The sequence below is a fragment of the Dendrobates tinctorius genome, unplaced genomic scaffold (assembly GCF_039654945.1).
Source record: "Dendrobates tinctorius isolate UK_male_01 unplaced genomic scaffold, ASM3965494v1 ptg000156l, whole genome shotgun sequence".
NCBI lineage: Eukaryota > Metazoa > Chordata > Amphibia > Anura > Dendrobatidae > Dendrobates > Dendrobates tinctorius.
In genome coordinates this window covers 10,330,002-10,618,359 of record NW_027361823.1, presented here as the reverse complement: position 1 = coordinate 10,618,359, position 288,358 = coordinate 10,330,002, and the positions used below count along the sequence as shown (strand labels likewise).

The 288,358-nt window shown below is 45.6% G+C and overlaps 1 protein-coding gene across 5 annotated transcripts; it reads right to left on the bottom strand.

Annotated features, from left to right (window-relative positions):
* Nucleotides 1-66,359: 66,359 nt before the first annotated feature.
* On the bottom strand, nt 66,360-283,843 carry LOC141051321 (probable ubiquitin carboxyl-terminal hydrolase MINDY-4). 5 transcript variants are annotated; one of them, XR_012220626.1, is made up of 4 exons: nt 283,457-283,836; nt 238,813-238,993; nt 86,765-86,897; nt 66,360-67,153 (listed from the first exon to the last, which is right to left on the bottom strand). XR_012220626.1 is itself a non-coding variant. In XM_073548225.1 (4 exons), exons 2-4 carry the CDS (start codon nt 278,610-278,612, stop codon nt 188,285-188,287), a joined length of 420 nt encoding a protein of 139 aa, XP_073404326.1. In that variant the 5' UTR covers nt 278,613-279,798; nt 283,457-283,841; the 3' UTR covers nt 185,688-188,284. The 5 variants fall into 5 exon arrangements, 4 of the variants coding, with proteins under 4 accessions (XP_073404327.1, XP_073404326.1, XP_073404325.1 ...); XM_073548225.1 differs by lacking the exons at nt 66,360-67,153; nt 86,765-86,897 and adding exons at nt 185,688-188,490; nt 278,580-279,798 and having other exon boundaries at nt 283,457-283,841; XM_073548226.1 differs by lacking the exon at nt 86,765-86,897 and having other exon boundaries at nt 283,457-283,843.
* Nucleotides 283,844-288,358: the final 4,515 nt, after the last annotated feature.

The following is a 288,358-nucleotide window of genomic DNA, read 5'->3' as shown; positions in this document are numbered from 1 at the left end:
CCTCCCAGCACTCTTCGTGTTCCAAGCAGGGAGCCACCAAAGGTGCTTTGCTACACTACTATGTTGTGTGGGATGCAGGTGTTGGAATGTGGTCAGGTGTCTCCACCTTACCTGGATGGTGGGGTACCACACCTCAGGAGGAGGTGCAGTACCTCTGTGGCGACTAAACCCTCAGGGGCGCCTCATACCCCCCGTTAAACACAGCACGTCCGAGGGCTGCAAGTGAAACAAAGATTGACAAATATTAGGAACATACGAAAATTTTTAAATGCTAAGTAAACAGTTCTTATCCTAAACTTCCCAATGTGGGAGGCACTGACTCTTGAACGTTGCATAACAACTTAACTATAATTTAACATTTTACCTAATCCTAAAGTGCTATTGGAAGTAAACTCACTACCAGTTCAAGTATTATCATTATCCAAATCTTTATTCAAATTTTACACATCTTTATTAAAGTACTACCATTAGTCTAAATTCTGCAAAATATTCATTCCTAATCCGATACCTAGATACTACTATCAGCTAAACTCTATGTAAAATCTGTTCTATTACTATCAACATTTTCATAAGGCACATTATGCAATACTTTGTGACTCATTTCCAGTTTATGATCACGGCAGTTCTAATTTCAAAAATACCAATGCCAAAAACTAGGCAAAAACTGGAATCAGAAAAAAAAACCATAATAAACAATGAGGCACAACGATGCCTATACCCTCCTGGGTAACAGTTAGTTAGTTGTGGGCATATTCTTTATTGATGATCTCCTCCTGGGGTGGTGGAAGCTGATTTCTTTGGCTGCTTCCAGGGGAGAACTTCAGATTTTCCTCTTCCTGTTGATGGTTCACAAATTGCAGGTATTCTTTCTCCCAAGGAGTTAGAGTGGTAGCTACCTGGGTAGATGGGGTGGCAGCTGGTGGAGCTGCTGCCTGTGGTACAGCAGGGGTGGAAACTTGTACCATGGGATGTTGCACTTTAGTAGACGTGGCCTGCCTGACCTTTGCAGGTACAACTACCACTGTGGGAGGTATCCCTGCCGGGGGAACATAGGCGATTTCCCTCTTGTAGGCCACTATAAAGTCCTCTGGTATGCGGCGCACATTCAGGGCTTACCAGCCACGTAGCCCCTCATGCCGGGTAAACATGACATACTCTCCCAGGTGTAAGTCATCCCTCCGGCTGAAGAAAAGCTCAGAGATCCTCTGGGGGTTGGAGCTAAAGCCAAACCCCCATTCTTGGTTGACATTAAGGACCTGACCCCATCCTGCTGAGTCCCGAGGGCCGTAGTGACCGGCATGGACCTTCTCCTTCCGGTCCATGTCAGGGCCCAGCACTGCCAGTCTCCGTTGTTCCGGTTCCCTCTTCTCGGCTGCCAGCTGGAGGATAATCTTTTGGCATCTGGCCTCCTCCTCCTCCCAGGACCGGCCTCTGCCCACCGTGGACAGGGGCACTACTGCTAGGGGTTCAGGTGTTTCCCCCCAGGGACTAGAATCCCAGTCCTAGACCAAGTCCAGCACGACCTGCCCGGGCGCTGCAGCAGTCGTGCACCCCGAGGCCTTCCCAGCTGCAGGGGCGGCGGTCATACCTGGAGCCTTCTGGTGTTGTTCTGTCGACTCCGGTGCAGGCATCGGGCGGCAGTCAGTGGCGGCGGTGGTGACTGGAGCTGCCTGGTCAGAGGCTGGAGACGGTGGTGGAGCAGATGGCGTCTCCAGGTCCGCAGGGGCCTCCGGTGGGACCTGCGCAGCCACGCTAGGTCCAGACAGGAGCGCAGCTTCTTCCTGTTCAGCTCCCGGGCCCTCCGGTATCTCCCCCTGGCAGGCAGCGCTCAGCGGTGGTTGCAGCGGGGAGATGGTAACAGGCGCTGCTGATGGCATTGCAGCGGTCGCAGGTTCCACAGATGCTGCCTGAGGGAGAACCAGTGCAGCGGCGATGGGTACCGGTGGTTAAGGTACCATTGGTGTCGGCCCCGCCTGGGCGCGCTGCAGGTTCAGGGTCCAGGGAGCCTCCTGTTTCAGCTGCAGGCGGTGGGTCAGCTGGGCAATTTCGCCCTCCAGCTGCTGGCGGTCCATTGTGGAAGAAGGGTCGGAGGCTTCAGCTATTGCACCGGGGAAGTTCAGCTCAACCTCCTCACGCTCTTCGGGCCTCCTTCCTTCTGCCATCATGGCGTCCTGGCATTCTCTCTCCTTCCCGGGCTCCTTTCCCGCCACAGGACTTCGCTCCTCCTTCTGGGGGCGGCGTCTTCTTCCTACTACTCCATACCAGGCCAGTATACGAACCTGTTATGAATGGGTCACCGAGGAGGAAAAAAAAACCAACAAGCTAAGTCTCAGAAAACCAGAGAGGTTGGTAACTATGCAGATTGCAGATCCCTGATCTTAACCACACAACTAGCAGCAGTCGTGGAGCGTTCCTACGATGGTCCTAGACGCCTCGTCACAACCGGAGAGCTACATAAGCCTAAAGCAGGAAAAGAGGAAAACTAACTGCCCCAGAGCAGACCCCAAAGGAAAGACAGCCCCCCACATGTATTGACGATGAAACAAGATGAAAACACAAACAAAGGCAGGAACATAGGCTGAGCAAACGATGGGGCCCGACTAACTAGAAAGGACAGGAAAAGAAAGCCACTGTCTGCAATCTGCCAAAAAACCCTACCAAAATAATGTCCAACACGTCTGATAGCAAAATTAACCCTGAAGTCACTAGACTTCTCCCACTATATCAGCACTCTGAAATATTCTGAAACAGAGCAAAAAGAGGCCAATCTAATAAGGGACAAAAAGGCAAATTGGCAAATACAGATAAATAGGAGTGGAAGTTCAGCATAGCCCCAGTAGGGGCAAGCTGACCACACAAGAAACTGAATTGACCAACAAGCGCAAGTGTGAACATTAGCAAAAAACAAACTTAACTTGCGAAGACTGGAAGAGAGCTGAAGTCCAAGACCTGAGAAGCAGACAGAATCACCAGCACCAGGATAGGGCGTCGGCTGTCTTATATCCAGTCTGATACTCCAGAGATCCAATCGTTATCCTCATCAGGTGGCAGATCACTACCACTTAAACCAACCTCACTACCTCCTGTCACCACCAGAGGGAGAACGGAAGGAGAACTCTCAACTAGTGGAGCAGAAAATGAGCTCATAACAGTACCCCTCCCTTGAGGAGGGGTCACCGAACCCTCATCCATGCCACCAGGCCGATCAGGATGGGCCCGGTGAAAAGCACGAACCAATTTGTTGGCATGAATATCAGAGGCAGAGACCCAAGAATTATCCTCCTGGCCATAACCCTTCCATTTGACCAAATACTTGAGTCTCCGTCTAACCAAACGAGAATCCAATATTTTCTCTACCTCATATTCCACATTGCCTTTAACCAATACAGGGTCAGGAGGTGCCGCCACAGGAACTACTGGCTCAACAAACCTCTTCAACAGTGACTTGTGAAATACGTTATGGATTTTGAACGTAATTGGAAGAGCCAATCAAAAAGAAACAGGATTAAGAATCTCCAAAATCTTATAAGGTCCAATAAATCTGGGCTTAAATTTTGGAGATGCAACCTTCATAGGAATATTCTTAGATGACAACCAAATCATATCACCCACTTTAAACCGGGGACCAATGGTCCTATGCCGATTGGAAAAACGCTGGGCCTTTTCCTGAGAATGACAACTTATCCACCACATGGTCCCATATCTGCTGCATTCTCACAACCACAGTGTCCACACCTGGGCAGGACGAAGATTCCACTTGCCCTGAAGAGAATCGAGGATGAAACCCAAAATTACAGAAAAAGGGTGACATCAAAGTGGCAGAACGAGCTCTATTGTTCAGCGCAAATTCAACCAAGGGTAAAAATGAGACCCAATCATCTTGATCAGCAGATATAAAACATCTTAAATAAGACTCCAGGGTCTGGTTTGTTCTCTCAATCTGCCCGTTGGTCTGGGGATGAAACGCGGAGGAGAAGGATAACTTAATTCCCAGATTGGAGCAAAAGGCTTTCCAGAATCTGGAAACAAACTGGACCCCTCTATCGGACACAATGTTCTCAGGAATCCCGTGTAACCGAACCACCTGTTGTAAAAACAAGGGTACCAACTCAGCGGAAGATGACAACTTTGGGAGTGGTACAAGATGGACCATCTTCAAAAATCTATCACAAATCACCCAGATAACAGTCATTCTCTGAGAGACAGGAAGATCAGAAATAAAATCCATTGAGATATGGGTCCATGGCCTCTTGGGCACCGGCAGGGGCATCAGCAACCCACGAGAACGAGAACAGGGTTTAGAACGAGAACACGTCCCACAGGACTGTACAAAATTCCTGACATTACGAGATAAGGCAGGCCACCAAAACGACCGACTCACCAAATCTCTGGTACCAAAAATACCCGGATGATCAGCCAATGCGGAGCAATGGACTTCAGACATCACTCTCTTTCTCCACTGGTCAGGAACATACAATCTTCCCATAGGGCAACGCTCAGGTTTATCCTCCTGAAATTCCTCCAGGGCGTCTCAAATCGGGCAAAATGGCAGAAAGAACTACTCCCTCACCTAGGATAGTGGTAGGCTCGGTCACATTAAGAGAATCAGCAAAGAAACTCCTAGAAAGGGCGTCTGCTTTAACATTCTTAGTGCCCGGAAGAAAAGAGACCCCAAAATTAAAACGCGTGAAAAACAAGGCCCATCTAGCCTGTCTAGGATTCAAGCGTTTGGCCGACTCCAGATAAATCAGATTCTTGTGATCGGTGAGGACCACAAATTGATGTCTAGCTCCCTCCAACCAATGTCTCCACTCCTCAAATGCCCATTTCATGGCCAACAATTCCCGATTCCCCACGTCATAGTTGCGTTCAGATAGGGAAAACTTTCGAGAAAAGAAGGCACAGGGATTCATCTTAGAAGTCACAGGGTCTTTTTGGGACAAAACAGCTCCTGCACCAATCTCAGAAGCGTCTACCTCCACTTGAAATGGAAGTGAGACATCAGGTTGCCGTAAAACTGGAGCTGAAGTAAATCTCCGCTTAAGCTCCTGAAATGCTGAGACAGCCTCAGGAGACCAATTCAGCACATCAGCTCCCTTCTTGGTCAGATCAGACAGTGGTTTGACAATACTAGAAAAATTACCTATAAATTTACGATAGAAATTAGAAAAACCCAAAAACTTCTGGAGAGCCTTCAAAGAAGTAGGCTGAACCCAATCATAAATGGCCTGTACCTTGGCCAGGTCCATTTCAATAGTCGATGGAGACAAGATAAATCCCAAAAATGAAATCCTCTGAACACCAAAGAGGCACTTCGATCCCTTAACAAGCAGGGAATTCTCCCTCAAAATCCGGAACACAGTCCGGACATGTTCACATGGGAATTCCAATCACTAGAAAAGATCAAAATATCATCCAGATAGATGATCAAAAACTTATCCACAAAGTCTCGGAAAATATCATTCATAAAGGACTGGAAGACAGAAGGGGCATTAGAGAGCCCAAAAGGCATCACCAGGTACTCAAAATGTCCCTCCGGAGTATTAAATGCCGTCTTCCATTCATCCCCGTGCTTGATGCGAATAAGATTATACGCCCCCCTTAGGTCAAGCTTAGGCTACTTTCACACATCAGGTTTTCGGCGTCAGGTGCGATCCGGCGTCGTGCCGGAGCGCCGGATCCGGCAAATATTTCATAAAACCGGATGTGACGGATCCGTTTTTCTGCCGGATCCGTCTTGTTCTTGACAGACAAAACCGGATCCGTCTCGTCCGGTTCATCCGTTTTTCGATCCATTTTTCGACGGATTACGCCGGATCCGGTTTTTAAAAACACCCCTTGTGGCCTTCCGAACGGGATTGGCTACTGGAAAACTATATATAGCGTGTTCCTACAGCCCTTCTTTGACAGGTTGTAGAGGAGAAAGTGCAGGTTGGAGAGAAGAGCAAGTTACTGGCGAAGATGGATGTTGTCATTGGAAATATTTTGAAGAATTTGGCGGATTTTACAGCGGAGGCGAATCGTTTGAGGGTGATTGTTCTGGAGAAGGAGAGAGCGAGACAGCAGCGCATCAGGCATCGTAGATGACGTTTGTGGATCCACCCCATCACAGCCAAGAGAATGACGCGTGGGGTCTATTCTACACTCTGCATGGACCTTCGACGAAACCCGGATAAATTTTTTGGATATGTTCGGATGAAAATGGAGAATTTTGATTACTTGGTGGAGCGCATTGCACACCTCATAAGAAAAGCGGACACCTATTGCCGCTTCTCTGTTTCACCCGCAGAGCGTCTGATGGTGACTTTAAGGTAAGCCACATTTATTGGATATGCTCGCATCAGAGCACACTTTCACTGCAATCTTGTTGGTGGTAGTTTGTATCTCCAAGTGTTATAGCTGAGATTTGGTATGTAATGCTGTGATTTAAAACTAATTGATTGTTTTTTAATTCCCCACAGATTTCTTGCAACTGGAGAATCCCTTTCGTCACTGCATTTCCAGTACAGACTCGGGATTTCCACCATATCTGGAATAGTGAAGTACACATGCCGTGCACTGTGGGACTCCTTAGCTGAAGAGTTTTTACCAGAGCCCACAACAGAGAGGTGGATTGAAATTTCAGAAAAGTTTCAACAGATATGTCAGTTTCCCAACTGCTTGGGCGCTGTGGACGGGAAACATATCCGCATTGTAAAGCCAGCCGGATCGGGTTCGGAATATTTCAATTACAAGAAATATTTTTCAATTGTCCTCATGGCCATCGCTGACGCGGAATACAAATTTATTGCTGTTGATATTGGGGCCTATGGCCGCTCCAATTACTCTCAAGTTTTCAAACTGTCTGCCTATGGGGCGTAAACTGTATGGAAACACCTTCCAGTCCCCACTCCCTAGACCGCTGCCGCAAACATCTGGTCCACCTATGCCATTTGTCTGTGTAGGGGATGAAGCCTTCCAGCTGTCAGAACACCTTTTGAAACCGTACGGTAGCAGAGGATTGTCAAGAACAAAACGCATTTTTAATTACCGCCTCACAAGAGCAAGAAGAATGGTTGAATGTACCTTTGGTATTCTGACAGCCAAATGGCGGGTCCTATTGACTGCGATCAACCTCAAGACAGAAACTGTGGACGAGGTGATCAAAGCTTGCGTGGTACTCCACAATTTTGTTATCTGCAAGGAACCCATTTCCATTGAGGACACCTCTGAAGAAACCACCTTGCAAAATTACCATGACATTACCACTAGAAGTTCTGTGACGGTTTCAGTAATGAGGGACAATTTTGCACTATACTTTATGTCACCTCAAGGCAGAGTACATTGGCAGGATGACAGAGTGTGAAAGATTTGTGCCCTTAACCAAAATTGTGTACCTTCTGTACCAACAGTATATACCTTTGCCAACCAAAGTTGGCTATCTTGTCATGGTCTTACTATTTTTAGCTTTAGGCCACAGGTGTGTACCTGGTTGTGTTTTATGCAAAGTATTTCACCTTTTAACAAAAGTTGTGTACATTGTTAGGAAATCACCAACAATAAACACAACTTTTTAGGTGAAATACTTTGCTTCAAACACAACCAGGAACACAACTGTGGCAAAAAGCTAAAATTTACCCACAGTTATATACCTAGTTTTGAATACCATTTTACCTTTTAAATACCCTGTATTTAACCTTTTTGGCCGCAGAAAGAAATGACAGACAACCAGTGTAAAATAATTTAACTTTTATTGAAAAATGTTTTTTTTAGTAAACTGTTTTTAAATTTTAATAAACTTTTTTAATAAAGCTTTGAAACCATAAAACTGGTCATTTTTATTAAAATACACACATATTATAAATCTGTGTAGTGTGGGGTGGAAATACTGCTGGAGGGGCTGCGGGACACTTCGACACTGGGAGTGTGGAGAGAGGACTGGGATCGTGGTGGGGAAGGAACAGTTAGAGGTGAAGGTGTGGAAAAAGCTACAGAATGGGTGGACATGTGGGAGGCAGAAGAGGTGGTGAGCGGTGGAGTGGAGGGTTGGGCAGGGACTGTAGGAGCAGATGATGTTGATGGCAAGTTGTATGGGGAAGGAGTTTGGTATGGGGCAGGTTGCTGGAAGTGGGGAGATGTCTGGTACTGGGGAGGTTGCTGGTACTGGGGAGGTTGCTGGTACTGGGGAGGTGGATGGTATGTAATAGGAGGGGGAGGATGGAAAGTGGCTGGAGGGGGTGCAGGTGGAGGAACTACTGGGGTGGGAAGAGGAGGTTGGGAGGTAACGTGCTGGAGAGCACCGTGGCATGAATGCATTACATGCATCTGCTGGGTAGGAGATAGCGTTTCCATGCGCTCCACAACAGACCTGAAAAAGGTGTGGTTTGGCGAAGATCTTGCTTCTGAATGCATGGTTTGCAGAAGTGTCTTCACCTCCAGAATGCTGGAGTTGATCTGCTGAAAGCCTGCGGAGATTTGCTCTGACAAGACTTTTAGACAGTTCTGGAAAGATGCATTCAGATGCAAGAACTCTGGCGCATAAGTCTTTTCCTGACCCCTCTGCCGCTGCCGCCCAGTACCCGCAGGTGTACTAGAGGTGGCAGGGGCAGAAGGGTGGGGTAAAGGGAAAGCGATCTCCTCACCAGCAGCTTCATGTAATGTAGGCGGCCACGATGCTCCTGTGCTGGTGGATGGGACAGAGGGGTCGAATGTGTGGGAAGGCTGTGAAGGTGCAGATGTACCGGGGCGGTCGAAGTGTCCCTCGGTGCCGGTCTCCTCAGGGATCGCCTCAGAAGGGTCCAACCGTGCAGGCTCCCGAGTGCTGCTCACCGTGCTGTGGAATAAAGAGAAAAAAAAAACAATTAAAAAAGTGACATGGTATGGCCCTGGCTGAAAAAAAATTGTTACATCTAAACATTTTTTTTTCACATGTGGTGTGTAATATTTACCTTCTGGTGACCATTGTATCCCGGAGGAACGACAGGGCTTGTGCGTACTTGTACTTGTTCCTGCGTCCTCCAGATCCACTCGGGGCCCGCATCTCTTTATTGAACTCCTTCTTGAAACGATCCCTCACAGACCGCCACCGCTTCACAATTCTGTCCCCTGAAACGAGAAAGGAGTGGTTAGTATACAACATCAGTGTTTCCCAAACTCCAGTCCTCATGGTCCCCAGGGGTCATGTTTTCAGGATTTCCATAGTAAATAGAAATCCTGAACACATGATCCGTGGGGACCACGAGGACTGTTGTTCGGGAAACACTGGTTTACATCAAGCAACCGGTACTGTATATACTTACGCTCTTTAATCTGGGCCCGAGCATCGAGGTCCTCCCAGCGGTCCACAAGGAGCGAACAGATTTCCTCCCAGAGTCGTCGGGTAACGATCAGGTCAGCGTGGCGGCGGTCAGCCATATTCCAGAGCGGCTCCCTTTCTCTGACGAGATCGATGAGGTGGTCCACATCGATTCCTCCATCCTCACCGTCAGAGTCGGGAGCACGCTGTGAAGGCTGTTAAAGAAAAAGACAAAAATAACATAATTAGCCTCCACAAAAGAAATGAAATAAAAAGTGCAAAAAAACAAAGCAAAAATATTTATACTTACACGCTGGTGACCACCGCGTTGCTGTCGCCGACGACCCTGGGAGGCACTGCGAGGACCTCTTGGCCGAGCACCAGATTGGGAAGACTAGAGAAGAAAACAAAAAATGTTATGTCTTTGGATGTAGGCATTTGTTTGCTGTGTGTGGTCTGCAGAACATTGTTTTCTATGTGTTGTGTGTAGTGTGATGTTGTGTTTCTGCGTTTGATGCCAAAAACTTACCAATTGTGAGCCCACTCCAGGTGTCTGTCCACCCCTTCCTTCTTCTTCTGGGAGCTCCTCTTCATCTTGTGATTCCTGTTTTGAAATAAAAGGCAATGAATAGACATATATTACAGAGATGATGGATTTTGGAAATAAAAACTTACCGTCAAACGCTGACGATGCGAGGGAGGGCTCCTAGAAGAAGATGTGCTGTCCTGTTGATGGCCAGACTCCATGGCTGTGGGTATTGCTGCTGCTGTTGCTGCTGCCAGTGATGCCATTTCTGCTGCTGCTGCATCTCTTGGGCGGCTGTTGAATAAAGAGAAACAAAGGGCCAATGAATATCTTGATATTCCATGGCCCTAGTTTGGAGGAATGGGGGATTTGATAATTACCGTCTCTCATCTGCTGCTGGACTCCCCTCCTCAGCATGTTCCATTTGCTGCTCCATTTGGCGTGGTGGTGGTGCTGATGGTGCTGCAGTGGTCTCCTGCCTTCTCCTGCGCCTGGTAGATGTCTTGGGTGGCATGTTGGGTGTGGCTGAGGGTCCCACTGTCTTGCTTTTATACAGTGGGGAAAAAAAGTATTTAGTCAGTCAGCAATAGTGCAAGTTCCACCACTTAAAAAGATGAGAGGCGTCTGTAATTTACATCATAGGTAGACCTCAACTATGGGAGACAAACTGAGAAAAAAAAATCCAGAAAATCACATTGTCTGTTTTTTTTTTCATTTTATTTGCATATTATGGTGGAAAATAAGTATTTGGTCAGAAACAAGCAATCAAGATTTCTGGCTCTCACAGACCTGTAACTTCTTCTTTAAGAGTCTCCTCTTTCCTCCACTCATTACCTGTAGTAATGGCACCTGTTTAAACTTGTTATCAGTATAAAAAGACACCTGTGCACACCCTCAAACAGTCTGACTCGAAACTCCACTATGGTGAAGACCAAAGAGCTGTCAAAGGACACCAGAAACAAAATTGTAGCCCTGCACCAGGCTGGGAAGACTGAATCTGCAATAGCCAACCAGCTTGGAGTGAAGAAATCAACTGTGGGAGCAATAATTAGAAAATGGAAGACATACAAGACCACTGATAATCTCCCTCGATCTGGTGCTCCACGCAAAATCCCACCCCGTGGGGTCAGAATGATCACAAGAACGGTGAGCAAAAATCCCAGAACCACGCGGGGGGACCTAGTGAATGAACTGCAGAGAACTGGGACCAATGTAACAAGGCCTACCATAAGTAACACACTACGCCACCATGGACTCAGATCCTGCAGTGCCAGACGTGTCCCACTGCTTAAGCCTGTACATGTCCGGGCCCGTCTGAAGTTTGCTAGAGAGCATTTGGATGATCCAGAGGAGTTTTGGGAGAATGTCCTATGGTCTGATGAAACCAAACTGGAACTGTTTGGTAGAAACACAACTTGTCGTGTTTGGAGGAAAAAGAATACTGAGTTGCATCCATCAAACACCATACCTACTGTAAAGCATGGTGGTGGAAACATCATGCTTTGGGGCTGTTTCTCTGCAAAGGGGCCAGGACGACTGATCCGGGTACATGAAAGAATGAATGGGGCCATGTATCGTGAGATTTTGAGTGCAAACCTCCTTCCATCAGCAAGGGCATTGAAGATGAAACGTGGCTGGGTCTTTCAACATGACAATGATCCAAAGCACACCGCCAGGGCAACAAAGGAGTGGCTTCGTAAGAAGCATTTCAAGGTCCTGGAGTGGCCTAGCCAGTCTCCAGATCTCAACCCTATAGAAAACCTTTGGAGGGAGTTGAAAGTCCGTGTTGCCAAGCGAAAAGCCAAAAACATCACTGCTCTAGAGGAGATCTGCATGGAGGAATGAGCCAACATACCAACAACAGTGTGTGGCAACCTTGTGAAGACTTACAGAAAACGTTTGACCTCTGTCATTGCCAACAAAGGATATATCACAAAGTATTGAGATGAAATTTTGTTTCTGACCAAATACTTATTTTCCACCATAATATGCAAATAAAATGAAAAAAAAACCAGACAATGTGATTTTCTGGATTTTTTTTTCTCAGTTTGTCTCCCATAGAATCATAGAATCGTAGAGTTGGAAGGGACCTCCTGGGCCATCTGGTCCAACCCCCTGCTCAAAGCAGGATTCGCTAAATCATCCCAGTCAGATGTCTGTCCAGCCTCTGTTTGAAGACTTCCATTGAAGGAGAACTCACCACTTCTCGTGGCAGCCTGTTCCACTCATTGATCACTCTAACTGTCAAAAAGTTTTTTCTAATATCTAATCTGTGTCTCCTCCCATTCAGTTTCATCCCATTGCTTCTAGTCTTTCCTTGTGCAAATGAGAATAAAGTTGATCCTTCTACAATGTGACAGCCCTTTAGATATTTGTAGACAGCTATTAAGTCTCCTCTCAGTCTTCTCTTTTGCAAACTAAACATTCCCAAATCCTGCAACCTTTCCTCATAAGACAGGGTTTGCAGACCGGTCACCATTCTGGTCGCTCTTTTCTGAACTTGCTCCAGTTTGTTGATGTCTTTTTTAAAATGTGGTGCCCAAAACTGGACACAATATTCCAGATGAGGTCTGACCAAAGAGGAGTAGAGGGAAATAATGACTTCACGTGATCTAGACTGTATGCTTCTGTTAATACATCCTAGAATTGCATTTGCCTTTTTTGCTGCTGCATCACACTGTTGACTCATATTCAGTCTGTGATCTATTAGTATACCCAAGTCTTTTTCACATGTGCTGTCACTTAGCCCTATTCCTCCCATTCTATATATGTTTTTTCCATTTTTATTGCCCAGATGTAGTACTTTGCATTTCTCCCTGTTAAAAACCATTCTGTTAGTTGCTGCCCACTTCTCCAGTTTATTTAAATCTTTTTGAATCCTCTCTCTCTCTTCTCTAGTATTAGCTATCCCTCCTAGCTTTGTGTCATCAGCAAATTTAATCAGTTTACCCTCAATTCCTTCATCTAAATCGTTGATAAAGATGTTGAACAATACAGGGCCCAGGACAGAGCCCTGTGGTACCCCACTTGAGACATTCTTCCAACTGGATGTGCAGCCATTTACGACCACTCTTTGGGTCCGATCACTAAGCCAGTTATGAATCCACCTAACAGTTGCCTTGTCCATTCCATACTTAATCATTTTTTCAATAAGGATTGTATGAGAGACTTTGTCAAATGCTTTGCTGAAGTCAAGATATACTATATCTACAGCATTTCCTTGATCCACCCAATCAGTGATACCGTCATAGAAGGAAATTAAGTTAGTCTGACATGACTTATTAGTTACAAACCCATGCTGACTCTGTTTAATCACTTCATTCTTATCCAGGTATTGACATACATGTTGTTTAATAATTTGTTCAAAGATCTTTCCTGGTATAGAAGTCAGACTCACCGGCCTATAGTTACCTGGGTCCACCTTCTTCCCCTTTTTGAAGATAGGAACAACATTTGCTCTTCTCCAGTCTTCTGGCACTTCTCCTGTTCTCCAAGAATTTTCAAAGATTATAGAGAGGGGTTCAAAAATTTCTTCTGCTATCTCCTTCAGTACTCTGGGGTGTAATTCATCTGGACCTGGAGACTTGAATTCATTTAGGCTAGCTAAGTGTTTCCTCACTATCTTTCTGTTTATAGATATCCTGGATTCTTCTATTCCCTTAATAGGACAGTGAATAACAGTTGATGTTACATTTCCTTTCTGAGAGAAAACAGATGCAAAATAGGAATTCAAAAGTTCAGCCTTCTCAACATCCTGTCTTACCACTTCATCATTTTCATCCTGTAAAAATCCTATAGCATCTTTGACTTTTCTTTTACTTTTGACATATCCCCAAAATCCTTTATTATTGCTTTTGACATCTCTTGCAAGCCTCAATTCATTTTCAGCTTTAGATAATCTGATTTGTGCCCTGCAGGTTCTGCAGACAGCATTATATTCTTCTTTAGATATGCCTCCCTCTTTCCATTTTATAAACATTTTTTTCTTCCTTTTTAGCATGTGCTTAAGTTCTGTGTTCATCCATCCTGGTTTCCTTAACTGCTTCCTATTCTTCCCTCTTTTCGGAATTGTTAACAACTGTGCTTTGAGAATTTCATTTTTCAAGATTTCCCATCCTTCCTGGACATTTTTGTCTTTAAGGATATCCAGCCATTGGATCCCTCCAATTCTCTTTCTGAATCCCTTAAAATCTGCCTTTCTGAAATCTAACCTTGATGTCTGAGTCTTCACAGGTCTTCCGCCTCTAGTTATCCAAAATTCTAAAATAGCATGGTCGCTACCTCCTAGGGTCCCAGCCACTTTTACCTCCTCAACCATTTCCTCCCTGTTTATAAGGATTAGATCCAAGGTAGCAGTTCCCCTTGTTTTCTCCCTTACCTTTTGGAAGATAAAGTTGTAAGCAAGAGAGGATAAGAATTTCCTTGACCTGTTAGTTTTGCCTGAGAGTTGAGGTCTACCTATGATGTAAATTACAGACGCCTCTCATCTTTTTAAGTGGTGGAACTTGCACTATTGCTGACTGACTAAATACTTTTTTTCCCCACTGTATATGTGTTTTGCGGGCAGAGCTACTGAGCATGCTCAGACCAAAAAAAACGGATCCGGCGCATTGCGGCGCCCATAGGCTTTCATTGTGTGAAAAAGCCGGACGCGCCGGATCCGGCGTGTCCGGCTTTTTCGCCGGAGACAAAAAACGTTACAGTAGCCGTTTTTTCCAGACGCCGGATTGAGACACATTGCCTGATCCGGCGAAAACCGGATGAAACGCATGGCCATCCGGCGCGATCCGGCGCAAATGCAAGTCAATGGGGGGAAACCGGATCCGGCATTGCATTTCGCCGGATACGGTTTTTGTCAAAAGCGCCGGATCGCGCCTGACGGCGAAAACCTGATGTGTGAAAGAGGCCTTAGTAAACCAGCAGGCACTCTTAACTCTGGAGAATAAATCAGACATCAGAGGTAACGGGTACTGATATTTAACCGTCATCTTGTTAAGGGAACGATAATCAATACACGGTCTTAATGAACCATGTTTCTTGGCCACAAAAAAAAACAGCGCCTAAAGGTGACGAGGATGGTCTAATATGACCCTTCTCCAACGACTCCTTAATATAGGATCGCATAGCATCATGTTCGGGTACAGATAAGTTGAAAAGCTGAAATTTACACCCAGGCATCAACTCTAGAGTTGAGCGACTTTTGGTTTTTTAGGGTCGAGTTTCGTTTCATGAAACCCGACTTTTCCAAAAGTCGGGTCGAGCAAAATCGGCCGACTATAGGGAAAAGTCGGGGGTCCGACCGAAACACGAAACCCAATGTAAGTCGGCAGTGAGAGGAGGACAGGAAACACACCTACAGTGCCCATTTGAATGCCAAAAGCATCAATTCTTATTACTTAAGCTTGTCAACCTTAATTTACTTCATAATACTAGTTACGTACTGAAAAATGGGGGTTATTTGGCTACAGTTGTGGGGGGGTAGGGCTGGCTCCAGGTTTTCGTGGGCCCAGGGCCAAAGAGCGCCCCTTTAGCACATACCACAACTCATGATGCTCCGATACGGCAGAGAAATAGCAGTATAGTACAATGAAAAATACTTCACTTCTTACATCTCATGACTGATATCCATTTTAAATTCTCCAGAACCTCCAAAAACGGACAGTATATAACTCCATACAGTATTATGGCCAGCGCTTAGTGCGCTATACAGGGTAATGAGGCCCATATATTTCTCCATTGATCCCATATACTATTTCAAACCGTATATGATGAGCTCCACATAATGCTATAGTATATGTTGGTCCCAATGGATGAAGCTCCACTGTCTTATGGGCCCAAATAATGCTCCATATATAATGGGCCCCATTTCTACTGCTCTAGTGTATAATGGGCCCTGTAAATGCTGCTCCAGTGTCTGATGTCCAACTTTGGAATGCTCCAGTGTATGGTGGGCCCCATATATCATTCACCAGAGTATAGTGCTCCCCAAAAATTGCTGTCCCTACCTTGAAAACAATTACATAAGTCTCCTTGCTAGGAAATCCCAGCACTACTCTGAACTCCTTGTCGTCCCCATCTTCCATCTCACTGCACTTGGCTGTTTAGGCCCTCCCACCGGCAGAGACACTTTTGCGTACTATGCGGTGCCCTGGGCCAGTGCCATCGCCCATGAGTATGCCACCCCCACCTGCTCAAGGAACCTGCACTTTCATCTGCACCTTCCTCTTTGTCACCGTGTAAGGTGGTATAGTATGTGGGAAAGGGAACCTGAGTTTCCTCTGGGTCAGATTCTGGCAGTGTAGAGTGCGAGGGTAATGTAGTGGTCTGGGTCAATGTACCAGCAGCATCATCCAGCACTGGCTGGGCCTCAGTGCACTTGTGGCGTCCCCAAGAGTACGGTCGCCACTGTGGCATTACCTTCCTCCTAGGGAGTGTGTTGTCAAGCTTGGGAGCAATGAAGGATCTCTCTAGCAGTGAAACCAACACCCAACACATTTCCCACTCCAGGCTAGCAGGGAGACCTCTGAACCTGACTGCTGAGGAGCTGCTCTCTGTGGTCGGGAGGAGGTAGCTTAGGGCACTCTGTGCAGGGAAGGGGAAGTGTGTGGACGTGAGAACGGGAGCTGGAGGATGAGCAGAGTTAAGGCTCACTCATAGCTGGAGCGCATGGTCCCGATTCCGGTCTCCGAGTTTGTAGGGACACTGACGTTCCTGCAGCAGAAACCGCAGGAAGTAGCAGCTATAAATGCTCTGTACGCAACTAAGGCTCGGAGGCCCCAGCATCGACGTGTGGGAGCCAGAAGGAAAAGGCTACAGCTGTCTGCCATACAAGTAAAGTCTGAGGAACATCTGTTAGACAGGAGGCACTTCAGTGAACCACGGTCCTGTGAGTGCTTCCCCCACAAGCGCTAGAAAGGAGACGTTCAGGAAGGTACATGTTGGCGGAGTGTTGGAAGGGAGCTTTCCATTTTGGTCCCGGAGGTTGGCTGAGGTCCTGACCCGGAGGACACAGCACGGAGGCAGGCATCTATGTATCCTGCAGACTGTGAGTAAAGCTTTGGAACTGCACGCTCTGGTGTCCTACAGTTATTCCAGCACTGCTACATCTGGGTACCAGCACCTACACCGCCTGTGCCTTTCCCCCATCACTACATCTACACTTCCCTGGGACTCCAGCTCCACCTGTGGGGAGCTTCACCATCTTTGCTGCACAACACCATCAGTCCCAGAGGATCTGCATGCAGCGTCGGCCTAACATCTATGTTGCCGAACACCACAGGTGGCGTCAAACTATCTATATAAACTCTTTACCATTATACCACGCCATTTACATGGGCGCCCAGGGCCACCGTCCGGGTCACCGCTGCTGTGACACATCCCACTGACACCGGCCCGGTACCGAGTACCCCACAGCCCTGGGAGGGCGACCCATATGCCGACTGCTGATCGGGCGGCGTTATTCCCACAAACCTCCAAACAGCGTCCATGAAGGCAAAGTTTTTGGTTTCCGGGGGCAGTATGATTGCAAAGCTGAACCTTAAAGGAATGTCCAAAAGGGCACCACCAGGAGTGGAGCCTGTGGCTTAATTGGACTGCACCCGGGAAACCACAACCATGCCACCTAAAGAAAAGATGCACACTTTGAAAGCTTTGTCGATTCTGTGTGTGGTGTGGTATGTGTGTTTGTAGTTGTGCTAGCAATTTCTCAGCTTTATTCCGTTAACAACCGAGAATCCGGCATGCCCCCGCAGTACGCATCAAGCTTACTAGAGGGATAAGCGAGGCTCTGGCAAGTGAGAACGAGCAATAACAGGTCTAGCATTCCCGTACATGTCCAGGGCTGCATGCACGCTACACTGAAAGGACCAGCTTTTGTCGCTTACAGGTGCAGATAACCTGCTGAACTCCGTTAGTGTTGGGGATCTGGCATTCAGATTATTCCCCGCGAACGAACGATGATTTCCCAGTAAGTTCAGGTCAACCGCAATTCCAGAGTTAGGCCTAACCGTCATTCCTGAAAAAATTACGTGTCCAAACCACAGGTGCTGTAGCTTGCTTAAAAGCTCTGCAGCCGTTCTCAGGCCCAGTATGGATTCAACAACATTGTAGAAAGTTGATAAAGGGTACAGTTTCACTGGATAACACGTATATATGTAGCGTAGTTTACACATTAAAAATATATGTCTAAAGATCAGGAGGCAGACTCATATTCTCAGGCCCATTATGGATTTGACCAGATTGTACAAAGTTGAGAAAGGGTACTTTATCACTGGATAGCAGGTATATATAGCATAGTTTAAACATGTAAAATCTCCGTGTTCTCAGTATGGATTACACAGCAATCTAAAAAGTGGAAAAAAGGAAATGCATTTGAGGCGTACACAACTATATACTTTTGGTGTTATTTTTAAATCTTCATATATATTTCTGTCTCAGTAATACAGTCCAGCCTCTCCGCAATAGGAAATGAGATGCATACAATTACTGACATAAAGGCTAGTAATTGCAGAAATCTAGGAATTACTATTCACGGGAAAAGCTTCCATCACAATTCTCATAGGCGATGCTGACCCTCAATTAATTTGTGTGTTGAGACAGTGAAAACATTTTTTTGTGAATAAAGTCTTGCTGTATCGCACTTCCGTTGATTCCATCACTGTTACTCATCTCAATCAAATTTTTATCACAGGGAGCGATGTAAACATGGTGCTCACTGGCTATCATGATCTGTCAGGTAACTTTGGAGTGCAAAAGACAGAAGCCACAGGCCGTAGGCGATTCTATTTGATTGGCATGAGAGGGCACATTTTAAAATGTGCGCCGGAATGTCACACGTTTGTGAGTAGGAAAACTGTGAAAGCTGATGATAAACCACCACTGCATGTCATTGTGAGTCGACGTCCATAAGAAATGGAAGCCATTGATCATCTGGAGCTAGAGCCCGGCCAGCAGGACAGGGCATAGCTACATCTTAACCATTATCTTTCAGTTCAATCAATTTCTAGTGGCAGTCCCAGTGAAGGATTTGACAGCCCAGACTACACAGCGGAGGAGCAGGGAGAGGTAAACATTGTAATTGCAAATGCTGGGGCCCTGCCCAAGCAAGGGGGGCACACTCGTGGGCATCGGTACTGGCACTGGGCCCCTCATAGTACGGCGGTGTGTCTGACGGCGGGTGTGCACCACCACCGTCAGAGACACTTGATTGCACTATGAGGGACCCTGTGCCAGTGCCCGCGCCCGAGAGTCGGCCTACCCACCTGTCCAGGGCAACGGCACGCGCACGGTTTTGTGCGCTAGGTGGTGACCCCGGCCATGGGGGGGTGGGCAGCCCAGTTGGGGCGGTTTACAAAGTGGCATATGTTGATGTGGGACATTCAGCTGCTGCAAAAGGCGAAATAGGTCAAGTTCGCGGAATAGGAGGAGGACCAAAGCAAGCCATTTTTCTGGCAACCTATGTGTCATCAAGGGAAGGTGGGACAAAATCCTTGGAAACCCATACATGGTTCATTTTAATGAAGGTTAAATCATCCACATTTTGGGTTGACAGACGGGTCCTTTTTTCTGTCAGGATTGATCCAGCTGCACTGAAGACTCTTTCCGATAGCACACTTGCAGCTGGGCAAGCGAGCTCCTGTAAGGCATATTGTGCCAATTCAGGCCAGGTGTCCAGTTTAGCGGCCCAATAGTCAAAGGGGAATGACCTGTGCGGGAGAACATCGATATGGGAGGAAAAGTAGTTTGTAACCATAGTTGACAACTGCTGTCTCCTGTCACTTTCCATCGATGCAGTATTACCAGTTGTACTTGAAAAATCAGTCCACAACTTTGTCATGAAACCCCTGTCTCCAACGCCACTTCTGCTGTGTGCACCACGAACACCTCTGCCAAGCTGCCCCCGGCCCGTACGGCTCGTGTGAGAACCATCACCGCTGCTGTGTGCTGGGAATGCCTCAACCAACCGGTTTACCAGAGTTGCTTGTTTATTAGCCAATATTAGGTCAAGGTTCTCGTGTGGCAAGATGTTTTGTAATTTGCCTTTATAGTGTGGATCCAGGATGCTGGCCAACCAGTAGTCGTCATCGTTCATCATTTTGGCAATGCGGGGGTCCCTTTTTAGGATCTGCAAGGCATAATCTGACATGTGGGCCAATGTTCCCGGTGTCAATGATGCACTGCGAGTGTTGGTTGGAGGAGCACTTTCTGGCAAATCCACATCCCTCCAGTGACGCACAAACCCTGTACCAGACCTTGCCACGCCAACATTTTCACTTGCCCCACGAGATGCATCCTCCTCCCCTAAGTAATCATCCCCATCATCATCCTCCTCCTCCTCTTCTTCCTCCACCTCGTCCAGGAGAGGTCCCTGAGCAGACAATGGCTTAATGTCATCAAGAATTCCCTCCTCCTCTTCCTCCTCGTCACCATTGGCTGCAGACGCCTACTCCTTAAGGTGCGTCAAAGTTTGCATGAGCAGACGCATAAGTGGGATGCTCATGCTTAGGATGGCGTCGTCTGCGCTTACCAGCCGTGTGCATTCCTCAAAACACTGAAGGACTTTACAGAGGTCTTTCAGCTTCGACCACTGCACACCTGTCAACTCCATGTCTGCTCTCAAAGTGCCTGGCCGTGTATCCTCCCACAAATGCATTATGGCCTGCCTCCGTTTGCACAGCCGCTCAACCATGTGCAGGGTGGAGTTCCACCTTGTTGCAATGTCGATAATGAGGCGGTGGTTGGGAGGCTGAGTTTTGAAAGGGCTATGACTGCCACAAAATTACGGCCGTTACACTAACTACCTTGCCTGCCTCAAGATGTATACTGCCCAGCCATGACTCAGTTTGTCGCTGAAAGTACTCGGCCAGCACCTCCGCGGTGTGTCTGTCGCCCAAACACATCATCTGCAACACAGCCTGCTGACGCTTTCCACTAGCTGCTCGATAGGGGGACACCTTGTGTGCAACAGTGGCAGCTGCAGATGGAGCGCTCTGTGGACGAGCTTTCGCTTCTGGAGGAGGAGGAGGGTCGAACGCCTACAGCCAACTGTTTCCTATACCGTGGGCTAGGCAGCACTGTCCCACCACCGCTGTCCCCTGTGGACCCTGCATCGACCACATTAACCCAGTGCGCAGTGATGGACACGTAACGGCCCTGGCCATGCCGACTGGACCATGCATCTGTTGTGAGGTGCACCTTTCCACTCATTGACTGCTTGAGTGCATGGACAATGCGGTCTTTCACATGATGGTGGAGGGCTGGGATGGCTTTGCGAGAGAAGAAGTGGCGACTGGGTAGGTCATAGCGTGGTACTGCATAGGCGATGAGTTCGCGGAAAGCTGCGCTTTCCACCAACCGATAGGGCATCATCTCTAACGAGATTAGTTTGGCAATGTGGGCGTTCAAACCCAGTGTACGCGGATGACTGAGTACTTTCTTGACCTACTCATAGTCTATTGGCGGGTGAGCTGGACTTGAGAGCTGCATATGGTGGAACTAGCGGTGGACAGGGCGGACTGAGAGAGGGTTGATGATGGTGATGGAGGTGGTGTTCTTTCTGATGGCCTAGATTCAGTCTTTCGTTGATATAACAGTGAACAGTGGGATTCCCTGACTGCTTTGGCCTTGCAACGACACCTCAACATTTGCTGCTCTGCTAACCGGTGGGCTTACAGTGGGGGAAACAATGTAGCGTTGCTGACTACCTTCTTTGTGATCAGTTGCACATGTGGTACTTGAGGTTTGGTGTTGTGTCCACACTTGCAAGTGCATGCTGGTTAAATGTCTAAGCATGCAACTGGTATTCAAATTTTTCAGATTTTTCCCTCGGCTAAAGGTCTTTGCGCACTGCTTACAGATAACCTTGGCCTGATCATGAGGATTTTGTTCAAAAAAGTGCCACACTGCACTCTTCCTACCTTGGAAAACATTTTGCGGCCTAGCACGCTGTGCTATTTTGACCGTCTGGACAAGCTGTCCAGCAACTCTTTTGATTTTTGGAACCTGTCTTTGGAGTGCTTCGGGCCTGCCAGATAACAGCTGTTGCGATGTCGATGTCTGCTGTGGATGCTCCTCCTCCTAATCTGAGCTATTGGAAGCAGCACCCTCTTCCCCCAATGGATGCCAATCTGGGTCAACAACTGGGTCATCCATCACCTCCTCTTCAATGTCATGTGCACCTTCCTCTGTGTCACCGTGTATGGTGGTATAGTGTGCGGGAAGGGGCACCTGAGTCTCATCAGGGTCAGAATCTGGCTCATTACACTGCGAGGACAATATAGTGCTCTGACTGAATGTACCAGCAGAATCATCTATCAGTGGCTGTGCATCAGTGCACTCCATGTCAGACTCATCTTGGCCTGGGTAATTCACCATTTCACTTGATAACCCAGGCATGGTGTGTGAAAACAGCTCCATGGAGTAATCAGTTGTATGGCCTGCGTCATCCTTCAATCTTGGTTGGGGTGAAGGACACAAGGAAAGGTGTGTTTCATGAATATGAGCCTCCAATGACGACTCAGTGCTTTTATTTTTTACAACTTCAGAAGAGGAGGCGATAGAGCTAGAGGATGAGTCGGCAATGTAAGCCAAAACTTTTTCCTGAAGCTCTGGCTTTAAAAGCGGTTTGCCAACTCCTAGAAAACTAAGCCTTCGTGGCCTTGTGTAGCCAGACGATGACGCAGGCTCAACACCTCCTGCATTCGGTCCTATTTTGTTTTTGCCACTACCATCAGATCCACCACCAACACCATCATTACCAGCTGGCAACCCCCGCCCAATTCCACGGCCTCTTCCACCAGCCTTCCTCATTTTTGGTAAAAATGTACACAAAATCCCACAAACTATATAGTAATGTAAAACAAGGTACAAGGTGTATATAGGACAGGGGAGCTGTAGAATTTCTGAACACACTTGTGGACACTGTTGGATTGTGTGAAGCCCAGTGAATATCACACCGCTATGTCACAGGCTCAATGTCGTAGGTGTGGAAAATGTCACTAAAGGACAGGGGAGATGTAGAATTTCTGAACACACTTGTGGACATTGTTGGATTGTGTGAGGCCCAGTGAATATCACACCACTATGTCACAGGCTCAATGTCGTAGGTGTGAAAAATGTCACTATAGGACAGGGGAGATGTAGAATTTCTGAACACACTTGTGGACACTGTTGGATTGTGTGAGGCCCAGTGAATATTACACCGCTATGTCACAGGCTCAATGTCGCAGGTGTGAAAAATGTCAGTATAGGACAGGGGAGATGTAGAATTTCTGAATACACTTGTGGACACTGTTGGATTGTGTGAGGCCCAGTGAATATCACACCGCTATGTCACAGGCTCAATGTCGCAGGTGTGAAAAATGTCACTATAGGACAGGGGAGATGTAGAATTTCTGAACACACTTGTGGACACTGTTGGATTGTGTGAGGCCCAGTGAATATCACACCGCTATGTCACAGTCTCAATGTCGCAGGTGTGAAAAATGTCACTATAGGACAGGGGAGATGTAGAATTTCTGAACACACTTGTGGACACTGTTGGATTGTGTGAGGCCCAGTGAATATCACACCGCTATGTCACAGGCTCAATGTCGCAGGTGTGAAAAATGTCAGTATAGGACAGGGGAGATGTAGAATTTCTGAATACACTTGTGGACACTGTTGGATTGTGTGAGGCCCAGTGAATATCACACCGCTATGTCACAGGCTCAATGTCGCAGGTGTGAAAAATGTCACTATAGGACAGGGGAGATGTAGAATTTCTGAACACACTTGTGGACACTGTTGGATTGTGTGAGGCCCAGTGAATATCACACCGCTATGTCACAGTCTCAATGTCGCAGGTGTGAAAAATGTCACTATAGGACAGGGGAGATGTAGAATTTCTGAACACACTTGTGGACATTGTTGGATTGTGTGAGGCCCAGTGAATATCACACCACTATGTCACTGGCTCAATGTCGTAGGTGTGAAAAATGTCACTATAGGACAGGGGAGATGTAGAATTTCTGAACACACTTGTGGACACTGTTGGATTGTGTGAGGCCCAGTGAATATCACACCGCTATGTCACAGTCTCAATGTCGCAGGTGTGAAAAATGTCACTATAGGACAGGGGAGATGTAGAATTTCTGAACACACTTGTGGACACTGTTGGATTGTGTGAGGCCCAGTGAATATCACACCGCTATGTCACAGGCTCAATGTCGCAGGTGTGAAAAATGTCACTATAGGACAGGGGAGATGTAGAATTTCTGAACACACTTGTGGACACTGTTGGATTGTGTGAGGCCCAGTGAATATCACACCGCTATGTCACAGGCTCAATGTCGCAGGTGTGAAAAATGTCACTATAGGACGGGAAGATGTAGAATTTCTGAACACACTTGTGGACACTGTTGGATTGTGTGAGGCCCAGTGAATATCACACCGCTATGTCACAGGCTCAATGTCGCAGGTGTGAAAAATGTCACTATATGACTGGGGAGATGTAGAATTTCTGAACACACTTGTGGACACTGTTGGATTGTGTGAGGCCCAGTGAATATCACACCGCTATGTCACAGGCAGAAATTGGCTAGTGTATGACAAACTACAAGGTGTATATAGAATTGGGCAGAATAGGAATCTCCCTAGAGTGTAGGTCTGTAAGAACGGAACATGTCCTCGACTTATTCTTACAGAGTCACACACAGATAGCTTCACTGTGGCCGTGATAACAGCCGTTGTCCGGTGTCCGTAAAATTGTCAAGCTCCGTGTTTTTTAAGTATACGGACTGACACACGCTGTCTCTCTATAGTTTTGAATGTGATCAAACAGCAAATATACTTAACTGTTTGAAAAACAGACAAAACTGGAAGGTGGAGGTCTGTAAGAACGGAACATGTCCTCAACTTATTCTTACAGAGTCACACACAGATAGCTTCACTGTGGCCGTGATAACAGTCGTTACACGGTACTGAGAGAGGAGCGTGCACGTACACCGCTGTCCGGTGTCCGTAAAATTGTCAAGCTCCGTGTTTTTTAAGTATATGGACTGACACACGCTGTCTCTCTATAGTTTTGAATGTGATCAAACAGCAAATATACTTAACTGTTTGAGAAACAGACAAAACTAGAAGGTGGAGGTCTGTAAGAACGGAACATGCCCTCGACTTATTCTTACAGAATCACACACAGATAGCTTCACTGTGGCCGTGATAACAGCTGTTACACGGTACTGTGTGAGGAGCATACACCGCTGTATGGTGTGAAAAAATGCTCGCTCAGTACCTCACCAGGACAAGAAAAAAAATTTGGATTGCTTTTAAAAAAGCAGTTTGCAGAGCAGTGGGAAAACACAGCAGCTATGTGCTATGTGCAGCTATCAGGAAGCCTTATAAGGCAGCCTAACAACCAACACAGCTGATCCAGCAAAATATAGCCTCCACTTGCACTGCACACACAGTGACTGGTGTGTTGTACAGGCAAAATCGCTAGCAGCAGAAGCAGTTTTTGGTGTCTTCTTCCCTGCCTAATGCTCTCCCTGCAGAATAAGCAGCAGCAGCAGCTCTCCCTATTCTGAGATCAGCATGAGTAACATGGCGGTCGGCGTGCACGCCCTTTTATACCCCCTGTGACGCCCCCAAAGTAAGCCAATCACTTGCATGCCCTTCTCAAAGATGGTGGTGACCCCTGCCTATGTCATCACGTTGCCCACAGTGTCCGTGGATCCTGATTGGCTGAAAAAGGGTGGAAAACAAACTTTTGAAACGCGACTTTGGCGCTAAAGTCGCCGAGCTCAGGGCCGACCTCACCCTAGGGTCGGGTTTCATTTCATGAAACCCGACTTTACCAAAAGTCGGCGACTTTTGAAATTTTTCGACCCGTTTCGCTCAACTCTAATCAACTCAATTGCACAGTCATAACTAATATGAGGAGGCAAAGACGCAGACTTACTCTCACTAAATACATCAGAGAAATCAGCCAGATAATCAGGAATATCATGAGACTGAGGAGAGGTGGAGAAAACAGGAGCGTCCCTAAGAACACACTGACAACCCCAACTCACCACAGACACAGATTTCCAATCCAAAACTGGGTTATGAGTTTGCAACCAGGGGAACCCCCGAACAATAGTATCGTGCAAATTATGCAGCACCAAAAATGTACAATTTTCTTCGTGGTCTGGGGCAACTCGCATTATCACCTGGGTCCAAAACTGAGGTTTATTCTCCGCCAAAGGAGTGGCATCAATACCCCTCAAAGGAATAGGCGTCTGCAGAGGCATCATGGACAAACCACAACGTTTAGCAAAGTCCAAATCTATCAGATTCAGAGCTGCTCCTGAATCCACAAAAGCCTTAGTGGAAAATGTGGACAAGGAGCAGATCAGAGTAATTGCCAAAAGGAACTTAGGTTGTATACTGCCCACAGCAAATGTGTGTGCAAAACGTTTCTCTCGTTTAGGGCAGACAGAAATAGTATGAGAGGCGTCTCCACAGAAAAAACACAGCTTATTACGCCTTCTAAACTCCCGACGTTGCGCCCTAGACAAAACCCCATCACATTGCATAGGTTCAGACATTTGCTCAAAAGGTGGCAGCGCCTCCCGTGTATTTTTACGCTCACGTAAACGCCAATCAACTTGAATGGCTAAAGACATAGAGCCATCCAGACCAGAAGGAACAGGAAATCCCACCATAACATCTTTTACGGTCTCTGACAAACCTTTCGGAAAGAGAGCTGCCAATGCACTATCATTCCATGTAGTAAGGACTGCCCCCTTTTGGAATTTTTGACAGTACAACTCTGCAGGATCCTGACCCTGGTCTAATGCCAACAGGGTTCTCTCAGCTTGATCAACGGCATTAGGTTCATCATACAACAACCCCAAGGCCTGAAAAAATGCATCCACATTAGTCAGAATAGGATCTTCAGGTGTCAGAGAAAAAGCCCAATCCTGGGGATCGCCGCGCAGCAAGGAGATGACAATTTTAACCTGCTGCACAGAGCTCCCCGATGAGTTAGGCTTCAAAGCAAGAAATAATTTACAATTATTCTTAAAATTCAGAAATTTAGACCGATCCCCAGAAAACACATCAGGAGTAGGAATCTTGGGTTCAGCAGCATGTGACTGAATAAGATAGGTGGAAATTCCCTGTACTTCAGCAGCAAGTTGCTCCACATGATCAGACAGTTGCTTAATCTCCATTAAGAAAAAAAAAAAAATCCTCCTACAGCCTCAGAGAAAAAGAGGAAAAATATACATATCTCCAAAAAAAAAGAAATCCGACACTTCTTTTTTTTTTTTTTTTTTTTCTACAATTCCTTCCTGCTTTTGAGTACCCTAGAATCTGCGGTATGGCTGGTGATTCTGTTATGAATGGGTCACCGAGGAGGAAAAAAAAAACAACATGCTAAGTCTCAGAAAACCAGAGAGGTTGGTAACTATGCAGATTGCAGATCCCTGATCTTAACCACACAACTAGCAGCAGTCGTGGAGCGTTCCCTACGATGGTCCTAGACGCCTCATCACAACCGGAGAGCTACATAAGCCTAAAGCAGGAAAAGAGGAAAACTAACTGCCCCAGAGCAGACCCCAAAGGAAAGACAGCCCCCCCACATGTATTGACGCTGAAGCAAGATTAAAACACAAACAAAGGCAGGAACATAGGCTGAGCAAATGATGGGGCCCGACTAACTAGAAAGGACAGGAAAGGAAAGCCACTGTCTGCAATCTGCCAAAAAACCCTACCAAAATAATGTCCAACACGTCTGATAGCAAAATTAACCCTGAAGTCACTAGACTTCTCCCACTATATCAGCACTCTGAAATATTCTGAAACAGAGCAAAAAGAAGCCAATCTAATAAGGGACAAAAAGGCAAATTGGCAAATACAGATAACTAGGAGTGGAAGTTCAGCATAGCCCCAGTAGGGGCAGGCTGACCACACAAGAAACTGAATTGACCAATAAGCGCAAGGGTGAACATTAGCAAAAAACAAACTTAACTTGAGAAGACTGGAAGAGAGCTGAAGTCCAAGACCTGAGAAGCAGACTGAATCACCAGCACCAGGATAGGGCGTCAGCTGTCTTATATCCAGTCTGATACTCCAGAGATCCAATCGTTATCCTCCTCATCAGGTGGCAGATCACTACCACTTAAACCAACCTCACTACCTCCTGTCACCACCAGAGGGAGAACAGAAGGAGAACTCTCAACTGGTGGAGCAGAAAATGAGTTCATAACACGAACCCCTCTGGGGGTGGGCCATGTCGCTGTAGCATAAAAGTTTAGGCAGGGGAGGCCCAGGACAGTTCACGCTCTTTTCTTAGGACCATCCATGTTGTCACGCCCTTCTTCACTGCACCGGCGGCCATTTTGAGAGTCCATTTTAAAGTCTATCAATTTGGTTATTCTGCACATTTTCAGCAATTAAGTCCAATAAATCTTCGACACACAGAACTCGGTGGCACCGGGCTTCGTCATCCTGTACGTGATGCCAAAAATGGATTGCCCTCACCCAGGGCGGCGGGGTACTCGGTACCAGGCCCGTTGGTTTCAATGGGAGATGTCACGGTAGCTGTGACCCGGTCCGTGGCCCTGGGCGTCCATTGTAAAAGGGGAATGGTTGAACGTGTGGATGATGATTAAAGTTTATAAGTGAATGATTCGTGACGCCACCTGTGGTGTTCGGCAATGAAGATGTTAAGCCGATGCTGCAGACAGATCCTCTGGCACAGATGGTATGGTGCAGCAAAGATGTTGTGGCCCTCCACAGGTAGGGCTGTAGTCCCAGGACAGTGTAGATGGAAAGGTAGTGAAGAGACGTAGATGGTGCAGTGTTAGGCACAGAGATGTAGCAGTGCTGAGTGTGTTGGTGCAGGAATAAGTGGAGGACACCAGGGCATGTAGTTCCAAAGCTTTGATCACAGTCTGTTGTGCGTACAGGTGCCCGCATCCGTGCCGTGTCCTCCAGGTCAGGAGCTCATCCAACTTCCAGGCAAGATGAAGTACTCCGTTCCAACACTAAGCCAACATGTGCCCTTCCTGAACGTCTCCCTTCTAGAGCTTATTTGAAGTACTCACAGTACTGAGTTACACTGGAGTTCCTCCTTTCAGATGTTCTTTGAACTCTGCTTGTACGGCAGACAGCTGTAGCCTGCTTCGGGGACTCCTTGCTACTAAGTCCCGGCTCACTCTCGTTGCTGTTGTGCCCCCAAGTCTTGGGTGGGAATAAAGTGGTGATAACTTCTATTCCTCCGGTGTCTGCTGCAGGACCATTAGTATCCATACAACCTCGGGGACCGGACCCCGGCCATGCGCTTAGAACTTGAGGAAGGGCTCTGCTCTAATCCGAGTCCTTAGTTCTCTTCTTCTCCTTACGTTCCGTACAAAACTATCTTTCTTATGGAGAATTAGGCTTTCTGAATATCTCTTTCCTGTGCCAGCAGACCCAGGTCACTGAGGTCTGCTGCAGCACTTCCTTCATCCATCCCACTCCGGGGATCTCTTCTTACCAACTCTCTGCAATCCTAATGATCTACCGCTCTTTGGTGCAGACTAAACTCCACCCACCTCCCAGCACTCTTCGAGTTCCAAGCAGGGAGCCACCAAAGGTGCTTTGCTACACTACTATGTTGTGTGGGATGCAGGTGTTGGAGTGCGGTCAGGTGTCGCCACCTTACATGGATGGTGGGGTACCACACCTCAGGAGGAGATGCAGTACCTCTGTGGCGACTGAACCATCAGGGGCGCCACATAATCCTATGGAAAACCAAATCCGCTGTGCACATGCTGAGGAAAATTCCGCACAGATTCGCTGCGGTTTATTTTCCGCAGCATGTCACTTCTTTTTTGCGGACCCGCAGCTGCATGCCGTCCTGGGACATAGAAAATCTCTCTCTCTCGCCCGGATAAGAGTCCTCCCAATCCAGCTCCACTTCATTTATGTCTCATCCGCTTCGCCCATACAGCAGCATACAGTAGATGGTAGTCACGTGGATTCAATTGTTGTGAACCCACACCAACTCAGACACGTATTTGGACCACCTCATCTTCTTCTCCTTTTCTAGGGTTTGTAACATCTGTAACAGGGTCCGGTTGAAGTGTTTACAGGCCAATGTTCCCATGTGTATGATACAGTGTGGTATGTGACTTATCGATTTGTTAGATATGATGCAGCTCATCCATTACCCCTGTAACAACTGTTTAACCTGTCAAACTTGACTCAATGAGAATTCTGTGAGGTTGGTCTCCATCTGTTCAAAGAGGTGACGTCCAGCCAGTGGTTCACTCCTGCTCTCTTGACTATGGAGCCACACTGCCAGGATCGACTGGTCTCCTCCCACAGGTGCCACTCCTGTAGCATCAGCTCTAGTGAGATCTGGCATTATGCAAACTCGGGCCAATTCTTGTGGTGGTGTAGGTACGTGAGCCGACTGGGGGGTGGTCCTTTTTCCCGCCATGAACAGACAAGACAGACACTGATGTGCGTTCAATAGGTCCTCTTTATTGGCCGTCCTCTCGATGACTGCAGCACCACACAACAGCTGCGTGACACCTTCTGCGCACAGGCCCGGGTACCTTCACTTTCTTCCTTTTCCTAAGTGACGTCCCTCGCGGCTCTTTCACTGTGGCTTCCCTAGGCCTATCACCACAGCGCTTCACCCATCCGAGTCCATCCGTCTGATACCCCCGGGCTTCCTCTGTTCTGCGGCTTCTCCAGTAAGGGCCACCCCCCTGACCGTCATCTGTCAGTGAAGTAGATGAAACCAAGGTAAATAACGTTTCTCAGACAGAAGACTAAAAAATGGATAATAGATTGTGCCTATCCGTAAGTGACAGTCGCTGTATAGGGCGATAATAAGAACGCGGAATCCACTGCTGGCTCCTGAAGGTGCCAGATCGCATACAGCATATCCGCTATAAGCAGGCTAGGGGTGGGATTTGCAAATGCTTTGCTACCAATGGTATAGCGGTGAACTCCATGTAACCGGGTGTGACCACCGAGGATGACATGAGATAGGCTGTGTCCATAAGGAGGAAGTACTGTTAAGATATTCTCTTGTGTCATCTGTCACGCTGTGACGATCTTTGGTAAGGAAGGGGGGCCTCAAACTCTCCCTGGAACTGGGACCTTAACTTCCCGTGTCCCGGGTGCACTCCTGAAGGTAGAGAGGCCCGAGTCTCTGACCTTACTATTCTCCTGTTAAACCCTGGCATGGGACAGAAATGTAAAGTGAACAAGAAAAAGACAAAACAGGGATAACAGAAAACCTCTATCATACAAAGCACTAACTAACAAAAGGGAGAAAGATAGGAACAGGGAGTATAAACTAAATGGGAACAGGGACCAGCAGATAAACAGACACATACAGCAAACCACAGAACACTACCGCAACAACTCTACTCCAACCAATTAGATTTAGCACACAGCACAGGAAGACAAATCTTTCACCGGCAGGGACAAGGTCTGACCAGTTTTTATAGGAAGAGGTAATGACCAGATCAAAAGCAGCTGAAATGGAGCTGCATGTTTCTTACCAGCATAGAAAGGGTCGTTAACCTCTTCGGCACCAGAGAAACTAAATCCATTTAATATGGGCCACAAATCATACAATCTCTAAAGAAGACCTGCGATTCATTAGCTGACATGACCATGTAACTCCAGGTCTTCCAGAGGGATGTGACACCCTCGTGACAACATCATTCTGAGTGGGTGTGTTATGAATGGGTCACCGAGGAGAAAAAACAAAACAAGCTAATTCACAGAAAACCAGAGAGGTTGGTAACTATGCAGATTGCAGATCCCTGATCCTAACCACACAACTAGCAGCAGCCAAGGAGCGTACCTACGATGGTCCTAGATGCTTCGACACAGCCGGAGGACTAAATAAGCCTGAAGCAAGAAAAGGGGAAAACTAACTGCCCCAGAGCAGACCCCAAAGGAAAGACAGCCCCTACACATGTATTGACGGTGAAACAAGATGAAAGCAAAAACACAGGCAGGAAAATAGGCTGAGAAAACGATGGGGCCAAAACTAACTAGAAAGGATAGGAAAGGAAAGACACTATTTGCAATCTGCAAAAAACCCTACAAAAATAAAGTCCAACACTTCTGATAGCAAAATTAACCCTGAAGTCACTAGACTTCTCCCACTACATCAGCACTCTGAAATATTCTGAGACAGAGCAAAAAGAGGCCAATCTAAAAAGGGACAAAAAGCAAATTGGCAAATACAGATAAATAAGAGTGGAAATTTAGCCGGGGCTGGCTGACCACACAAAAAACTGAATAGACCAACAAAATCAACTGTGAACATTAGCAGAAAAACTTAGCTTTAGATGACTGGAACAGAGCTGAAAACCAAGACCTGACAAGCCAGAAGGAATCACCAGCACCAGACTAGGGCGTCGGCTGTCTTAAATCCAGTCTGAGATTCCTGAGGTCCAATCGTCATCCTCATTATCAGGTGGCAGATCTCTACTGATTAAATCAGCCTCACTACCTCCAGTTACCAACAGAGGGAGCCTGGAAGGAGAACTCACAACTGGTGGACCGGAAAATGAACTCACAGCAGGGTGGCTGTATGGGAACATTATTTTGAGTGCGTGGCTCTGTTGGAGCATAATACTGTGTAAAGGGGCTGTATGATGACATAATGCTTTGTAATGGGGCTGTAGGGGGGGAATAATATTGTGCAAGGGGGCTGTGTGGTGACATTATACTGTTTCTGCGACCAAAACAAATGTAATTCTGACGTTTTGACTTTTTTTCTTGTTTACAGATTAGATTAATTATTTTCATATCTTGACAGATCAGGCAATTCTGAACATGGTGTTAGCACCACACCGGAACCCAGCTCTGACGGGCAGGGTCTCTGGCGTGTCTCTTCACTCAACCATGCTGCAGACAGTTCATCCCTTCCCCATGCTCTGCATTCTTCCAGCTGCTTCTCTATCCATGTCCTTAGGGCACACATGCCTGCGCTCCCGCCCTCTTAAAGGGTCAGCATTTGCTATTTCTTTCCCAGCCAATGACTGAGCAACCTTCCTGTTTACAGTCTATGTTGTGTAAGACAAATCCTGCCTGCTGTACTCTGATGCAAATCCTGCCTGCTGCACTCTAGTGCAATTCCTGCCTGACAGGCAGTGTCTCTGGCGTTTCTCTTCACTCATCCATGCGGCAGACAGTTCAGTCTTCCCCATGCTCTGCATGCTTCCAGCCGGTTCTCTAGTCATGTCCTCAGGGCATGTGCGCGTTCGCTCCCACCCTCTTAAAGGGTCAGTGCGTGCACTTACTATTTCCTCCCTAGTCAATGGCTGTGTGACACTATGTATATATTGCTTCCTCCCCACTGGGGTGGTGCCTGAGCAACCTTCCTGTTTACAGTCTATGTTGTGTAAGGTCGCATACCAGTGCAAGTCCTGCCTGCTGCACTCTGATGCAAATCCTGCCTGCTGCACTTATACAAATCCTGCCTGATGCACTCTGATGCAAATCCTGCCTGCTGCACTCTAGTGCAATTCCTGCCTGCTGCTGGGTCGCCCACTCCCAGGGCCGTGGGGTACTCGGTACCGGGCCGGTATCAGGGGGATGTGTCACAACAGCGGTGACCCGGTCCGTGGCCCTGGGCGCCCAAGTAATAGGGGAGATTGAATGGTGGAATGTAGTTAGATGAATAGTTCGTGACGCCACCTGTGGTGTTCGGCAAGTAGGATGTTAGGCCGACGCTGCATACAGATCCTCTGGGCTGGTGGTGTGGTGCAGCCAAGATGGTGAAGCTCCCCACAGGTGGAGCTGTAGCCCCAGGGCAGTGTAGGTGTAATGGATGAGGAGAGGCGCAGGCGGTGAGGAAACTGGTATCCAGATGTAGCGGTGCTGAGTGTGTTGGCGCAATAATGAATGGAGGACACCGGGGCTTGTAGTTCCAAAGCTTTACTCACAGTCTGTAGTACACACAGGTGCCTGCCTCCGGGCCGTGTCCTCCCGGTCAGAGACTCGGTCAACCTCCAGGCAAGATGGAAGGCTCCCCTCCAACACGCCGCCAACATGTACCTTTCTGAACATCTCCTCTATAGCGCCTTTAAGTGTGAAGATCTCCTAGTACTGAGTTACACTGGAGGTCCTCCTTACAGATGTTCCCAAGAACTCTACTTGTATGGCAGACAGCTGTAGCCTGCTTCGGGGACTCCCTTCTCCTGAGTCCCGGCTCTCTATCTAAGTTGCTGTTGTGCCCCAAGTCTTAGATGGGAGTAGTGCATTTACAGCCGACTACTCCACCGGTGTCTGCTGCAGAACCATAAGTGTCCACACAACCTCGGGGACCGTGCCCCGGCCTTGCGCTTAGAACCTATAGGCAGGGTCCTTCCTCTAACCCACGTCCTCTCTGTTCTCTTTTACTCCTTCGTTCCATACTAATCTCTCTCTCTTATGGATGCTTAGGTTACAGTTCAATGTCCTTCTTCCTCCTTTCCTTTCCTGTGCCAGCTGGCTAAGATCACTGAGGCAGCTGCAGCACTCCTTCCTCCATCCCTTCTTCCAGGGATCCCCACTCCTCTCCGAGTGGCCTTCTTCCTGACTGTCCTCCCGGACTGACTGACCTCAAATTCTCAACCTCCCTGCTCTTTTATGTATTCTAACTCCACCCACCTCCCAGCACGTTTAGTGTTCCTAGCAGGGAGCCACATTGCGGCTCTGCTACACTCTATGCAAGAGCCGCAATGTGGCTTTGCTGAACTACTGTGTTGTGTGGGGTGTGAGTGTTGGAGCGTGGAAAGGAGTTCCCACCTTACCTGAATGGTGGGGCACTACAACTTAGGAGAAGGTGCAGTACCTCTATGGCAGCCGAACCTCAGGGGTGCCATACTGCACTCTGACACAAACTCTGTCTGCTGCACTCGGATACGAACTTGGTCAGCTGCACTCTTATGCAAGCTCTGCCTGCTGCTCCATCCAGTCTGTCCTTCGGGTCCAGCTACTGCGCGACCGTTGGTCTGTCCTGGAGTGGCACCTGGCATTCATCGGGAGCCAAGTCTAACCTCACCATCAGAGGCTATAGTGAATAGTCAGGTGATCGCTTAGTCATGCCCCTCCTGGCTCTCCATGGTCTGTGGCACAGTGGTTCCACAAAGCACGTCCGTGACACGTGGCGATACCAAATATGTGTTTTTTAATTGTTTTATTTTAAATGGGGCAAAAGGGGGGTGATTTGAACGTTTATATTTGTTTTATTATTAAAAACTTTAGTTTTACATTACAATTGCTTCAATAGTCTCCATGTTAGACTAGAAGATGCGATCATCAAATTGCTTGTGCTACAGCCCTGCTCTGTGTAGTGACTCCACCCACAGCTGCTAGGGGCACATGTCAGCTGGTGACATCAGCTGACATGTGCCGGAAAAGATGTGGGCTCAGTGCCAGAGCCCACATCAAAAGGGAAGACCCGACATGTGCCGTACATGTACTGTGCATGTCGTGAAGGGGTTAAGTGATAAAAATAATATAAAACAATAATAATGAACAGAATTAAGTTCAGCCCCCCACAACAGTCACAGTATCTCATGTTACCACTTGGAAAATTAAATGTCCACCCCTGTATTAGACCATAGTTCTTCCACAGGGAGGTACCTGGGCTGATCCATACAATGTTTGTCCACATCATGGCTAAACTTACTGATGTCAAAATCGCCCGATCTATCAATAAAAAAAGGATTAACCTGATCGCTAAATTGTGCAGCGAGAAAAAAAAGTCAAAACGCCAGAATTACGTTTTTTTGGTCGCCGCAACATTGCATTAAAATGCAATAACGGGCGATCAAAATATTGTATCTGCACCAAAATGTTATCATAAAAAATGTCAGCTCGCGGGCAATCTCACCCAACCCGAGATCACGAAAAATGTAGACGCTACGGCTATCGGAGAATGGCACAATATTTTATTTTTTTAACAAAGTTTGGAATTTTTTTTTCACCACTTAGATAAAAAAGAACCTAGACATGTTTGGTGTCTATGAACTTGTAATGACTTGGAGAATCATAATGGCAGGTTAGTTTTAGCTTTTAATGAACTTAGTAAAAAGTTGGGATCTGAAATCTCATCTCTCGAGAGCTGGATCCCGAGATCCCATCTGCGCACGCGCGGCGGCCATTTTTTTGCAGGCACCACCACGCGCACACAGGGAACCCAGGGAAAATGGCCACCGGCGCGTGCGCAGATGGGATCTTGGGACCCACCTCTCGAGAGATGAGATTTCAAATCTCATCTCTCGAGAACTGGGTCCCGAGATCCCATCTGCGCACGCGCCGGCGGCCATCTTTTTACCGGCACACAGGGAACTGAGGAAATGCCGGGGCTCTGGCCTGTCGCTCAATGTTGGCAGAGCCCCGGGCATCGACGGGCACACAACGCGGCACCGGACACACCCGCAGCAGCGGCCAGCAACCGCCGGACGCCCCCGATCACAGCCTAGGTAAGGCATGTCCGCTTTGTAAGACGCACCCGTTTTCCCCCCAAATTTTTTGGGGAAAAAAGTGCGTCTTACAAAGCGGAAAATACGGTACATTACACAAATACTTTACAGGGACAAAAATATTGATGTATTTTTGCCTCTGTTCTATTTCATAACAGAACTCAATCCAACCTTACGGATCGAGGAACGGCCTCAGAGGCAGAGCCCATTATAGATCCTGTAGGGGATGAGGTGGCTGGCCCATCTTCTCCCCCTACAAGAAGGATGGCTGAAGATGAGGCATCACAAGACCACACAATGGCTGGCCTACACACCACACCACCAGGACTGTCTACTGCTGCCACCTCACCCATCCTGGAAGAGCCGGGCAACTTGAGCAGCAGCCCAACTGCCCAGATCAGGTCCTCCCCACAGGCTGCTCTAGCATCACGGCGAACAAGAAGAAGGCGCCAGGTCACTATTCAAGAGAGCAGGACCAATGTGGACACGGGGTGCTCAATTATTTGTCCAGAGTAACTACAGATGATGGGGAGGAGGCCTATGCACGTAGCCTCACCCTTTATCTCCGTGCCCTTACCCGTGAGGTCAGGCTCCGTATTAGGGGATGTATTCAGATCCTGCTTGATGCAAGCACCCCCCCAATACCCCATATGAGGTTTTTGAATTTCTGGAGAGGTGGCAGCTCTCACCACAAAATTTAATGCGCATGAGACCATCCACACAGATGCTTGCTCAAGCAGGGTCTGAACAGCCCCTAATATGTGGGCCAACACCTCAACCCCTTCCTCCCCCTACCCAACCGTCTATTCCGCAGCCCCAAATGTCTTCATCAAGCCAACCCCACCAATATGGCCACTTGTACCCACCCAGTGTTGGAGGCTGGTCCCAACCTGGTTGGGGACGATCTGGCTATCTTGGTGGGTATGAGCCACGGGCCTACCAGAGCCAACAAGAAGCCCCTCACCATCATCATTACTCTGGCCAGTATCCCCAACAGTCCCAGGAGGCTGGACAATTCCAGCATCATGGGCAACTGTATGGCCTCACACAGGGCGATGTTGGCTACAATGTCCAGCAGCACCCACAGGCTGTTCTTCCACGTTCCCCTTCCCCAACATATGAGGATTTATGATTCTGATGGGTGGAGATGTCCAGTGAGATGTAACTGGTGCTCCTAATATAAATGAAAAAACAGGTGTTCTCCTTCACCAACATTTAGAACATAATTTAACATTCACATTTTTAAACTATGTTTTCCAAACATATGAAACAATCCATCATGACAGGCAACGCTACCTCACGCCTTTCAGACAGATATTACATGTGTGAAGAAAAGAGAATATTTAAATGCGCTATGCTGTAAAATGAAAGGATGAAAATACACTACTCACTTGCTAACGCCTAGGAAAGGTGTGCTCGCCTTAGTTAAGTAGTCACCTTTTTTGTTAGCAATCTCTAGTACAAAATTTCTAGGCGAACAGCATTCAGAATATCACACTCTCTCCATGTCTTAACAAGTGGGTTTTGTATTTTCATCCTTTCCAGTATAGCATGCTTAAATATTGTCTGTTCTACAGACAGGTAATATCTGTGTGAAAGCTGTGAGGTAGCCTTGCCTGTCATACTGGAATCTTTCTATGATTGGATAACATTACGAGGAAATGTGAGTGTTATCTTGTTGCCTTTATTTTGGTGATGGAGCTCACCTTTTGTTGACAAATCTAGGTTAATCTAGTCATGCACCAATGTTGTTTTTGCCTAATGTTTGTTGCTGTTTTGTTATGTAATGTTCATTTTACAACAAGTTAAAGAAGGCACAAAGGGTCATTTTGGCCATTGCCAAATTTGTCTTATGGCAAAATTATGTTTGCCTTTAAGCGAAAAAAAAGGCAAAACTAAAAATTTGTCTACTCTAGTTAACGTCTCTGTGTGATTTTTCACAATCCCTCACAACATACTAACAGACACCAACCCATGCAATGAAACACTCATAGAATCATAAAGGCTTGAGTAATATATATTTAGACACACTTAAAGAAACAAATTATAACATAGACACAGCATACTCTTGCCAAGAAGTTGCCCCCTCAGGTGAGATAAAGTAATTAGTGAAAATATCACGCACTTTTAGGCCAGAGAGCGGTCTACGTTGAAGGTTCATAGGTGGTCTCACCCTGCGCACATTGTCCGGCCTACGCACAACACCATCAGAGGAGGAGCAATCATGTATCTTGGTGAAGTTATGCAGAACAACACAGGCTTTCACAACTTCATTCACATTTTTCTCACTCAACTGAATGGCAGACTGGAGTACCCGCCATTTGGCACAAAGAATCCCAAAGGAACACTCCACCAGTCGCCTAGCACGTGATAGGCGCAAGTTAAAAATTCTGCGCCTGTGGTCAAGGTTGCGCCGGGGATATGGCCTCATTACATTGCGCGATAACTGAAAGGCCTCATCTGCCACAAGGACATAAGGAAAAGATAACAGGAAAGATCTTTGAGCAAATTATCAAACAACATGTACGTCAGCACCTGGATAAGAATGAAGTGATTAATCAGAGTCAGCATGGGTTTGTAACTAATAAGTCATGTCAGACTAACTTAATTTCCTTCTATGACGGAATCACTGATTGGGTAGATCAAGGAAATGCTGTAGATATAGTATATCTTGACTTCAGCAAAGCATTTGACAAAGTATCTCATACAATCCTTATTGAAAAAATGACTAAGTATGGAATGGACAAGGCAACTGTTAGGTGGATTCATAACTGGCTTACTGATCGGACCCAAAGAGTGGTCGTAAATGGCTGCACATCCAGCTGGAAGAATGTCTCAAGTGGGGTACCACAGGGCTCTGTCCTGGGCCCTGTATTGTTCAACATCTTTATCAACGATTTAGATGAAGGAATTGAGGGTAAACTGATTAAATTTGCTGATGACACAAAGCTAGGAGGGATAGCTAATACTAGAGAAGAGAGAGAGAGGATTCAAAAAGATATAAATAAACTGGAGAAGAGGGCAGCAACTAACAGAATGGTTTTTAACAGGGAAAAATGCAAAGTACTACATCTGGGCAATAAAAATGAAAAAAGCATATACAGAATGGGAGGAATAGGGCTAAGCAACAGCACATGTGAAAAAGACTTGGGTATACTAATAGATCACAGACTGAATATGAGTCAACAGTGTGATGCAGCAGCAAAAAAGGCAAATGCAATTCTAGGATGTATTAACAGAAGCATACAGTCTAGATCACGTGAAGTCATTATTTCCCTCTACTCCTCTTTGGTCAGACCTCATCTGGAATATTGTGTCCAGTTTTGGGCACCACATTTTAAAAAAGACATCAACAAACTGGAGCAATTTCAGAAAAGAGCGACCAGAATGGTGACCGGTCTGCAAACCCTGTCTTATGAGGAAAGGTTGCAGGATTTGGGAATGTTTAGTTTGCAAAAGAGAAGACTGAGAGGAGACTTAATAGCTGTCTACAAATATCTAAAGGGCTGTCACATTGTAGAAGGATCAACTTTATTCTCATTTGCACAAGGAAAGACTAGAAGCAATGGGATGAAACTGAATGGGAGGAGACACAGATTAGATATTAGAAAAAACTTTTTGACAGTTAGAGTGATCAATGAATGGAACAAGCTGCCACGAGAAGTGGTGAGTTCTCCTTCAATGGAAGTGTTCAAACAGAGGCTGGACAGACATCTGACTGGGATAGAATCATAGAATCATAGAATCATAGAATCGTAGAGTTGGAAGGGACCTCCTGGGCCATCTGGTCCAACCCCCTGCTCAAAGCAGGATTCGCTAAATCATCCCAGTCAGATGTCTGTCCAGCCTCTGTTTGAACACTTCCATTGAAGGAGAACTCACCACTTCTCGTGGCAGCCTGCTCCACTCATTGATCACTCTAACTGTCAAAAAGTTTTTTCTAATATCTAATCTGTGTCTCCTCCCATTCAGTTTCATCCCATTGCTTCTAGTCTTTCCTTGTGCAAATGAGAATAAAGTTGAGCCTTCTACAATGTGACAGCCCTTTAGATATTTGTAGACAGCAATTAAGTCTCCTCTCAGTCTTCTCTTTTGCAAACTAAACATTCCCAAATCCTGCAACCTTTCCTCATAAGACAGGGTTTGCAGACCGGTCACCATTCTGGTCGCTCTTTTCTGAACTTGCTCCAGTTTGTTGATGTCTTTTTTAAAATGTGGTGCCCAAAACTGGACACAATATTCCAGATGAGGTCTGACCAAAGAGGAGTAGAGGGAAATAATGACTTCACGTGATCTAGACTGTATGCTTCTGTTAATACATCCTAGAACTGCATTTGCCTTTTTTGCTGCTGCATCACACTGTTGACTCATATTCAGTCTGTGATCTATTAGTATACCCAAGTCTTTTTCACATGTGCTGTCACTTAGCCCTATTCCTCCCATTCTATATATGCTTTTTTCATTTTTATTGCCCAGATGTAGTACTTTGCATTTCTCCCTGTTAAAAACCATTCTGTTAGTTACTGCCCACTTCTCCAGTTTATTTAAATCTTTTTGAATCCTCTCTCTCTCTTCTCTAGTATTAGCTATCCCTCCTAGCTTTGTGTCATCAGCAAATTTAATCAGTTTACCCTCAATTCCTTCATCTAAATCGTTGATAAAGATGTTGAACAATACAGGGCCCAGGACAGAGCCCTGTGGTACCCCACTTGAGACATTCTTCCAACTGGATGTGCAGCCATTTACGACCACTCTTTGGGTCCGATCACTAAGCCAGCTATGAATCCACCTAACAGTTGCCTTGTCCATTCCATACTTAGTCATTTTTTCAATAAGGATTGTATGAGAGACTTTGTCAAATGCTTTGCTGAAGTCAAGATATACTATATCTACAGCATTTCCTTGATCCACCCAATCAGTGATACCGTCATAGAAGGAAATTAAGTTAGTCTGACATGACTTATTAGTTACAAACCCATGCTGACTCTGTTTGATCACTTCATTCTTATCCAGGTATTGACTTACATGTTGTTTAATAATTTGTTCAAAGATCTTTCCTGGTATAGAAGTCAGACTCACCGGCCTATAGTTGCCTGGGTCCACCTTCTTCCCCTTTTTGAAGATAGGAACAACATTTGCTCTTCTCCAGTCTTCTGGCACTTCTCCTGTTCTCCAAGAATTTTCAAAGATTATGGAGAGTGGTTCAGAAATTTCTTCTGCTATCTCCTTCAGTACTCTGGGGTGTAATTCATCTGGACCTGGAGACTTGAATTCATTTAGGTTAGCTAAGTGTTTCCTCACTATCTTTCTGTTTATAGATATCCTGGATTCTTCTATTCCCTTAATAGGACAGTGAATAACAGTTGGTGTTACATTTCCTTTCTGAGAGAAAACAGATGCAAAATAGGAATTTAAAAGTTCAGCCTTCTCAACATCCTGTCTTACCATTTCATCATTTTCATCCTGTAAAAATCCTATAGCATCTTTGACTTTTCTTTTACTTTTGACATATCCCCAAAATCCTTTATTATTGCTTTTGACATCTCTTGCAAGCCTCAATTCATTTTCAGCTTTAGCTAATCTGATTTGTGCCCTGCAGATTCTGCAGACAGCATTATATTCTTCTTTAGATATGCCTCCCTCTTTCCATTTTATAAACATTTTTTTCTTCCTTTTTAGCATGTGCTTAAGTTCTGTGTTCACCCATCCTGGTTTCCTTAAATGCTTCCTATTCTTCCCTCTTTTCGGAATTGTTAACAACTGTGCTTTGAGAATTTCATTTTTCAAGATTTCCCATCCTTCCTGGACATTTTTGTCTTTAAGGATATCCAGCCATTGGATTCCTCCAATTATCTTTCTGAATCCCTTAAAATCTGCCTGGGATGATTTAGCGAATCCTGCTTTGAGCAGGGGGTTGGACCAGATGGCCCAGGAGGTCACTTCCAACTCTGCGATTCTATGATTCTATGATTCTAAGGGACTGATTGTTCGGGGGAGCCTGGTAGCTGGCGTGGTGGTGGTAGATCCAACTGGTTGATGCGTAGCCGCCGAGCCATTATGGAAGTATTGAAGACTCTAGAGTCTCCCGTCCTTCCATAGGCCCCAATGTCAACAATTATAAACTTGTATTGAGGGTCTACCAGAGCCAGCAATACAACAGAAAAGTATTGTTTATAATTGAAGAATTGGGAGCCTGAGTTCGGCGGCTTACGCACCCTGATATGTTTGCCATCCAGGGCCCCAATACAGTTTGGAAACTGGCAGTCCTCCTCAAAGTCCCTTGATATCCTTAACCAGTCTTCCATCCTGGGCTCAGGCATGACCACTTGATGGAGTCTTGTCCAGATTTGTGCACATGTAGACCTCACTATGCCTGAAATGGTTGACTTTCCAATGAGAAACTCATGGTGGGGGCGGCATAAGACAGGCCAGTGGACAGGAAGCTGTAGAACAACAGAAATAGTAAAGTTTAGAATGGCTAAAGTAAAAAAAATCATTTACATGCCGACCAAACTTGTTAGGAAATGAGAGAGAAGAACACACACATATTTGGTGGCACAATGACTAAGTGATATGCAGGACATATTAGATGTAACATTCTGCTGTGTCCGGTGAAACATATTTGGAGTAAGATGAGGGCAGGGCCGCCATCAGGGCATGACAGGCCTTACATGTGTATGGGGCCCGGTGATTAGGCGGGCCCGACCATGCTGGCAGCCCGATCCACGCTGGGGCCCCCCTACATTTTATACAGGCTTCTGCAACTTTATTTTAAATTCAGACTCAGCGCCTGCCGGGCCCCCCCGGGCCCCACGGGCAGGCCCCCCCCGCACCATGGTCCAGCCAGCGCCGAAATCCCCCCTGCACAATGGTCCAGCCACAGCTCCGCCCTCACCTGACGTCACACACTGCTCTGCTCCTCCACTTCCTCATTCAGTCAGTGTGCCACGTGGGACTGGGAGAGGGAGGGAGCCTCGCCGCTGGAGCACAGCCAGATAACAAGGTAAGAAGAATTTTTTTTTTTTTTTTTTGAGAGCGGCTATCCAGGGGGCCTGGGGCAGAATGCTGGGGGCAGAATGGACATGGGGCAGAATGATGGACGCTGGTGCAGAATGCTGGACGCTGGGGGCAGAATGCTGGACACTGGGGGCAGAATGCTGGGGGCAGAATGCTGGACGCTGGGGCAGAATGCTGGACGCTGGGGGCAGAATGCTGGGGGCAGAATGCTGGATGCTGGGGGCAGAATGCTGGACGCTGGGGGCTGAATGCTGGGGGCAGAATGCTGGACATGGGGCAGGAATGCTGGGGGCAGAATGGACATGGGGCAGAATGCTGGACGCTGGGGCAGAATGCTGGGGGCAGAATTCTGGACGCTGGGGGCAGAATGCTGGACATGGGGCAGGAATGCTGGGGGCAGAATGGACATGGGGCAGAATGCTGGACGCTGGGGCAGAATGCTGGACGCTGGGGGCAGAATGCTGGGGGCAGAATGCTGGACACTGGGGGCAGAATGCTGGGGGCAGAATGGACATGGGGCAGAATGCTGGACGCTGGGGCAGAATGCTGGACGCTGGGGGCAGAATGCTGGGGGCAGAATGCTGGACACTGGGGGCAGAATGCTGGGGGCAGAATGCTGGACGCTGGGGGCAGAATGCTGGGGGCAGAATGCTGGATGCTGGGGGCAGAATGCTGGATGCTGGGGGCAGAATGCTGGACGCTGGGGGCAGAATGCTGGGGGCAGAATGTTGGACGCTGGGGGCAGAATGCTGGGGGCAGAATGCTGGACGCTGGGGGCAGAATGCTGAGAGCAGAATGCTGGACGCTGGGGGCAGAATGCTGGGCGCTAGGGGCAGAATGCTGGGGGCAGAATGCTGGACGCTGGGGGCAGAATGCTGGACGCTGGGGGCAGAATGCTGGACATGGGGCAGAATGCTGGGGGCAGAATGGACATGGGGCAGAATGCTGGACGCTGGGGCAGAATGCTGGACATGGGGCATAATGCTGGACACTGGGGGCAGAATGGACATGGGGCAGAATGCTGGACGCTGGGGGCAGAATGCTGGACATGGGGCATAATGCTGGACACTGGGGGCAGAATGGACATGGGGCAGAATGCTGGACGCTGGGGACAGAATGCTGGACGCTGGTGGCAGAATACTGGATATGAGGGCAGACTGAGACGGGGCAGAATGCTGGACATGGGGCAGAAGAATGCTGGACGCTGGGGCAGAATTCTGGACATGGGGCAGAATGCTGGAGACTGAGGCAGAATGCTGGACGCTGGGGGCAGAATGCTGGACATGGGGGCAGGCTGTGAGCTGGGGCAGAATGTTGGACGCTGCGGGCAGAATGGTGGACGCTGGGGGTAGAATGCAAGACACTGGGGCAGAATGCTGGACATGGGGGCAGAATGTGACAGTGAGACACAGGAGGGGGCAGAATGTGACAGTGAGACACAGAAGGGGGCAGAATGTGACAGTGAGACACAGGAGGGGGCAGAATGTGACAGTGAGACACAGGAGGGGGCAGAATGTGACAGTGAAACACAGGAGGGGGCAGAATGTGACAGTGAGACACAGGAGGGGGCAGAATGTGACAGTGAGACACAGGAGGGGGCAGAATGTGACAGTGAGACACAGGAGGGGGCAGAATGTGAGACACCGGGCATGATTGGAGATAGATGGAGCAGGGTCATGGGGCAGGATGGATACGATTTAGACAGATTGGTCAGGAGGGGAGATCATATGGGGCAGAATGGATACTGATGAGGGTGGGATGGGAGAACATATGGCTGAAGCCAAAAATGAGACACACGGGAGTCAGGATGGGGGATATTATTACCATAGGGGCTAATTAAGGGATATTATTACTGCAGTGATGTATTTTATTTTCTTGAGGATACTGTTGTAAATGGGGGGGCGGTCCTGTTACTGTGTAGAGTGATACTATGTCGCCTTTTTTTCTTCATGTGGTGTAATGTAGAAGTTGGGAAAAAATAAGTAATGTGTTCTGCAAGCGGAGCTCTAGATAACTGTGTTATTTCCTGCAGAGACAAGTCCTGGCTGGAAGACGTGATGGCGATCTGTGCTGGATGAAAGATGAAAAACAAAGATGAAGGACTTCACCTAGAGACATCACTGGTGAGTTAGTGTGTTACCTGTACACTAACACTATGTACAGAGGTCCTGTGTATAATGTCACCGGTGATCACTGTGTTACCTGTACATTATATACAGAGCTCCTGTGTATAATGTCATTGATCATTATATTACCTGTACACAGACACTGCATACTAAGTACAGATCTTGTGTGTATAATGTCTCTTATGGTCATAGTATTATGTTTTTTTAATTAATGTCAGTATTGTAGTATTCAGTCTCCATGTGGTGGTTATATGTGGTCTGGGCGTGGTGCAGTGGTATTTGTCCCTTGTATATTCTATTATTTGGTCACTTTGTGGTGATAATTTGCGGTCTGTTCATGGTGCGGTGGTATTTGTTCGTTGTATGTGATATTATTCGGTCACTATGGTAGTAATATGTGGTCTGGTCATGGTATGGCGGTATTTGTTCCTTGTATGTCTTATTATAGGTCACTATGTGGTGGTAATATGTGGTCTGGACATGGTGTAGCGGTATTTGTTCCTTGTATGTGGTGGTAAGTTGTGGTCTGGACATGGTGCGGTGGTATTTGTTCCTTGTATGTGATAGTATTGGTCATTTTAAAAAATTGAAAAATAAATAAAAATATACCTAAATTGTATTGCATATTTTAACAAATATTTAATAGGTTACAGTAGAGTAGGGCCTGGCCAAAAGTGTCTACCCTGTTATGGTGGCGACTTAAAACAATCTTTTGGCCAAAGCAAAAGCTGCTGGCTATATGTATGACCTGGTGATGGGAACTGTTAATGTGTGATAGGTGAGAAGTGGAGTTTATCCAAGAGAGAGCGGTGGGACTGTGGACAGTTCGAGTGGTGGAGGCGGGGCTGGATGGAGCCTGGGCGGAGTCTAAAGGGGACCCCGAAAATTTTGCCAGTATGGGGCCCCGAAATTCCTAGTGGCAGCCCTGGATGAGGGCATTAAACTTTGTCCAAGAAGGCCAAAAAACATAATTTAGCAGACACATTATGAACATAGAGAATGTGGTTGTGTAGTACATACCGTATTGTGAGTAGAAGTCTCTCCTCTGCAGATATGGCTTTGTGCATCCTTGTGTCCTGAAAAGTTATCCCAGAGCGCACTGTCTCCAAGAGTCCATCAAATGTGGAAATGCTCATGCGACAGTACTGGTAAAATTTATCCGGATGCTCCCGCAGAGAATAGAGGCGGTGAAAATGACCTCTTGTGAGTCGTTGCCTCAAAAGTGGATGGACCCACATGCGTCTCCTCCTCCGCGGATCCACTATCACAGGATATGGTTGCCCAAAGCGCCGTGACAAAAGCCAGGTAAAGAGAACCTGCTCAGTTGTATTGAATCGCAGACCCTCTGCCATGCTGCACAAAGAACACCAACACACCTCGTGAAAGCAAGGTGACAAATGTACAGAATGTAGGCATCCACCTGTTTCTGAGTGTCTAAATAGGGTGCAGGCTAATGATTTAAATTGTTTGCAGGCCTCAAAACCGTTAAATGTCCATTTTGCAAGGCTGCGAGAAAATCTTGCCATACGGATTGCATACGGATGCCACACGGATTACATACGGATGCACACGTGCGCAAAATACGCGACCTCACCTTGCTTACGGATGACCTACGGAGCACTATTTAGTGGTCATTCATCCGTATTACGCAAGTAAACTACGGACCGTATTTTGCGTAGGTTAAGGCTAGTTTCACACTTGCTTTTTTTTGCAGCGCGTTTTTCCCGCAAAAAAACGCATTAAAAAAACGCATACAAATGCATACAAACGCTGCGTTTTTTTCAAGCATTTTTATGCACATGCAGGAAAAAAACGCAGCGTTTTTGCGCGTTTGTATGCGTTTTTTGTGCGTTTGCGTTTTTTTACAGATTTTGGAAAAACCCCACAAAAATGAAAAAACAACCATTCAACAACACACAAGACCAATGGGACTTCATTGTGGGTGTGGTATGTTAATTTATAGACCCTGTCTACAGTATTCTTCACATTTGCTTGATTCTTCTCGTGACCATGGATCTGCGCTGGAAGTGTTTTCACTTCAACTTGGATTTGGACATCGCGATGGCTCAGGCGTATGCAGTTGCTTGCCATGAACAAAGGAAGAGAGAGAGGCAGCGAAGACGGCGGCGTATGTGGATACATCCGATTGTTGAACTCCGGGAGAGCCGTGGGGCATACCACACCCTCTACAGCGAGCTACAGGCAAACCCGGAGAAATTTACAGATTATATCAGGATGTCCCACGAAAGTTTCATGGATTTGCTTGCTCGTGTCCAACAATCCATCCGGAGACAGGACACACAGCTCCGTCGTGCGATTCCTCCTGAGGAACGGCTACTGGTGACATTACGGTATGTTTTAAAAACCAAGGGGTGCGGTCTGCTGGGTTTTTTTTAAATTTAGTATTCAAAACCGTGGGTAATTAGTTTTCGTGAATGTACTAATATTTTATTTTATAGTTTTTTAAAATAATATACATAAATATTAATTTTACTTCTTTGTCTGTTCACAGATTCCTGGCGACTGGAGAAACCCTATCTTCACTACACTTCCAGTACCGTATTGGAATCTCTACCTTGTCTGGAATTGTTGCTGACACCTGCCGGGCTCTCTGGAATGTTCTTTGCCCAGAATTTATGCCCCTGCCCACCGCTGAAAAGTGGATGGAAATTGCTGACAAATTCTGGACAGTATGCAATTTTCCCAACTGTTTGGGAGCTGTTGATGGTAAACACATACGGATCATCAAACCCCAAAGAACGGGATCTGAGTACTATAATTACAAAAAGTACTTTTCAATAGTACTCATTGCGATTGCGGATGCCGGATGTATGTTTGTAGCAGTGGACATTGGAGCATTTGGCCGTGGTAATGACTCACAGGCTTTTAAAAACTCAGACATGGGCCGTAGGTTGTATGGCAACCAATTTAATTTCCCTATGCCACGGCCTCTTCCTCACACCGAAGCTCCGCCACTGCCCTTTGTAATGGTTGGCGATGAGGCTTTTCAAATGTGCGGAAACTTACTGAAACCCTACTCCAGCCGGGACTTGGACCACACCAAAAAAATATTTAATTACAGGCTGACCAGGGCCAGAAGAACTGTCGAGTGTGCTTTTGGGATTCTTGTTTCCAGATGGCGAATTCTGGGCACGGCCATTAATCTTAAACTTGAAACAGTCGATGAGGTGGTGAAGGCCTGTGTGGTTCTACATAACTTTGTGATGGCTAAAGAGCACCCGACCTTTGAACTGGACGATGATGCTCCTAACCCATTGCCTGAATTCACTCAGCACACTCTCAGGTCATCCGTTGAAGTTGGCCAAATGAGGGACCAATTTGCGGCCTACTTTATTTCTGATGTAGGACGGGTGCACTGGCAAGATGAAATGGTGTAATGTTTTTGTTTGTTTATGGTAATAAAAAACCTTATTTGATACCATTACTGAGTGCACTATATTTTTTAAACTCCAATTTAATAAAAAACTTCCCATGTATAACTGAATTTTATGATGTTCACACACCTGGGCAGGTAAATACACATATGAGTTAAAATGCAGCATTGCTAGTCTGCGTGAAATATATTGGAACGAGCAAAGCTGCAGGCCATGAATCAGGAAACCATTTTTTTTCAAGAGAAAATTGTGCAACTAGTTGAAAACAAAGTATGTGATTTTCTCAAAACACAACCCTCAAAACCCAACCCCAATGAAAGTCCATGGGGAATACAAGTCAGCATTGAGTGGATGAATGTAATCTGCTCCATTCCAACTTACAAGTTATTACACTAGGCCTTGGAATGACTATACTAGGCCGTGGTATTTCAAATATGAGTATAGTATGCCTTGGGCCTACTAGTATAGTCATATGTGAAATACCACGGCCTAGTATAGTCATAACAAGGCATACTCAATTTTTGCCAACTAGGATCTTGTTTCACGAAAAACAAACGGGTGAAACTTGAAACCAACAGTTTGCTTTTCATGAAACCAGATTCTAGTTGGTAAAAATAAAGTTATTACACTAGGCCTTGTAATGACTACACTAGGCCGTTGTATTTCAAATATGAGTATGTATAGTAGGCCTTGGGCTAGTAGTATAGTAATATGTGAAATACCACGGCCTAGTATAGTCATACCAAGGCCTACTGTAATAACTCGATTTTTAACAACTAGCATCTTGTTTCACAAAAAACAAACTGGTGAAACTAGAAAGAAACTTTATTTTTAAGACAAGTTTCAACAGTTTGTTTTTCATGAAACCAGATTCTAGTTGGTAAAACTAGAGTTATTACACTAGGCCTTGGAATGACTATACTAGGCCGTGGTATTTCAAATATGAGTATAGTAGGCCTTGGGCCTACTAGTATAGTCATATGTGAAATACCACGGCCTAGTATAGTCATACCAAGGCCTACTGTAATAACTCGATTTTTAACAACTAGCATCTTGTTTCACAAAAAACAAACTGGTGAAACTAGAAAGAAACTTTATTTTTAAGACAAGTTTCAACAGTTTGTTTTTCATGAAACCAGATTCTAGTTGGTAAAACTAGAGTTATTACACTAGGCCTTGGAATGACTATACTAGGCCGTGGTATTTCAAATATGAGTATAGTAGGCCTTGGGCCTACTAGTATAGTCATATGTGAAATACCACGGCCTAGTATAGTCATACCAAGGCCTACTGTAATAACTCGATTTTTAACAACTAGCATCTTGTTTCACAAAAAACAAACTGGTGAAACTAGAAAGAAACTTATTTTTAAGACAAGTTTCAACAGTTTGTTTTTCATGAAACCAGATCCAAGTTGGTAAAACTCGAGTTATTACACTAGGCCTTGGTATGACTATACTAGTCCGTGTATTATTTCACATATGACTATACTAGGCCTTGGGTTGGTTTTTAACATGTATTTACCCATCAGTGTGTGTGAGCGGCGCAAACAACATTAATGAAACTTAGTAATGGTGAACCACAAATGTAAATTTATTTTTTATCACAAAACTAAACCAAAAAATTATTTTTTCCGGCGTTTGGGGGCAGATGGTTTCAATTTGGGGGTGTGCAGGAAATATGCAACACTTGCTGTTGAAGACGGTGTTTGAGGGGAAGGGGCAACAAAACTTGTGGGGGAAGGTAGTCCAGTTAAGGGAATTAAACTAGGAACACTTGGAGGAGAGGAAATCTGTTCAGGTACATTAGTTGTAATGGCATGTCGCCGTAGGCTTGTGTGCCTGGACCGACTTTGGCCCAATGCCCGCCTTGATAGATTTCGCCTTGAACTAGGGGCAAATATTGAGTGTAGGTCCCCCGTCTGCAGGTGTGGCTCCTGCTGCTGCTGAGGTGGCGGCTGCTGCTGCTGAGGTGGCGGCTGCTGCTGAGGTGGCGGCTGCTGCTGAGGTGGCTGCTGCTGCTGAGGTGGTTGTTGCTGCTGAGGTGGCTGCTGCTGCTGAGGTGGTTGCTGCTGCTGAGGTGGTTGCTGCTGCTGCTGAGGTGGCTGCTGCTGAGGTGGCTGCTGCTGCTGAGGTGGCTGCTGCTGCTGAGGTGGCTGCTGCTGCTGCTCTTCGTTGTCAGTGCTCGTCCTTGCAGGAGGACTGGTGGCGGCAGTGATGGTCCAGGTTTGCAGAGTGGTGGTGGCAGGGCTACTACATGTTGTTGTAGCGGCAGGGCTGTTCCATGTTTGCCTAGTGGTGGCTGAGCTCCACGCATGCATGGGAGTGGCGGTGGTGCTCCAGACAGGAGCAGCGCTTGCCATGGTGGTGTCGGTGAAGTGACCAGCTGCACTCATACTTGTGGTGGTGTAACGGTGGGTGTCCTGGCTTTGAATAGAGGTGTCCGTGCAGTGGTATGCAGCACAAGTCGGTAGTGAGGTGAAGCGAGTCAATGGTGGCACAGGTGGAAAGGACACCACTGACTGCTGACCGTACCGATTATGCTGCATAGCCTGCAAGAAAGCATTGTTGCAGGCCTGCAGCACATTCAGCTGTTGATCAGGACTAAGGTGTTCAGCCATGCCCTTTTCAATCTTACTAAAAAAATGGTGTGCTGGTCTGTTGAGGTCGGCCTCCAGACGGTCAAGGCGCTGTTCTACAGAATTGAAGCGGTGTTCAAAGTGGTTAAAACCACGTTCCATGAGTGCAAAACCGCTTTCAACTCTGTCGGACAGTGACTTGAGGCTGGAATTAAATGTCTCGCTCAAATGCATAAACTCGGGCAAGACATTCCTGTCCAAGGCCCTCTGCCGCTGGCGGGTAGTGCCCGCATAACCAGTGGCAGAGACCTGGGACAGGGGAACACCTGATGGCCCAGCTTCCTGGTCACCAGCTGTGTGTGTGGTTGACCTGCAAGGTGCTTCCTGGCTGTCGGATGGCTGGGACGGGTCAGAGGACGTCCGAGGAAGGACCGCTCCAGGGCCAGGTTGCAGGGTGCTGCTCCAGGTGCTGTTGAAGAAAGGAAAATCATTACTACCATGCCTTTACAAGAAGCATCAGCTGTGGATTAGAAAAACACAGATTAATAAAAACCCAAAATTTATAATACTTACGATCTCGTGGCAAGGACCGGTCTTAGGAACTGCAACGCGTGATAGTGACGGTATCTAGTTCTGGTCCTTGACGCAGATCCACTGCGAACCTGGCCCTCAGCACGAACATCACTGTTGAAGCGGTCCTTGATCGAACGCCAACGTGTTCGGACTTTGTCCACTGTTGATAAAAAAAAAACAGTGCCGTCAAGGACAACAGTCACTGCGGCACAATGTAGCAATACAATACTCAAAGCAGTCACTGTAGACCCCGATGACACTGTTGGGTTTCCTGCTAGAATACACCTAGCACGAAACCCAACAGTGCCGTCAAGGACAACAGTCACTGCGGCACAATGTAGCAATACAATACTCAAAGCAGTCACTGTAGACCCCGATGACACTGTTGGGTTTCCTGCTAGAATACACCTAGCACGAAACCCAACAGTGCCGTCAAGGACAACAGTCACTGCGGCACAATGTAGCAATACAATACTCAAAGCAGTCACTGTAGACCACGATGACACTGTTGGGTTTCCTGCTAGAATACACCTAGCACGAAACCCAACAGTGCCGTCAAGGACAACAGTCACTGCGGCACAATGTAGCAATACAATACTCAAAGCAGTCACTGTAGACCACGATGACACTGTTGGGTTTCCTGCTAGAATACACCTAGCACGAAACCCAACAGTGCCGTCAAGGACAACAGTCACTGCGGCACAATGTAGCAATACAATACTCAAAGCAGTCACTGTAGACCACGATGACACTGTTGGGTTTCCTGCTAGAATACACCTAGCACGAAACCCAACAGTGCCGTCAAGGACAACAGTCACTGCGGCACAATGTAGCAATACAATACTCAAAGCAGTCACTGTAGACCACGATGACACTGTTGGGTTTCCTGCTAGAATACACCTAGCATGAAACCCAACAGTGCCGTCAAGGACAACAGTCACTGCGGCACAATGTAGCAATACAATACTCAAAGCAGTCACTGTAGACCCCGATGACACTGTTGGGTTTCCTGCTAGAATACACCTAGCACGAAACCCAACAGTGCCGTCAAGGACAACAGTCACTGCGGCACAATGTAGCAATACAATACTCAAAGCAGTCACTGTAGACCCCGATGACACTGTTGGGTTTCCTGCTAGAATACACCTAGCACGAAACCCAACAGTGCCGTCAAGGACAACAGTCACTGCGCACAATACAGAGCAGGGAAATACTCACTAAACGCCTTTTTGGAGGATGCTGTGGCGCTGTCCCAGCCATCCATCAACGCTGCGGCCACCTCATTCCATAGCCGCCGGGTCACCACAATGTCCTTGTGCAGCCGGTCACGGCTGTCCCACAACGGCGAACGCTCCTGGACCAGGCTGATGAGCTGCTCATTATCCAGGTACACGTCTTCATCTCGTTGTGGAACCTAGACAAAACACATTCATTAGAATAATCCAATTTAAATTGAATAAAAAGTTACAAAAAAAGAAACATAAAAAAGAGTAAAAATAGAAGATAAAAAATAAAGAACATTACAAATCATTTGATACTTACATTCCGTATCACCACCGGGACTTGGCTTCGCTGCTCCTGCTCTTCGCCCTCACTAGTCCCGTCCACAGAAGAGGATGATGACGATGTCTTAAAAAATTTGAAAAAAACGTAAGAGATTTGGAGAAGCAGCAGATATACTTACCAGATGCACAAAAATAATCACCTCACGGTCTGCTTGCGCCAATTCCTGCCGCGATGGGGAATACTCTGATTCTGAAGACATACTGCATGTAAAAATAATAAAAATCATTAGTACATACATAATTTAAAAGGACAGGCATATAATGTAATATACTCACATTCTTCGCTGATATAATGGGTTCTTGGTTGACTGTCTGCTCTTCAATCTGTCAGTGTAGTAGTGGCAGAGTTTTGGCAGGCACCTCCTTTATATAGACTTTTTTTTTTTGACTTTAGAAGATTATAACTAGGACAACAAGTGGACACCACCAAAAAAACGCAGCGCTAAAAAAACGCATACCTGCGCATGCCAGTGCGCACGTATGCGCATCCATAGGCTATAATGGCCATTTTTAGCGCAAAACGTGCGCATACGTGCGCATGCGCTTTTTTCAAGGGCCAAAAAATGCAACATGCTGCGTCTGGAAAATACCAACGCACACCCCAAAAAAACGCAGCGCATGAAAATCGCATACATGCGCTTACCAGCGCGCAGGTATGCGCACCCATGTTAAATATAGGGGAAAAAACGCATGCGCAGGTATGCGTTTTTTTCCAGCGCTAAAAAACGCAAATGTGAAACCAGCCTTAGTGTGACTCCGTCCTTAGACCGGAGTCACACAACATGGCCGAGTGCTATGCGACAAAACATTCTACAGCACTCGGCCCAGTGTTACTCTATGGGGCAGCTCACATCTGCGATTATTTTCTAATGCCGAATTGGCACGTAAGAACAATTTCAGCATGCTGCCATTGTCAGCGAGCCTCGGCTCACTCGCACCCATGTAAGTCTATGGGTGCAAGTGACACAACGCACAGCACTCGCATATCATCCAAATGCGGTGTGATATACGCGGATGGTGGCATCAGAGGAGATGGAGAAATTAATTTCTCCGCCTCCTCCACAGCTGTGCTCTGATCCTATCTGTGCAAGAGGATCGGAGCACAGCAGCATGACGCTCTGGTCACGCTCACAGCAGAGCAAAAGTGACTGCTACATGAATTGGGGCTCAGACTACTTGCCTGATTTGCAAGGGGGTAAGGTGAGCACAACACACAAGAACACATTGACCATAAGTCATGAATGTAAAAATATATATACTTTATTATTTTATAAATAAAGGTACTTGAGGTATTTTAAAAGTAGCAAAGCATCAGTGTTTTATAATATAAAAATACACATAAGAGGGCAGTACTATCCATTTCATAAGGGCATATTATTGCAGTAAATGGTGCTAATAAATATATATATCTCACCAGTGAAAAAAAAAATGTAAAAATAATTATACAAATAAGAAAACGTATATAAAGTGCAAAATATGTAGGTATTAAAGTGCAATATTAGTGCAAAAATAGTGAACACCATATGTGTCACTGCATAGATATACCACATGAATAATGGGAATAATACCCAATAGCACCAATAGGTGTCAGTATATGCATAGTTTATGTCATGGACAAGGAAAATTTCTGAAAACAGCATTAGACATCAAAGAGTATGGTAAGTATAAGGTATAACTTACAAGCTACACTGCACCTGGTCTGGACAGCCGCCCTCCCCAACATGTGTTTCGGCCCTTAGCCTTCGTCAGGGGGTGGCGCCTATAGGAGACAGGTAAGTATATTCAGTACAGACCAAAAGTTGGACACACCGTCTCATTCAAAGAGTTTTCTTTATTTTCATGACTGTGAAAATTGTAGATTCACTCTGGAGGCATCAAAACTATGAATTTACACATGTGGACTTACAGTATATAATTAACAAAAAAGTGTGAAACAACTGAAAATATGTCTTATATTCTAGGTTCTTCAAAGTAGCCACCTTTTGCTTGGATTACTGCTTTGCACACTCTTGGCATTCTCTTGATGAGCTTCAAGAGGTAGTCACCGGAAATGGTTTTCACTTCACAGGTGTGCCCTGTCAGGTTTAAAAAGTGGGATTTCTTGCCTTATAGATGGGGTTGGGACCATAAGTTGTGTTGTGCAGAAGTCTGGTGGATACACAGCTGATAGTCCTACTTAATAGACTGTTAGAATTTGTATTATGGCAAGAAAAAAGCAGCTAAGTAAAGAAAAACGAGTGGCCATCATTACTTTAAGAAATGAAGGTCAGTCAGTCCGAAAAATTGGGAAAACTTTGAAAGTGTCCCCAAGTGCAGTGGCAAAAACCATCAAGTGCTACAAAGAAACTGGCTCACAGGAGGACCGCCCCAGGAAAGGAAGACCAAGAGTCACCTCTGCTGCGGAGGATAAGTTCATCGGAGTCACCAGGCTCAGAAATCTCAGGTTAACAGCAGCTCAGATTAGAGACCAGGTCAATGCCACACAGAGTTCTAGCAGCAGACACATCTCTACAACAACTGTTAAGAGGAGACTTTGTGCAGCAGGCCTTCAAGGTAAAATAGCTGCTAGGAAACCACTGTTAAGTACAGGCAACAAGCAGAAGAGACTTGTTTGGGCTAAAGAACACAAGGAATGGACATTAGACCAGTGGAAATCTGTGCTTTGGTCTGATGAGTCCAAATTTGAGAGCTTTGGTTCCAACCACCGTGTCTTTGTGCGACGCAGAAAAGGTGAACGGATGGACTCTACATGCCTGGTTCCCACCGTGAAACATGGAGGAGGAGGTGTGATGGTGTGGGGGTGCTTTGCTGGTGACACTGTTGGGGATTTATTCAAAATTGAAGGCATACTGAACCAGCATGGCCACCACAGCATCTTGCACCGACATGCTATTCCATCCGGTTTGCGTTTAGTTGGACCATCATTTATTTTTCAACAGGACAATGACCCCAAACACACCTCCAGGCTGTGTAAGGGCTATTTGACCAAGAAGGAGAGTGAAGGGGTGCTACGCCAGATGACCTGGCCTCCAGTCACCAGACCTGAACCCAATCGAGCTGGCTTACTGGGCATATACGGAATGAATTTGCAATGTCCCCTAAAGGCAAGAAGTCGCTCGTCCACTGTCACATTATCACTGGAATGGTAAAGCTTTGTACAGTTCTTGATGAAAAGATTCCAGATATAGCTAATAGGGGCTAATTTATCGGTTGCCAACCTCACGGGGCGAGTTCTCTTTTCATCAAAACGAAGGCATCTCCGAATACCCTCAAATCTATTGATGGACATAGTAGCTTTGTAGTGTGGATCTGCAAATGGGTTCTGAAATAACTCTCTGATTGGAACATCGTATGACCCTGCCAGAAGAGTAAGGCCAATATAAGCATATAGTTCCTCTTTAGATATATTTTTCCATGTTTTTTTTCTTCCTGACGCGATACGTTTTCCTTCTACGTTAGTACATAAAACTACCTCATCTGCAATATCATCCAAAACAAATTTACAGAAAACATGTCTTTTGGACATGAATTGGGGAATTCTGACAGCTCCTTGAGCAACTCTAATAATGTTATGTAATGGGGTGCGTGCAGGAGCCGCAGCAGTACTGTTCCAAAAAATATTCGTTTTAGATGTTCTATTTGAACGTTCTGCTGGATACACTACTTCTTCATCATCTGAAGAATCGCTGGACGATGAAGTTGATACATTAGCTGGTGGCATGTACTCTTCATCAGACAAAGAAATTTCACTTTCTTCATCACTATTGAAAACAATCACCTCGATTTCATGGTCAGTCAATCCCCTGGAAGTAGACTGTGCCATTGTAATTTTAGATGTCAGTAAACTAAAAAGGAAAAAAAAAAAAGATTACAATCAGGCTTGTGCACTGTTAACAGTATGTGATAAAACTCTTTGTTAGGGTCCCAGCACACCAAGCGATATAAAGCAGGTAAAGTGCAGCCCCCCTCCTCTTACCTCCAACAGATCACTTTCTTGTAGTGCAGTAGAAGCCTCTGGTTTTGGAGCTCAGAAAGTTTCTATTTCCAGACAAAAGAAAGCTGACTTCTTCCTCCAAAGTCTCTCCAGCAATTAGGACAAAAAGACCTGCGATGAGGTCAGAGACACATGACTTTGTGAGGGAGCCTCCCTTCCAAGATCACATGACCATGTTGTCATGCAGAACCCACACTCTTCCCAGCAATAGCAGAGTCATAAAAGTTCTTCCCCAGCAACAATACAGACAAAAAGACTGAGTATCACATGTAAACCTAGTACAGACCTAAAAGGCCCCAGGTGCGTGAATATGGGGTAGTCCCAAAAAAGGTTGTTATACCGAAATGTCTGTAACATAAAAATATATGAATAACTGGAAATTACTAAGAACTATATACCTGAGGATTACCTAGATTTTCAAAATTCTAACTAAAGTGCTTTTACAGAAAATAGAAAACAAGTAACCTGGCAGGCCTGCGAGGCCCCAGGTATGCGTTCTAGGGTTAACTGGACTGCTATTGCTTTGCTTCCATTACTCTTATAATCCATTCTTTAACCATTTACCTCCCTGCGAGGAGTGAATAACCTGTTCTATTAAATGGTTACATTTGGTTAACCCTTGCTCTGCCTTCTGTCTGTCACTGCATCCCGCAACCTGCTTACACCAGAATGTGTTTCATTTGAACGTGCAGCAGGCGAAGATCTTTCTCCCTGCAGCAACTGCAAAACCACCAGCAGCAACATGGCAGCATCCACTATTTGATGCTCTCCTCATTCTTTGCACAAAACAATGTGCAGAGTATTACCCGGCTCTTTATATACCTGTCACACTGTGATGGTTTAAACAGGGGTCCTCAAACTATGAAGAAAAAGCGAAAAAATCCAGCTCCAAGCGAAATTCAAATTTCCAAAATTTATTCCAACATGGACAATAGACAAATCAGCTCCAGGACTGCATCAGCTCACACAGGAGCGATAAAGCGACGCGTTTCGATCGCTACATGCGATCTTTATCAAAGCTGGCATATCAAGATCACACACGAGTATAAAAAGAGACAGGAACCAATCATCTAGCTAATACATGTCACATGATCAGAAGGTCCTGCTCTAAGAAATGCAATTCACCACATAACGAGATCATAAGAATTACATCGATTTTATATAGAAAAATCATTTAAGATATGTCCACGTAAATGTAAAAAAATATTTGTTGATATAAAATATCACAATTTTATCAAAATTCAAACGATTTCGTTAAGTAAAAAAATCATGTGACCAAAAGGTTCTCTTGGCGATATTACATATATCAATTAGCGGAATGATATAAAATCCACATGATTCAACAAGAAAACATATGGTGAAGAACATGCAAACATAAAAAACATTATTCAAATGAGAAATACTTTGAAAATTCAATAGTGGAACATGATTTCGTTCTTTTTATTTAATCCATCAGGAAATCTGGTTCCCAAATTAAAAATCCAGAAAGCCTCCCGGGTGAGCAGTGTCCTTCTCGTATCACCACCCCTAGAAGATTTCCTGATTTTTTCAATGCCTGTTACCTGGAAAGAGACGACATTGCGAGAATGGAAATTAATAAAATGCTTGGCAGCGGAAGAAACATTGCGAACCCCATCTGACACATTAGTTGTATCATACAAATGTTCAACTACCCTAGTCTTCAATTTCCTAGATGTGCATCCTACATAGGATTTATTGCACAAAGTGCAATCAATTTTATATACCACAAAATCCGAATTACAGTTAATAAAACTATTTATTCTATATGATTTGGTATTATCATTGTTATAAAAAATTTTAGATTTCACCATGTGTTTGCAAGTCCTGCAATTGTTCCCTCCACATTTATAATTTCCCTTATTATCTAACCATGTACCAATATTTTTTCGTGATGAACACAAACTAGGAGATAAAATGTTTCCTAAAGTGGGGGCTCTGTGTGCTACCACATTGCAACCATTTTCTAAGACTGTTGCCAATATAGGATCTTCATGTAGCAATGGTAAAAATTTATTTATGATTCCTTTAATTTCATGGCAGAGACATCACCCCTCCATATGATCAGGGTGTCATCAATGTATCTACCATACCAGACAATGTGGGAGGCAAAAATATTGGATGCTGAAAACAAAAAATTGTGATCCCAAAATGCCATAACAATATTAGCCAGAGATGGTGAAAATTTGGCACCCATCGCCACGCCTTCTCACTGTAAATATATAGATACATTGATGACACCCTGATCATATGGAGGGGTGATGTCTCTGCCATACCAGACTTTGTGGAGTATATTAATTCCAATGATTATAATTTGAAATTTACATTTATATGTAATAAAAATGAAATTTCCTTTTTGGATCTATTCTTGCAGGGTATTCCGGGTCAATTGATATCTACTTGTACTTATTCTAAACCGATGGCAGGCAATACTATCCTGCATGCCAACAGTGGTCATCCTAAACACACAGTGAAATCAGTTCCTGTCCGTGAGCTTACAAGAATAAAGAGGAATTGTAATAATAACAATGGTTTACAGCAGGAATTGTTTAAATCCTGTAACAAATTGAGTGATAGAAATTATCCTAATTGGATGTTGAACAGAGCCTTGAATTTAGTGAGGGATGATGGTTCCTTAGATAATAGGAAAGATAAAAAAATCACCATTTCTAATAGTCCCTTTGTATGTTTTCAATATAGTTCCCAATTTAATGAAATTAAAGGAATCATAAATAAATTTTTACCATTGCTACATGAAGATCCTATATTGGCAACAGTCTTAGAAAATGGTTGCAATGTGGTAGCACGCAGAGCCCCCACTTTAGGAAACATTTTATCTCCTAGTTTGTTTTCATCACGAAAAAATATTGGTACATGGTTAGATAATAAGGGAAATTATAAATGTGGAGGGAACAATGGCAGGACTTGCAAACACATGGTGAAATCTAAAATTTTTTATAACAATGATAATACCAAATCATATAGAATAAATAGTTTTATTAACTGTAATTCGGATTTTGTGGTATATAAAATTGATTGCACTTTGTACAATAAATCCTATGTAGGATGCACATCTAGGAAATTGAAGACTAGGGTAGTTGAACATTTGTATGATACAACTAATGTGTCAGATGGGGTTCGCAATGTTTCTTCCGCTGCCAAGCATTTTATTAATTTCCATTCTCGCAATGTCGTCTCTTTCCAGGTAACAGGCATTGAAAAAATCAGGAAATCTTCTAGGGGTGGTGATACCAGAAGGACACTGCTCACCCGGGAGGCTTTCTGGATTTTTAATTTGGGAACCAGATTTCCTGATGGATTAAATAATAAGAACGAAATCATGTTCCACTATTGAATTTTCAAAGTATTTCTCATTTGAATAATGTTTTTTATATTTGCATGTTCTTCACCATATGTTTTCTTGTTGAATCATGTGGATTTTATATCATTCCGCTAATTGATATATGTAATATCGCCAAGAGAACCTTTTGGTCACATGATATTTTTACTTAACGAAACCGTTTAAATTTTGATAAAATTGTGATATTTTATATCAACAAATATTTTTTTACATTTATGTGGACATATCTTAAATGATTTTTCTATATAAAATCGATGTAATTCTTATGATCTCGTTATGTGGTGAATTGCATTTCTTAGAGCAGGACCTTCTGATCATGTGACATGTATTAGCTAGATGATTGGTTCCTGTCTCTTTTTATACTCGTGTGTGATCTTGATATGCCAGCTTTGATAAAGATCGCATGTAGTGATCGAAACGCGTCGCTTTATCGCTCCTGTGTGAGCTGATGCAGTCCTGGAGCTGATTTGTCTATTGTCCATGTTGGAATAAATTTTGGAAATTTGAATTTCGCTTGGAGCTGGATTTTTTTCTCTTTTTCTTCATGGAAATCGACCACTACAGGATGGTGTTCCGCGCTCCTATTGAGTCGGTGAGCTGGCTTTATACCTTTATTTGACTGTCCTGAAACTATGGCCTGCGGGCCACATGCAGCCCGCCGAGGACTTTTATCCGGCCCCTGGGCCCGGCCGACATTGAAGTTCACTGCAGTTCAATGCCGGTGGGCCCTGTAATCGCGGGCGGAACGACGAGGCGGTGAGGAAAGGTGTTGCGCAGCCCTACGTATGCAGCACACACAGACGACGTGATTGTCATCATGCCTGATGACGTCACGCCGCCTTTGCCAGAAGAAGACGGAGTTGAGCTGGTGACTCTTCAGAGCAGCAGGGGACATAGGTGAGTACTGGTATTTTTTTTTTTTTTTACACCGGATCCTATTGGGGACATTTACCAGCCTATTGGGGACCTATGCTGCCTATTGGGGACATTTACCTGCCTATCGGGGACTCTCACACCACACCAGTCTTAGCCAGAGGTAGAAGTGGAGTCCCACCAATATGGGCACTGGTGAGGCTGCATTGTTGGGCACTGATCAGACTGCATTGATGAGCAGTGCAGTCTATACAGTGGGGAAAAAAAGTATTTAGTCAGTCAGCAATAGTGCAAGTTCCACCACTTAAAAAGATGAGAGGCGTCTGTAATTTACATCATAGGTAGACCTCAACTATGGGAGACAAACTGAGAAAAAAAAATCCAGAAAATCACATTGTCTGTTTTTTTTTCATTTTATTTGCATATTATTGTGGAAAATAAGTATTTGGTCAGAAACAAGCAATCAAGATTTCTGGCTCTCACAGACCTGTAACTTCTTCTTTAAGAGTCTCCTCTTTCCTCCACTCATTACCTGTAGTAATGGCACCTGTTTAAACTTGTTATCAGTATAAAAAGACACCTGTGCACACCCTCAAACAGTCTGACTCCAAACTCCACTATGGTGAAGACCAAAGAGCTGTCAAAGGACACCAGAAACAAAATTGTAGCCCTGCACCAGGCTGGGAAGACTGAATCTGCAATAGCCAACCAGATTGGAGTGAATAAATCAACTGTGGGAGCAATAATTAGAAAATGGAAGACATACAAGACCACTGATAATCTCCCTCGATCTGGTGCTCCACGCAAAATCCCACCCCGTGGGGTCAGAATGATCACAAGAACGGTGAGCAAAAATCCCAAAACCACGCAGGGGGACCTAGTGAATGAACTGCAGAGAGCTGGGACCAATGTAACAAGGCCTACCATAAGTAACACACTACGCCACCATGGACTCAGATCCTGCAGTGCCAGACGTGTCCCACTGCTTAAGCCTGTACATGTCCGGGCCCGTCTGAAGTTTGCTAGAGAGCATTTGGATGATCCAGAGGAGTTTTGGGAGAATGTCCTATGGTCTGATGAAACCAAACTGGAACTGTTTGGTAGAAAAACAACTTGTCGTGTTTGGAGGAAAAAGAATACTGAGTTGCATCCATCAAACACCATACCTACTGTAAAGCATGGTGGTGGAAACATCATGCTTTGGGGCTGTTTCTCTGCAAAGGGGCCAGGACGACTGATCCGGGTACATGAAAGAATGAATGGGACCATGTATCGTGAGATTTTGAGTGCAAACCTCCTTCCATCAGCAAGGGCATTGAAGATGAAACGTGGTTGGGTCTTTCAACATGACAATGATCCAAAGCACACCGCCAGGGCAACGAAGGAGTGGCTTCGTAAGAAGCATTTCAAAGTCCTGGAGTGGCCTAGCCAGTCTCCAGATCTCAACCCTATAGAAAACCTTTGGAGGGAGTTGAAAGTCCGTGTTGCCAAGCGAAAAGCCAAAAACATCACTGCTCTAGAGGAGATCTGCATGGAGGAATGGGCCAACATACCAACAACAGTGTGTGGCAACCTTGTGAAGACTTACAGAAAACGTTTGACCTCTGTCATTGCCAACAAAGGATATATCACAAAGTATTGAGATGAAATTTTGTTTCTGACCAAATACTTATTTTCCACCATAATATGCAAATAAAATGAAAAAAAAACAGACAATGTGATTTTCTGGATTTTTTTTTCTCAGTTTGTCTCCCATAGTTGAGGTCTACCTATGATGTAAATTACAGACGCCTCTCATCTTTTTAAGTGGTGGAACTTGCACTATTGCTGACTGACTAAATACTTTTTTTCCCCACTGTATGTCTTTGTGTGGGCAATTTTATTGCTGATATATTGTTTTTGTAGTGCTGTATGTATATATATATATATACTGTATATATATATATATTGGTATTTTACTAATAGCAATTTGGAATCCCTAGGAAACAATGACATCAAGAAAGAGAAAAAATTGACACAAAGTGTAGGATATTCAAAGAACCCACAGAAAGATTGGTTTGTTGATTTGACTTTACTTCTTCATTTTAAATTTTGCATTTTTTCCTGTTTTGTTGTTTTACTTCAAAATAAGATACGGTATGTGCAGTGTGCATAGGAATTTGTTCAATATTTTTTTTTAAACTACGGTATATTCCGGCCCTCCAAAGGTCTGAGGAACTGTGATCTGGCCCCCTGATTTAAAAGTTTGAGGACTCCTGGTCTAAAGTAAGGGAGAGGAGCCTCAAACATCCTTGGAACTGGGACCCTATCTATCCCTATACTGGGGGTACTCATGATGTAGAGAGGCCTGGGTCATCAACTTTGCAATGCTCCTGTAAAATCCTAATCTGTTCTCTCCCTAAGGCATGGGACAGAAATGTAATTTAAATCAAACGCAAAGACAAAACAGGGATAACAGAAAACCACAATCATACAAAAGCACTCTCAAAAAATAGGAATGAGGATAGGGAAAGGGAGGAATAAACCAAATAGGAATAAGGAACCAGGAGATAAATATGTAAAGAGAGGCCAAGACTATAGTCGTGGCCAGAGACACTAAAGCATCAGTGTCCCAGCCTCCCCTCACAGAGAATTGCATTTCACTCTTCAGCATACCTGCATCTCCAGATTCGGGTCCCCTGGGCACTTCCCACGTGGCGATGGCCCTTCTTCGAGTCGACCCCCAGTAATTGAGACACAGTCTAGAGTAACTTCAACGGTTACTTTACTGATAACTTAACACATTATATCCACAGTTGGCACATCATGAGATACACGTTCAACTTTACTTGCTTCCTCAGCTTTCCCTACTTTGACGCTACCATACGGCACACGTCCGGACCGGACCATCTTAGACTGCTTCCCAGCTTCTTCCTGGCCTAACCTCGCCATGATGACAATTCCTTCTGCCTGTTTTGCCCCACGGGGACAGTCCTCTTTGAAGGAGACCCGATCTCTCTTATTCCACAACCGGCCAAATTTAACCGACGCCACGTTGACATATACTTTTGCGTCAGTCCCTTCCTCCCTGATAAAGCCATAGCCTCGCTCGGTATCGGTGTAGACCAGCCATCCACAAGTAGGCCGCCCAGTCATGGCGCCCCCGCCAGGTCGCAGCAGCTCCATCCAGCTTTCCCTCTCCCGTTGTTTCTTATCCTTTATTACTCCTTCCACACAGGAAGCCTGTCTGGGAGTGTTTGCAAAAAAACACACTGAGGAGAAGTGAATCAAGGTTCTATGGACAGATGAGAGCAAGATTGTTCTTATTTGGTCTAAATGCCGCAGACAGTTTGTGAGATGACCCATAAGCACTGAATTCAAGCCACAGTACATTGTGAAGACTGTAAAACAATAATGTGCAAGCATCACATACTAAGCACCACGGGCCAGTTTAAATATATTAAAATACTGTAAGGCCGGTTTCACATTCGCGCTTTTGAGCGCAGCAACGGCCTGCGCACGGCCGCCGCTAAGCCCCGCCCCATGCCCCGCCTCCACCGGTATCTCCGCCTCCGGGCGCATGACGCTGCATGCGTCGTGCGTCCCCTATCTTCATCACAGAGGGCGCAGGCCGTGCGCAGTCTGCGCACAGTCTGCGTTTGGCGGCGCATGCGTCCTTTTGACGGTGCGCCGAGCACAACCAAAATGCAACAGGTTGCGTTTGGCGCTGCTCGGCGCACCGTCAAAAGGACGCATGCGCCGCCAAACGCAGACTGTGCGCAGAATGCGCACGGCCTGCGCCCTCTGTGATGAAGATAGGGGACGCATGACGCATGCAGCGTCATGCGCCCGGAGGCGGAGATACCGGTGGAGGCGGGGCAGGGGGTGGGGCTTAGCGGCGGCCGTGCGCAGGCCGTCGCTGCGCTCAAAAGCGCGAATGTGAAACCGGCCTAAGCGATCATGGTGACTTATGCTGAAGAAGAAATGTCCTTGTAATGGGTTTCAGCGAGACAATGACCCTAGACACACCAGCAAGCGGGCAACAACCTGGCTCCAGACCAACAAAACTCAAGTTATGAAGTGTCCGCCCAATCGCCAAACCTCAATCCGTTAGTGAATTTGTGAAGTGACATCAAAATGGTGTTTTTGATACAAAACCTAAGGATGCAAAAGTTCTTTGCATTGATTTTTTAAAACATCAAGAAATGAAAGCATGAAATGCAAATACGTTATTATTTTATGTATTATGGGCTTTGAGCACTATTTCAGCAAAGATAATGATGATTTGCTTACACGACAGCACCAGACATGCAAATAAACCTATGGGTTTTTCAATATCAATGTAATTCAATGATCTGCTAGGTTACATCTTATAATACTGTGGCTTGTAGCACAAATACAGCATGTAAATACGTCAGTGACAGTGTAGCCGACCTCCAGGATTTATCTTAGATTGTTCTCTGTGAATGGGCGATGCAGTGAGCCTGTGTAATCAGGCTACTAAGCGACCACCGATCAGTGACTGCCAGGTAGTGACTGCAATCAGCTCGTGCAAACCCACCCGAAGTCTATGTCAGTATGAAGACTGGTTCCTAGAATAAGCCAAAGTATAGAAGCCTAATAAAATGTATTGATATTTATTTTATTCACTTTATTCACTTATTACAATCAGCAAACAGCGAAAACATTACTGAATGAGCAGAAATCATCCGGATAGAAGAAACTCATTTTTATTAAAAACTTGTATGAACATAAAACCAAATAAAATAAAAAACTATTAAGCATTTTTTTGTAAATTAGCTGTCCAAATGTGACAGAGTTCTCTTAATATCGACACAGTATTAGGCCCCATTCACATCAGTGTTTTTGATCAGTATTTTATCAGTATTTGTGTGCCAAAACAGAGAACAGGTATCAGTCTTTCAGTTAAAGTTTTTCTATGTACGTTCCACTCCTGGTTTTGGCATAGAAACACTGATGCAAAAATACTGACATGTGAATGAGGCCTAAAAGAGCAACCGCTGACCTGTAGCCGGACCCTCTGTAATGAGATGTGCAGGGTGACATATCTCGCACAACCCTATTTGCAGGCCATCTGATTTGGTAAGTGATCCAGCTGTAACAATACCACTTTATATATACAATGTAATCCGGAAAGATGTCGGTGATGACTGTGAAATAACAATATTTTAGCCCCCATTGAACAGGAATGATTAGTGGCGCCATTTCCCAGTTGCAGACAGTCAGTGATGGTGACGGAGAGTTGATCACCTTTACTCGCTGCTCTTTAGGATCGTAGCCATTTTCTGAAACCATCTGACTTTGAACTCGGCATCAGACGGCATTATGAAAGAGGTCAATGTCTGAGTGGTTTTTGTGTCCGTTTGTTCTTTCTGCCAAAAGATCTTCACCCATAACCTAAGGATTAAAAAAAAGGTTAATTGTCACTAGCTTTATTTTTTCTCTAATTTAGCATTTGAATTAAATTTCATGCCTTAAATGAAAACCTTACCTGCGATGTCCACAAAACTGAGCACCAATACATAAGCCCCCAAATAGTGTCACCTCAGTTACCCAGTCTGTGCAGCGTTCAGGACCATTAACCCCTTTACCCCCAAGGGTGGTTTGCACGTTCATGACCGGGCCAATTTTTACATATCTGACCACTGTCCCTTTATGAGGTAATAACACTGAAACGCTTCCATGGTTCCCGGTGATTCTGACATTGTTTTCTCGTGACATATTGTACTTCATGTTAGTGGTAAAATTTCAATCATATAACTTGTGTTTATTTGTGGAAAAACAGAAATTTGGCAAAAATGTTTAAAATTTCGCAATTTTCCAACTTTGAATTTTTATGCCCTTAAATCACAGAGATATGGCACACAAAAAACTTAATAAATAACATTTATTATTAACATTAAGGGAATAGAAGAATCCAGGATAATTATAAACAGAAAGATAGTGAGGAAACACTTAGCTAACCTAAAATAATTCAAGTCTCCAGGTCCAGATGAATTACACACCTACTGAAGGAGATAGCAGAAGAAATTTTTGAACCCCTCTCCATAATCTTTAAAAATTCTTGGAGAACAGGAGAAGTCCCAGAAGACTGGAGAAGAGCAAATGTTGTTCCTATCTTCAAAAAGGGGAAGAAGGTGGACCCAGGCAACTATAGGCCAGTGAGTCTGACTTCTATACCAGGAAAGATCTTTGAACAAATTATTAAACAACATGTATGTAAGTACCTGGATAAGAATGAAGTGATTAAACAGAGTCAGCATGGGTTTGTGACTAATAAGTCATGTCAGACTAACTTAATTTCCTTCTATGACAGAATCACTGATTTTGTGGATCAGGGAAATGCTGTAGATATAGTATATCTTGACTTCAGCAAAGCATTTGACAAAGTATCTCACACAATTCTTATTGAAAAAATGGCTAAGTATGGAATGGACAAGGAAACTGTTAGGTGGGTTCATAACTGACTTAGTGATCGGATCCAAAGAATGGCTGCACATCCAGTTGGAAGAATGTCTCAAGTGGGGTACCACAGGGCTCTGTCCTGGGCCCTGTATTGTTCAACATCTTTATCAATGATTTAGATGAAGGAATTGAAGGTAAACTGATTAAATTTGCTGATGACACAAAGCTACGAGGGATAGCTAATACTAGAGAAGAGAGAGAGGATTCAAAAAGATATAAATAAACTGGAGCAATGGGCAGCAACTAACAAAATGTTTTTTAACAGGGAAAAATGCAAAGTACTACATCTGGGCAATAAAAATGAAAAAAGCATATACAGAATGGGAGGAATAGGGCTAAGCAACAGCACATGTGAAAAAGACTTGGGTATACTAATAGATCACAGACTGAATATGAGTCAACAGTGTGATGCAGCAGCAAAAAAGGCAAATGCAATTCTAGGATGTATTAACAGAAGCATACAGTCTAGATCACGTGAAGTCATTATTGCCCTCTACTCCTCTTTGGTCAGACCTCATCTGGAATATTGTGTCCAGTTTTGGGCGCCACATTTTAAAAAAGACATCAACAAACAGGAGCAAGTTCAGAAAAGAGCGACCAGAATGGTGACCAGTGTGCAAACTCTGTCTTAGGCTATGTGAACACGCTGCGGATCTGCAGCAGTTCTGCAGAAAGTGTACAGTAGCATGTAAATCTATGTGATTTACAATCTGCTGAGCACATGCTGCGGATTTTTAACTGCGGAAAAGATGCGGTTTTGAATCCGCAGAAAGAAATGACATGTCACTTCTTTTCTGCGGATTCTGCTGCAGTTTACCATCTCCTCCATTGTAGAGGTGATAAACTGAAGGGAAAAATGGCAGGCCAATCCGCAGGTAAAACCGCAGGTCATTTTAAGCCAGTTACCTGCGGTTTTAATTCCGGTTTTACCTGCGGTTCCGCAGATACAAATCCGCGGGTGAATCCGTAGCGTGTGCACATAGCCTTATGAGGAAAGGTTGCAGGACTTGGGAATGTTTAGCTTGCAGAAAAGAAGACTGAGATGAGACTTAATAGCTGTCTACAAATATCTCAAGGGCTGTCATATTGTAGAAGGATCAGCGAGATGTGAGCACATTGTGCATTTGGAAGTCCAGATACTGGATCTAAATGATCAGCTGGCAACACAGAGATCCATAGACAATATGGAATGGAGTCTTTTGCTCACTGAGCGGACGCTCAATAGGATAGATGAGGGGGGGATGCTAGGTTGGAGCCTCAGAACAGTGAAGTAGCCAACTGGGTAACAGAAGGCAGGGTAGAGGGAAGAGCGCCAGGGAGGCTAGTCCTGATCTCGCACACCCTAATAAGTTTGCTAAGTTGGCAGATGAGGGGAGTGTTAGTGCAGGAGTAGCACTGCTGCAGCAAGGCATGTCCTCTGAAAGCCGCCGGAGAAGTGTCTGCTCCAGTAAGGGGGGAAATAGGAGAGCAGGGCAGGCCAGACAGGTGCTGGTAGTGGGGGACTCAATTATTAGGGGAACAGATAGGGCAATCTGTCACAAAGACAGGGATCTTCGAACAATGTGCTGCCTACCTGGCGCTCGAGTCCGACACAGCGCTGATCGGGATGACAGATTACTGGGAGGGGCTGGTGAGGATCCAGCGGTCATGGTGCACATTGGCACAAATGACAAAGTTAGAGGTAGGTGGAAGGTCCTTAAAGATGATTTCAGGGAATTAGGCTGCAAGCTTAAAGCAAGGACCTCCAAGGTGGTATTTTCGGCAATACTTCCTGTACCACGTGCCACTCCAGAGAGGCAATGGGAGATTAGGGAGGTTAAGAAGTGGCTCAGGAATTGGTGTAGGAAGGAGGGGTTTGGGTTCCTGGAGAACTTGACCGACTTCTCAGTTGGCTACAGGTTCTACGCTAGGGACGGGCTGCACCTCAATGGGCAGGGTGCAGCTGTGCTGGGGGAGAAAATGGCTAGAAGGTTGGAGGAGTGTTTAAACTAGGGAATGGGGGGAGGGTATTCCTTTTATAGGAGGGGAAGACAGTGCAGATAGAGACCTGGGCACAAATAATGAAATTGGGGGTGGGGGTGGCATGGGGGGTGGGGTTACAACAGTTGATAATTTAAGAAAGAATAGAGGTACAGAGAGATACATAAAGTGCATGTATACTAATGCCAGAAGCCTCGCTAACAAAATGGAGGGATTAGAATTAATTTTGTTGGAACATAATTATGATATGGTGGGGATATCTGAGACATGGCTGGGCGAGAGCCATGACTGGGCGGTTAATTTACAGGGATGTAGTCTGTTCAGAAATGACCGAACAAATAAGCGAGGGGGAGGCGTGTGTTTATATGTAAAATCATCCTTAAAACCCATCCTGCGTGATAATATATATGAATCTAATGAAAATGTAGAGTCCCTGTGGGTAGAGATAAGGGGAGGGCGGAAAAATAATAAACTACTGATAGGGGTTTGTTATAAGTCTCCAAAAATAATGGAAGCAACAGAGAATATCCTCATAAAGCAAAAAGAAGAAGCAGCGACTCAAGGAGAAGTCATTATTATGGGGGACTTCAACTACCCTGAAATACATTGGGGAACCGAAACCTGCAGTTCCAGCAAAGGTAATGGGTTTTTGACAACTATGAGAGACAATTATCTTTCACAACTGGTTCAGGACCCAGCAAGAGGGGGGGGCACTGCTAGACCTAATATTAACCAACAGGCCAGACCGCATATCAAATATAAGGGTTGAGGGTCACTTGGGTAATAGTGATCACAAAAGTATTAAGTTACTTACCGGTAACGGTATTTTTCGGAAGCCCATGACAGCACCACGAGAGAGGGGATCCGCCCTTCGGGAACAGGAAACCTACAGATACAAAAAGGGCGGCACCTCTCCCACGCATCAGTTGGATTACAGAGCTTGAGAGGCTACCATGGTTAGTACACCGCATATACACAATATATACAACCTATCTATCCTATTTACAGTTCTTTAAACCATCTCCCACATAAGGTTGACTCGCGAAAACAATACTCTAAAGGGGTGCACCCTTATACGTGAACAAGGGAGGGAACTAAGGGTGCTGTCATGGGCTTCCGAAAAATACCGTTACGTAACTTAATACTTTATTCGGACTCCCATGACAGCACCAAGAGAGAATTACAGAGATGTAAACTAATTAGGGAGGGACTACAGTCTGCAGCACCCTTAGCCCGAAGGTGAGATCTGAGGAGGCACCCATGTCTAACCGATAGTGGTTAAAAAAGGTGGAAGGAGATGACCAGGTGGCCGCCTTACATATCTGGTCAATTGATACTCCCGATCTCTCTGCCCAGGATGATGCCATGGCACGAGTGGAATGCGCCCTCAGATTCTGTGGAGCTGGACCGCCACCTGCTGTGTAGGCAAGAGAGATAGCCTCCCTAATTCACCTCGCTAACGTGCGCTTTGACACTCTACACCCTTTCCTGGAACCTTGGAAGGATAAAAATAATGCGTTCGCCTTCCTCCAAGGATCCGTGGCTGCTAAATATTTACGTAGGCATCTCTTAACATCTAGAGCCTGAAGTTTTTGTTCTTTAGGATTGGTTGGATTAGGGAGGAAGGAAGGCAGAACTATTTCTTGTGTCCTATGAAAATGAGATGCTACCTTGGGAAGGTGTGCCGGGTCTGGCCTTAGGATTACTCTATTCTGTAAGAATTCTGTGTAAGGGGGCAATCTGGAAAGTGCCTGTATGTCGCCTATTCTACGTGCAGATATTATTGCTACCAAAAAGGCTGTCTTAAGTGATATCATTTTTAGTGAAGCAGAATCCAGAGGTTCAAACGGTTTTTCTGTCATGGCTGTCAGGACTAAATTTAAGTCCCAAGGTATACACCTATCTTTGAGTATGGGTCTCGATCTGGTAACTGCCTTAATGAATCTCGCCACCCAATGGTTACCGGCAATGTCGCATGCAAATAGGGCCCCTAAAGCTGAAACCTGTACTTTCAATGTACTAGTGGAAAGGCCCAACTCAAGACCCCTCTGGAGGAATTCTAGAATCTGTTTTACAGGTATTCCATCCCTGATATTAAACTCAAAGGTGGACAGGAATCGCCTCCAGGTTCTAGCATAGATACCTGTGGTGGTTTGTTTCCTACTTTTTAGGAGTGTATCGATTACATTTTTTGAGAAACCTCTATCCCTCAATAGTGTCCTCTTAAACACCATGCCGTCAAACGGAGTCCCGCTACTTGTGGGTGGTTGACTGGCCCCTGGTAGAGGAGATCTGGAAGGTTCGGCAGTACCCAGGGATCGCTTACTGACATCGTCCTCAACCATGCAAACCAGGTCCTTCTGGGCCAGAAGGGGGCAATCAATATGACTCTTGCCCCGTCTTCCCTGATCTTCCTCACTACCAGAGGTAGAAGGTTCAAAGGCGGAAAAGCATAAGCCAGCGAGAAGTCCCATTTTATTAGGAGGGTGTCCACGGCCAGTGGATTTTCCCTGGGATTTAGGGAACAGACAGTTTTTTCCTTCCTGTTTTCTTTGGTGGCAAAGAGGTCCACCTCCGGTTGACCCCATTTGCGGACAATCTGGTTGTAGATGTCTGAGTTTAAAGCCCATTCTCCCTGCTTTAGGGCCCTGCGGCTTAGAAAGTCTGCCTTCCTGTTGTCTTTTCCGCTGATGTGGAGCGCGGTTAAAGATAGAAAATTTTTCTCTGCTATCTGAAGGAGACATTCCGTTATCCGCATCAGGGCGTTGGAGCGGGTTCCACCTTGGTGGTTGACATAGGCTACCGCTACCTGGTTGTCCGAGAGTATCCTCACATGATGGCCCTGTAGATACATAATGAGTTTTTTAACGGCCAATTCAATCGCCAGCAGCTCCCTCTGGTTAGATGAGGTCTCAGCATCGGAGTCCCACTGTCCCTGTACCACTATGTCCCCCATATGGGCCCCCTAACCCCAAGGACTAGCGTCTGTGGTTATTACGCTGGTTATCTGCATCACCCAGGGCACCCCCGAGGCTAAATTTCGAGCCACCACCTAAGAGATGTATTAGTTGAGGGGCTTAGCAATACTTGACCCTCCAAGAAGCCCTCTAAGGTTCTGCTATTAACCAGGACATCTTTCTGAAGGGTCCTAGTGTGGAATTGTGCCCGCTTGACCGCTGGGATACATGAGGTTAGGGAGCCTAACAGGGACATGGCCTGCCTGAGGGTCATGGAGGGTCTATCGATTGCCCAAAGAACCTGCTGCTGTATCTGCTGTAATTTATCTAATGGTAACAGACACTGCTGAGTTTCTGAATTTAACAGCAAGCCTAGAAACTTCTGGACCTTTAAGGGCTGAAATCGGGATTTCTCGTAATTTATTATCCATCCGAGGTTCTCTAATCTGGACTTAGCTTTTTCTATCTGAGATAGACAATGGTCCACTGAATTTCCCACAATCAAAAAATCATCTAAGTATGGGATAATTAAGATGTCAACTTCCCGTAAATGAGCCATAACTTCGGCCACTATTTTTGTAAATACCCGGGGCGCTGCTGAGAGACCAAAGGGAAGGGCTCTATATTGATAATGACGGATTATACCGTCTATTGATGCCGCCACTCTCAGGAACTGCAGGAAATCTGCGTGGATGGGCACATGATAGTATGCGTCTTTCAAGTCCACGACCGCCATAAAACACCCTTCAAACAGCATCTTTATTGTAGAATTAATGGACTCCATTTTAAAGGTGCGTTTAACCAAAAATTCATTAAGGAAACGTAAATTAATAATCATTCTGAATGTTTTATCCGGTTTCTGGATTAGGAATAAGGGAGAGTAGAACCCTCTTCCTCTCTCAGATTCTGGAACCTCTATCAGAACGTTTTTCAGGCACAGGTTCAAGACCTCTGCTTCTAAAGCCGCTTGCTCGAGGGGTGAAGACCTTAAGGGTGTTGGTTTAAAGGTATCCCGTGGGACTTGAGTGAACTCCAACCTGAGTCCGGTGGATATCACCTTCCGCACCCAGTCACTATTGGTGACCTGTAGCCATGCTGGGAGGAAGGATGACAGTCTACCCCCCACGGGAATTGCTAGTCATTGGTTCTGTCTTTTTCGCTCTCTCGACGAGCGTCTGAACATGAAGCCCGTACCTCTTCTCCTTCTATCCTCCCATCTGGGACGGTCTCTATTAGGTGAAGGGTTACGCCTTCTCCCTTGACCGAATCTCCTTCTATTAAACGGACGTCGGTAAGATGCGGACCAAAGATTTGGGAATTTTTTCTTATCATCCCCGGTCTTCTCCAGCAGTTCATCCAGGACTGCTCCGAATAAATATTCCCCCTCACACGGGATAGTACAGAGTTTCGCCCTGGACTGAATATCTCCCAGCCAGCACTTTAGCCACAGGGCTCTCCGAGCCGCATTAGAGTCCTGCTGCCCTGGCGGCCATTCTGACTGCATCAGCCGAGGCATCTGCTAGGAAGGCTGCGCCATCCTGGATTATTGGTAGGGCCCCAAGGATTGCCTGTCTAGATGTTCCTTGTTTTAACTGCGACTCTAACTGGTCCAACCAGACCATCATGGACCTGGCCGTGCAAGTTGATGCTACTGCTGGTCTTAAGGAACCGGCTGCCATCTCCCAGGTATTTTTAAGGAAGGTATCTGCCTTCCTGTCTAGAGGATCTTTAAGGGACCCCATGTCCTCAAAGGGTAGTGAGGATCTTTTCGATGCTTTCGCAATAGCTGCATCTAATTTGGGGGCCTTGTCCCAAGTATTCATTGCTGAATCATCAAAGGGATATCTCCGCTTGAGGGCTGGTGGTAGCGACCCTCTTTTATCTGGCTTTTTCCACTCTCTGCGGATGAGATCCTGAATCTTTTCGTTTAGTGGGAACATTACATGGATAATTGAGGCTTCGGCTCCTCCATCTCCATTGTCCCTCTGACTGCTTTTACTAACTTGTCTACTCAGTCAAGCGGCAGGCAAAACCGACCAGAGTCCTCTTCTCCTGAGGAGGACGAGGGAGGTGAAATATTGGAGTCCTTACTTCTCCTCCACTCTGTCGAGGAATCCGACTCTGTAATGTCCACACGTTATGAAGAATTCAAGGTATTAAACTTTAGATATCTTTTATTCTTCGTCCTCCAGCACACAGCATAACAGTTGCATTACCATGCTACCCAGAAGTGAAACTGAAACTTCCCTTCTCATCCCTCTTGTCTCCACCCCCCAAGTCCCATAAGTCTGGCTTGCTTAAAGAGACAGATCTAATTATTATACATTACATCATCCCCTTTTTTTTTTTTCACTATAAATAACCCATATTACTGATAAATGCAACAACATGAAAACGTCCAAAGAAATCATGTGTCCGTTTAGTCTTATTTGTTCAATTCCAAGACCAGAGAAACAAACAAAAAAAAAACAAAAAAACAAACAAACTGTAGTTATACTTCTTCAATAAGCCTCGATGGAGCTCTTCTCTCTCGTGTAGGATAACGTCTGGGCTCATTGAGAGGGTTCATTATTGATGGACCAGCTACCTCTTGTTGGTCCTCTCCACCATCGGATACCAAATCTTCCACCAAAGAGAGTTCATTGTCATCATTCTGCGGTATGATTTTAAAATATGAAGAATTTCGCGTTATGGAGTGTCCATCTCGTTCAGCCGTGATCATGCTGCCTTTCCTTTTAGTAACATAATATTTTGCAGGACCATATACAGGTGGGTCTTGTTGGTTGTCTTTGACGTACCACCACGACATCCCCTCTTTCGATGGCACTTGACTGTGTCCTTCGCCTTCTGTCTGCATAACGTTTCATGGCTTGTTTGTTGGAGAAATCTGTGGATCTCACTGAGGAGTCACTCGGTCGGGGATGGCTGGTCACATCAGGGAGACGCATACGCAGGGTTCTGCTGAACATTAAATGAGCTGGAGCAGCATTAGTAGTGGAGTGTGGCGTATTGTGGTAATTACGCATGAATTTGTATAATGACTGTTTCAGTGGGATGTGCTCCAGGCTCGCTGCCTTGATACGTTTCCCCAGAGTGCGCATAAAACGTTCCACAATTCCATTAGCTTGCGGCCAGCAAGGTGTGATTTTCCTGTGATTGAATCCCAAGTATTCAGAAAATTGTGTAAACACATGTCCATTGAAGGGAGGTCCATTGTCTGTTTTGACCACTCTTGGAATACCATATGCCGAGAAAATGTCGTCCAGCTCCGGTATGACATTATTAGCAGATGTTGAAGAGATAAATGAAATGACAGGGTATCGAGAATATTCATCAATTGTTACGAGAATGTATTGGCCATTTGGCAATGGTCCATATATATCGACTGCCACTTCCTCCCAGACAGCAGTGGGTAACGGAGACATTTGTAATGGCTCTAAGTTTGATGATGGAGTGATTAATTGACAAGTAGAACAGCGTCTAATCTTTTCTTCCACCAAGTGATCCATATTTGGGAACCACACTTTTTCTCTGAGTAACTTCTTTGTGCCAACAATTCCTAAATGACCTTCATGTGCTATCTGTATGACTAAGTTACGCAAAGTCTTAGGCACAACTAGTTTGGTACCTCGAAGAATGAGGTGTTCTTCAGTGACTGATAATTCCTCACGTACGTTTGAGAATAGTTTTAACTCTTTCAGATCAATCTCAGAATCAGGAAATTTTTCCTTTTGAATTTCATGCCACCTTCGATTTTGGATGATTTGTATTAGGGCACAGAGTGTCTTGTCTTTTGTTGTTTCATTTATAAATTGATCAAGAGAAAGTGCTTTTGGCACGGCATGATCCGTAACAAAACGTAGGTATTCTTCAATAGAGGAATGCACAGGTATATCATCATTAGTAGGATGTCTTGAAAGATAATCAGCCAGATTACTGTATTTTCCAGGTTTGTGAACAATTTTATAGTTGTAGTCCTGTAGACGTAGACCCCATCGTTCAATTCGTGCAGGCATTTTTGCTCTGGGATTTCCAAAAATTGTAAGAAGTGCTTGATGATCTGTGACAATGGTGAAGGGAGCTCCATAAAGAAATAAGTGAAAGTGTTCACATCCCCAGACAACTGCCAAGCTTTCTTTTTCAGGTTGAGAATATTTTCTTTCAGTGTTTGTTAAGCTCTTACTTGCATAAGAAATGATGTGAGGATTTTGATTGTTATCCTTGTACTGCGCTAGAATAGCACCCAGTCCCACGGGACTGGCGTCCACAATCAGTTCAGTTCAAAGAGCTGGATCAAAATAAGCCATGGTGGTCGTCGAGCAGAGTTCATTTTTAATTGTTTCAAAAGAGGCCTGACAGTCTTGAGACCATTGAAAAATACAACTTTGTTTTGTAAGTTCCCGTAGTGGATTGCTGATTGTTGAAAAATTCGGAATATATCTAGCACAGTAACTTGCCATTCCAAGGAAAGAACGCACTTCACTGGCATCCTGTGGAATTGAGGCTGTTCTGATAGCTTCCACTTTCTTGGGGTCTGGTTGTACTCCTTTTTCCGAGAAGATGTGACCATAGAATTCTAATGAACCCTTGTCCAACTCGCACTTCTCTTTGTTTAAAGTGAGTCCAGCAGAAAGCAGACATTCGAAGATAGCATATAGAGCACGATTATGCTCAGCTTGAGTTTTACCGAAAACCAATATGTCATCACTGTAATTAAAGGCATTTGGGATGTGTTGAATGACACTCCTTATTGCATCCCGAAAAATTTCTGCTGCTGAGCAGACTCCAAAAGTCAATCTTTTGTATCTTCTGAAGCCCACATGGGTGGAAAATGTGGTCAAGTATCGGGACTCTGGACTCAGTTCTAATTGATGATATCCCTTATTGAGGTCGAGCTTTGAGAAGACGGTGGCTCCATTTAATAAATGAATAATGTCATCAATCGTAGGTGAGATATGTCTTTCCCTCTGGATAGCGGTGTTGGGCAGGCGCATGTCAACACACAGTCTCACTTGATCAGGAGTCTTTGGTTTTGGAACTACCACAAGTGGAGAGACCCACGGAGTGGGACCAGTAACAGTTTCAATAACGTCCTCATCCATGAGCAATTGGAGTTCCTTTTCTACCTTCTGTCTCAGGTGGAATGGAATACGCCTGTGAGGCTGGGCTACAGGACGAACATTGTCATCCACATGAAGGTGTACTTGAGAGTCCTTTAGTTTTCCCAAACCACTAAATAGGGAGGGAAAGCTGTTCACCATAGTTTGTACATCCATATCCGCAGGGTCAGTTATGGCATGAATAATCTGGATGAGCCCTAGCTCCAAGGCAGTGTGATAGCTGAGAAGACAGCCTCCCGATCCTTGTAATGTGTGGAAAGTGGTTTTCTGCCTGTTTTCTTTATATCTAATTTCAGCATCAAATTGTCCCATTATAGCTAGAGGTGTTTTAGATCCATAAGGAAAGATTTTAGTCTGCACTTGTTGTAAGACTGGCCTTGTTTTCAATTGTTCATATGTAGTGCCATCTATGATATCCACTGAAGCTCCTGTATCTATTGTAAAGGTAATGTCAGTGTTGCAGATTGAGAGTGTAACACAGGGAGACTGTACTGAACCAGTGACAGAGGTAGTGAACACATAGTTCTCAGTCGCAGACATGTCTTCTGTGTCCTGATTTATCACTTTTACATCTGCAGATTTTGTCATAGGCAGCGGAGGCTTGTAGTGCGCTGATTTGCAAACAGCTGCAAAATGATTCCCTTTTCCACATTTACTGCAGGTTTGTCCCATAGCTGGACATTTGTTCTGGTGGTGAGGGAAATCCTGTCCACATCTATAACATTTCTTCTGTTTCTGGGCTTGTTTGTCTGGTAAATTTTTCTGTTTGAGATTATGCACATGTAATTTATCCCCATTCTCCATTACGGTAGCCTGATGATCTGCTATTTCTATAGCACGGGCCATTTTGAGCAAATCATGTAGAGAGATATCCTGCTGCAGAGCCTTACGCCTTAGGTTATTAGACGAGCAGGTGACAATTATTTGAGTTAGGATTTCATCATCTACATCTGTAAAGGCACATCCATGTGCTAACTCTTTTAGCCGTGTGACATAATTGTCTATGGACTCTTCTGGAAGCTGCTTGGCAATCCTGAATTTATATCTTTCATATCTGATGTTCTGTTTGGGGTTGAAGTAGCCAGTGAGAGCTTTAGTGCAGTTGCTGTATGTGTCTGTTTCTGCTGCAGGTAACGTACTGTATATGTCATAGACTCCTGTGCCTGCACAATGCAGGAGCAAAGCTCTCTTTCTTTTCTCCTCCTTTATGTCCATGGCTTCTAGGAAATTCTCAAATCTGTTTAGCCATTTTCTCCAGTTATGGGAGAGATTAATGACATCAGTCATATCGAATTGTGGGAATGTGTGTAAGTAGTCAGCCATGATAGAGTCTCTCAGTGGTGCTGGCGTGTGAAGCGGTAAAATATAGTCCGTACTCACAGCAGTAGGTGATTATATCCCATCCTCGTCGCCAGTTGTAATGTCCACACGTTATGAAGAATTCAAGGTATTAAACTTTAGATATCTTTTATTCTTCGTCCTCCAGCACACAGCATAACAGTTGCATTACCATGCTACCCAGAAGTGAAACTGAAACTTCCCTTCTCATCCCTCTTGTCTCCACCCCCCAAGTCCCATAAGTCTGGCTTGCTTAAAGAGACAGATCTAATTATTATACATTACAGACTCCACCGGGTCCTCACCCCTTAAACTTTCTGGTTGGTACAGGGATTTTAGGGTTTCCTTCATCTCTGCCCTTACTATATCCCTTAAACACGCCGCTACTGCGGGCGACTCCTCCGCCACTGTCTGCTGGATATAGAGGGGACAACTTTTTGGGGCATGAGTCTGGTAACGGGCATGCACAGAGTGCGCATTCCCTGTGTTTGGTTTTACTCGTAGCATTCTTCCCCTAGAATAAAACACAGAAGGAGGCCCCGTCACTGACTGAACATTCACGAAGATCACTTACCAATGCCACAAGTACCGGAGAATGAGGGGGATTTTTCTCAGTCGATGCTCCTGTCTGCCTAGAGGAGCCTTTATGACTGGATTGGTCACTTCGTCCCAGACACTCCTTACTGTCATGGGCCTCTTTCTTCTTCTGTTTGACCTGCCTAAGGTCATACAGGGGCGGCAGTGAAGATTGTCGCTGTTGCCGCCGTTGCTGCTGCTTTTGCTGCTGCCTCTGCTGCTGCTCCTGATCGCTCTCCATTACTGCTCGCAATAATGTGGCCAAGGCAAGGCACCCATCTAGGGTCCTGCCTATATACCCCTCCTCCGGACAGCAGATTTCCTCCTGCCGCGCCCTCCCCCCTAATAGGGCCCCCCTCCCCAGCTGGCGCCGCTTTGGGCATGGGAACCGGTGCTTATCGGCGTCCTCCCGATGGGCGCCGCCATCTTGGGTCCCCGCGCCTGTGCAGTGGCGCCGCTGACCCGGAAGCGCCCCCAGGCTCCGCCCCCTGACGTCACCGCGACTCCGACATGACCGGAAGTCATGCGGGACGCCCGGGCGCTCCACTATGGAGCGCTCCCTGGCCCCAGCGCCCTGCAGCTGCGCCGCCCCCCCAACCTCCGCGATCGTGCCGCTGGAGCTGGGAGCCCCCGGGGGGCATACTTACCGGCGGCAGCTTCTACTCCTGGAGACGGACCTCCTCCGGACGCCGCTCCCTGCTGTATCCACCACCGCCGTGCCACCCATCCTGGGCCACCGTGGCGTCCTCCAGGAGCTCCGCACCAGGCCGAGGTAGGAGACCCCCTTGCTACCTGTACCGGCCGGCCGGTCTGGGATCCGCTATATCATCTGTAGGATCCCATCCCCTCAGGAACAGGAAACCAACTGATGCGTGGGAGAGGTGCCGCCCTTTTGTATCTGTAGGTTTCCTGTTCCCGAAGGGCGGTTCCCCTCTCTCGTGGTGCTGTCATGGGAGTCCGAATAAATAATGTATCCTTTAATAAGATGTGTAGTACAGGGTTTACAAGGACACTAAACTTCAGGAAAGCAAATTTCCATCGGATGAGAGGTGATCTTGGTGCAATTAACTGGGATGATATCCTGAGACATAAAAATACACAAAGAAAATGGAAGATGTTTATTATCCTCCTGAATAGGACCTGTGCACAATATATACCGTATGGGAATAAACATGCGAGAAATAGGAAGAAACCACTATGGCTAAATGGAGCTGTAAGGGGTGCAATAAGAGATAAAAATAAAGCATTTAGAGAATTAAAGCAAGTAGGTAGTGATGAGGCATTAAATAAATACAGAAAATTAAATAAATTCTGTAAAAAGCAAATCAAGACAACAAAGATTGAGACAGAGAGGCTCATTGCCAGAGAAAGTAAAAATAATCCCAAAATATTCTTTAATTATATAAATAGTAAGAAACTAAAAAATGATAGTGTTGGCCCCTTAAAAATAGTCTGGGTGAAATGGTAGAGGAGGAAAAAGCCAATATGCTGAATGACTTTTTTTCAACAGTATTTACACAAGAAAATCCCATGACAGATAACATGAACAGTGATAAAAATTCTCCATTAAATGTCACCTGCTTAACCCAGCAGGAAGTACGGCAGCGTCTAAAAATCACTAAAATTGACAAATCCCCGGGCCCGCATGGGATACACCCATGAGTACTGTAAGAATTAAGTACAGTCATAGATAGACCATTATTTTTAATCTTTAAAGATTCCATAATAACGGTCTGTACCACAGGACTGGCGTATAGCAAATGTGGTGCCAATATTCAAAAAGGGGACAAAAACTGAACTTGGAAATTATAGGCCAGTAAGTTTAACCTCAACTGTGGGTAAAATCCTGGAGGGTTTTCTAAGAGATACTATACTGGAGTATCTGAAGAAGAATAACCTCATTACCCAATATCAACATGGGTTTACGAGGGACCGTTCCTGACAGGCTAATCTGATAAGCTTTTATGAAGAGGTAAGTCCCGGACTGGACCAAGGGAATGCAGTGGACGTTGTGTACATGGACTTTTCAAAAGATTTTGATACGGTGCCACACAAAAGGTTGATACATAAAATGAGAACAATGGGGATAGGGGAAAATATGTGTAAGTGGGTTAAGAGCTGGCTCTGGGATAGGAAACAAAGGGTGGTTATTAATGGAGCACACTCGGACTGGGTGACGGTTAGCAGTGGGGTACCACAGGGGTCAGTATTGGGCCCGCTTCTTTTTAACATATTTATTAATGACCTTGTAAGGGGCATAGAGAGTGGAATTTCAATATTTGCAGATGACACTAAACTCTGCAGGGTAATCAATATTGAGGAGGACAATTTTATATTACAGGAGGATTTATGTAAACTAGAAGCTTGGGCGCAAATGAGCTTTAATGGGGATAAATGTAAGGTCATGCACTTGGGTAGAACAAGCAAGATGTATAATGATGTGCTTAATTGTAAAACACTGGGCAAAACTGTCACTGAAAAAGACCTGGGTGTATGGGTGGACGACAAACTCACATTTAGTGGCCAGTGTCAGGCAGCTGCTGCAAAGGCAAATAAAATAATGGGATGTATTAAAAGAGGCATAGATGCTCATGAGGAGAATATAATTTTACCTCTATATAAGTCACTAGTGCGACCACACTTAGAATACTGCGTACAGTTCTGGTCTCCGGTGTATAAGAAAGACATAACTGAACTGGAGCGGGTGCAGAGAAGAGCGACCAAGGTTATTAGGGAACTGGGGGGTCTGCAATACCAAGACAGGTTATTACACTTGGGGTTATTTAGTTTAGAAAATCGAAGGCTTCGGGGTGATCTTATTACAATGTATAAATATATGCGGGGACAGTACAAAGACCTTTCTAATGATCTTTTTACTCTTAGACCTGTGACGGGGACAAGGGGGCATCCTCTACGTCTGGAGGAAAGAAGGTTTAAGCATAATCACAGACGTGGATTCTTTACTGTAAGAGCAGTGAGACTATGGAACTCTCTGCCATATGATGTTGTAATGAGTGATTCCCTAATAAAATTTAAGAAGGGACTGGATGCCTTTCTTGAAAAGTATAATACAGGGTATATACACTAGTTTCCTTAATATTGCATTGATCCAGGGAGCTAGTCTGATTGCCGTATGTGGAGTCGGGAAGGAATTTTTTTCCCCAATGTGAAGCATACTGTTTGCCACATGGGTTTTTTTTGCCTTCCTCTGGAACAACATGTTAGGGCAAGTTAGGATAGGATATGGGGTGAACTAGATGGACTTAAAGTCTTCCTTCAACCTTAATAACTATGTTACTATGTTATCTTTATTCTCATTTGCACAAGGAAAGACTAGAAGCAATGGGATGAAACTGAATAGGAGGAGACACAGATTAGATATTAGAAAAAACTTTTTGACAGTTAGAGTGATCAATGAGTGGAACAGGCTTCCACGAGAGGTGGTGAGCTCTCCTTCAATAGAAGTCTTCAAACAGAGGCTGGACAGACATCTGTCTGTGATGATTTAGCGAATCCTGCTTTGAGCAGGGGGTTGGACCAGATGGCACAGAAGGTCCCTTCCAACTCTACGATTCTATGATTATATGATTTCCCATATGTTTACTTTACATTAGCACAATTTTGGAACCAAAATTTTTTTTTCTAGGAAGTTATAAGGGTTAAAAGTTGACCAGCGATTTCTCATTTTTGCAACACCGTTTTATTTTTACGGACCACATCACATTTGAAATCACTTTGAGGGGTCTATATGATAGAAAATACCCAAAAGTGATACCATTCTAAAAACTGCACCCTTCAAGGTGCTCAAACATTCAAGAAGTTTATTAATCCTTCAGGGTTAAAAAAATAAAATGAACCTTTAACTTTTTTCACAAAAAATTACTTCAGGTCCATTTTTTTTTATTTTACCAAGGGTAACAGGAGAAATTGGACACAAACGTTATTGTGCAATTTGTACTGAGTACGCTGATACTTGATATGTGGGGGGAACCACTGTTTCGGCGCATGGCAGAGCTCAGAAGGGAAGGAGCGCCGTTTGACTTTTTCAATGCAAAACTGGCTGGAATTCAGATTGGACGCCATGTCACGTTTGGAGAGCCCCTGATGTGCCTAAACAGTGGAAACCCCCCACTAGTGACCCCATTTTGGAAAATAGACCCCCCAAGGAACTTATCTAGATGTGTGGTGAGAACTTTGAACCCCCAAGGGCTTCACAGAAGTTTATAACCTACAACCGTACAATTAAAAAATCATATTTTTTCCACAAAAATGATCTTTTCACCCCCAATTTTTAATTTCCCAAGGGTAACAGGACACCAAAACTTATTGTGCAATTTGTCCTGAGTACGCTGATACCCCATATGTGGGGGTAAACGACTATTTAGGCGCATGGCAGAGCTCGGAAGGGAAGCTGCGCCATTTGACTTTTTTGCCTGGAATTGAGATCGGACACCATGTCACGTTTGGAGAGCCTCTGATGTGCCTAAACAGTGGAAACCCCCCACAAGTGACCCCATTTTGGAAACTAGACCCCCCAAGGAACTTATCTAGATGTGTGGTGAGCAATTTGAACCCCCAAGGGCTTCACAGAAGTTTATAACGCCCGGGCGTGAAAATATAAAAATCATATTTTTTCCACAAACCCGATCTTTTAGTCCCCAATTTTTTTCATTTTGCCAAGGGTAACAGGAGAAACTGGACCCCAAAAGTTGTTGTCCAATCTGTCCTGAGTAGACTGATACCCCATATGTGGGGGTAAAACACTGTTTGGGCGCATAGCAGAGCTTGGAAGGGAAGGAGCACCGTTTGACTTTTTCAACGCAGAATTGGCTGGAATTGAGATCAGACGCCATGTTGCGTTTGGAGAGCACCTTATGTGCCTAAACAGTGGAAACCCCCCAATTCTAACTCCAACCCTAACCCCAACACACCTCTAACCCTAATCTCAGCCCTAACCCTAGCCCTAACCATAGCCCTATCCCTAATGGGAAAATGAAAATAAATACATTTTTTTTATTTTATTATTCTTCCTTAACTAATGTTTTTATTGGTACCATTTTCGGGCACGTGACATTTTTTGATCACTTTTTATTCCGATTTTTGTGATGCAGAATGAACAAAAATCAGTATTTCATGAATTTATTTTGGGGGGTGCGTTTACACCGTTCCGCGTACGGTAAAATTGATAAAGCGGTTTTATTCTTCGCGTCAGTACGATTACAGAGAAACCTCATTTATGACGTTTTTTATGCTTTGGCGCTTTTATGCAATGAAAACAATTTTATATAAAAAATAATCATTTTTGCATCGCTTTATTCTGCGAGCTATAACTTTTTTATTCTTTCACTGATGATGCTGTGTGGCGGCTCGTTTTTTGAGGGACAAGATGACGTTTTCAGCGGTACCATGGTTATTTATATCCGTCTTTTTGATTGCGCGTTATTGCACTTTTTGTTCGGCGGTATGATAATAAAGCATTGTTTTTTGCTTTGTTTTTTATTTTATTTTTTAAGGGGTTTGCTAATGGGACAGTTTTATAGGGCGGGTCGTTACGGACACGGCGATACCAAATATGTGTACTTTTATTTTTATTTTTTTTAATTCCAAAAAATGAATTAGGGATTATTTTATTCTTTTTATTTATTTAGCGATTTTTTTATAAACTATTTTTTTTACATTATTACATTGTCTCAGGGGGGACATCACTCTCATGTGTCAGATCGCTGATCTGACACATCACACAGCACTGTGTCAGTGATCTGACAGGCTCTGCACAAGGCTTCCGCGAGCAGCGGCGCTCCCGGGTGTCAGCTGTGATAATCAGCTGACACCTAGGAGCGCCGCTGATCGCGATGACGTATTATCCTGTCCCCAGTCCTCTGGACGGGATAGTACTTCAGATGTCAGGAAGGGGTTAATGGTCGTCAATCTTGGTGACTCGTCCTGTGTCCATTTGTGACACAGCCTCAGTATAGGCATTTCCATCTGTTTGGGTCTATAATGTAGGTAACATTGCAGATAGTGGTGGAGACTAATCAGAGGGAAGGCAAGAACAAAGGGCAAACTGTTTTTTCAATGGGTATTTGGAAAATTACCTTTTTATCCCATCAGGAGGGACCCTATATATAAAGGCATCCCACAATATCACAGACACGGTAGAAGAGAGGCAGGCTTGGACTGGCTGACAGGAGAATCCTCCGGTGGGCCCCCATTTTGGAGTGGCCACCACCCTTTTATATGAGCGGTACTCAGGACTATATACTTGAATCATTGTGTACAGACAAAGGCAGCATCTTATTCATTAACAATCTACCCAGTTCATTGTTCTATAAATTTGTGATTGAGGATAATGTCACATTTCCATGTAGTTGAAAATAGGGGCCCTGGAGTTGGTTACTGGTGGGCCCTTGGCATCCGACACTGGGGATTGGTCAGACGGGACAACCATTACAGGCACCGGATCAGTCTTTATTGGCCGCTTTTCCAATAGCTTTATTCAATCTTATCTAATGTTATTTTCTTTAGAGAGAATAAAAATTGACCTAAAAAGTTAAAAAACCTAATGTGCTCACCTCCACTATGAGCGCTGTTTGCTCCTCTAATAATCCGAGCTTTTCTAATTGTTTTTCTATTTGCTCCTGTGTCTTCATATTGTTCTCCAGTACAAATGATGCCTGCTGGGGCTGTATGAGCCGTAATAGGAGCCTATGAGAAGAACGATCACAGGTTAGGCAGATCTGCGTGAGACGTTATTCAGACGCCCGTGTTGCATGTACCGGTTGTATCAGTGTTTTTCATGGATACAACAGGCCCCCATTATAATCTATGGCGCTATTCACACCATCGTGTTCTGTCACAGACCTTGTGTCCATTTTTCTCCGGTATCATAGATGAAAAGGGCCAACACAAGTGTATGGGACTGTGAGAAACATGTACAGCACACGGAAGGCATTGGTGAACTGCTTGTATATAACATTGTAAAGAATAAGAGAAACTTTGTAATTTATTCATCTGTGAAAAACACTGATGACAAAACGGACACACGGACCAAACACTGAGGAACATGGATGCAAAACATTGATGACACCGGCACCGACTGTCATCTCCTATGGAGGACCATAGCTGTGATTTCAGGAGGACTTGCAGTAAGCTGCCTGTCTGCCGATAGCTCTTCCCCCTTCTCTATAGAACTTTAGAAGCACCAACTGTCATCACCTATCTCTGTAATATGAAAATTTACCTTAATTAAAAACTGATATTACAGATGTTACCATGAATTAATAGTGACTGATCAGTCCAGGAGGAGAAAGGAGCAGATATGTCTGATCAGATATATTATAAAGTTACTTAATTTTACAGGAAGTATTAATTTATTAAATAAAAATTAAAATGATGGTTACTCCAAAACTAATAAAGAACTTAGGCCCTGATTTTCGCCAATCTTGATGAAGGGGCCTATTGGAGTGAGGTGCATGTCTCTTAATGAACCAGAAGCATCTGAGGAGTAGTTTGTGCCTAGTCACAAATATTACACCAATAGGAGACTGGAGTAAGATTTCTGGCATAAGGGAGGCCTCCTTCCCATCACCATCTTGCCCATTTTGTCAGAGCTGGGTGAAACTGCTGTGAAAATGCCGAAAAACTCCGAGCTGTGCAAAACCTTTTGCAAATTTTCAAGATGTTTTACATAAGAATTGTGGGATAATCACCTTGGTCAATCGGGACCAAAGTGCTCCTAATATTTTTATACTTCATTACTACATCCTCCCCCGAAGAGCTGGCCCTAGGAGCTGACACTCGCCGGGAGTTTGGTCACTTAGGCTGCAGGACTGCTCGTCTGGCCTCTCAGTACAGAGGAGGTCTATATACTGTCACGCTCACCTCCCCGGCGCGTCCTCCGGCCTCTGCAGCCGCCGCTCGGACCGCTGCCACCACAGCGCGTCCTGACCTTGCTTCGGGCCCTGCTCCTGCCGCCGCCGCGCCGCCCGCCTCTGCTGCGTCCCCTGTTGCCATGACGCCGGCGGTCTCCGCTCTCCTCCCTGGCTCCACGCTGTCCAGGCATTTCCGGTCCTCTCGGCCCGCCTCCTCCGCCTCTCTCCAGGTACGCAGGCGCACGCCTCCCCTGTCCAGGCGTCCTATCCCTCGGATCCCAGACTCCGCCTCTCCCTAACCCGGAAGTCCTCCTGCGTGCCCTATATCAGGCAGCCTCTCCCTAGGCTCCCTGCCTGATTATCAATTGTGCTTCGCTCTCTGATATCGGGTCCACGTCTCCTAGCGCTCTGTCTCTGTGCCTTGTACTCCTCCTGACTTCCCGTTAGTCTGCCTGTCGGTTACCCTCTCGTGTTCCTTTCCAGGTCTGCTCCGTTCCTGTCCTCGCCCGCCTGTGCCAGCTTCCCTTCTGCTACACGTTCCAGCATCCCTCCTGGTGGTCACCTCCCTCCTCGCGGCAACAGCAGTCTCCCCTGTGGTCGTCTTCATTCCCACCGGTTCTCCAGTCCTCCCCGGCTTACGTCATCCTCCGGTTGTCCCCGGGTATCAGCTTCCGCGGCGATAGTCTCCCTTGGGCCTGCCCCTTACACTCCCTGTATAGGGGGTGGTCCACCTGGTCAGCTCGCCTAGGGGAGGTTCGTCGTCGCGGTCCTGAGGGTTCAGCTCCCGGAGGTTTCCAGCCTCACATCATAACAGTATAATCAGGCCATGGACCCCGCTGGTACCCCGACCCCGACTCAGAAGGAACTCCTGTTCCTACGAGAAAACCAGGCGAGGATAATGTCCTTCCTCAAGTCCATGGAGTCCCGTCTGTCTTCCATACAGACCTCTGATCCCACTAGCGCTCCTCAGGTGGCGAGTCTTCAGCAGGAGCTCGCACAGCAGCGTGACGCTCAGGCCCACATTTTAAACTATATGGCCTCAGTGGATAACCGTCTTCTGGCTCTCCAGTCCGCAGCCTCCACTCCACCCCAGGCTGCAGCTCCCCACTCATCACCCCGTCTAGCAAAGCCCCCACGCTTTAACGGCGATCCCAAATTATGCAGAGGGTTCCTGAACCAATGTCTGCTACACTTTGAGCTGTCCCCTCTGCAGTATTCCACTGACCGGGCCAAGGTTGCTTTTGTCGTGTCCCACTTGGAAGGGGAGGCTCTGGCTTGGGTAAACCCCCTCTGGGAACGAGATGATCCCATAGTCTCCCAGCTGTCCATTTTTCTGGACACCTTTCGGAAGGTGTTCGATGAACCGGGTCGCTTAGCCTCTACTACCGAAGCGCTGTTTAATCTACACCAGGGGCGCTCTCGGTAGGTCAGTACGCCATTCGGTTCCGTACCCTATCTTCTGAGTTGGGGTGGAACAATGAGGCCTTGGTGGGAGCCTTCTGGCGGGGACTCTCTGCTCGAATTAAAGACGAGTTAGCAGGCCGTGATATTCCAGCCTCTCTGGAGGACTTGATCTCCTTGGCCACCCGCATCGACCTACGATTCCAGGAGCGATCCCGCGAGGCCGCCAGAGAGAGAAGACCTCGCGTCCTACCGGTCGCTCGCAGCCCTCTTCGCTCCCGTCCGGCGTCGTCTTCTGTGGTTCCTGCACCGGAGCCCATGCAAGTAGATCGGCTAAAACCGGTGGAGGAACGCCGGAGAGAGAGGATCGAACAGGGGCTCTGCTTCTATTGTGGGAGTGCTTCCCACTTCCTCCGTTCCTGTCCTATCCGCCCGGGAAATGCCTCCGCCTAGGACAGGTAAGAGAGGCCTCCCTAGGTGATTATGATTCCTCTCTACCTTTGGTTCTCTCCGTTCTTCTGCACATAGGCTCCAAACGTTTCTCTGAGTGGGCTTATCTTGATTCAGGCGCAGCGGGTAACTTTATTCAGTTTGAGGCGGTTAAGAGACTTCGGATCCCTGTGCGATCCCTGGAGACTCCTCGGCAGATTGCTTCGGTCGACGGCCGACCCTTGCGGATGTCCGTTACTCAGGTCACCGAAGAAGTGGAACTTCAGATTGGAGCCTTACATCGGGAGAAGATTGTCTTTTATGTACTGCCCGCGCTATCCCATACTATCCTCTTGGGCCTACCCTGGTTGAGAACGCACGAGCCTACCTTGAACTGGCGCTCCGGGGACATTCTGCACTGGGGACAGTCTTGTCAAGACCGATGTCTGTCTGCCGTTCTACCGAAGAACTTCACGCCTCTCACTTTGACCTCCACTGATCTTCCATCGGCCTATTGGGCTTTCTCGGACGTCTTCGATAAGAAGGAGGCAGAGGTTCTACCCCCGCATCGACCCTACGATTGCCCAATCGATCTGGTCCCAGGCTCAACTCCACCTCGAGGTCGGATCTATCCTTTATCCCCTCCCGAGACTCTGGCCATGACCAAATATATCCAGGAGAACTTGGCAAGAGGCTTTATTCGCAAGTCGTCGTCACCTGCAGGAGCAGGCTTCTTTTTCGTCAAGAAAAAGGATGGATCTCTTCGCCCCTGCATTGATTATCGGGGTCTCAACAACATCACCATCAAAAACAAATACCCGCTGCCTCTCATTCCGGAGCTATTTGACCGTCTACGGGGAGCACGAGTCTTCACGAAATTGGATCTCCGAGGGGCCTATAATCTAGTCCGCATTCGCTCCGGAGACGAGTGGAAGACCGCTTTCAATACCCGAGACGGCCACTACGAGTATTTAGTTATGCCTTTTGGCCTGTGCAATGCTCCCGCAGTGTTTCAGGAGTTTGTCAACGACGTGTTTCGAGATCTTCTCTACTCCTGTGTAGTGGTGTATTTGGACGACATTCTCGTATTTTCCCCGGACCTGGCTGCTCACCGAAAAGACGTCCGTCAAGTCTTACTACGATTAAGAGAGCATCGTCTCTACGCCAAACTCGAAAAATGTGCCTTCGAGCAATCTTCCCTGCCATTCCTGGGTTATATCATTTCGGACTCGGGCCTACGTATGGATCCAGGAAAAGTGTCCGCCGTGCTCAAATGGCTGCGTCCCCAGGAAATCAAGGCGATTCAACGTTTCCTCGGTTTTGCCAATTATTATCGGCAGTTTATTCCACACTTTTCCACCTTGACTGCTCCAATCTCCGCCTTAACCCGAAAGGGAGCCAATCCTCTCCCCTGGCCCTCGGAAGCTGAGGATGCTTTTCAAGCCTTGAGACAAGCTTTCGCTACGGCTCCCATCCTCCATCGTCCTGAGATCAATAGACCTTTTGTTCTTGAAGTAGACGCATCAGCCATCGGAGCAGGGGCGGTTCTTTCCCAGAGATCTCCCTCCGGCCGTCTGCTCACCTGCAGTTTTTTCTCGAAGAAGTTCTCCACCGCAGAGAGGAACTACGCCATTGGTGACAGAGAGTTGCTTGCCATCAAATTGGCCCTGGAGGAGTGGCGGTACCTTCTGGAGGGAGCTGTGCATCCGTTCAAAATCTACACCGACCACAAGAACCTGGCATACATCCGGTCTGCACAAAGACTTAACCCCCGGCAAGCCAGGTGGTCACTATTCTTTGCCCGCTTTGACTTTGAACTGCATTTCCGTCCTGGAGACAAGAATCTCAAGGCAGATGCGTTGTCCCGGTCCTTTCTGGTCTCGGATCATGAAGAGGAACCATCGCACATCGTGGATCCCAGCAAAGTTATCATGGTCGCACCTGTTAACTTGACTTCATTACCGTCGGGTAAGACCTTCGTGCAGGAAAGTGAGAGGAGACGAGTACTACGTTGGGGCCATACCTCCAAACTAGCCGGCCATGTAGGCCTCAAGAAAACGCTCCTTCTCATTTCTCGTTTTTATTGGTGGCCATCGCTTCGTCAAGATGTCCGAGACTTCATCGCCTCGTGCCCATCGTGTGCCAGAAACAAAGTCCCACGACATCTACCCTCCGGACTCTTACACCCGCTTCCGATTCCTTCGGCTCCCTGGCAGCATGTTGCAATGGACTTTATTACCGATCTGCCCCGGTCTTCTGGTCACACCGTCATCTTGGTCGTGGTGGATCGGTTTTCTAAGATGGCCCATTTTATTGCTCTGCCCGGCTTACCCTCCGCGCCTCAATTGGCGAAGATTTTCGTCACCCATGTGTTCCGGATTCACGGCTTCCCCAAACATATCGTTTCCGACAGAGGGGTTCAGTTCACCTCACGGTTTTGGAGGGCCCTGTGCAGCATGATGGAGGTAACGTTGGACTTTTCCTCTTCCTACCATCCCCAGACCAACGGCCAGGCTGAACGCACGAATCAAATCCTTGTTTCTTATCTTCGGCATTTTTCCAACGCCCACCAGAATGATTGGTCCAACCTACTCCCTTGGGCTGAATTCACCTACAACAACCATACCAGTGAATCCTCCTCCAAATCACCCTTCTTCATTGTCTATGGACAACATCCAGGTGTACCTCTGCCGGTACCTCCTGTCTCGGGTGTGCCGGCGGCCGATCTTCTGACCGAGGAGTTCTCCAGGGTCTGGCAGGAGACCAAAACCGCGCTTGATCTGGCTCTAGGTAGGATCAAGAGACATGCGGACAAAAGACGCCTGGATTCTCCACTGTACCAACCCGGAGATAAAGTATGGCTGTCTTCAAAGTTTGTCCGCCTAAAACAACCCTCGTACAAACTGGATCCTCGGTATATAGGTCCATTTGAAGTCTTGGCTCGTATCAATGATGTCGCCTACAAGTTAAAACTTCCCGCCTCGCTGAGAATTCCTAATTCGTTCCATGCTTCTCTCCTAAAGCCTGTTATCCTGAACCGTTTTCACTCCTCCACTGGCCGCTCACCCCTGCCTGTGTCCGCACAGGATGTCTTTGAAGTTAAAGACATTCTTGCGATGAAGAGATCCAGAGGTAGGACCCTCTACTTAATTGACTGGAAAGGATTCGGTCCCGAGGAGAGATCTTGGGAGCCTCGCGAGAATATTCAGGCTCCTCGTATCCTAGCCCAATTCCTTTCTGGCCTTAAGAGGGGGGGCGTAAGGAGGGGGGTACTGTCACGCTCACCTCCCCGGCGCGTCCTCCGGCCTCTGCAGCCGCCGCTTGGACCGCTGCCACCACAGCGCGTCCTGACCTTGCTTCGGGCCCTGCTCCTGCCGCCGCCGCGCTGCCCGCCTCTGCTGCGTCCCCTGTTGCCATGACGCCGGCGGTCTCCGCTCTCCTCCCTGGCTCCACGCTGTCCAGGCACTTCTGGTCCTCTCGGCCCGCCTCCTCCTCCTCTCTCCAGGTACGCAGGCGCACGCCTCCCCTGTCCAGGCGTCCTATCCCTCGGATCCCAGACTCCGCCTCTCCCTAACCCGGAAGTCCTCCTGCGTGCCCTATATCAGGCAGCCTCTCCCTAGGCTCCCTGCCTGATTATCAATTGTGCTTCGCGCTCTGATATCGGGTCCACGTCTCCTAGCGCTCTGTCTGTCTCTGTGCCTTGTACTCCTCCTGACTTCCCGTTAGTCTGCCTGTCGGTTACCCTCTCGTGTTCCTTTCCAGGTCTGCTCCTTTCCTGTCCTCGCCCGCCTGTGCCAGCTTCCCTTCTGCTACACGTTCCAGCATCCCTCCTGGTGGTCACCTCCCTCCTCGCGGCAACAGCAGTCTCCCCTGTGGTCGTCTTCATTCCCACCGGTTCTCCAGTCCTCCCCGGCTTACGTCATCCTCCGGTTGTCCCCGGGTATCAGCTTCCGCGGCGATAGTCTCCCTTGGGCCTGCCCCTTACACTCCCTGTATAGGGGGTGGTCCACCTGGTCAGCTCGCCTAGGGGAGGTTCGTCGTCGCGGTCCTGAGGGTTCAGCTCCCGGAGGTTTCCAGCCTCACATCATAACATATACTTTGCCCTAATGAAGCAGGCACATGACCACGTCCACAGCTGCTCCCTGCTTGTGTCGGCCCTCAGAGAGGAAAAGTCACTTCTATTACAGGGTCCTAGCTCGCAGTTATCTCTGGATACGGTGGGGTCTCTTGCTCTCACAATGTCATGTACACATTGCTGTGCTCCTAGTGGTGTCTGAGCGCATGATGGGGTTGGACAATCTAAGACGGGCAGGAAAATAAGTATAGAATCCAATTTATCCAAATTAAAAGATGGGGATGTCACAGTTTCCCAAGGAGACTGCCTCACTAATGGGGTACTCCAGAAACAAAGACAAAAGGACCTAATGGGAGAGGGGGTGACACAGACAAATTCATTGAGAACTGCATTTGTGCAGACAAAGTAGAATTAGCAAATGAGCTATAAAGAGCCTGAAAAGGACGGTCCCCACAAAGCCAGAGTTAGTGTGGTAGATGTCACATGCATCAGACAATGAGAGCGGAGCGCTTACACAGCTTCACATACTGAGAGGTCAGTGCTATGTGCAGATAGAGATGATGCAGTTTTCACAATCACCACACGATGGCAGCAGCGCTCTACACACAGAATGGGATCAGCAATAACAATCCTGCATATTACCTGCGGCTGCTTTCCTCCTGTCAGATGTGCTGATTATTCTTCAAATTATTATAATTAATTTTGTAGAGAATGCCGCCATATGTGTCCTTATTACTGCACCTGCTGTGTGGTTCTCTGTGCCCTCTAAATTCTACCTCTAGAATATAGTCATACTGGGTGCAAGTGCCCTAGAAAACAGTGCCCACATTTTGTCCTATAAAAAGGAATAATGCCCTGTGTGTGGCCCTTTGACGGTCACAGTAACCTGAGTTCCCCTATAACAATAAGTGCCCATTTTACATTTAATAATGTCCCGAGTCTCCCCCTGTACAGGTCCCCTCTAGAGAGTATGATGTTCTCTTATACACAGTATATTGCCCCCTCACCGTATAGAGCCCCCACACAGTATACTGACTCCTTAGCATCGCCCAAACTGTTTGATGGCTCCAACACTGAATGATGGCCCCCTACATAGCCTCTATATAGTATAATGCACCAGATTGCCCTCAATATAGTATAATGCACTCCCCATAGGCCTACTTATAGTATAATGCACTCCCCATAGGCCTACTTATAGTATAATGCACTCCCTATAGGCCTACATATAGTATAATGCACTCCCCATACGCCTACATATAGTATAATGCACTCCCCATAGGCCTACATATAGTATAATGCACTCCCCATACGCCTACTTATAGTATAATGCACTCCCCATAGGCCTACTTATAGTATAATGCACTCCCCATAGGCCTACTTATAGTATAATGCACTCCCCATAGGCCTACATATAGTATAATGCACTCCCCATACGCCTACTTATAGTATAATGCACTCCCCATAGGCCTACATATAGTATAATGCACTCCCCATAGGCCTACATATAGTATAATGCACTCCCCATAGGTAGACTTTATATTGTATAATGCATTCCCCAAATGGACACTTTACAATGTATACTGCACTGCCATAAGATACCATATACACTTCATAGATAAAATCTCTTGCTCCAATATGTGCAGTTAGAATTGAATATAACCACTTGGTGGCATTATATAACTGGAGCAAAGAGATATATATAGAATAGGACAATAATGAGATAGTCGCACTTGAAACTAAATATATGGAGAAAGCAAACGACCAAAAAATCTCACGGAAAAATATAATAATACAAAATATAATTTATTAAACAATCAACAAAACCAGGACATGTGGAAAACACAGTGACATGGGAGATCCAAGTCTGCTTGTGCATGCAGAAAAAACCATGGGACACACATATAGCGGGAGGGGGATAAATATAACTCACATATATAGTGCAAAAATGAATATAATTGTACTTGCTCATAGCAAAATTGCACATCCCCAATAGGCCTCATAAAGTCCACCTCACCAGACATATATCCATAATGATTAGCATAATGCAATGATGATATAAAGTGTTAAATTCATGCCTGGTAAGGATAAGAGGCAACCCGCCTGGTGTGTGTGTCCCCCCGACGCGCGTTTCGGCGTGAAATGCCTTTCTCGAAGGCATTATTATATTTTTCCGTGAGATTTTTTGGTCGTTTGTTTTCTCCATATATCTAGTGCACTGCCATAAGGCAGACTCTATAGTATAATGCACCTCCCATTTGGAGACTCTATAGCAGGGGGTGGGGAACCTCAGGCCCCAGGGCCATTTTCGGCCCTCGATGACCTTTTATCAGGCCCCCGAGCAGATTCTCAGGGACCGTATTCTTGGGCAGGGAGCTGTATTTTGATTGCCACAATCTCATTAATTTCTTCTTGCTCTTTTAGCACACACACGCAGTGTTCACTACTGAACATTGAAGGGTATGCAATGAAAGATTAAGTCATGAAACCAGTGCCAGAGTCAGGATGTACTTTGTGGGCGGATTTTGTACGGCCCCCGAAGGATGGTATAAATATCCAAATGGCCCTTGGCAGAAAAAACATTCCCCACCCCTGCTCTATAGTATAATGCACCCCTCCCATTGGGAGACTTTATATTGTATAATGTACCCCCATATGGAGACTCTGTATTGTGAAATCCAGCCCCATGAGCAGACTATATATAGTATAATGAACAGTGATGAGCGAGCACTAAAATGCTTGGGTGCCTGTTGCTCGGGTCAAGCAAATTGTAATACTCGGGTACTCGACCCGAGAAACGAGCCCAATGTAAGTCAATGGGAAACCCGAGCATTTTTTTCCGCGACCCCTCCCCTTCTCCCCCCAACCCCAGAGGTGTTTCTAGGATATCAAAACTTCTGAAATATATGGGGACAGTGCACAAACGACATGGGAACATCAAGGGGATCGCCCCTGGAAGCATTTCTGACTCCTAGTTCACTGCTGTGACCAATGTTGTCAGAGTTTCACTCCATTTTTATAGGCGCACAGTAAAACATACAAAAACGAAACAGATTTTATAGGGAAATATGTTAAGGGACATCCTTTCCAGGGTAATATTTTGTATGTAAGGCAAAAGAAATAACCCCCCAAAAAATGCTCCTCCACCACTTTTGCTATGTTCACATGTAGTGTTTTTGATGCGTTTTTCAATGTCACCATTGCTTTCAACCAATACTAATACATTTACTGGGAAATGTCATTGTAGCATTTAACAACCTTAGCTGGCCATGTGGTGTGTGACACATCATCAGACACATCTTGTTTCATTTATGAAGGAGGGACTCTAGATTCTATAATGCAACTCCCACAGGGAGACTCTATGTAGTATAATGCACCCCCAAAAGGCAGTCTCTATATAGTATAACGCAACCTAAATAGTCTGACTCTATTTTGAGTAATGCATCCCCAATAGGCAGACTCTATATTGTATAATGCACTCCCCATAGGGATACTATATACAGTATAAAGTACCCCCATAGGCAGACTATATTGTACAATGCAGCCAATATAGGGAGACACTATATACCACCATAGGGATACTCTATATTGTATAATGTGCCACGATAGGTAGACTCTATATTATAAATTGCATCCTACATAGGCAGACTCTACACTGTATGATGTAGCCCCATAGGCAGACTCATTATTGAATAAAGCACCCCCAAAAGGCAGGCTGCATATAGTATAACGCAGCACGGTGGCTCAGTGGATAGCATTGCAGTGCTGGGGTCCAGGGTTTGAATCCCACAAAGGACAACATCTGCAAGGAGTTTGTATGTTCTCCCCGTGTTTGCGTGGGTTTCCTCCGGGCACTCCGGTTTCCTCCCACATTCCAAAGACATACTGATAGGGAATTTAGATTGTGAGCCCCATCGGGGACAGTGATGATAATGTGTGCAAACTGTAAAGCGCTGCGGAATATGTTAGCGATATATAAAAATAAAGATTATTTATTTATAATGCACCCCCCAATAGGCAAACTCTATAGTATAATGCACCTCTCATAGGAAGACTATAGTATAATGCTCCCCCCCATAGTCAGACTGTATATTGTACAATAGACCCCCATAGGCAGACCCTATATAGTATAATGCACACCCATAGGGAGACTATATTGTATAATGCACTCACCATAGCCAGACTCTATATAGTATAATGCATCCCCCATAGGCAGACTCAATATTGTATAATACACTCACCATAGGAAGACTCTATATTGTATAAAACACCCCTTTAGGAATACTCTTTAGTATAATTCACTCTTCATACCTATATACCTATGGGGGTGCACTATAATATAGTCTTCCTATGGGGAGTGCACTATGCTATAGAGTCTACCTATGGGTTGTGTATTAGATTATACAGATTCTGCCTATGGTGGATGCATTAAACTATAGAGTCTACCTATGGGGGGTGCACTATACTAAACTCTATAGTATAATGCACTCCCCATAGGCAGACTCTATATAGTATAATGCACCCACCATAAGCAGAATCTATATAGCATAATGCACCCCCCATAGGCAGACTGTATAATGTAATGCATCCCCCATAGGGAGACTTTATATAGTGTAATGCACTCCCCATAGGCAGGCTCTATAGTGTATAAGGTACCCCACACAGGCAGACTCTACAGTATAATTCTCTCCCAATAGGGAGACTCTATATTGTATAATGCACCCCCGATAGGGAGACTCTATAGTATAAATAGTATAATGCACCTCCCATAGGCATACACTATATTGTGTAATGTTCTCCCCATAGGGAGACTCTATATTGTATAATGCACTCCACAAAGGGTGACTGTATTGTATAATGCACTCCCCTGGGCAGACTTTATATTGTATAATGCACCACCCATAGGGACACTGTATATTGTATAATGCATCTCCATTTGCAGACTATAAATTGTATAATGCGCCCCTCATTGCGAAACTCCATATAGCATAATGCACCCCTCCATAGGCAGACTCTATATTATATAATGCACTACCCATAGGGAGACTCTATATTGTATAATTTTCCCCCATAGGGAGACTGTATATTGTATAATGCACCCCCCATAGGGAGACTGTATATTGTATAATGCACCCCCATAGGCAGACTTCACATTCTTACAGCAGCAAGATGCCTGATCGCTGTGAACTGGAATCAAGTTTCCCCACTGTCCTATCTTCGCTTATTATATAGAGTTAATAACATCCAAAGGAGAACTTTGACACTTTGATTACGTCTGGGCTCCCTGTGACTACTTCTGGGTGCAAAGAATTGATTAAATAGTTTCTTGAAGTTGGATCCTTTCTCCCCTGGAACTTGCTCTCTCCTCTTCCCTTCCCGCCCTATTGGTGTGTGTCCGGTCCTTGTTTGTCCAAAATAGGGCTACATGTATGATTCATGGTTTAACCCCTTAGCGACCGCTGATACACCTTTTAACGGCGGTAATTGAGTGTAATAAAACCACAGCGCCGCAAATTCACGGCGCTGTGCAGAAAGTGAATAGCGCCCCCCAGTGTCGTATTTTCCCTGGGGTCTCGGCAGCCGGGGGTAGTTGAAACCTCAGAGAACAAGAATCAGTCAGTTTTTACCGACCCCGCTTTTGCGATCGCCGTTATTAACCCTATAGCGGCGACCGCAAAAAAAAAAGCCGCGATTTTGTATTAAATTTCTCTTTCCTCTGATGTGATCGCACATCAGAGGAGAGAGAACTAGGGTCCCCGATCCCCCCCAGGACCTCTCCCTGATGCAGGGTCCCCTCCCGGTGGTCCCGTGTCCCGCCGGCCTCCTCCGGTGGGCGCCGCTGTCTTGGATGTGGAAGAAAATGGCGGGCGCATGCGCAGTGCGCCCGCCGGGAATCTGCCAGCTTGGCTGGCAGATTCCATTCATTCATTTTGATCACTATGATAAACTATCATAGTGATCAAAATAAAAAAATAGTACATAACCCCCCCGTTTATCACCCCTTAGTTAGGCCAACATAACGAAATAAAGAAAATATTTTTTTTTCAGTTTTCCACTAGGGTTAGGGTTAGAGCTAGGGTTAGGGCTAGGGTTAGGGCTAGGGTTAGGGTTAGGGCTAGGGTTAGGGCTAGAGTTAGGGCTAGAGTTAGGGCTAGAGTTAGGGCTAGGGCGAACTAGGATTAGGGTTAGAATTAGGATTAGGGATTAGGGTTAGGGTTGGGATTAGGGCTAGGGGTATGTTGGGGTTAGGGTTGGAGCAAGAATTGAGGGGTTTCCACTATTTACCAACTTTGGGGGTCTTAAAATTGGGGTCTAAAAAAATTACTTTTGTGGAAATAAAAAAGACTTTATTTTCACGGCTCTGCGTTCATAAACTTCTGTGAAGCGCTTGGGGGTTCAAAGTGCTCACCACACATCTAGATAAGCTCCTTGGGGGGTCTAATTTCCAAAATGGGGTCACTTGTGGGGGGTTTCCACTGTTTAGGCCCATCAGGGGCTCTGCAAACGCAACATGATGCCCCCAGACCATTCCATCAAAGTCTGCATTCCAAAATGGCACTCCTTCCCTTCCAAGCTCTCCCATGTGCCCAAACAGTGGTTCCCCCCCACATATGGGCTATCAGCGTACTCAGGACAAATCGCACAACAACTGTGGTGGTATGATTTCTCCTGTTACCCTTGTAAAAATAAAAATTTGGGGGCGAAAAGATAATTTTTGTGGAAAAAAAATGGATTTTTTATTTTCACGGCTCTATGTTACAAACTTCTATGAAGCACTTGAAGGCTCAAAGTGCTCACCACACATCTAGATAAGCTCCTTAATGGGTCTAGTTTCCAAAATGGGGACACTTGTTGGAGGTTCCCACTGTTTAGGCACATTAAGGGCTCTCTGAACGCAACTTGGCATCCAATCTCAATTCCAGTCAATTCTGCGTTGAAAAAGTCAAACGGCTCTCCATCACTTGCGAGCTCTGCCGTTTGCTAAAAAGTGGTTTACCCCCACATATGGGGTATCGACGTGTTCAGGAGAAATTGTACAACAAATTTTGTGGTTTATTTTCTCTGTTAACACTTGTGAAAATAAAAAAAAAAATTGGTTCTGAAGTAAATTTTTTGCAAAAAAAAGTTAAATGTTAATTTTTTCCTTCCACATTGCTTTAGTTCCTGTGAAACACGTAAAGGGTTAACAAACTTCTTGAATGTGGTTTTGAGCACCTAGAGGGGTCTAGTTTTTAGAATGGTGCCACTTTTGGGTATTTTCTGTCATGTACACTCCTCAAAATGACTTTAAATATGATGAGGTCCCTAAAAAAAATGGATTTGTAAATTTTGTTGTAAAAATGAGAAATCGCTGGTCAACTTTTAACCCTTATAACTTCTTGACAAAAAAAAATTTTGCTTCCAAAATTGTGCTGATGTAAAGTAAACATGTGGGAAATGTTATTTATTAAGAAATTTGTGTGACACATCTCTCTGATTTAAGGGCATAAAAATTTAAAGTTTTAAAATAGCAACATTTTCAAAATTTTCGCCATATTTCCATTTTTTTCATAAATAAACACAAGACTTACCAAAGAAATTTTACCACTAACATGAAGTACAATATGTCATGAAAAAACATTCTCAGAATCAGCAGGATCCATTAAAGCATTCCAGAGTTATAACCTCATAAAGTGACAGTGGTCAGAATTGTAAAAATTGGCCTGGTCATTAAGCTGCAAACTGGCTCTGTCACTAAGGGGTTAAGATTACCCAGTGGGTACGTTCAAGAGTCACTGATATTGCTCTTATTACTTATGTTTATAATTGTATAACATGCTATTGATTTTTCTTTATATGTCTAAAATTTATAAAACTTCAATAAAAATTTACAGTTAAAAAAAATTACAAGACTAAATACAGTTTCCTTTTATAAAGAATTTCAATGTATTCATCAGATGCTAAACAGATTTATTAACTATTTTGAGTGACACATATCTCTGATTTAAAAGCATAAAAATAAAAAGTTTGAAATTTGCAAAATTTGTACAATTTTTGCCATATTTCCGTTTTTTTTTCATAAATAAACGCAAGTCATATCGTAGAAATTTTACCACTAAGGCCGGTTTCACACGTCAGTGTCTCCGATACATGTGGTGACAGTTTTCTCACGTACCAGAGACACTGACACACATAGACCCATTCGGTGTATGTACATGTTTTCACAGATCATGTGTCCGAGTGCAAAACACGTTGACATGTCCGTTTTTGAGCAACAGCACGGATCACATGGACCCATACAAGTCAATGGGTCCGTGTAAACATGTACCGCACACGAAGGGCATCCGTGTGCCATTCGTGTGCGTTTTTGAAAGTCATAGGGTTAACGTTGAAACATTGTTTCAATACACGGACACGGACAGCACACGGATGGTATACACGGACACACGGATAGCACACGAATGTGACAAATTGACACATGGACACATATCTCAAGTACCGTTTTTTCCGGTACCGGAAATATCAGGAAGTGTGAAACCGGCCTAACATGAAGTACAATATGTCACGAAAAAACATTCTCAGAATCAGCGGGATCTGTTAAAGCGTTCCAGAGTTATAACCTCATAATGTGACAGGGGTATGGAAAACTAGTTTTAAAACAGATGTAATAAATCTGCATCCTATTTTTCTAGTTATTCATGAGCACTATGGAAAAAGTGAAAAGTTTGACACATTTTGGAGCTTAGTTTACATCCAAAATTGGTGAATAAATTCTTATTTGTCCATTACTGTCTGAGATTTTCACACGGTTTAATTTTTTTAAATGCATCAATATGTTGGATTTTAAGTGTCTCTGTTTGACAATTTAAAAAAAAAATCATTTATATAAGCCAGAATGTCATACATTTATTTTATTTCCCAAAGAAATCCATTAAAAAGTAACACCAAATGTTGGTGGATGCTGATGTCAATGTGCGCTAAAATGTTAATGTTTCTATGTATAGTAAATAGAGTTGAGCATTCCGATACTGCAAATATCGGGTATCGGCCGATATTTGCGGTATCGGAATTCCGATACCGAGTACCGATATTTTTTCAATATCGGATACCGGAATCGGAAGTCCCCATAATGCAATGAGCCACTGTTGTGGCTGTGATTGGCTGCTGAAATCATGTCATCATGATGTGCGGTCTGTGCGCATCATGATGCTGGGTCTGTACGGGCCTGCCGGGGGCCTGTATGGGCCTCTTGGGGGCCTGTACAGGCCTCTCGGGGGTCTATGTGGGCCTGCCGGGGCCTGTACGGGCCTCTCGGGGGTCTATGCGGGCCTGCCGGGGGTCTTGTGTGTGTGCAGGCTTCGTCCGATGGGACTACAAGTCCCATCGGGCGATGCCTGCTACAATGACAGTGATTGACACATTAGCCAATGATGGGACAGTAGTAGTCCCATCATCCGGATAATGTGTTGCATGTAAAAAAAACAAAAAAAACATACAACATACATACATACTACATACATACTACATATATACTACATTCATACAACATACATACTACATACATACTACATACATACTTCATATATACTACATTCATACAACATACTACATATATACTACATTCATACAACATACATACTACATATATACTACATTCATACAACATACATACATACTACATGCATACTTCATATATACTACATTCATACAACATACATACATACTACATACATACTACATTCATACAACATACATACATACTACATACTACATACATGCTTCATATATACTACATTCATACAACATACATACATACTACATACATACTTCATATATACTACATTCATACAACATACATACATACTATATACATACAACATATATACTACATTCATACTACATACATACTACATACTTCATATATACTACATTCATACAACATACATACATACTACATACATACTTCATATATACTACATTCATACAACATACATACATACTATATACATACTTCATATATACTACATTCATACAACATACATACAACATGCTACATACATACAACATACAACATACATACTACATACATACAATACATTCATACAATACATACATATAGACATACAGTACATATAACATAGAGTACATACCATCACTTGTCACTTTGATCCCCGAAGCCAATGTCATCTGTGGAAAAATATGAAAATAACAAACAACATATATACTCCCTGATCCGCAGAAATCCACGAGTGTCCCACGACAATCTCCCGTGGAGAAGAGCAGCATCAGCTAATGCCACCGCTCTCTGCGGGCCCCAGGAATACAATGACGGGAGGTAGGTATCCTTCCGCACTGTATTCCTCCGCCACTGTAAAAAAAATAGTCCCTAGTCTCACTTTTGGCATTGCTGTGTGAGAAAGTCCCCACGCAACATTTGCCATAAAGTGAGACTAGGGACTATTTTTTAACAGTGGCGGAGGAGCCCCCTAGAGAGCGGTCGCATCAGATGATGCTGCTGTTCTCTACGGGAGATCGTCGTGGGACACTGAATTTCTGCGGATCAGGGAGTATATTGCGTGTTTGTTTTTTTCATATTTTTCCACAGATGACATTGGCTTCGGGGAACAAAGTGACAAGTTATGGTGAGTATGTACTCTGTTATATGAACTGCATGTCTATTTGTATGTATTGTATGAATGTATTAATGTATTGTATGTAGTATGTAGGTAGTATGTTTGCATATGTTGTATGAATGTAGTATATATGAAGTATGTATGTAGTATGTATTATGAATGTAGTATGTATGTAGTATGTATGTAGAATGTATGTTTTATGTCTGTAGCATGTTGTAGTATGTATGTAGTATGTATGTTGTATGTCTGTAGCATGTTGTATGTATGTAGTATGTATGTATGTATGTTGTATGAATGTAGTATATATGTAATATGTAGTATGCATGTATGTATGTTGTATGAATGTAGTATATATGTTGTATGTATGTTGTATGTATGAATGTATTGTATGTAGTATGTTTGTAGTATGTACTATGTATGTATGTATGTTGTATGAATGTAGTGTATATGAAGTATTTATGTAGTATGTATGTATGTTGTGTGAATGTAGTATATATGACGTATGTATGTAGCATGTAGTATGTATGTTGTATGAATGTAGTATGTATGTAGTATGTATGTATGTTGTATGAATGTAGTATATATGTAGTATGTATGTATGTTGTATGAATGTAGTATATTTGAAGTATGTATGTATGTATGTATGTATGTAGTATGTATGTAGTATGTATGTTGTATGAATGTAGTATGTATGTAGTATGTATGTAGTATGTATGTTTTTTGCTTTTTTTTACATTCAACACATTAGCTGGATGATGGGACTACTACTGTCCCATCATTGGCTAATGTGTCAATCACTGTCATTGAAGTAGGCATCGCCCAATGGGACTTTTAGTCCCATCGGACGATGCCTGCACACACACAAGACCCCCAGCAGGCCCGCACAGACCCCCGACAGCCGGCACAGGCCCTCGGCAGGCCCGTACAGACCCCCGGCAGCCGGCACAGGCCCCCGGCAGGCCTACAGACCCCCGACAGCCAGCACAGGCCCCAGCAGGCCCGTGCAGACCCCCGGCAGCTGTCACAGGCCCCCGGCAGGCTTGTACAGACCCCCAACAGCTGTCACAGGCCCCCGGCAGGTCCGTACAGACCCCCGACAGCTGGCACAGGCCCCCGGCAGGCCCGCACAGACCCCGCTCGCACACACAGATACGCACAGTATCCGCCCACGCACCGCCCACACTTTTCCCCCCTCCCGAAATGGATGTACAAGGAAAGAAAGGGGCTTTTTTAATTCCGATATTTCTGTCCCATTGACTTGTATGGAACTTCCGGTATCGGAATCGGCGATACCGATACTTTTTGGGGTATCGGTCCGATCCGATACGTCTCAGTATCGGATGGTATCGCTCAACACTAATAGTAAACATTATTAAACTTGCTGAAAATGTGAATTTCCTAGTCGGTGCACACGTCAATATTTGGTGGGACATTCCCTTATAGGATTTGGGTGAGGAATACATCTATAACTTGTTCTCTCTTTTTTTTCACAGGCAGGAGAAACTGGTATTGATATCGCTGAGAGATTAAGGTTCCAAAAAATCTTACACCTGATGAAAAAGTCCACATGATACTCCTAGAAATAAGATTACAGATATTTACAGTGAAGAGTTGTATCACTAATGGCATCTAAAGCAACACGGAAATGGACACTCATAGCGTTACCTTGGATCTAAGATTATTAATAGAGACTTTATTGTAAAACTATTTGTATATTTTTTGTTACGTATAATAAAGTATTATTAAACACTAAGCTGCATTGCTTGGAATAGGGTATGGACGTATTTACAGCATTGCTTGTAAGATTTTTATTGTACTTTTTAATTTTATTTTATTTTTTGCTGACATACCTTTTTGATGTGATGAATAGATACACAAAGCATTGTGTCCTGGGAAGCATTCTCTGCGGTCACAGACCTAATTTGAAGCTCTCCGGCCTTGATGTATTATTTGCAGGTTTTTTTAAGGTCACATGCTCACATTGAGGATTTGTTGAGTTTATTGCCTTCAGTATCTGTAAGCTAAGGGTCCCGTTTCACATAGCGACGCATCCGCGATCCCGACAACGATACGACCTGGTAGGGATCGCTGGTGCGTTGCTACATGGTCGCTAGTAAGCTGCCAAACAGGCAGATCTCTTCAACGACGCACCTGCGATCCCGACAACGATACGACCTGGTAAGGATTGCTGGTGCGTTGTCACACAGCAGCTACTCTGAACGATTCCAGCCTGCGTCCCTGAGTTCTGCGTCGCCAACGAGGTCGCTCGTCAGCGTCAAACACAGCGATGCACGCTGGCCAGCCGGACATCGACGATCAAAAAATGGCCTAGGACATTCAAGCAAGATTAGCGATATCCAGCGGGGGGGGTGGTCACCGCTATGTGTCACATGTAGCGAGATCGCAGGAGAGATCACCGTTGCGTCACAAAATCGGTGACGCATCAGCGATCTCGCTATGTGAGACGGGGCCTTTAGACCAAGAGTGGGTGATAAATCCAGAAGTGGTGACGTGTTTCTATTATACTTCTCCACTGATTGTTCCACTCCTGGTTTTGGCTTACATACAGTGCCTTGCAAAAGTATTCGGCCCCCTGGAACTTTTCAACCTTTTCCCACATATCATGCTTCAAACATAAAGATACCAAATGTAAATTTTTGGTGAACAATCAACAACAAGTGGGACACTTTTCAGTTTTTGAATTTCCACAAAAATTAAGAAAAAACAATAAATTTTGTTCAACTTCACAATTGTGTCCCACTTGTTGATTCTTCACCAAAAATTTACTTTTGGTATCTTTATGTTTGCAGCATAATATGTGGGAAAAGGTTGAAAAGTTGTAAAAACTGACCAAATACTGAACGTGTGATCGTGGTCTGCATCACATTTCAAGTTTGTCTTGTGATATTAGTTGCTGATTTTTTCTTTTTTTGCAAAATTAATTAAAATGGCGAACATAATTCATTAATTTTGTTGCAAAGTCAAAAACAAGCTTTTTTCATGTTCGGAACTGCTTTTTCAGCCAAAATTCACAAAAATTTTCACAAGATTTTGGTGTAATTAGAAATGCACCAAGGAGAGGATTGGAGTGGAGTTGCGACAAAATTTGTCATTTTTTTTAAAGAATTGTAATTGATCAGGTAAAAACATCTGGAATCTCCAAACTTCACTCACAAATCAGAGACAAAAAACAAATATGAGCACATATAAAATAGACTTAACCCCCCCATAGAATAATGAAAATGGTGCAAACAAAAAGAGAGTGCAAACGTACAAAACTAAACAAAAAATGGGCAAAAGTAATGGTGAATCGGGCAGTGTTACAGGGACCTAAACCACTACCATGTGACATATATCTGCTTCTTCATATAAAACCTAAGATAGAAGCAAAATGAATATATACCCTGCTGTAAAGAAAAAGCAATAGTGCATATAAATAACATGGGGTTCTTGGTAAACTCTAGTTTTTTATCAAAACATTCATGCCATGGCTTTTATATATTTTTTATCCAAAAATTGTGTCGACGAAGTACCCCATGTTATTTATATGCACTATTATTTTTCCTTACAGCAGGGTATATGTTCATTTTGTGTCTCTGTTTAATGGTCAGTGTGAACATGCTTTTTTGCGTACATACCAACTAATACTCCAGGTTTCTGCACTCAGTACTGGTAAGGAGGTGGCCTCCCTTTCTTTGAGCTGGACATTAGATTTATATAGCTTCCCATTTGTTGGGTGTCCAAATTCGGGACCCAGTCCCGCTCAGCCCTTATTCACATTGATGTCACTTTGACACATGGACAGGTTCTGATACTAGAGGTTAGGACCATCCTGATTTGGGTACACCTTGACCCTGGTGGATGGCTTTTACGCTTTTTTTTTTTAATGAAAAACTGTTTACCAAGTCCCCTATGTTATTTATATGCACTATTGCTTTTACTTATTTACTTATAGCAGGGTATATGTCCATTTTGTTTCTATGTTTAGTTTTATCTGTTTAATAAATGGCCAGTCTGAACAAGCTCCTAAATGTTGTATCCATATTACCAACCTACACTGCAGTTAATCGAAAAAAATGAAATTCTTTGTATAAAGTAGAGGGGCTATTGCGACTGATTACTCCCTCATCACTCATTAAAACTAAACCCTGGGTACGTGATGTTTCTTTTACACAAGAGGCACTATAATATTGTTTGTATAATATCTTTTATAAGGAATTGAGGGTTGTAGTAAAAAAAACTTTTTTTTTTCATCCCGCTATCGTCAAAGTGGATCTGTCACAAAACTTCACAATACAAATGGAGCACCCCGCGGGGCCTGGGGGTACTCGGTACCGGGCCCGTCGACTTCCATGGGGGACGGTGTCACCCCGGTCCGTGGCCCAGAGGCGTCCAGTAATAAAATAGGGGAAAGTTGTGTGGTAAAAATGAAAATAAATAAAGATAATGTTTATAGATGGTGAAATACGTGACGCCACCTGTGGTATTCTAGTCAGAGGTGACCAGCGCTGCGGTGTTGCTTCTCTGGGATGGATGTTGGGCACAGCTATGATGTTGTAGCCCTCCACAGGTAGGGCAGGAGTCCCAGGGCAAAGATGTTAAATAAATAGTAAAGATGGCTGTAAACGTTGGGGTGCAGATAAATGAGAGAAAGACACAGAGAAGTGCAGTTTCTTTACCTTTTACTGGTAATAGGTTGCAGTCCGGAGTACCACATACAGGTGATGGAAGGAGTCCGGCTCGCCTGGAGGCATTCAGCGGATCCACCTTGCCAGGTGGGGATTTAGGACCTTCCTTTCTGCGCTTTGTGTGTGGGTCTCCTCTGTATATAACTATGCTGCGACCCTCTATTCGTGATGGTTTCACTAACCTGTACTGCTGTCAGCGTGAGCCTATTCCACGGGTACCGTTCTCTTCACCGTCGGCCCCGGGCTCCTTATCCACTGCAGGTGATCAATGTGTACAGGAATTTACAATCCCCTGTACTTTCAGATTCAGCTATCAGGGTGTACAGTTCCTGTCAGCCTAGGACTCTGATGTCCCTTTTCTCTTTATTAGCGCTTCACTCAGGGGTCTGCTATATGCAGTATTTTAGCTCCCCTCGAGTGTCTTATCTCTGCTCGTGTTCTTTTCCTTCTTGTCAGATCAGCTCTGCCTATCGAGCTCCTCACGATCAGCTCCCTGTCTTGAACTCTCTGACAGGATCTTCCAGAAAGATCTCTTCACCTCAAAGTTAATAATAATAATACATTTTATTTCTATAACGCAGACATATTCCGCAGCACTTTACATCTCAGAGGGGATTTGTACAGACAATAAAAATTACAGCATAACAATAATCACATAGATTATAACAAATACCAAGAGGAATGAGGGCCCTGCTCGCAAGCTTACAGTCTGTGAGGAAAGAGGTAGACACAAAAGGTGGGTGGTAACAGTTGCCCTGATTGTATGGACCAGCCATAATGTTAAGTGTGTAACAGTACAAACACAGAGGGCTAATGGATGCATAAAGCATGTGTGAACATGATGCAGGGAATCTGGTTATGGTAAAACTTTTAATTTGAGCGCGTGGCGTGGGCGACCCATGATGTGAGTGAGTGACTCATAAAAAATACTGCTACAAAAAGGCCACATTACTCTGCTCTACCAGGAGGGTAGGATTATTTATATAGTCATAATAATTGCCATGCAGGAGTCTGGGAAAGCTGGGTGGCAATATCTGGGCGACCCATGATGTGATGTGAGTGACTCATAAAAAATACTGCTCCAAAAAGGCCGCATTACTCTGCTCTACCAGGAGGGTAGGATTATTTATATAGTCATAATAATTGCCAATGCCATGCAGGAGTCTGGGAAAGCTGGGTGGCAAGCTCAGGACAACCCATGATGTGATGTGAGTGACTCATAAAAAATACTGCTACAAAAAGGCCGCATTACTCTGCTCTACCAGGAGGGTAGGATTATTTATATAGTCATAATTGCCATGCAGGAGTCTGGGAAAGCTGGGTGGCAAGCTCAGGGCGACCCATGATGCGATGTGAGTGACTCATAAAAAATACTGCTACAAAAAGGCCGCATTACTCTGCTCTACCAGGAGGGTAGGATTATTTATATAGTCATAATTGCCATTCAGGAGTCTGGGAAAGCTGGGTGGCAAGCTTTCCGGAGCCATATTGTTTCCCACCCATCTCTCAGCCGGTGGGCTCACGGACGTCTTCATTTCCCCATACATTTTCTTCTACTCCTCATAAGGCTGTGTTACAGAGGTCTGAAACACGTACTACATCACAGTTTATTCACTGCTTCCCCAGTCTATTGATTGGCTGCAACAGTTACAAGCACTATAGATGTGACGTCACTGCTGCAGCTGGTAAGCAAACATTCTTAGCAGCAGCAGGGAGGCAGCGCAGACCCAGGGAGAGTGATCAACGCCGGAGAGCCGGAAAGAGCATGCCTCTGCTATGCTCTTCCGTCACTGGCTGCCTGCGCCAGGCACAGACACTGGCCTATCAATGGCGTCGCTGCGGCCGCGTTCACCGACCCAGGCCAGGAAGAAGGAATTTATCCTGGGACCAGAGGAGGCTAGGCAGTGGGAGCTGCTGTGCGCGACTCCACTCCTACCCCTGCGCGCTGGGCTCAGGGCAGGCTGAAGTTCATTCAAAGCGTTGTGGGCCGGGGCCGGGGGGGTGAGTTAAAAGAGGCTGGGGGGGTGCACTGATGTGATGGATATATATATAAATATACAGGGCAGGGCTGGGGAGGCCGTTATCTGCCAGTGTGGATGTATATACAGGGACTGGGGGGCCGCCATCTGCTAGCACTGATGTGGATGTATATACAGGGCAGGACAGGGGGGCCGCTATCTGCCTGCGCTGATGTGGATGTATATACAGGGCAGGACTGGGGGGCCGCCATCTGCCTGCGCTGATGTGGATGTATATACAGGGCAGGACTGGAGGGGCCGCCATCTGCCCCCTGCACTGATGTGGATGTATATACAAGGGCTGGGGGGAGATGTAGATGCTGGGTCTGGTGTGTATGTATATATATATATAATTATTATAGCACGTGGGCTGCTTTGGTTGGTGTGCCAGGGCTGATTTTCGGTCCCAGTCCGGCCCTGACCAACATCCAATGTAAGTATTGCCATTCTCACCCGTAATTACAGCATTTAAACCCCGCCGTCTCCTCCCAGCGCCCGGCTCCGGTCTGTGCAGTGTGGGGACTGAGACTTTGCACTGCAGGTGCGATCTATTGATGTAATGGCGCCTGCTGAGCTGAGTCTCAGATGCACAGGGGCAGCTGAATGGTGGGACAGGAACAGTAAGATTGTGATGATGGTTGGGTGATGGGGAACAGAGCCAGCGCTCCCCAGGACTCACGGCCGTGTGGTCCGCCACTATGGATGTAACACCCCTGCACCCCAGTAGTTACAGTATAGCCGAAACCTGAACGTCGGATCAGATCCGATAATGGTGTAAGGAAGTCTCTGTACAATAACACTGGGAAGGAAAGGCTCATACATGTGTGTACCAGGGGCGCTGTCTGTATTCTCACTGGCCCTTATAGTCTATGGAGCTGGTAACATGTTGGCTGTGGGGAGAAGTGTCAGCCACACTCACCCATTCACTGACTACTAGGAAGAACTTCCATCAGCTCTTTTCATTTTTTGCATGTAAGAGAAATTGATGACATAGGCTAGTTTCACACTTGCTTTTTTTTGCAGCGCGTTTTTCCCGCAAAAAAACGCATTGAAAAAACGCATACAAAAGCATACAACTGCTGCGTTTTTTTCAAGCATTTTTATGAGCATGCATGAAAAAAACGCAGCGTTTTTATGCGTTTGTATGCGTTTTTAGTGCGTTTTTACCGCGTTTGCGTTTTTTTCCAACATTTTTAGGTGGCCCCTCACACTACCCAAACCATGACTTTACTAACCCTAACCCTGACCCTAACCCTAACCCTGACCCTAACCCTAACCCTAACCCTGACCCTAACCCTAACCCTGACCCTAACCCTTAACCAAACCATACTTAACCCTAATCCTGACCCTAACCCTGACCCTAATCCTTAACAAAACCATACTTAACCCTAACCCTGACCCTAACCCTAACCCTAACCCTAACCCTAACCCTGACCCTAACCCTAACCCTAACCCTGACCCTAACCCTTAACATAACCATACTTAACCCTAATCCTGACCCTAACCCTGACCCTAACCCTTAACCAAACCATACTTAACCCTAACCCTGACCCAAACCCCAACCCTAACCCTAACCCTGACCCTAACCCTAACCCTAACCCTAACCCTGACCCTAACCCTAACCCTAACCCTGACCCTAACCCTTAACAAAACCATACTTAAGCCTAACCCTGACCCTAACCCTAACCCTGACCCTAACCCTTAACCAAACCATACTTAACCCTAATCCTGACCCTAACCCTGACCCTAACCCTAACCCTAACCCTGACCCTAACCCTTAACAAAACCATACTTAACCCTAATCCTGACCCTAACCCTGACGTTAACCCTTAACAAAACCATACTTAACCCTAACCCTGACCCTAACCCTAACCCTGACCCTAACCCTAACCCTAACCCTGACCCTAACCCTAACCCTAACCCTGACCCTAACCCTTAACCAAACCATACTTAACCCTAATCCTGACCCTAACCCTGACCCTAATCCTTAACAAAACCATACTTAACCCTAACCCTGACCCTAACCCTAACCCTGACCCTAACCCTAACCCTAACCCTGACCCTAACCCTAACCCTAACCCTGACCCTAACCCTTAACAAAACCATACTTAACCCTAATCCTGACCCTAACCCTGACCCTAACCCTTAACCAAACCATACTTAACCCTAACCCTGACCCAAACCCCAACCCTAACCCTGACCCTGACCCTAACCCTAACCCTAAACCCCCTTAACTAACCCTAACTCTAACCCAAACCCCTAAATTCCATGGTTAAAAAAAAAAACGCATATGCAAAAAAACGCATACATGAGCATGCCAGTGCGCACATATGCACATCATTAGGCTATAATGGCCATTTTTAGCGCAAAACGTGCGCATATGTGCGCATGCGCTTTTTTGCAGGGCCAAAAAATGCAACATGCTGCGTCTGGAAAATACAAACGCACACCCCAAAAAAACGCAGCGCATGAAAATCGCATACATGCGCTTACAAGCGCGCAGGTATGCGCACCCATGTTAAATATAGGGGAAAAAACGCATGCGCACATATGCGTTTTTTTCCAGCGCTAAAAAACGCAAATGTGAAACCAGCCATACTGATGGAAAAAATGGTCACACGGACCAAAAAAAGATGAAAATCGGATGCTGAACACTAATGAAAACTAGATGGCGTAGCTTTGTGTGGATGAGAATAAAATGAAGTGTGAATACGGCCTAACAATAAGTCGTCCGCTGCCAGTGACGGATTTATTAGAGAGTTCAGTAAATCTAATTGTAAACTGTTTGTCTTTCAGCTGCAGATGTGATTTACAGGTAAGAGTCTTTCTCCTCATTGTACAGTGTGTGGGGCGCATGCGCCACCTCGGCTCCATCCTATGGGACATCTCAGAGCTGAAGGTCCCAGCGGACGGACGGATCCCCCGTAATCAGTAACTTATGCCCTATACTGTGGATAGGGGAGAACTAAGTTGGGACATTATTTTTAATAAATTACCATTGTTAGAACATAGTCCCAGTTTCTCCCTTCCCTAACATGCACATTGCTATGTTCTCCTTGTACTATAGGGTGGACGCCCATGCCAAGATTCTGCAGAATCTCAATACAGACATTAAGGAGCAGATCACAATAACGTAAGTGATAAAATGTAACTCACTAATACAAGCAAACCTTATAGATCACACCGTGATATCGAAGTTTCCTGATCTCAGACGCTGAGTGTCTTATTCAGGTGCAGAAGTCACATGTAAATCCCGTCTGCACAATATCTGACTACACACACAGCCGCCATTTATTGGGCGCCAGTCATGTAACGCATTTCACAGCACAAAGATGCCATAGTAGTGATGATGGGATACAAACAGGACAGGAATTATTATTTAACCGTAGCTGTTTAAACGGCAGGCTTTAAGGGGCCTTATTTCTGATCGCTGAGTTACATCAGCGATCAGGAATAAGTCAATAGCGCAAAAATAGAAGGCAGTATGGCGCTCCTACGGGGGAGCTAAAAGAGGGTCCAATCCATAAACAACTAGACAAAGACCGCTGGGCGGCGCTCATACCCTGCAGACCCCAGGTTGTCATGCTAACCCATTGGCGACCCACGGTCATTTGACACGGGCGCCGATGGGTGGAATTAGTGATACCCTTCCAGTGTGTGCATGTTAAGTGTCGTGTTCAGAGATTGACGGCGGCATTTAACATGTTAACAGCAGCGGTTAGATCGCGATTCAACCCGACGCTGTTAGAGGCACATGTCAGCTGTTCAAATCAGCTGACATGTGCCGAAAAAGTTGAGGTTTCATCGCCGGAGCCCATAACAACCAGGGGGAGCCCACCTTGGACGTATTTATACATTCAAGGTGTTAAGGTCAAAAGGTAATAGGAACCAGGAGAAAACACTCACGAGCCACTATTGTAGTATGGCTTCTTTAGAAAGAAAGGACATATACTTTCTGCAGTGATCTGTATAGAGAGCCCATCTGACAGTTTTCCCAGTGAACAGCATTGAGCAGACTGCAGTGTATTAAAATATATGAAGACTGCAGAAGAGAAAATGCAAAACTGCAATATTGCTATTTTTTTTTTTGCTATCATCAATATCACCAGTAAATTAAATATAATATGTCTGGAATAATCATCTATTGAAAATATAAAAAAGGGAAATAATATAGACAAGATGGACCACGTGGTCCTTATCTTCTAGGTCTTGGCAGCAGCTGGCAGACCGAATTTTAGCATTTACGGCTGCACCATCGTACACATCGGACGAATGCTATAAGATTTTTTTATTAGCTGTCTTCCGAATTAATGTTTTTAAATAAGGCTGTGCTGACCGATTATTTTCACTGACAGAATGTGTCAGTGAAAAAAATCTCAGCATGCTACAATTTCACTCTGAGATCGGATGCCATTCACCCATTGAAGCCTATAGGTAAATGGAAATAATCAAACTATACTCGGATAACATCTACGTGCAATCCGATTTCCGCAGACTCACACAATGGAAAAGATGAAGAAATTTTGTTCTCCATCTTCTACTCACCATGTGCTCCAAATCTCTCATCCAAGAGAATCAGATCACACTATGCTGACAGTGAATCAAACTCTGATCAGAGTGTGATTAACATAATCGAGGGCACGGCCAGTCACTGAAGCTGTGACATGGATTACGACATGGGACAGAACGACGGACAGGTGGGTGAAATTTTTTTTTATTTTTGCTTTATTACAGGAGACAAGGGCTTCGGTGGAATTAGGCGTTAGGTGAGTATAACTGTGTTTGTTATTTTTAAATAAAAAAAGAAAAGTGTTTTCACTGTTTTTATTTTATTTCAAATATAAGACTTTATTCTGGCTGTGTCTTTATTTACCATATAACTATAGGATTAGTAATGGATAGGAGTCTAAGGCTGGTTTCACACTTGTGTTTTTTTGCGCTGCGTTTTTGCGCATACATTTTTTCCTATACTTAACATGCGTGCGCATAGTCATGCGTTTGTATGCGTTTGTATGCGCATGCGTTTTTTGTAGTGTGCACCCGGGCGCCCAAAATGCATCCTGCTGCATTTTTTGTGTGCCCGACCTGTCTCAAAAAACGCATGCGCACGCAATGCGCACGAAATTCACCCAAAACCCATTAAAGTCTATGGGAGCGCTGACGTGCACATGGTCATGCGCACGTCAGCGCAAAAAAAGCATGCGCTTTTTTGCAAAAACCATGCGCAAAACACAAGAAAATGCATTAAAAAATGCATGATTCGTTTTTATGTGCGTTTGCACTGCGCACACAGCGCAGCACAAAAAGACGCAAGTCTGAAAGTAGCCTTATAGACGCTTCTCCATTACTATCCCGTGGGTTTGATGTCACTAAACAATAGAAAGGTGACATCAACCCACAAATATGAACTCAACTTGCCACCGCCACAGGGCAAGGGGGGAGAGGCGGGCAAAGTGCCAGAATTGGTGCATCTAATAGATGTGCACAGACCCATTCATTTGAATAAGTCTACATTTGTAAGTGTCTACGGTACTTGTGAAAACTGTCACCACATGAACCAGACACACTGACTTCTGAAACAACCCTTAGGCTGCAGGACTACATGGCAGATTTACTGGTCCTTTAATGATAATCTCTGCTGATCAAACAGTGATTTTAACAAAACTACAGCAAGTAGCCTAGTGACACATTGCTGGCAGCAAGGTTTACTTCTCTACATTATACTGCTCTTAGATTTGGTGGCAAAAATCTGTCACCAAGTTTCTGCTATGTAATTTGAAAGCAGCATGATGTAGGGACAGATATAGTGATCCCAGCAATGTGTCACATACTGGGCTGCTTGGTGCAGTTTTAATAAAATCACTGTCTTCTCTGAGATCTAGCAGAGCTCTGAAAGCTGAGCTCTGTATACCACCATTCACAGGGACGTAATTACCATTAGGTACTAGAGGGCAGGTGCCTAGGGAGGCACATTAAATGGGGTGGTGCCACTTAGGAGTGATTTTTTTTAACTCTCCTTTTTGTGTCCCTCCAGTCTTGTAAGTCGTCTTGGTGTAGATCTCTTGCTCCTTCCCTCATATCCATTATATAATCTCTCTCCCTGTGTTCTGCAGACAGGACAGGAGCCTGGTTTCTGTAAGTCTGGCAGGGTGTGATCTTTGACCTGTGTTTGGACCATTAGTGGGGAAGGGGGAATACTGGGATATGCAGGACTGTGACTCTGCCCCAACACTCTGGCCCAGATCCCTTTTTTAGTGTTCAATGAGTAAGAGAACGTTGGAGATCTTTTCTTTGTCTTTCTTACAAGTGATGCTGTACTGATAGTAATTCTGATGCCTGTACAATAAATAGATTACAATCGGATCCGGTGCACTGATAAAAATGTGTTTTTCTTGTATGAAAAAAAAAATGAATGCGGCTTTAGGCTGACATACCAAAGGGGGTAATAAGAATCAACCTGGCTCGGGCAGCATGAGCAAATATGTCATGGTCACTAATGTTGTTGTTGTACATTGTAATAACTAATGGAATTTGTACATTTCAATATGAGATATATTTTCCATGTAAAATAGGGAGAGAAACTTTCATCTAATAGAGAAGAAGATTGAGGAGGAGAACATCACCCTTCAGAACATTCATCTGACTCTTTAAGTGCTGAGAATTATCGAGCTAATAAAAGTAAATGTTCTAGATAACTATGATCTATATTCTTACAGTTTCTCCTCTCACCCCCCCCACCATGGGCTGTAACTTAGTGCGAACTGTAGTTACACTTTACACTAAGTTACATGGAAACTATGAAAATGTGACTGGGGGACACAATAGTTACCAGCAATTATGTATAAAATTCTACAATAATGAATATTAATATTGCTCAGTTATATGGTGGTTATAAGACACACAGGACTGATGAATGTCAGAATGTAAATACATGAAAGGGAATCTGTCACCAGGCTATTGCTACTCCATCCAGAGCAATATGATATAGGGGCAGAGACACTAATTCCTCAGATGTATCACTTACTGGGTTATTTGCAGCAGTTTTGATCCAATCAGTGTTTTATCTGCAGCAGATCTACCAGTATTCTGAATACCGAGCTCAGAAAAGTCCCAGTACCGAGTATCCCCACTGCGCCAGCGGGCGATCCACATCAATATGTGTTCTCCATGTGCACGTTTGCGGGTTGTTTTGCCGTCCGTGGTGACGGCAAAAGAAACTAATCTGTCAGCGTGTTTTGCCCATGGACATACAGTCCGTGGAAACACACTGACATGTGCACAGACCCATTCATTTGAATTAGAGTTGAGCGACTTTGGTCGGATCGGGTTTCATGAAACAAAATTTGAGTCGGATGAAACTGGTCCGACTAGGGCAAAAAAAGTCGAAGTTTCGTCCGAAACCCGACCACAATGCAAGTCAATGGGGAATAAAAGTCGGCTCAACTCTACTTACAAAGCATCTTACATTTTCTCGTACTTTTGAGTTTGTGACCAATTAACATTAATGGATGTATCTCCTTTGTACAATAGTGAGAATAAGAAAAAAGAGAGCAAGAAAAAAACAAAACTGATGAAGAACAGGATTATTATTATGTAAGTGCCGAGAATTACTGATCTAATAGAAGCAAACCTTATAGAGCCCATAATGATACAGACGTTTCTCCGATGTGTGATCCATTGTATTCAGGGACAGACGACATAAACCTGTCCGCACCTGATACACCGTATATCCACTGCACAGAGAGGGACCAAGGGGAATGTGTTCCTGCTGCTCCTCAAATTGCTGATATTTATTCATTTCCATATGAGATGATGATGATTTATTTTCCATGTACAACAGGAAAGACATCAAACAAAATTTACAACAGAGATTAGAAAAGGAGAAGAAACAGGGGACTGCGATGGGGAAACGGTGATTATTTTCCAGGTAGAAATGATATAAAGCCTGTCTGCACATACTATACATCTGTCTACGCTGATCGCTGTCAGGGTGTGAAAGTCATTTCTCAGTTTAGGACGTATATAGGACACATAAATTAGATGAATTCTGTTTATTTGATGGTTTAAAATGGGTCCCAGGAAAAGTAGACCATGAGCAGCATTCTATATGGCTCCTTTAGAAAGACACGAGGTAATATTAGAAGCATGTACACTTTCTATAGGACGCCTGATTTGGGAGCTGTCTCAGGAGGTCGGCACATATCCGATCTGTATCCTCATAGATATGGCTGAATACAATAGTGGAGTCGGGAGCCGTCAGCTTCCTGCACCACCACACGGCCTGTGCTCTCCACGCTAAGGTCTGGGGCAGAAGACATAATGATGGGCCTAGATCATGTCTGCAGCCCCCGGCCACACAGCACAGAATAGAGCAGCCTGTGGATTCCTACTCATCATGGGAACAAGGCTTTGTTGGAAAAAAAACACTGTCACTTTTATTGTAGATTTATTGCAGAGTTATATTACGAAAGAAAAACTAAGGCTCCGCTACATGAAGACCGGTGATTTCTCGCTGATCTTGATGCGGGTCGTGCTGGTGTCAGACGCTCCTGATCCATGAATTGTCTGCCTCTTCATGAATCCGGGGCATCTGATGAGTGGCGTGCACCATGTTGGTGGAGCTGGGAGAAACTGATGTAAAAATGACAAAAGCTGCAAAATATTTGTGCAACTCCAAGTTGTGCCAAAATGTTGTAATTTATCTCAGAATTCTGGTTAAATTATTTTAAGAAATTGAGATCTTAGACTGTATCAAAAATTAATGGATCCATTAAAAAAAACACATAACTTAACCCTCCATCATCCTGCGCTGATGAAAGAAGCTGCCAGATAGTGGCGCCCCCTGCAGTCACACTACACCCTGAGTGATGCGATCTCTCCGATATGTCACCGTTGTCGGATCATTGTGGGTCTGAGGTCGCTGTCATACATTTGCTCTTGTGAAATCTTTGTCACTACTTTTGTTTTCTTCACTTCTCCAACAGATAGATCCACAAAACCGAGACACCGACAGACATTATGTGGAAGTACACCTATAATAATGTCATTGAGGATCCATCACTTGTAACCATCCAGTACGTATGTTATTTCTGGGCACGTAATCCTATATGGCACAGCCCAGTATTTGTAGTGCTCCTGCTCTTCATTGCTCGCACCCGCTGCTCCAGTGCTTTCTATTACTCCCCGTTATCCAGTAGCAGTTTTACCACCGCACACGATCCACCGGGCTGACTAGCGGCTCAGCCTAATAATAACATACCTGGTTTCTCGGGAATTTATATTAAAGTGCCTACTTTGTAAAAAACGCTTCCAACTGTGAGTAGAGATGATGGGATGCAGCATTCACATGGAATATATACTCTTCTGTATCAGTCATTTTGATTCATTTATCCCAGGGGTGGACAGTTACATTTCCCCAGGGTCCACATGAGAGGCGGCCGTTCACTATTAGGAAGGGTTAAACCATTAGAAGGGAATATTTTTATGGACATTATTTCATAATAACTACAAGTCTCAAAAATTCTTCTTCGTCAGGGTAGATGTCCGTCCTGACAGACTATTGATCATCGGCCGCTGATTGGGATGTGCAGTAGTGGACAACCCCTTTAATGAACTTGATTACTAAAAGGGGATGACTACTACTTGGACAACACCCTTTTAAATCCTTATGTTTCCCTCAGAAGAATAACATTTATATTCACCTTTGGTGTCGGTGTCATACCAGCAATCTGGGCACTGGCTCTCCCGGGGCTCGCGTGACATAACAGTGACACTGGCATACCGCTAAGAACTGCAGAACCCGTGGCCGCTTTCGGACTGAGAGATAGGGGGTCGTGCTAGCGCAGGCAACGGGCCCCCCGCGTCCAGTATCACACTTTCAACTGTATCTGCATTCGGGATGCGGATACAAATGAAAGCAATGATGGAGGAGCGAGCCGACTGCGCCTCCTCCATGATTCTCCTCTGTGCATCTGACGTCTCAGCTCAGTGGGTGCGATAATGTCACAACATCGTGTCCACTGTGCAGAGCTGAGCAGAGCTTCCAACCACATGCTGCAGAGACCAGAACTGCAGGGAAACGGGGAGAAGTGAGCATGTATTTTTTTAAATCAATGACAACTTTGTGAGGGTCATCACACTATTTGGAGGTCTACCTGGAGGGCCATCATGCTATTTTGAGGGTTATTTTAGGGGGGCTATCATACTATTTGAAGGGCTATTTTGGGGGGCATCACGCTATTTGGGGAGCTATCATACTATTTGGAGGGTTATTTAAGGGTCCATTACACTAATTAGAGGTCTACCTGGAGGGCCATCATACTATTTGGGGGGCCACCATACTATTTGGGGAGCCATCATACTATTTAAAGGGCTATTTAGAGGGGGCTATCATACTACTTGTAAGGCTGTTTTGGGGACAATCATACTACAGTAGTTGGAGGGTTATTTAAGAAGTCATTAATTATACTTTTTAGAGGGATATGTGGGGTCCATCATTCTATCTGGGGAAATATGTGGGGGGACATCATACTACTATTTGGAGAATTATTTGGGGTCCATTATGTTATTGGTCCATTATGTTATTGGAGGGCTGTATTTGATTTGAAGTGCTGTTTGGAGGGCTGTGAGGAGCCATTAAACTGTTTGGGTGGATAGTGGGGGCCATTTACTGTATGAGGATCATTGTATGGTGTGGTGGGCTATGCAAGGGCCATTATACTGTGCTGAGGTCACTACGGGGGTATCATACTTTGCGGGGGGTACTGTAGGTGCAGGGTCACCATACTGTATGTTTGGGGAGTACCGTGGAAAAATTCACTCTGGGTTATCTTACTGTGTTTTGGGGGGCAAATTTGTTGGCTATTAAAGGGTTATCTTAGTGCATGGGAATACTGAGGGACTTCGTTTCGGACAAAACTGCTTTGTAAGGGTTGCAAAGTTGAGAGATTTGCTCTTCTGTGACCATGCTGTATATTAATGTTTTTGTGGGAATGATGGTGGAGGCTCAATTAGGAGTTCTGTTATGGGCCCCCCTGATTTCCATGTATGCCACTGCTCAGGAAGGGTGATAAATTATGAATCAGATGAATGTAGCTCAAAAAAATAAAAATAAGAGTAGTTACCTGTCCTGAACTCATTGATAGATTCCCAGTTAACTTATTATATAGAACTCTTGGTTTAACCCCTTCACTACCAAGGGTGGTTTGCACGTTAACTCCCGGGCCAATTTTTACAATTCTGACCACTGTCCCTTTATGAGGTACTAATTCTGAAACGCTTCTATGGATCCCGGTGATTCTGACATTGTTTTCTTGTGACATATTGTACTTCATGTTAGTGGTAAAATTTCATTCAAATAACTTGCGTTTATTTGTGAAAAAAAGCGGAAATTTGGCGAAAATTTGTAAGGGCAGAGACACACTGGCAAATTTTTCGTCCGAGAATCGTATCGTAAAACTTGCCCTGGCCGGCACCTCTCCTGACCTGAACTTGACAGCTGCATAGTAATCCATCACGCTGTCATGCTCAGGTCAGGAGAGGTGCCGGCCAGGGCAAGTTTTACGATCTGATTCTCGGATGAAAAATTTGCCAGTGTGTCTCTGCCCTAAAATTTCGCAATTTTCCAACTTTGAATTTTTATGCCCTTAAATCACAGAGATGCGGCACAGAAAAAACTTAATAAATAACATTTCCCACATATTTACTTTACATCAGCACAATTTTGGAACCAACATTTTTTTTGTTAGGAAGTTATAAGGTTTAAAAGTTGACCAGCGATTTCTCATTTTTGCAACACCATTTTATTTTTACGGACCACATCACATTTGAAGCCACTTTGAGGGGTCTATATGATAGAAAATACCCAAAAGTGACACCATTCTAAAAACTGCACCCCTTAAGGTGCTCAAAACCACATTCAAGAAGTTTATTAACCCTTCAGGTGCGTCACAGGAATTTTTTTTGAATATTTAAAAAAAAAAAATGAACATTTAACTTTTTTTCACAAAAAAAATACTTCAGGTTCAATTTTTTTCATTTTACCAAGGGTAACAGGAGAAATTGGACTGCAAAAGTTATTGTGCAGTTTGTCCTGAGTACGCTGTTACCTGATATGTGGGGGGGAACCACTGTTTCGGCGCATGGCAGAGCTCAGAAGAGAAGGAGCGCCGTTTGACTTTTTCAATGCAAAATTGCCTGGAATACAGATCGGACGCCATGTCACGTTTGGAGAGCCCCTGATGTACTTAAACAGTGGAAACCCCCCACAAGTGACCTCATTTTGGAAACTAGACCCCCCAAGGAACTTATCTATATGTGTGGTGAGAACTTTGAACCCACAAGGGCTTCACAGAAGTTTATAACGTACAGCGGTACAATTAAAAAATCATATTTTTTTCACAAAAATCATCTTTTCACCCCCAATTTTTATTTTCCCAAGGGTAACAGGACCCTAAATGTTATTCTACAATTTGTCCTGAGTACGGTGATACCCCATATGTGGGTGTAAACGACTATTTGGGCGCATGGCAGAGCTCAGAAGGGAAGCAGCGCCATTTGACTTTTTTGCCTGGAATTGAGATCGGATACCATGTCGCGATTGGAAAACCGCTGATGTACCAAAACAGTGGAAACCCCCCACAAATGATACCATTTTGGAAACTAGACCCCCCAGGAACTTATCTAGATGTGTGGTGAGAACTTTGAACCCCCAAGGGCTTCACAGAAGTTTATAACGTACAGCGGTACAATTAAAAAATCATATTTTTTCCACAAAAATGATCTTTTCACCCTCAATTCTTATTTTTCCAAGGGTAACAGGACCCTAAAAGTTATTGTGCAATTTGTCCTGAGTACGCTGATACCCCACATGTGGGGGTAAATCACTATTTGGGCGCATGGCAGAGCTCGGAAGGGAAGCAGCGCCATTTGACGTTTTTGGCTGGAATTGAGATCGGACACCATGTCACGTTTGGAAAGCCCCTGATGTACCAAAACAGTGAAAACCCCCCACAAATGACACCATTTTAGAAACTAGACCCCCCAAGGAACTTATTTAGAAGTGTGGTGAGCACTTTGAACCCCCCAGTGCTTCACAGAAGTTTATAACGCCCGGGCGTGAAAATAAAAAAATCGTATTTTTTCCACAAACATGATCTTTCAGTCACCAATTTTTTTATTTTCTCAAGGGTACCAGGAGAAATTGGACCCAAAACGTTGTTGTCCAATTTGTCCTGAGTACGCTGATACCCCATATGTGGGAGAAAACTACTGTATGGGCACACGTCGGGGCTCGGAAGGGAAGTAGTGACGTTTTGGAATGCAGACTTTGATGGAATGGTCTGCGGGTGTCATGTTGCTTTTGGAGAGCCCCTGATGTACCTAATCAGTGCAAACCCCCCACAAGTGACCCCATTTTGGAAACTAGACCCCCTAAGGAACTTATCTAGATGTGTGGTGAGCACTTTGAACCCCCAAGGGCTTCACAGAAGTTTATAATGCCCGGGCATGAAAATAGAAAAATCGTATTTTTTCCACAAACATGATCATTTAGTCCCCAATTTTGTATTTTCCCTAGGGTAAGAGGAGAAATTGGACCCCAAAAGTTGTTATCCAATTTGTCCTGAGTACGCTGATACCCCATATGTGGGAGAAAACTACTGTATAGGCACACGTCGGGGCTCGGAAGGGAAGTAGTGACGTATTGGAATGCAGACTTTGATGGAAATGTCTGCGGGTGTCATGTTGCCTTTGGAGAGCCCCTAATTACCTAAACAATGGAAAGCCCCCACAAATGACCCCATTTTGGAAACCTAGACCCCCTAAGGAACTTATCTAGATGTGTGGTGAGCACTTTGAACCCCCAAGGGCTTCACAGAAGTTTATAATGCCCAGGCATAAAAATAAAAAAATTGTATTTTTTCCACAAACATGATCATTTAGTCCCCAATTTTGCATTTTTCCTAGGGTAAGAGGAGAAATTGGACCCCAAAAGTTGTTATCCAATTTGTCCTGAGTACGCTGATACCTCATATGTGGGAGAAAACTACTGTATGGACACACGTCGGGGCTCAGGAGGGAAGTAGTGACGTTTTGGAATGCAGAATTTGATGGAATGGTCTGCGGGTGTCATGTGTGTTTGGAGAGCCCTGATGTACTTAAACTATTGAAACTCCCCACAAGTGACCCCATTTTGGAAACTAGACCCCCACGGAACTTATCTAGATGTGTGGTGAGCACTTTGAACCCCAAAGTGCTTCACAGAAGTTTATAACGCCTGGGCGTGAAAATAAAAAAATCATTTTTTTCCTCAAAAATGATATTTTTGCCCCCAATTTTTTTTTCCTAAGGGTAACAGGAGAAATTGGACCCAAAAAGTTGTTTTGCAATTTGACGTGAGTAGGCTGATACCCTACATGTGGGGGTAAAACACTTTTTGGGCGCATGGCAGAGCTTGGGAGGGAAGGAGCACCATTTGACTTTTTCAACGCAGAATTGGCTGGAATTGAGATCAGACGCCATGTTGCATTTGGAGAGCACCTGATGTGCCCAAACAGTGGAAACCCCCCAATTCTAACTCCAACCCTAACACCAACACACCCCTAACCCTAATCTCTTATTTTTTGCGGGACGAGTTGACGTTTTTATTGGTATCATTTTCGGGCACGTGACATCTTTTGATCGCTTTTTATTCCGATTTTTGAGATGCAGAATGAACAAAAACCAGCGTTTCATGAATTTCTTTTGGGGGGGGTGCGTTTACACCGTTCCGCATGCGGTAAAATTGATAAAGCCCTTTTATTCTTCGGGTCAATACGATTACAGCGATGCCTCATTTATGTAGTTTTTTTATGTTTTGGCGCTTTTATGCAATGAAAACAATATTATATAAAAAATAATTATTTTTGCATCGCTTTATTCTGCGAGCTATAACTTTTTGATTTTTTTTGCTGATGATGCTGTATGGCAGCTCGTTTTTTGCGGGGCAAGATTACATTTTTTATTTTTTAAGGGGTTCGCTAAAGGGGTTAAGTAATGGGACAGTTTTATAGGGCGGGTCGTTACGGACGCGGTGATACCAAATATGTGTACTTTTATTGTTTTTGTTTTCTTTATTTCCAAAAAATGAATTTATTTGGGAATATTTTTTTTTTTTTAATTTACTTAGCGATTTTTAAAAAATTATTTTTACACTTTTTTTTTTAACTTTATTACATTGTCCCAGGTGGCACTTCAGTGTCCTGTGACAGATCCCTGATCTGTCACATCACAGATCACTGTGACAGATCAGTGATCCGTCACAGGCACTGCACAGGCTTTCCTCATGCCTGCGCTTTGCAGGCACTGAGGAAGCCAGCTCCTTGCAGGCCCCCGAAGGTCCCCGTCGCCATTTTGATTCTGGGGACCTGCAGGGAAAGAGCCCCCCGCAGAAGCGCTGCACATTGCGCTGCTGTAGGGGACTCAGGGAAGCACGGAGGGAGCCCCCTCCCTGCCGATGCTTCCCTTTAACCCCCGGTACACCGCGATCGTGTTTGATCGCGGTGTGCAAGGGGTTAACGTGTCGGGGGCGGTCCGTGACCATTGTAGGTAAGGGGTTAAACTGTCCATAGAATCTTACATTTGTGATTCTGCTATAACTATGATGTAGTTGTTAATGTGAACCCGAGAGGGGGAAATGTAGACAAAATGATCCTTAGGAGAGAATGTGAGTGGATATTCAGGATGGAGTCCCTGGAGCTGATTGGGTTAAATGAGCAACTCTCGTTTGCCTGTTTCTTATGAGTCACGACTGAAGGATGTGGCCTTTAGAGTTTATTGGCTGTCTCAGATTTTGTTCTTGGTTCCTTATTTATTTTGGGAACCCCATTTATTATTATGGAACATTGTGTGCATCAGTTTTCCCTTACCGTTTGCCTTTATATCATACTGTCTAATCGGGTTAAAATGTTTGGTACCTTTTCATGCAGGGAGATCTCTGTATTGTTATACCTTATAGGATGGTTATCAAGTAAAGCACCATTTAACTGGCTCCCACTATATTATATTCCACCATCTAGGGAGTTTTCTGTATCGTTATATCCTATAGGATGATTATCAAATAAAGTACCATTCATTTGCTCCCATTATATTACTAATATTTTTTGATATATCTTTATGCCTGTTTACATGACTGATCAAGCTGAGAGGGTTGAATGCGATTGCGCATTGTAACTCTTACAACACTGTGGTTGAGAGAATGCAGCAGCTATGGGACCAAGTGGTGGATAAGTTGTCACTCTCTCAGGAAAAGGCCCAGCGATTTTCCAACCGGCATAGGACCATTGGTCCCCAGTTTAAAGTGGGTGATATGGTTTGGTTGTCATCTAAGAATATTCCTATGAAGGTTGCATCTCCAAAGTTTAAGCCAAGATTTATTGGACCTTATAAGATTTTGGAGATTCTTAATCCTGTTTCTTTTCAATTGGCTCTTCCAGTTACGTTCAAGATCCATAACGTATTTCACAAATCTCTGTTGAAGAGGTTTGTTGAGCCAGTGGTGCCTATGGCAGCACCTCCTGACCCTGTGTTGGTTGAAGGCAATGTGGAATATGAGGTAGAGAAAATATTGGATTGTTGTTTGGTTAGACGGAGACTCCAGTATTTTGTCAATGGAAGGGTTTATGGCCAGGAGGATAATTCTTGGGTCTCTGCCTCTGATATTCATGCCAGTAGATTGGTTCGTGCTTTTCATCTGGCCCATCCTGGCTTCCATCTTGTTTCACCGTCAATACATGTGTGGGGCTGTCTTTCCTTTGGGGTCTGCTCTGGGGCAGTTAGTTTTCCCCTTTTCTTGCTTCAGGCTTATGTAGTTCTCCGGCTGTGACGAAGCATCTAGGATCATCGTAGGTACGTTCCACGGCTGCTGCTAGTTGTGTGGTTAGGATCAGGGATCTGCAATCTGCATAGTTACCAACCTCTCTGGTTTTCTGTGACTTAGCTTGTTTTGTTTTTTTCTCCTCGGTGACCCATTCATAACAGTTCCTCCCTAGGGTGCCAACCTTCATCCATTTTAAGTTTATGCTTAGAACATACAACACTGCCCTTCACCTCTCCAAACAAACCTATTTCAACACCCTCATCATCTCACTGTCCAATAACCCGAAACGTCTCTTTGACACTTTTCATTCTCTACTCAATCCAAGAGTACAGGCCCCAACCACAGAGCTCCGAGCTGACGATCTGGCCAATTACTTCAAAGAAAAAATTGACCAGATCCGACAGGAAATTATCTCCAAATCCCCTCATACCATGCACTGTCCTCCCTCCCCCACTGCATCTAACTCACTCTCTGATTTTGAACCAGTCACAGAAGAAGAAGTAAGCAGGCTCCTTGCATCTTCTCGCCCAACTACTTGCACCAGTGACCCATTTCCGTCACATCTCCTCCAGTCCCTTTCCCCTGCTGTCACCCCTCACCTAACTAAAATATTTAACCTCTCTCTCTCTTCTGGTATTTTTCCCTCCTCATTTAAGCATGCCATCATACATCCACTACTTAAAAAACCATCCCTCGACCAAAACTGTGCCGCTAACTATAGACCTGTCTCTAATCTTCCCTTCATCTCTAAACTCCTGGAATGCCTGGTCCACTCCCATCTTATCCGCTATCTCTCAGAAAACTCTGTTCTCGACCCTCTCCAATCCGGTTTCCGCTCTTTACACTCCACTGAAACTGCCCTCACTAAAGTCTCTAATGATCTGCTAACAGCTAAATCAAATGGTTATTACTCCATGCTAATTCTCTTGGATCTCTCTGCAGCATTCGACACTGTGGATCATCAGCTCCTCCTCACTATGCTCCATTCCATTGGCCTCAAGGACACCGTTCTCTCCTGGTTCTCCTCCTATCTCTCCGACCGCTCCTTTACTGTTTCTTTTGCCGGTTCCTCCTCCTCTCACCTTCCCCTTACTGTTGGGGTTCCTCAAGGATCGGTTCTAGGCCCCCTCCTCTTCTCCTTGTACACTGCCCCTATTGGTCAAACAATCAGTAGATTTGGTTTCCAGTACCATCTCTATGCTGATGACACCCAATTATACGCTTCTTCTCCTGACATCACGCCAGCCTTTCTAGAAAACACTGGCGATTGTCTAAACGCTGTGTCTAATATCATGTCCTCACTATATCTGAAACTGAACCTGTCAAAGACTGAACTCCTTGTGTTTCCTCCCGCTACTAATGTACCTACACCCGACATTGCCATTTCCATCTGTGGTTCCACTATTACTCCCCAGCAACATGCCCGCTGTCTTGGGGTCATACTTGATTCCGAGCTTTCCTTTGCCCCCCACATTCGATCACTGGCTCGCTCTTGTCATCTGCACCTCAAAAACATTTCTAGAATTCGACCTTTTCTTACTTTTGACTCTGCAAAAACTCTTACTGTTTCTCTTATTCATTCTCGTCTCGACTATTGTAACTCTCTTCTAATCGGTCTCCCTCTTACAAAACTCTCCCCTCTCCAATCTGTCTTGAATGCTGCAGCCAGGATCATATTCCTCACCAATCGTTACACCGATGCCTCTACCTTGTGCCAGTCATTACACTGGCTACCCATCCACTCCAGAATTCAGTATAAACTTATTACCCTCACCCACAAAGCCCTCCATGGCTCAGCACCACCCTACATCTCCTCCCTTGTTTCAGTATACCACCCTACCCGCGCCCTCCGTTCTGCTGATGATCTGAGGTTAGTATCCTCAATAGTCAGAACCTCCCACTCCCGTCTCCAAGACTTTACACGTGCCGCGCCAATTCTTTGGAATGCACTTCCCAGGTCAATACGATTAGTCCCCAATCCCCACAATTTTAAGCGTGTCCTGAAAACGCATTTATTCAGACTGGCCTATCGCCTCAACACATTAACCTAACCTATCCCTGTGTGGCGGAGCCAAAAGTTTTACCATAACCAGGTTCCCAGCATCATGTTCCCACATGCTTTATGCATCCATTAGCCCTCTGTGTCTGTACTGTTACACACTTAACATTATGGCTGGTCCATACAATCAGGGCAACTGTTACCACCCACCTTTCGTGTCTACCTCTTTCCTCATAGACTGTAAGCTTGCGAGCAGGGCCCTCACTCCTCTTGGTATTTGTTATAATCTACTGTATGTGATTATTGTTATGCTGTAATGTCTATTGTCTGTACAAATCCCCTCTGAAATGTAAAGTGCTGCGGAATATGTCGGCGCTATAAAAATAAAATTTATTATTATTATTATTATTATAACCTCCGCGGCCAGGCAGGTGTAAGCTCAGTACATCTATCAGGGATTCCTAGTTGTTCCCTTAATGGATTGTTGTTTGAACACTGTTTTGGTTTTGTTTTTTGTCACGTTTTTTGTTTTTGGTGTATAACCAATTTTGGTTTTTTAACTAATAAAGTATCATTTTTAGGGGACATTTATAAATGATTATATGATGTAGGGTTCTTATCGCAGGCGTGGATACAATGTAAAGGACTCATAATATGGATATTACATATCTAAACTGTTTACTGCAGGCATGGGTTGTCATACTAACTAGTAAAACCCCATGTCATACTGGTTTTTCAATATCAAATGACCAGATGGTCTTAATTTCTGAATATTACTTTATATTTGAATCATATTTTTTTTGTTAGGAAGTTATAAGGGTTAAAAGTTGACCTTCGATTCTTCATTTTTACAACCAAATTTATAAAACCATTTTTTTAGGGAACACCTCACATTTGAAGAGTTTATGTGGGTCAATATAACAGAAAAATTCTAAAAGCTACACCCCTCAAGCTGCTCAAACCCATATTCAAGAAATTTATTAACCCTTCAAGTGCTTTCTCAGGAGCTGAAGCAATGTGGCAGGAAAAAATGATCATTTATCTTTTTAGTCATAAAAATGATTTTTAGACCCAATTTTTGTATTTTCACAAGGGTAACAGGAGAAAATGCAACCCAAAGGTTGTTGTGCAATTTCTCCGCAGTACGCTGATACCCCATATGTGGGGGAATACTATTGTTTGGGCACGTAGGAGAGCTTGGAAGGGAAGGAGCACAGTTTGACTTTTTGAACACAAAATGGCTGGAATCATTAGCAGTTGCCATGTCGCGTTTGGAGAGCCCCTGATGTGCCCAAACAGTGGAAACCCCTCATAAGTGACACAATCTACGAAACTAGACCCCTTAGGGTATGTGCACACAGTGCGGATTCTCCCATGGATTTTTCCGCACAAAAAACACAGCTCTTGTCAGAAAACGCAGGTGCGTTTTTTATGCGTTTTTTGCCGCTGTATTGATGCGGTTTTTCAGTGCGGTTTTGCCTGTGGATTTGTATGCGTTTTTGTAAGCTAAATAAAGATATGTTATTTAACAAAAAAAAGATTTGTGATGTCATTTCTGTCCAACCCCCTCTTTTACATTTGTCCAACCCACACTCCATTACACACACAGATAGACAGATGATAATAGATAGATAGATATATTCATATATCTATATCTAACTATCTATCCCATACTTATCTATCTATCATCTATCTATCTATCTATTTCCATAGATATTCCCATAGCTATATCTATAGCTATATCTATAGATATTTCCATAGATATTCCCATAGCTATATCTATAGACATATAGATAGATATACATCACGAAACAATCACTGACCTCAGGGAGACCAGTCAAAGAAAACACTGCGGTAGCCTGCAAAGGCGCTCAATCAGTGAAATCCTAGGTGCAATGCTCCCTGGGAAATACAAATATGCAAATAAAGTCCGTGGAGCCTCATTTAAGAGTCTCAAACACGGGACTAGCCAGATCTTCCTCGAGGGAAGGACCCAGCCAAGGGGTGGCTCCTTTTGGAAACCACCATTACCACCGTATTAAGTGGCCCTTTAAGTCAATATCCAGCTCTTTACGAGTTTACAGATATGACAAGGGAAATAACACGGCCAGGTATCCATCCTCAGAAAGGTGCGCCTTTGCCGGCTGCCGCAGTGTTTTCTTTGACTGGTCTCCCAGATGTCAGTGTTTGTTTTGTGATGTTGGTCTACTAGGCATTGCTCCCACCTAGCCAGAATTCTACTCCACACTGATGAGGGGGAACACCCCGAAACAGCTGTCTGTGGATGGATACCTGGCTTTGGTATTTCCCTTGTCATATCTGTAAACTCGTAAAGAGCTAAATATTGACTTAAAGGGCCACTTAATAGCCCGCAGTCGCCCCAGAAATGGCGCATCTCTAAGATGCGCCAATTCTGGCACTTAGCCCCTCTCTTCCCACTCCCATGCAGTGGTGGGATATGGGGTAATATAAGGGGTTAATGTCACCTTGCTATTGGAAGGTGACATTTTCATCTTTTTATTTAACTCCCAGATTCAAGCGACGCCCTCGTCTCCTAGAAAAAAAATAAAAATAATAAACCAACCGTATACTCCCTGTCCGACGCAGTCCAATTAATAACGAGTGTCCCACGACGATCTCCCCTATAGAACAGTGACATCAGGTGATGCCACTGCTCTATAGGGTCTCCCAGTGATGAACTGACAGGAGACCATGCCTCCTGCAGTCCATCACTGAGGTTACCTGAGTTCAGAGTCTCACTTTACAGCACTGCTGCGTGAGAATTAGGGTTAGGGTTACGGGACCGCTTTCTCGGCGGAGGGATACACAGCGGAGGATTACCTGTGCCTGTCATTTCATTGCTGGAGCCCCTGGAGAGCGGTCGCATCAGCTGATGTGGCAGCTCTCCACGAGAAATTGTCGTGGACCCTCGATATTAATTGGACTATTGCGGAAAGGTGAGTATAGGTTGGTTTATTTTATTTTTATTACATACTCTATCTTATGTTCTCTATGTAATATGTTGTATGTTCTGTACATTATATGTTGTATGTTATATGTTCTGGTTGTTATATGTTGTATGTTCTGTATGTTATATGTTGCATGTTCTGTATGTTATATGATGTATGTTCTGTATGTTATATGTTGTATGTTCTGTATGTTGTATGTTCTGGATGTTATATGTTGTATGTTCTGTTCTGTATGTTACTGTATATGTTGTATGTTCTGTATGTTATATGTTCGTTTTTTTTACATTCAACACATTAGCCGGATGATGGGACTACTACTGCCTCTGCATGCACCATAACCATCACGTCCAGTTCCCTGTCCCTTGCCACGCGCCTTGCCCATTTTAAATGGACTATAATATTTTCCATGTTCACTTCAAATGGCTGAATTTGCAGCGAACTTATATGTGATCCGTGTCTGGGAAAACCACAGTTTTAAAGATCTGCCCTTTAGGTAACAATTTTTTTAGCAAACCGTTGTCAATAACTAGAGTAAGGCCTGTTTCACACTTCAGTTGTTTGCCATCAGTCAAAATCCGTCGTTTTGCAAAAAAACGGATCCGCCATTTTTTTTGGCGGATCTGTTTTTTTTCCCATTGACTTGCATTGTGGCGGATTTTGACGGATGGTCATCCGTTGCATCCGTTTTTTGATGGATCTGTCAAAATGTTGGCGTCCGCCTACTTGAGCGGACAGACAATGCAACGATTTTTTTCTGCGTCAAAAACGCGGATAGCAACGGATCCGTCGCAATCCACAATGCATTATAATGGACGCCTATAGGCGGCGGATCCGTTGGCAACCGTATCTGACGGCGATACCATACTGTTCAATATGTGGCCTGTATTTTTTTTATTTTTCCCCCCAAAATAGTGTAAAGAAATAGGGTAACAGGCAGCAAAAAAGGTGGATGGAGGCCTCAAATGAAATAATTTGTAGCTCACAGATACATGAGGCGTGTGACGAAGATACCACAATGTAAAATATGTGACCTGTGTTTTTATTTTTCCCCCACAATAGTGTATAGAAATAGGGTAACAGATAGCAAATACAGTGGAATGTAGGCCTTAAATGCCACAATTTGTAGCCCCCAGACAGATCAGGCTTCTGACGGCAATACCAGACTGTTCAATATGTGGCCTACATTTCCCCCCCCCCCAAAATAGTGTATAGAAATAGGGTAACAGACAGCAAAAAAGGTGAATGGAAGCCTCAAATGCCACAAATTGAAGCCCAGAGATAGATCAGGCATCTGACGGAGATGGCACACTGTTAAATATGTGGCTTGTATTTCTTTTTTTGCCACCACAATTGCGTCAATAAGTAGGCTATGACACTACAAAAAAAATTCTTTGGAGGACTGAAATTGTAAAATATTTAGAGCAATGATATGCGATCCGTATGGCGGACAAAACACAGTGTTAAATAGATGAACTGTAGCTAAATATTTTTTGGCACCTAAATATTTTTTTGCACCTGATTATTTTTTTGCAAGCTAAATATTTTTGGGGATCTTAATATTTTTTTGCCAGCCAAATGGTGTAAAAAATTTTTATAACACACTCCAAAAAAATACTACAGTACCACAAAAAATGCCAGATTTTTCTGCGCACTCAGATGTAATGCCTGGGACTGGCAAAGCCGTTTAAAATCACTGGATTTTCACACTGTACTATTAAAAGGATCTGGCTGTAGTCTGCAGTGTCAACAAGCACATGGAGAAAAAAAGGGGCTCTGGATTGCTTTGGAATAAAATAATCAGGATTAAGGTGCAAAAAAATTCTTCCTAGCCACTTATACCTGGGGCTAGGTATATATGTAATAGGCAGCAGCAGACAGTAATGGGCCCTCTTGATGTATGCAATGATATCTAGATACCCACATACAGTGCCTGCATGCCTTGCACTGATATGTATAGAGCCACATACACTCCCCTGCCTACCTAGCACTGCAATCTAGATACTCCCTGATTAGTCCTTAGGCTGGAGTCACACACAACGTATAAAAATTGGTCTGTTTTTTAAAGCCGAGAATTGCATCGATGTTTCATGAACAGTGATCCGTATGTAGTCTGCTTTTGATGCGAGGATGCGATTTCCTCGCATCAAAGTATCATTGTGACACCTGTATGGCATCCGTACAGCGAGTTTTTCTCACAACTTGCAAAATGGACATATAATGGGTCCATAGCCTCAAATATTTGTGAAAACATATATACCGTCATATTTTATATATATATATATATATATATATCACAGAGATCTATATAGCAGAAAAGGGGAAAAATCAATTGTTGGCATCTGTAAAATCATTACAGAACCCGACAGGATATGAGACATGGTTTACATACAGTAAACCATTGCATATCCATTATTTTTTATATGTCCCTCACTAGTAATGTTAGTAGTGTATGTGTGTAAAATTTTGGAGCTGTAGGTGTTAAATTAAAGGATTAATATACGGAAAAAAGTGGCGTGGGCTCCCGCCCAATTTTATCTGCCAGAGAGGGCAAGCCAGTGACTGAGGGCAGATATTAGTAGCCAAGAGAGGGACCATTGTTTTCGGGCCCCCCTGGCTAAAAAAATCTGCCCCCAGCCAACCCAGAAAAGGCGCATCTGTAAGATGCACCAATTCTGGCACTTATCCGCTCTCTTCCCACTGCTGTGTAGCGGTGGCATATGGGGTAATAAGGGGTTAATGTCACCTTGCTATTGTAAGGTGACATTAAGCCTGGTTAATAAGGGAGAGGTAACAATAAGACACCTATCCATTAATAATCAACTAGTCAAAAAGGGGTAAAAAAAACACACACATTAAGAAAAAAGACTTTTAATGAAATAAATAAACACATACACAGGCTTTCCATCTTTATTACACTCCCAATCCATTTCAAAGCCATCGTTCTCCTGAAAAAAATACAAAATAAAAAAGCAACAATATCCATACCTGTCCGCCGTACAGTCAAGTCCCAAGCCGCAATCCATCTGAAGGGGTTAAATAGTTTACAACCGGGAGCGGTCACTAATGTGACCGTCCCGGCTGTAAACCATGGAGGAATGACAGAGAAGCTGACTGCGCAGCCTCCCCGCCTGACCAGAGATGAACTGATTAGCGTGGAAAAGTTTCTGAATACTCTCCAACGCTGTGACTACCGCTGACATCACTGAGGCTGTGCAGACTCCCCGCCTGACCCGCGGTGAACTGACAGCAGCATCAGTTCATCTCCTGTTAAGGCTATGTGCACACGCTGCGGTTTTTGCTGCGGTTTTGGCCGCAGCAGAACTGCAGCAGTTCTGCAGACAGTGTACAGTAACATGTTATCCTATGGGATTAACACTCTGCTGTGCACACGCTGCGGATTTTTAACTGCGGAAAAGCTGCGGTTTTGAATCCGCAGAAACAATTGACATGTCAATTATTTCTGCGGATTCTGCTGTGGTTTGCCACCTATTCCATTGTCCAGGTGGCAAATCGCAGGGCAAAACCGCAGGCCAAACCGCAGGTAAAATACCTGCGGTTTTACCTGCGGTTCTGCAGATAAAAATCTGCAGGTGAATCTGCAGTGTGTGCACATAGCCTAAGGCAGGGAGGCTGCGCAGGCAACTTCTCTGTCATTCCTCCGTTGTTTACATCCGAGCCAGTCGCATTAGAGACTGCTCCCGGCTGTAAACTATTTAACCCTTTCAGTAGTAGTATATAAAAACTTGGCACTCAAAATGGCAAACGGAGTAAATCTTTTGTTTTATTTGCATCCAGATTATGTGTGTTAAACGTTTTTGATCCGATAATGGATCTTCATCAGAACATCTCTGAGGGAACATATAGACAAAAATAGAAACAAATCTATATTATTGAATATCACAATCAGAGAAAATATCAAATCTTACAATGCATGAAGAGTGATACATACTTCAAGAAAATGTAAAAAAAAAAAATATGTCAAGGAATACAAAACTGTGTGCGTGTCAAGCCCAGCCCCTCATTATGATGTCATAATGCCCCTATTTGCATACTGGGGAAACAGTGTGTGCGTATCAAGCCCCGCCCCTCATTATGATGTCACAATGGTTGCCATGGCGACGCTGATGTCATCATAGGTTGCAAGCCCTTTTGGCAAAGTCGGGTTTCATGAAACGAATCCCGACCCTAGGATGAGGTCGGCCACGAGGTCGGGGACTTACGCGCCAAAGTCGCGTTTCAAAAGTTTGTTTTGCGCTCTTTTTCAGCCAATCAGGATCCACGGACACTGTGGGCAACGTGATGACATAGGCACGGGTCACCACCATCTTTCAGAAGGGCATGCAAGTGATTGGCTTGCTTTGGTGGGCGTCACAGGGGGTATAAAAGGGCGTGCACGCCGACCGCCATCTTACTTCTGCCGATCTTAGCATAGGGAGAGGTTGCTGCTGATTCTGTAGGGAGAGCGTTAGGCAGGGAAGAAGGAAAAAAAAACTGCTTCTGCTGCTAGCGATTTGGCCTGTACAACACACCAGTCACTGTGTGTGCAGTGCAAGGGGAGGCTACACTCACTGGCCACTTTATTAGGTACACCTGTCCAACTGTGTGTTAAGACTTAATTTCTAATCAGCCAATCACATGGCGGCAATTCAGTGCATTTAGGCATGTAGACATGGTCAAGACAATCTCCTGCAGTTCAAACCGAGCATCAGTTTGGGGAAGAAAGGTGATTTGAGTGCCTTTGAACGTGGCATGATTGTTGGTGCCAGAAGGGCTGGTCTGAGTATTTCAGAAACTGCTGATCTACTGGGATTTTCACGCACAACCATCTCTAGGGTTTACAGAGAATGGTCCGAAAAAGAAAAAAAATCCAGTGAGCGGCAGTTCTGTGGCCGGAAATGCCTTGTTGATGCCAGAGGTCAGAGGAGAATGGGCAGACTGGTTCGAGCTGATAGAAAGGCAACAGTGACTCAAATTGCCACCCGTTACAACCAAAGTAGGCAGAAGAGCATCTCTGAACGCACAGTGCGTCGAACTTTGAGGCAGATGGGCTACAGCAGCAGAAGACCACACCGGGTACCACTCCTCTCAGCTAAGAACAGGAAACTGAGGCTACAATTTGCACAAGCTCATCGAAATTGGACAGTAGAAGATTGGAAAAACGTTGCCTGGTCTGATGAGTCTCGATTTCTGCTGCGACATTCGGATGGTAGGGTCAGAATTTGGCGTAAACAACATGAATGCATGGATCCATCCTGCCTTGTATCAACGGTTCAGGCTGGTGGTGGTGGTGTCATGGTGTGGGGAATTTTTTCTTGGCACTCTTTGGGCCCCTTGGTACCAATTGAGCATTGTTGCAACGCCACAGCCTACCTGAGTATTGTTGCTGACCATGTCCATCCCTTTATGACCACAATGTACCCAACATCTGATGGCTACTTTCAGCAAGATAATGCGCCATGTCATAAAGCTCGAATCATCTCAGATTGGTTTCTTGAACATGACAATGAGTTCACTGTACTCAAATGGCCTCCTCAGTCACCAGATCTCAATCCAATAGAGCATCTTTGGGATGTGGTGGAACGGGAGATTCGCATCAGGGATGTGCAGCCGACAAATCTGCGCCAACTGTGTGATGCCATCATGTCAATATGGTCCAAAATCTCTGAGGAATGCTTCCAGCACCTTGTTGAATCTCTGCCACGAAGAATTGAGGCAGTTCTGAAGGCAAAAGGGGGTCCAACCCCTTACTAGCATGGTGTACCTAATAAAGTGGCCAGTGAGTGTATATTGTGGTGTATCAGTGGTGTTGGTTGCTAGGCTGCCTTCTAAGGCTTCCTGACGGCTGCATTGCTGTTTACCCACTGCTCTGCAAACTGCTTTTTTAAAAGCAATCCCAATTTTTTTTTTTGTCCTGCTGAGGTACTGAGCGTGCATTTTTTCACACCATACAGCGGTGTACGCTCCTCACACAGTACCGTGTAACGGCTGTTATCACAGCCACAGTGAAGCTCTCTGTGTGTCACTCTGTGAGAATAAGTCGAGGACATGTTCTGTTCTTACAGACCTGCACCTACTAGTTTTGTCTAGCTTTCAAACAGTTAAATATATTTGCTGTTTGATCGCATTCAAAACTATAGAGAGACAGCGTGTGTCAGTCCGTATACTTAAAAAACACGGAGCTTGACAATTTAACGTACACCGGACAGCCATATACGTGCAAGCTCCTCTCAGTACCGTGTAACGGCTGTTATCACGGCCACAGTGAAGCTATCTGTGTGTCACTGTGGAAGGATAAGTGGAGGACTTGTTCCATTCTTACAGACCTACACTCTAGGGAGATTCCTATTCTGCCCAATTCTACATACACCAATTCTGATACACTAGCCAATTTCTGCCTGTGACATAGCGCTGTGATATTCAGTGGGCCTCACACAATCCAAAAGTGTCCAGTGTCCACAAGTGTGTGCAGAAATTCAAAATCTCCCTTATCCTCTAGTCACTTTTTTCACACCTGTGCCATCGAGCCTGTGACATAGCGCTCAGATATTAAGTGGGCCTCACACAATCCAAAAGTGTCCAGTGTCCACAAGTGTGTCCAGAAATTCAAAATCTCCCTTATCCTCTAGTCACTTTTTTCACACCTGTGCCATCGAGCCTGTGACATAGCGCTCAGATATTAAGTGGGCCTCACACAATCCAAAAGTGTCCAGTGTCCACAAGTGTGTGCAGAAATTCAAAATCTCCCTTATCCTCTAGTCACTTTTTTCACACCTGTGCCATCGAGCCTGTGACATAGCGCTCAGATATTCAGTGGGCCTCACACAATCCAAAAGTGTCCAGTGTCCACAAGTGTGTGCAGAAATTCAAAATCTCCCTTATCCTCTAGTCACTTTTTTCACACCTGTGCCATTGAGCCTGTGACATAGCGCTCTAATATTCAGTGGGCCTCACACAATCCAAAAGTGTCCAGTGTCCACAAGTGTGTGTAGAAATTCAAAATCTCCCCTGTCCTATAGAGACCTTGTACCTTGTTTTACATTACTATATAGTTTGTTGGATTTTGTCTACATTTCTACAAAAAATGAGGAAGGCTGGTGGAAGAGGTCGTGGAATTGGGCGGGGGTTGGCAGCTGGTAATGATGGTGTTGGTGGTGGATCTGATGGTAGTGGCAAGAGCAAAATAGGACCGAATGCAGGAGGTGTTGAGCCTGCGTCATCGTCTGGCTCCATAAGGCTTCGAAGGCTTAGTTTTCTAGGAGTTGGCAAACCGCTTTTAAAGCCAGAGCATCAGGAAAAAGTTTTGTCTTACATTGCTGACTCAGCCTCCAGCTCTATCGCCTCCTCTTCTGAAGTTGTAAAAAGTAAAAGCACTGAGTCGTCATTGGAGGCTCATGTTCATGAACCACACCTTTCCTTGTGTCCTTCACCCCAACCAAGATTGAAGGATGACGCAGGCCATACTACTGATTACTCCATGGAGCTGTTTTCACATACCATGCCTGGATTATCAAGTGAAATGGTGAATTACCCAGGCCAAGATGAATCTGACATGGAGTGCACTGATGCACAGCCGCTGATAGATGATTCTGCTGGTACATTCACTCAGAGCACTACATTGTCCTCGCAGTGTACAGAGCCAGATTCTGACCCTGATGAGACTCAGGTGCCCCTTCCCGCACACTATACCACCATACACGGTGACACAGAGGAAGGTGCACATGACATTGAAGAGGAGGTGATGGATGACCCAGTTGTTGACCCAGATTGGCATCCATTGGGGGAAGAGGGTGCTGCTTCCAATAGCTCAGATGAGGAGCATCCACAGCAGACATCGACATCGCAACAGCTGTTATCTGGCAAGCCCGGAGCACTCCAAAGACAGGTTCCAAAAATCAAAAGAGTTGCTGGACAGCTTGTCCAGAGGGTCAAAAGATCACAGCGTGCTAGGCCGCAAAATGTCTGCCAAAGTAGGAAGAGTGCAGTGTGGCACTTTTTTGAACAAAATCCTCATGATCAGGCCAAGGTTATCTGTAAGAAGTGCGCAAAGACCTTTAGCCGAGGGAAAAATCTGAAAAATTTGAATACCAGTTGCATGCTTAGACATTTAACCACCATGCACTTGCAAGCGTGGACACAACACCAAACCTCAAGTGCCACATGTGCAACTGATCACAACGAAGGTAGTCAGCAACGCTACATTGTTTCCCCCACTGTAAGCCCACCGGTTAGCACAGCAGCAAATGTTGAGGTGTCGTTGCAAGGCCACAGCAGTCAGGGAATCCCACTGTTATATCAACGAAAGACTGATTCTAGGCCATCAGAAAGAACAACAACTCCATCACCATCATCAACCCTCTCTCAGTCCGCCCTGTCCACCGCTACTTCCACCATATGCAGCTCTCAAGTCCAGCTCACCCTCCCAGACACTATGAGTAGGTCAAGAAAGTACTCAGTCTCTCATCCGCGTACACTGGGTTTGAACGCCCACATTGCCAAACTAATCTCATTTGAGATGATGCCCTTTCGGTTGGTGGAAAGCGCAGCTTTCCGCGGACTCATGGCCTATGCAGTACCACGCTATGACCTACCCAGTCGCCACTTCTTCTCTCGCAAAGCCATCCCAGTCCTCCACCATCATGTGAAAGACCGCATTGTCCATGCACTCAAGCAGTCAGTGAGCGGAAAGGTGCACCTCACAACTGATGCATGGTCCAGTCGGCATGGCCAGGGCCGTTACGTGTCCATCACTGCGCACTGGGTTAATGTGGTGGATGCAGGGTCCACAGGGGACAGCGGTGGTGGGACAGTGCTGCCTAGCCCATGGTATAGGAAACAGTTGGCTGTAGGCGTTCGACCCTCCTCCTCCTCCTCCAGAAGCGAAAGCTCGTCCACAGAGCGCAGTCGTACGAGAACTCCATCTGCAGCTGCCACTGTTGCACACGAGGTGTCCCCCTATCGAGCAGCTAGTGGAAAGCGTCAGCAGGCTGTGTTGCAGATGATGTGTTTGGGCGACAGACACACCGCCGAGGTGCTGGCCGAGTACTTGAAGCGACAAACTGAGTCATGGCTGGGCAGTGTACATCTTGAGGCAGGCAAGGTAGTGATAACGGCCGTAATTTTGTGGCAGCCATAGCCCTTTCAAAACTCAGCCACATACCTTGCTTGGCTCACACCTTGAACCTGGTGGAGCAGTGCTTCCTCAAAAATTATCCGGAGTTAACAGCCCTGCTCCAGAAGGTGCGAAGACTGTGCGCGCACATCCGCCGGTCGCCTGTACACTCCATTCGTATGCAGAAGCTGCAGCGATTGCTCCACCTTCCCAACCACCGCCTCATTATCGACATTGCAACAAGGTGGAACTCCACCCTGCACATGGTTGAGCGGCTGTGCGAGCAGAGGCAGGCCATAATGCATTTGTGGGAGGATACATGGCCAGGCACTTTGAGAGCAGACATGGAGTTGACAGGTGTGCAGTGGTCGAAGCTGAAAGACCTCTGTAAAGTCCTTCAGTGTTTTGAGGAATGCACACGGCTGGTAAGCGCAGATGACGCCATCCTAAGCATGAGCATCCCACTTATGCGTCTGCTCATGCAAACTTTGACGCACCTTAAGGAGCAGGCGTCTGCAGCCAATGTTGACGAGGAGGGAATCCTTGATGACATTCAGCCATTGTCTGCTCAGGGACCTCTCCTGGACGAGGTGGAGGAAGAAGAGGAGGAGGAGGATGATGATGGGGATGATTACTTAGGGGAGGAGGATGCATCTCGTGGGGCAAGTGAAAATGTTGGCGTGGCAAGGTCTGGTACAGGGTTTGTGCGTGACTGGAGGGATGTGGATTTGCCAGAAAGTGCTCCTCCAACCAGCACTCGCAGTGCATCATTGACACCGGGAACATTGGCCCACATGTCAGATTATGCCTTGCAGATCCTAAAAAGGGACCCCCGCATTGCCAAAATGATGAACGTTGACGACTACTGGTTGGTCAGCATCCTGGATCCACGCTATAAAGGCAAATTACAAAACATCATGCCACAGGAGAACCTTGACCTAATGGCTAATAAACAAGCAACTCTGGTAAATCGGTTGCTTGAGGCATTCCCAGCACACAGCAGCGGTGATGGTTCTCACACGAGCCGTACGGGCCGGGGGCAGCTTGGCAGAGGTGTTCGTGGTACACACAGTAGAAGTGGCGTTGGAGACAGGGGTTTCATGACAATGTTGTGGACTGATTTTTCAAGTACCGCTCACACAACTGGTAATACTGCATCGATGGAAAGTGACAGGAGACAGCAGTTGTCAACTATGGTTACAAACTACTTTTCCTCCCATATCGATATTCTCCCACACAGGTCATTCCCCTTTGACTATTGGGCCGCTAAACTGGACACCTGGCCTGAATTGGCACAATATGCCTTACAGGAGCTCGCTTGCCCAGCTGCAAGTGTGCTAACGGAAAGAGTCTTCAGTGCAGCTGGATCAATCCTGACAGAAAAAAGGACCCGTCTGTCAACCCAAAATGTGGATGATCTAACCTTCATTAAAATGAACCATGCATGGGTTTCCAAGGATTTTGTCCCACCTTCCCCTGATGACACATAGGGTGACAGAAAAATGGCTTGCTTTGGTCCACCTCTTCCTGGGACTTGACCTATTTCGCCTTTTGCATCAGCTGAATGTCCAACATCAACATATGCCACTTTCAAAAACTCCCTAACTGTGCTGCCTCCCCGCCCCATGGCCGTGGTCACCACCTAGCGCACGACACCGTGCGAGTGCCTTTTCCCTGGACAGGTGGGTAGGCCGACTCTTGGACGCGGGCACTGGCACAGGGTCCCTCATAGTGCAATCAAGTGTCTCTGACGGTGGTGGTGCACACCCGCCGTCAGACACACCACTGTACTATCAGGGGCCCTGTGCCAGTGCCGTCGCCAACGAGTGGGCCCCCCCTACTTGCTCAGGATCACAGCACTTGCAAGGTTGAAATACTGTGCAGTGAGATGGAAGATGGGGACGACGAGGAGTCCAGACTAGTACAGGGATTCCCTAGCGAGGAGACTTATTTCATTGTTTTCAATGTTGGGACAGCAATTTTTGGGGAGCACTATACTCTGGAGAATGATAGATGGGGCCCACCATACACTGGAACATTCCAAAGGTGGACATCAGACACTGGAGCAGCATTTACAGGGCCCATTATACACTAGAGCATTGGAAATGGGGCCCATTATGTTTGGAGCATTATTTGGGCCCATAAGACAGTGGAGCTTCATCCATGGGGACCAACATATACTGTAGCATTATGTGGAGCTCATCATATAGTGTTTCAAACATTATATGGGACCAATGATTCTGTATGGAGAAATAGATGGGCCTTGTCATGAGATGCAAAAAGTGAAGTATTTTTCATTGTACTATACCGCTATTTCTCTGCCATATCGGAGCATGATGAGTTGTGGTATGTGTTAAAGGGGCGCTCTTTTGCCCAGGGCACATGAAAACCTGGAGCCAGCCCCCCCCACAACTTTAGCCAAATAACCCCCATTTTTCAGTGCGTAACTTGTATTATGAAGTTAATTAAGGTTGACAAGCTTAAGTAAGAAGAATTGATGCTTTTGGCATTCAAATGGGCACTGTAGGTGTGTTTCCTGTCCTCCTCTCACTGCCGACTTTTATTCCCCATTGACTTACATTGGGTTTCGTGTTTCGGGACGACCCCGACTTTTCCCTATAATCGGCCGATCTTGCTCGACCCGACTTTTGGAAAAGTCGGGTTTCACGAACCGAAACTCGACCCTAAAAAACCAAAAGTCGCTCAACTCTAGTGATGGGTATATGGGCACTGGACTATGGGAAGGCGGATATGTATGACGGGTATATGGGCATGGGACTGTGAGATGAAGGATGTATGATGGGTATATGGACACTCAACTATGGGATGGAGGATATGCATGACGGGTATATGGGCACGGGACTATGGGATGGCGGATATGTATGATGGGTATATGGGCACGGGACTATGGGATGGAGGATATGCATGACGGGTATATGGACACGGGACTATGGGATGGCGGATATGTATGATGGGTATATGGCACGGGACTATGGGATGGAGGATATGTATGATGGGTATATAGGCACAGGACTATGGGATGGAGGATATGTATGATGGGTATATGGGCATGGGACTATGAGATGAAGGATGTATGATGGGTATATGGACACTCAACTATGGGATGGAGGATATGCATGACGGGTATATGGGCACGGGACTATGGGATGGCGGATATGTATGTTGGGTATATGGGCACGGGACTATGGGATGGAGAATATGCATGACGGGTATATGGGCACGGGACTATGGGATGGCGGATATGTATGATGGGTATATGGGCACGGGACTATGGGATGGAGGATATGTATGATGGGTATATAGGCACAGGACTATGGGATGGAGGATATGTATGATGGGTATATGGGCATGGGACTATGAGATGAAGGATGTATGATGGGTATATGGGCACTCGACTATGGGATGGAGGATATGTGTGATGGGTATATGGGCACGGGCCTATGGGATCGTGAATATGTATGATGGGTATATGGGCACGGGACTATGGAATGGAGGATAATTATAATTTGCTATAACTAACCACAGTTAGTTACTATGCCTGGGCAGCGCCGGGCTCTTCAGCTAGTATATATATATATATATATATATATGTCTCACTGACAGTGAGACACACACACACACATATATATATATATACAGTACAGACAAAAAGTTTGGACACACCACACATTCTTATTCAAAGAGTTTTCTTTATTTTCATGACTATGAAAATTGTAGATTCACTCTGAAGGCATCAAACTATGAATTAACACATGTGGAATTATATAATTAACAAAAAAGTGTGAAACAACTGAAAATATGTCTTATATTCTAGGTTCTTCAAGGTAGCCACCTTTTGCTTTGATTACTGCTTTGCACACTCTTGGCATTCTCTTGATGAGCTTCAAGAGGTAGTCACCGGAAAGGGTTTTCACTTTACAGGTGTGCCCTGGAAGGTTTAATAAGTGGGATTTCTTGCCTTATAAATGGTGTTGTGCAGAAGTCTGGTGGATACACAGCTGTTAGTCCTACTGAATAGACTGTTAGAATTTGTATTATGGCAAGAAAAAAGCAGCTAAGTAAAGAAAGTGGCCATCATATTCTGACCAGTGTCCCTTTATGAGGTAATAACTCAGGAACGCTTCAACGCATCCTAGCAATTCTGAGAATGTTTTTTCGTGACATATTGGGATTCATGCTAGTGGTAAATTTAGGTCAATAATTTATGCGTTTATTTGTGAAAAAAATTGAAATTTGGCAAAAATTTTGAAAATTTCACAATTTTCAAATTTTGAATTTTTGTTCTGTTAAATCAGAGAGTTGTGTGACACAAAGTAGTTAATAAATAACATTTCCCACACGTCTACTTTACATCAGCACAATTTTGGAAACAAATTTTTTTGTTACGAAGTTATAAGGGTTAAAAGTTGACCAGCGATTTCTCATTTTTACAAGAAAATTTGCAAAACCATTTTTTTAGGGACCACCTCACATTTTAAGTCACTTTGAGGGGACTATTTGGCAGATAATACCCAAAAGTGACACTATTCTAAAAACTGCACCCCTCAGGTTACTCAAAACTACATTCAAAAAGATTATTAACCCTCCAGGTGCTTCACAGGAACTAAAGCAACGTGGAAGGAAAAAATGGACATTTTAATTTTTCCAACAAAAATTTTCTTTTAGCATCAATTTTTTCATTTTCACAGGGGCAACCGGATAAAATGGATCCTAAAATTTGTTAGGCAATTTCTCCTGAGTACTCTGATACCTCATATGTGGTCATAAACTACTGTTTGGGTGCACGGCAGGGCTCAGAAGGGAAGGAGCGCCATTTGACTTTTTGAATGGAAAATATGCTGGAACATTTAGCGGTTGCCATGTCACATTTGGAGAGCCTCTGGATGCCTAAACATTGGAGCTCCCCCACAAGTGACTCCATTTTGGAAACTAGAACCCCAAGGAACTTATCTAGATGCATAGTGATCACTTTGAACCCCCAGGTGCTTCACAAATTGATCCGTAAAAAAAATACTTTTTTTTCACAAAAATTTTCTTTTAGCCTCAGTTTTTTTCATTTTCACATGGGCAACAGGATAAAATGGATCCTAAAATTTGTTGGGCAATTTCTCCTGAGTACACCGATACCTTATATGTAGTCATAAACCACTGTTTGGGGGCACGGCAGGGTCCGGAAAGGAAGGAGCGCCATTTGACTTTTTGAATGGAAAATTAGCTCCAATCGTTATCGGACACCATGTCGCGTTTGGAGAGCCCCTGTGTGCCTAAACAGTGAAGAACCCCCACAATTGACACCATGTTGGAAACTAGACCCCTTAAGGAACTTATCCAGATGTGTAGTGAGCACTTTGAACCCCCAAGTGCTTCACAAAAGTTTATAACGCAGAGCAGTGAAAATAAAAAATATTTTTTTTTCCTCAAAAATGATTTTTTAGCACGCTATTTTTTATTTTCACAAGGCTAACAGGAGAAATTGGACCACAAAAGTTGTTGTCCAGTTTGTCCTGAGTACACTGGTACCCCATATGTGGGGGGGAACCACTGTTCGGGCACACGTCGGGGCTGAGAAGGGAAGTAGTGACATTTTGAAATGCTGACTTTGAATGAATGGTCTGCGGGCGTCATGTTGCATTTGCAGAGCCCCTGATGTATCTAAACTGTGGAAACCCCCTACAAGTGACCCCATTTTAGAAACTAGACTCCCCAAGAAACTTATCTAGATGTGTGGTGAGCACCTTGAACCCCCAAGTGCTTCACAGAAGTTAATAACGCAGAGCCGTGAAAATAAAAAATCATTTTTTTCCTAAAAAAAATGATTTTTAGCCCGCAATTTTTTTTTCACAAGTGTAACAGGATAAATTGGAACCCAAAATTTGTTGTCCAGCTTGTCCTGAGTACACGGGTACCCCATATGTGGGGGGAACCATTGTTTGGGCACACGTCAGGGCTCGGAATGTAAGTAGTGATGTTTTGAAATGCAGACTTTGATGGAATGGTCTGCGGTCGTCGTTACGCTTGCAGAGCCCCTGATGTGCCTAAACAGTAGAAACCCCCCATAAGTGACCCCATTTTGGAAACTAGACCTTCCAAGGAGCTTATCTAGATGTCTGATGAGCACTTTGAACCCCCAAATGCTTCACAGAAGTTTATAACGCAGAGACGTTAAAATAAAAAAATCATTTTTTTCCACAAAAATAATTTTTTAGCCCCCAAATTTTTATTTTTCCAAGGGTAACAGGAGAAATTAGACCCCTAAAGTTGTTGTGCAATTTTTCCTGAGTACACTGATACCCCATATGTGGGGGTAAACCACTGTTTGGGCACACGTTGGGGCTCAGAATGGATGGACCACTGTTTGACTTTTTGAATGTAAAATTGGCTGGAATAAATGGTGGCACCATGTCGCGTTTGGAGACCCCCTGATGTGCCTAAACAGTGAAAACCCCTCAATTCTAACTCCAACTCTAACCCCAACACACCCCTAACCACAACCCTAACCCCAACACATCCCTATCCCTAATCCCAACCCTAACCTTAACCCTAACCCCAACACACCCCTAACCCTAATCCCAACCCTAACCATAACCCTAACCCTAATCCCAACCCCAACCCCAGCACATCCCTAACCCTAATTCCAACCCTAACCCTAATTCCAACCCTAACCCTAAATCTAACCCTAATTCCAGCCCTGACCCTAATTCCACCTTAACCCTAACCCAAATTCCAACCCTAACCCTAACCATAATTCCACCCTAACCCTAATTCCAACCCTTACCCTAATTCTAACCCTACCCCTAATAGAAAAATAAAAATATTCTCTTTATTTTCCAAGATGGCAGCGCCCATGATCCGGGACCGCGGGACACCGGGAGCGACAGCAGCACTCGGAAGGTACACGGGGGGTGATCGGAAGCTGGGGAGGAATGGAGAGAAGGCGGGGAACAGATGATGACAGCGGCGGCACATCGCCACTGTCATTCAGTGGTGGGGGGCAGATCGCCCCCGTTAGTCGTGGGGAGGTTGGATACGTGTTTCCAGCCATGTCCGATGCTACTGCAGCATCGGCCATGGCTGATTTGTAATATTTCATCAAATTTCATTGAGGAAATATTACTATCGCTCTGATTGACTGTTTCACTTTTAACAGCCAATCAGAGCGATCGTAGCCACGTGGGGGCTAAGCCACCCCCCGGGGTGAAGTATAAAGCCCCCTGTATCTGCGGGTCGGATGACCTTTCAGTGACCGTGGTCACCCGACCCGCAGGGGGGCTTTGAAGTCATGACATGGCATATGCGTCATGGGTCGGATTGGCACCGACTTTCATGACGCATACACTGTGTCACAGGTCGGGAAGGGATTAAAAGTTGACCAGCGATTTCTCATTTTTACAACAAAATTTACAAAACCATCTTTTTTAGGGACCATCTCACATTTGAAGTCACTTTGAGGGGTCTATATGGCTGAAAATACCCAAAAGTGACACCATTCTAAGAACTGCACCCCTCAAGCTACTCAACACTACATTCAAGAAGATTATTAACCCTTCAGGTGCTTCACAGGGACTAAAGCAACATTTCCAACAAAAATTTTCTTTCAGCATGAATTTTTTTCATTTTCACATGGGTAACAGGATAAAATGGATCCTAAAATTTGTTGGGCAATTTCTCCTGAGTACACGGAAACCTCATATGTGGTCATAAACCACTGTTTGGGGGCAGGGCAGAGCTCAGAAAGGAAGGAGTGCCATTTGACTTTTTGAATGGAAAATATGCTGGAATATTTAGCGGTTGCCATGTCGCGTTTGGAAAGTCCCTGTGTGCCTAAACATTGGAGCTCCCCCACAAGTGACCCCATTTTGGAAACTAGACCCTGCAAGGAACTTATCTAGATGCATAGTGAGCACTTTGAACCCCCAGGTGCTTCACAAATTGATCTGTACAAAAAAAGTACTTTTTTTTCACAAAAATTTTATTTTAGCCTCAGTTTTTTCATTTTCACATGGGCAACAGGGTAAAATGGATCCTAAAATTTGTTGGGCCATTTCTCCTGAGTACACCGATACCTCATATGTGGTCATACATCACTTTTTGGGCGCACGGCAGGGCGAAAGGGAAGGAGCGCCATTTGACTTTTTTAATGTAAAATTAGCTCCAATCGTTAGCGGACATATGTCGCGTTTGGAGAGTCCCTGTGTGCCTAAACATTGGAGCTCCCCCACAAGTGACCCCATTTTGGAAACTAGACCCCTGAAGGAACTCATATAGATGTGTGGTGAGCAGTTTGAACCCTCAAGTGCTTCACAGAAGATTATAACGCAGAGCAGAGAAAATAAAAAATCATTTTTTTTCTCAAAAATGATTTTTTTAGCCCGCTATTTTTTATTTTCACAAGGCTAACAGGAGAAATTGGACCACAAAAGTTGTTGTTCAATTTGTCCTCAGTACACCGATACCCCATATGTGGGGGGACCACTGTTTTGGCGCATGAGAGAGCTCAGAAGGGAAGGAGCGCCATTTTGGAATGCAGACTTTGATGGAATGTTCTGCGGGCGTCATGTTGCGTTTGCAGAGCCCCTGATGTGCCTAAACAGTAGAAACCCCCCACAAGTGACCCCATTTTGGAAATTAGACCCCACAAGCAGCTTATCTAAATGTGTAGTGAGCACTTTGAACCCCCAAGTGCTTCACACAAGTTTATAAATGCAGAGCCATGAAAATAAAAAATCTTTTTTTTTCCTCAAAAATGATTTTTTAGCCCGCTATTTTTTATTTTTCCAAGGGAAACAGGATAAATTGGACACCAAAAGTTGCTGTCCAGTTTGTCCTGAGTACGCTGGTACCTCATATGTGGGGGGTAACCACTATTTGAGTGCACGGCAGGGCTCAGAAGGCAAGGAGCGCCATCTGACTTTTTGAATGGAAAATTAGCTCCAATTGTTAGCGGACACCATGTCATGTTTGGAAAGCCCCTGTGTGCCTAAACTTTGGAGCTACCCCACAAATAACCCCATTTTGGAAACTAGACCCCCTAAGGAACTTATCTAGATGCATAGTAAGCACTTTGAACCCCCAGGTGCTTCACAGAAGTTTATAATGCAGAGCCGTGAAAATAAAATTATTTTTTTTCCTCAAAAAATGATGTTTCAGCCCACTAATTTTTATTTTCACAATGGTAACAGGAGAAATTGGACCCCAAAAGTTGTCGAGTTTGTCTTGAGTATGCTGGTACCCCATATATGGGGGAAAACCACTGTTTGGGCACATGTCGGGGCTCAGAAGGGAAGTAGTGACGTTTTGAAATGCTGACTTGAAATGCTTACGTTTGCAGAGCCCCTGATGCGCCTAAACAGTGGAAACCCCCCACAAGTGACCCCATTTTGGAAACTAGACCACCCAAGGAACTAATCTAGATGTGTGGTGAGCACTTTGAACCCCCAAGTGCTTCACAGAAGTTTATAACAGAGCCATGAGAAAAAATCCACAAAAATTATTTTAGCCCCCAATTTTTTATTTTTCCAAGGGTAACAGGAGAAATTAGACCCCCAAAGTTGATGTGCAATTTTTTTTAACCCTAATCCCAACCCTAGTCATAACCCTAACCACAACCCTAACCCCAACACACCCCTAACCCTAATCCCAACTCTAACCCTAACCACAAGTCTAACCCTAATCCCAAAAACCAACCCACCCCTAAAACTAATCTTAACCCTAATTCCAACCATAACCCTAATTACAACCCTAACCCTAATTCTAACCCTAACTGTTATGAATGGGTCACCAAGGAGGATAGCAGGTCCAGGCTAAGCCACAGGAAACCAAAGAGGTTGGTCACTAAGCGGATTGCAGACCCCTGATTCTATCCACACAACTAGCAGTAGCCGTGGAGCGTACCTATGATGATCCTAGACACCTCGGCACAACCGGAGAGCTAACTAAACCTAAAGCAAGAAAGGGGAAATCTAAACTGCCCCAGAGCAGACCCCAAAGGAATAGATAGCCCCCAAACATATATTGTCAGTGAGACAAGGTGAAAACACAAACGCAGGTAGGAAAATAGACTGAGCAAATGATGGGACCCACACTGACTAGACAGGACAGGAAAGGAAAGATACTCTCTGTGATCACGCAAAAAAATCCTGCAAAAGTCCAACACATCTGATGCACAAAAAACACTGAAGTCGCACGACTTCGCCCCCACTATATCAGCACTCTGGTATATTCTGAAAGCAAAGCAAAAAGAGATCAATACAACAAGGGAAGAAACAAACTGGCACAAGCAGTAACATATGGACGGTGATTCAGCACAGCCCCAGCTGGAGCTAGCTGACCAGCACAAAGCAGAGATAGACAAAACCAGATCAAATGCAAACAGACTAGCAAATGAACCACTTAGCTGAACCATGCAGGAACAGAGCAGGAGACATCAAACCTCAGCAGGCAAAGGAAGAAAATCACCAGCAGGGATAGAGGGAGTCAGCTGTCTCAAATCCCAATCAGAAACCCCAGATCTCCAATCGTCAAACTCATTATCAGGTGGCAAGCCTCTGTCAATCAGATCAGCTTCACTACCTCCAGTAACCACCAGAGGGAGCCCAGAAAGAGAACTCTTAACCCCTCTGTCAATCTGACCAGCTCCACTACCCTCAGTAATTACCAGAGGTAGGCCAGAAAGAGAATTCACAACACCTAACCCTATTTCTAACCCTAACCCTATTTCTAACCCTAATGGAAAAATAAAAATATTTTCTATTATTTTATTATTTGTCCCTACCTATGGGGGTGATAAACGGGGGGTTTATTTACTTTTTTTTATTTTGATCACTGTAAGAGTTTATCACAGTGATCAAAATAAATGAATGAATCTGCAGCCGGCAGACTCCAGCGGGCGCACTGCGCATGCGCCCGCCATTTTTCAAGATGGCGGCGCCCATGATCCAGGACGACTGGACACCGGGACGACCAGAAGGACAGGAGGTACCGGGGAGGGTGGGGGGGGTCGGAAGGCTGGGGGGAGCAGAGGGAAGGGAGCTGTCGTCAGTCGGTGGGGGGGTGTGATCAGTGTCTCCAGCCATGGCCGATGCTATTGCAGCATCAGCCATGGCTGGATTGTAATATTTCACCAAATTTCTTTGGCGAAATATTACAATCGCACTGCGCAATAGCTCGCCATTTTCCAAGATGGCGGCGCCCATGATCTGGACGGTGGGACACTGGGAGCCAGAGCGGGACTCGGAGGCACCGTGGAGGGTGAGGGGGGGTGATTGGACTGCGGGGGGAGTGGAGGGAAGAGGGAGCAGATTGTGATGGCAGCGGCCGATCGCTGCCGTCAGTCCGTGGTGGGGGCCGATCGCCCCTGCCAGCCAGTGTGGGGGGCGGTTAAAATTAAATTAGTGTCTCCAGCCATGTCTGATGCTACTGCAGCATCGGCCATGGCTGGATTGTAATATTTCATCAAATTTCATTGATGAAATATTACTATCGCTCTGATTAGCTGTTTCACTTTTAACAGCCAATCAGAGCAATCGTAGCCATGTGGGGGCTAAGCCACCCCCCCTGTGGTGAAGTATAACTCTTCCTGTCACTGTGGGTCGGGTGACCTTTCATTTACTCTGGTCACTCGACCCGCAGGAGGCTGATTTATACCATGACGCCTACGTAGGCTTCATGGGTCAGGAAGGGGTTAAGAAATGAAGGTCAGTCAGTCCGAGAAATTGGGAAAACTTTGAAAATGTCCCCAAGTGCAGTGGCAAAAACCATCAAGCGCTACAAAGAAACTGGCTCACAGGAGGACCGCCCCAGGGAAGGAAGATCAAGAGTCACCTCTGCTGCGGAGGATAAGTTTATCCAAGTCACCAGCCTCAGAAATCGCATGTTAACAGCAGCTCAGATTAGAGACCAGGTCAATGCCACACAGAGTTCTAGCAGCAGACATATCTCTACAACAACTGTTAAGATGAGACTTTGTGCAGCAGGCCTTCATGGTAAAAAAGCTGCTAGGAAACCACTGCTAAGGACAGGCAACAAGCAGAAGAGACTTGTTTGGGCTAAAGAACACAAGGAATGGCCATTAGACCAGTGGAAATCTGTGCTTTGGTCTGATGAGTCCAAATTTGAGATATTTGGTTCCAACGACCGTGTCTTTGTGCGACGCAGAAAAGGTGAACGGATGGACTCTACATGCCTGGTTCCCACTGTGAAGCATGGAGGAGGAGGTGTGATGGTGTGGGGGTGCTTTGCTGGTGACACTGTTGGGAATTTATTCAAAATTGAAGGCATACTGAACCAGCATGGCTACCACAGCATCTTGCAGCGGCATGCTATTCCATCCAGTTTGCGTTTAGTTTGACCATCATTTATTTTTCAACAGGACAATGACCCCAAACACACCTCCAGGCTGTGTAAGTGCTATTTGACCAAGAAGGAGAGTGAAGGGGTGCTACGCCAAATGACCTGGCCTCCACAGTCACCAGACCTGAACCCAATCGAGATGGTTTGGGGTGAGCTGGACCGCAGAGTGAAGGCAAAAGGGCCAACAAGTGCTAAGCATCCCTGGGAACTCCTTCAAGACTGTTGGAAGACCATTTCTGGTGACTACCTCTTGAAGCTCATCAAGAGAATGCCAAGAGTGTGCAAAGCAGTAATCAAAGCAAAAGGTGGCTACTTTGAAGAACCTAGAATATAAGACATATTTTCAGGTGTTTCACCCTTTTTTGTTAATTATATAATTCCACATGTGTTAATTCATAGTTTTGATGCCTTCAGAGTGAATCTACAATTTTCATAGTCATGAAAATAAAGAAAACTCTTTGAATGAGAAGGTGTGTTCAAACGTTTGGTCTGTACTGTATATACCTATACTATGTGTATACATGTATTCTATCTATTCTTTATTAACCTGTCAGTGTGATTTTACAGTATAGCGCACTGAATTGACGGCTTTTCTAAAGGACACTGGTGCGTATTTCTCGCAAGTCACATGTAAGGTCCGTGTATAATCCATTTTTTTCTCGCCCCCATAGACTTGCATTGGCGAGTCTCGGGCATGATACGGTGCAAATCGCAGCATGCTGCGATTTCCTCCACAAGTATAATGCGGGTGAGAAAAAAACGGATGATGGGAGCTGCCCCATAGATTAACATTGGTCCGAGTGCTATGCGATTTTTTTCTCGCATAGCATTCATCCGTATTTCTTGCTAGTGTGACTCCGACCTTAGAAGGACTGTTGGTTTAGCTGGATTTGTGGATTCTGTGATGATAGACCCACACTGACTAATAAATCCCCAAATATGACCCTATCTCGGCAGCAACTCTCCCTACACTGTCTGAATCCGGAGCTGAATGCACCGAGCAGAGCGGCGCCAGGTCTCTTATAGACCAGATGATGTTGTGCGGCCAGCCAATCACTGCATGACCACAACAAAGATGGCTGCAGCATTACAGTGCGTGGCACACAATACATGCATGTTGTTTGGTTCTCTAAAGAGCAGGGAGAGAACTTGAGTTCCTGCCGAGCAATCCCAGAAACGCTCGGAGTACCGCGAGTACAGTGATACTCAGGCGAGTAACACCTAGTATGCTTGCTCATCACTACTAGGAACCTGCAAATGTATCTGCAATTTAGTAGCCCTACAATTCTACCAGGACACCTTACTGAAAGTGCAGCTACAGGAAGAAAATGAACCTTATTCCTCCTAGGAACTGTCAGCTGTTACTCACAAGGACATGTACAGAGCAGCTACAGTCATCATTCACAGCTGTAAATACTCTCTGGCAGCCTTTCCTGCAGTGCATCTGTGTAGAGTGAGCTGTCAAAGTGCTACGGTGTGCTTACTAGGGATGAGCGAATGTGCTCAGTGATACTCAGTTATCACTCGAATATCATGGTGCTCGGATGAGCTCGTTACTCGGCAAATATTGGCCGGTGCTCAATATAAAACTCGAATCCCCAGCTTGAATCTTTATCGCCTGTTACGCAGCCAATAAGCATGCGGGGATTGCCTGTGAGTCACTATAATGCCGCAGCCATCTTGGTTGTGGCATAACTGTTTTTGGCTGGAATGACAATGATGACGAGAGGCTGTAAATAACAGGACAGGCGCCGTGGACACTGACGCCATTGCACGTATTGGGGGAAGAGAGTGCTTGTCTAGGCCTGTGTGCAAAGTATAATGAATCAAAAGCCTGTAGTGTTGATACTGGTGCTGAAGCTCATCCATCTTACTAACAGTCCTTCTAAGGGCTAATCGCTTGCGGCACATACAATCTGCATTTAGCCTAGGGAGGGAGAGATAGTCACAGGAGCAGGAAAACTGACAGAATCCAGTCTGTAGACAGGAATTAGGCCTTTGCAGTCCACTGGCAAATATATAGCTTCATTTTTTCTATGGAAATCTAATATATAAAGCTCAAAGTGTGTGTGTATGTATGTATGTATGTATGTGTGTATGTATGTGTGTGTGTATGTCCGGGATTGGCATCCGCACCGTCGCAGCTACAGCCATAAAATTTGGCACAGTCACACGTCTGGACCCCGAGAGCGTCCTAAGCTATGTTGTGAGGCGAAATTTTAACCCCGCGCGTTCCAATTCACCAAACAATTTTGCCCCTATCTACATACTGGGGAAAAAGTGTGTGTGCGTCAAGCCCCGCCCCTCATTATGATGTCATAATGCCCCTATCTACATAATGGGGAAACAGTGTGTGCGTATCAAGCCCCGCCCCTCATTATGATGTCATAATGGTTGCCATGGCGACTCTGATTCATCATAGGTTGCAAGCCCCGCCGCTCATTATGATGTATAATGGTTGACTATGGGATGGAGGATGTGTGATGGGTATATGGGCACGGGACTATGGGATGGAGGATGTGTATGACGGGTATATGGGCACGGGACTATGGGATGGAGGATGTGTGATGGGTATATGGGCATGGGACTATGGGATGGAGGATGTGTGATGGGTATATGGGCATGGGACTATGGGATGGACGATATGTATGATGGGTATATGGGCACGGGACTATGAGATGAAGGATGTGTGATGGCTATATGGGCACTCGACTATGGGATGGCGAATATGTATGATGGGTATATGGGCATGGGACTATGGGATGGAGAATATGTTTGATGGGTATATGGGCATGGGACTATGGGATGGAGGATGTGTGATGGGTATATGGGCACTCGACTATGGGATGGAGGATATGTATGATGGGTAGTGTTGAGCATTCCGATACCGCAAGTATCGGCCAATATTCGCTGTATCGGAATTCTGATACTTAGTTCCGATACTTTTTTCATATCGAATACCGGAATCGGAAGTTCCCATAATGCTAGGAGCCCGCTCAATTTGATTCAGCCAATGGGGATCCTCAGAAGTGTGGGCACATCCTGTTAGGCATGTAGGCATGTTAACTACTGGCATGGCTGTGATTGGCTGCTGAAATGATGTCATGATGCACTATAAAAACCGCTGCAGCCGCCATTTCTGGTCACTCTGCTGTGAATTCAGTTAGGGACAGGCTGCTGTTGAAGACTGTGAGGGACAGTTAGAAATAGCGATCATCAAACATATCTATTGCTCTACCCAGGCTACATAATCCACCACTGTAGCATTTTTGTAGCTCAGCAGCGCTGTTTTAATAGCTGTCTGCAAGGGCTGTGTGAGTGCAGACCCACGCTGTGTAGTGTGTCCTGCAGGCACGTCTGCTTGTAGGCCGCCCAGCGTGTGTCTCTGCCTCATACACATTTTTCTTTTATTGCTGCTTTTTTTTTCTCCTGTATAGTGTGCTTCCATTCGTATCCATATACGTTGGTTGCAAACACTAAAGGAGTGGACAGCGGAACCTTTCAGCAGCCTTTCAGTGCTATAGCCCATATCTCTGCACTGTTTTTGGCTGTCTGATAGGTCTCTCTGTGTGTGAGTGCAGCTCACGTTGCAGTGTGTTCTACAGCCACCGCTGGTTGTAGTCCGCTCAGCATGCGTCACTGCCTCATACATAGTCCTTTTTTTGCAGCTAATTTGTCCAGATTTTTGCTCCTATATTAGTGTGCTTCCATCCGCATCCATTGTCATTGGTTGGTTGCAAACACTATATAGGATTAGATAGAGGAGCCTTTTTGCTGGCTTGTGCCCTTCAGGGCCAGCCAGACTAGTATCACCCTATTTTTTGGAGCCTCATCAATTGCATTGTAGGTTAGCTTCCTGCATTGTAATCGCTCCAAAAAGTTTGTGATACTATAGCTTTCAAACTTTGGTCACATCCTTTTCTTCCCCCCCCCCCCCAAAAAAAAAAGGAAATAAAGTTCACCAAACACTCCACTTTAGAGTTGTGTAGGCCACATTAGATCATATTAAAGTGTAGTACACACTAAAACCAGGGGAAGAGTCTTGAGGAGATCATTTGCATATTCCCAGTGCCTTCTGGGATAAGTGAAGAGTCTCCGCGAGCTCAACGATCACTGGGTTTTGGCCGTTGCAGCTGAAAAGAGGAAATCGGAAAACCAGGGGAAGAGTCTTGAGGAGATCATTTGCATATTCCCAGTGCCTTCTGGGATAAGAGAAGAGTCTCCGCGAGCTCAACGATCACTGGGTTTTGGCCGTTGCAGCTGAAAAGAGGAAATCGGAAAACCAGGGGAAGAGTCTTGAGGAGATCATTTGCATATTTGGGCTCATCTTTCATCGTTTTTAAGAAATCTCAAGATGGAAGAGGCCAGGAGCCATTTGGTGAGCTGCATTTCTTGCTACATGTTCACAGACTTACCAGTGGAAAAGCCAAACTTCACATGCCACAAATGCAAGCTTGTGTCCCTGTTGGAGGAAAAGTTGCAAAATCTCGAAGAGAGGTTAGCTACGTTGAAGATCATTAAGGAAGGTGAAGAGTTCTTGGACAGAGCAGAATTATCTCTTCATGTTACAGAAAGAGAAGAAATTCGAAGTGCACCTGAAGAAACAGAGGAATGGAGACATGTGACCCAGAGAAGCAGGAGGATCAGGAAGCAGTCAGCACCCATACTGCTCAGAAACCAGTACCAGGCTCTCACGCAGGAAAACAATGAAGAAATACATCAGGATAAGACTCTGCCAACAAGCAGCAACCTTGTACGCCTTCAGAGTCCTCCTGGATGGAGAAAGAAAAATGTTGTGAAGAAGAAACGGAGAGTGGTGGTCATGGGGGATTCCCTGTTGAGAGGAACTGAGGCCGCTATCTGCAGACCGGATATAACTTCAAGAGAAATGTGTTGTCTTCCAGGTGCAAAAATTAAAGATGTGTCTGACAGGATATCAGGACTCTTCAGACCTACAGATGACTACCCATTCCTGCTACTACATGTGGGGACAAATGACACTGCAAGAAACGACCTGGAAACCATCTGCAGAGACTTTGAAGACTTAGGCAAGAAAGTGAAAGAACTGGGAGCGCAGGTGGTCTTCTCTTCCATCCTCCCAGTGGATGGCCATGGAACAAGGAGGTGGAATAAGATTCTGCAGGTGAACAACTGGCTACGTCGATGGTGCCGTCAGCAACGATTTGGATTTCTGGATCACGGAGTGAACTACTTATACGATGGACTACTTGCTAGAGATGGGGTGCACCTTACGAAGACTGGTAAGCATGTATTTGGAAGTCGCCTTGCTACACTTGTAAGGAGAGCTTTAAACTAGAACAACATGGGAAGGGAAGCAAAAGACCAGAAAAAGCCATACACCTGACAAATGCTATTGAGAACTCTGCTATTAGATGTGGAAAGGAAGAACAAAGACGAAAGAATCTAATTAATAAAAATATTGGAGAAAGAGAAACCAATCACAAACTAAAATGTTTCTATACTAATGCACAAAGCATGGGCAACAAACAAGGAGAATTGGAACTACTAACACAGGAAAAGAAATATGATGTCATTGGAATCACTGAAACTTGGTGGGACAATACACATGATTGGAATACAAGACTAGAAGGATACAACTTATTTGCAAGAAACAGACTTGATAAACGAGGAGGGGGTGTCGCATTGTATGTTAGAAACACGTATATCTGCACAGAGATTGAAGCTTCAGAGACTGGGAGTTCTGTGGAAACTGTTTGGGTAAGAATACAAGGACAGAACAATGGAAAGGACACCATTGTAGGCATTTACTACAGGCCGCCTGTGCAAGCTGAAGCTATGGATGAACTCTTTATGCATCAAATGGCCAAGTTCTCCAAAAAATATGACATAGTTGTCATGGGAGATTTCAACTATCCAGACATTTGTTGGGAATCTCTCTCAGGCAAAACTAACAGGTCAAGGAAATTCTTATCCTCTCTTGCTGACAACTTTATCTTCCAAAAGGTAAGGGAGAAAACAAGGGGAACTGCTACCTTGGATCTAATCCTTATAAACAGGGAGGAAATGGTTGAGGAGGTAAAAGTGGCTGGGACCCTAGGAGGTAGCGACCATGCTATTTTAGAATTTTGGATAACTAGAGGCGGAAGACCTGTGAAGACTCAGACGTCAAGGTTAGATTTCAGAAAGGCAGATTTTAAGGGATTCAGAAAGAGAATTGGAGGGATCCAATGGCTGGATATCCTTAAAGACAAAAATGTCCAGGAAGGATGGGAAATCTTGAAAAATGAAATTCTCAAAGCACAGTTGTTAACAATTCCGAAAAGAGGGAAGAATAGGAAGCAGTTAAGGAAACCAGGATGGATGAACACAGAACTTAAGCACATGCTAAAAAGGAAGAAAAAAATGTTTATAAAATGGAAAGAGGGAGGCATATCTAAAGAAGAATATAATGCTGTCTGCAGAACCTGCAGGGCACAAATCAGATTATCTAAAGCTGAAAATGAATTGAGGCTTGCAAGAGATGTCAAAAGCAATAATAAAGGATTTTGGGGATATGTCAAAAGTAAAAGAAAAGTCAAAGATGCTATAGGATTTTTACAGGATGAAAATGATGAAATGGTAAGACAGGATGTTGAGAAGGCTGAAATTTTAAATTCCTATTTTGCATCTGTTTTCTCTCAGAAAGGAAATGTAACATCAACTGTTATTCACTGTCCTATTAAGGGAATAGAAGAATCCAGGATATCTATAAACAGAAAGATAGTGAGGAAACACTTAGCTAGCCTAAATGAATTCAAGTCTCCAGGTCCAGATGAATTACACCCCAGAGTACTGAAGGAGATAGCAGAAGAAATTTTTGAACCCCTCTCTATAATCTTTGAAAATTCTTGGAGAACAGGAGAAGTGCCAGAAGACTGGAGAAGAGCAAATGTTGTTCCTATCTTCAAAAAGGGGAAGAAGGTGGACCCAGGTAACTATAGGCCGGTGAGTCTGACTTCTATACCAGGAAAGATCTTTGAACAAATTATTAAACAACATGTATGTCAATACCTGGATAAGAATGAAGTGATTAAACAGAGTCAGCATGGGTTTGTAACTAATAAGTCATGTCAGACTAACTTAATTTCCTTCTATGACGGTATCACTGATTGGGTGGATCAAGGAAATGCTGTAGATATAGTATATCTTGACTTCAGCAAAGCATTTGACAAAGTCTCTCATACAATCCTTATTGAAAAAATGATTAAGTATGGAATGGACAAGGCAACTGTTAGGTGGATTCATAACTGGCTTAGTGATCGGACCCAAAGAGTGGTCGTAAATGGCTGCACATCCAGTTGGAAGAATGTCTCAAGTGGGGTACCACAGGGCTCTGTCCTGGGCCCTGTATTGTTCAACATCTTTATCAACGATTTAGATGAAGGAATTGAGGGTAAACTGATTAAATTTGCTGATGACACAAAGCTAGGAGGGATAGCTAATACTAGAGAAGAGAGAGAGAGGATTCAAAAAGATTTAAATAAACTGGAGAAGTGGGCAGCAACTAACAGAATGGTTTTTAACAGGGAGAAATGCAAAGTACTACATCTGGGCAATAAAAATGGAAAAAGCATATATAGAATGGGAGGAATAGGGCTAAGTGACAGCACATGTGAAAAAGACTTGGGTATACTAATAGATCACAGACTGAATATGAGTCAACAGTGTGATGCAGCAGCAAAAAAGGCAAATGCAATTCTAGGATGTATTAACAGAAGCATACAGTCTAGATCACGTGAAGTCATTATTTCCCTCTACTCCTCTTTGGTCAGACCTCATCTGGAATATTGTGTCCAGTTTTGGGCACCACATTTTAAAAAAGACATCAACAAACTGGAGCAAGTTCAGAAAAGAGCGACCAGAATGGTGACCGGTCTGCAAACCCTGTCTTATGAGGAAAGGTTGCAGGATTTGGGAATGTTTAGTTTGCAAAAGAGAAGACAGAGAGGAGACTTAATAGCTGTCTACAAATATCTAAAGGGCTGTCACATTGTAGAAGGATCAACTTTATTCTCATTTGCACAAGGAAAGACTAGAAGCAATGGGATGAAACTGAATGGGAGGAGACACAGATTAGATATTAGAAAAAACTTTTTGACAGTTAGAGTGATCAATGAGTGGAACAGGCTGCCACGAGAAGTGGTGAGTTCTCCTTCAATGGAAGTCTTCAAACAGAGGCTGGACAGACATCTGACTGGGATGATTTAGCGAATCCTGCTTTGAGCAGGGGGTTGGACCAGATGGCCCAGGAGGTCCCTTCCAACTCTACGATTCTATGATTCTATGATTCACACACTCTTAGCCAAATTAGTGTTTCTTATACTGGTTAGCAGGTGTTCAGGAATAAGAACACTAAGCCACCCCTTTTTTACTTTTCTGCCTATCTTTATCAGTCTACCAAGATGAAGAAGGCAGGGAGTAAGGCACGTGGTCGTGGCCGTGGAGTTTCAGCAGGGAGAGGACGGGGGGATTCAGCAGGGAGAGGACGTGGGGATTCGGTGTCTGCTGCGGCCACCAGTGACCCGGCATCCCCCACTTTTACCAGGCAACAGTCCTTCATGCGCAGCTTTGTAGGACCTCGCCGTACCCCACTGCTGCGTGACGAACAAATTGAAGCCATTGTCGGATGGATGGCAGCTAACGCATCCACTTCAATGACTTCCGCATCCTCCCAGGGCCAGAGCACTGAAGAGCAACCATCTTTCTCTTCACCACCTGCCAAATTGCCCAGGCAGTCTGAGAGCCCTGGACAGGAGCCATCTCAATCTTTACTTCTGTTCTCAGAATCTGTTGGCTTGGAAAGAGGTGGCCAGCCAAGCAGAATTCTAGAGCATGAAGAAGAGGGAGTATGCAGTGATGCGCAACTGCTTTGTCCCTCTGAATCTGAAGAGGCGGGTGGGCCAGTGCCTATTGTCAGCACACCTCAGTGCTCATCTGATGATGAGACTCAGTTGCCAATTTCTGGTGCATACGGTGCTGGCGAGACAACCCAGGACCAGCCGGTGCTTGAAGAGGGGAGTGGAGATGATGAGGTCCTTGACCCATCATGGCGTCAGCCACAGGAAGGTGGTGGGAGCAGCTCCGAGGAAGAGATTCCCCGAACGGCCAAAAGAGGAGGGAGAGGGCGGGGGGCAGACTTGGTTGCCTGTAGCCTCCACTTTGGCACCCGTGAGGAGCAATTCTCTTCCAAAACAGAAAACGGGCGCTCCCAGGACTTGCAGTGCGTGGTCTTTTTTTGACACAGTTGCAGATGACATTTGCTTTGTCAAATGCAAGCTGTGTCATCAGAAAGTTGAACAAGGGAAAAATGTGAGCAACCTCAATACCACAAATATGTGGAAACATGTGCGTACCAAGCACGAGGTGGAGTTACACAGACACACTGAAGATGTAGGCCAACCTTCAGCAGCACCTACCACCTCTTCAGCTCATGTTGGGGCCTCTTCCTCCAGCTCACACACAGCTGGTTCGGCTTCCTCACTGGAACGCCATGGAAGAACCACTGCCACTGTTGTCCAGAGACCCAGTGAAATTCCACCCACTGAACCACGTTCTCAGTCATCAGCACACTCCCAGGCCACTCACCAGCAATCGGTAGCACAGGCATGGGAGAAAAAGCGGCCATACTCGGCAAACCATCCCCGAGCACTGGCTCTGAATGCCGGCATTGCCAAACTACTGGCCCTTGAGATGCTGTCATTCAGGCTGGTGGAGACTGACACCTTCCGGAGCTTGATGTCATTGGCAGTTCCACAATACAATGTGCCCAGCCACTTTTATTTCAGCAGGCAAGCCGTCCCTGCCCTGCAAAAGCATGTGGAGGGAAAAATTAAAAATGTGCTACTAAACGCCGTCAGTAGCAAGGTCCACCTGACCACCGATGCGTGGACCAGTAGCCATGGACAGGGACGATACCTTTCCCTCACTGCCCATTGGGTCAATGTTGTGGAGCCGGGTACAGATCTGGAGAGTGGCTCTGTACGTATTCTGCCAACTCCAAGGATTGCAGGAATGCAGTCTGTACATATTGAGTCCTCCTCCTACTCTAGTTCCTCGGAATCAGCACTGCATGAGCCTGTTAGGCCAGATATGAGCACAGGTGTGGCCAAATGTCAACAGGCCGCCCTTAAATTAATTTCTTTGGGGAATCGGAGCCACACAGCACAGGAGCTCTGGAATGCCATCAAGCAGGAGAGCGATGTGTGGTTTGTGCCAGCGAATCTCCAGCCAGGTTTGGTATTGAGTGACAATGGCCGAAATCTAGTGGCAGCTCTGGGCCTAGGCAACCTCACTCACATACCATGTCTGGCACACGTGCTCAATTTGGTCGTGCAGAGCTTTCTGAGGGACTATCCGGATCTTGATGCACTGCTGCACAAGGTTCGCCTAGAGTGTGCTCACTTGCGGCGTTCCAGCATGGCAAGATCGCGTATTGCATCTCTGCAACGCCGATTCCGCCTGCCAAAACATCGCGTCATATGTGACCTCCCCACCAGGTGGAATTCAACATTACATATGTTGGAGCGGTTGTGTGAGCAGCAGGCAGCAGTAATGGAGTACCAGCTGCATCAGGCGCAAACAAGTCGCACTGTGCGCCGGACACACTTCACCACCTCTGAGTGGGCCACTATGAGGGACATCTGCCAAGTTTTGCGTGCCTTCGATGACTTCACGCGGATGGCCAGTGCAGATGATGCACTAGTCAGCATGACTGTCCCCCTTATCTGTCTGCTTCAAAAAACCTTACAAGCACTAAGTGAGGAGGTTTTTGAAGAGGTCGAGGATGAGGAGTCAGAAATGCCATCTGCTTCTGGCAAGTCTGCGCAACGTGCTTCCACACAAAGGCCCAGGCAGGGGACACTTAGTGAGGAGGATGACGAGGAGTCAATGGAGGAGGAGGAACACATCTCTCCAGAGGAGGGAGGTACACAAGGCTCTAGTAGTCAGTGTGTACAGCGAGGGTGGGGTGATGCTGAGCAGGCTGAGATGCTGCCTCAAGCTGGGGACAGCGTTTCCGGTCCAGTTGGCAGTCTGCAGCACATGGTTGATTTCATGCTGCAGTGCTTGTTAAATGACCACCGCATCGCCAACATTCTCCACACAGCTGATTATTGGGTGTACACCCTCCTAGATCCACGCTACCGGGACAACTTACAAAGCCTCATACCACAGTTGAACCGGGAGCGTATAATGCGGGAGTACCAAGAAACACTTGTGCAGGCCATCATGTTCTCCATTCCCCCCGCAAGTGTTGCTGGTAGTGCTTTTCAAAGCAGCCATGTGGGTAGAGGCAGTGGAGGAAGCTCTGCACAAAGAGGTAGCAGAGGCAGTGCCGCAGGACAAGGCAAGGCCAGTATGGCCCAAATGTGGAAAAGTTTTGTGGGACCGCCACAAACGGCTACACCATCACAGACGGCTCCAGTCAGCAGGAGGCAACGTTTCCGTCAGATGGTGACAGACTACTTGTCTTGCCCTGTTAGTGTACTCCCAGACGACTCTTCCCCGTTCAAGTATTGGGTCTCTAAGCTGGATACATGGCCAGAGCTTAGCCAGTATGCATTGGAGGTGCTGGCTTGCCCTGCTGCCAGTGTATTATCGGAACGTGTCTTTAGTGCTGCAGGTGGTGTGGTAACAGACCGTCGCACGCGACTATCCGCCGATAATGTTGACCGGCTTACTTTTCTGAAAATGAACAAGGCCTGGATCTCACCTGAATTTGCCAGTCCTCTTCCAGAATAAATAATTGACTGGCAACAGGATCCAGGTCTCCTGTTGTGTTCATGTTTCTATGACCTGAACTTTATTTCCTGGGCTACAGCAATGCCCGTTGTTGCTCAGAAGTGCTGTCCACACAGACAAAACACTTGCTCATGTGTAAGTGGGGTTCGGTAACGTCAGCTGATCCCCTACTGTGTGTACGGCAAACTCTCCTGCTGCCTACAACTTCTGACTACCTCTGATTTAATATGTTCTCTGATTTGCCCTCTGTCTCCACTCTGTTTTGAGTATTTCCTCCGGCCTACAACACCGCCTGTTTCTGCTCTCAAGTGCTGTCTGCACAATCAACACTTGTTCCTGTGTTACCTGGGTCCTGTAACATCTGCTCATCTCCAGAGGTGAGTCCGGCAATGTCTCCTGCTTTGTCTTCATTCCCACTACTTGTAGTGGAAAAGTGGACAGAGCAGGAGACATTGCCTGACTCACCTCTAGGGAGAAGCTGTTGTTACAGAACCCCAGTAACACAGGAACAAGTGTGGGTTGTGCAGATGGCATTTCAGAGCAGCAACTGGCGTGGTTGGAAGCCAGAGGAAATACTCGAAACAGAGTGAAGACAGAGGCCTAATTGGAGTACATTGACAGTTAGTAGTAGTCTAGAAACAATCGAAAACTGCCACCAAGTAGGCCTCAGCCTACTACCTGATTTTCCCTGGGCTCCGACACCGCCATTTGGTGCTCAGAAGTGTTGTCCACACAGACAAAACACTCGCTCATGTGTAAGTGGGGTTCGGTAACGTCAGCTGATCCCCTGCTGTGTGTATGGCAAAGTGTCCTGCTCCCTCCACAGTCAAACAACCTCAGATTTACACCTAACTCCAAGTAGGCCTCGGCCTACTACCTGATTTTCCCTGGGCTCTGACACCGCAAGTTGGTGCTCAGAAGTGCTGTACGCACAGACAAAACACTCGCTCATGTGTAAGTGGGGTTCGGTAGCATCAGCTGATCCCCTGCTGTGTGTACGGCAAACTCTCCTGCTGCCTACAACTTCTGACTACCTCTGATTTAATATGTTCTCTGATTTGCCCTCTGTCTCCACTCTGTTTTGAGTATTTCCTCCGGTCTACAACACCGCCTGTTTCTGCTCTCAAGTGCCGTCTGCACAATCAACACTTGTTCCTGTGTTACCTGGGTCCTGTAACATCTGCTCATCTCCAGAGGTGAGTCCGGCAATGTCTCCTGCTTTGTCTACATTCCCACTACTTGTAGTGGAAAAGTGGACAGAGCAGAAGACATTGCCTGACTCACCTCTAGGGAGAAGCTGCCTGATACAGAACCCCAGTAACACAGGAACAAGTGTGGGTTGTGCAGATGGCATTTCAGAGCAGCAACTGGCGTGGTTGGAAGCCAGAGGAAATACTCGAAACAGAGTGAAGACAGAGGCCTAATTGGAGTACGTTGACAGTTAGTAGTAGTCTAGAAACAATCAAAAACTGCCACCAAGTAGGCCTCAGCCTACTACCTGATTTTCCCTGGGCTCCGACACCGCCAGTTGGTGCTCAGAAGTGCTGTACGCACAGACAAAACACTCGCTCATGTGTAAGTGGGGTTTGGTAACGTCAGCTGATCCCCTTCTGTGTGTATGGCAAAGTGTCCTGCTCCCTCCACAGTCAAACAACCTCAGATTTACACCTGGCTCCAAGTAGGCCTCGGCCTACTACCTGATTTTCCCTGGGCTCCGACACCGCAAGTTGGTGCTCAGAAGTGCTGTACGCACAGACAAAACACTCGCTCATGTGTAAGAGGGGTTCGGTAACGTCAGCTGATCCCCTGCTGTGTGTACGGCAAACTCTCCTGCTGCCTCCAAATTCAAACAACGTCTTATCTTAAACTGCCTCCAAGTAGGCCTCAGCCTACAAAATGACTATCCCTGGGCTCCAACATCGTCAGTTGTTGCTCGGAAGTGCTGTCCACACAGAAAAAAACACTCGTTCGTGTGAAAGTGGGGGTCTGTAACGTCAGCTGATCCCCTGCTGTGTGGAGGGCAAACTACTGCTGCCTCCAAATTGTAACTACTTCAGATTTAAACATTCTCTGATTTGGCCTTTGTCTCCACTCTGTCTCTAGTATTTCCCCTGACCTCCAACACCGCCAGTTCCTGCTCACAGTTGCCGTCCACGCATTCCACACTTGTTCCTGTGTTCCTGGTGTTCTGTTACGTGAGCTGATCCCCCAATGTGTGTCCGGCACTGTCTCCTGCGCTGTCCACCTTCCCACTGCAAGCGGTGGGAATGTGGACAGAGCAGGACACATTGGCAGACACACATCAGGGGATCTGCTGACATTACAGAACCCCAGTAACACAGGAACACGTGTGGATTGGGCAGACGGCTGCTGTACGCATAAACTGGCGGTGTTGGTGGTCATGTGAAATCCTGGAAACAGAGTGGAGACAGATGCCTAATTGGAGCACGTTAACAGTCTGTTGTAGCCTACAAACAATCTAAAACTGCCACCAAGTAGGCCTCGGCCTACACCATGATTGTCCCTGGGCTCCAACAACGCCAGTTGGTGCTCGGAAGTGCTGTCCACACAGAAAAAAACACTTGTTCATGTGAAAATGGGGTTCGGTAACATCAGCTGATCCCCTGCTGTGTGGAGGGCAAAGTGTCCTGCTCCCTCCAAAGTCAAAATACCTCCAACTTACACCTGGCTCCTAGTAGGCCTCGGCCTGCACCATGATTGTCCCAGGGCTCCAACAATGCCAGTTGGTGCTCGGAAGTGCTGTCCACACAGAAAAAAACACTCGTTCATGTGAAAGTGGGGTTCGGTAACGTCAGCTGATCCCCTGCTGTGTGGAGGGCAAACTGCTGCTGCCTCCAAATTGTAACTACTTCAGATTTAAACATTCTCTGATTTGGCCTCTGTCTCCACTCTGTCTCTAGTATTTCCCCTGACCTCCAACACCGCCAGTTCCTGCTCACAGTTGCCGTCCACGCATTTCACACTTGTTCCTGTGTTCCTGGTGTTCTGTTACGTGAGCTGATCCCCCAATGTGTGTCCGGCACTGTCTCCTGCGCTGTCCACCTTCCCACTGCAAGTGGTGGGAATGTGGACAGAGCAGGAGACATGGGCAGACACACATCAGGGGATCTGCTGACATTACAGCACCCCAGTAACACAGAGACACGTGTGGATTGGGCAGACGGCTACTGTACGCATAAACTGGCAGTGTTGGTGGTCACGTGAAATCCTGGAAACAGAGTGGAGACAGATGCCTAATTGGAGCACCTTGACAGTCTGTTGTAGCCTACAAACAATCTAAAACTACCACCAAGTAGGCCTCGGCCTTCACCATGATTGTCCCTGGGTTCCAACAACGCCAGTTGGTTCTCGGCAGTGTCTTTGGCACGGGTACTCCCTGTTGCCCAGCCTGGTTCCAGCACGCCAGCTGTTTCCGGGTAGTGTCAAGGTCACTATGCCAACAATCCGTTGTCCTGTCGTCTTGCGGTCGGGTTAGCCGACTCTACGGTGCCTGCAGTTTAGGTGACTCCTATGTGGGCTGCAGGAACTGGCACTGAAGGCTGGATCCATAGTGCCAATGGGACATGGACCCCCTGTAGGACTGTGGGTTTCAGTAACTGCGGCCAGCTTGCGGCCTGGCTACTTTGCTTTGGATGGGTACCTACTGCTACCCACCCGGGTTCCAGCACTGTCAGCTGGTTCTCACCAGAGCCTTTGGCCTAGGTGCCTCCATCTCGGTATCCGAAGGTCCAGCACCGTCAGCTGGTCCTTGGTAGTGCTTTCTAGCACAGGTACCTCCTGCCTAGTAACCGTGGTCCAGCACCGTCAGCTGTTCCTCGGTAGTGCCATTGGCTCTTGTAGCTTTTGCTACTCATCTGGGTTCCAGCACCGTCAGCTGGTTGTCGGCAGTGTCTTTGGAACGGGTACTCCCTGTTGCCCAGCCTGGTTCCAGCACGCCATCTGTTTCCGGGTAGTGTCAAGGTCACTATGCCAACAATCCGTTGTCCTGTCGTCTTGCGGCCGGGTTAGCCGACTCTACGGTGCCTGCAGTTTAGGTGACTCCTATGTGGGCTGCGGGAACTGGCACTGAAGGCTGGATCTGTAGTGCCAATGGGACATGGACCCCATGTAGGACTGTGGGTTTCGGCAACTGCGGCCGGCTTGCGGCCTGGCTACTTTGCTTTGGATGGGTACCTTCTGCTACCCACCCGGGTTCCAGCACTGTCAGCTGGTTCTCGCCAGAGCCTTTGGCCTAGGTGCCTTCATCTCGGTATCCGAAGGTCCAGCACTGTCAGCTGGTCCTTGGTAGTGCTTTCTAGCACAGGTACCTCCTGCCTAGTAACCGTGGTCCAGCACCGTTAGCTGTTCCTCGGTAGTGCCATTGGCTCTTGTAGCTTTTGCTACCCATCTGGGTTCCAGCACCGTCAGCTGGTTCTCGGCAGTGTCTTTGGCACGGGTACTTCCTGTTTTCCAGCCTGGTTCCAGCACGCCAGCTGTTTCCGGGTAGTGTCAAGGTCACTATGCCAACAATCCGTTGTCCTGTCGTCTTGCGGCCGGGTTAGCCGACTCTACGGTGCCTGCAGTTTAGGTGACTCCTATGTGGGCTGCGGGAACTGGCACTGAAGGCTGGATCCGTAGTGCCAATGGGACATGGACCCCCTGTAGGACTGTGGGTTTCGGTAACTGCGGCCGGCTTGCGGCCTGGCTACTTTGCTTTGGATGGGTACCTTCTGCTACCCACCCGGGTTCCAGCACTGTCAGCTGGTTCTTGCCAGAGCCTTTGGCCTAGGTGCCTCCATCTCGGTATCCGAAGGTCCAGCACCGTCAGCTAGTCCTTGGTAGTGCTTTCTAGCACAGGTACCTCCTGCCTAGTAACCGTGGTCCAGCACCGTCAGCTGTTCCTCGGTAGTGCCATTTGGCTCTTGTAGCTTTTGCTACCCATCTGGGTTCCAGCACCGTCAGCTGGTTCTCGGCAGTGTCTTTGGCACGGGTACTCCCTGTTGCCCAGCCTGGTTCCAGCACGCCATCTGTTTCCGGGTAGTGTCAAAGTCACTATGTCAACAATCCGTTGTCCTGTCGTCTTGCGGCCGGGTTAGCCGACTCTACGGTGCCTGCAGTTTAGGTGACTCCTATGTGGGCTGCGGGAACTGGCACTGAAGGCTGGATCCGTAGTGCCAATGGGACATGGACCCCCTGTAGGACTGTGGGTTTCGGTAACTGCGGCCGGCTTGCGGCCTGGCTACTTTGCTTTGGATGGGTACCTTCTGCTACCCACCCGGGTTCCAGCACTGTCAGCTGGTTCTCGCCAGAGCCTTTGGCCTAGGTGCCTCCATCTCGTTATCCAAAGGTCCAGCACCGTCAGCTGGTCCTTGGTAGTGCTTTCTAGCACAGGTACCTCCTGCCTAGTAACCGTGGTCCAGCACCGTCAGCTGTTCCTCGGTAGTACCATTGGCTCTTGTTCCTTCTGCTACCCATCCGGGTTCCAGCACTGTCAGCTGGTTCTCGCCAGAGCCTTTGGCCTAGGTGCCTCCATCTCGGTATCCGAGGTTCAGCACCGTCAGCTGGTCCTTGGTAGTGCTTTTTAGCACAGGTACCTTTTGCTTAGTAACCGTGGTCCAGCACCGTCAGTTGGTCCTCGGCAGTGCCATTGGCTCTTGTTCCTTCTGCTACCCATCCGGGTTCCAGCACTGTCAGCTGGTTCTCACCAGAGCCTTTGGCCTCGGTGCCTCCATCTCGGTATCCGAGGTCCAGCACCGTCAGCTGGTCCTTGGAAGTGCTTTTTAGCACAGGTACCTTCTGCTTAGTAATCGTGGTCCAGCACCGTCAGTTGGTCCTCGGTAGTGCCATTGGCTCTTGTTCCTTCTGCTACCCATCCGGGTTCCAGCACTGTCAGCTGGTTCTCGCCAGAGCCTTTGGCCTAGGTGCCTCCATCTCGGTATCCGAGGTCCAGCAACGTCAGCTGGTCCTTGGTAGTGCTTTTTAGCACAGGTACCTTCTGCTTAGTAACCGTGGTCCAGCACCATCAGTTGGTCCTCGGTAGTGCCATTGGCTCTTGTAGCTTTTGCTACCCATCTGGGTTCCAGCACCGTCAGCTGTTCCTCAGTAGTGCCATTGGCTCTTGTTCCTTCTGCTGCCACTACGGGTTAGTACTGTCAGCTGGTTCTCGCCAGTTTCTCAGCCTTCTTGTACCTTCTGCTACATTTCCAAGATCAAGCTTTTTGAAATTGTCTTTGGTAATCCGTATTGATCTCCATGACGACGACCCTGATGACGACGACCCTGAAGACCACACCAAAGAAGACCAGAAATATGACCCTAAATAATATGACCAAGAGGACAAAGAACATGAAGACAACCACCAAGATACAGAACAAAAGACAGAAGAACAAGAAGCAGAAGAAGCAAAAGCAGAAGAACAGAAAGCAGAAGAACATTAAGCATAAGACTAAAAATCAGCATAGAAGAAATCAAAATTATAAGCAAAAGAAGACTAAGCAGTAAATGGGGGTGAGTCCGTTACTCCTCGTGGTGCCCCTGGAAAATGCCTGCTGCTGCAGGCCAAACTGAATGCGGACAAATCCTGTTGTAAATCTTTAGTGACAGGCAGAACGTAAGGTGTAATCTTATAACTTTTATAGATAAGAACTACAGGAATGCCTGTCACCATAAGAAAATGAAGAAAAAGAAGAATAGGAAGAAGATGAAGAAATAGCATATGAAAATTAATAATAGCTGAATAAGAAGAATATGAAGAATGGAAAAAAAAAATTAATGGGAAGAAGATGAAGAAGAATAAGGTGAAGAAAAAGTTGATGAGAAAAATGCTACTGCTGCGGATCACGAAGGAGAAAGTGTGGGAGAAGTACAAAAGAAGGTGAAGAGCATGGAAGTTGTGAAACATACATATCTGACAAAATATAAAAAAGGTTAACATAGTCAGTATCTTTTTAACTCTGAACGTCTTGAAAAAAAAAATTGGAATTAATGCTATGCCATGTGATTTGAATAAACCACTATGCCTTTAATGTCTCCTCCACCTCCCACAATACATTCTACATGATTCTTATTTGTTTTCAATTATGTAGAATTAGCCAACAAGGAAATAAAGGGCTTTTTTAAATTCCGATACCGGAAGTCCCATTGACTTGAATGGGACTTCCGGTATCGTAATCGGCGATACCCGATATTTTTTTCGTATCGGGCGATACCATCCGATATGATATTTTGGGGTATCGAACGGTATCGTTCAACACTAATGATGGGTATATGGGCACAGAACTATGGGATGGAGGATAATTATAATTTGTTATAACTAACCACAGTTAGTTACTATGCCCGGGCAGCGCCGGGCTCTTCAGCTAGTTCAAAATATTTAATATACCGTATATACTCAAGTATAAGCCGACCCGAGTATTAGCAGAGGCCCCTAATTTTGCCACAAAAAGCAGGGAAAACTTATTGACTCGAGTATAAGCCTAGGGTGGAAAATACAGCAGCTACTGGTAAATTTCAAAAATAAAAATAAATACCAATAAAAGTAAGATTAATTGAGACATCAGTAGGTTAAATGTTTTTGAATATTTATTTAAAAGAAAAACATTAAACGAGCACTGTAATTGGAAAAGAGGGCCAACAAAAACAATATGGTAACAATAACTTTAAGGCTATGTGCCCACCTAGCGTTTTTCAAGTGTTTTTTTCCTGAGCAGAAACGCATGCCCTTGCCAGGGAAAACGCATGCGCTTTTTGACATGCGTTTTTGACGCGATTGTCAAGCGTTTTGACATGCGTTTTCCTATGCGTTTTTGCCAATATAATTGATGGCATGCAATTCCGCAAATTTAATGAACATGCTGCGTTTTTAATTGCTAAGCGTTTCCGCAGTGGTTAAAAACGCACCATTAGCACATGTGCGTTTTCCATTCTATTACATTAAATGCTTTCCTTAAGCATTTCCGCAGCAGAAACGCTTGTCTAAAAGTGCTGCGGAAATGCTTAAAAAACGTAACGTGGGCACACAGCCTAAAAGTACAAAAACCTTAGCTCAATCAGCAACTAAGCTAAAACACAAGAGTTAAAATCTTTTAAAGTCACTGGATTCTTGTCATCATCACTGAGTTGGTCATCCCGTCACTACTGTCGTTTTCATACAATAGCATTGACGGGATGACCAACTCAGTGATGATGACAATGTCTATGCTGATAACCTCTTATCAGCTGAAGCTGAAGCTCTGTTTGGGCATACAGATGATGAAGAATCCAGTGACTTTAAAAGATTTTAACTATTGTGTTTTAGCTTAGTTGCTGATTGAGCTAAGTAAGGTTTTTGTACTTTTAAAGTTATTGTTACCATATTGTTTTTGTTTCCTGTGGTTCTGAGTAAAATAGTTTTGTCTCCAATATTTGCCACAGTTCTGTTGCTTGGAAGATCAAAAGTCATAGGTGTTTCATCCATATTTCCAATATTTCCCAGGTCATAGTTATGGATCCTTCTTTGTTTTATGATGAATGAATGGAATGACATCACTTTTTCATCAAGGTCTTTTGGCAACTTCTGTGAAATCTTTGTTCTTTGCAGCAAACATGGGCTAAATCTATTCGTGAAGCGGGTACACCATCCTGCTGATGCAACAAAATTTTCAATTCCTGGTGCTTTCAATTTGTCTTCTTTAGCCATTTGAAGGGCACGTAAGCGAATTCCCATACGTGTTATGCCGTAACCCTCTTTACGACACTCCATAACCCATGTATGCAATTCAGTCTCTAGAGCCTCCTATGACATCTTTAAACCACGTTGAGCTTTTTTTGCCTTTGGAATCTTTTCCAAGTCCACTTTCATTTTCCACCACTCCCTCACTTGTTTTTCGTTAACACAAAATTCCCTACTTGCAATACTGTTATTGCTTTCTTCTGCTCTTGACACAACCTTAAGTTTGAAACCAGCTTCATATGACCTGCGTTTTTGTTTTGGTCAGTATTAGAAGTATTGGGATCCATTTCTAACAGGATAAAAAAAAGACTTTAAAAAAGAAATCCATACCATAGCGATTAAATTCTCAAAATACGGTATGTACTGTATATCCAAGACCAGAGATATTCCAGTACGTGTACTCAACAATACTTGGGCAATGCAAGGGGGCTCCATATTGAATCAGGAACCCCATATAATGCTCCATACAGTTTTTGATGGGCCAATATAATGCTCCATACAGTTCATTATGGGCCCACATAATGGTCCATAAAGTTCATGATGGGCCCTTATAATGCTCCATAAAGTTTATGATGGGCCCCATAAGATACTCCATGCAAAAATATGCCCCATATAATGCTGCACAAAGGTTATTGATGGCCCCATAAGATGCTCCATAGAATAACATGCCCTATATAATGATGCATAAAAGGTTAATGATGCCCCCATAAGATGCTCCATAGAATAATATGCCCCATATAATGCTGCATAAAAGGTTAATGATGGCCTCATAAGAAGTTCCATAGAATAATATGCCTCATATAATGCTGCATAAAAGGTTAATGATGGCCCCATAAGATGCTCCATAGAATATGCCCCACATAATGCTGCATAAAAGGTTAATGATGGCCTCATAAGGTGCTACATAGAATAATATGCCTCATCCAAGAGACATAGGTTTGTGTCCCACTTTGCAGGGAGGCACGGTACACCATTTCTGAAGTCTTCCACATGGTCCAGTCTCACCAGCCTAAAGTCTGGATCACTTAATCCCCACCCTGATCTTCCTTCCTCCCACCATGTTGAGTCCCTGGAGTCTAGTGATCCCACACTAGGCCACTCCGGGGAGATCTTTCTCACATTTCTTGATTGTGGCCTCTCAACCTGCATTCTCCAAGAGGGACAGGACATGCTATTTAGTGATGCCCAGAACTTAGAGCAGCCATGGCCACAAGAACATGACAGTGAAGAATGGAACATTTGGGATAAGGAGATTGATAATGATGATAAGAAACAGTTGCCGCTAAGGCATGTTGTTAAGTCACGAAGTCAGGAGGACCAGGGTGTGTTGATGGAAGACGAGGTGGTGGATGATGAAGTCATAGACACAACCTGGGAATCTGGCATGCAGAGCAAGGCCAGCAGTGCTAAGGGTGAGAGATTGGCAGTACCAAAACAGACAGGAGGAGGCTGTGGGCTGACCAGAGGGAGAAGGCAGGCAACTGTCACGCAGAGAACCGACAGTCCTGAATTTCACAATCAGTTAGTTGTTCCCGGTCTGAGACTTGTTTAAAGAGAGTTCTGAGACAAACCAAATGGCCATTTGCAACCTGTGCCATGCAAAGATCAGCAGGGGCCTGGCCACTAAGAACCTAATCATCACCAGCGTGATCAGGCACGTGACTCGGTGGGCTTAATGCCCAGGTCCACAATTGGTGCGATCGAGTGACACCACTTCTTCCCCTATGCTAGGTGCTTCCCGATACCCTGCCCAAAACACTGGTGCAGATGCCTCCTGCCCTGCACCTATCCTTGCACAATTTTTTTCAGCTGTATTTTTCCTGCCAAGAAATGCAGAAATGGTGCAGAAAGTTTACTAAAAGAGTGCACATACCCTTATCGGTATTATATTGCTCACCCATAGACTATTCCGTGGTCTGGAGTACATTTTCTTGGTATACAACCCTCAAAACTGCATAGCCTTTATGAATCTACAGTAGGAGTACCAATTTGAACAGAATGTGTATGAGGGCCTCGTTTATGTGTAATGCAGGGTATATCTGAGTACCTTATTTTTGGCAGTTCTTGCTTCCTTCATAAATTAAACTGAAATTTCCCATTTTTGTAATAAAATTTCTTATACTTAAATTATATTTTTTTACATCCTTTTTAAATTTTGCCTTAAACACAAGTCATTTTACAGGAAAAAATGTTTAATATACCTACTCCAAAGAAGTGATTAAATCAAATAAAATAATATATACAGTGCCTTGCGAAAGTATTCGGCCCCCTGGAACTTTTCAACCTTTTCCCACATATCATGCTTCAAACATAAAGATACCAAATGTAAATTTTTGGTGAAGAATCAACAAGTGGAACACAATTGTGAAGTTGAACAAAATGTATTGTTTATTTAAATTTTTTGTGGAAAGTAAAAAACTGAAAAGTGGGGCGTGCAATATTATTGCTCATCTATTGTTCCTTAGTCAGACTACATCACTGATGGCATCATCACAGCTGGCAGTTCTGCCGCTCTGTGACATCACAATGCTGCGTTCAGTGTTCTATGCGCTGGAGGATTCCTTACTGAGACTACATCACTGATGACATCATCACAGCTGGCAGTTCTGACGCTCTGTGACATCACAATGCTGCGTTCAGTGTTCTATGCGCTGGAGGACACTGGAGTCTTTTGAGGGTTTGAAGTTGGAGAGGATGGATGTGCGGAGAGTTGCTGTAGTGCTGTTCGCAATTTTTTTCTATTATGTAGACGGGAGACCTGCTTATCCACGAGAAGGTAAGAGACACTGATAAATGAGGATTAAATATTGTGTTTTCTTTATATGTTCATGGGTTTTGGTTATAGAACAGTCGTTTATGATATTGCATTTTATCACCATTCACTTGAAAGTCATTGAAGTGTAATACCGAACACGGCCTGTGGGTAGGAGCGGTGCTGTAGTATGAAGAAATTAGCCATTATTCTATAATCTAATCATTCCCTTTATAGAAAAAATGTGCATGTCTGAAGCCACCACTAGGGGGAGCTCACTGAATGCTGATTACTATTGAGTTGAGTGTATCCATGTTTGTAGTAGTTCCAATATTCTCTAGTGGTGGCAGACAGAATTGTGTCATTTACCGCTATGGCTATGCAGGAGATTGTTAGCTCCGTATCAGAAAACTCAGCTCAGGCCGTTATAAAGGAATATGAGGATATTTATCAGAGACACCTTGAACATATTTAGCTCCTGAATGTTATCTATGGGTGAACATTTACTCTCAGCTGATGATACAATGTGTGTAAATGAAGGTAGAATCCCCCTGTACATATTATATTCCCATACACCGCCATCAGTCAGGCCGTCTCTGATGACATCAGCAGCCCCCAGACTACAGAATTCTGATGTGACATCACAGCGCTGGGACCAGTGTTCTATGTGTTGGGGGCGCCAAATCTTTATAGGGGTAATTTTGGACAATATAGAGATGCAGAGAATTGTTCTCTATTTTTGGTGATTTGCTCATGTTCAGGTGAGAACGTTCCAATGATATCAGCAGGTAATGGACGTTGTCACCGGGGACTGGGTAAGTTTCTAGGGTTCAGTTAGGCTAAGTGCACATGTACTTTTTTGCCCTGCGGATTTTTCCACGCAGAATTGAAGATGACCTGCATTTTTCCTGTGGATTTCTTCCTTTTTTCTTGCGGTTTTTGTGCGGTTTTCCCCCTGTGGATTTGGAGAATAGAGCAGGTCGAAAACCGCACAAAAGAAGTGACATGCTGCATATTTTGAACCACAAGAAAACCACGCGGAAAAATCCGCAGCGTCTGCACAGCGTTTTTTTTTCAATTGATTAAGTACATCACAATGCGGATATGCAGCGTTTCTGCGCGGTAAAATCCGCTGCGGATCAGCTGGATATCTGCATCGTGTGCACATGGCCTTATAAGGAGTCTTCTATCCCCCACGTTACAGTATTGGGGGCACGTGCTGATATCATGGGTTTCATGTCTTCATTTTCCTTCTTTCTCTTCTGGACAGCGGTTTCCCAGAGATCATGGACTGGGATATTCCCCAGATTGAATTTGGAAATCAGCGACGATAATAATAGTGAGTAGTCATTTCCTTCATCTCCTAGTCCTACTCCAATCATCCTATACCAAGTCCTGATATATGTAATGTGGCGCTCTTATACTGACAATGTTTTCTAGAACATTCTTACTCTGATAGGAATTAATAACCGCCATCTTGTTTCTTTATCACTAGTCATTCGTCGCTATGTCCTGCCCATATGTCTGATAACAATTGTTGCCTTCTTGGCCACGATCTGGATCTTCTGGTGAGTTTCCATCTTCTCCTCTGCATATCACATTATTGTCATTTTATACAAATCGGCAACACGGTGGCTCAGTGGTTAGCATTGTGTCTGTGCAGTATTGGGGTCATGGGTTCAAATCCCACCAAGGACAACATCTGCAGGAGTTTGTATGTTCTCCCCGTGGTTGCGTGAGTTTCCTCCCGGTACGCCACTTTCCTCCCACACTCCAAATACATAGGGATAGGGAATTTAGATTGCGAGCCCCAATGGGGTCAGCAATGACGATGTCTGTAAAGTCATGTAAAATTAATGGCGCTATATAAGTGAGTGTTTGACCTACAGGGGGCACAGTAACTGCAGCAGATGGGTATACTACAGGGCTGTGATATAATCTGCAGCTGCCGGTCCTGGTGCTGTATTATGGGGTAATATATTAGGACTGGTATACACTGTACATCTTACCCTCTGTGGTTGGGCAGGGGCATATTCTGGTGGGTAACTGAATATTATCTTCTGTACCAGCTTACATAAAGATATTTCATTATCACAGTTACTTGTGTGGGGTCCGGAGACGTCGAGGCATGCAGGAGGAGGCAGACCTGATTGACGCTGTCGTCTTGAAGCCAGGTAACTATTAATATAAAAAACAACAAGGCAAGGGTACAGCATGGCCTATGTCATCCATCATTACTGGTGGTGTCACACATGGGTGGTCTATTACTCTAGAAACCAGCTTATGTCTGCTATGGGCTGCAGTGCTATATTGGGGCCACATTGCATTACTCAGTATTTTTATAGGAAAAGGTTTTGTGGAATCTGCTGTCTACTGGTTTCTAGAGATGACTGAATCACTTGAAATTAGAATTCTCCAGCTTCCCCGAATTAATCCCCAAAATTGTATTCACTGCAATTAAATTAGCTGTTGTGTTTGGACCTCATTATAATGTCAGATCCCAATGTAGGATCCTGTGGATCTCTGGTAGTCTGGTCAGTGATGTATTCTTCTCTAGTTTGAACCTATATTTGTAGTTTTATTGACTCTCCAGACTCCTTGTTTCTAGACCCCTCTCTAGTATGGACCTGAGTACTGACATGCCTTATCAGCAAAATCATCAGTTTTGTGCCTCAAAAATAAAATCTCTTCACTTCTCCATATTTCTGTGCAGATATGCCAACGTGCAAAATCCCTGGATGTTTCCTGAAAGACATCATATCACCCAGTTCCATCTACGTGACAAACTTCCAGGAGAATAAAGAGGAGCTGGTGACACGTCTGTATCGGCTGTATAATGAAACCGTGTTCAACAATCAGGTATCCTATCATCAGTATCTGGGTTATACATCACAAATCCATCCTCTCCCTCCTCCCACAATTATTTTGAAGAAAGCAGCTTTAGCTTTCTGGAGGGCTCCATAACACATTTGTCACTGTTGGGTAATTTGGTTATTGAAAATCCCAGGAAAGTCGTAATCTTATCTATTGATTGAGAGGAAACCTTACACAAGCGCCATAGACACAGAGATTCTCTAACTTTTGCTTGACAGTCAAAGGATTTTTACATTTATTAATGAAACCATTTAGTTGACATTTGGACATTTTATAATAAGTTTATTTTTGTTGTTGCTCTCACAACTTGAATTTCTCAAAATACCCCATGCCCCATAGAAGGAGACCAGTGACGTAAATTACACATGAGCGCTGGGTACTTTGTTAGATTGGGATCTAAGAGTTTACAGATTAATGGAATTTAATTCCTCTTTTTAGCTTCCTGATGAATTGAAAATTGAGTGGAGTAAGACGCTGCACCCAGAATCCGCTATAACTTATCAAAGCGAAGGGAAAAAACAACGTTGCTCCAGGATTGAACTTTCCGATCAAGTCTTAATTTCTGCAGGTAGGCGTCACATCACTTCCAGCAGCTTTATATGATAACGTGTATACATGGGAACACGCTGCTACCTGGGTTGTAATACATCTTATATACGCATTGTACAGTCAATCATGAGAAGAAATAAGTACACCCTCTTTGAATTCTATGGATTTACATATCAGGACAAAATAAAAAAAACATTTGAATTTAGAATGTCTTAAAATTAGCTAAATACAACCTCAGAATATAACAACTCATGATAAATATCATTGTGTCATTACCTATTTGACAAAAACTAGGCCAACATGGAAAAGCAATGTCTGAAAAATTAAGTACACCTTTGCTGGTTTCATAGGAATTAACAGGGCAGTAGCAGCCATGTGCTATTAATAATATGGACCTAAAGGAAGCCTGTCTGGTCCAATGATGCTATTTGCCTGCAGATATGGTTAATAGCGTTATGGTGACCAGCCGTAGTACTGAAAGTGCAGCACCCGAGAGAAAATAAACTTTATCCAGGAGCTGCCGGCTTTCAGTGATGCAGTTGTGGCCCAAGCAATTACAGTCACCGGTCACTGAGAGTGATGACTGTAAGCACTCCCCGGCACTGACTGACAGCCAGCTCGACAGTGCACAGCTCAGTGTGGCTGTCAGTCAGTTTCGGGGGGGTTTTACAGCCACCACTTTCGGTGCGCTAAATGGTGACTGTAATTGCTCCCATCACGCCTGTATTTCCCTTATGTGAAGACCTAATGACCACATATTTTTTATTATGTCCTGATATGTAAAGCAAAAATATTCAAACAGGTTGTACTCAGGTCATCTCATGCTTGTATAAATTATTTTATTTTCAGAGCGATTACGATCCACACTTGCACACGAGATGTGCCATGTTGCCTGCTGGTTAATCGATGCGAGGAAAGATGGTCATGGTACATTATGGCAGGCTTATGCAAAAAGGGTCACTGATATCCATCCTGAGCTGCCAGAGGTGAAGGAATTTCACCAGTATCCGTTATGATATAACATCTACTATCGATGTACTTCATGTGATAACAAGTAAGTAATTCTCATGACTCAATGCCTCATGAACCACAATCAGTGTGCAATGACACCAGTGCGGTTCTGTTGGTATTATGCTTTTATATTTTAGTACTATCAGAGTAGACGGACATCTGGAAGCTGTAGGGTTAAGGATGCTACATATTATATGTTGTTGTCTACAGACAGTTCTTCATATATTGGTTACAGTTTGTTCTTTTTCATACAATCCATGATACTAACCACCATTCATGGCAGTCTGTTAACCAATATTCCCTCTATCTTTGTAGATTCGGGCGTTTTAGAAAAAGCCGAGAATAAATGTTATTGCAGCTGGTGTGGAGGCCGATTATATCAACTGGCCACCACGTAAGGATTTTACACCAACAAGAGCAACTCAGGGTGAAGAGACAAGGCGGACAGCTCTCCACGCTATACAGTACAAGGCTGAAGAAGTGATGGATGAATCTGTTGGAATAGAAACAACTTGTCTGAATTTAGTTTGGGGCAGCACGGTGGCTCAGTGGGTAGCACTGCAGCCTTGCAGCTCTGGGGTCCTGGGCTCCAATCCCAAGGACAACATTTGCAAGGAGTTTATATGTCCTCCCCGTGTTTGCGTGGGTTTCCTCCGGGTTCTCCGGTTTCCTCCCACACTATAAAAACATATGGATAGGGAGTTTAGATTGTGAGCCACAACAATATCAATAATCAGATTGTGAGCCATAACAATAAGTCAAAAATACAATAAAATTTTACTTCTGAGCTGAATAAAGTATTAAATTACCTGATTTATTGCGTTCCCACCCATCTCATGATGATTAGAGCTCACCAGCTCCAGATAATAGGTGACAAACAGAAAATTTATCATGTAAAAGAGTAATTTCTTATTTGAACTCCTCAGTTTCAGAACCTGGTGCTCTACACATTACCGGTCATCAGAGGTCACACCCTAAACATTTCAGGACCAATACTTCGGTCTGCATCAGCCTCGTTTATAACTCCATTAGTAGCACAGCTCCAATATATTAGGATGTCTACTAGACAAGATGTGACCTTGACTGATCAGTGTCCAGTGGTCTTATCCCTACTGCTCGGAGTGCAGCTGTGGTGGACACTGGTCAAACAGCCCTCAGTTGTTTCACAACCCTAAGAATAGCCAAGACTGAGACTCTCCCAACCCTCACTACAATTCAACCTCCATTGGCAATTTGATAACACAACTGTTATATACAAGACACGCAGCAACAAAGCTTCTATTCTAACCCAAGATATACAATATAGTAGCATTCTCTCCCCAAATGCAGAAGATATTTGCATAGCTGGACAACCATATCAGGGAGGCACAGATCAGAGAATAATATCACCTCCTAAACACCAGCACAAATTATTGGTAATATGTGGGTTAATAGAGTTATGAAGGTGCCAAGCCGTAGTACAGAACCCAGGGGAAAATGAACTTTACTTGTCACCACCTGCATCTAGGTAAGTGCTGGGGCCTTGAGCAAGCAGGGGGCCCCACTCACCGACGGGACATCAACATGCTATGGGGCCTGTGTCGGGGGGGGGGTCAGAGCATTATATGGGTCAAATTCTGTATGGAGCATTATAAGGTATCCATTATTCTGTAGGAGCATTATGAGGTCTATTATTCTTCATGGAGCAAGATATAGGGTCCAATGTTCTGTATGGAGCATTATAAGGGATCCATTATTCTGCATGGAGCATTATATGGGGCCCATTATTCTGTATGGAGCAATATATGGGGCCCATTATACTGAATGGAGCATTATATGGGGTCCATTATACTGTATGCAGGACTATGTGGTGACAAAAATACTGAATAGAAGACTACGTAGTGCCCATAATACTGTATGGAGGACTATGTGGTGCCCATAATACTGTATGGAGGACTATACTGTCCTAAAATGAAAAGTCTGCAGTCACTCTGCAGACTTTTGAATCCCCCCCAGGGCATGCACTGTGCGCTGCAAAGATTCGCCCATTTCTTAGCTATTGTAGAATTTACAATAGATAGCACTCATGTATGTAAGACGTAAGTGAATTCTTTGGCATTGTACTATATCTATATTTCATCATGAATCATAGAATGTGTTAAAGGGGCCCACTGAGGTTCTTTCATCCGGGGCCCACAAAAACCTGGAGCCGACCTGTCCTCAATGACCCATATAATGCTTCATACAGAATGGGCCCCATATATTGTTTTATACAGAATGAGACCCACATAATGCTCCATACAGACTGGACCCCATATATTGCTCCATACAGAGTGCCCTGGTGTGGGCCATGACAGAGAAGTTTGTGGGCTTCCTGGCATGGACCAAGATTAAAGTTCGAACGGACAATAATCCCCTGGCCCACCTTGAGAATGCTAAATTGGGGCACTTGGAACAACGGTGGGTGGCTCGCCAGGCCATGTTTGACTTTACCATCCGTTATCGCTCTGCCACTGAAAATGCCGACAGCCTGTCACGAGTGATGGTGGAAACTCCAGTGGGGGATCTCGATGAACAACTCGGAGAGGAAGAAGCCCCACACTTCCATAAGTTCAGGACCCCAGTGGTTGCGGTTCAGTCAAGTAGGGAGGCCTGCACACTACCCCGATCCCTGGGGAGAGCCAATGAAGAATGGGGATATGTACAAGACGAAGACGAAGGGCTGAGACAAATGAAATGCTGGGTAGCGCAGAAGTGGAAGCCTGGCAAACAAGAGAGAGATAGTCTGGACGCTGAGATGAAGAGTGTCTTACACCAGTGGGATAGGATGGAGGTGCGAGAATTGGTGCTATATCGCAAGAGACAACAGCCGAAAGATACTGAAGGTGGCAGGTGGTCATCCCAGGAGGAATGGCCCAAGAAGTGGCTAAAGAAGCCCATGAATTTGGAGCCCACTTCGGGTCCACAAAGACCAACTGGTGGTTACAGCAGTACGTGTTCTTCCCCCGGTTGGAGTCCGTGGTAGAAGAGGTTTGCCAGCAATGTCGTGTATGCGACCTCATTAAGAGTACTGAACAAAGGGCACCCATCCAGACCATACATACCAAGGAACCACTAGAAGTCTTGATGATTGACTATCTCCTCGTGGGACACTCAGCCCGGGCGCCACAGTACTGTTTGGTGATGACCGACCACTTCTCCAAGTTCGCGGTAGTCACCCCGACTAGAGATCAGACTGCCGAGTCGGCGGCGTGGGCCATTTGTCAAGACTTCATCCGAGTGTATGGGTGCCTAAAGCGCATCCACTCTGACCAAGGTGCATGTTTCCAAGGCAAGGTGATGGAAGAACTGTATTTTTTGTATGGCATGGAGCGGTCCCGGACCACCCCTTACCATCCAGAAGGCAACGGAGCATGTGAACTGTCAGGGATTTTCTATGCTCCAATTAGAAATCGTCCAGACCTGAATAAGTAAGATGCTTCTTTATTGGACATGCCGGCATGGAGAGAGAATGACGACCACACAAGATGTGAGGAGTCCTCTGTCTCCCTCAATACATATTCTTAGAGTTTAAATAGCAGGCAAAGAAGGCGTTGAAAACACTACATATGCAAGAAAAAATAGTACATGCAATTAGAATAAGCTTAGCTTGTTAACAATCCTTATCTATAGTTACCAGAGAAGTCACGCAAGATAAGGAAAGCCAGCTAACGTTCACAAAAAAGTAACACCCAAAGGTAACACCCATATGTTCACAATACGTAAGCTAAAAAGAGTTTCAAAGTCTAAGCAAAATAAATGGCTTATGCAATCATGTGCGTGTATATACATATATATACACACACACACATTATATATATATATATATATATATTATATATATACACACACATCAATAACAGAAAAGCATCCATTACAATTATTATAACATTCCCTCATCTTGTAATAAAATTATTTATCTGTAAACATCGGAGTTTTAGTTTTCTTTTGACAGCTTTCACAGAAACTCTTCATATAACAGACTATTGATACTATGGGAAAGTATTATTGGGAATCTTCATCATAAAGTTCCAAAATTTCCATTCCTTCATTGGGTTTAAAATTCTCCATTCCTTGATACATAGTTTTTATTATGGCAGAGTCAATCAGTCTTTGAACAAGTCCTCTAATGCATGTAACAGCACAGCATCCACAAACGATCAGTACACTGGCCACGATGGTAAGAGATATCAACGCAGAAGTGAATAATCTGGACCATTTCCCAAACCATCCTTCAATCCAGGAAGTAAATATGTCGTCATATCCAGAATTCTCAGCTAATTCATTAGACAGGACAGTCAGTCCATCAAGAGCTTTAGAGATACTTCCATCTGGAGCTGTATTGTTAGGGATAAACGTGCAACAAAATCCTCCAAACATCTTACATACACCTCCCTTTTCTGCTAAAAGCATGTCTAATGCCATCCTATTCTGCCAAGCCATAAGAGAAGTTGGTCCTAATTGCTCTGCTACCCCTTTAACTGCATCTCGGGTATAATTAACAAATCTCTGCTGGTTATAGTATAAGTAATTTATCCAATCTACATTTTTATTTATAGTCACCCACCAAATTATGGATTCCCACCCGGCTGCTACCTGGTTCCTAGCCTTGTGCTCGTTGGGCACTCCCCTGGGAACTCCAATGTCATCTATGTAGATACTAGAATCGAAGGATCCTTGCGGAGTTTCACGCTTTTGTCTCTTCCCACTACGTACCTTTGGCCATATCCCTGTTGACAACAGGTGGAACAGCATGATTAGCTGGACCACGGCACAATCCCCTCGGGAACCATGTGGTAATCTGGCTCTTATCCTTTTATCACCGCATAACCACCATATATCCGCTCTCAGGGTAGTGTGGTTTGACCATATGGCTGAGTACTTTACTCTGTGAGAGACAATGATCCGTTCTCTACAGAAGTCATCTTGGAGCTCACCGAAGTCGTGCCCATGCCCTGGAAGACTAAAACAAGTATAGTTACCAGGATAAACAATCACCTGTGGTGGGATATCCGGATTCTCTAGTGGAGGAAATAAAAATGATAATGTTTTACATTTCCCTTTCTGAGGGGACATAAGTCTTACTATATAACTTAATTATACACTGTAATCCTTCTGAATATTCCTGATCATTGAGGGGAAAAGGGACAGTTCCCAACTGTGGTCTGGCTGTTGCACAAGCTATACTATTTGATTTTTTAAGACTTTTTGCAGTGTATTTAAGCCATTCTAACCATTCATTCTTCTCCTTATAGCCTGTCTCTAAAGCTAATTTATCTTCATAAGTCAGGTTAGAAAATCTAACCATGGGCCCTATAGACTCTATTAGGGTTTTTTCTGACATACCTTCCTTGGATCTTGGTTTAGTATTATTCTGAACCTCTATGTAGAAATGTCCTATTGGATCTGTTCCTGATACATCAGCCCCTATGGCATATAACCTTTGATCCCTCATCTTAGGGTTTTTTAAAGTTATCAATAGCTGATTACAATTATTCTTATTTGTGCAAGGGGATGTTTCCTTTTTCCTAATGGAGAATCTGGCTTTTAAATCTGTGAAACCATAAGGCTTATACCTATAGTCTCGGGCTGCAGTTGTCCACGCTGCTTTACGCCAGTCAGCACACATTCGATCCCCTCTGCTATTAGAGCTTATAACACAAACATACTTATCAGACTCTGCTAGTTTCACAGCTTGTTCCCTATCACTATATCCTGTATACAACAGACAGAAATCCACTAAGATAGTAGCCTCCTGTGCAATTTCAAAAGTAAGATTTAAGGTCTTAAATCCGAAACCATTCCACCGCCCTGGACTTTCCTCTCCTGCTGGATCTATTACTCTCCAATCTCCCATCACCATAGTTATAAAGACCATACATGTGACTAACCCTGATGTACACATCCTAGATCTGACCGTCTTGTCCGGATAGGGGGATGAATGGGAGACTTCACCAGTTTGAGACAAGCTTTCCCTTGTGGAAAACCTCCCTTTGTAGCTGGACTTTGACAAGCAAGTCAGATCCTACTCTGTCCCTACCTGTCTGACAAGTTTACAGTGTGAGAGATGGATCCAGGAGGTGAGCTCAGCAATCTTGACCGCAGTAGGAGTAGTCAACAGGACTTGGTAAGGACCTTCCCACTTAGGATGGTGCCAGTGTTTCTTCTTTATCACCTTCACAAGGACCCAGTCTGCAGGTTTCATGATCTCCGGTTTTGTTAGTGGATTTCCTGGAACAAAATTAGGAGTAAAAACTTCTTTGTGAGTTAATATCTTAGCCATATATTCTGCTAATGTGCAATCAACTTCCTCATCTATCCTTTTAACCCCTTCCTGACATCAGACGTACTATCCCGTCCATGGGACCCGTGCTGATCGCGGCCGGGTGTCAGCTGATTATCACAGCTGACACCCGGCACAATGTGTCAGGGGCGGTCACGGACCGCCCCCGACACGTTAACCCCTTGCACACTGCGATCAAACATGATCGCGGTGTACCGGGGGTTAAAGGGAAGCATCGGCAGGGAGGGGGTTCCCTCCGTGCTTCCCTGAGCCCCCCACGGCAGCGCAATGTGCAGCGCTGCTGCGGGGGGCTCCTTTCCTGCAGGCCCCCGAATCCAAGATGGCGACGGGGGCCTGCAGGAAGCTGGCTTCCTCAGTGCCTGCAAAGCGCAGGCATGAGGAAGCCTTCTGCACTGCCTGTGACAGATCGCTGATCTGTCACAGTGATCTGTCACAGGATCAGCGATCTGTCACAGGACAGTGATGTCCCACCTGGGACTATTTAATAAAGTTAAAAAAAATAAATAAAAAAAGTGTTGGAAATAAAAAACAAAACAAAACAATAAAAGTACACATATTAGGTATCGCCGCGTCCATAACGACCCGCCCTATAAAACTGTCCCATTAGTTAACCCCTTTAGCGAACCCCTTAAAAAATAAAAATAAAAAACAAAGCAAAAAATAATGATTTATTATCATACCGCCAAACAAAAAGTGTAATAACGCGCGATCAAAAAGACGCATATCCATGGTACCGCTGAAAACGTCATCTTGTCCCGCGAAAAACGAGCCACCACACAGCATCATCAGCGAAAAAATAAAAAAGTTATAGCTCGCAGAATAAAGCGATGCAAAAATAATTATTTTTTATATAAAATAGTTTTCATTGCATAAAACCGACAAAACATAAAAAAAGACCTAAATGAGGTATCGCTGTAACCGTACTGACCCGAAGAATAAAACCGCTTTATCAATTTTACCGCACGCGGAACGGTGTAAACGCACCCCCCAAAAGAAATTCATGAAACGCTGGTTTTTGTTCATTCTGCGTCCCAAAAATCGGAATAAAAAGCGATCAAAAAATGTCACGTGCCCGAAAATGGTACCAATAAAAACGTCAACTCGTCCCGCAAAAAATAAGACCTCACATGACTCGGTGGGTCAAAATACGGAAAAATTATAGCTCTCAATATGTGGTGATGCAAAAACTATTTTTACAATAAAAAGCGTCTTTTAGCGTGCGACAGCTGCCAAATATAAAAACCGCCATAAATAGTAAATCAAACCCCCCATTATCACCCCCTTAGTTAGGGAAAAATAATAAAATAAATTTTTTTTTATTTATTTCCATTTTTCCATTAGGGCTAGGGTTAGGGCTAGGGTTAGGGCTGAGATTAGGGTTAGGGGTGTGTTGGGGTTCGGGTTGGAGTTAGAATTGGGGGTTTCCACTGTTTGGGCACATCAGGGGCTCTCCAAATGCAACATGGCGTCTGATCTCAATTCCAGCCAATTCCGAGTTGAAAAAGTCAAATGGTGCTCCTTCCCTTCCAAGCTCTGCCATGCGCCCAAAAAGTGTTTTACCCCCACATGTAGGGTATCAGCCTACTCACGTCAAATTGCAAAACAATTTTTGGGGTCCAATTTCTCCTGTTACCCTTAGGAAAATAAAAAACTGGGGGCAAAAATATCATTTTTGAGAAAAAAAATGATTTTTTTATTTTCACGTCCGAGCGTTATAAACTTCTGTGAAGCACTTGGGGGTTCAAAGTGCTCACCACACATCTAGATAAGTTCCGTGGGGGGTCTAGTGTCCAAAATGGGGTCATTTGTGGGGAGTTTCAATAGTTTAGGTACATCAGGGGCTCTCCAAACGCACATGACACCAGCAGAACATTCCCTCAAAGTCTGCATTCCAAAACGTCATTACTTCCCTTCCGAGCCCCGACGTGTGTCCATACAGTAGTTTTCTCCCACATATGGGGTGTCAGCGTACTCAGGACAAATTGGACAACAACTTTTGGGGTTCAATTTCTCCTGTTACCCTTGGGAAAATAAAAAAATTGGGGACTAATTGATCAGGTTTGTGGAAAAAATACGATTTTTTTATTTTCATGCCCGGGCATTATAAACTTCTGTGAAGCCCTTGGGGGTTCAAAGTGCTCACCACACATCTAGATAAGTTCCTTAGGGGGTCTAGTTTTCAAAATGGGGTCATTTGTGGGGGTTTCCACTGTTTAGGTACATTAGGGGCTCTCCAAAGGCAACATGACACCCGCAGACCATTCCATCAAAGTCTGCATTCCAAAACGTCACTACTTCCCTTCCGAGCCCCGACGTGTGCCCATACAGTAGTTTTCTCCCACATATGGGGTATCAGCATACTCAGGACAAATTGGACAACAACTTTTGCGGTGCAATTTCTCCTGGTACCCTTGGGAAAATAAAAAAATGGTGACTAAAAGATCATGTTTGTGGAAAAAATACGAATTTTTTATTTTCACGCCCGGGCGTTATAAACTTCTGTGAAGCACTGGGGGTTCAAAGTTCTCACCACACATCTAGATAAGTTCCTTAGGGGGTCTAGTTTCCAAAATGGTGTCATTTGTGGGGGGTTTCCACTGTTTTGGTACATCAGGGGTTTTCCAATCGCGACATGGTGTCCGATCTCAATTCCAGCCAAAAAGTCAAATGGCGCTGCTTCCCTTCCGAGCTCTGCCATGCGCCCAAATAGTGGTTTACCCCCACATGTGGGGTATCAGCGTACTCAGGACAAATTGCACAATAACTTTTAGGGTCCTGTTACCCTTGGAAAAATAAGAATTGAGGGTGAAAAGATCATTTTTGTGGAAAAAAATATGATTTTTTAATTGTACGGCTGTACGTTATAAACTTCTGTAAAGCCCTTGTGGGTTCAAAGTTCTCACCACATATCTAGATAAGTTCCTTGGGGGGTCTACTTTCCAAAATGTGGTCACTTGTAGGGGGTTTCCACTGTTTAGGTACACCAGGGACTCTCCAAACGTGACATGGCGTCAGATCTGAATTCCAGCCAATTTTGCATTGAAAAAGTCAAACGGCGCTCCTTCCTTTCTGAGCTCTGCCATGCGCCGAAACAGTCGTTCCCCCCCACATATCAGGTATCAGCGTACTCAGGACAAATTGCACAATAACTTTTGCAGTCCAATTTCTCCTGTTACCCTTGGTAAAATAAAAAAAATTGAACCTGAAGTATTTTTTTTGTGAAAAAGTTAGATGTTCATTTTTTTTTTTAAATATTCAAAAAAATTCCTGTGACGCACCTAAAGGGTTAATAAACTTCTTGAATGTGGTTTTGAGCACCTTAAGGGGTGCAGTTTTTAGAATGGTGTCACTTTTGAGTATTTTCTATCATATAGACCCCTCAAAGTGGCTTCAAATGTGATGTGGTCCTAAAAATAAAATGGTGTTGTAAAAATGAGAAATCGCTGGTCAACTTTTAGCTCTTATAACTTGCTAACAAAAAAAAATTTTGGTTCCAAAATTGTGCTGATGTAAAGTAAACATGTGGGAAATGTTAGTGATCAAGTTTTTTGTGTGCCGTATCTTTGTGATTTAAGGGAATAAAAATTCAAAGTTGGAAAATTGCGAAATTTTCAAAATTTTCGCCAAATTTCCATTTTTCTCACAAATAAACGCAAGTTATTTGAATGAAATTTTACCACTAACATGAAGTGCAATATGTCACGAGAAAACAATGTCAGAATCACCGGGATCCATGGAAGCGTTCCAGAGTTATGACCTCATAAAGGTACAGTGGTCAGAATTGTAAAAATTGGCCCGGTCATGAACGTGCAAACCACCCTTGGGGGTGAAAGGGTTAAAGGGTTTTAGCTGAGGTAACAAAAAAGGTCTCCCATATATTACTTCAAAGGGTGTTAACCCTACAGATGTCGGTGTGACATGCATGTTTAATACAACCAATGGGAGACAGTACAACCAATTTTTCCCTGTTTCCTGCATGGTCTTTCTCAGCTTAATTTTTTAAAATCCCATTGTGTCTCTCAACCAGTCCGGCGGACTGAGGATGATAGGCACATTGGTTTCTCAACTCAATTGACAATGTTTTTGCTAATGATGATATTACTTGGTTTACAAAATGCGGACCATTGTCACTATATATTTTTTCTGGAACCCCAAATCTGGGTATGATTTCCTTTAGAAGGGCCTTCGCTACCGTCAATGCATCAGGGTGGACAGCCGGAAAAACTTCAATCCACCTGCTGAAAGCATCTATAATTACAAGACAGTACTTTTTTCCTTCACATTTGTTTAGTTCAATAAAATCCATACAAATGTGTTGGAATGGGTATTCAGGGTGAGGAAATTGTCCTCTCTTTGGTCTCAGGTTCCCTTGGGGATTATTTTTTGCACAAGTAATGCACGTTAAACAAAAAATTTTTGAATAGTTTGTAAAGCCATATGTTGTAAATACCTTAGATATGATCTCTACCATCCCTCCTGTTGAGACATGGCTTATGCCATGGTTCAATACTGCAGCATATCTGAAGAGATTACTGGGTAGTATATATTTATTTTCCGTAGATACATATAGACCATCTTTTAAGATGGCCCCCTTTGTTACCCATTTAGTTTGTTCAGATTTTGGTGATGTCTGTTGCATGTCTTTGAGGATCTGTAAGTCAATAATTTCTAGACTTGTCTCATGTAATGTCAGTATATTTGTGGTAGCTGCTTGTTTTGCCGCCTTATCTGCCTTATCATTTCCCCTGGAAATGGGATCATCTTTCCGTGTATGTGCTGCACATTTACATATCGCTATTTTCTTGGGAAGTTGTATTGCATCCAATAGGTTTAAAATGAGATTTTTAGGATTTATTTCTTTACCTGTGGAAGTAACCATACCCCTATTCTTCCACTGTTGTGCAAACACATGTGTGGTAGAGAAGGCATATTGACTATCCGTGTATATAGTCACAATTTTGTCTTTAGCAAGTTTACAAGCTTCAGTTAGGGCTACAAGTTCTGCCGCTTGTGCTGATAGGTGTTTTGGGAGCGCCTTCGCTATGAGGACTTTATCTTGTGTTACCACTGCATATCCTGTAGCATTTGTACCATCTGAGTTCTTTTTACAGGATCCATCTACGAACAGGACTAAGTCACTATCTTGGATCGGTATATCTTTAAGATCGGCTCGAGGAAGCACTCTCTCTGAGATGGAGTCTAAGCAGTTATGGGCTTCCCCACCAAGAGATATCGGCAGAAGTGTGGATGGGTTTAGTGTAGTGCATCTTTCTATCATCAGGTGTGGTTGTGATAATAACAAAGTCATGCAAGAGAGATGTCTGGAGGGAGAAAGATATGAGATCTTATTCTGCAGAAGTATAATGGCCTCAGCATGTGGTACTCTGAGTGTGAGAGGGTGAAACAGTACTAGTGAGGCTTAGGCTTTTACAGCCTCCGCTGCTGCGACTACTGCTTGAACACATGGGGGCAAGGCTCTCGCTACTGCATCCAACTTGGAGGAATAGTAGGCCAGTGGCCTACTCTTGCCTCCGAATTCCTGCAGAAGCACAGAGGTCATGTACCCATTTTTACAGTCAACGGTCTGGACAAAAGGTTTTGCGTAATCTGGTAGTCCGAGGACCGAGGAACTAACTATAACCTGCTTTAACTCACAAAAGGCTTTCTCGGCCTCAGGTGTCCAAGATATATTATCTTGTGCAGCCAATGGTTCATCAAAGATAAGCGCACTAAGGGGACCTGTAATAGCCGCATAGTTGGCTATCCAGCTCCTGCAAAAATTAGTCATCCCAAAAAAGGACATCATATGCCTTTTTGTGATTGGTTTGGGAGCTTGCAGGATGGCCATTTTCCTACCCTCATCAAGATGCTTCCCTTCATGCGACAGGTTGTATCCTAGATATTTGACAGTAGTTTGCCACAACTGTAGTTTGTTCTTGTTTAATTTGTGTCCTTGCTCCCACAAGAACCATAATAAGGCCTTAGTATCTGTTTTACAAATCTCCTCGTTTTCTGATGCCAATAGTATGTCATCCACATATAAGAGTATCTGGCTTCCTCCTGGCGGCTCAAATTGAGCTAGGTTAGCCGACATTGCCTGAGAAAAAATAGTAGGTGCTTCACAGTATCCTTGAGGGATCCTGGTGAATGTATACCTTTTTCCCTTATACGTGAATGCAACTGGCTATCTGGATGTACCGGAATACTGAAAAATGCATCACTGATATCTATTACAGTAAAAACCTTATTTTTTGGCCTCAAGTCATTTAGCAAAGTATGAGGGTCTGGTACTGTGGGAGCTCTTGGAATCACAGCCTTGTTTACAGCCTGAAGGTCCTGAACCAAACGCCATCCAACAGATGGGGGCGCCTTCCTGACCGGAAACAAGGGTGTGTTACAAGGTGAGCTGGGACAGGGCACAATCACCCCAGCCTGAAGAAGGCTCCCAATAATGGGTTCTATGCCCTGCTCAGCTTATTGCTTAATGGGATACTGTCTCTGGTGGGGCCTAAAAGTGGATTTTGGTGTTATTGAGACAGGTTCTACCCCTTTTATTAATCCCACATCTGCAGGTCCTGTGGACCACAAAGATTCAGGATATGTGGCCAACTCTTCCTCTTGTTCTTGGGAGAGCATCAACATTTCTCAACTCATTCCCCTGCCTCGCTGCAGGTGGACACTGGGTTTAGAAATGGTGTTCCAATTTAGTACTTGTGAATATGCCTGCAGTCTGGCATTGTAAAATAAGCCATCACCCAAATCCTCCCATTGTTTAATCTCCTTACACTTTTCCACAAAATCTCCAAGGAATTTCCATGTTTTCCCTTTACATCTAGAGAGGGAGACATGTGGCACGGTGCCTCTAAAAAGCAATTTCATTTGTTCTGTCAGTTTACAACTGGCAGCACAATTCCCATTCTGATCCCAGTACAGGGTGTCCAAGAACAGTCTAGAGCATGGTTCATGGAAAAACCTATTTTCATATTTTACATCAGGACCTCTAAAATATCTGTAATCATGGTACAGTGTAGTTCTTCTGGTGTGTGAAAATCTGCATGTGTGTACCCTTTATCTCTTGCTACCTTGATTAAGGATTCAGTAACTGAGGATGGTCCTGCAGTTGTTAGATCTAGACTGTAATAGTATCTGGGTTCTCCATACCCCTGGAGCACCATTGTCTCAGCCATGGATTTTACCTGTAGTCCAGCAGCAGTAGGAATTATTCCCAGGCTCAGGGCTTGCATCATATCCCTCCCAAGCAGATTACAGGGACACACAGATGATAATATAATTTGTGCAATTGTACTTTTACCTGTGCTAGGGTCTCGGATCTCCACTGGTGTAGACAATGGTTCTCTGTGGGCCTTACCATTTGCTCCTTTTACTATTATGCAGGCAGCAGACAGTCCAATAGTAGGTATCTCATCTGGATGTAGTAGAGTTCTAGTGGCTCCTGAATCAACAAGAAAAGTGACCTCATGGTTCCCCACAAGGAGAGTTACTTCTGGAAGTGAAGTATTCTGTATATACATTTCTATTTCATCCAAGTTAAATATTTCTTCAGGAATCTTCCTTCCTTCCTCTGGCAAAAAGGAGTCTGATATTTGTGATATGATGTTGTTTGTATCAGTTACATTTAGTCATTCGTCTTGTATGTCTGAGGCGTATTGTCTATCTGGGCATTGTCGGATAAAGTGTCCAGTCTTCCCACAATGCCAACAAGATAGTCTGTCTCCTACTCTCTTACCTCTCCCCCTGTATCCTTGTTCTTTATTTGGATCTTTTTGGGCAAAGAAGATCTCACACCCATCATCAACTAAAAATACCTAACCCTTTTTAGCTTTTTTATTGTCTTTGAAGTACAGTTCTGTATGCCTTGCGTAATCTAAAACTTCAGTCAGTCGGGCTGTCCTGTGTGTAACCATGTGTTTGGTAATATACCCACTTATTTGGGACTGACAACCCTTTAAGAAGGCGTTTTTTAATTGCTGTTCGTAAGGGGTATCATTCATCATATTAGCAGGTGGGACTATGCCTCTATGGATGTCAAATACCTCTTTAATTCTGTGATAATATCTATCGACATCCTCGTCATCCTGCTGTATAGTCCTATTAATTTCTGTCCAATTTGCTGTACCTGTGTACCTTGTCCTTACCCTATCCATTAAGTTCCCCAGGGCTGCACTCAACAGTCCTGCTTCATCAAATGGGATTGGAATTGGAGGGTTACCATTCACCCCTCTGAAGTCCCCACAGATGGAGAACCAATCAGGACCCATTATCTTTCTCACCACCCTTTCTAATTCCACACCATTCAATCTAAAACTTCGATAAAGTCCTTTCACACCTTCCTCAAACTCTCTCACTTTCACCTTTGGGTGAGGAATATCCTGAGTGGCATCTATAATGTCCTTGTCAGTCCAAGGTCTGTACACATGGACCATTCCTCCTTGACCATTGGGGACCTCAATCAATGGGTAACTCTGTGCCTCTTCCATTCCAAGGGGTTCGGGACTAGCCACACTCCAGTGCCCGTAAGCAGTACCACTACGGGTCAAACTACGGTGTAACTTTATCGGAGACACCCGAGTTAACCCTGTAGTAGGATGAACGTCAGCAGGCTCTGGAGCCGAGGGCAATTGCACTTGTGGGGCAGGAGAGGGGGCGTGATAGGGTGGGGGCATATTTGCAGCCACACACACAATGTTATCATCCTCCTTATCACACAAGGGCAGCATCTCAGTCTTTTTCTCCTGTGCCCTCTTTTATCTGGCATTCTCTCTCCGTTTTGCCTCACACAACCATTTATTTGCACTATCAAGACCATACTTTCTCTTGTTCTTCTCATGACACCTTCCTATTTCATGTACCAAATTTTCACATTGTACCACAGTAAGTTTGCCATCAAATCCAAACCTTTTATTCCACTTATCAAGGTATCTCACACATTCAGGGTCTATTTTATGCATATACTTAACATCCCCTTCCAGTCGTCCCTTCTTATCACACCACTACATTCAGCGTCGGACTGGAACACCTTGGGCCCACCAGAGAAAATCATTCTTGGGGCCCACTATGTAGCTGCATAGAGTTAAATACCAGACCACCAATTATGCGGTAAAACACGCTAATATCCGGGTATAAGGTTGTACATGTCTTAATTATGTAGCAGGAGTTGGGGTAGCCCCCTCATAGAATATAAAGCAGCCCCCTCACATAGTATAATGCAGCCATCTCATAGAATATAAGGCAGCCATCTCATAGAATATAATACTGCCCCCCTCATAGGGTATAATACTGCCCCCCTCATAGGGAATAATGCACCCCCTCATAGGGTATAATGCACCCCCTCATAGGGTATAATACTGCCCCCCTCATAGGGTATAATACTGCCCCCCTCATAGGGTATAATACTGCCCCCCTCATAGGGTATAATACTGCACCCCTCATAGGGTATAATACTGCACCCCCTCATAGGGTATAATGCTGCCCCCTCATAGGGTATAATACTGCCCCCTCATAGGGTATAATACTGCCCCCCTCATAGGGAATAATGCACCCCCTCATAGGGTATAATGCTGCCTCCTCATAGGGTATAATACTGCCCCCCTCATAGGGTATAATACTGCCCCCCTCATAGGGAATAATGCACCCCCTCATAGGGAATAATGCACCCCCTCATAGGGTATAATGCTGCCCTCCTCATAGGGTATAATAATGCCCCCCTCATAGGGTATAATAATGCCCCCCTCATAGGGTATAATAAAGCCCCCCTCATAGGGTATAATAAAGCCCCCCTCATAGGGAATAATAATGCCCCCCTCATAGGGAATAATAATGCCCCCCTCATAGGGAATAATAATGCCCCCCTCATAGGGAATAATGCTATATAGATATATAGATATAGAGTTAGATAGATATAGATAGAAAGATAGATGTAGAAATAGATAGATATAGAGATAGAAAGTAGATAATGGATAGATATAGATAGAAAGATTCATAGAGATAGATAGAGATAGATATAAAGATAGATATAGAAAGAAATATAGATAGATAGATCGATAGGTAGATAGATATAGAGATAGATAGAAAATAGATAATGGATAGATAGATAGATATAGAGATAGATGGCTATAGATAGAAAGATATAGGGATAGATATATAGATAGAGATAGATAATAGAGATAGATAATAGATAGAGATATACAGATATAATAATAATAATAGACATATATAGATAGATATAGAGATAAATATATATAGATAGATGGCTATAAATAAAAATAGATAGAGATATATAGAGATAGATAGATATAGATAGATAGATATAGAGATAGATATAGAGACAGATAGATATAGAGATAGATATAGAGATAATAGCTAGATATAGAGATATGTATAGAGATAGATAGATATAGAGTTAGAAAGATAGAGATAGATAGATAGATGGATAGATAGATATAGATAATAGAGATAATAGGTAGATATAATAGATAGATATAGCGATAGATATAGAGATAGATGGATAGATCAATAGATAGATAGATAAAGAGCGAGAGATAGAGATAGAGATTGATAGATAATGAGATATAGAGATAGATATAGAGATATAGTGTTAGATAGAAAGATAGATATGGATATAGAGAACAGATATAGAGATAGATAGATATAGAGATAGATAGATATAGAGATAATATATAGATAGATAGATATAGAGATAATATATAGATAGCTATAGAGAGAGATATAGAGATAGATATAGAGAGAAACAGATATATATATATATAGATATATAGATAGATATATAGATAGATATAGAGGTAGATAGATATAGAGATAATAGATATAGAGAGAGATAGAGAGAGCGGTAGATAGAGAGAGAGATAGATACAGAGATCGATAAATAGATAGAGAGATAGATATAGATAATAGATAGAGATAGATAGATAAAGATAGATAATAAATATAGAGATAACAGATAGATATAGAGAGAGTAAGATAGAAAGATATAGAGATAGGTAGATATAGATAATAGAGATAGCTAGATAGATAGACATAATAGATAGATATAGATAGAAAGATAGATAGATATAGAGATAGAAAGATAGATATAGAGATAGAGCGATAGATAGAGATAGATATAGATAATAGATAGAGATAAATAGATAGATAGAGAAAGATAGATAGATATAGAGATAGAAAGATAGATAGATATACAGAGAGATAGATATAGAGATAGAGATAAATAGATAGATATAGAGAGAGATATAGAGAGAAATAGATAGAGATAATAGATATAGAGATAGATATAGAGAGAGATAGATACAGAGAAAAGATATAGAGATAAATAGATAAAGATAGATAGATATATAGAGATAGAAAGACAGATAAAGAGAGCGATAGATAGATATACAGAGAGATAGATAGAGATAGATAGAGATATATAGATAGATAGCTATAGAGATATAGAGATAGATATAGAGAGAAATAGAGATAGATATAGAGATAGATAGAGATAGATTTATAGATATAAAGATAGATATAGAGATAGATATAGAGATAGAGCGATAGATAGCGAGAGATATGGATATAGAGATAGATAGATACAGAGAAAAGATATAGAGATAGATAACGGATAGATAAATAGATAGGTATAGAGATAGATAGATATAGATATTAGATAGAGATATATATATATAGATAAAGATAGATAGATATACACTCACTGGCCACTTTATTAGGTACACCTGTCCAACTGTGTGTTAAGACTTAATTTCTAATCAGCCAATCACATGGCGGCAACTCAGTGCATTTAGGCATGTAGACATGGTCAAGACAATCTCCTGCAGTTCAAACCGAGCATCAGTATGGGGAAGAAAGGTGATTTGAGTGCCTTTGAACGTGGCATGATTGTTGGTGCCAGAAGGGCTGGTCTGAGTATTTCAGAAACTGCTGATCTACTGGGATTTTCACGCACAACCATCTCTAGGGTTTACAGAGAATGGTCCGAAAAAGAAAAAAAATCCAGTGAGCGGCAGTTCTGTGGGCGGAAATGCCTTGTTGATGCCAGAGGTCAGAGGAGAATGGGCATACTGGTTCGAGCTGATAGAAAGGCAACAGTGACTCAAATTGCCACCCGTTACAACCAAGGTAGGCAGAAGAGCATCTCTGAACGCACAGTGCGTCGAACTTTGAGGCAGATGGGCTACAGCAGCAGAAGACCACACTGGGTACCACTCCTCTCAGCTAAGAACAGGAAACTGAGGCTAAAATTTGCACAAGCTCATCGAAATTGGACAGTAGAAGATTGGAAAAACGTTGCCTGGTCTGATGAGTCTCGATTTCTGCTGCGACATTCGGATGGTAGGGTCAGAATTTGTCGTAAACAACATGAAAGCATGGATCCATCCAGCCTTGTATCAACGGTTCAGGCTGGTGGTGGTGGTGTCATGGTGTGGGGAATTTTTTCTTGGCACTCTTTGGGCCCCTTGGTACCAATTGAGCATCGTTGCAACGCCACAGCCTACCTGAGTATTGTTGCTGACCATGTCCATCCCTTTATGACCACAATGTACCCAACATTTGATGGCTACTTTCAGCAGGATAATGCGCCATGTCATAAAGCTCGAATCATCTCAGATTGGTTTCTTGACCATGACAATGAGTTCACTGTACTCAAATGGCCTCCTCAGTCACCAGATCTCAATCCAATAGAGCATCTTTGGGATGTGGTGGAATGGGAGATTCGCATCAGGGATGTGCAGCCGACAAATCTGCGCCAACTGTGTGATGCCATCATGTCAATATGGTCCAAAATCTCTGAGGAATGCTTCCAGCACCTTGTTGAATCTCTGCCACGAAGAATTGAGGCAGTTCTGAAGGCAAAAGGGGGTCCAACCCGTTACTAGCATGGTGTACCTAATAAAGTGGCCAGTGAGTGTAGATGGTAGCTAGATAGATAATAAATATAGAGATAATAGATATAGAGATAGATAGATATAGAGATGAGATATATATATATATATATATAGATAGAGATAGATAGATATAGAGATAGATGTAGAGATAGAAAGATAGATATAAAGATAGAGCGATAGAGATAGATATAGATAGAGATAGATATAGAAATAGATAGATATAGATAATAGATAGAGATAGATATAGATAATAGATAGAGATAGATATAGAAATAGATAGATATAGATAATAGATAGAGATAGATATAGAGATAGATAGATATAGATAATAGATAGAGATAGAAAGATAGATATAAAAGAGATAGAGAGATATATAGAGAGAGACAGATAGAGAGAGCGAGAGATATAAAAAAAAAAACAAAACACAATACTCACCTCTCCTCCTCGCTCCCACGCTGATCCCGGCTTCAGTGTCAGGAGCTGCCCCTCTGCCAGACACACAGCGGGTGCGCGATGTAGTGACGTCATCGCGCACTGGCTGTGAGCCAGGAGCAGAGAGGACTGAGGGCGGCGCCGGCCCTGATTTACAGCTGTAGTCTGCAGAGCGGCTTACTGGGCTGGGGGCGGGGCCTCTGGGGGTGGAGACCTGAAATGATATTCACTGCTTTGCAGTGAATATTCATTTCTCTTTAGCAGCGGGGACAGGGACTTCTGCCTCCTGACACCCGCTGCTGCTCCGCTTGCAGGGGCCCCCATAGCAGCTGCATGGTGTGCGACACACCACTGGCTGGGGGCCCCTGGAGCAGCGGGGGCCCTAGGCAACTGCTGGCCCTGTATGCCTGCAGGTGCCAGGGCCCACCAGATGCCAGGGCCCACCGGAGAATCCTCCGGTTCCCCGGTGGGCCAGTCCGACGCTGACTACATTCCACAATCTTGTCTGAAACATTCCCCATGTTCACAGCTTATCTCTCAACCTGAAAACTGTTAGTTCAGCTTGTATAGTACGTTTTACTGGTTATTCAAGATGAAGGGGACATCTGAATGTTCTATTTTCAAAGACATACAATTTTACTCTCTGTATTGTGCAAAAGTTAGGCTTATCAATCTATAAGCAAAAAGAACACATTGCACATTTAATCTGAAGACTGTTCTCTCTGGGTACCTGATGAAAAAGGACTATATCCAGTTTCATTCAAAAGACACCTCCTTTGTACAATCTTAACAACTTTCCAGCCTTCAGATGTAATGGGCAATAAAAATTCTGCCTTACAATAAGGACAAGATCTTAAAATATACCTGTGGGTCTACGTCCTGTAAGGATGTTACGTAAAATTCTTATACACAAGAAAAAGACAAACAGCAAAATAAGGGCTATACACAATATAAATCCTGGCGCACAATGGATTTCTACCCACTTATAAGAAGTTTGACAAATATCAGTGGAATTCATATATCAACAAGAAGATAACAACTCAATTATTGTAACTAATACCACGGATATAAATAATAATCCTCACTGATAAAACTATGTCCTAGGTTCTCACCAACTTGTACCTCTATATCCTGCCACCTCCGCCCAATGAAGGCCTGTAGGAGCCTAGTATGACAACACAGTGTAACAAACGTGAAAGGTCCCCAAGGAATGGGGTCACGATGATAAATGTGGTCACTGATATGAACGAGATAAATATGCTCACATGGACTTCTAACTAACGTCACAGTGCAAACACACAACGTACAACAATCTTCACAGTTAGGGACTGGACAGACACACGTACACAGAGACATAAGACGAGATTAAAGTTCTCTCGTACTCCTATTCCTGAAGTGCTGAGATAAAGTCCAATGACACCGCCTCTTTATATCTAGAGACGTTCCCGTTCTTAAAATCAGGTATTCAGAGCACCACCGGCGCGGACTCTACTAATCCTCAGTGATCGTGATAAGGTCCCATTTGACCGCCACAAATCTGACTTTGTGTCCACTTTTTAAACGAGGAGGGTTCAGTCACTCTGTGTTATTAAAAGAAAAACATATAACAAAACAACATAGAATATTTTCTATGGGAATCAGGTGTCCTGTACCTAGGTGATTTATACCACTATAATAACCTATAATTTGTCTCCAGTCCACACATGACTGTTGACCACGCCTACTGGACTCCCTAATACAGTAGGGATTTTATATTGCACTCCTCATACATTCACTCAAGATAACATTCAAGGAGTCTCATGTGTAACATAAAACATATATTTATGGCGTTTTAGTTCTATGTAATTTTAAAAGACAGACAAAACAGCACACTTAACAGAAAACAACATTCAACAAAGTACAGAAGACAAAACAGAATACCGGCAAAAATTCATCTTATACTGGGTTCTATTTTAGGTTAATCCAGCGGATTCCTTAATCCGACGAGAATCTCCCTCGATTCTCCCATCTAGATCAATTTAACGTGCACACGGAGTTTTTTATTCCACAGTAGCCTTCTCACACTGGCTTTGTACCCAATCAAAAAATAAAAAAAATAAAGATTATTGTTATTCAGAGGAATATCTTAAAAGAACAAACAAACCCCAAATCTATGGAGCTTCGCAACTTGCAGGAGTTCTTATAACTCCAATTGCATGTAAACTACCAACTTACAGGAGCCAATCACAAACTCCAATTGGAAAAGTCTACCAGTCCCCATTCAATTTCAAGAATAACAGTCATAAAATAAAATTAAATTAAAAAACAAAGATTATTATTCTACGGAATATCTTACAAGAACAACAAACCCCATACACTATGGAGCTTAGCAATTTACAGGAGTTCTTATAACTCCAATTGCATGTAACCTTCCAACTTCCAGGAGCCTCTCACAAACCCCAATTGGAAAAGTCTACAATCACAGTCCCCATTCAATTCCAAGAATAACATTCATACTGGATTAACAAGGTTACCGAATATAATGAAAATTATTAAATGTTCTTACCTGTATTCAGATACAGACGATTCCCAGAGATTCTTAGACTATACGAAATCCGTCACTTTCCCTCAGACCGGGATAACTGATTAATGCCCCTGGTGACGCCTAATGTCAAGGTGGAGGACTTACTTAAGGAGTTCCAGACTCCCCCGTGCACGGTTTACAGTACTCACCAGTGAGGGAAAGGTGTTGGATTCCCGGCCAACGCACCAAAATGTCAGGGATTTTCTATGTTCCAATTAGAAATCGTCCAGACCTGAATAAGTAAGATGCTTCTTTATTGGACATGCCGGCATGGAGAGAGAATGACGACCACACAAGATGTGAGGAGTCCTCTGTCTCCCTCAATACATATTCTTAGAGTTTAAATAGCAGGCATGAATCTGAGAGTAAAAGAACGTACAGCCTGAACTGAGCCTGAACTTGCAGATTGTGTAGACTCTTCTGGGGATAACAAGGTGTGTCGTCGAGAGGAGCCACAAAGAAATACAAGGGAGGAAGCCAGAGGAGGAAATCCACCATTTCTAGGAGCATCTCGGGACCCGCACACAAAAAAAGACCATGTTGCACCGAGCTTCCAGGAAGACGTGCGCACCATCTTGCAAAGCTGCAGGGGCCCCTGGGAATAGACTGCGACACCAACGCTACTATGAGTGTTAACCCCTTCTGTGTACATGGTAGGGTTTAGTGTTATGAATGAGTCACCGTAGGAGGCAAAAACAGAAATACTAGCCAAGTCCAGAAAACTAGAGAAGTTGGCAGTTATCTGATTGCAGACCCCTGAACCTACCTAACAACAACTAGCAGTAGCCGTGGGGGGTTCCTACGGTGCCCTAGACCCCTCGATCACAGCCGGAGAACTACATAGCCTAAAGACAGAAAGGGAAATCTAAACTGCCCCAGAGCAGACCCCAAAGCAATAGGCAACCCCCAACATATAATGACGGTGAAGCAAGATGAAAAAACACACAGATAGAAAGATAGGCTGAGCAAATGATGGGGCCCAAACTAACTAAATAGGACAGAATAGAAAAGCTGCTGTCTGCAATCCTCCAAAACCCTCTCAAAACAAGAGCCAACAGACTGATAGGGAAAAAAGCCCTGAAGACGCTAGGCTTCAAAAAGACTATATCAGTACTCAGGTATTTTCTGAAGACAGAGCTAAAGGAATTCAGCTCACCCAGCAGGGAAAGGCAGAAATCCAAAAAACAAGGCAAAACAAAAACAAAACACAAATGCAAAAAGTAGAGCAGAAAACTTAGCTTTTGAGGAGCAGGAATCAGACTGGTCTCCAAGAATCCCTCAGAGTAATCACCCGCAAGGCAGAAGGGCGTCGGCTGCCTAATATCCAGTCAGCAATTCCAGTCACCCAGTCATCATCATTCTGCTCAGGTGCTTTGTAATCAGCCTCACTACCTTCCTTCACCAGAAGAGGGAGTTCATCAGACCTCAATGGTGAAGGGGAAAATGAACTCACAACAGTACCTCCCCCTTGAGGAGGGGTCACCGAACCCTCATCCACGCCACCAGGGCGATCAGGGTGAGCCCGATGAAAGGCACGCACCAATCTTTTGGCATGAATATCAGAGGCAGAGACCCAGGAATTATCCTCCTGACCATAACCCTTCCACTTAACCAAATACTGGAGTCTCCGTCTAGCCAGACGGGAATCCAGTATCTTCTCTACCTCATATTCCATGTTACCTTCAACTAATACAGGGTCCGGAGGTGCCACCCCAGGAACAACTGGTTCAACAAACCTCTTCAAGAAGGACTTATGAAACACATTATGAATTTTAAATATGACAGGAAGGGCCAAACGAAAAGAGACCAGATTAATAATCTCCAAAATCTTGTAAGGTCCAATAAATCTAGGCTTAAACTTAGGAGAAGCCACCTTCATAGCGATATTTTTTGATGATAACCAAACCATATCACCAACCTTAAACTGGGGACCAATGGTCCTATGTCGGTTGGAAAACCGCTGGGCCTTTTCCTGGGAGAGAGATAACTTATCCACCACTTGGTCCCAGATCTGGTGCATTCTCTCCACCACAGTGTCAACACCTGGGCAGGCAGAAGGCTCCACCTGTCCTGAAGAAAATCGAGGATGAAACCCAAAGTTACAAAAAAAAGGTGACATCAAAGTGGCAGAACTAGCTCTATTATTTAAAGCAAATTCGGCCAAGGGCAAAAATGAAACCCAATCATCCTGATCAGCGGAAATAAAACATCTCAAATACGACTCCAAGGTCTGGTTTGTTCTCTCCGTCTGCCCATTGGTCTGAGGGTGAAAAGCAGAGGAGAAGGACAACTGAATTCCCAGCTTGGAACAGAAAGTCCTCCAAAATCTAGACACAAACTGAACTCCTCTGTCAGATACAATGTTCTCAGGAATTCCGTGCAAGCGAACCACCTGTTGCAAAAACAGGGGCACCAACTCAGAGGAAGATGGCAACTTAGGGAGTGGTACAAGATGGACCATCTTAGAGAATCTATCACAAATCACCCAAATAACAGTCATTCTCTGAGAGACAGGCATATCAGAGATGAATCCATTGAAATATGGGTCCATGGCCTCCTGGGGACCGGCAAAGGCATCAACAACCCACTAGAGCGAGAACAAGGTTTAGACCGGGAGCAAGCCCAACAGGACTGCACAAAATACCTGACATCACGAGACAAGGCGGGCCACCAAAAAGACCGACTCACCAGATCTCTAGTACCAAAAATACCTGGATGACCAGCCAATGCAGAGCAATGAACTTCAGACATCACTCTCTTCTTCCACTGGTCAGGAACATACAACTTTCCACTGGGACAACGCTCAGGTTTGTCCTCCTGGAACTCTTCCAGAGCACGTCTCAAATCGGGCGAGATGGCAGAAAGAACTACCCCCTCGCCTAAGATGGCAACAGGCTTGGTCACCACAGGAGAATCAGCAAAGAAGCTCCTAGAGAGGGCGTCTGCCTTGACATTCTTAGTTCCAGGAAGAAAAGAGACCACAAAGTCAAAACATGTAAAAAACAAGGCCCACCTAGCCTGTCTAGGGTACAAGCGTTTGGCCGACTCCAGGTAAATCAAATTCTTGTTGTCAGTGAGGACCGCGACTTGGTGTTTAGCTCCCTCCAACCAATGTCTCCACTCCTCAAATGCCCATTTCATGGCTAACAGTTCCCGATTCCCCACATCATAGTTACGTTCAGATGGAGAGAACTTTCGGGAAAAGAAAGCACAGGGATTCATTTTAGATATTACAGGATCCTTTTGGGACAAACAGCTCCTGCACCAATCTCAGAAGCGTCCACCTCTACCTGGAACGGGAGTGAGACATCAGGTTGCCGCAAAACCGGGGCAGAAGTGAATCTTCGCTTCAGCTCCTGAAAGGAAGAAACAGCCTCCGGAGACCAATTCAACACATCAGCACCCTTTTTAGTCCGATCAGTGAATGGCTTGGCAATACTAGAAAATTTTGCTATAAATTTCCGATAAAAATTAGCAAAATCCAAAAACTTCTGGAGGGCCTTCAAAGAAGTGGGCTGAACCCAATCATAAATGGCCTGTACCTTGGCCGGGTCCATTTCAATAGTTGACGGAGACAAAATAAATCCCAAAAATGAAATCCTCTGTACCCCAAAAAGGTATTTCGATCCTTTGACATACAGGGAATTCTCCCTCAAGATCCGGAACACAGTCCAAACATGTTCCACATGAGAATCCCAATCCTTGGAGAAGATCAAAATATCATCCAGATAGATAATCAAAAATTTATCCACAAAGTCTCGGAAAATGTCGTTCATGAAGCACTGGAAGACAGAAGGGGCATTAGTGAGCCCAAAAGGCATCACCAGGTACTCAAAATGTCCCTCCGGAGTATTAAACGCCGTTTCCATTCATCCCCATGCTTAATGCGGATAAGATTATACGCCCCCCTGAGGTCAAGCTTGGTAAACCAGCAAGCACCTTTAACTCTGGAGAATAGATCCGAAATCAGGGGTAACGGATACTGATATTTAATAGTAATTTTGTTGAGGGCACGATAATCAATACAAGGCCTTAATGAACCATCCTTTTTGGCCACGAAAAAAAAACAGGCACCTAAGGGTGAAGAGGATGGTCTAATATGACCCTTCTCCAACGCCTCCTTAATATAGGATCGCATAGCCTCGTGCTCGGGTACAGATAAATTGAAGAGCCGACCCTTAGGAAATTTACACCCCGGGCTCAGTTCAATTGCACAGTCATAACTCCTATGAGGAGGCAAAGACGCAGACTCATTCTCACTAAATATATCATAAAAGTCCACCAAATAGTCAGGAACATCATGCGACTGAGGAGAGGTGGAAAAAAACGGAGCCTCACTAAGGGCAGACCGACAACCCCAACTCACCACAGACACAGATTTCCAATCCAAAACTGGATTATGAATTTGCAACCAGGGAAACCCCAGAACAATGGTATCATGCAAATTATGCAACACCAAAAATCTGCAATTTTCTTGATGGTCTGGGGCGACCCGCATTACCACCTGGGTCCAAAACTGAGGTTTATTTTTCGCCAAAGAAGTAGCATCAATCCCCCTCAAAGGGATAGGTGTCCGCAGAGGTGTCATCGGAAATCCACAACGTTTAGCAAAATCCAAGTCCATTAGGTTCAGGGCTGCTCCCGAATCCACAAAAGCCTTGGCGGAAAATGTGGACAGGGAGAAGATCAGAGTAATTGCCAGAAGAAACTTAGGTTGAACACCACCCACAGAAAACGTGTGTGCAAAACGTTTCTCTCGTTTAGGACAGACAGAAATAATATGCGAGGCATCTCCACAAAAAAAAAACAGCTTATTACGCCTTCTGAACTTCTGACGTTGCTCCCTGGACAAAACTCTATCACATTGCATAGGTTCAGACACTTGTTCAACAGGTGGCAACACCTCTCGTGCAGTCCTGTGTTCACGTAAACGCCGATCAACCTGAATGGCTAATGACATAGAATCGTCAAGACCAGAGGGAACAGGAAATCCCACCATAGTATCTTTTACGGCTTCTGACAAACCCTTCCGAAAGAGAGCTGCCAAGGCATTATCATTCCAGGTAGTAAGGACCGCCCACTTTCGGAATTTTTGACAGTATAATTCTGCAGAATCTCGACGCTGGCTCAATGCCAACAGGGTCTTTTCAGCCTGATCAATAGCATTAGGTTCGTCATACAACAACCCCAAGGCTTGAAAAAATGCATTCACATTAGTCAGAATAGGATCATCTGGTTTAAAAGAAAACGCCCAATCCTGGGGATCGCCACGCAGCAAAGAGATGACAATTTTAACCTGCTGCGCGGAGCTCCCTGACGAGTTAGGCTTCAAGGCAAAAAATAATTTACAATTATTTTTGAAATTCAAAAATTTAGACCGATCCCCAAAAAACACATCAGGTGTAGGAATCTTTGGTTCAGCAGCATGTGAATGAGCAAGGTAGGCGCAAATTCCCCGCACTTCCGCAGCGAGCTGCTCCACACGATCAGACAATTGCTTTATCTCCATTGAGAGAAAAAAAAATTCCCCCTACGGCCTCAGAGATATAGAGGAAAAAATATACACACTTTTTTTTTTTACAATTCTTTCCTGCTATTGAGTACCCTAGGATCTGCGGTAGGGCGGGTGATTCTGTTATGAGTCACCGTAGGAGGCAAAAACAGAAATACTAGCTAAGTCCAGAAAACCAGAGAAGTTGGCAGCTATCGGATTGCAGACCCCTGAACCTAACAACAAGTAGCAGTAGCCGTGGGGGGTTCCTACGGTACCCTAGACCCCTCGATCACAGCCGGAGAACTACATAGCCTAAAGACAGAAAGGGAAATCTAAACTGCCCCAAAGCAGACGCCAAAGCAATAGGCAGCCCCCAACATATAATGACGGTGAAGCAAGATGAAAAAACACTCACACAGATAGAAAGATAGGCTGAGCAAATGATGGGGCCCAAGCTAACTAAATAGGACAGAATAGAAAAGCTGCTGTCTGCAATCCGCCAAACCCTCTCAAAACAAGAGCCAACAGACTGATAGGGAAAAAAGCCCTGAAGACGCTAGGCTTCAAAAAGACTATATCAGTACTCAGGTATTTTCAGAAGACAGAGCTAAAGGAATTCAGTTCACCCAGCAGGGAAAGGCAGAAATCCAAAAAACAAGGCAAAACAAAAACAAAACACAAATGCAAAAAGTAGAGCAGAAAACTTAGCTTTTGAGGAGCAGGAATCAGACTGGTCTCCAAGAATCCCTCAGAGTAATCACCCGCATGGCAGAAGGGCATCGGCTGCCTTATATCCAGTCAGCAATTCCAGTCACCCAGTCATCATCATTCTGCTCAGGTGCTTTGTAATAAGCCTCACTACCTTCCTTCACCAGAAGAGGGAGTTCATCAGACCTCAATGGTGAAGGGGAAAATGAACTCACCACAGTTTAGGATAGGCTGCAATAGATAGAGCACGGTAGCCGTGTGGCCGGCGTAGCAGAGGCCAGTTAGGCTATAGTTAGAGGAGCAGCATACTGTACTTTACTGTGTTGTTTTGCCTGTTGGATAAATACACTGAGCTGTGATAGTTGGTGCATCGTGCTATTTGACGGTCCAGCTAAAGAATATCACTCTTGTAAATTGTCTGTTCTCATTGCATACCCCTGTTTTGCACTTTCCTAACACTGCATTCCTTGCCTGTCAATAAATTAACCCTTTGCTGTTTGCACCTCACCTTGTGTACCATAGTCTCCCTGCATTCTGGTGGTCCCCCGGCCATCGCTTCATATGTCCATCCAAAAAGTGCATGACATATGCCTCTGCAATACTGGGCCTAACTCCAATTGACCAGTGTTAAATGACGCAACTGACCAGCTAAATAGTACAAATACAAGTCAGGGACAGCATAGCCACCCTGGTTTTTGGGCATCTGCAGGGATCCAATACTCAATCTAGATCTGGATGATCCCCATACAAACGTTGCCATCATGCTATGTATTTTTTTAAAGAAGCCCTTAGGGACCCTTACTGATATGTGCTCCAGCATATATAAACATTTGGGAAGGATTATAAATTTATCAATCCAATTATGCCCGCAACAGAAAGGGGAAGCCGGGACCATATCTCAAATTTCTTCCACATCATATCTCCTAGGAGGCATATATTATCTTTTGATTTATTATGATACCTAAGTATTTAAATTTTAATACTACCTGTAAGCCACATAGCATAGGCACAGTTATGTTATCTACTAGCGGCATGATCACAGATTTGCTCCAGTTGATTTTAAGACCGGATAATTTCCCAAATCGATTAATGAGGTCAATTGCCCTTGGCAAAGATCGATCTATTTTATCAAGAAAAAGTACCAGATTATCAGCATATAATCTCACCTTATCCATCCTGGAGTTTATATTGATTCCCTCCACCACAGTATCCTGTCTAATCCTCAGTGCAATCAGCTCCATCGCAAGAGCAAAGAGCATTGGGGATATTGGGCAGCCCTGTCTAGTTCCCCTGCCTAGATCAAAATAATCCAATAATAAGCCATTAACAATGATATTAGCTCTGGGCCCATGATAGAGTGATTTGATCCACTTACAAAATTTATCAGAAAAACCAAATCTCTGAAGCACCCGCTGCAGGAAATCTCACTCCATTGAATCAAAATCCTTTGCAGTGTCTAAAGAGGCTATGGCCCAAGGTTTCTTATATTTATGTCCTATTTGCATTAAAGCCTGATATTAGAGGAGGTGGAGCTTCCTGGCATAAAGCTGGCTTGATCTTCATGTTAAGAATTACTGCTTCAGTAGTTATATTCTTGTACATAGGGAGCAGTATTATAGTAGTTATATTCTTGTACACAGGGGGCAATATTATAGTAGTTATATTCTTGTACATAGGAGGCAGTATTATAGTAGTTATATACTCATACATAGGAGCAGTGTTATAGTAGTTATATTCTTGTACATAGGGAGCAGTATTATAGTAGTTATATTCTTGTACATAGGGGGCAGTATTATAGTAGTTATATACTCATACATAGGAGCAGTGTTATAGTAGTTATATTTTTGTACATAGGGAGCAGTATTATAGTAGTTATATTCTTGTACATAGGGAGCAGTATTATAGTAGTTATATTCTTGTACATAAGGGGCAGTATTATAGTAGTTATATTCTTGTACGTAGGGAGCAGTATTATAGCAGTTATATTCTTGTACATAGGGAGCAGTATTATAGCAGTTATATTCTTGTACATAAGTGGCAGTATTATAGTAGTTATATACTCGTACATAGGGGGCAGTATTATAGTAGTTATATACTCATACATAGGAACAGTATTATAGTAGTTATATTCTTGTACATAGGGAGCAGTATTATAGTAGTTATATTCTTGTACATAAGGGGCAGTATTATAGTAGTTATATTCTTGTACATAGGGAGCAGGATTATAGCAGTTATATTCTTGTACATAGGGAGCAGTATTATAGTAGTTATATTCTTGTACCTAGGGAGCAGTATTATTGTAGTTATATTCTTGTACATAAGGGGCAGTATTATAGTAGTTATATACTCGTACATAGGGGGCAGTATTATAGTAGTTATATACTCATACATAGGAACAGTATTATAGTAGTTATATTCTTGTACATAGGGAGCAGTATTATAGTAGTTATATTCTTGTACATAAGGGGCAGTATTATAGTAGTTATATTCTTGTACATAGGGCGCAGTGTTATAGTAGTTATATTCTTGGACATAGGGAGCAGTATTATAGTAGTTATATTCTTGTACATAGGAGGCAGTATTATAGTAGTTATATACTCATACATAGGAGCAGTATTATAGTAGTTATATTCTTGTACATAGGGAGCAGTATGATAGTAGTTATATTCTTGTAAATAGCGGCAGTATTATAGTAATTATATTCTTGTATATAAGGAGCAGTATTATAGTAGTTATATTCTTGTACATAGGGGCAGTATTATAGTAGTTATAGTCTTGTACATAGGAGGTGTGAGGGAAGGACCAGTTCCTCCCACGTCACCAATGTGATGTAACTACACAGGCACAACTCTCCGGCACCCCCTTTGTCTCTCATGTCAGTAAGGGAACTGCACCTAGAGCAAATGGCCGCCGGGGAGGATGTCCTGTTACCCGCTAGGTATTCTAAGATTCGTAATCAGAGTAAAAGCATCAGCCCAAGATTAATTTTATGGTTTAATTGCCTTAAGGGCGCACTAGATAATTACAGAAATATACAGTAAGCTATACAATGGAAGTACAGTGGATTTGTAGTCAGAGTAAAATATAACAATAAGGGTACAAGACTTAGAGATATTAAGCTGGAGGTCAATTTACCAGGTTACAGGTTGCATGTGGATACTGTGAGCTCTGCAGTCCACAGGTATAAGAATCTTAGTTGCCGGACAGACCCTAAAGCGCAGGCCGCTGCTCCCCTTGGCAGATCTGTCCCCAGTTCCTTCTTAGATCATCGTCTGGTTCTTCTGTGTGAGTGAGGCTCTCTGCCATGTGCTGCTAGTTCTTAAGCATGCTGGGTTCCTCCCCCTGTGTCAGAGGGTGGGCTAATAATCTCCACCCCTTAGCTCCCTGCAGAACTCATTCCCAATATCTAAGAAAGGAGGTAACTTTCTACAGCATGATCGGATCAGGACATGAGAGGTACCAGTGAATGCGGTTTGTTTTGCCTGTCGTGTGGAGAGCAAACATGGACCCATTGGGATGCTGTGGAGGGCCAATCTCTATATCTCAGGTCCCAGAGCCCTCACTGACTCAGGAGTCGCACTGCCAGATGTGCAATTTCCTCAGGGTCATGCGGATATTTTTCATGAGTCTATAACTTGAAAGGTGTGCTCATAATCCATGATCCTAGGATGGAGTAGGAGCGGCTGGGAAAGACAATGGATGTGTATTTCTGTTTCTAGCTGACAGGTATATTCTAATTGAAGCCCCCAGGCACCTTCCTGCCCCATGCTGACGTTGCTCCTACTTAAGCTTTAAAGTTCTGTTTTGGGCCTTATCTCATTATCATACTAAAAGGCTTTGCTATTCAACATTGGAGCACCAAATCCTGCTTTCTTCATCACAGGAGGCAGTATTATAGTAGTTATATTCTTGTACACAGGGGGCAGTATTATAGTAGTTACATTCTTGTTCATGGGAGCAGTAATAGAGTAGTTATATTCGTGTACATAAGGGGAAGTATTATAGTAGTTACATTCTCATACATAGGAGCAGTATTATAGTAGTTATATTCTTGTACATAGGGGGAGTATTATAGTTATATTCTTGTACATAAGGGGGCAGTATTATACTAGTTATATTCTTGTACATAGGGGCAGTATTATAGAAGTTATATTATTGTACATAGGAGGCAGTATTATAGTAGTTATATTCTTGTATATAGGAGCAGTATTATAGTAGTTATATTCTTGTACATAGGAGGCAGTATTATAGTAGTTATATACTCATTCATAGGAGCAGTATTATAGTAGTTATATTCTTGTACATACTCAGTATTATAGTAGTTACATTCTTGTACAGAAAGGGGCAGTATTCTAGTAGTTATATTCTTGTACATAGGAGCAGTATTATAGTACTTATATTCTTGTACAAAGAGACAGTTTTATAGTAGTTATATTCTAGCACATAGAAGGCAGTATTATAGTAGTTATATACTCATACATAGGAGCAGTATTATAGTATATTCTTATACATAAGTGGGCAGTATTATAGTAGTTACATTCTTGTACATAGGGGGCAGTATTATAGTAGTTATATTTTTGTACATAGAAGGCAGTATTATAGTAGTTATAAACTTATACATAGGAGCAGTATTATAGTATTGCGTTCGGACCACAAGCAGCGCTGGCTTCTCTCCTTTTCTACTTGATGTTGGTTTGTGGCTGACCACCACGGTTGCCGTGCGCGCTGGGTTATGTTCGCCGTTTTTTCTGTATTCATTTTGATTGATCTAGGCTGCTGTGCACACACAGCAGCCCAGCCCTGCTCCAGGGCTCTATTTAATTGTGCACCTGTGTCTGGGCCTGTATCGCCCTTCATCTGTGATTGCTGGTCAGGAGAGTGTGGAGGTTAAACCTGAAATGTCTGTCTGGACCTGGATGGCCTTTATCTGCGCTCACCTTTTCTGGATTCATGGGAGTGATTCAGAAACGCTTCAGTTACAGTGTGCATTTAATATGGTCTTGCTTTTAATACATTTAGGAGGCCACAATTGCACAGTGAATATAAAAAACGTAGAGTAGGACTGCCCCATATGAGATTGCCTTGGCGTGGCGGGGTAGCTCAAATGATTGATCAATTTTTTGCTAAATGTCTCATTTTGAAATACAGTTAGAAACTAATATGTGCATATGCACTTTATGTATTGCGTTCTAACCACAAGCAGCGCTGGCTTCTCTCCTTTTTTACAGTATTATAGCAGTTATATTCTTGTACTTAAGGGGGCAGTATTATAGTAGTTATATTCTTGAACATAAAGGGCCAGTAATATAGTAGTTATATTCTTGAACATAAAGGGCCAGTAATATAGTAGTTATATTCTTGAACATAGCATAGGGCCAGTATTATAGTAGTTATATTCTTGTACATAGGGAGCAGTATTATAGTAGTTATATTCTTGTACATAGGGAGAAGTATTATAGTAGTTATATTCTTGTACATACATAGGAGGCAGTATTATAGTAGTTAAATACTCATACATAGGAGCAGTATTATAGTAGTTATATTCTTGTACATAGGGAGCAGTATTATAGTAGTTATATTCTTGTATATAGGAAGCAGTATTATAGTAGTTATATACTCATACATAGGAACAGTATTATAGTAGCTATAGTTTTGTACATAGGGAGCAGCATTATAGTAGTTATATACTCATACATAGGGGCAGTATTATAGTACTTATATTCTTGTACATAAGGGGGGCAGTATTATAATAGGTATATTCTTGCACATAAGGGGGCAGTATTATAGTAGGTATATTCTTGTACATAGGGAGCAGTATTATAGTAGTTATATTCTTGTAAATAGGGGGGCAGTATTATAGTAATTATATTCTTGTACATAGCAGTACTATAGTAGTTATGTACTCATACATAGGAACAGTATTATAGTAGCTATATTTTTGTACATAGGGAGCAGCATTATAGTAGTTATTTTCTTGCACATAGGAAGCAGTATTATAGTAGTTATATACTCATACATAGGGACAGTATTTTAGTACTTATATTCTTGTACATAAGGGGGCAGTATTATAATAGGTATATTCCTGCACATAAGGGGGCAGTATTACAGTAGGTATATTCTTGCACATAGGGAGCAGTATTATAGTAGTTATATTCTTGTACATAGCAGTATTATAGTAGTTATATTCTTGTATATAGGAGCAGTATTATACTAGTTATATTCTTGTACATAGGGGCAGTATTATAGTAATTATACTCTTGTATATAGGAGCAGTATTATGGTAGTTATATACTCATACATAGGAGCAGTATTATAGTAGCTATAATCTTATACATAGGGAGCAGTATTATAGTAGTATTATAGTAGTTATATTCTTGTACAAAGGGAGCAGTATTATAGTAGTTATATTCTTGTACATAAGGGGCAGTATTATAGTAGTTATATACTCGTACATAGGGGGCAGTATTATAGTAGTTATATACTCATACATAGGAACAGTATTATAGTAGTTATATTCTTGTACATAGGAGCAGTATTATAGTAGCTATATTCTTGTATATAGGAGCAGTTTTATAGTAGTTATATTCTTGTAAATACGAGCAGTATTATGGTCGTTATATTCTAGTATTGGCAACAATGCTAAAAGATATGTTTGGTGTAAAGGCAACACAGTTCATCACCCTGAAGACACCATCCCCACTGTCAAACATGGTGGTGGCAGCACCATTGTTTGCGCCTGCTTTTCTTCAACAGGGACAGGGAAGATGGTTAAAATTGATAAGATGGATGGAGCCAAATACAGGACCATTCTTGAAGAAAACTTGTTAGAGTCTGCAAAAGACCTGAGACTCGTACGGAGATTTGTCTTCCAACAAGACAATGATCCCAAACATAAAGTAAAATCTATAATGGAATGGTTCACAAATAAACGTATCCATGTGTTAGAATGGCCAAGTCAAAGCCCAGACATGAATCCAATCGAGAATCTGTGGAAAGAGCTGAAAACTGCTGTTCACAAACGATCTCCATCAAACCTCACTGAGCTCGAGCTGTTTGCTAAGGAAGAAAGGGCAAGAATTTCAGTCTCTCGATGTACAAAACTGATAGAGACATACCCCAAGTGACTTGCAGCTGTAATCACAGCAAAAGGTGGCACACAACAAAGTATTAAGTTACAGGGGCCGAATAATATTACACGCCCCACTTTTCAGTTTTTGAATTTCCACAAAAATTTAAAATAACCAATAAATTTTGTTCAACTTCACAATTGTGTCCCACTTGCTGATTCTTCATCAAAAATTGACATTTGGTATCTTTATGCTTGAAGGATGATATGTGGGAAAAGGTTGAAAAGTTCAAGGGGGCCGAATACTTTCGCAAGGCACTGTATATTATTGTACATAGGGGCAGTATTATAGTAATTGTATTCTTGTACATAGGAGCAGTATTATAGAGTCGAGGGAGGGCTAAATTAACCCTTCACGGTTGATCCAGTGATTTCCAAATTAATCCACAGGGCGTTGCTAGCAACTGGGAATGACCACACGGAGACGGGGGTCTCTGTACGGGAGGATCAGGACAGATCACTAGTCCCATTTATTTTAGTAAAAAAAGAAAAGAGAAGCCAGCGTTGCCAAGGTCTGAACGCATAACATAAAGTGCATTTGCACATAACATCTAACTGTATTCAAAATGAGATATTTAGCAAAAAAATTGATCAATTCAATTGAGCCACCCCGCCGCGCCAAGGCAATCTCATGTGGGGGGTCCTACTCTACGTTTTTAATAAACACTGTGCCATTACGGCCTCCTAGATACATTAAAAGCAAGACCACTTTAAATGCAATCCGTACCTGAGCATTTCTGGATCGCTCCCATGATGCCAGAAAAGGCAAGTGCGGATGAAGGCCAACCAGGTCTGAATACAGACGTGTCAGGTTTAGCCTCCACACATTGCCTGACCAGCAAGCATAGATGAAGGGCAATGCAGGTTCAGATACAGGTGCACAATTTAATAAAGCTTGGGGCAGGGTGGGGCTGCTGTGTATGTGTGCACAGCAGCCTAGATCCATCACAGTGAACACAGAAAAAATGGCGAACACAACCCAGCGCGCACGGCAACAGTGGTGGTCAGCCACATACCAATGTACAAAAAAAGAAAAGAGAAGCCAGCGTTGCCAAGGTCTGAACGCATAACATAAAGTGCATTTGCACATAACATCTAACTGTATTCAAAATGAGATATTTAGCAAAAAAATTGATCAATTCAATTGAGCCACCCCGCCGCGCCAAGGAAATCTCATGTGGGGGGTCCTACTCTACGTTTTTAATAAACACTGTGCCATTACGGCCTCCTAGATACATTAAAATATAAATATCTCATTTTGAATACAGTTAGATGTTATGTGCAAATGCACTTTATGTTATGCGTTCTGACCTTGGCAACGCTGGCTTCTCTTTTCTTTTTTTGTACATTGGTATGTGGCTGACCACCACTGTTGCCGTGCGCGCTGGGTTGTGTTCGCCATTTTTTCTGTGTTCACTGTGATGGATCTAGGCTGCTGTGCACACATACACAGCAGCCCCACCCTGCCCCAAGCTTTATTTAATTGTGCACCTGTGTCTGAACCTGCATTGCCCTTCATCTATGCTTGCTGGTCAGGCAATGTGTGGAGGCTAAAACCTGACACGTCTGTATTCAGACCTGGTTGGCCTTCATCCGCACTTGCCTTTTCTGGCATCATGGGAGCGATCCAGAAATGCTCAGGTACGGATTGCATTTAAAGTGGTCTTGCTTTTAATGTATCTAGGAGGCCGTAATGGCACAGTGTTTATTAAAAACGTAGAGTAGGACCCCCCACATGAGATTGCCTTGGCGCGGCGGGGTGGCTCAATTGAATTGATCAATTTTTTTGCTAAATATCTCATTTTGAATACAGTTAGATGTTATGTGCAAATGCACTTTATGTTATGCGTTCTGACCTTGGCAACGCTGGCTTCTCTTTTCTTTTTTTGTCCATTTATTTTAGTCACTTCTTTTATAATATTTCGCTTAATTATGCAAAGTTCTCAACTACCAATAGAATCGTCGTGACACACTTTATAAGCCAATAGCATTGCAAAAAAATCGGAATATGTCCCTAGTTACATGACGTAGAAAATAGAACAATAGCACATTCTTCAGAGTCTCATATCTTATACCTTGCTCAAGCTGGAACAGTCTAGTTTCATAACAGCTGCGAACTTTCACCTAATTACAAAATTTATCTTAAAGCAACAAAAATGGAGAAACGAAATCTTCACAGAAATGGAGAAATGAAACTTCAGCTCTGATTTTAGTTTTAACCCTTTACAATAGTAGTTATATTCTTGTACATAGGAGCAGTATTATAGTAGTTATATTCTTGTACATAGAGGCAGTATTATAGTAGTTATATTCTTGTATATAAGGAGCAGTATTATAGTAGTTATATTGTTGTATATAAGGAACAGTAATATAGTAGTTATATTGTTGTACATAGGGGCAGTATTATAGTAGCTACATTATTGTACACAGGTGCAGTATTATAGTAGTTATATTATTGTACATAGGAGCAGTATTATAGTAGTTATATTCTTGTACATAGGAGCAATATTATAGTAGTTATATTCTTGTACATAGGAGCAGTATTATTGTAGTTATATTATTGTACATAGGGGAAGTATTGTAGTAGTTATATAGTAGTTACATTCTTGTATATAGGAGCAGTATTATAGTAGTTATATTCTTGTACATAGGAGCAGTATTATAGTAGTTATTTTCTTGTACATAGGGGCAGTATTATAGTAGTTATATTCTTGTATATAAGGAGCAGTATTATAGTAATTATATTCTTGTAAATAAGGAGCAGTATTATAGTAATTATATTCTTGTAAATAAGGAGCAGTATTATAGTAGCTATATTCTTGTACATAGGGGCAGCATTATAATAGTTATATTCTTGTACATAGCGGCAATATTATAGTAGTTATATTCTTGTACATAGGAGCAGTATTATAGTAGTTATATTATTGTACATAGGAGCAGTATTATAGTAATTATATTCTTGTACATAGGAGCAGTATTATAGTAGTTATATTCTTGTACATAGGAGCAGTATTATTGTAGTTATATTATTGTACATAGGGGCAGTATTGTAGTAGTTATATAGTAGTTATATTCTTGTATATAGGAGCAGTTTTATAGTAGTTATATTTTTGTACATAGGAGCAGTATTATAGTAGTTATATTCTTGTAGATAGGGGGCAGTATTATAGTAGTTATATTCTTGTAGATAGGGGGCAGTATTATAGTAGTTATATTCTTGTACATAGGAGCAGTATTATTGTAGTTATATTATTGTACATAGGGGCAGTATTGTAGTAGTTATATACTAGTTACATTCTTGTATATAGGAGCAGTATTATCGTAGTTATATTCTTGTATATAAGGAGCAGTATTATAGTAATTATATTCTTGTAAATAAGGAGCAGTATTATAGTAGCTATATTCTTGTACATAGGGGCAGCATTATAGTAGTTATATTCTTGTACATAGCGGCAGTATTATAGTAGTTATATTCTTGTACATAGGGGCAGTATAATAGTAGTTATATTCTTGTACATAGGAGCAGTATTATAGTAGTTATTTTCTTGTACATAGGGTCAGTATTGTAGTAGTTATATAGTAGTTATATTCTTGTATATAGGAGCAGTATTATAGTAGTTATATTTTTGTACATAGGAGCAGTATTATAGTAGTTATATTCTTGTACATAGGGGCAGTATTGTAGTAGTTATATAGTAGTTATATTCTTGTATATAGGAGCAGTATTATAGTAGTTATATTTTTGTACATAGGAGCAGTATTATAGTAGTTATATTCTTGTAGATAGGGGGCAGTATTATAGTAGTTATATTCTTGTATATAGGAGGAGTATTATAGTAGCTATATTATTGTACATAGAGGCAGTATTATAGTAGCTATATTCTTGTACATAGGAGCAGTATTATAGTAGTTATATTCTTGTACATAGAGGCAGTATTATAGTAGTTATATTCTTGCACATAGGGGCAGTATTATAGTATATTCTTGTACATAGGAGCAGTATTATAGTAGTTATATTCTTGTACATAGGAGCAGTATTATAGTAGTTATATTCTTGTACATAGGGGCAATATTGTAGTACTTATATAGTAGTTACATTCTTGAACATAGGAGCATTATTATAGTAGTTATTTTCTTGGAGATAGGGGGCAGTATTATAGTAGTTATATCTAATATATAAAGCTCAAAGTGTGTATGTATGTGTGTATGTATGTGTGTATGTCCGGGATAGGCATCCGCACCGTCGCAGCTACAGCCACAAAATTTGGCACAGTCACACGTCTGGACCCCGAGAGCGTCCTAAGCTATGTTGTGAGGCGAAATTTTAACCCCGCGCGTTCCAATTCACCAAACAATTTTGCCCCTATCAACATACTGGGGAAAAAAGTGTGTGCGTGTCAAGCCCAGCCCCTCATTGTGATGTCATAATGCCCCTATTTGCATACTGGGGAAGCAGTGAGTGCGTATCAAGTCCCGCCCCTCAATATGATGTCACAACGGTTGCCATGGCGACGCTGCTGTCATCATAGGTCGTAAGCCCCGCCGCTGCTCATTATGATGTCATAATGGTTGACTACGGGATGGAGGATGTGTGATGGGTATATGGGCACTGGACTATGGGATGGAGGATATGTATGACGGGTATATGGGCACGGGACTATGGGATGGCGGATATGTATATGGGCACGGGACTATGGGATGGAGGATGTGTGATGGGTATATGGGCACTTGACTATGGGATGGAGGATATGTTTGACGGGTATATGGGCACGGGACTATGGGATGGCGGATATGTATATGGGCACGGGACTATGGGATGGAGGATGTGTGATGGGTATATGGGCATTGGACTATGGGATGGAGGATATGTATGACGGGTATATGGGAACGGGTCTATGAGATGGCAGATATGTATGATGGGTATATGGGCACGGGACTCTGGGATGGAGGATATGTATGATGGGTATATGGGCATGGGACTATGAGATGAAGGATGTGTGATGGGTATATGGGCACTCGACTATGGGATGGCGAATATGTATGATGGGTATATGGGCATGGGACTATGGGATGGAGAATATGTATGATGGGTATATGGGCAAGGGACTATGGGATGGAAAATATGTATGATGGGTATATGGGCATGGGACTATGGGATGGAGGATGTGTGATGGGTATATGGGCACTGGACTATGGGATGGAGGATATGTATGATGGGTATATGGGCACGGGCCTATGGGATGGCGGATATGTATGATGGGTATATGGGCACTCGACTATGGGATGGCGAATATGTATGATGGGTGTATGGGCATGGGACTATGGGATGGAGGATGTGTGATGGATATATGGGCATGGGACTATGGGATGGAGGATGTGTGATGGGTATATGGGCATGGGACTATGGGATGGAGGATAAGTATAATTTGCTACAACTAACCACAGTTAGTTACTATGCCCGGGCAGCGCCGTGCTCTTCAGCTAGTTCTTGTATATAGGAGGAGTATTATAGTAGTTATATTATTGTACATAGCGGCAGTATTATAGTAGTTATATTCTTGTACATAGCAGTATTATAGTAGTTATATTCTTGTACTTAGAGGCAGTATTATAGTAGTTATATTCTTGTACATAGGAGCAGTATTATAGTAGTTATATTCTTGTACATAGGAGCAGTATTATAGCAGTTATATTCTTGTAAATAGGAGCAGTATTATAGTAGTTATATTCTTGTATATAGGAGCAGTATTATAGTAGTTATATTCTTGTACATAGGAGCAGTATTATAGTAGTTATATTCTTGTACATGGGGCACTATTGTAGTAGTTATATAGTAGTTACATTCTTGTATATAGGAGCAGTATTATAGTAGTTATATTCTTGTACATAGGAGCAGTATTATAGTAGTTATATTCTTGTACATAGGCGCAGTATTATAGTAGTTATATTCTTGTATATAGGAGCAGTATTATAGTAGTTATATTCTTGTACATAGGGGCAGTACTATAGTAGTTATATTCTTGTACATAGGAGCAGTATTATAGTAGTTATATTCTTGTATATAGGAGCAGTATTATAGTAGCTTTATTCTTGTACATAGGAGCAGTATTATAGTAGTTATATTCTTGTACATAGGAGCAGTATTATAGTAGTTATATTCTTGTATATAGGAGCAGTATTATAGTAGTTATATTCTTGTACATAGGAGCAGTATTATAGTAGTTATATTCTTGTACATAGGAGCAGTATTATAGTAGTTATATTTTTGTATATAGGAGCAGTATTATAGTAGTTATATTCTTGTATATAGGAGCAGTATTATAGTAGTTATATTCTTGTACATAGGGGCAGTACTATAGTAGTTATTTTGTTGTACATAGGGGCAGTATTATAGTAGTTATATTCTTGTACAAAGGGGCAGTATTATAGTAGTTATATTCTTGTACATAGGAGCAGTATTATAGTAGTTATATTCTTGTACATAGGAGCAGTATTATAGTAGTTATATTCAGGGCTGTGGAGTCGGAGTCGTGGAGTCGGAGTCGGAGTTAGTTTTGGTTGGAGTCGGAAGAAATGTACCGACTCCGACTCCAGCTTTAAAAAAAATGTATTAATATTTCATAATTGAACTTTCATATGAATTTTATAAATGTTACTCAAATATATATGTTCTATCAAACTATGAACAACAGTGATAAGCAGTTCTGCTGGAGATAGAGACATTTCTCACTTCTTGTGTGTCACTGTTCTCCACTGCCCTTATCTAATCTTATACTTGGTTAACCTCATGCTGCCCCAACCCCCCTACTTACAATGTATGAAACTAAAAGTGAAAATGTGTTGCAAATTCTTAGTAGTAAAGCTCCTCCTCTAGACTAGATCATACTAGGTGTGCGTCTTCCAAGCATCTCACAGCTGCCTGCTACTCAGAAGAGGAAGACGGTAAGAAGTATTATCCTTTCAACAAACTTTGCATCAGTTAACTGTGAGTACATGAGGAATAATAACAGTATTACTGACCACTATATCAGTTGTACGACCTGGCAATAATTTTGTACAATTGTTTTTAGGAAAAACAATTGTCATTTAGATTGTGAATGCAGAATTAAAAACCTGAGAATATCAAAGAAGCATCACATTAAATCAGCTGTATTTGAACATTTCACCATCACTCAAGATAGAAAACATTATGTCTGTCAGTGTATGACAAATGATCCAGATGAAAACAAATGCTGTGAAGCCAAGATGAGTGCATATTCAGGCAAAGATAAAAATGCTCCTACCAGAGCTTCTAATCTAAAGAGACATTTACAGCGCTTTCATCCAGAAGTACTGAAAGCAGTGGATGAGAAAGACTGCATCCAAACCAATGAACCAGTGCCCAGCTCTTCCAGCCAAACAAAGGAGCAGAGAACTTTGCAGCCATCAGTTGCAAGATATTTTGTCAGTGACAAAGTTACTGTGACAATGACAGTAGATACATTTAAAAAACAGATCATAGAGCTTGTTGTAAAGGATAGTGTGCCTATTTCATTATTTTTCACGACCAGCTTTTATGTGTCTGAATGGGGAAATGGCCCGCAAGCTTGGTGTTTCTCTGGAGAGAGAGAGTATTAGAAAATTAGTAATCGAAGAAGCTTTTAAACAAAAGGAAGAACTTAAAAAAACTCTCAAGGGACGCTTTCTGTTTCTTAAAATGGATGCCTGCACACGTCACAGAGTAAACTATTTTGCCATCAATGTCCGATTTGTTTGTGACAAAAATGAAATAGTTACCAAGACATTGGCAGTAAAGGACACCAAAGCTCATCACACCAGTGAGTTTCTCCAGGTCTTGGTGGAAAAGGTTCTGCAAGACTATGAACTTAAAAAAGAGCAAGTTCTTTCTGTCGTAACTGACAATGCTTCAAATATGATAAGTACTATTAAGCTAATGAATGAGAGTAATGATGGTGACCAGCAGCTAGAAGAACATTCTGGGTCCACAGACACAGAAATGTTTGAAATAGAGGAACACAGTATTGTAACTGAGGAGCAAACTGAAGTTGCTTCAGATGAACAGCAACATGATAGTTTAGATGATCTTGTTGAAACTGTGTCAATATGTTCTTTCATTCATCACATGCGCTGTGTTGTGCATACACTACAGCTGGCTATAAGAGACAGTCTGCAAGAAGGACATGCTGCTGCACTGATTGGCAAGGTGAGAAAATTGGCTACTGTTGCCAGAACCCCTAAAGTTGACTCAATTTTGAAGAGACGTGCTGGAAAAGGGGCAATTATTGATCAAGCCACACAATGGGGCAGTACTTACTTAATGATTCAGCGCTTGGTTGAAATGAAAACCTTTCTTGTAGACATGGCTAACCCTCAACTGACGCTAAATGAAAGTCAGTGGAATCAGGTGACTGAGCTGGAAAAATTGCTAGAGCACCCATTTACAGTGACTAAAAAATTACAAGCAGAGGACTTAACTCCAGGTATTTTCTTAAAGGAGTGGAAGAACCTGATGTTTCGCCTGTCCCAAAGAGGAGGGTTAATTGCAAGTGGCATTGCTACATCAATGAAATGGAGAGAGGAGCTACTATTACAAAATAACATTCTTTTGGCAGCTGTTTATGTAGACCCAATGCATCGGATTCTTCTAGATGATCAACAGCTAAGTAAAGGAAAAGAAGCTCTGTTTGAAATAGCAGTAAGGATGAAAGGGTTGCAGAACAGTCAGGAGGAACAAGAAGAATTTGGTCGTCCTGCCACATCTTCACCCTCATCATCAACTGATGAAGAATTTAATTTCTAAAAATATTTGGATCACAAGGACCGTGCAAAGCGTTCTCGCATAGAAGAAGAGTCATCCCCATCAAGGAACACAGCCAGTACATTTCAGCAGAATTTTTCATGTGCACTAAAAGAAATTGAGAAATTTGACCGTTCATCAAAAATAACAGTGCAACAAGCGAATCCTCTGTATCCTGACATTGTCAGAGATGTTGCCCGAGTGGTTACTGCTTTGCCACCAACACAAGTTAGTGTAGAGAGGTTGTTCTCTGCTCTCAAAATAATTAGATCAGATTTGAGGGCATCCATGAAGGAGGATCTGACAGAGGCAATACTTTTTCTGAGGACAAATTTATAGATTTCTTCTTATTAACTGCATAAAAGTGTTTATTGCATATTTACTTACAGTTTATAAAAGTTTATAAAAGTTATTTGCTATATTCTAATTGTATTCTAATAAATGTAGTTTTTGCTCTAAGTGGTCTGATTACTTATATGATGGTGAGAAACTGAATAAGCACGATGTTTAATATTTTACAACAGTAAATTTGTTGTTATGAATTGGCCATTTATGAAGGAGTTGGAGTCGGAGCCGGAGTCGGAGTCGGAGCCGGAGTCGGAGCCGGATAAAATCCAGGAGTCAGAGTCGCAACTGTGGCTTACCGACTCCACAGCCCTGGTTATATTCTTGCATATAGGAGCAGTATTATAGTAGTTATATTTTTGTACATAGGAGCAGTATTATAGTAGTTATATTCTTGTACATGGGGCAGTATTGTAGTAGTTATATAGTAGTTACATTTTTGTATATAGGAGCAGTATTATAGTAGTTATATTCTTGTATATAGGAGCAGCATTATAGTAGTTATATTCTTGTACATAGGGGCAGTATTATAGTAGTTATATTCTTGTACATAGGAGCAGTATTATAGTAGTTATATTTTTGTATATAGGAGCAGTATTATAGTAGTTATATTCTTGTATATAGGAGCAGTATTATAGTAGTTATATTCTTGTGAATAAGGAGCAGTATTATAGTAGCTATATTCTTGTACATAGGGGCAGTATTATAGTAGTTATATTCTTGTACATAGGGGCAGTATTATAGTAGTTATATTCTTGTACATAGGGGCAGTATTATAGTAGTTATATTCTTGTATATAGGAGCAGTATTATAGTAGTTATATTCTTGTACATAGGAGCAGTATTATAGTAGCTATTTTCTTGTAGATAGGGGGCAGTATTATAGTAGTTATATTCTTGTATATAGGAGGAGTATTATAGTAGTTATATTATTGTACACAGCGGCAGTATTATAGTAGTTATATTCTTGTACATAGGGGCCGTATTATAGTAGTTATATTCTTGTACATAGGAGCAGTATTATAGTAGTTATATTCTTGTACATAGAGGCAGTATTATAGTAGTTATATTCTTGTACATAGGAGCAGTATTATAGTTGTTACATTCTTGTACATAGCAGCAGTATTATAGTAGTTATATTCTTGTATATAGGGGGCAGTATTATAGTAGTTATATTCTTGTACATAGGGGGCAGTATTACAGTAGTTATATTCTTGTACATAGGAGCAGTATTATAGTAGTTATATTCTTGTACATAGGGGGCAGTATTATAGTAGTTATATTCTTTTACAGAGGGGCAGTATTATAGTAGTTACATACTTGTACATAGGAACAGTATTATAGTAGCTATATTCTTGTACATAGGAACAGTATTATAGTAGTTATATTCTTGTATATAGGGGCACTATTACTATGTGCACACGTAGCGGAACTCTCGCGGAAATTACCGCGAGAATTCCGCATTCCATTCCGCGGGAAATCCGCATTTAAATTCCCACGATTTTCCAGCGCAAAAACTAGCGTTTTGCAAGCGTTTTTAGCTTGCAGAATGCTAGCGTTTTCCAAGCGATCTGTAGCATCGCTTGGAGAACTGATTGACTTTTTACTATTGAGGCTGCCTATGCGGCGTCAGTAGTAAAAGATAGGATGTAAAAAATAATTAAAAAAATATTGTTATTCTTACCTTCCAGCGTCCCGCGCAGCCTTCCCGCCTCTCTCCACGCTCCCGGTGCCAGTAATCCTTTGGGCGAATGACCGCGAGACGTAGCACTCCCGCAAGATCGCGACCTCATCGCGGTCATTCTCACAAAGGATTACTGGGACCGGGAGGCGCCGCGGGAAGGCTGCGCGGGACGCCGGAATGTAAGAATAACAATATTTTTATTTTAACCCCTTAATCCCACATATGACGTACTATCCCGTCCATGTGCCCTGGGACTTAATTCCCAGGGACGGGATAGTACGTCATAGCGATCAGCGGCGCTCAGCGGCAATTATCACAGCGCTCAGCGGCGATTATCACAGCTGACACCCGGCACAATCCGACACGATAACCCCTTGTACACCGCGATCAAACACGATCGCGGTGTACCGGGGGTTAAAGGGAAGCACCGGTAGGGAGGGTGCTACCTCCGTGCTTCCCTGAGCCCCCCACGGCAGCGCAATGTGCAGAGCTGCTGCGGGGGGCTCCTTCCCGGCAGGCCCCCAAATCCAAGATGGCGACGGGGGCGCTTCTGCAAAGCGCAGGCATGAGGAAGCCTGCTGCACTGCCTGTGACAGATCGCTGATCTGTCACAATGATCTGTGATCAGCGATCTGTCACAGGACAGTGATGTCCCACCTGGGACAATATAATAAAGTTAAAAAAAAGTGTAAAAATAATTTAAAAAAAAAAAAAAAAAATCGCTAAATAAATTAGTAAAAAAAAAAAAATATTCCCCAATAAATTCATTTTTTGAAAATAAAAAAAAACAAAACAATAAAGTACACATATTTGGTATCACCGCGTCCGTAGCGACCCGCCCTATAAAACTGTCCCATTAGTTAACCCCTTTAGCGAACCCCTTAAAAAATAAAAATAAAAAACGAAGCAAAAAATAATGATTTATCATACCACCGAACAAAAAGTGCAATAACGCGCGATCAAAAAGACGCATATAAATATCCATGGTACCGCTGAAAACGTCATCTTGTCCCGCAAAAAACGAGCTGCCATACAGCGTCATCTGCAAAAAAAATAAAAAAGTTATAGCTCGCAGAATAAAGCGATGCAAAAATAATTATTTTTTATATAAAATAGTTTTCATTGCATAAAACCGACAAAACATAAAAAAACGACATATATGAGGTATCGCTGTAACCGTACCGACCCGAAGAATAAAACCGCTTTATCAATTTTACCGCACGCGGAACGGTGTAAACGCACCCCCCAAAAGAAATTCATGAAACGCTGATTTTTGTTCATTCTGCGTCCTAAAAATCGGAATAAAAAGTGATAAAAAAATGTCACGTGCCCGAAAATGGTACCAATAAAAACGTCAACTCGTTCCGCAAAGACTAAGACATCACATGACTCGGTGGGTCAAAATACGGAAAAATTATAGCTCTCAATATGTGGTGATGCAAAAACTATTTTTACAATAAAAAGCGTCTTTTAGCGTGTGACAGCTGCCAAGCATAAAAACCGCCATAAATAGTAAATCAAACCCCCGTTATCACCCGCTTAGTTAGGGAAAAATAATAAAACTAAAAGAAAATGTATTTATGTCCATTTTCCCATTAGGGTTAGGGCTAGGGTTAGGGCTGAGATTAGGGTTAGGGGTGTGTTGGGGTTAGGGTTGGAGTTAGAATTGGGGGGTTTCCACTGTTTGGGCACATCAGGGGCTCTCCAAATGCAACATGGCGTCTGATCTCAATTCCAGCCAATTCTGCGTTGAAAAAGTCAAATGGTGCTCCTTCCCTTCCAAGCTCTGCCATGCGCCCAAACAGTGTTTTACCACCATATATAGGGTATCAGCATACTCAGGACAAATTGCAAAACAACTTTTGGGGTCCAATTTCTCCTGTTACTCTTAGGAAAATAAAAAATTGGGGCAAAAATATAATTTTTGTGGACAAAATGATTTTTTTATTTTCACGCCCAGGCGTTATAAACTTCTTTTAAGCACTTGGGGGTTCAAAGTGCTCACCACATATCTAGATAAGTTCCGTGGGGGGTCTAGTTTCCAAAATGGGGTCACTTGTGGGGGGTTTCAATAGTTTAGGTACATCAGGGGCTCTCCAAACACACATGACACCCGCAGACCAATCCATCAAAGTCTGCATTCCAAAACGTCACTACTTCCCTTCCGAGCACCGACGTGTGCCCATACAGTATTTTTCTCCCACATATGAGGTATCAGCGTACTCAAGACAAATTGGACAACAACTTTTGGGGTCCAATTTCTCCTGTTACCCTTGGGAAAATAAAAAAATTGGAGACTAGTTGATCATGTTTGTGGAAAAAATACGATATTTTTATTTTCACGCCCGGTCATTATAAACTTTTGTGAAGCACTGGGGGGTTCAAAGTGCTCACCACACATCTAGATAAGTTCCTTAGGGGGTCTAGTTTCCAAAATGGGGTCACTTGTGGAGGGTTTCCACTGTTTAGGTACATTAGGGGCTCTCCAAAGGCAACATGACACCTCCAGACCATTCCATCAAAGTCTGCATTCCAAAACGTCACTACTTCCCTTCCGAGCCCCGACGTGTGCCCATACAGTAGTTTTCTCCCACATATGGGGTGTCAGCGTACTCAGGACAAATTGGACAACAACTTTTGGGGTCCAATTTCTCCTGTTACCCTTGGGAAAATAAAAAAAATGGGGACTAAAAGATGATGTTTGTTGAAAAAATACAATATTTTAATTTTCACGCCCGGTCGTTATAAACTTCTGTGAAGCACTCGGGGGTTCAAAGTGCTCACCACACATCTAGATAAGTTCCTTGGGGGGTCTAGTTTCCAAAATGGTGTCATTTATGTGGGGTTTCTACTGTTTTGGTACATGAGGGGCTTTCCAAACGCGACATGGTGTCCGATCTCAATTCTAGCCAAAAACGTCAAATGGCGCTGCTTCCCTTCTGAGCTCTGCCATGCGCCCAAATAGTGGTTTACCCCCACATGTGGGGTATCAGCGCACTCAGGACAAATTGCACAATAACTTTTAGGGTCCTGTTACCCTTGGAAAAATAAGAATTGAGGGTGAAAAGATCATTTTTGTGGAAAAAATATGATTTTTTAATTGTACGGCTGTATGTTATAAACTTCTGTGAAGCCCTTGGGGGTTCAAAGTTCTCACCACACATCTAGATACGTTCCTTGGGGGGTCTACTTTCCAAAATGGGGTCACTTGTGGGGGGTTTCCACTGTTTAGGTACATCAGGGGCTCTCCAAACGTGACATGGCGTCCGATCTGAATTCCAGCCAATTTTGCATTGAAAAAGGCAAACGGTGCTCCTTCCCTTCTGAGGTCTGCCATGCGCCGAAACAGTGGTTCCCCCCCACATATCAGGTATCAACGTACTCAGGACAAATTGCACAATAACTTTTGCAGTCCAATTTCTCCTTTTACCCTTGGTTACATAAAAAAAATTGAACCTGAAGTATTTTTTTTGTGAAAAAAGTTAAATGTTCATTTTTTTTTCAAATATTCAAAAAATTCCTGTGAAGCACCTAAAGGGTTAATAAACTTCTTGAATGTGGTTTTGAGCATCTTTAGGGGTGCAGTTTTTAGAATGGTGTCACTTTTGGGTATTTTCTATCATATAGACCCCTCAAAGTGGCTTCAAATGTGATGTGGTCGGTAAAAATAAAATGGTGTTGCAAAAATGAGAAATCGTTGGTCAATTTTTAACCCTTATAAGTCCCTAACAAAAAAAATTTTTGGTTCCAAAATTGTGCTGATGTAAAGTAAACATGTGAGAAATGTTATTTATTAAGTTTTTTGTGTGCCGTATCTCTGTGATTTAAGGGCATAAAAATTCAAATTTGGAAAATTGTGAAATTTTCAAAATTTTCGCCAAATTTCCGTTTTTTTCACAAATAAACGCAAGTTATATGAATGAAATTTTACCACTAACATGAAGTACAATATGTCTCGAGAAAGCAATGTCAGAATCACTGGGATCCATGGAAGCGTTTCAGAGTTATTACCTCATAAAGGGACAGTGGTCAGAATTGTAAAAATTGTCCCGGTCACGAACGTGCAAACCACCCTTGGGGCTTAAGGGGTTAATTCTATTTTTTACAGGGATATGAGGGATATGGTACCCAGTGCCCGGAGGACAGTCTCCTCTCCTCTGGACCGTGGGTACCATCCGCACATGTTTTGCTTACTTTCTGCATGGTGGGCACAGCCACATGCAGGAAGTAAGCGAAACAATGCATTCCTATCACCGCGATTCCGCTAATTAATGAGCATGCTGCGTTTTTTACAGCGAAGCGATTCCGCCGCGGAGAAAACCGCAGCATTAGCACAGCATTGCGGAATCCCATAGGATTGCAAGTGATGCCTATTTTTCGCGGCAAAATTGCGCGTTTAAAACCGCCGCGAAAAAAACCGCTACGTGTGAACGCAGCCTTAGGCTGTGTGCCTACGTTGCGTTTTTTAAGCGTTTACGCAGCACTTTTTGACAAGCGTTTCTGCTGTGGAAACGCTTAAGAAAAGCATCCAATGTAATTACAATGGAAAACGCGTATGTTGTGCTAATGGTGCGGTTTTTTTCGCTGCGGAAACGCTAAGTGGAAAAAAACACAGCATGTTCATTAATTTTGCGGAAACACATGCGTTTCTGCATACATTCAATCGTATTGCAAAAACGCTTAGAAAAACGCATGCTAAAACGCTTAACAAAAGCGTCAAAAACACTTACAAAAGCGCTTCATAAAACGCATGCGTTTTCCCGGGAAGAGGGTGTACGCTTCCGCTCATCAAAAACGCTACGTGGGCACATAGCCTAACAGTAGTTCTATTCTTGTATATAGGGGCAGTATTATGGGAGGTATATCCTTTCACATTGCAGTACTGTAGTGCTATAGAATAATATAACATTGCCTTCTTGTAGGACTTGTTTCACTATAGTCTTTGTTCCTTCTATCAGAACTCTGCTTTCAGTAGCTTTATATCTGTCAGTTAGGGAAGGAGACCCCAAAAAATGATTTACCAATTATTACAAATGACAGAGGCCCAGATTAAAAATGGATCCTGTACAAGTGTGAACAGCCTCTGACTGAGGGAAGCTTCCAGGGTCAGATGAAGAATTACCAATATGAAAATCTTGTAATTATAAATATGAAATTAAACGTCTATTAAACACAGCAGATATTTGACAAGTAGATAACACAGGCTCCGGACTGCAGGGGTGTAGTCAGATAATAGTTGGGCCCAAGATCAACTATTTTATACACAGCTTCGACCCTCCAGACTCCATCACTCAAACTAGAAAAACAACTTCTAATTGCAGAAGAGTTCAGGCCTCCATACAAGTTGCACTAATGTTGTGGATATCGGGACTTGGAAAAATGTCTATTCTGCATGAGGGCCCCCAAAAGATGATGTTCTTGGGGTTGAGCTGGTGTTCAGCGTAATATGTATTGAAAAGAATAATACCGCAGGGCTAGTGTCCAGTATAATATGATGGGGGAGAATAGTACAGCAGGGCTAGTGTCCAGTATAATATGATAAGGGAGAATAGTACAGCAGGGCTAGTGTCCAGTATAATATGATAGGGGAGAATAGTACAGCAGGGCTAGTGTTCAGTATAATATGATAGGGGAGAATAGTACAGCAGGGCTAGTGTCCAGTATAATATGATAGGGGAGAATAGTACAGCAGGGCTAGTGTCCAGTATAATATGATAGGGGAGAATAGTACAGCAGGGCTAGTGTTCAGTATAATATGGAGAGAAGAGAATAGTACAGCAGTGCTAGTGTTCAGTATAATATGATAGGGGAGAATAGTACAGCAGGGCTAGTGTTCAGTATAATATGGAGAGAAGAGAATAGTACAGCAGTGCTAGTGTTCAGTATAATATGATAGGGGAGAAGAGTACAGCAGGGCTAGTGTCCAGTATAATATGGAGAGAAGAGAATAGTACAGCAGGGCTAGTGTCCAGTATAATATGATAGGGGAGAATAGTACAGCAGGGCTAGTGTTCAGTATAATATGGAGAGAAGAGAATAGTACAGCAGGGCTAGTGTCCAGTATAATATGATAGGGGAGAATAGTACAGCAGGGCTAGTGTTCAGTATAATATGGAGAGAAGAGAATAGTACAGCAGTGCTAGTGTTCAGTATAATATGATAGGGGAGAATAGTACAGCAGGGCTAGTGTCCAGTATAATATGATAGGGGAGAATAGTACAGCAGGGCTAGTGTCCAGTATAATATGATAGGGGAGAATAGTACAGCAGGGCTAGTGTCCAGTATAATATGATAAGGGAGAATAGTACAGCAGGGCTAGTGTTCAGTATAATATGGATAGGGGAGAATAGTACAGCAGGGCAAGTGTTCAGTATAATATGGATACAGAAGAATAGTACAGCAGGGCTAGTGTTCAGTATAATATGGAGAGAGGAGAATAGTACAGCAGTGCTAGTGTTCAGTATAATATGGATAGGGGAGAATAGTACAGCAGGGCTAGTGTTCAGTATAATACGGATAGGGGAGAATAGTACAGCAGGGAAAGTGTTCAGTATAATATGGAGAGAGGAGAATAGTACAGCAGGGCTAGTGTCCAGTATAATATGATAGGGGAGAATAGTACAGCAGGGCAAGTGTTCAGAATAATATGGATATAGAAGAATAGTACAGCAGGGCTAGTGTTTAGTATAATATGGAGAGAAGAGAATAGTACAGCAGGGCAAGTGTTCAGTATAATATGATAGGGGAGAATAATACAGCAGGGCTAGTGTCCAGTATAATATGATAGGGGAGAATAGTACAGCAGGGCTAGTGTCCAGTATAATATGATAGGGGAGAATAGTACAGCAGGGCTAGTGTCCAGTATAATATGATAGGGGAGAATAGTACAGCAGGGCTAGTGTCCAGTATAATATGATAGGGGAGAATAGTACAGCAGGGCAAGTGTTCAGTATAATATGGATAGGGGAGAATAGTACAGCAGGGCAAGTGTTCAGTATAATATGGATACAGAAGAATAGTACAGCAGGGCTAGTGTTCAGTATAATATGGATAGGGGAGAATAGTACAGCAGGGCTAGTGTTCAGTATAATACGGATAGGGGAGAATAGTACAGCAGGGAAAGTGTTCAGTATAATATGGAGAGAGGAGAATAGTACAGCAGTGCTAGTGTTCAGTATAATATGGATAGGGGAGAATAGTACAGCAGGGCTAGTGTTCAGTATAATACGGATAGGGGAGAATAGTACAGCAGGGAAAGTGTTCAGTATAATATGGAGAGAGGAGAATAGTACAGCAGGGCTAGTGTTTAGTATAATATGGAGAGAAGAGAATAGTACAGCAGGGCAAGTGTTCAGTATAATATGATAGGGGAGAATAATACAGCAGGGCTAGTGTCCAGTATAATATGATAGGGGAGAATAGTACAGCAGGGCTAGTGTCCAGTATAATATGATAGGGGAGAATAGTACAGCAGGGCTAGTGTCCAGTATAATATGATAGGGGAGAATAGTACAGCAGGGCTAGTGTCCAGTATAATATGATAGGGGAGAATAGTACAGCAGGGCAAGTGTTCAGTATAATATGGATACAGAAGAATAGTACAGCAGGGCTAGTGTTCAGTATAATATGGAGAGAGGAGAATAGTACAGCAGGGCTAGTGTTCAGTATAATATGGATGGGGAGAATAGTACAGCAGGGCTAGTGTTCAGTATAATACGGATAGGGGAGAATAGTACAGCAGGGCAAGTGTTCAGTATAATATGGAGAGAGGAGAATAGTACAGCAGGGCTAGTGTTCAGTATAATATGGATAGGGGAGAATAGTACAGCAGGGCTAGTGTTCAGTATAATATGGATAGGGGAGAATAGTACAGCAGGGCTAGTGTTCAGTATAATACGGATAGGGGAGAATAGTACAGCAGGGCAAGTGTTCAGTATAATATGGATATAGGAGAATAGTACAGCAGGGCTAGTGTTCAGTATAATATGGATACAGAATAGTAAAACAGGGCTAGTGTTCAGTATAATATGCATAGGGGAGAATAGTACAACAGGGCTAGTGTTCAGTATAATATGGATAGAGAATAGTACAGCAGGGCTAGTGTTCAGTATAATATGGATAGGGGAGAATAGTACAGCAGGGCTAGTGTTCAGTATAATATGGATAGGGGAGAATAGTACAGCAGGGCAAGTGTTCAGTATAATATGGATAGGGGAGAATAGTACAGCAGGGCTATTGTTCAGTATAATATGGATAGGGGAGAATAGTACAGCAGGGCTAGTGTTCAGTATAATATGGATAGGGGAGAATAGTACAGCACAGGTAGCAGTCAGTTTACTATGCACAGGGAATAACTTATTTTCTTAGTAATATCTCGGTTCATTGTAAGACATCAAACCTTTCTGCCTCGGCATACAATGCAGCTGAACACTGGGTAAGGCCTGTTTCACACATCAGTTCTTTTGGTCAGTCGAAATCCGCCAAAATGGCGGAAAACGGATCCGCCACCGTACGGACATCAACGCTTGCCACCGGACCGTTTTTTGACGGATCCGGCGAAGGAAGAAATTTAAAGGAACCGCTGTCTGGGGAGGAGAGAGAGATCCGCCAATAATGCAACTCAATGGGAAAAAAAACAGATCCGCCAAGCAAAATGGCAAATCCGTTTTTTTTGCAAACAAACGGATGTGTGAAACAGGCCAAATAAAGGTGATAATAAATGTAATGGTTTTCCTCTCCCTGGTGTGAGACATGGGGCAGGATACCCAGTACATAACTCCTCTAAGGACATCCTCCCCTGGCGCGGGCACCCAGTGGAAAGAAAACAAGAGATAAAGAGGAAAGTTCTAGAACCAGCAAACACAGAAACAATTACAGAAACCTCCTGTGCCTGGAGAAATGCCCACCGGCGGGCACCGTGCCAGACCTCACCCTGTGCTGGTATATTAGGTAAAACCCATGAAAGAAGACCTAAGTCAAGAGCAGGCGGGCACTGTGCAGAATATGGCAGGCAATCTATATGTCAGGCTCTGGCCGTCACTGGATATGGAGGACTCATGACAGACATTGTACAAAGAGGCCAGTGAGGTGGACAATGTATATATTGGACATTAGGCAGCGTATATTGTTGGCATGAGGCGGGCAGGATCACTACGCTGTGGGCATGAGGCGGGCAGTGTCACTAAGCTGTGGGCATGAGGCAGGCACTATCACTAAGCTGTGGGCATGAGGCGGGCAGTATCACTACGCTGTGGGCATGAGGCGGGCAGTATCACTACGCTGTGGGCATGAGGCAGGCACTATCACTAAGCTGTGGGCATGAGGCAGGCAGTATCACTAAGCTGTGGACATGAGGTGGGTAGTAGCACTGCGCTGTGAGCATGAGGTGGGCAGTATCACTACGCTGTGGGCATGGGGCGGGCAGTATCACTAAGCTGTGGGCATGAGGCGGGTAGTATCACTGCGCTGTGGGCATGAGGTGGGCAGTATCACTACGCTGTGGGCATGGGGCGGGCAGTATCACTAAGCTGTGGACATGAGGCGGGTAGTATCACTGCGCTGTGGGCATGAGGTGGGCAGTATCACTACGTTGTGGACATGAGGCTGGCTGGATCACTACTCTGTGGGCATGGGGCGGGCAGTATCACCAAGCTGTGGACATGAGGCGGGCAGGATCACTACGCTGTGGGCATGAGGCGGACAGTTTCACTGTAAGCTGTGGGCATGAGGGCAGTATCACTACGATGTGGGCATGGGGAAGGCAGTATCACTAAGCTGTGGACATGAGACGGGCAGTACCACTACGCTGTGGGCATGAGGCGGGCAGTATCACTACGCTGTGGGCATGGGGCGGGCAGTATCACTACGCTGTGGGCATGAGGCGGGCAGGATCACTACGCTGTGGGCATGGGGCGGGCAGGATCACTACGCTGTGGGCATTAGGTGGGCAGTATCACTACGCTGTGGGCATGGGGCGTGCAGTATCACTACGCTGTGGGCAAGGGGTGGGCAGTATCACTACGCTATGGGCATGGGGCGGGCAGTATCACTATGCTGTGGGCATGAGGCGAGCAGGATCACTAAGCTGTGGCACAGTGGGCTCACATACATTTGGGGCACAGGCCGTTCTGTACATTACACACATTCAGATTGTAGAATATCACGGTGGGAACGTCCTCTCTTACCGACGGGGAGGTGGATCTCCTCCTGCTGATTGGCCAGCTCATCGTAGTAGTGAAGGTCAAATTTACGTTCGGCTTTCCAGTCACTGATCAACTCTTTCTTCAAGCAAAACAGGACGCTAAAGTGACTTTTGCTGCAGACCACCCAGATCGGATACTTAGGGGTCTTCAGATAGGAGCCGATCTGGAGGAGAAATAAATAGTGGAAGCAGTTCACGCACAGCCATTATATATTTAGTGCCTATATAGAAATAACACACTACTTCTCACAGCTGAGGGGTTGTTACAGTTGTATCCAGTCTACACAATCCTCTGTGAGTCATCAGCAGAACTAGTCTGTCTCTGGGGCAAAAACAATGATAGAGAACAAAGACTTTGATGTAATAAGTGAATATTTTATTTTAATCCGGCAAGAACAGGTCCAATGTTTCGACCAATAACAATCTTTATCAAGGAACTCTGTATTGTAGAGAAGCCGGGCATCAGGTGAACGAGGCCGGGCACCAGGTGGAGGAGCCCGGGCACCAGGTGGAGGAGGCCGGGCATCAGGTGGAGGAGGCCGGGCATCAGGTGGACGAGGCCGGGCACCAGGTGGACGAGCCCGGGCATCAGGTGGAGGAGCCAGGAATCAGGTGGAGGACCTGGGCATCGGCGAGAGGAGCCGGGCATCAGGTGGAGGAGCCGGGCATCAGGTGGAGGAGCCAGGCATCAGGTGGAGGAGCCAGGAATCAGGTGGAGGATCTGGGCATCGGCGAGAGGAGCCGGGCATCAGGTGGAGGAGCCGGGCATCAGGTGGAGGAGCCAGGCATCAGGTGGAGGAGCCAGGCATCAGGTGGAGGAGCCAGGCATCAGGTGGAGGAGCCGGGCATCAGGTGGAGGAGGACGGGCATCAGGTGGAGGAGGACGGGCACCAGGTGGAGGAGCTGGGCACCAGGTGGAGGAGCTGGGCACCAGGTGGAGGAGCCGGGTATCAGGTGGAGGAGACGGGCATCAGGTGGAGGAGGCTGTGACCTTTGCTCTCTATCATCATTTTGGTGCTGAGGTTTTTTGCCTACATGAAGTCAGGACTGCGGTCCGTTCTTCAAGCTCGTACACTTCAGGAGCAGTAGTGCCGGTTTTTCCTCCAGAATCTCTCTGGGGCTGATGCGCTGTTACAATGTTTCAGTCTGAAGTCCAGGATGTGCAGCTCTAGATTGTATACACTAGATAGAACTGTAACGCACAGTCAGCTGTGAGAAGTAATCAACCAAGTTCACTGTTGCAAGTAGACAACGTTCCGTTCACTGACAGCAATCAGAAAAAGAATAGAAAGTCAATGTAAAGCATCGGCACAAGACGTCCTCTGCATCGAGATCCAGTGAGGGAGGAAGGAAGGGGAAGTGAAAGAAGAAAAGGAAAAGTAGGAATGGAAGAAAGGAAGGAATGAAGGGGAAGTGAAAGAAGAAAGGGAAAAGACAGGAAGAAAGGAAGGAATGAAAGGGAAGGGAAAGAAGGGAATGAATGAACGAAGGTGATTGGAAAAAAGTAAGGAAGGAAGGAAAGGAAAAAGGAGAAGGAAGGGAAGTGAAGAAAGAGAAAGAATTGGGGTATGTGCACACGTTGCGGATTCTGCTGCGGATACGCAGCGTTTTTTGCCCTGCGGATCCGCAGCAGATTTTGCGGCGTTGTACAGTACCTTTAATATCAATGGAAATAAAAAACACTGCACACGCTGTGGATTTTTCCGCGTGGATTGCTGCGGTTTTAAATCCGCAGCATGTCGCTTCTTTGTGCGGAATCCGCAGCGGTTTGACACCTGCTCCATGACCAGGTGTCAAAATGCAGGGGAAAACCGCAGGCTACTCCGCAGGTAAAATGCAGGTCTTTTGACCTGCGGATTTAGCCAAATCCGCGCGGAAAAATCTGCAGCACAATCCGGATTCAGGGGTAAATTCGGCTTCTTTCTTTATTTTATAGGTGTAGCTTCCTGCTGGTAATTTTTAAAGCAGTTCTAACACGGCATATAGTGATTGTTCAGAATAGAGAAAAAAATCTATTGCTTTCTTCCAAAAAACAGCTGTGCACGGTTGTCATATTGCAGCTCAGAGGCATCCACTCCAACAGCACAGAGCTGCAATACCAGACACGACCTGGGTCAAATGTGGAGCTGTTCTTGGACGAAAGCAGCCATGTGTTTCTTATCCTGGACAGTTTTACCTGAATCTGGTAAATAGTGCTGGACTTCCCTGTAGGTTTGATTTTTGGGATGTCTAACTATCCCATACAGTCATTCCTGGCTGTCAGACGTCATCACACTCCCTGTATGACATTACTCCTATGGACAGTTCTCTCCCCTCCGCCATCAGCTCCCAGGGTCTCCAGGTAAGTAAAAATTCCAGAGCCGGAGAATGAACCAAATTCCATCAAGAAATGAGGTGTCAGTTTTGGGTGGAATTTCCATCTCTGAAGCCAAAATTAATCAAGGGAGAAATTCAGGTCCATCCTTGGAAGCAGCCCTGGTCAGTAATCAGCTCAGATTACACCGGCTCTTATGAAACACGACGAGACTCAAGAAGCCACATCTAAGGTGTTCACACGTCACAGACATTTCGCCTTTTTTCGACGGTAATTGTGTCGCTGATCAAAAGAGAAAAATGCTTGTTCACCGGCCAACTGGACTGTTTCAGGTGTCTCTGAGCTGGTGGTTTGGAGCCGAGAGGCTATGATGTCTCCCATACACAGCACATACACAGACATGAGGGATTCCTGCTCTCCTGTCTCTATGTCTATGTTGCACATTTTCACAAGCAGCAGTAACAAGAAGCAACATCAGCCATACTGAGCAATGTAGATGTGATTCCAGGTCTGGAGTGAGACAAAATACTATTAGAAACCAGCAGTATGGATGATATTACAAAGCAGTACTGCACAGTAGGGTTGTGAATCCAATACTAGGGGGAGAGAAAACACTGGAAAGCTGCAGTATGGAGGATATTATACAGCATTACTGACCAGTGTAGATGAGAATCCAATTCTCAACTAAGCTACAGCACTTACTATAAAGCATTAGCATGGTTAACATTATGCAACAATATCAAGCTGTGTAGCTGTGAATCACATACAGGGGCGAGATAAATAACTATAAGGAAGCAGCAATATGGATGACATTATATAACACTAATAAACAGTGTTTATGTGAGCCCAGCGCTGGACTGAGGTGAACAGTAACTACAAAGCTGCTTTGACATGTAGGACATTATACAGCATTACTGAGAAGTGTAACTGTGAATCCAGCACTCGAGTGAGATAAAACACTTACTAGAAAGCAGCAGGTTATGCCACTCACTGTCCTCCCCTCCCCCTATAGACTGCAATCTTATGCCTCAGTGAGTTGGTAGTCCATCTGGTCTTGATCAAGAATCCAAGTGGATGGTTAGTGAAGACAGGGGAGAAGTGGCTTATAAGTGGATAAATAAGCATATTTCTCTCATGTGGTATATTAAAAAAGAATTTAGATTCACTTGTGCTATTTATTTGTGCATAGTTTGCTGAAATGACAGTGAACAGATAATTCAGTCACTTGGCCCCTTTACAGTCTGCATAATGTCAGCAGCAGATCTGCTCTTTACATGGGAAGTGTGGTGCTGACCACAGTGGTTTTAGGACCATCATAAGCAATACGATCAGCTGGCGAATGAGAGTTTTGGATGACGGCTGATGGTTAGAATATTTACATGGGCCAATCACTGGGAAAGCATCATCATATAAGAACTAATTTGACTGAATATTGGCTTGTGTAAATCTGTTGTAGGCAGTGAGGATACACCTATAATGCATACAGTGAGCATAAACCTATAACGCATGCAGTGAGGGTAGACCTACCTCGCATGCTGTGAGGCTAGACCTACAACGCATGCGAGTGAGGGTAGACCTAAAATACATGCAGTGAGGGTAGACCTACAAGGCATGCAGTGAGGATACACCTATAATGCATACAGTGAGCATAGACCTACAACGCATGCAGTGAGGGTAGACCTACAAGGCATGCAGTGAGGGTAGACCTAAAAGGCATGCAGGGAGGGTAGACCTAAAAGGCAAGCAGTGAGGCTAGACCTAAAACACATGCAGTGAGGGTAGACCTACAATGCATGCAGTGAGGGTTGACCTAAAACACATGCAGTGAGGGTAGACCTACAAGGCATGCAGTGAGGATACACCTCTAATGCATACAGTGAGCATAGACCTACAATGCATGCAGTGAGGGTAGACCTAAAACACATGCTGTGAGGGTACACCTACAAGGCATGCAGTGAGGGTAGACCTACAAGGCATGCAGTGAGGGTATACCTACAAGGCATGCAGTGAGGGTATACCTACAAGGCATGCAGTGAGGGTAGACCTACAACGCATGCAATGAGGGTAGACCTAAAACACATGCAGTGAGGGTAGACCTACAAGGCATGCATTGAGGGTAGACCTACAATGCATGCAGTGAGGGTAGACCTACAACACATGATGTGAGGGTAGACCTACAAGGCATGCAGCGAGGGTAGACCTACAACGCATGCAGTGAGGGTAAACCTACAACTCATGCAGTGAGTGTAGACCTACAATGCATGCAGTGAGTGTAGACCTACAATGCATGCAGTGAGTGTAGACCTACAACGCATGCAATGAGGGTAGACCTAAAACACATGCAGTGAGTGTAGACCTAAAACACATGCAGTGAGGGTAGACCTAAAATGCATGCAGTGAGGGTAGACCTACAACACATGATGTGAGGGTAGACCTACAAGGCATGCAGCGAGGGTAGACCTACAACGCATGCAGTGAGGGTAAACCTACAAGGCATGCAGTGAGGGTAGACCTACAACTCATGCAGTGAGGGTAGACCTACAATGCATGCAGTGAGGGCAGACCTACAACACATGCAATGAGAGTACACCTACAACGCATGCAATGAGAGTACACCTACAAGATATGCAGTGAGGTGAGGGTAGACCTACAACGCATGCAGTGAGTGTAGACCTAAAAGGCATACAGTGAGCGTAGACCTACAACGCATGCAGTGAGGGTGGACCTACAACGCATGCAATGAGAGTACATCTACAACACATGCAGTGAGGGTAGACCTACAACGCATGCAGTGAGGGTAGACCTAAAACACATGCAGTGAGGGTAGACCTACAAGGCATGCAGTGAGGATACACCTATAATGCATACAGTGAGCATAGACCTACAATGCATGCAGTGAGGGTAGACCTAAAACACATGCTGTGAGGGTAGACCTACAAGGCATGCAGTGAGTGTAGACCTACAAGGCATGCAGTGAGTGTAGACCTACAACGCATGCAATGAGGGTAGACCTAAAACACATGCAGTGAGGGTAGACCTACAAGGCATGCATTGAGGGTAGACCTACAAGGCATGCATTGAGGGTAGACCTACAATGCATGCAGTGAGGGTAGACCTTCAACGCATGCAGTGAGGGTAGACCTAAAACACATGCAGTGAGGGTAGACCTAAAATGCATGCAGTGAGGGTAGACCTACAACACATGCTGTGAGGGTAGACCTACAAGGCATGCAGCGAGGGTAGACCTATAACGCATGCAGTGAGGGTAGACCTACAAGGCATGCAGTGAGGGTAGACCTACAACACATGCAATGAGAGTACACCTACAACGCATGCAATGAGAGTACACCTACAAGATATGCAGTGAGGGGAGACCTACAACGCATGCAGTGAGTGTAGACCTAAAAGGCATACAGTGAGCGTAGACCTACAACACATGCAGTGAGGGTAGACCTACAACGCATGCAATGAGACTACATCTACAAGACATGCAGTGAGGGTAGACCTACAACGCATGCAGTGAGGGAAGACCTACAACACATGTAATGAGAGTACACCTACAATGCATGCAGTGCGCGTAACCCTACAAAGCATGCAGTGAGGGTAGACCTACAACGCATGCAATGAGAGTACACCTACAAGGCATGAAGTGAGGGTAGACCTACAACGTATGCAGTGAGAGTACACACCTACAAGGCATGCAGTGAGGGTAGACCTACAACACATGCAATGAGCGTAGATTTACAACACATGCAGTGATGGTAAACCTACAAGGTGCACAGTTGTAAAAATCTGTATGTAGTAAGCTTAGGGTATCTGTCAGCTACATCATGGGTGGACATACCGCTGGTTCAACTGGTGCACTGCATCGGGGCCTAGAGGTTCCAGGGGGCCCCTGCAGGGCGGCTAATGATGAGGGCAATCTGGCCGGTTTCTCTGGGCCAGAGGCTCCGGGGGACCCCTGGCCAGATTGCCCTCATGTGCGGCGGGCAGGGAGCGATCCAAGCAGCTCCGCTGCCTGCAAGAGAAAAAAGCAGGAGCGGAGCTGCAAGGATCCTTCCTGCCCGGCGCCACAGAGAGCAGCGCCGCTGAATGTCATCATTCAGTGGCGCGGCCGCTGTGCCAGAGACACAGGAAGCAGCCGGAGGGCGGTGGCGGTGATGCTGTGGAGCGAACATGTGAGGTACTATGCTGCCTGTCACTGCTGCTGTGTGTGTGTGTGTGCGTGATTGTGTATGTGTGTGGATGTATGTAGTATGATGATGGGAATGATGGGGAGAAGGCAATGATGGAGGTGATGGGGAGAAGGCCATGATGGAGGTGATGGGGAGAAAGCCATGATGGAGGTGATGGGGAAAAGGCCAAGATGGAGGTGATGGAAAAAAGGCCATGATGGAGGTGATGGAAAAAAGGCCATGATGGAGGTGATGGGGAGAAAGCCATGATGGAGGTAATGGTGAGAAGGCCATGATGGGGGTGATGGGGAGAAGGACATGATGGGGGTGATGGAGAGAAGGCCATGATGGGGATGGTGGGCCATGATGGGGCTGGTGGGGGAAGAGGAAATGATGGAAGTGGTGGAAAGGGCAATGATTGGGTGGGGGAGAAGGCAATGATGGTGGTAGTGGAAAAGACAATGATGGGAGTTATGGGGAGGAGGCAATGATGGGGGTGGTGAAAGGGCAATGATGGGGCGGCAGGTGAGAAAGCAATGATAGTGGTGGGGGAGAAGGCAATGATGGAGGTGGGAAAGAGGGCAATGATGTGGTGTGGGAGAGGACAATAATGGGATGCGGGGAGGGAGGACAATGAGGGGTGTAGGGGATTGGGATGGAAGGAAGGGGGACTTATAATGGACTTTGGGACAGGGGGAGGTGGAGGAAGACATTATTATCGCTTATTATGTCTAACACAGTCCCTTAATATATAGTATACTCACTTATTATGTCTAACACAATCCCTTAGCATATAGTGTACTCACTAATTCTGTATAAACCATCCTTATAGTATCCTCTTTTCTAATGTACTAGCTGAAGAGCCTGGCGCTGCCCGGGCATAGTAACTAACTGTGGTTAGTTATAACAAATTATAATTATCCTCCATCCCATAGTCCCGTGCCCATATACCCATCATACATATCCACCATCCCATAGGCCCGTGCCCATATACCCATCATACATATCCTCCATCCCATAGTCGAGTGCCCATATACCCATCATGCATATCCTCCATCCCATAGTAGAGTGCCCATATACCCATCACACATCCTCCATCCCATAGTCCCATGCCCATATACCCATCACACATCCTCCATCCCATAGTCCCATGCCCATATACCCATCATACATATCCTCCATCCCACAGTCCAGTGCCCATATACCCATCTCACATCCTCCATCCCATAGTCGAGTGCCCATTTACCCATCATACATATCCTCCATCCCATAGTAGAGTGCCCATATACCCATTACAAATCCTTCATCTCATAGTCCCATGCCCATATACCCATCATACATATCCTCCATCCCATAGTCCAGTGCCCATATGCCCATCACACATCCTCCATCCCATAGTCGAGTGCCCATATACCCATCACACATCCTTCATCTCATAGTCCCATGCCCATATACCCATCATACATATCCTCCATCCCATAGTCCCGTGCCCATATACCCATCATACATATCCGCCATCCCATAGTCCCGTGCCCATATACCCGTCATACATATCCTCCATCCCATAGTCCAGTGCCCATATACCCATCACACATCCTCCATCCCATAGTCCCGTGCCCATATACCCGTCATACATAACCTCCATCCCATTGTACAGTGCCCATATACCTATCACACATCCTCCATCCCATAGTCAACCATTATGACATCATAATGAGCGGGGGGGCTTGCAACCTATGATGACATCAGCGTCGCCATGGCAACCATTATGACATCATAATGAGGGGCGGGGCTTGATACACACTTTTTCCCCATTATGTAGATAGGGGGCAAAATTGTTTGGTGAATTGGAAAGCGCGGGGTTAAAATTTCACCTCACAACATAGCCTAGGACACTCTCGGGGTCCAGACGTGTGACTGTGCCAAATTTTGTGGCTGTAGCTGCGACGGTGCAGATGCCAATCCCGGACATACATACATACACACACTTGAGCTTTATATATTAGATATATATCTTTGTCGCCATAAAAGGAAGGTGGCCCAGACATATTTCTTGCACAGGGGCCCCAAGCTGTCAGTGTCCGCCCCTGAGCTACATGCTAACATTACTAACTGCTATTGAAACAGTCGTACACATGCAAGCTGTGTGTCTGGGCAACTTGTCCTGCCGGGTCACTTAGGGATCACATTATAGCTGCCTATTGAAGTCTATAGAAACGAATGGGTGGAAAAGAGGGGAGAGGAGCAAGAAGACGATTTTGCTACGTGTTAGGGAGCGATTTACAGCAATATTGTTTCCTAAGACTAAACAGATCAGACAAGTTAAAATCCAACATGTCCTACCCATCAGCACACCAATATGCATATAAGTAAATCGTCAGTTTCTGCAAACATTAATCTAGAGCAGGTCATACAATTTCAATAGCTGAGCGCTCGACAGGCCAACATCTGTTTCTCCTGACCTCCTCAGACATATGGATGCTCGTTTGTTTGAGCATGTAAGTGCTTTTAACAAGGAGAGGGGATAAGGCCACTGCCAGACAATTCCCTGAATCCCTTGATCCCCCACCTGCTCTACCTGTACTGACTGCACTGCATCACGTTTTCGAAGAAGATGGTGTTTGGCACAAGGTAAATCGCAGCTACGGTGCAGAAGACGCGAGCAGCTTCTGCCACCAGATTCCACAGGAGAATTTTCCGCCGAGCATTAGAACTAAACCCGTGTTGGTATGAGCCACGTAAATCCCTTTCCTTCTCATCTAAGCTTGCGGATGCTTTGATAGCGGCAGCAGATCTTTTAGACATATTGCTTTTGTTCTGGGTGTACATTCCTACATTGGTGGTGCTCCTTATTCTGGGGAATTTCCTTTAGGTGAAGGAAAACACCGGGACAGTGAAGAACTGTTTTTTGACTAACAGGTTGAGAGTCAAAAATGGCGATCATTGCTTGGAGCCACTCAGGGGTGAACCTAGCCTCTCTGCTGCCTGAGGCGAACAGCAAAATGACGCCCCCCCTCCCCTGCACACAAAGTAAATTTTCATATCTGTCCTGTAAAACTGAGTATAATAGTGGACATTTTGATTTAGATAAATAGAAAAGAAAGGTGTCCAAACACAAGGATGTCAGCGCCATCACACGCACATACAAGAACAACACAAAAGTATCCAGAACAAGGATCATTAATGGCAATAATAGGCCTGGCACAGGGCCGGACTGCCGGAAAGAACAGAGAGAAAGAAAAAAAGAAAGAAACAGAACAGAGAGAGAGAGAAAAAAAAGAAAGAGGAGAAAGAAAGAACAGAGAGGGAGAGAGAAAAAGAGGGGAAATAAATAAAAAACAGAGAGAGAAAGAAAGAAAGAAAGAGGGGAAAGAAAGAACAGAGAGAGAGAGAAAGAAATAGGAGAAAGAAAGAACAGAGAAAGAGAAAGAAAGATAACAGAGAGAGAACAGAGAGAAAAAGAGGAAAGAAAGAACAGAGCGAGACAAAAAGAATGAGGGGAAAGAAATAACAGATAGAGAAAGAAGAGAGAGGGAGAAAGAAAGGAAGAACAGAGAGAGAAAGAAAAAGCAGAGAGAAAAAGAAAGATTAGAGAAAGAAAGAGGGGAAAGAAAGAAAGAACAGAGAGAGAGATAAAGGAAGAGGGGACAGAAAGAACAGAGAGAAAGAAAGAAGAGAGAGGAAAGAAAGAACAGAGAGAGAGAAAGAAAAAAAGAAAGATTAGAGAGAAAGAAAGATTCTATAAAGATACTATAGCAGCCCGGCTCCCATTGTAGTGCCCACCTGAGCCTCCCAATGTAGGACATATCATGATCTGCTCACATGGCCGGCATCCCCGAGTCCAAGGAAATCCCGCTGTCCGCGCTGTCAAAGGACACGGTGATGGATCTGAAGTATTCCCTGAAGTGCCTCCATGGTTCCGTCACAGTCTCCTTCCGAAATTCCCTAATTTCCGGTCAGCTTCTAGCATGTGACTTCCGGTGGAACGTCATGTGCGATTTTAAAGTGCTCCTTGGGGCTCCGCCGTGTACTTCTGTGTCCGTGGGAAAAGCAAGCTTCCGGCCGAGGTAGAGGGGCAGACTCTCTCTCAAAATCGGGACTGTCCCGCTGGGAGGTATGGATGCCCCCCACCATACACCTTGTACACGTATGGCTCCGCACACCTCATACACACGGTTCCGCTTTTTATGCCTCGCACACACATGGTTCCACTCAGTACACACGGCTCCACTCCGTAAACCTCGCACACATGTGGCTCTGCACACCTTTTACACACGTGGCCACGCTCTATACTCCTTGTACAGACACGGCTGCACTCCGTAAACCTTGTACACATGCGGCTTTGCTCCATACACCTCGCACACACGCAGCTCCGCTCCATACACCCCATACACACGCTGCTCCACTCCGTACAGATGCGGCTCTGCTCTGAACACATCGCGCACACATGACTCCACTCCGTTAACTCGTACACATGCGGCTCTGCTCCGTACACCTTGTACACACATGGTTCCACTCAGTAAACCTTGTACACACGCAGCTCCGCTTCATACACACGCGGCTCCGTTTTATACGCCCTATATACACACAGCTCCACTCCGTACACCTCGGACATGCGCTGCTCCGCTCTGCACACCTCGCACACGCGCGGCTCCGCTCCGAACAACTTGTACACATGGGTCTGTTCCGAACACCTCACACACGTGCGGCTCCGCTCTGTACACCTCGCACACGTGCGGCTCCGCTCTGTACACCTTGCACATGTGTGGTTCCGCTCTGTACACCTCACGCACACATGGCTCTGCTCCGTACACACTGCTCTGCACACCTCGCACACACACGGCTCCGCTCCGTACACCTCGTACACACACACGGCTCCGCTCCGTACACCTCGTACACACACACGACTCCGCTCCGTACACCTCGCACACACGCACGGCTCTGCTCCGTACACCTCGCACACACGGCTCCGCTCCGTACACCTCGCACACACACAACTCCGCTCCGTACACCTCGCACACACACGGCTCCGCTCCGTACACCTCGCACACACACGGCTCTGCTCCGTACACCTCGCACACACGGCTCCGCTCCGTACACCTCGCACACACGGCTCCGCTCTGTACACCTCGCACACACACAACTCCGCTCCGTACACCTCGCACACACACGGCTCCGCTCCGTACACCTCGTACACACACGGCTCCGCTCCGTACACCTCGCACACACATGGCTCTGCTCCGTACACCTCGCACACACATGGCTCTGCTCCGTACACCCCGCACACGTGCGGCTCTGCTACATCCACCCTGTAGTGTAAATCCCTCCTGACCCCACACAGAAACTTACCTCATTCTTCACGATGACAACCAGTCCAGCACAGCAGAGTCTTGCATACTCTGAGTCCCCCGATCATGTGACCTCGACTCCTCCCCTCCTGTGACCTCATCACAGGTCCTGTCACTGTGGCAGAGAATAGAACAGAGCGGCAGAGCAGGTACAGAGATGATCGATAGAGCGAGGACTGATGTGCACAGGACCTGTGATGAGGTCACAGGAGGGGAGGAGTCGAGGTCACATGATCGGGGGCCCTGACTCCTTCGCTCTTGTGATCTCATCAATTGCAATTACAAGCCTTTGCACGCTACCAGCAGCACCAGCGTGCAGGCTAACTTGTAGGTGCTGCTCGTAGCAGAGCGCATAATGCCGCTCCCTGAGCACAGCAGCTCTCTGCCGCCTGAGCCAGAACTTCAAACGGCCTCATTATAGGTGCGGCCCTGGAGCCACTACAGGAATAACCTGTATTCAAGGACCTCAAAGAAGCTTCTGGAATCAAATAGTTTAAGGGTTAGTGGAGTATTATTCGTAATGGTCAACGGTGTTTACGGGGCTTCGGAATTAAATCTACAGTGTTAAGGGGATTAATGAGAACATCAGTGGTGCTAGAACAGCTCACTACATAGCTGTACACAGCCACCACTAGGGGGAGCTCACTACATACAAATTTATACATCCACTACTAGGAGCTCACTACATACAGATTTATACAGCCACCACTAGGAGGAGCTCACTACATACAGATTTATACAGCCACCACTAGGAGGAGCTCACTACATAGATTCATACAGACACCACTAGAGGGAGCTCACTACATAGAGATTTATACAGATTCCACAGGAGAATTTTCCGCCGAGCATTAGAACTAAACCCGTGTTGGTATGAACCACGTAAATCCCTTTCCTTTTCATCTAAGGTCGCGGATGCTTTGATAGGGGCAGCAGATGGTTTAGACATATTGCTTTTGTTCTGGGCGTACATTACTACTTTAGCAGAGCTCCTTATTCTGGGGAATTTCCTTTAGGAGGTTTTCAGATACAACTCCGTGACCTCGGGGCTCATGAGGGTCAATCCTAGTTTACCGGATATGAACCAGGACATTTTATCCTATGTGACCGGTCAATATGAGGTGAAGGAAAACTCCAGGACAGTGAAGAACTGTTTTTTGACTAACATGTCGAGAGTCAAAAATGGCGATCATTGCTTGGAGCCACTACAAGAATAACCTGTATTCAAGGACCTCAAAGAAGGTTCTGGAATCAAATAAGAGTTTAAGGGTTAGTGGGGTATTATCCGTAATGGTCAACGGTGTTTACGGGGCTTCGGAATTAAATCTACAGTGTTAAGGGGATTAATGAGAACATCAGTGCTGCTAGAACAGCTCACTACATAGATGTACACAGCCACCACTAGGGGGAGCTCATTACACAGATTTACTACATGAAGGAAGCAAACAGGCAACTTATGGACACACGCTACTATAGAAAATTGGAGTCGGATCCTACAAAGGTCTATTACAAGGAACTAAACAAGTTGGTTTCTTATCTGCCTGACCAGTCCATAAGAGCTGGCGATGACCTGATACCAGAGACTCCAAGAATAGGGACATTCTACATGCTTCCCAAAATCCACAAATCTGGAAATCCAGGAAGACCAATTATTTCATGTGTGGGCACCCTCACTGAGCAGGTATCTGGATGGGTAGAGGGTATTCTTAAACCACTGGTGAAGGATACATCCAGCTACATTCAGGACACAACTGACCTATTGAATAAACTAGCAGCAATAGTTCCTCTACCAGAAGGAACCATCCTGGCCACCATGGATGTGGAATCTTTGTACTCTAATATCCCACACCAAGATGGTTTAAATGCCTGCAAATTCTTCATGGAAAACACAGGGACTGATGCTGATGCTGTGGTGAAACTTATAAAATTCATCCTCACCCACAATTACTTTGAATTTGACAACAGGATCTATCTACAGGAGACTGGCACAGCTATGGGAAGTAAAATGGCTCCACAGTATGCAAATCTTTTCATGGCCAAGCTTGAAAGCGACTTTTTGTCCTCATGCCCCATCAGGCCCCTGGCCTACTACCGCTTCATTGATGATATTTTAATCATCTGGACGGAGTCTGAGCAACAGCTAAAGACGTTCCACGAACAGTTTAATCAATTTCATCCCACCATCAATTTAACACTCAACTACTCCAGTACTGAGATTAATTTTTTGGACACCATCATTAAGCTAAAAAACAATGAAATAGAGACATCCCTGTATCAGGAGCCAATCGACCGTCCAACATACCTTAAATGGGACAGTTTCCATCCAAAACACATAAAGGACTCTATTATCTATAGCCAAGCCATCAGATACAATCGTATATGTTCCAACCCCATGGATAGAGACAAACACCTTGGTCGCCTCAAAAAGACCTTTTTGAATCAGGGTTACCATCCAAGAACAATTGAAAACCAAATTACAAGAGCCACCAGATTGTCAAGGAATCACCTGCTACATTACAAAGCTAAAGAAGAAAATAACCGAGTGCCTCTAGTAGTCACCTACAACCCAAATCTGGAGGTGCTAAGGGGAGCTGCACGGAAATTACAACCTTTACTACAAAAAGATGCCCGATTAAAATCCATTTTTCCAGACCCCCCACTGCTGTGTTTTAGGCAGCCCCCAAATTTAAGAAGCACCATTGTCAGAAGCTCCCTGTCCTCTCCAACAGCTGCAGGAACCTTTCCTTGCAACCAGAAAAAATGTAAAACCTGTCCATTTATAATGACCACGGACAAGATAAAGATCCCCAACTCACATCAGGACTACAAGATCCCAGGTACTTTCACCTGCATTACATCTAATGTGGTGTACTTAATTATTTGTACTAAATGTCCAACTGGGGGTATGTATGTGGGGGAGATAGGGCAAAAGCTTAGAACAAGGATGAATGCTCATCGTCACACAATAAGAGAAAAAAGAATGGATTTACCTGTGGCAAAACATTTCTGTATCCCTGATCACAGCAACGTGGATATGAAATTACTGGTATTGAAAGGTAACTTCAATTCTCAGAGAGAGAGACGAGTTTGGGAGTACAAATTTATGACGACCTTTGACACTCAGTGCTGGAATGAATGTGTCGCATGGATTTATGTCTTTTTACATCAATTAAGGAATTTCCTTTTAAAACCTTGTGGGGGCATCACAACACAGAACTAGACCCCAATCAGAGGACCATAAAACATCCGGACTCCTTATCTATGAACTGGTCCAATGTTTATATTTATGTTTCTCCCTCTCCCATATTGATAGTTCTGCTTCACGTCACTTGTCTTATCTATTGCATTTTTTCTAGGCTGTATTGTCCATAAATATGTGACTTCAGATTTTGTATTAGTCTAGCCTGATGAAGAGACCTGAGTAGTCTCGAAAGCTTTCAATGTGTTACCATCTTTTCAGTTAGCCATTAAAAGGTATCAACTACTGAGGACTCTCAATCCTGAATATCTTTCTACATAGATTTATACATCCACCACTAGGGGGAGCTCACTACATAGATTTCTACAGCCACCACTAGGAGACTGTAGTCTGTGGAGGAAGGTGTGCTGTTCTGCTTGCTCCAGGAGAGTCACCAGTTTATTTTTTACACCCAGGAATCCCCCCCTCTCTGACCCAGGAAAGAGAGGGGTGTAGTAGATGAAATGTGGGGCTGAGTCCCCGTCTCCCACCCCTCGGTCTAAGCCGGCAGGGGGACGGAGCTCATTGCTACCGGCAAAGAGGTTCACCAGATCCGGCAAGGCCCGAAACATGGAGGAGCCCAGTAGGACAGCAAAGCCCCTAGAGCTGAGGCTGAGGCGAGGGCCACTGCGGTGTCTCCTCCCGGAGGTGAGTGGAGTACTCGCAGAGGTGCAGCGGCGGCTGTGCAGAAGGATTGGGGCACTAGGGCCACACGGGAGCCGGTTACCAGCTATGGTTCCCGCATCCATGTGTACCTCTGCGAGTATGAGGAGGCTGGGAAGACCCTGAGGAGGCTCCAGGAGATTAAGGAGGCGAGGCAGGCTGCCCTAACAGCCAGGATATCCAGCCTGGGGATCTGTATTGAGGACATTGAAGCCCGGAGAGCGGCCATATTGGACAACAGCGGGCCTTTCCGGGAAAAATTGGCGAATGAGGACCGATTCCACAACATGGCTGCTGCAAAGGAGCCAGAGGTGTTATGAACGAGTCACCGTAGGAGGCAGACACAAAAATAGAAGCTAAGTCCAGAAAACCGGAGAAGTTGGCAACTATCAGATTGCAGACCCCTGAACCTATCAACACAACTAGCAGTAGCCGTGGGGGGTTCCTACGGTGCCCTAGACCCCTCGATCACAGCCGGAGAACTACATAACCTAAAGACAGAAAAGGAAATCTAAACTGCCCCAGAGCAGACCCCAAAGTAAAAGGCAGCCCCCAACATATAATGATGGTGAAGCAAGATGAAAAAACACTCACACAGATAGAAAGATAGGCTGAGCAAACAATGGGGCCCAAGCTAACTAAAAATAGGACAGGATAGGAAAGCTGCTGTCTGCAATCTGCAAAAACCCTATAAAAGACATAAGCCAACAGGCTGATATGGATAAAGGCCCTGAAGCAGCTAGGCTTCAAAAACTCTATCAGCACTCAGGTATTTTCTGAAGACAGAGCTAAAGGAATTCAGCTCACCCCAGCAGGGAATGACAGAAATCCAGCAAAACAAAGTCAAAGTACAAATGCAAACGGCAGAGCAGAAAACTTAGCTTTAGAAGAGCAGGAATTCAGACTGGTATCCAAGGATCCCACAGAGAAATCACCCGCAGGGCAGAAGGGCGTCAACAGCCTTATATCCATTCAGTAACTCCACTCAGCCAATCATCATCATTAGGCCCAGATGCTTGATAATCAGGCTCACTACCTTTCTTTACCAGAAGAGGGAGTTCATCGGGCCTCAGTGGTAAAGGGGAAAATGAACTCACAACACAGAGGGGTCTCGGCGTCTAAGCCAGGTGGAGGAGGTGGACCATGTGGAGATGGAGGAGGCACCGTACCCACCTGGGGGCTTGGTAAGTGATCTCCAGGCCACACACAGCGGGATAGATCCAGTGCAGGTCCCACTCCCATCAGACAATAGTATTTCAGAGGATGATGGGGGTGATGCGGATGATAGCAGCAGCGATAACAGCAGTAGTGGGGGTTGCCTCGTCCTGCAGCAGATCCGTCAGCTAGAGTCCCCAGTAAATTATGCCCACCTGAATTTTGGGGATGAGGTCTGCGGGGACGAGGCAACCAGGAGAGGGAAAAAGAAACGAAAAAAAGGAAGAAAATATCGGAGGAGAGGTTGGCGTTTTCCCGGCCCGGGACCTGCAGTGGGTCCGATGCGAGGGAGCAGAGAGAGTAGAAGTCACGTGGCGCAGGCCGCCGTCTCTGCTGGCGGTAGCAGAGGGGGCGAGAGTGGGCATGAGGCTGCAGAGCCGGACAGTCTGCATGGTCGGAGTGTGGCCCTATGGCGGGCGGAAGTAACACCTGTGGAGGTGTCCAGGCCCGATCTTCGGTGAAAACGGGGGACGGCCTAGCGCCTGCTGCACCCGCTGACGCTCGGGAGGTGGAGATTGTGGGTACCTTGCCGGTGATCGTCGCTTCTCGCAGTGTTGGTGGTGCGCTGACAGCTGGGGCCGCATCATCAGCGACGTGTGCTGTGGTGTCGAGGTCCCCCACATGCAGATCCGATGAAGCTGGGTCAAAGTCAGGGACCCCGGCACCGGTTAACATCTCGGGTGCAGCTGTAATGGCTGCGGCAACACCGGCTCGGACTGCACCCTCGCCGGAGAGGGTCGCACCACTGGGGTCCTCTGCATGTGTGTCACCTGTATCTGCGGGGGACCCGGTGGTGAAGTGCACACAGGAGCATGGAGATGGTCTGCAGGAGAGGCTGGAGCAACAGTCTGCAGCTGCCAGCACATGCTCTGCTGAAAGTGTGGTAATTAAACCCTGCAGTATTGCTCTTAAAGGGGCAGCTGCACTGCAAATAGCAACCCCCCCAGCAGAAAGCAGTGTAAAAAATAAAAATGGAAATGTAAATAAGAATGGAAGTGGTGCAAGTGGTGTGAATAGTGTCTGTGACAATGGTGAAGGGTCAGGTGCTGGAGGGGCGATTTCTGCTGGAGGTATGATTGATTTTAATTCTGCTAGTGAAAATGGTGAGGCTGAGGTCACTGAGGTGGAGATGGTTGACTGTGAGGTTGAGGTTTCAGGGAATTTGGGGGCTGGTCCATCGCCCCCCTCACCTGCAGGCACCATTAGCTATGTGGCTGCTGCCGGTGGGATTCTGCGGGGGTCTTCCTCATCTCCGGACCCAGGGAATGATGCTTTTCGCCGCCGTTTCCTGGAGGCCCTCAAAAAAGGGGAGCGGACGATCAACGTAGAGGTAAGAGAGGTGGAGTTGTCCTACTGGCTAGATAAGTTCGATCTAACTGCCTTCCAAGAGAAAAGGGGAGGGGAGACCGTGTGGTCCCTCCTGACAGCCGGGCAGGGGGTCTCCAGGAGAAATGTGGTTAGTCTTCGCTGGAGGGGCGATGAGGCATGTCCATGCAGGACAAATGTGGTGAAGCTCCTTATTAAGATGGACTTCAGGGCTATTGACATCTTTGCTCTGATACATCCCTTTGGGACCTCCACCTTTGATATCAGCTTTGTTCGGCCGGAGGGCTTGGAGCTCTTTTGGTTGAATTATGAGCTGGTAAAGGAGGAGCCCAGCTGGCGAGGGTTTGCAGTGGAGGCAATTTCTTGCCAAAGTGGGCCGAAGAAAGTGACAGTTTTAACGTGTAATGAGTCTCTTTCTGGCAACGACACAATGACCTGGTTGAGCCGGTACGGCGAGGTTGTGGAGGTCCCTAAAAAGAACCGGGACGATTTTGGCATCTGGTCAGGAGGCTGGACTTTCATGGTAAAGTTGAAGCGTTCAGAGGGCACTGTCACCCACATCCCTTCCTCGGCTTTCCTGGGAAGGGATCGTATTCCGGTCTTCTACCAGGGGCAGCCGAAGGCCTCGGGCCAGTAACAGATGTGGCGGCCCCGGGCCAGTAACAGGCGAGGCAGGCTCAGGCCAGTAACAGGCGAGGCGGCCTCAGGCCAGTAACAGAGGTGGCGGCCCCAGACCCGTAACAGGCGAGGCGGCCTCGGGACAGTAACAGACGTGGCGGTATCAGGCCAGTAACAGGTGAGGAGGTCTTGGGCCAGTAACAGGCGAGGCGGCCTCGGGCCAGTAACAGGCGAGGCGGCCTCGGGCCAGTAACAGGCGAGGAGGTCTCGAGCCAGTAACAGAGGTGGTGGCCCCAGACCAGTAACAGGCGAGGCGGCCTCGGGTGTTATGAATGAGTCACCGTAGGAGGCAAAAACAGAAATACTAGCTAAGTCCAGAAAACCAGAGAAGTTGGCAGCTATCGGATTGCAGACCCCTGAACCTATCAACAACAACTAGCAGTAGCCGTGGGGGGTTCCTACGGTGCCCTAGACCCCTCGGTCACAGCCGGAGAACTACATAGCCTAAAGACAGAAAGGGAAATCTAAACTGCCCCAGAGCAGACCCCAACATATAATGACGGTGAAGCAAGATGAAAAAACACTCACACAGATAGAAAGATAGGCTGAGCAAATGATGGGGCCCAAGCTAACTAGATAGGACAGGATAGAAAAGCTCCTGTCTGTAATCCGCCAAAACCCTATCAAAACAAGAGCCAACAGCTGATTGAGAAAAAAGCCCTGAAGACGCTAGGCTTAAAAAAGACTATATCAGTACTCAGGTATCTTCTGAAGACAGAGCAAAAAGGAATTCAGCTCACCCCAGCAGGAATGGCATAAATCAAGGAAAACAATGCAAAACAAAACCAAAACACAAATGCAAAAAGTAGAGCAGAAAACTTAGCTTTTGAGGAGCAGGAATCAGACTGGTCTCCTAGAATCCCTCAGAGAGATCACCAGCAAGGCAGAAGGGCGTCGGCTGCCTTATATCCAGTCAGTAATACCCGTCACCCAGTCATCATCATCCTGCCCAGGTGCTTGGTAATCCGCCTCACTACCTTCCTTCACCAGAAGAGGGAGTTCATCAGACCTCAATGGTGAAGGGGAAAATGAACTCACAACACTCAGGACAGTAACAGACATGGCGGTCTCGGGCCAGTAATAGGCAAGGAGGTCTCGGGCCAGTAACAGACGCGGCGGCCCCGGGCCAGTAACAGACGCGGCGGCCCCGGGTCAGTAACAGACGCGGCGGCCCCGGGTCAGTAACAGACGCGGCGGCCCCGGGTCAGTAACAGATGTGGCGGCCCCGGGCCAGTAACAGGCGTGGCGGTCTCGGGCCAGTAACAGAGGTGGCGGCCCCGGGCCAGTAACAGGCGAGGCGGCCTAGGGCCAGTAACAGGCGCAGTCTCTGGACATGGGCTCAAGCACATGTCACATAAATCCAATGGCAGTAAACACTGAAATAACAGGGAGCAGAGGTCTTCACAACTGTGAGGATGTAACACGGGAAACACTAGAGAGGCAGAGGGTGACGTGCACATACCCCCTCACTATGGCCCCCGCAGGGGTTGTCCTCCATCTTTCCATTACTACAACTGGAAGACGAGATCACCACAATCCTCATTCAGAATTCTAGAAAAGCTGGGTGACTACTGCGGGGGTCAGATTGCCCATGCTGACCCTCGTCACCTGAAATCACCCACAGCGTTTCAAATGTCACTGCCCTGAGCTGATCTTTTCCAGGAAAAATCTCTAGTGATAATCTGCATCTACAAACCGCTGTCACTGGTGCCCGATAGGGAGCAGCGCTGACCGCGAATCCACAGTGTCTGCAGGAGAGGAATAAAGCAGAGTCATCAGCGGAGCAAGGCACAGGCAACGCGGGAAGGTGAGCGAGCGGTGACATCTGGTGGCCACTACAAGAATAACTGTGTACACACAACAGAAGGAATGTAATGAATGTACACAGCGACTACACCAGCAGAATAGTGAGTGCAGCTCTGGAGTATAATACAGGATGTAACTCAGGATCAGTAATGTCATGTATGTACACAGCAACTACACCAGCAGAATAGTGAGTGCAGCTCTGGAGTATAATGCAGGATGTAACTCAGGATCAGTAATGTAAGTACACAGCGACTACACCAGCAGAATAGTGAGTGCAGCTCTGGAGTATAATACAGGATGTAACTCAGGATCAGTAATGTAATGTATGTACACAGTGACTGCACCAGCAGAATAGGGAGTGCAGCTCTGGAGTATAATACAGGATGTAACTCAGGATCAGTAATGTAATGTATGTACACAGTGACTACACCAGCAGAATAGTGAGTGCAGCTCTGGACACGCCCAGGAAGAGGAGGAGTGTTGCAGCTGAGCGTCTGCAGGCTGGGATTTTGCTAAGCTCCTGGGAAGTTTTTTTTTCCCTGCAAGGACTTTCCATCTGCCCCCTTCCCAGGAAAGAGGACTCTACCTGGGACTGAGCGCCGGGGCTGTGCCCCTGGCTCCCACCCTCCGGCAAGCCAGCTGGGGGTGGGGGGCCTCATCCACCACCAGGAGGCCCAAGGCAGAGCCAGACAGTCCCAGGGATGGGGAAAAAGCGGACCCCAGGGGGCCGCAAGGCTCCAGGGTCCGGGACCCCTGAAGTGAAGGCTGTGGCGGGCCCTTCCCCCGGAGGTGCAGCAGCCGGCAGAGGTGAGGCGGGGCCCCCCCTTAACATCTGGGGCTCCAAGGTTGCGGGAGAGCCAGCTACCACCTACGCCTCCCGCATTCATGCCCACCTCTCCGAGTACGAGGAGGCCGGCAAGCAGCTCAGGAGACTCCGGGGGGAGTTGGAGGGAGCCCGGGTCATCAGTAAAAACAGGCTCCCTGCCTCAAAGAGAGCGGAGGTCACCGCCACGGTCAAGCGGCTGAAAGGGGAGATTCGGGCCCTGGAGGACAGGCGAAGTTCCATCATGGCCGGCAGCGGCCCCTTCCAGGAAAAGCTGCAGAACGAGGACCGGTTCAGGGCCATGGCCGGTGGGTCTCCTGGGGGGTCAGGAGTCCCCATCCAGGTGGAGGAAAGCGAGGAGGAGGAAGAACAAGATGGCGCCCACACCACATCCGGGCCACCTCCACCTGAAGACCTGGCGGACACCAGCGTGAGTCAGGTAACATGCAGCGGGATAGCCCCCGAGCAGGTGGCCCTCCCGCTGGACTCCAGTAACGCGGAGGAAAGCGGGAGCGAGGGGGAGGATGGAGGGAGCGGGAGTAGTTCTGAGGGGGGCTGCCTCATCCTTAAACAAGTACGGCAGACTGAATCCCCAGCACGGTTTGGCACGCTGTTGTTTGGGTATGAAGTCTGCCCGGAGGATGAGGCAACCGGGAAGAGGAGAAACAGGAGGCGCAGGCGTAAGGCCTTTGAAGGCGTGGAGGAACAACTGGTTTTTGCTCCTCTTCCCGGGGCCCCTCTGTCCCGCTGTGTGGAACCCGCTACCCACCCCGGCTCGGGCCCTGTGGTGGGTCCGCAGCGAGGGAGCGGGGAGAGAGATGACTGTTGTGACCTGACTGTCGCATCTGGTGACAGTTCAGACCAGGGCAGCGACATGGAGGTCGGTGCTGGTTGTGGTGTTGGTGGTGGTGTCCAGGCTCAGCCCTCGGTGGCAGGGGAGGCTGGCCTGGCACCAGGTAAAGTTGGTACAGCCAGGGCCGCACCTCCGGCGGCGAGTGCTGGGGCTTCTGGACCCCCCACGTACGGATCCGCTAAGTCTGGATCGCTAGTGGGGGTCCAGAAGCCTAGGAAGGGCGAACAAAACATCAAGCAGCAGCTGAGGCGGTGCAAAGTGCTGGTCGCTCCCATGTCGGCGCCTGTGGTGAGAGCGGGGTCTCCGGCACGTCGACCCAAAAAGGGGTCTGTGCAGGGGGCTCCGCCGCCGCTGGGCGACGAGGGGGAGTGGCCGGCCTTGCCTGTCTCAAGTGGTGGGCATGGGGTGGCAGCGGTGGTCCGTGAGGGGGGCGTGGCCTCCCCGAGTGTTGCCCGGCCTGCAAAGGCTGTGGCGTGCGAGGGGGGCATGTCCTCCTCGGCCGTCATCCCACCCGCTGCGTCTGCGTCGCCCGGGGGGGGCATGGCCTCGCAGGGGGCCGCGGCTCTGCCTGGGGTGGCTGCGACCGGCGGGGGGGGCGTGGCCGCTGCGGGCCCGCTGCTTTCTGTCCCACCCACCCTTCCAAGTAATGCTGTGCTGCCCCCAAAAGCTGGCGGGGAGTTGTCGGGGTCCCCGGCCCACCTACCTTCATCCGAGGGTGCGGGGACTCTGGCGCTCCCTGGCAAGCCGGCGGCGGGGGTGAGGAAAAGTGCAGGGCAGGGAGCGGTGCAAGTGGCCGTCCATGCCCAGAGTAAACAAAACTCAGCAAAAGAAAAAAAAATGGAGCTGAAACCAGGAGCTGCTGTTGCTCCTAGGCCCAGCCAGGGCAGAGTGCATGATGTCATCTGCACTGAGGCATTTAAAGGGGCAGCGGCGCTCCTGGACAGGAGCTGGAGTAGCTCCCAGCAAGAGAGCTCAGGGCCCCCAGCAGGCAAAGAGAGGAACTACACTGGTTTGGGAAATGTTAAAAATGTAAAAAATGTAAATAATGTTGCTATGTTCACCAATTGTGCGAGTGAGAGTGAGTATGAAAGCGGAGTGGACATATTTGAGGAGATGTTTGCTGAAGTGAATGGTGATATGAGTGACATGGATGAGGGAGTGAGTGCTACTGTGAATGTGGGTGAGTGTGCTGGAGTGAATGCAAATAATAAAAGAGTGAATGGGAGAGTGAGTGGGAGGACGAATGAGGGTGCTGGCACAAGTGGTGGTAGTGGTGGGAGGGCTGGCCCGTCTGCCCCCCTGGCCGCAAGACCCCAACATAGTTATGCGGGGGCCGCGGCTGGTGGTCGGGGTGGTCCTCGGGGTGGTCCTGGGGGGGTCTCCTCGCCTCCGGGCTCCAGGGACGGCGCTTTGCACCACCGTTTCCTAGAGGCCCTCAAAAAAGGAGAAAGGTCGATAGTGGTAGAGGGGAGGACAGTGGAATTGTCTTTCTGGATAGAGAGACATGGCCTTGCTGCCTTCCAAAACCAAAGGGAGGGAGGGACTGTTTGGTCTCTCCCCACAGCCGGGCAGGGGCCGCAAAGGAGGAATGTGGTCCGTCTTAGGTGGGGGGGCAGTGAAGCTTGTCCACCTAGGAGCAAGGTGGTGGAGCTCCTCCTTAAGATGGGCTTCGGGGCGAATGACATCTTTGCCCTGATACATCCTTCGGCGTCCCGCTTCTTCGACGTCAGCTTTGTGCGGCCAGAGGGGCTTGAGCTCTTCTGGTCTAACTATGAGCTGGTGCGGGAAGAGCCCGGATGGCGAGACTTCGTTGCGCAAGCGGTGTCTCGCCAAAATTCCGTCAAGCGAGTGACCGTGGTCACTTGTAACGAGTCACTTGCCGGCGTGGACATTATGACGTGGCTTTCCCGTTACGGGGAAGTCACCGAGGTCCCCAAAAAGAACAGGGACAAATTCGGCATCTGGTCGGGGGGCTGGACCTTCATGGTTAAACTGAAGGTTTCCGGCGGCACGGTCACCCACATCCCTTCCTCGGCGTTCCTGGGAAGGGACAGGATCCTGGTCTTCTACCAGGGGCAACCGAAGGTCTGCCACAAGTGCGGCGACCCCACTCACTTCAGCGCTAGCTGCAAGGTACAGAAATGTGCCTTGTGTGGTGGGGTAGGTCATCTGGCCGCCTCGTGTAAAGACATTGGGTGTCACTTGTGTGGTGACCTAGGTCACCCTCTCAGCCGCTGCCCTCGTTCCTTTTCTAATGCCGCTGCAGGCCCGGCGGGAGGAGTCCGTGAGGGAGAAACCTCTGGCGGCGCTCCTGCAGCTGTGGCAGGTGGTGGCAGAGGGGAAGGGGCTGAGGGACCGGTGAGGAAGGGCAATGCCAAGGTGAGGGGCCCCGCGTATGTGCGGAGGCAAGAAAAACGCCATGGGGGTGGGGGGCAGGTGAAGTCTCGGGCAACCGGGTCGATGCCTGCTCCTCCCTCCAGGCCCGTGGCAAAAGCCTCTGAGGTCCTGAGGGAGAGTGTGGTGAGAGAGGAGATCAGGAGGATGGAGAGGGAGGATAAAGCGGCTGACTCGGACGGGTCCTCACAGTATGAAAGTGTTGATGAGGAGGTCCAGGAGCAGCCTACAGCAGCGGGTGGCAAAAGTAAACGTGCCAATCGTAACAAATCGGGGGGGGAAGAAGGCTGGCAAGCCTTCAAAATCTCCCCCGCCCCCGACCACCAGGGTGCGCACGGAAGGGCCCGCTGACCCCCCTCTGATTGATCTCTCCAACCGGTTCAGCGTCCTCGGAGGCTCGGATGATGGGCCGCAAGACGAGGATGCTGGGCCGGGGGTACCACCGGAGGGTCCTTCGGGGGATGGTGGGGTCCGTCCCTCAGGGGGCAGTGTTCCTCCTGGGGGGGGGGGACAGACCTGGAACCCGGGGGCGAGGACACCGGGGGGGGTGGGATGGACACAACGGGAGCTTCCCTGAAAAGGAAGGTGTCCGACCCCTCCCCAGGTGGAGGTGATAGCAGTGGTAAGAAGTTGGCCATCCAACTTGATCACCCATGATGGCGGAACTCGCCCCATTGACGCTGGCATCTATTAATGTTGCCAGCATAAAGTCAGATGCGGCTCGCTTCACGGCCTTTGATTTTTTCTCCCGGATTGAGGCAGAAATTTTATTCTTGCAAGAGACCAGACTAACAGACATGGGGGCCATCTATAAAGCACGGAGGGAGTGGAGGTGCGGGCCCTCATACTGGTCTCTTGCGGCCGAGCCGTATAGCGGGGTGGCAGTCCTTTTTAAGACTGCAGCTGTTGAATGCCGACGGGTTACTGAGTTGGAAATGGGGAGGTGCCTGATCCTAGATGTCTTCATGAGGGGACAAGAGCTCCGGCTCATCAACATCTACGGCCCGCAGTCCAAGTGGGACCGCAAATGTCTCTTCCTGAGGATCAAGCCCTTTCTTTTTACGAGCCGGCAGGTGGTCTTCGGTGGGGACTTCAACACCATTACGAGGTCCCGTGACCGGGGGGGTCCCGGAGATCGCCTGGCTTATGATAGCGTCGCGTTGAATAGCATAGCCAGCGAAGCTCGCCTGGTGGATGTCCACATCCGGCACACCCCAGGTCACGGAGGTTTCACCTACCATAGGGGTAGCTGTAGGTCTAGAATAGACAGGTTTTTTTTGAAGGAGGACGCCATCTTTTCTGCTGTGTCCGCCGTTGAGGTGGAGTTCTCCGATCACTGTCTAATTTTCTTTTCTCTGAATGTTGCAGAGACTCATCGGATGGGAAGAGGGCTGTGGAAGCTCAATTCGTCCCTGCTGGAAGAAGCGGAGGTGAGACAATCCTTCGAGGACTTTCTTCAGAGCCAGGTACCGCTGTTGGATCTCTGTAGTAGTAAGTCAGAGTGGTGGGAGATCTTCAAAAAGCGGGTGGCGGGGTTCTTCCGTCAGCTCTCGAGCCTCAGGAGTCTGAACAGGCACCGCTTGTACCAGGCCCTGGGGAGGAAACTCGAGCAGCTTGTCTCGACTGGAGGTGACCGTGAGGAAATCTCCAGAGTGAAATCTTTGCTCAAGAGGTGTCAGTATGATAGACACACATCTTTAGTTTTTGAGAGGGACTTCGGGAAGTACCGCTCACCCGACCCTTACCGAAACTGTAAGATGTCAGTGAATTGTAAGATGGTGACAGGACTGATCGACAGTACGGGGTCCCTGAACAGATCCAAATCAGGGATCCTGGAGGTGGTCAGATCCTTCTACTCACACCTCTTGGAAAAGAAGGATCTGGATCGGGACAGGATGTCGGCTTTCCTGGCTGAAACCGTCCCTGAGCCAGGGGGTGATCCATCTCTTGGTGTTTTGGCAGAGGAAATCAGGGAAGAGGAAGTGAGACTGGCCATTGATGGGCTTCGGCCCAAGAAATCGCCAGGTCCGGATGGCTTAACATCCGAGTTCTATAAGACTTTTAGGGACTCCTTGGTCCCCCTCTTGACAGGGGTATTTAATGAGTGTCTCTCCTCGGGCACTCTTCCCGACTCAATGAGGAAGTCAGCCCTCATTATTCTGTCAAAGGGTAAGGATCCGTCCCGTATCGAGAATTGGCGTCCCATAGCGCTTCTCGATACGGACCGGAAGGTTCTGGCCAAGGTGCTGTTTAATCGGCTGGTGAAGTTTGCACCCCGGCTCCTTTCAGGGGCCCAGCATTGCTCTGTTCCGGGCCGCAGTACTTTTAGTGCTGTGCTCGGTGTCCGAGAGGCAGTGGAGCAGGGTAGGGCAGGTCACTGGAGGGGGTACTTGCTGTCATTAGATCAAGCGAAAGCCTTTGACCGGGTCAACCACGAGTACCTCTGGTCCGTCCTTTTGAGGTATGGTCTGCCTGGGAGGTTTGTAAAATGGTTAGAGATCTTGTACCAAGGGGCTGAGACTTTTCCGCTGGTGAACGGTTGGTCAGGTCGCCCTTTTGAGGTGGGTTCTGGGGTCCGTCAGGGCTGTCCGCTGAGCCCGCTTTTATACGTGTTCGCGATCGATCCCTTCCTAAGGAGGGTAGATCGTGGACCGTTGGCGGGAGTCGGGATGGACCAGGCGGGCTCTGGGTCCTCTCTGAGGGTGGTGGCGTATGCCGATGATGTTTCCCTTTTCGTGTCCTCGAGAAGGGAGGCGGATTGGGTCATGTCGGAGGTAGTGCGCTACTCGGAGGCATCCGGGTCCATGATCAACCGGGATAAGTGTGAAAGTCTCTGGCTGGGAGGGGGAGATCCCAGGTTTGATCTCCCGGACACCCTTCCAGGGCCCCAGGCCACCGCCAAAATTCTAGGCATCGAATTTGGCCCCGGGGATTACCCCCAGCAAAATTGGGAGGGCAGACTTAAGATCGCCGCCCAAAAGGTGGACCAATGGAAGGGTTGGTCTTAAACCCTGAGGGAAAGGGTTGCCCTGGCTAAAGGCTTTCTGCTACCTTTATTAATATACCTGGGCAGTGTGTGCATCTTGCCGGAACCTCTCTGGACACGGGTCTATAGCCTGTTCTTCCAATTGTTATGGGGGAATAGGCTTAACCTAATCAAGAGGGAGGTTACATACTGTACGAGGAGACTAGGTGGGTTGGGTATGGTCAACCCGGTGGTGTTTCTAGTAAACACCTTTCTTAAGACTAACATCTCCAACCTCTGGCTAGAGAGGGCTCCTCCGTGGGTAGTCTCCTGCAAGGGTTGGCTTTGGCCTTTCTTCCAGGAATGGGAGACAGGAGGGCAGGTGAAGGACCTACGCACACCTCATGGGCATCTCCCGGCTTACGCTACCCCGGTTCTGAAGGTGATCCGCCGGTGGGGTCTGGGAATGTGGGAAATCAGGACCATGTCGAGGCAATGCCTTGACAGGAGGGTCCTGTTGACCCATTTCCAGAAGCCCCTGGCCCTTAAGGATTGCCCAGGCCGGGATCTGGAGGTCGGGCTGGGGCTTTTAAATTCTAAGCGGATCCCCATGAAGTTTTGGGACTTGACCTGGCGTTGCTTCCACGGGAGGCTGTATGTAAAGGATAACCTGAAGTGCAGGAAATCCGATGATCGGGGTTGTCCCCGTGAGGAGTGTGGCGACGTGCTGGAAAGCATGGAGCACTTCCTGCTTCAGTGTCCCTTTAATGCAGAGGTGTACAACAGGGTGGGTGCTTCCATACGTTGGCCGCGGCTGGCGTCCCTCTCCTACGCTGAGTGGGTTTATGGAGCGTTCAGATCCCTGGGTGGCCGGGACCCGTGCACTTTATTTCTAGTCAGTGTAGTGGTTAGGTTCTACACTTGGAATGCACGGTGCCTAGTTTCGACGCGGAAAAAAACCCTCCCAAGGGATGAGGTGGTAGGAAACATCTTGGGTGACCTGGTGAAGGTCCGTTCTTTGGAGTTCGAAAGGTTGGGTGTGAGGAAGGCCTCTTGGCTTTGGAGAGGCCTCTCCTTTTAAAAACGCACTCAAGGGAGAGCTAGCTCCGTGTGAATGAGGGTAGGGATAGCATAAGTTTCACTGGGTGTGCTAGGGACAGAAGTAGGGGCAGATAGGGACAGGGAGGGACAGGCACTGAGGGACAGATAGAAAGTTAGTTATATTAAGTTAGGTGGAGTAGGGACAGGAAGGGACAGATAGGGACAGTTTCTTTAGGGACAGAAGCAGGGACAGTCTTAGTTGTTGAGGGACAGGGTGAATGAGTTAGTGAGGGACGGGGCCTCGAGAACTCCTTTTCCTGGTGGTGGGCTAAAGCATGCCACTCTAGACTTTTGTTTTGGAAACATAGAGCATTAATGGATATTGGGCTTGCAGGCACTGATCTTGGGTCTGCAAAGGAAAGTGTGTGGTGGCAAGCCAAAACAAATATGGTAATAATGTTATGTGGTGTATATGTAGATATATATTGTATATTTGTATTTTTGTGTATTATACATACTTTCTTTTGTTTTAGTTAGGAGTGCATGGGAGGGTGTAGTGAGGTTGGGAGGGGGGTGAATGGGGGGTGAGAATGGGAAAAGAGGACCTTTATCCGAAGGGAAAGTGGATGGACAAATCGTGGAAAGGAAAAGAAGAATGGACCACGTGGTAAATAGCATAGGTTTTGGGTGGAGCCGGGTGAGGGTTTTCCTCTTGGAGCATAAACTGTTTTTGCCAAGAGATAGATGTGATAGGCCATGAACATTGATGGACCTTGTGTGTTTCGTGTAATGGGCCATGGACTTTTGGACCTTGGGTGTGGTGGGGGGATGATAAATAAAAAAAAAAAAAAATGTATTAAAATTTAAAAAAAAAAAAAAAAAAATTTCGTAGAGGTGTTAGGCTGGTGCTGGGGTTTTGCCAGTATAAGTGGCTATGGTATTTTTTTTTAAGGCAGAAGGGCCGGAATACGTTTTTTTTTCTTTATTACTTGTATATAGGTATGGGTGCAAAGTGCGAATGGAGTGTGAAAGGGTGTGCGTAGGGGATGAATGTGTTATATCGGGGTTTCTTTATTTCAAGTTGTATAGGGGTGGAGGGACCCTGCTGGGGCCCTCTAGGCTGGAAAGCCTGGGGGATCAGGTAAAATTGCGAGGTTTGCACAAATATTTATGTCGGGAGCATTGTTTGTCTGCTATGTATTGTGTTTTGTATTATGTAGTCTGTTATGTATTGTGTTTTGATACTTTTATAATAAAAAAGAGCTACAGGATGTAACTCAGGATCAGTAATGTAATGTATGTACACAGTGACTACACCAGCAGAATAGTGAGTGCAGCTCTGGAGTATAATACAGGATGTAACTCAGGATCAGTAATGTAATGTATGTACACAGTGACTACACCAGCAGAATAGTGAGTGCAGCTCTGTACACGCCCAGGAAGAGGAGGAGCGTCGCAACTGAGCTCTGCAGGCTAGGGTTTTGCTAAGCTCCTGGGAAGGGAGGTTTTTTTTTCCTGCAAGGACTTTCCATCTGCCCCCTTCCCGGGAAAGAGGACTCTCCCTGGGACTGAGCGCCGGGGCAGTGCCCCTGGCTCCCACCCCCCGGCAAGCCAGCTGGGGGTGGGGGGCCTCATCCACCACCAGGAGGCCCAAGGCACAGCCAGCCAGTCCCAGGGATGGGGAAAAAGCGGACCCCAGGGGGCCGCAAGGCTCCAGGGTCCGGGACCCCTGAAGTGAAGGCTGTGGCGGGCCCTTCCCCCGGAGGTGCAGCAGACGGCAGAGGTGAGGTGGGGCCCCCCCTTAACATCTGGGGCTCCAAGGTTGCGGGAGAGCCGGCTACCACCTACGCCTCCCGCATCCATGCCCACCTCTCCGAGTACGAGGAGGCCGGCAAGCAGCTCAGGAGACTCCAGGGGGAGTTGGAGGGAGCCCGGGTCATCAGTAAAAACAGGCTCCCTGCCTCAAAGAGAGCGGAGGTCGCCGCCACAGTCAAGCGGCTGAAAGGGGAGATTCGGGCCCTGGAGGACCGGCGAAGTACCATCATGTCCGGCAGCGGCCCCTTCCAGGAGAAGCTGCACAACGAGGACCGGTTCAGGGCCATGGCCGGTGGGTCTCCTGGGGGGTCAGGAGTCCCCATCCAGGTGGAGGAAAGCGAGGAGGAGGAAGAGCAAGATGGCGCCCACACCACACCCGGGCCGCCTCCACCTGAAGACCTAGCGGACACTAGCGTGAGCCAGGTAACATACAGTGGGATAGCCCCCAAGCAGATGGCCCTCCCGCTGGACTCCAGTAACGCGGAGGAAAGCGGGAGCGAGGGGGAGGATGGAGGGAGCGGGAGTAGTTCTGAGGGGGGGCTGCCTCATCCTTAAACAAGTACGGCAGACGGAATCCCCAGCACGGTTTGGCACGCTGTTGTTTGGGTATGAAGTCTGCCCGGAGGATGAGGCAACCGGGAGGAGGAGAAACAGGAGGCGCAGGCGTAAGGCCTCTGAAGGCGTGGAGGAACAACTGGTTTTTGCTCCTCTTCCCGGGGCCCCTCTGTCCCGCTGTGTGGAACCCGCTACCCACCCCGGCTCGGGCCCTGTGGTGGGTCCGCAGCGAGGGAGCGGGGAGAGAGATGACTGTTGTGACCTGACTGTCGCATCTGGTGACAGTGCAGACCAGGGCAGTGACATGGAGGTCGGTGCTGGTTGTGGTGTTGGTGTCCGGGCTCAGCCCTCAGTGGCAGGGGGGGCTGGCCTGGCACCAGGTAAAGTTGGTACAGCCAGGGCTGCACCTCCGGCGGCGAGTGCTGGGGCTTCTGGACCCCCCACGTACGGATCCGTTAGGTCTGGATCGCTGGTGGGGGTCCAGAAGCCAAGAAAGGGCGATCCAGCAATTAAATCGCAGCTCAAGCGCGGTGCAAGGTGCTGGTAGCTTCCCTATCGGCGCCCGTGGTGAGAGCGGGGTCTCCCCAAAAAGGGGTCCGTGCAGGGGGCTCCGCTGCCATTGGGTGACGAGGGGGAGTGGCCGGCCTTGCCCGTGTCGAGCGGTGGGTACAGGGTGGCGGCGGTGGTCCTTGAGGGGGGCGGGCCTCCCTGAGTGTTGCCCGGCCTGCAAAGGCTGCGGCATGTGGGGGGGCATGTCCTCCTCGGCCATAGTCCCACCCGCTACGTCCGTGTCACCCGGGGGGTGGCCTCACAAGGGGCCGCTGCTCTGCCCGTGGTGGCTGTGGCTGGCGGGGGGGGCATGGCCTCGGTGATGGCGGCTCCGCCCGCTGTGCTTGCGTCACCCCGGGGGGCGTGGCCTCGCAAGGGGTCACTGCCCGGCCTGGAGTGACTGCGACCGGCGGGGGGACGTGGCCACGGCGGGCCCGCTGCCCTCTGTCCCACCCACCCTTCCCAGCAATGTAGCACGGCCCCCAGAAACTGGTGGGGAGTTGTCGGGGTCCCCGGCCCACCTACCGTCATCTGGGGTGCGGGGGCTCCGCCTCTTCCTGAGATGCCAGTGGCGGGGGCGGAGAGAGGAGATGCAGGGCAGGGAGCGATGCCAGTGGCCGTCCCTGCCCAGAGAGTACAGACGGGAAAGGACGACTGTGGTGCTTTGGACAAAAGAAAAAAAAGTGAGCTGGGGAAACCAGGAGCTGCTGCTCCCAGGCCCAGCCAGAGTAACATGCAGGCTAACATGGAAGCCCTTAAAGGAGCAGCAGCACTGTCCAGGCCAGACCAGGAGCACCGGGCAGCCAGAGAGGGCCCCCAGCAGGTGGGAGGGACAACTGCGGGGAAAAAATTGGCAATATTGAGTGGCGTGGATATTTTTGAAGAGATGTTTGCAGAGGTGAATGGAGATATGAGTGACATGGATGAGGGAGTGAGTGCGGGTGTGAATGGGTCTGAAAGTGCTGGAGTGAATGCCAATAATAAAAGAGTGAATGGGAGAGTGAGTGGGTGGATAAATGAGGGTGCAAGCACGAGTGGTGGTGGGAGGGCTGGCCCGTCTGCCCCCTTGGCCGCAAGACCCCAACATAGTTATGCGGGGGCCGCGGCTGGGGGTCGGGGTGGTCCTCGGGGTGGTCCTGGGGGGGTCTCCTCGCCTCCGGGCTCCAGGGACGGCGCTTTGCACCGCCGTTTCCTGGAGGCCCTCAAAAAAGGAGAAAGGTCGATAGTGGTAGAGGGGAGGACAGTGGACTTGTCTTTCTGGATAGAGAGACTCTGCCTTGCTGCCTTCCAAAACCAAAAGGAGGGAGGGACTGTTTGGTCTCTCCCCCCAGCCGGGCAGGGGCCGCAAAGGAGGAATGTGGTCCGTCTTAGGTGGGGGGGCAGTGAAGCTTTCGCACCTAGGAGCAAGGTGGTGGAGCTCCTCCTTAAGATGGGCTTCGGGCCAATGACATCTTTGCCCTGATACATCCTTCGGCGTCCCGCTTCTTCGACGTCAGCTTTGTGCGGCCAGAGGGGCTTGAGCTCTTCTGGTCTAACTATGAGCTGGTGCGGGAAGAGCCTGGATGGCGAGACGTCGTTGTGCAAGCGGTGTCACGCCAAAATTCCGTCAAGCGAGTGACCGTGGTAAGTTGTAACGAGTCACTTGCCGGCGTGGACATTATGACGTGGCTTTCCCGTTACGGGGAAGTCACCGAGGTCCCCAAAAAGAACAGGGACGAATTCAGCATCTGGTCGGGGGGCTGGACCTTCATGGTTAAATTGAAGGTTTCCGGCGGCACGGTCACCCACATCCCTTCCTCGGCGTTCCTGGGAAGGGACAGGATCCTGGTCTTCTACCAGGGGCAACCGAAGGTCTGCCACAAGTGCGGTGACCCCACTCACTTCAGCGCTAGCTGCAAGGTACAGAAATGTGCCTTGTATGGTGGGGTAGGTCATCTGGCCGCCTCGTGTAAAGACATTCGGTGTCACCTGTGTGATGACCTAGGTCACCCTCTCAGCCGCTGCCCTCGCTCCTTTTCTAATGCCGCTGCAGGCCTGGTGGGAGAAGTCCGTGAGGGAGAACCCTCTGGCGGTGCTCCTGCAGCTGTGGCAGGTGGTGGCGGAGGGGAAGGGGTTGAGGGACCGGTGAGGAAGGGCAATGCCAAGGTGAGGGGCCCCGCGTACGTGCGGAGGCAAGAAAAACGCCATGGGGGTGGGGGGAAGGTGAAGTCTCGGGCAACCGGGTCGATGCCTGCTCCTCCCTCCAGGCCCGTGGCAAAAGCCTCTGAGGTCCTGAGGGAGAGTGCGGTGAGAGAGGAGATCAGGAGGATGGAGAGGGAGGATAAAGCGGCTGACTCGGACGGGTCCTCACAGTATGAAAGTGTTGATGAGGAGGTCCAGGAGCAGCCTACAGCAGTGGGTGGCAAAAGCAAACGTGCCAATCGTAACAAATAGGGGGGGGGAAGAAGGCTGGCAAGCCTTCAAAATCTCCCCCGCCCCCGAACACCAGGGTGCGCACGGAAGGGCCCGCTGACCCCCCTCTGATTGATCTCTCCAACCGGTTCAGCATCCTCGGAGGCTCGGATGATAGCAGTGGTAAGAAGTTGGCCATCCAACTTGATCACCTATGATGGCGAAACTCGCCCCGTTGATGCTGGCATCTATTAATGTTGCCAGCATAAAGTCAGATGCGGCTCGCTTCACGGCCTTTGATTTTTTCTCCCGAATTGAGGCAGAAATTTTATTTTTGCAGGAGACCAGACTAACCCACATGGGGGCCATCCATAAAGCACGAAGGGAGTGGAGGTGCGGGCCCTCATACTGGTCTCTTGCGGCCGAGCCGTATAGCGGGGTGGCGGTCCTTTTTAAAACCGCAGATGTGGAATGCAGACGGGTTACCGAGTTGGAAATGGGGAGGTGCCTGATCCTGGATGTCTTCATGAGGGGACAAGAGCTTCGGCTCATAAACATCTATGGCCCACAGTCAAAGTGGGACCGTAAGTGTCTCTTCCTGAGGATCAAGCCCTTTCTTTTTACGAGCCGACAGGTGGTCTTCGGTGGGGACTTTAACACCATTACGAGGTCCCTTGACCGGGGGGGTCCCGGAGATCGCCTGGCTTATGACAGCGTCGCGTTAAATAGTATAGCCAGTGAAGCTCGCCTGGTGGATGTCCACATCCGGCACACCCCAGGTCACGGGGGTTTCACCTATCATAGGGGTAGCAGCAGGTCTAGAATAGACAGTTTTTTTTAAAGGAGGACGCCATCTTTTCTGCTGTGTCTGCCGTTGAGGTGGAGTTCTCTGATCACTGTCTAATTTTCTTTTCTCTGAATGTTGCAGAGACTCCTCGGATGGGAAGAGGGCTGTGTAAGCTCAATTCGTCCCTGCTGGAAGAAGCGGAGGTGAGACAATCCTTCGAGGATTTTCTTCAGAGCCAGGTACCACTGTTGGATCTCTGTAGTAGTAAGGCCTGTTTCACACTTCCGTTTTTGTGTCCTCCAAACGGATCCGTTTCCGTTTTTTTGACGGAAACTGATGCAAACGGATCCGTTTTTTTAAAAACGGATCCGTTTTTTTGACGGATCCGCGGTAACCGTAATGGAAGTCTATGGGACAAAAAAACGGATCCTGCAAAAAATGGCGGATCCGTTTTTTTACGGAAAACAACGGATTTTGACGGATTTGAAAAAACGGAAGTGTGAAACAGGCCTTAGTCAGAGTGGTGGGAGATCTTCAAAAAGCGGGTGGCGGGGTTCTTCCGTCAGCTCTCGAACCTCAGAAGTCTGAACAGGCACCGCTTGTATCAGGCTCTGGGGAGGAAACTCGAGCAGCTTGTCTCGACTGGAGGTGACCGTGAGGAAATCTCCAGAGTGAAATCTTTACTCAAGAGGTGTCAGTATGATAGGCACACATCTTTAGTTTTTGAGAGGGACTTCGGGAAGTACCGCTCGCCCGACCCTTACAGAAACTGTAAGATGTCAGTGAATTGTAAGATGGTAACAGGACTGATCGACAGTACGGGGTCCCTGAACAGATCCAAATCAGGGATCCTGGAGGTGGTTAGATCCTTCTACTCACACCTCTTGGAAAAGAAGGATCTGGATCGGGACAGGATGTCGGCTTTCCTGGCTGAAACCGTCCCTGAGCCAGGGGGTGATCCCTCTCTTGGTGTTTTGGCAGAAGAAATCAGGGAAGAGGACGTGAGACTGGCCATTGATGGGCTTCGGCCCAAGAAATCGCCAGGTCCGGATGGCTTAACATCCGAGTTCTACAAGACTTTTAGGGACTCCTTGGTCCCCCTCTTGACAGGGGTATTTAATGAGTGTCTCTCCTCGGGGACTCTTCCCGACTCAATGAGGAAGTCAGCCCTCATTATTCTGTCAAAGGGTAAGGATCCGTCCCGTATCGAGAATTGGCGTCCCATAGCGCTTCTCGATACGGACCGGAAAGTTCTGGCCAAGGTGCTGTTTAATCGGCTGGTGAAGTTTGCACCCCGGCTCCTTTCAGGGGCCCAGCATTGCTCTGTTCCAGGCCGCAGTACTTTTAGTGCTGTGCTCGGTGTCCGAGAGGCAGTGGAGCAGGGTAGGGCAGGTCACTGGAAGGGGTACTTGCTGTCATTAGATCAAGCGAAAGCCTTTGACCGGGTCAACCATGAGTACCTCTGGTCTGTCCTTTTGAGGTATGGTCTGCCTGGGAGGTTTGTAAAATGGATAGAGATCTTGTACCAAGGGGCTGAGACTTTTCCGCTGGTGAACGGTTGGTCAGGTCGCCCTTTTGAGGTGGGTTCTGGGGTCCGTCAGGGCTGTCCGCTGAGCCCGCTTTTATACGTGTTCGCGATCGATCCCTTCCTAATGAAGGTAGATCGTGGACCGTTGGTGGGAGTCGGGATGGACCAGGTGGGCTCTGGGTCCTCTCTGAGGGTGGTGGCGTACGCCGGTGATGTTTCCCTTTTCGTGTCCTCGAGAGGGGAGGCGGATTGGGTCATGTCGGAGGTAGTGCGCTACTCGGAGGCATCCGGGTCCATGATCAACCGGGATAAGTGTGAAAGTCTCTGGCTGGGAGGGGGAGATCCCAGGTTTGATCTCCCAGACACCCTTCCAGGGCCCCAGGCCACCGCCAAAATTCTAGGCATTGAATTTGGCCCCGGGGATTACCCCCAGCAAAATTGGGAGGGCAGACTTAAGATCGCCGCCCAAAAGGTGGACCAATGGAAGGGTTGGTCTTTAACCCTGAGGGAAAGGGTTGCCCTGGTTAAAGGCTTTCTGCTACCTTTATTAATATACCTGGGCAGTTTGTGCATCTTGCCGGAACCTCTCTGGACACGGGTCTATAGCCTGTTCTTCCAACTGTTATGGGGGAATAGGCTTAACCTAATCAAGAGGGAGGTTACATACCGTACGAGGAGACTAGGTGGGTTGGGTATGGTCAACCCGGTGGTGTTTCTAGTAAACACCTTTCTTAAGACTAACATCTCCAACCTCTAGCTAGAGAGGGCTCCTCCGTGGGTAGTCTCCTGCAAGGGTTGGCTTTGGCCTTTCTTCCAGGAATTGGAGACAGGAGGACAGGTGAATGACCTACGCACACCTCATGGGCATCTCCCGGCTTACGCTACCCCGGTTCTGAAGGTGATCCGCCAGTGGGGTCTGGGAATGTGGGAAATCAGGACCATGTCGAGGCAATGCCTTGACAGGAGGGTCCTGTTGACCCATTTCCAGAAGCCCCTGGCCCTTAAGGATTGCCCAGGCCGGGATCTGGAGGTCGGGCTGGGGCTTTTAAATTCTAAGCGGATCCCCATGAAGTTTTGGGACTTGACCTGGCGTTGCTTCCACGGGAGGCTATATGTAAAGGATAACCTGAAGTGCAGGAAATCCGATGATCGGGGTTGTCCCCGTGAGGAGTGTGGCGACGTGCTGGAAAGCATGGAGCACTTCCTGCTTCAGTGTCCCTTTAATGCAGAGGTGTACAACAGGTTGGGTGCTTCCATACGTTGGCCGCGGCTGGCGTCCCTCTCCTACGCTGAGTGGGCCTATGGAGCGTTCAGATCCCTGGGTGGCCGGGACCCGTGTACTTTATTCCTAGTCAGTGTAGTGGTTAGGTTCTACACTTGGAATGCACGGTGCCTAGTTTCTACGCGGAAAAAACCCTCCCAAGGGATAAGGTGGTAGGAAACATCTTGGGTGACCTGGTGAAGGTCCGTTCTTTGGAGTTCGAAAGGTTGGGTGTGAGGAAAGCCTCTTGGCTTTGGAGAGGCCTCTCCTTTTAAAAACGCACTCAAGGGAGAGCTAGCTCTGTGTGAATGAGGGTAGGGATAGCATAAGTTTCACTGGGTGTGCTAGGGACAGAAGTAGGGGCAGATAGGGACAGGGAGGGACAGGCACTGAGGGACAGATAGTTAGTTATGTTAAGTTAGGTGGAGTAGGGACAGGAAGGGACAGATAGGGACAGTTTCTTTAGGGACAGAAGCAGGGACAGTCTTAGTTGTTGAGGGACAGGGTGAATGAGTTAGTGAGGGACGGGGCCTCGAGAACTCCTTTTCCTGGTGGTGGGCTAAAGCATGCCACTCTAGTCTTTTGTTTTGGAAACATAGAGCATTAATGGATATTGGGCTTGCAGGCACTGATCTTGGGTCTGCAAAGAAAAGTGTGTGGTGGCAAGCCAAAACAAATATGGTAATGTTATGTGGTGTATATGTAGATACTATATATTGTATATTTGTATTATTTTTGTGTATTATGCATATGTACATACTTTCTTTTGTTTTAGTTAGCAGTGCATGGGAGGGTGTAGTGAGGTTGGGAGGGGGGTGAATGGGGGGTGAGAATGGGAAAAGAGGACCTTTATCCGAAGGGAAAGTGGATGGACAAATCGTGGAAAGGAAAAGAAGAATGGACCACATGGTAAATAGCATAGGTTTTGGGTGGAGCCGGGTGAGGGTTCTCCTCTTGGAGCATAAACTGTTGTTGCCAAGAGATAGATGTGATAGGCCATGAACATAGATGGACCTTGTGTGTTTCGTGTAATGGGCCATGGACTTTTGGACCTTGGGTGTGGTGGGGGGATGATAAATTTAAAAAAAAAATAAAAAAATTTTCATAGAGGTGTTAGGCTGGTGCTGGGGTTTTGCCAGTATAAGTGGCTATGTTTTTTTTTAAAGGCAGAAGGGCCGGAATACGTTTTTTTTTCTTTATTACTTGTATATAGGTATGGGTGCAAAGTGCGAATGGAGTGTGAAAGGGTGTGCGTAGGGGATGAATGTGTTATATCGGGGTTTCTTTATTTCAAGTTGTATAGGGGTGGAGGGACCCTGCTGGGGCCCTCTAGGCTGGAAAGCCTGGGGGATCAGGTAAAATTGCGAGGTTTGCACAAATATTTATGTCGGGAGCATTGTTTGTCTGCTATGTATTGTGTTTTGTATTATGTAGTCTGTTATGTATTGTGTTTTATATACTTTTATAATAAAAAAGAGCTACAGGATGTAACTCAGGATCAGTAATGTAATGTATGTACACAGCGACTACACCAGCAGAATAGTGAGTGCAGCTCTGGAGTATAATACAGGATGTAACTATTGTAGTGGCAGCGAATAGTTTGGCAGAGAATTCCTTGCCCAGTTGCAGTGCAGGGCTCGGGGGGCTTTTCGTCGACTCCCTGCTCATTGCTTGTTGGCCATTAGTCAGGGGATGGTCTTTGGCTTGGACAGACTGATGAGAAGCAGAGGAACGTCTCTGCGCCTTCTTTTTCAGAGGATCCTATGGAAAAAATAGCCATGAGAAGGTTTTATAGACGGCAGGTCCCTGCTGCGGCAGCGTCTGGGAGTAAATCTGCTAATGTAGTGTCGGGGATGTCTTGGGAAAACCGTGAAGGATGTGACTGCGACGAGTCTGGTGTCATCCTCCGTGCGAGCCGTAATTGTCGTCATTTGGCTTCCTCCCTCAAATAAACCCCAAAACATAAATTGTGAAAGAACTTTCCAGGACTTGTGTCCCCTGCGGACGTTTCCTGGCAGCTGCACTCACCTCCTGGGCGCTGGCTATAGGACCAGACATCATCCCCCGTACGATCCTGCTGGATTTCGGTCTCGGAGCCTTGGCTGGAATTTCTGGTGGTCCTGACGTCTCCCTCTTTGGCTCTCTGGTTAGGACGTTTCCTTCTTTTTCGGACTTTCTAAAGCCGTCGTTTACGGCTCTGGGTCGCTCCTTACGGTTGTATGCTGGGTTATGACTTCCTTCCCATGCAGACGTTGTGTGAGAATCCACGTACTGGCGAGAGCGACACCGCCACGGCAGTCACATTCATAAAAGTCCAAACTACTGAAATGATTTCATCCGTACGGCAAACACCATGAAGCAAAAAAAAAAGCCAATGAGATTTTCGGTCACCTCCCCCCAAAGATGCAATAAAAAGTGATCAAAACAATAAATCTGCACCCAAATGTTATTAAGAAAAAATACATATTGGCACAAAAAAAGAGAAATAAGCCGTCAATGGAAAAATGAAAACATTCCAGAATTGGAGAACAATTTTTCAATTTTTTGCGCTACTTAAAAAAAATCTCCTTCATGAGAGTGACCTGGCCACTAAAAGAAAAGTAAAAAAAAACAATGTGGGGTTTGCTTCACTGCACTTGGAATTGGGATGGAAAAATAAAAAAGTTATAGAAAAAGGGAAGAAAAAAAACAAAAGCCACAAAAGGTGACAGGAAGAGGTAAAACTGGCAGATGTTTAGTTTTCTGATACAAAGCTAAAAATCCAATCTGCTCACTGTTCCTGCACCCACCTCTGGGTGATCTGGGGGTCCTAGGTGGTGGTTTTCATAACCCACCTGGAAATCTCTGCAGGAATTGACATCCTGAGGATTGCAGCCCTGAACCGTCAGATCTCCCGTGGGCCACGATGAAAGACTAGATACCCGCAGGGTCACTAATCAGGTCAGGAGCAGAAGCGACCATACAATACCAGCAGTGGCCACAAGTTGTCAGTAGAGGGCGCAGCACCCGCTACCTGCGGATTCGGAGGGTGGTACTGGAGTCGGACACGGCGGAGCTCTCGCCGGAGAGGTCATACACGTCTAGGTGGGAGGCCTCTGACTCCTTCCTCCGATTTCCTGTGATAAATATCTTGGTGGCCTCCATGCCGCGGTCTCCAGTCATTTCCAACTTTTTAGTTTTATCAAAACTTTCAAGAACATACTTAGTGATGAGCTCCAGGAGGGTCTTTAGGGGGTCTGTCAGACAACTATGAAGAAAAAATAACATTAAAGGGGTTTTCCAAGAGTTTATTGTTTATCATCTGTCCTTAAGAAAGCTGCACTATCACTCACGGCCACTACATCAGGTGTGGCGCTGTGCTACTTCCTGGCAGATGAACCAGCTGATTGGCATAGTGATTAACTCTGAAGAAAGGTCATCAATAGGGATTGGCAGACTCGTGGAAGTTCGGATCAGTAGAGTTTGGCCGAACTTTAAAAAGAAAAAAAAAAGTTTGGTTCAGGAACGGTACCCAAACTCGAATCAAAACCAGGACCCCTTTCAAATGAATGGGGGGCCCGAACATCCAGAGTTTCCCACACTGTCATCTGTGTGACAGCTCAAAAAACATTGGCTATGATTGGCGGCAACTTTACACATTCCCGCCGGCGGTGAAAAGGTTACTGCCCGTCAGGCGTCGGCTGATAAGTACAACTCTCATCAGCACAACTCTCATCAGCATACATCTGGTCTCTCTGATAGTAGTGAGCAGGGGTACGCTGATGAGAGTTTTCACCAGATTACATCTGAGCAAAGTTGGAAATATATCAGTGAGATACTGTATATAAATAGTGCAGTGCGTGTGTATTTTACTGTACATGTATTTAGCTAGTAAATAAAAGAAAAAAAATGGTGTGGGGTCACCTTTTACTAACCAGCTGAGGGAAAGCTGACAGCTGGGGGCTGGTGTTATTATTCTGGGAAGGGGCCAATATCTATGAAGCTTCTGCGTAGCCTTTACTTGTTATTAACAGAAAACAAATTGTTCATTTTCACTAAGATAGCAGGTGAAAATGGTCCTCAAAATTTGTTGTTCAATCTCTCCTGAGTACTCCAATACCCTATATGTGGAGGAAATACTACTTTTGAGGCACAGTGCAAAGCTCAAAAGGGAAGGAGCCCCATATTGGAGTTCAGATTTTGCTGGACTGGTTTGAAGGTGTCATGTCACACTGGCAGAGCCCCTGAGGTGCCAGAACAGCAGAAACCCCCATAAGTGACCACACTTTACAAACTACATGTCTCAATGAATTCATTTAGGGGTGCAGTGATCATATTGACACCACAGGGTGGGTCACAGCATTTTATAATATTGGGATGTCATTACATTTTTACCACCAAAATTTTATTTCACACGGGAAAACTGGCAAAAATGGCACCAAAATTTGTCCCATAATTTCTGCTGAATGTAGAAATACCCCGTATGTAGCAGTACAGTACTGACTAGCCACACGGCAAAACTAGTGAGGAATTGAGCGCTATTTGCCTCCTGTAGCACAGATATTCCTAGAATAGTTTGCGGACTCCATATACAATGTCCTTAAGTGCTAGAAGAGCAGAATCCCTCCTTCAAGTGACCCAATTTTGGAAATACTACACCGGTAGATACATTTCCAAAGGGGTATAGGCGAATCAGACTCCATGGTGTTTTCCAGAAACAAGCAGCAGTGGATGTTGCGGAGTTAAAATTGCAAACCGCTGTGGTAGTGCCCAGTTCCTTATAGTGAGCAGTAAGTTGTGCCCTACTCATGCTTCTGGAGTCATGCACCCGTATGTTGTTTAAGCACATTGGGGCTCAAAAGGGGGGAGGCATTTGGATGCGCAGAATTTGTGAGTAGCCATTTTGCTTTTCCAGAGCCTTTGTGCTACCAGTAACATGGAAGCCCCCTATATTTCCGTTAACAGATGATGGACCTAAGTGGGGACTTTTGTGGACTGAGCTGAAGCTTTTTCATGTTACCATTTTACATAACGTTTGAGATCAGTGTTATCCTGCGCTCTTTGTTGAGCACTTACTTTGGAGTTTCCATCTAAATCTCCGAGTGACGTGATTCAGATGAAACTCCCAAGGGATCCATTCACTATAATGAGGCAGCAGTTTTCACCTGTATACAAATATCACACTACCCACCTTCACAAATTAAACTAGGTAGTTTGGTTAATGAATGATGAGATGCTGCCTTTTTCTGTATGGAGTAAATCATGCCATGTACTACCCATATAGCAGGGTTGGGGGCCCCTGTCTGCACAGGGGCCCACCGGGAGATTCCCCTGTTCCCCTATGGGCCAGTCCGAGCCTGCCCCCTCCCACTGCATGCCTGCTAAATGCTGCATGCTGTCAGAATCAGCTGACACCTGACAGTGAATGCGCGTGGCAGCCTCTGTGCGCACAAAATCGCAATGATGTATTCATACATCCAAGGTCGGTAAGAACCAACCGATCTGGACGTATAGATATGTCAGAGGTCGTAAAGGTCTTCAAATAGGGGACCACCCCAAAGAAAAAATGAAGTGGGGTCCCACTATATTGAATAACCAGCAAAGGCTAAACAGACAGCTGTGGGTTGATATTAATAGGTGAGAAGGGGCCAACGGCCCCATGCCAGAAAAATAACATCAGCTCTCAGCCGCCCCAAAAATGGCGCTTCCATAAACTGCGCCAATTCTGGCGCTTTGCCCGGCTCTTTCCACTTGTCAACTGTTTTTTGTCCGCTGACATCAAGCCTAGTGTTAGTAATATCTTTACCATTCGGCTTCGCCCATCTCTAGTCATCAATAACCAAGTGGTGGACAATCTCGTTAAGGTGTGGTTTATTATGATGGAATGTGAGGTGTGAGTTGTCGTCAGACCGTCAGTTCTGCCATTCACCTTATTCTCCCTGTACAAGGCCTCCAGGTGCAGGATGCTCTGCAGCTCGTTCCCATTATTGATGCTTTGTAGGGAGCGATGAAACTCCACCTCCAGAGGAGGATGATGAAGGACGACGACGCAGACACTCGGGGTGACGGAGGACGACGACGCAGACACTGGGGATGACGGAGGACAACGACGCAGACACTCGGGGTGACGCAGGACGAAGACGCAGACACTCAGGATGCGGATGACGCTCGTGGTGCGGGAGGATGACGCTGACGCTCGGGGTGACGGAGGATGACGCTGACTCTCGGGGTGACGGAGGATGACGCTGACTCTCGGGGTGACGGAGGATGACGCTGACTCTCGGGGTGACGGAGGATGACGCTGACTCTCGGGGCGACGGAGGATGACGCTGACTCTCGGGGTGACGGAGGATGACGCTGACTCTCGGGGTGACGGAGGATGACGCTGACTCTCGGGGTGACGGAGGATGACGCTGACTCTCGGGGTGACGGAGGATGACGCTGAGTCTCGGGGTGACGGAGGATGACGCTGAGTCTCGGGGTGACGGAGGATGACGCTGACTCTCGGGGTGACGGAGGATGACGCTGACGCTCGGGGTGACGGAGGATGACGCTGAGTCTCGGGGTGACGGAGGATGACGCTGAGTCTCGGGGTGACGGAGGATGACGCTGAGTCTCGGGGTGACGGAGGATGACGCTGACTCTCGGGGTGACGGAGGATGACGCTGACTCTCGGGGTGACGGAGGATGACGCTGACGCTCGGGGTGACGCTGGATGACGGGGTCGGTCATTATATTGGACCTTTCCTGTAATTATCTGTGCTTTCTACCGCTGATATATGATGGCGGCCACCAGGTCGTGCGCTTTAGAATACACACATTTATAAAGAGCAGCTCCAGTGACACCACAATGCACAAAGTCTTCGGTAGGTGATGCATGCTGGGAGCTGTCACTAGCACACAGAGGTCATACATGACGTCCGTACCTTCCTGCTGAGAAACTCCCTCACCAGAGACGACGCCACGGCCTCTGTGAAGCTCTGCTCCATGCCCGGCGCTCCCCTCCTGGCCCAGGCCGCTCAGCACCGGCTCCAGGCTGCTTCCATCCCGGGATCCACAGGCCGTGGCCGTGTGTCGCCTCTGTTGTCATGGTAACGCGTTGTCTCTCTTCCTGTTGGCGCTCAGAACGGGGCGTGCTCGCCATCTAGCGGCCACACCTGAGAATGCGCGGCTCCGGAGCGTGTGATGATGATCACACTGAGATCGCTTCAACGGGTGCAGGTCACACGCGAGACGGCCGTAGTCCATCTCCCCTCCCCGCGTGCCTCATTGACCTGCTGCACGTCCGGTTCATTGTCGACGCCAAAAAGGTGAAATAAAGTGTCAGATTCATCACGGCGAGTGTGGAGGGTGCGCCTCATTTTCTTCTTTGAACACTGATTCTACATGCCGAGCACCGACACCAGCTGACCATTGTGCTGTATGTCAGAAACTAAGGGATCAGTCATCTTCAGGTGTGACCCAGGTGCAGGCTTACTGTCCCTCTTCAAGAAAAGACATCTTACAACGTTAGACGTTCTCCCTGCACTCCTTTACACAGTGCGTTATAAGCCGACCTCACCCCCTACACCGTGCAATGCTGGCGCTCCCTCACCCCCTACACCGCGCAATGCTGGCGCTCCCTCACCCCCTACACCGCGCAATGCTGGCGCTCCCTCACCCCCTACACCGCGCAATGCTGGCGCTCCCTCACCCCCTACACCGTGAAATGCTGGCGCTCCCTCACCCCCTACACCGCGCAATGCTGGCGCTCCCTCACCCCCTACACCGTGCAATGCTGGCGCTCCCTCACCCCCTACAACGCCCAATGCTGGCGCTCCCTCACCCCCTACACCGCGCAATGCTGGTGCTCCCTCACCCCCTACACCGCGCAATGCTGGCTCTCCCTCACCCCCTACACCGCGCAATGCTGGCACTCCCTCACCCCCTACACCGCGCAATGCTGGCGCTCCCTCACCCCCTACACCGCGCAATGCTGGCGCTCCCTCACCCCCTACACCGCGCAATGCTGGCTCTCCCTCACCCCCTACACCGCGCAATGCTGGCGCTCCCTCACCCCCTACACCGTGCAATGCTGGCGCTCCCTCACCCCCTACACCGCGCAATGCTGGCGCTCCCTCACCCCCTACACCGTGCAATGCTGGCGCTCCCTCACCCCCTACAACGCCCAATGCTGGCGCTCCCTCACCCCCTACACCGCGCAATGCTGGTGCTCCCTCACCCCCTACACTGCGCAATGCTGGCTCTCCCTCACCCCCTACACCGCGCAATGCTGGAACTCCCTCACCCCCTACACCGCGCAATGCTGGCGCTCCCTCACCCCCTACACCGCGCAATGCTGGCGCTCCCTCACCCCCTACACCGCGCAATGCTGGCGCTCCCTCACCCCCTACACCGCGCAATGCTGGCGCTCCCTCACCCCCTACACCGCGCAATGCTGGCGCTCCCTCACCCCCTACACCGCGCAATGCTGGCGCTCCTTCACCCCCTACACCGTGCACCGCTGGCGCTCCCTCACCCCCTACACCGCGCAATGCTGGCGCTCCCTCACCCCCTACACCGCCCAATGCTGGCGCTCCCTCACCCCCTACACCGCCCAATGCTGGCGCTCCCTCACCCCCTACACCGCGCAATGCTGGCGCTCCCTCACCCCCTACACCGCGCAATGCTGGCGCTCCCTCACCCCCTACACCGTGCAATGCTGGCGCTCCTTCACCCCCTACACCGCGCACCGCTGGCGCTCCTTCACCCCCTACACCGTGCATTGCTGGCGCTCCCTCACCCCCTACACCGTGCATTGCTGGCGCTCCATCACCCCCTACACCGTGCATTGCTGGTGCTCCATCACCCCCTACACTGTGCACCGCTGGCTCTTCCTCACCCCCTACACCGTGCATTGCTGGCGCTCCCTCACCCCCTACACCGTGCATTGCTGGCGCTCCATCGCCCCCTACACTGTGCATTGCTGGCGCTCCTTCACCCCCTACACCGTGCACCGCTGGCGCTCCCTCACCCCCACACTGTGCACCGCTGGCGCTCCCTCACCCCCACACCGTGCACCGCTGGCGCTCCCTCACCCTCACACCGTGCACCGCTGGCGCTCCCTCACCCCCACACCGTGCACCGCTGGCGCTCCCTCACCCCCACACCGTGCATTGCTAGCGCTCCCTCATCCCCTACACCGTACACTGCTGGCGCTCCACCACCCCCTACACTGTACACTGCTGGCGCTCCCTCACCCCCTACACCGTACACTGCTGGCGCTCCATCACTCCCTACACCGTGCATTGCTGGCGCTCCCTTTGCCCCTACACTGTGCACCGCTGGCACTCCCTCACCCCCACACCGTGCACCGCTGACGCTCCCTCACCCTCTACACTGTACATTGCTTGAGTACACTGCTGGCGCTCCCTCACCCCCTACACCGTACACTGCTGGTGCTTCATCACCCCCTACACCATGCATTGCTAGCGCTCCCTCTCCCCCTACACCGTGCACCGCTGGCACTCCACCCCCACACCGTGCACCGCTGACGCTCCCTCACCCTCTACACCGTACATTGCTTGTGCTCCTTCACCACTTACACAGTACACTGCTGGTGCTCCCTCACCCCCTACACCAGGGGTCCCCAACCTGTAGCTTGGGAGCCACATGTGGCTCGCGGTCCCATGAATTATGGCTCGCGACTGTCTGCCAGCTTGGTGCATTAGGTCCAGGTCTAGCAAACAGGTATGAGGAGCACATCTCAAAATGGTGAATTATGTAAGTAGCCCTGTACAGAAGTGCAGATCTGGATGCACATATACTGGTCTTAGGGGTTTAGAGATGTTTTAGGTATGGCACACTGGAGGATGGTACTACGTCTTTAAGGATGTGACAGTGTGTTGGGAGACCTTGATGGGAGAATACTGAATGGGGGATTGTGGGAACCCCTGGATCTCAGTGTATGTCTTTGGAGTGATTTCTGTGGAAAAGCTTTGGTTATCATTCTACCTGTAATAGGGGCTTTGGTTGACTCTACTTTGAAGGGGGTGGGAGCTGGATGTGGCTCGTGACCCTCTCTCAGTGCTGAATGTGACTCGCGACCATCTCCCTAAGCTAAGGTGTGAGGAGTAGCAAGAGTGGACCCTCTGGGTCACGGTACCCAAGTCCCTGGAGCGAGCTGGCCAGGTGGCGCCGACCCCTATACAGGGACAGTTAGGAGCAGGCCCGAAGGAGTCGAATACCGCGACAGCTGATACCAAGAGGGGCGGCTCAAGTGCGGATGAGACAACTAGGCTGGGGGTCAGGAGCGACGGGAGTCAGGAGCGTCAGGTGACAGGAGCGAGTAGAGTCAAGAGTGACTGGAGTCAGGAGCGACTGGGGTCAGGAGTGACAGGAATCAGGGTCAACTGGATTCAGGAGCGTCAGGTGACAGGAGCGAGTAGAGTCAAGAGTGACTGGAGTCAGGAGCGACAGGTGACTGGAGCAACAGGACGGGGCCAGACGCCTCCAAGAAGGAGGAGCCGCCTGATATACCCCGTGCCGGCTCCCGATTGGAGATCACTCCTATGGAAGGTGCTGAAGGGGTTAAGAGGGGATGGGAGTGCGCGCCTGCGGCCTAAGGCGCATGCCCGGAGCTAGAGCAGGACAGAAGCAGGAGGAAGGAGAGAGCCCACGCTGGATCCCCTGGACGGCAGGACGGGAGGCAGGTGTCGCAGCGCGGCGCCTGGAGCAGTAAGCGGAGGGCCGGGGGACGCATGTGGCAGAGGCAGCAAGAGCGGGCACCGGCAAGGCGGCCGACACCGGTGTGATGGCCGGCGCCGGCATGACACAAGGTCAGAAAGGTTGGAGACCACTGCTGTATAAGAATCAGCAAAGTCAGTGGCAGTTTTTAGAGTGTTACCTATTTTTCCCGAGATTATTTGCTACACTTTTGGAAGTGCATTGAGCAGCAGGGTGGTGTGCTGGTAAAAGAGAGAAAAAAAATCTTTTAAATCTTCTGCCTGAGCGAGTGTGAACTGAGCGTAAGTGCGAACTGGGGTAAGTGTGTGACTTGTGATTCAGTGACTTTGGATTCAGGAAGTTTCCAAGGGAGGTATTACTGAATTGCTGTTATATTTTATTAATACACTTTATTTATTTTTGATTATCTTTTTGTCTGGTGCAATTCCCATTAGGATTAGGATGTGCTCCACTATTTCCAATGCCATCCAGTGCATGTCTTGCCGCATGTATGAAATCCTTGAACAGCTGGTCGAGGGTGCATATTGCAGTGCGAGATGTGAGCATGTTGTGCATTTGGAAGCTCAGATACTGGATCTAGATGTGCAGCTGGCAACACTGAGATCCATAGACAATATGGAAAGGAGTCTTCTGCTCACTGAACAGACGCTCAATGGGATAGATGAGGGGGGGATGCTAGGTTGGAGCTGCAGGACAATGAAGCAGCTAGCTGGGTGACAGTTAGAAGGCGGGGTAGAGGGAAGAGCACCGGGGAGGCTAGTCCTGATCTGGCACACCCCAATAAGTTTGCCAAGTTGGCAGATGAGGGGAGTGTTAGTGCAGGAGTAGCACTGCTGCAGCAAGGCATGTCCTCTGAAAGCCGGAGGAGTGTCTGCTCCAGTAAGGGGGGAAATAGGAGAGCAGGGCAGGCCAGACAAGTTCTGGTAGTGGGAGACTCAATTATTAGGGGAACAGATAGGGCAATCTGTCACAAAGACAGGGATCGTCGAACGGTGTGCTGCCTACCTGGCGCTCAAGTCTAACACATCTGCTCGGGTTGACAGATTACTGGGAGGGGCTGGTGAGGATCCAGCGGTCATGGTGCACATTGGCACAAATGACAA

Excerpts from the sequence above, each read along its gene's own strand:
- LOC141051321 (XM_073548223.1), bottom strand. The coding sequence starts at position 283,519 with ATGGAGCAGAGCTTCACAGAGGCCGTGGCGTCGTCTCTGGTGAGGGAG. Across the intron at positions 238,994-283,456 it reads GGGAGTTTCTCAGCAGGAAG|ATCGGCTCCTATCTGAAGAC; the intron begins GTACGGACGTCA and ends TTTCTCCTCCAG. Across the intron at positions 188,491-238,812 it reads GGAGATCCACCTCCCCGTCG|GAAATCCACTAACAAAACCG; the intron begins GTAAGAGAGGAC and ends ATTTTGTTCCAG.